Here is a 273,705-nt window from a genome sequence, read left to right as displayed (position 1 = left end):
TGTGACTCACATCCCACCGACAGCAGTGCAGCAGTGCCCAGCGTTAACACTGCTCCACGCAAAAGCTGTAATTGGCCCTGAATCCACAGGTCTCCTGACCACAGGAAGAGCTGCGAGGTGAGTCCTTTCATTCTTACTATTTCGGTTTTAATCTCGGCTTTTTTCTTCCCGGATTAAAAAAATAAAATAAAAAAATAAAAAAGGGAGAAAGAAAGAAATCCATCGCCTGAGCTCCTGCTTCAGCCTTCATAGCCCACAGCAGCTTTTGCCTCTAATGTGTGCACAGCCACCTCTAATGAGAGCCTGTCCCTACCCCCTGCAATACGCTGCAAATGGGATGCGCAGATCCCGAGGTCAGGGAGGGATGTTTCATTTTGAAAACACGAATATTTCCCTGCCATCCCCTAACAAGGGGCCCAATTAGTGCTTGTGACTTTGTCATCCACCCAGCAGGGACATGTGGACCACTGCTCTCGTTTCCACAAAGATCACGGATCAGGAAGACAAATCATCCCTAATGGGACCTCGGGGAGAAGCTCCCTGTTCGTTTCAAGCTGAAGGACACACACAGAGACCACTGCTCTGCAGAGCCACAGAATGCCACCTCAGCTGGTGACAGCCGAGCTCTCAGCAGCCAACATCCCTCCCTCCCCTCTGAGCAACTGCATGTGCACGAGCACATCTATCAGGTCGCTGCCCGCAGCTTTGACTTTCATTTTATTTTTAAAGCACGTTCTCATGCAAATTGACTTGGCCTGAGAAGATACACGGGTACAAGAGCCCTTTCTTTCCTCTGGAGAGGCATTAGGAGGAACGCGGTGAAATGGAGCAAAGTTTCCTCACCTCCAGGCTGCAACTCTGCAGCTAAGGATAAAGCCAGCTCATTGTTCTCTCTGCACACAGATGCTGGCTGTGCTGTTTGCAGCAGCCTTGTTCAAGCGAGCCATTTCGGGATATAAAAGCATACCACATATCCCAGGGAAAAAATAAAATACAGGCAAATGTCTTGTCAGCTGTTTAATCTATTGTAAGAGCAGAAGATAAATCAATCTGACTTTGTAACTGTGCCTGGCAGTTTGAAACGCAGTCCTGCCCCACTTCCCCAAAAAAAGCAGCACAGATCTGGAAATACACCAGAACGTGACGCTGGAGTGCAGGAAAATACACGACTCCTTCTGCCTCAGGCTTCCCAAAGCAAGCATCTCTGAGCTGACAGCATTCCTCAGCGCTCAGCCCCACATCTCGTGGGGCTCTCCTGCATGAGACGAAGCTCCAGCAGCGCCGGCAGTGGGGATGGGACGGTGCCTGCTCGCAGCAGGGCCACGGGAAAGCAGGCGGCTTAGGGTGCCAGTCTGTCCTCTGGCAGACCACGACGTGCTGCTAGCGGCCGAGATGCTGCGGCACAGCGGCTGAGCGGGCGCTCGGGGCCCGCACCTCAGCGTGGCAACCGCAGCGCCCGTTCCCTCGGGGCAAGCTCCCGGAAAGGACACGCGCTCAGCTCCAGGTTCCCATCCCTAAGCCCGGCTGCGGGACAGCCAGCCCACTTTTCTCACAGCGAAGCCTCGTCCCGCGGGAAGGAGCCCCGCGTCCCTCGGTCTCAACGCGCAGCACTGCGGACCGCCCCAGCCCGGGGCCCGGCCCCTCCCCGCCCCGCTCCTCCCGCAGCCGCTGACCGCGGCGCTCCGTCCGCCCCTCCGCGCCGGGCCCTGCGGCGCATGTCTCCCGCTCCCCGGGGCCGGGGAGGAAGCGCCGCCCGCTCCTCCCGAACGGAGCGGAGCTCCGAGACCGAGGTCCTCCGCCACCGCTCCTTCTGCTCGGCCGGAGGAGGAGGAGGAGGAGGAGGAGGAGGAGGAGGAGGAGGAGGAGGAGGAGGGGGCGGCCGCAGGTGAGCGCGGGGCGCTGGGAGGCGGCAGGCCGAGCCGGGCCCGGCTGAGGGCGGCGGAAGGCGGGAAGGGAACCATGGCGGCGCGGCCCGGCCTGGGCGGGCGGCCCCGCGGCCCTTCTGTGCGCGGACTGCCCCGGGGGAGCGCCCCTCGCGGAGCCCCTCCCCGAACCGGGGGGTTTGGGGTGGGGGCGGACGGCGTCCCCCCGTTGTGAGGCGCGGTGTCCGAGGCGCTGCGGTTCCCCATCCCCGCAGGTGTCGGGGTGGGACGGGGCCGCCCGTAGGGGTGGTAGCGCTGCGTTGTGTGGTCCCTCCCGAAGCCTTCAGTAACGGGAGCAGGTTGTCCCCGTGAGCCGCGGGTTGGGCTGCAGCATCCCTTCGCGCATCGCGGCGTGTTACAGGAGCTCGGATTGCTGTGCTTTTTCGTCCGAAGCATTGGCGGGGGTAAATAAATCCAGGTGGCCCTGTGATGCTGCACAGGTCGTGGCCTCAGTGAACAGCGTGGAAGTTAACCCCAGTCCTGCATCCCAGCTGCAGAGCAGCAGCCATCCGAGTGCGGGATGATGAAGACATCTGCCCCATTTCTGGGAACTGTGGAAATAGGTTAATAGGAAATGGGCTGGGTTCTTTGTGAAGCTGGGAACTTAAGCGTGTTAATTGCGTTTCTTTGGGATAATTGTGTTCCAGTTCCTGGTTGAACTTCGGCTGCTTCTCACGAGGAGGGACCGTTTTTAATTTATCACTGCCCCAGTGAATGCGTTGGAGAGTGTTTTAGGAACTGCATTCACGTTCTTATAATAGTTTGGGTCCTGACTCGCATCACAGCAGTCTGCATTTGTTCTCTTTTGCCACAAAGGTCACTGCAAAATATTAGAGTGGTGTTAGTGCAGAAGGGAGATCTCATGCACCTGTGCGCTGAAATATCAGCAAGATTTGTTCCGTGGGTTTTGGCAACGCAGGGTTGTTTAGGAACATACTCAAAAGAGTGTGTGGCCTTCGATGGAAGGCATAGAAGGAAAAAGCGAAGGTGATTACCTGAACTGAATGATGGTAGTTGCAGGAGCACTGGAAAGCACAAATGATGAGTGTTTTGTCTTATCCTTAGTGGCAGTGGTGACTGATTTACCATTTCAAGGGATGTCGAGCAAAAACTCTTGTGGTTATCTGGCACAGTGAGTCTGCGTGTTAATAATTTACAGTTCACGTCACCGAGTATTATTACATGGAAATTTTAGAAGCTAGACATGTTATAAAAAGTATTTTCTTCTTTTTTAATCGTAGGATGGAAAAGAGACCAGTCTGAAAACCTTCTCCTTCGTGGACTTTGCAGTTGTCTGCTATAATGTTCCTTATGAATGCTTCTCCTTTGGTAGCTCTTCAGACACAATGGGAATCCTTTGGATCCACGAGGAATTGTAGATACCCCGTTTGCTTCTCTGAGTCTGAAGGGGACGTCACCAGAACCTCCGTGCGTGCAAAAGTTCAGATGATCATAAGCAGCCTGCAAAGTCAAGAGCCTCCCCTGGGTATGAACAATGAGTGTGAATGTATTATGCAGAAGAAACAAAAGGGAGAAAAAGGCACGAGCAATAAGGTCGCATTGAGCCCCACACTGCTCCAGAAGCATCCTAAATACACCAAGAGGGGTTGTCCTGCTGATTCAGATGATGCTGAAGAGAATGTGGAGTTTGGGACTCTTTTGCTCGATTCTGACAGTGATGATTCTGTTGACCGAGGGATAGAGGAAGCTATTCAAGAGTACTTGAAAGCAAAAGGTAAAAGTGACCAGTCATTACAGAGGAATGCAGAGTGTTCTGAAAACCTGAGCGGAGACAAAAGGCTTAAGAGAGAATTCTCCCGGAACAAAATGTCTAGAAACATTCTCCCTGTGAAATTTAAAGCAGATATGCTCTCTGAAGAGTACTTTTCTGACCAGCTGGGAATTGGTAAAAGGCTGCAGCCTGCTTCCCCTCAAAGCATCAGCAGCGATGACTCTTTCGAGCAGAGCATACAAGCTGAAATTGTGCAGTTCTTGAATGAGAAGAAGCAGCAAGAAATTAGCAAGTGTGTAATTGAGCAGGGTAAAAAAGATCCCCATGTGAGATCTGTCCTTAAAAGCAACAAACAGCCGACTAGCAAAACCAACTGCAGTGCTGTGAAGCGGAGCTGTAACGCGCTCCTCTTGAGACACCATCCCAAGCTGCGGAAAACCAGCACGCAGTCCAAGTGTTTGAAGTCCAAAATCCAGGAAATGCCTGGTGGTTTCAACCAAGTGGACCGAGCATATCTGGAAATGGCCACGGCCAGCCAGCCCTGGTTACTGCAGCAAAAGAAAGAAAGTGGAGCTAACTGCTGGGGACCTAGGGGAGCAGTTATGGATGAGAGCATGCACGTGTCCGACTCGAGCAGCGATGATGGCATTGAAGAAGCCATTCAGCTTTATCAGCTGGAGAAGATCAGGAAAGAGGCAGGTCACACCACGGACTGTGTCCCTTTGCAAAGGGAACAATTTGATACAAAGGGTATAGCAGACATTTCTGCAAGCCTGACGATTAGCTCAACAAAAAGTGCCTCACCAGAAATCGGTAAAAGCCCTACAAGCAACAAAAGGAAAGAAATTAATTCAAAGTCGACAGATTTAGAAAGCTCCAGCAATGACTTTAACAGGCTGTTTAAACCACTGAAAAAAGCCAGGCATTTTGTACCTCCGGAAAACAAGATTGCTGCTTGTGAGCTCACGTTGCAGGCTTCTTGCAGAGCAGACACATCTGCAGAACTCATGTGTGCAGAAGCTATTCTTGATATTTCCAAAACAATCATGCCATCCCAAATGGGAAGTGACAACAAATCCCTCGCTGCAGATTCCTTCTTTTCTCCACAGCTTCTCTCATCCTCCCATTGTGAAAGTGACAGCAGCCTTGTGGACAGTGATGATAGCATAGAGCAAGAAATCCGGGCTTTCTTGGCTCTGAAAGCGCAGTCGGAAAGCCTTGTAACAAAGCCTCCTGGCCTGTCACACTCGATCCAGATGCCTTTGCCATCTGATCAAAACAGCCTCGCTGGTGCCCTCGAGCCTTCTCTTCCCAAAACACTGAAGCTATCACTGAATCGTAAAAAGAGACTTAAAAGGGAAGGCAGAATAGCGAAACAAAGTGCATCAAAAGCATCCGAACAGCTGGGGATGGGATTTTTTCAGCCAGATAACTACTCAAAAGCTCCTGTGCTCCAGGAGGGTACCTTGGCCAGCCCTGAAGGACTCTGTGGTGCTCAGAAGCTCAGTAGCAATGAAACTGAGCAGCAGCAGCTGACGTCTTCTGAGCTGTCTGAATCTGCTGGCAAATGTGTGGCCTTGGATTCTGTAAATTCTTTTTTGCAGGTTCACAGTGGCACAAGAAAGCTTGGGAAAGATACCGTCCATTCTCGAGGGAGGAGGGATGGTTCAGATGATGAAAGCAGTTCTCTGGATAGTGATGAGGACCTCGATAGTGCCATTAAGGACCTTTTGCGATCTAAAAGAAAATTAAAGAAGAAGTCTAAGGACCAGAAATCTCAGTGCAAGAAGAGAGTCAGGTATACTGAGTCAGACAGTCAGCTGCTGGATGAGGTTAGTAACCTTCAGCAAAATGAGTGGAAGTGTAAAAATCCCATGCTACTGAAAAGCTGCCTCTCAAAATCTAGAAAAGCTGTGAAGGAGGATGCAGTCAGAAATCATGCAGATAACATAAATGTCAGCCTTTCAAGTGATAGACCAGAAGCCCTTAAGAACGTAGAGTTGGATTTACAGCTTAAGAAAGGATGTAAACCTGAACCCATTTCAAACCCGAATAACCTGCAGATATCTAAAAATAGATGTGCTTTCACAGCTGCATTAGACCCTGATGATAGCAGTTCAGTGGATAGCGATGACAGCATTGAACAAGAAATTAGGAAATTTTTGGCAGAAAAGGCTAAAGACTCTGCAAGCAATTCAGAAGTGCAAAAAAATGAGGCAACTCTAGACCTGTTGAGGGTGACCAAACAAACTGCAAATAAAGGAAAAGCGAAGCAACAGTCAGTTGAAAATGAGGTTGACTTCTTGCTGGATCAGAGCAAAAAGGCCAAGGGATCTCAGCAAGCTGATGAGTTGAAGAACTCTCAGAGAACGGAAGGGAAAAGTGCAGTGTTACTTGACAGTGGGAAAACAGCTTCCTCTGCAGAGAGTGTGTCTTTTAAGACTACTGGTCAGTCAAAAGCTAAACAAGGAACAGTGGGGGTTAAAGCTATCAGTGCTGGTGAGTTACCTGCAAAAGCAGCAGGTAAAAAGGATGTCCCCACTACAGAGCCTGTACGGAAGATACTTCCACCTAAAACCAGTAGAAATGAAGGTTGTAAAGGACAAAAAGCCAGCAATGCAAGGGCTAGATCTAAAAGAAAGAACACCTTTCAGTTAAAGATTTCGAGTAAATTTATTGCAGGTCTGAAACGTGCTCGGGAGAGGAAGAAATCCATGCTTTTGAACAAAAAGCAGAAATCAGAGCATTTGCTCAGCCAAGGCAGCACATCAGGAACAGAGGTAGCTTCCCAGGATGTGCATGTAGTTACGCAGGAAAAAGGAGCCCCACTGCCAAAAGGTGAATGTAGTGAGGAGAATAAGACAGCAATAAAAGAATCCAACTCTTCACAGAAGCTCACTGTGGAAGTGTCAGGTCCCCATGTAGCAGAAACTTGTGAAAGACCAGATGCTGCTCCTTTGTGTGTGAAAGAAGCAGAGGGCTGCAAAAAGGCTGCTGCTGCTGCAGGAGACCAGACAGATTCCCATCTGAATCTCCCCTCACAGGAGCAGAGTGTGGCTGCAGGACAAGTAGATAAGGTTTGCAGAGGAACGTCCAAAGCTGAGAACATACAGACGGGGACTGAGGAAGGAGATAGCCACAAAGACAGCCAGGCAGATTCAAATGTAGATCCACCACTCCTTCAGCACAGTATGGCAGTGGTAGAAGTAGATAAAGTTAGCAAGAGTATACTCCTGTGTGAAGAGAATAACCAGCAGGACAACAGGCCAGATCCACACGTAGGTTGTGTGCTGCAGGAGCTAAATGTGGCAGCAGTAACAGCAGGTGAAGCTAGTGGAGAAGCATGTGCAAGTAGCAGTGAGCACTTGTGCACTGAGAAGGAGAGCATTACCTGCCAGGGCAGTGACAGACAGTCAGAAATTAAGGTATCCATCTCCAGTGGGGAAGGCAAAGTGCCTGCCCTGCAGCATAGGGAGACTGACTGTGAACCGGACCAAGGGCAGGAAGTTTTAGACAAGGACTGTGCAAAATGTACTGACACACCAGCAGGGGACAGGCCAGATTCCCCCTTGAAATTAAAGGTATCAGATATGTAAGTACACTTCTTATTTTTCCTCCCACGGTAACAGTCTTTAGAAAATAACTATCATTGTAATGAGCTTGATAGAACTTGAGACATGAGAGACTGTGGGAGAAGGTGATAAATGTATATCATATACACACTAAGGTGCAAAATGCTTCTATATAACAGGGATATCGTGGATAAACGTACTTAGTTTTTGTAGAATTTTGTAAATTATTTAAAGCATTCTAAGGAAATATTTTTTATAATGATTTTTAGAGCTTACATTACTACAGAATGCTGTAGTTACTGTAGATAAGGAGATACCGCCTAATCACGCTTTAAATTATGAGGCCTCTAATCGTGTTAAAAGGAAATATATTCAGCAATCTGTGAGGAGATGCCAGGCAAGCCTGGATTTAGTGACAGTGCAGTGCTTTGGAAGCAGGCTGCCTGCCATGTGTTTACACTCGAGCTGCCTTAGGACAATCCCATGTCACGGATCCGTGTGGGTCTCAGCTCTCCCCCCAGGGACTGCAGAGTGCACTCACCGAGCAGAACTCAGCAGAGTGGTGCAGAGATCTGACTGTGAAGATCCAAACGCAAATCCAGGCAAGCAGAGAGGGTCAGTCTGTCTTCCCATCCGCTGTGCAGCAGCCACGGAAAGCACCTTTTGAATGCTGGAAGCCTCCTGCTAGCAGATGATTCAAAGCACAGTTGCAGTTGGAATGAAGTGAAGGAGTCTGCTCAGACAGCGTGACTTCTGTGGATGTCACCAGACTTGGGTATTGCTGGGCCTGAGCGGATGAAACAATTTCCTCGTTACTCTCGAGTCTGATCCTGATGCCCTGCAGTTACCCAGCGGTGCGTTTGGATTTTTCCAAATGAACTTTCTTCAACTGAGTGCCCTTACTTTTATTTTTTTCCCAGAAGTCGTTGCGAAAACGTTAACGTTTCTGCAAACTTTTACTTTCACTTACAATTCTTGTGCAATAGAGCAAAGCTAGTTTTGCCGTAGGAAATCCCTAACGAAAACGCCAAGGATATTTTCAGCACTGTTCTTTCGTACTTAGAGAGTTTTCTCTCTGTTTCCAGCACCCAGAATAAAGCAATTTTTCACTACTGTCTTTTTTTATTGAAGCTGACTTTCAGTGGCATTCGAGTAATGCTTTTATATCGCAGTGAAAGTGTTCCCACACTGAAAAATCCAAAAGGTGTGAATCGAAGCTGTTGTGACTGGTTCTCTCATTTTCATTTGTGTGTAATGAAGTCCTTTGAGCAGTTTGTTCTTGCATCTCGTCCTGTGAATCGATTTGATGCTCTCTTTATTCAGTCTTCTGCTGTGCTTCTCAGCCAGACTGCCCTTTCAGCTCGCCTCGTTTCTTACTCACTTCAGCAGTCTTCATGAGGGCTGGCCTTAATGTTGGAAACGGAGCGAAAGGAGTCGAGGATGGATCCGGTGTCACTGAGATGTGATTGCATTTGCAGAATGTTGGCAAACTGCAGTGTAGCATAGAGTAGAAAATGTAACCGTGGCACGTAGAGAAATAGATGACATCCTTTGTGTGTTTGTACCGTTGTGCAGTTTTAAGCGTATTTCTGGTGGTCACTTGGCATTTCTTACCACCTGGCTGACTTTTGGTAGTCCCTGGGCTGGTTGGTGGAGGAGTCCACTGCTAGCTCCTTTCATTTCTGTGGTAGGATACATTGGAAAAGTGTTTTTTTTTTACTTAGCTCGTGCCTGCAGGGAGTTTGCTCAGGCACATCTCTGTGTCTGCCTCGATTGGGTTGCAGGATTTGGGCTCTTTGTTTGGACTAGGTGGATAGGGTGGTATTTTAAAATAGAGCTTCTCAGAGTCCCTTGCTTTCAGAGGATTAACTGGCAGTGATGGAAGCACTGTGTACCATTCCTGTGAAAGAAGCTGAATGTTTCTCCACGTTTTTCACTAATCCAGCCGTGAGATTCACGAGATGTCGTGTGCCCCCATCTGTGTTCTCAGTACTACTCGTGAACTGATTCACTTCCAGTGAAGATGCAATTCTGATTACCTTGTGCTTTAAATACAAGCTAATTTCGAGCAGCACTTTTATAAAAATTGGTAAAACTTGATTTGTACATAGGAAATGGTGTACATTGATACGTTTATAATGTTTAATAAATGGGGTTTCGACCGTGGAACGTGAAACCAGAGCACTCCTGTGGTTTGTGTCTCCATCACTAGTGAGCAGTGCTTGGTGTTACAGCTTTTCCCTCCTGTCTGTAGTCCAGAGATGCAGTTAACCCATGTCTGTAATGCCTGTGGGTGGAGGAGATCTCCCTCAGAGCCAATCCAGTTCGCATTAGCTGAACCTGGGAGCAGGACCACAGCTCATCTGCTGTTCTTAAGAAGAGAAGAAGAATCTGCCATCAGCCAGCCTGGTTTGGCTTCTCCAGCAATGGCCAAGAAGGCACTGGTTGTTGAGTGCCCTGAGCAAGCCTCCTCTTTCCTCATTTCAGCCCTCACAGGGAATTAATTTGACTGTGCAGGTAGAGCTGTGAACTCGGGTCTGCTCAAGGAATTAAAGACATTGCATTTTTTTTTCACGTGAGCAAAGCCTTTGCAAAAATAAAACAGTGATTGGGTACATTTGTTTCATTTTTATGACTCTACTTTTCTGTGCTTCAGGAAAGGTGATTTTCAGGGGTCCTCGGGGGCCCAGGAGGACTGCCTCTGTTTTTTGTAAGCAGTTCTTTGCTGGGGTTTTAGGAATTTGTTTCGACATGTGACTGCTTTTTATTAAAGAAACACTCCACCTCTGCCACTGTTTCCTTTATTAACATATGTGTTTGGTGGGTTTATTTTCTGTTTTTAAACCTTTGACTGAGGTTTGCCTTGGTTTGATAGTACAGCCATGCATGATTTTATCTGCAGGGGAAAATTAAGGCATGGAAGAAAGGACATGTGTGGTTTTAGATCAAGGATGGAAAATAGGTGACAAAACCCACTACGTTTCTATTTCTCAGTGGTAGCTCCATCCCTGAATTATTCCACTGTTAATTCTGCCCTTAATGTTACTTCTCATTTCAGGAGAAGAAAGAGAAGAGAAATGCAAAGCATTGCCTAGAGTCTAACGGAGGGATGGCAGTGAGTGAGAGAAAGTTGCTCATTTATTTCAATGCGTTGAATGTTTTAAGAAGTTAACTTTTCAAGCTCGTTTCTATGCCCAGTGTATTTACTTGCTCAGATGTGTTGGTGTGTTTTCAGAAGGGTGAACATAGCTGGCTGTTTTTGCCTTTGAGATAACTGTATGAATTGCAGAGCAGGGCTTGAACCTAGGCATGGTTGAACTCTCGTGTTTGGCGTGGGAGCATACAGTGGGGTTTAACATGTTTAAAAACAAAGAAGCACCACAGAACACAGGCCTGGTGGCATGCTGCTCAGTGATGGACTTCAGATGTTCATCGACTTGAACTGAACAGAGTAATCTGTTCTTCCCCCACAGCTAAACGTGGCCTTGACTAGATAGGAGTCCAATTAAAAAATACACACGAGTTTGAAGTCGGGAGGAGGAGGGGGTGTTCTTAGAAATGTACTGTTAACCTGCAGCTATTTTGTCACGTTGTATACCAAGGTGAAAGATGCTTCAGTGTTCAGGAGGAAAGGTTCTCATTAAATGCCAGCTTACGAGTTGGACTGCGTGTACTCGTGTGTTACCCTGCTGCTGCTCCTGGTGCCACTTGACCTCTTTCTGTCATTCTGTGCCATTTCGTTCCCCTCGGTGATAACTTCACAAGTCACTTAAGCACCGTGGATTCCTCCATGTATTTCTTTATTAAGACAACAGCTCTAAAACAGCACTGCAAGTTTAGGGCACCCTCAACACTACAGCTTGCCTACGAGCTGAATTCCCTGCTCGCAGCCTGGGATCTGCTGTGACAACCCACTGCTTCCAGGAAAGGTAACCTGCAGTCTGATGGCAGCAGGCACAGCTGTATCCCAAACCTGAAGCACCGCCAGCCTCACCTAGAAGCAGTGCAGCAGCGTGGTGCTTCCACGTGAGGCTTAGCAATGGGTTTGGGGTAAGGTCGGTGCCGTCGTTCCCTTGACTTTTTTTTGGGAGGGGAGGCAGCTGTTTTTCTAACTAAGCATCTAGCAATAAACTGAAACGGCTTCATCCCTCTAGCAGTGCGAGGGCCCGCTGGCTTTGAAGCTGGGGTGGAAGTTGTGGGTGTCGTGGGGGGTGATGAAGTTGGAGATGCCTGTGACGTGGCTCTTCTCCAGCGCGGTGTTGAGCCCGTCGTTCCTGTACATGCCACACCGTGCCAGAGTGTCTGAGAAGGCGTGCGAGGTGACGTGTAAGGAGAACTGCGTGGGGGGAGAGGAGAAAGGAATGAGAAAGAGATGCGTTCGGCACCAACGCCTGCAGGAGCTCGGGCAAAATCTATGGGTGCTTGATCACAATGCCCTTCAAGCTCAGAGCTGCTGGCTCTGAGATGAGGTCGCCAAAACCTCCCACCCTAGTAGCTGTTGGCAAGGAGAAAGGTTTGCTGTGCGCTGGGAGGAAGGCAGACCCCCCTCCCTCCCCCCCCCCGCCAGTCGGGGGAGGCCCAAACCCACCCCTCTGCAGATGCTGCCCATGCTCCGGGCTCACACGTACCGGCAATTCGTGCGCCGTGGGCGCTCTGCGGCCGTACTCCTGGTTGCTGGTACGGTACAGCGGGTGCGGCTCCGGCTGCCTGCGGGGACACAAGGCATCAAGCCGGGGCAGAGGGGTTATTGGGGGGGTGGGGGGGTGAGGAGGGGCTATAGGGGCTCACCCGTAGCCGCGGAAGCAAGAGAGCTGCAGGAAGCGGCCGGGCAGCGCCTTGCCCACCCGCCCCCAGGTGCTGCTGCGAGGCTCGGAGCCTCCCGAGGGCTGCGGCTGTGCCATGCGGGGCCGGAGGGGACGCGCGGCCGCGTTGCCAGGCAGCAGTCCCGGGAGCGGGGGAAGCGGAAGGTTCCGCTCCTCTTCCTCTTCCTCCTCGGGCACAGAGATGGCGGTGCCGCGGATCTTACGGGCGGGTGAGCGGGGAGGGCCGTGCGGAGCCGAGCCGAGCCGAGCCGTGCCCGCCCCGCCCGGTGACCGCTGTGCTTCTCTCCCCGCAGCAGCTCCGCGGCTGTACAGCGCTCTGCCCGCCCCGACGGCGCCGACGGCGGCGAAGCCCCGCGGTGAGTGCGGCACAGCCCCGGCTCTTCCCCTCTGGCCCGGGCACGCCGGCACGATGGGCTGCAGCGCTTTCTCTTCCCTTCCCCCCAGAGCCGGAGGACAAGCTGCTCCCCGAGCCGCTCCGCCATCCCGATTTCTTCAACGTGAAGGAGCTCTTCTCCCTGAAGGATCTTTTCGATGCCCGAGTGCACCTGGGGCACAAGAAGGGATGTCGGCATAGGTGAGCGAGCCCAGTTTGTGGTCCAGCACTTGTTCACAGCAGGAGTGTCTCTCTAGGGCAACCAAACCTGGGCTGGGGCTGCCTTAGCAGTGGTAGGACAGGGGGAGATGGTTTCAAACTAAAAGAGGAGAGGTTTAGATTGGGTGTAAGGAAAAAGGATTTTTTGCAGTAACAGCACAACCCTCTGATATCAGCAGGCAGTCGGGCTGTGGGAAGCTTTCTGTAGGGCTGGACATCTCGCTGCGCGTATCCCCGCGTGTCACCCGCCCTCCGTCCCTGCAGGTTCATGGAGCCCTACATCTTCGGCTGCCGCCTGGACCAGGACATCATCGACTTGGATCAGACGATGCAGCATCTCCAGCTGGCCCTCAACTTCACCGCCCACATCGCCTACCGCAAAGGCATCATCCTCTTTGTGAGCCGCAACCGGCAGTTCTGCCACCTGATCGAGAGCACAGCGCGGGAATGCGGGGAGTACGCGCACACACGCTACTGGCAGGGCGGCCTGCTCACCAACGCCCACATCCAGTTTGGCTCTGGCGTCCGCCTGCCCGACCTCCTGATCTTCCTCAGCAGCCTCGACAATGTCTTTGAGCCCCACGTGGCCATCCGGGATGCTGCCAAGATGAACATCCCCACGGTGGGGGTGGTGGACACAAACTGCAACCCGTGTCTCATCACCTACCCCATCCCTGGCAATGACGACAGCCCCACCGCCATGGAGCTTTACTGCAAGCTCTTCAAGATGACCATCATCCGTGCCAAGAGCAAGAGGAAGCACGTTGAGGTCTTCCAGGAGCTGCAGAGCCAAGAGAAGAGCAATAAGAGCCACCCCATGCTGGCTGAAAGCCAGGCATGACCGTGGGGCTCATCTCCATGCTGGAGGTGGATGTCCTGCTCCCCTTCTACGGTGCTGTACACAGGGCATCACGCAACCTGACTTTCAGCAGAGCTGGGCCGCTTGCCACGAAGCGACGTCTCCAGCTCAAAATTAATTTGCCCAGAGTAATTGATCTAAGGGGAGATGGAGCAGGGCCAGTTCTGGCTCTGCCCTGGTTTGTTGTTGTGAGGAACACCTCTGTCCTGCAGCCCTCCTGTTGTGAAGTGCTTCAAAGCCACTTGTATCGCACACCACAAATAAAGAGGTCTTTGAGCATCCTCTTTGTTTCCCTGTTACACGACACGGCGGGGAAATTTCTGGCAAAAACTTGTGCTTATGGGATGAGGGGACAAAGGTGTGGTGGCTGTGCCCAGCCAGGGGATCTTGGGGCGCTGTGGGCACCCAATCTACGGGTGGGGACCTCTGCCACGGCCACGATGGGGAGCTCAGAAACTGCAGGGAACTGCCAGGAAAAGGGCAGTGCAGCCTTTAACTCTCCCCGTGCCTCTGTGATAGCGCTTAGGGCGGCCCTGCAGCGCTGGGCTCGGTAGTGTCCCATGTCCCCGCAGGGGCGAGTCCGCCACGCGGTCCTCCAGCCCAGCAGGGGGCGCTCGAGGGACCAAACGCAGCGAGGACTGCGCGCGGCACTTCCGCCGCCCGCTCTATATAACCGGAAGTCGGGAGGCGGAGCGCCCTTTCGGCGCGGCGCTCGGTGCGGACGGAGGTCGGGCTCGTTGTGAGGGTCGGCCTCGCTGCCCGCATGGCCGCTGCTCTCCTGCCTTCGGGCCGAGGGAGGCTCTCCGCAGTGCTTCCCGGCGGGGCCGTGCCTTCCTGGCCGCCGTTCGCTGACCTACAGGCGCTATGCTGCAGCCAGGCCTCGGCTCCGGGCTAGGCCGGGACGGCGGAGGCGGCCGTTTGGTTCCCGATGCTGAGGGAGGGAAGGCGGGAGCGTGAGGGCACGGCACCTGGGACGGAGGAGGAGGAAGAAGAGGACGGGAGAAGCGTGAGTGGAAGCGCGGGGCGCTCCTGCGGGCGGGGAGGTGAGCGGCTTTGTGCCGGCCTGCCCCGGGAGATCGAGGGCCTCAGCCCTGCCTGCACCTTCCCGAAGTTTCTGGGCCTCGGAAGGGGGGGAGGAGGCGTGTCCCGCTCAGCCACGTGGCTGGACAGGGGCAGGCCAGCGCCGGGCCTGGTGTGTGTTACAGTAACTGACAGGAATCTGTTGAACGAGTGATAATTTCTTCTAATCTTTACATTTTCTGAATAAATGTTAAGTGTTACAGTTCAGAAGGGGGTTGTGAGCTCAGCATCCGTTGTTAAGTCCATTCTTTTTTTTATGTTCATGCAGGCAGAAGACAAAGGGCGGATGAAGAAGTTTCCCCATCTTGAAAAACAGATGGTAAGCAGTGCTTAACACAGAGCTTCTCCAGTCTTCGTGGGTTTGTTTCTGTTTTTTTATTAAATTGCTCCCTGCCACAGGCGTTGCAAAGGTGGCTGCTGTGGCATCTTTGTGTCATTAGGTGGCAGAGATGGACAGGCTATGTTCTACGCTCGTTTGTTCTGAAACTGGTGAGCACTCAGAGTGATTGATAGCCTGACATTGTCCAGATGTAAGCTCCTTGTGTTGGGTTTTTTTAATTACTCTTGAGTATGAAATTGGTGCATAGTAGAATAGAAAGCTACGGATGTGCAAGACCTGGGAGATGTATCCTGGCAGCCCCAGTTCTACTCCTGTCTGAGACTAAAAAACATGCCTGCACCATGCATCTATTTCTCTTCAATCACTCTATAGGGTCTCTCAACTTAGTATCATTAAAAAAGAAAGCATGTAATGGGCTTTGAAACATGTCTAAATAGATATCATCAGTGCAGTGTGTTTTCTGCTCTTTTCCAGAGAAAGGCATGTGGTGTGGCAGACCCCAGCAGCCTCAAAGGCCTGAGGTGAGCAGATGTGGATACGAGATCATGTGTTATGTAGATCCATGCCCCAGTCGTGTTGCAGGTGTGGCTGTAGTGCCACATTTGTGTCATTAGGTGGCAGAAAGGAAAAGGCTATGTCTTTGCTAATGCTCTGAAACCCGTGAGCACTCAGGAATGACTAGCAACCTGACAGATATTTCTGGCTTTTCCTTCTTTTCTTTAATGTGAACTTTAAATTGTGCACTGTGGGCAGCACTGCTGTGGCCTGCAAGCAGTTGGGTGCAATGTAACATATGGAGAAACTTGCTTTCTTTTGCTACTATTTGTTAAATGCTGGCAGCAACTTCTTGACTTCTAAGGGTGCTGAGTAAGCTGAGTAAGTTTGAGAAAAAGGTGCAATCTGCATCTTCTGAAACATCTTGAAAACTGTGCTTGCTTTTAGAGGAAAAATAAAATGAAGATACTTCTTACTGCAGTTACATTTGAGGACAAATCTGAGTTACTGTGCAATTTCCTTCAGATGAAGGTATGTATTATGTCATCTCTTAGAAATGTACTCAAACCTCAGTGTGTTACCAACATGGTCTGACACAGAATGGTTGTGGGGTGATAAGATTGTGTTGGAGACATACTGAAGAAATGAGACTGGCTAAACTGACTTTCAGTAAATGCAGAAGGAGTGAGTGCCTTGTCCTGCTTCTCAGGATGAGATGCAGCTTCCCTTTATGTGATGTCAAGCTCTAGCACAGTAGACAAAAAGCAAAAATGCAGCTGGATGCAGTTTTTTTACTTGGTTTTGCTGTGCTTGTGCTAGCATGCTGACAGAGAAGCATGACCTAGGGCAGCAAGCCAAGAGGCAGCTCAGGTACCCAAGTGTTGCAATGATTGGGTGTGTCACTGTCATTTCTTGGTCTTTGTGGTCCACGAGAGCATCTGCTGTGCTGGTGCTGTTTTTAAAGGAAGTGAGGAGCTCACAGTACATGTAGCATTGTGAAACTGCGAGGCTTTGCAGTGACTAACACCTTTACAAAATCTGGCAGTGCTAAATGTTGGAAAATATCATCATTAAATGGGCATTAGGAGGGCCAGAGGTGCCATTAGCTGAGCTGGTGGCTGCTGGCTGCAAAGTGAGCCATTTAATTGGGAGAAGGCTCTGCCTACCCATAGTGCTGGTGGAAAAGAATGCTAATAAGGTTGTTGGGAATATGGTTATGCATAGAGGCATGTGTTATGATGCAACTCCTCCATTTAAGTTTCCTGACTTTTAACCCTGGGATATGAATGCTGCATTTTTTTCATCAGCACTCGCATCAAAGGTCCTGGAGGGGGATGGTGAGTGCCTAATGAGGCTCTCTTTAAGGCTTTTATTGTGTAAGGCATAGCATATCTTAACATTTTCCTGGTGCCATTTGCTGCTAACTGTATTCTATGACTGAGCAGCAATCACAGGCTATGAATAATTCTTTCAGCTGTGGGAAAAACGAATGTTTTGTATGAAGGTGGCATTGAAAAGAATGTGCAAATTAACTTGGCCCATCAACATTTGGAACTGCTTTACTGTGGCTTTGAACACAGCTGTTGTCCCTTTGTGCTTTTATTAGCTTGATTGCTCACAGGGCCTGACAAACTCACCTCCTAAAGTGACCTTCATTTGTTGAGTGCTTCCTGTCACTGTTAGATCCTCATCTGCACAGGTTCTCATGCACTCTGATTCCACTCTCACTCAGTGAGTGCAGGGTTCATGTGGTTGTTCAGGGCTGAAGTATGCTTTCTTGGCTTGAATCCTGTAAGATAGGGAAGCAGCAGGGGTCTCCATGGTATGGGTTAATTCTCAGTGTTGACATTGCTCACTTTTACTGTCTTTATTAGAATTATTTAGACTTTATTAGGCTGTGTTTATTAGAAATCCTCATCTAACATCCTAGGTGTTTCTTATTTTCAGATCACGCTTGAGTTGTAGAATTTCTAGCAGGCCTGGCTACAGGAAAGGAAATGGTTTAGCATTTCTGCATTTCAAGATGCCAAGAACTTCCATCTTGTTCATACATGGATCCAAGCAAGCTGCAGCAGATGAGTGCATGTAATCTTTCCTTTCTGCAAGTAATCTCAGCTCATGTTCTACTTTCACACCCGTGCTCTGAAGTATTTGTTTGACCACATATTTACCACATGGCTAAAAAGGTTTAAGAGAACAACTCTGAATATGCTACCCACAAGTCTGTAATAATAATACTTAGTACACATTGTAGAATCTAGGATGTTTTTGTCTGTGGGTGTGTGCACTGTGATTCTTTTTTTTAATCTCAAGCAATGAAATATGAAAGCTTCCTACCTCCCCTTCTAGCACTTAAATCTGTTGCACTGCTAAAGCAGCAGCATCTGTTCACATTGGGCTGTCTGTCTCTCAGAATCCAGCTCTCACTCCTTTTCCAGCTAAAGTGGAAAGTTGGGAGGAGGCGTTAAGAGTGGTAAAATAGCTTTGCCTTGAGTCATTCCTCTTCCATGCTGCACTGCAGCTCCTAAACCAGAATCACTTGTTTGGAAACACTTGAGCATTGTATTAGTGACCAGCTAAAGTTGGTGCTCTGGGATGTGTGAGTCATTGGTAAGTCTGAATCTGCAGTGTGTGTCCGGTGCTGCCAGGGGGATGTGCAGAGTAATAACATGGTGACATTGTGGGCTTTGTCAAAAGTCTTTATTTGAATAAAGTGTCTTAGCTAGTTCTCTTCAGTACATGGGCTGTCTTTCTCATTGTAAATGCCTAAAGATGGTACTTGAGGTGATGTAGGTAAGCCAAAAAAATGTTTTTGTCCGTCTCTCCAGCTGCTTTATGTAATAGCCTTTGGGGAAGGGAGTCGTGGGGATTAAGTACAGTAGGAGTGCCATTTGTCAGGGTACAGTTCAAGGTCTCAGATGCGAAAATCAGATTTGGTGTGGTTCTTAGGTTTCTTTTTCTAACAGCAGAAGAAAATGAACTTGTCAGTGGAGCTAGTTGCCATGGGAATACAGGACAGCCGATGAGGAGCTGGTGGTAGGTAGCTGTGGAGCCTCACTGAAAGAGCTCCAGTCCTTGCACTCTCCCTCCACCCAACACCCCTTCCCTGCTGGCATGGGGATCTGCACCTGCACTTGGCAGCACTGTGCCTGCAGGTGGAGTCCTGACCATCTCACTGCTGCATTAAGGGTGGGTGGCTCCTCCAGCAGGCTGAGTAACCTTTGCAACCTTTCAAACACGGGGACCTTACAAATGTTCAGCCTTGCTGCAGATAAATGATGCTGTGGAGCTGACTCCTCTGCAGGGACCAAGCTGTGCTAGCTCCCTGTTAGATTTAGAGCACTGTTGACACTGAAACATACTCTTTCATAAATAATACTGAGAGGTAATGATGATCCTATGGAACTAATAGAAGGAAATGCTGATATTTATCTTCCAAAGGGGCAATAAATTTGCAGCTGTGGCATTGTGGATTGCCTTCACAGACTATATATACTGTTAAATGTATTTTTTTTTCCCCTCAGTGATTGTACTTCAGATATATGCTCCCCTTCACTAAGCAATTGTTGGCAAGAGCAGCAGCATATGCTCTGCCAGCAGGAACGTTACTGTGCTGGGAGCAGAGCATGCTTGAGGTCATTTGCATAAATTCTCCACCTAAAGTTTTGCGAGGTTTCTGCAACTGAACACGTCAAGGAAACGGGCTGTAGGTGGAGACCTGCAGTGTTCACACAGCCAAGTGAATGATACCTGCCTCGGGTTTCTCTGGAAATTCATTTTGATAATGGGGAGAAGCAGTGGATTATTCTGGTATTAATCTTGAACCTCTGCAGCAGGAACCCAGCTCAGAGCATCAAAGTGAAAGGTTGGCTCATCCCTGCACGGGTGGCTGAGTGCTGTGAGAAGTCAGAACCAATCAGGTCGTAGCCCTTAGGTTTCCAAACTTGGCACGTGAGGGGGAATGGCCTGAGTACTCCTGGCAGAGAATCCCACCCTACAGGCAGAAGCAGCTGTGGAGATCCTCACAAAAGCCATCGCATCGCCGTCATGGGTCAGGCACTTAAAAAAGCAGTGAAACAATTGCCAGGGTTCTCTGCTGTGGAAAAGACAGCTTATCCACTTCCTAAGTTGTGGCTGGAGCTCGTGGTGGATGATTGAGATACTTAGGAGAGACTTCTGAACAGGAAATGTACCTTTTTCTCCTTTTTAGATCCCATGAATGCTGGTACTTAAAAGGCTGCTGTTTTGCTATTGATGTACTGGTGTGATTCACATAAAAGCTCTTTATTTACATCAGGGATGTTCATCAAAATAAGATGTGACAAGTACAGCGTGAATGATTCATTCTCATCTTCTCTGCACTGCTTTCCTGTTCATCACGAAACAGACGCATCCAGCTGGGCTCTGCTTTCTTCTCCCTTTCCTCCTCCTTCCCCCAAACCTGTTCAGCCCAGCTCCACAGCTGTCAACGCAGACTGCTGATGATCCTGCTGGGTGGTGGAAGTGGAGATGTTTGGACTTTCATGAAAGGCTGCAGCTATGCTGAGCTCCCCGGGTAGGACGTGTTGTTCCTGCAGGGGAGAGGATGGAGAAGCAGGCCTTGGCTGAACCTCAGGATTTCACATGGTAAGCTCTGGTCCCCACTAGGAATATTTGGTGTTGGAAATCTTCTTCCAGAGCAAGGTCTTGAGGTTGTTCAGCACGAGGGAGTGGTGCACTTCCATCTGGCTGGCCAGGCCGCTGAGGGTCATGCAAGTTCGGAGCTGCTTCTGCAGCTCCTCTTTGAGGTCGGGCGGTGCCCCGTACAACAGATAGTCCTGCAGCAGCCCGCACACCTTGGCCAGGTTGGGCTGAACCACGTCGCTTTTGCACTGCTTCATGAGCTTGTCACAAGTGGCCATGCAGTCCTTCCCGAAGGTGCAGTCCACGTTCTGCTCGCAGTGTCGTCCCTTGAGGAACCCCCTGATGGTCATCTCGGTCGCCACCTTCCTCAGGTCGACCATTTTGAAGTCGTACTTGTCGTTGTAGCCCACGTTCCTAAAGCTCGTCTCGCAGATGTAGAAGTTCCCGTAGGTCCCGTGGAATATCTCCTCCACAAACTCCAGCATGCCAATGGTGATCTTGGCCCGGTGGGGCCAGGCTGGTGCCAACCACTGCTGCGTGAGCCGGTGCACGGCGGCGGGCAGCAGCGACTGCACGAGGGCAGGGATGTCTGCTCCGTACAGGGAGCTGTGAGGGATCTTCTCTGTGACGTAGAGGTCCCCGCAGTAGCCGAGCAGCTTGGAAGTGTGTTCCTTCTCGTGCAAGGAGAGCATGAGAAGGAACTCGTTGAGCTGAAGGAGCGCCCAGATGGATTTGGCCTCCGCTAAAGACACTTTCCCGTCGCGGTTCACGTCTGCCATGGCGATGATCTGGCTCACCAAGGCTGCCAGAGAGGTCTGATCTCCAAGGTTGGACTGCAACAGAGCAAGAAAAGTTGGCGTCAGACTCCTCCAGCTCCCTGTGGTCGGGCTCAATGTTCTGAAACTGATCTGGGGAAGGGAAGAGCTGTGAGTGCGTGGCCTGGGAGAGCAGCAGGCCCCGCACTCACCTTTAGGAAGTTCAGGAGCATCTCTTTGAACTCGTCCATCGATGTCCCCCGGGTCGGTTTGTCAAAGAGAACCACATCCCTCCTGGGCACGGCGTCCGGGTGGCTGTCTGCCTTCAGGGCCTCTTCAATGCCACATTTGATGATCACCTCCTTCTCCTTCCAGAGCCCACTGTAAACCTGCAGCAAAGGAAAAGGGAGCAGTGGGGCCACAGTGGGTGACGGTGTCAAGCAAGGAGCAGCAGCGTGGCCGGGTGCAGGAGGACAGTTCCCAGGTCCCGTTTTTCCATCCCCAGTGGGGCAGAGTCCTACCTGCTGGGTGGGAGAGGAGGAGAGGCAGTGCTGGAAGCGGAGGCTGTGCTCCTCACAGAGGTCTTTGCACGTAGAGCCAGAGATGATTCCTTTCTTGTACTGATCGCACTGGGGAGGGAAAGCAAAGAGGAGTTTCTCACGAGTGCTGAGTCTGTTAGCTCTGATTTCATGCAAGTCCCATACAAGAGAACCGCCCTTTAGAAGAGGCACATCTGACTGCAAAGCCATGTGGGCTGCTGGGAGGCAGGGCTGCTGCCAAATGAGGGGCAGGCATCCCCTGCAGGGCAGGAGCTGGGTGATGGTGGGGATGCACGGGAGGCTCTCGGCAGAGCAGCAGTCCGTGCTGTGAGATTGGCCCCCATCCAGGCAGTGGCTCTGGTCCACAGGCAGGGCGGTTTGCTCGCTGAGCTGGAAGCATCCACGGGTGGGAGAGGCTGCAGCTCTGCAGTCAGCAGCACGGCTTCGACAGCCCTCAGGCTGGAAACGGGTGCTGCAGAAATTCACAGCATCTATTGCATTTTTTTTTTTCCCCTCCAGTGTGGATGGGAATTAACCCTTGGACCTGCTTACACAGGCCACAGCTGGACACAGTGTCTTAAACACCAAGCTCAGAGCAGGAATTAGCACCCGAGACCCCACGGTCAGAGTCATGCAGAAAATCAAATTAAACGATTGCTGCTGTTGTTATGGCAATTCCTGCCTCCCTTCTCTGCAGAAAGATTGATGAACGAGGCGTTTCCAGCCAGGGCCTCTCCATCCTGCTCCCTGCCAGGCTGGGCAGACCTGCAGCAGTCCTAGGGGGCTCTGCTGGGCCGCCAGCCCCAGCTGGGCTCCTGCACAGGGTCTGCCCCTACAGCCGGGCTGCTCCCCTTTGTCCTTAGCCCCCCACCTGAAGCTGAGCAGGCACATCTTCATCTCACAGACACTAACGTGCTGATCCCTGCCCTGCTTCCCTCTGCCAGCTCCTTATGTGTGTCTGCCATCACCCCAGCAGGATAAGGTCACCTCCCCAGCCTGCAAGCTCAGCGTGGTGCTGGGGACAGAGCCAGCACGACACAGCCCAGCACTCAGAGCACCCCACGGCCTCTCCCATCCCTGTGGCACAGCTCGCCCTTCACTCACGATTATCATCCGGCACACGTGGCCCCGGCACAGCTCAGAGTAGGACGAGTAGTGCATGTAGGCCACCCAGCTGCCCACGAAGATGCCCAGCCACACCACCAGCAGGTACTTCACCTTGATGCCCGGGAGGCGGCTCTGCGAGGGGGGGGAAATGCAGTTGGGTGAACGTGGTGTTGCTCAGCCCAGGGCTTCTCCAAAACGAACCCACCGAGGGATCCTTCAGCCTTTCGTGTGTATACCCATTATGCAACTCGTGCTGCAAGTAGGTCACTTACCATTCCCTAAAAGCAGAGAGATTACAGCCGCTCCCCTGCAAAGCGCTCTGCAGAAGTTTGCTGCCAGCGTGGCCCCCCCTCCTTGCCCACCTGACCCTCCTTATGGACCATAACTGGGAATACTGGAGCACGAGTGGGCCCACGGTGCTCTCTGTGCCTGATGAGCAATCGCGCTGCTAATTAACACCTGTTCCAAGAGCACCCACCGTGAGGGCTGGGTATGAGTAAAAGGATGCTTGGATTTTCCCATGGGGCAGCGTCGCATCTACGAACCCAAAGGCAGCTCAGAGCACTGAAGTCAGATATGTGAGGTGACAAAGCCCTAAAATGTCCCTTTGGGGGCTTATTCATGCCGAGGATCCGTTGCTTTCCTGAGCAGATGTGAGGCCAAAGCCAAAGCCTGAGCACAGCACGTGGGGCATTTCACTGTCCTTAAAATGGTGGAGAGGAGCGTGGAGGTTTGGGATGCACCTCAGCGAGGACCCATTGGGTTTGGGTCACGTTTGGGGTGTGTGGCTGATGCTGGTTTCCCCCCCACCAAGGGCTCGAGGCACAGAGATGCCCGCCCCACTGCCAAACGTTAGCCACCCCGCGTTTGGTTTTAGGATGACTCCAGGAGACGTGGAAGTGATCTGGGGCCACGGCTGCCATCAAAGGCAAAATGGACAGTGTCACCATTCCCACGTGCCCTTCCCCCAGTGCCACCAGCTTGGGCCCCCCTGCAAGACCCCAGGCCCTTGGACTTGGAGGGTGACCGAGCAGAGTGGCAGCTCCCAGCCGGTGCTGTCCCCTCTGTGCCCCCCCCGGCTCCTCCCCCCCCCTGGGCCGTGCAGGCTTTCTAGGCCCCACGGGCTGAGAAAGAAAGAAAAAAAAAAAGGCGAAGAGTGGGAATGAGCCATGCTGCTGCACCGCTGCGTATGTGTGGGGGGCGGATGGGCGGAAGGATGCACACATCGGCACGCTGGCAGAGCTGCGTGTTATGCAACCGCCGCGGTGCTCGGTCCCCATCCCATCCCCGTCCCCAGCACAGCGCTGCCAAGCATCCCTTAATGCCGGGATGGGCAGCATCGGGCATCCCCCGGCCCGGATCCCCCCATCCTCTCCATCCCAAATCCCGCCCTCCCGGCCCGGATCCCATCCCCCCCCCCCCCGACCCCGACCCCCCCCCGGCGATACCTGCAGGCCTTTGGAGATGGGGCAGAACAGCACCAGGTGCACCAACCGCCGGACCCTCCGCATGCTGCGGGCACCCCGCGCAGGGCCTCAGGCTCCGGGGGGCATGGCCGCGGCCCCCGCCTCGCTCCGGAGAAGGGGGAGGGGAGGAGGGGGGCAAACCGTGCCGCCCCTCCGCAGCGATCCCGGTTCGGTTCGGCTCGGATCGGATCGGCTCCGCCCGGCGCGGGGCGGTGCGCGCAGCTCCGCCGCAGCTCGGGAAGGAGGAGGAGGAGGAGGAGGAGGAGGATGGGGATGGGGGGAGGGAACGATGCCCGGTGCGGCGCTGCGCGGTTCGGCTGTGCCCACCCATCGGCCGCTGCGATGCGGGGATGCCGCTCCCGGAGCTGTGCGTGTAACGCTGCTCCTCCTGCAGAGCTCGCTGCCCTCCGAAAGCCGAGAGCAGCAGCAGCAGCAGCAGCAGCGCTCCGAGAGTCGCGTTTGGGAAACCTCCAGCGAGACAGGGGCTGCTTTGTGGGCTCCGAACGGCGGAGAAAGAAATAGGACGGGGAGCGCTCCGGGAAGGTCCGCACGAGGCTGCTCCTAAAAGAAGTCCTCGCTCTCTGTCCGTAGCTCCTCGCGTTATCCTCTCGTCCCCTTTTCATGCTTCACATCACCTCCTTCAGCTCAGGATGAGCCCCGCGCTGCGGAGCGGGGACCGACGGCTCCGGGGGATGAACGAGCACCGCGTGATGGTGAATAACGGCGGTGCGGGGGGGAGGGGGAGGAACCCACGCGTGGGCCATCGCTGAACGCCACGAGCACCTCTGCTATGGGGCTGTGTGATGTCCGGGGGTGAATTGTCCGAAGAATCTAATTAGGAACGAGCAGACCTTCCCCAGCTGTGACATGCCAAGTAATTAAGCGATTAGTATTGATTGCTGGAATGCTTAATGAGCGGTTAGAACCAAATGATTAATTAATCCGATCAAATGAGTGATAGCAGTGCTGCAGGTGTGGCTGTATCTCACGAGTAGGGGCAGTGGGACATCCCCACGGTGCCCACCCCCGTCCGTGTCCCGGCCTCTGGTGCTCCTTCCTGTGCACCCCACGAAGCTTTGGGGCCACTCATCCCCACCATGCAGAGCTCCCACAGCCGTCCCCATGTGCCTGAGTGCAGCAGTTATAATGAGCCACACTGATCAGCTCTTGTGCTTCTCGATGGCCCTGCCACCCCAGCCCTGCCTCCCCTCTCATCCTCCCCACGCGCACCCCATCCGCTTCCCCTCCAAATTGCTGCTAATTGCAATTGGGGAATTTGGGGAGGTGGTTCCCCTCTGGGCTGGGGACGTCCCAGGGGCACTGTGGGGTGGGAGGGCACGGGGCAGCCATGGGGCAGAGCCATGGCTGTGGTTCTCTTTAGGGTTTCTGTCGTGTGCCTCTTCCCAGCCGAGGAGAAAGGAGAAGTGTGCAGAAGGAGGCTGAGCAAGCAGGGCCCTGCCTGGTGGGGGGGACATGGCCCAGGGGTCCTACACCCTGAGCACTGTGATGGGGCAGTTCTGACAGCAGCAGGGCTGTGACACGATGCCTGCAGCACAGCGAGCTGCCCAGCAAACCTCCCTCTGGGCACGGAGCCGACTGGGGCTAATTGGGGTGGGTTTCATGCACTGTGTGAGCGGGGTCCTCATCACCCAGGGGTTAATGAGAGCCTGAGCAGCCCCGGGAGCTCTTCCAGGGCACACAGCTGGCTGAAGAGGCCCCGGTGTTCTTTACGTATCAGATCAATTGGGATAGTTATAATCTAGTCCTTGATAAAGCCGGGAGCAGGTTTGCTGCCCCGTCGGCTCGAGGGGAAAAAAAGCAAGCAAGAGGGAGAGGTCACGATGAACTATTGATCGGTGCTGCTCCCAGGGACAGCTCCTGCAGGGAACTGCGGGGCTGCTCACCTCCTGTCTCTCTAATGCTTTTCCATTGATCTGCTGTGACAGGCGGCGACTACGAGAGGGTTTTTTGGTTTGTTTTTTTTTAATCCAGAGTCATTAAGAGATGTTAATCGATACGAGGGGAAACGCAGAGATGTTCCCCCTGTGGATTCGTTGTGGATTTGCTGGGCTGGTTTTACCCAGGGCTGCCAGGACGGGAGCTCAGTGGTGATGGGCTCCAGCACCCGGAGGCAATGGGAGCAGCTGCAGCACCGCAGCTCTGCTGGGCTGTGCAAGGATCTGGGGCACCCGACCCCGTGTACCCCATCATCCCGGGGCTGCAGTGGAGCTGTGGGTGCTGTGTGGGACGTGTGAGCTTTAGGGAGTGGCCCCAGGGCTCGGAGCTTGGTGAGTTCATCTGTGGGCTCAGCCCAAAGGCCCTCAGCCAGCAGCGACTGCACTGAGCCATGCTGCAGAGAAAGGGGAAAGCTCTTCTGGAGGTGAGGGTGGGGATCCCAACAGAGAGCAGCTTCCCTCTCCATCTGCATCTCGCTTTGCTCCCTCAGCCCCAGCAGCACGCTGCTCCAGCTCTCCTGGGCCAATGCACAGCAGTAATTACCACGGCTCTCTGGGGGAATAGGATCTTCCCCCGTGCTGTAATTACAGCTGCACGTCCCCAGCAAAGGGCTCAAGGGGAGCAGGGGGAGCGTGGAGCTGCCCTCTGGTTGCAGGCACGCTCAGCCCAGCAGTCGCCAGGTCCACCGCCCAGCTATTCCCACCAGCACGAAATCCATGTGGAACCCATCGCTGGATTTCCTTTATTTACCCACTAAGCTGCCACAAGGGCATGAAACGTGCAAAGTGCTCGTGTCCCCTGACAGATGGGACCATAAAACCACCTCTAGCTGCAGTCAGCATCCGAGCAGATAGAGAAGTTACTTTCCCAATAGTTACTGCTGGGTAAAGGTTGCAAAAGCAGAGCTTTCCTTCTCTGGTTATCTTATTTTGTCTTGCTCATTCCTAAAGACAAACTCCTCGTTACGTTTCCTTTTCCAAGACAGCACAGCGGGCCGTGCATCCCCAACCCCCACCTCATCCCCTGACCCCAACCCCAATCCCAACCCCGATCACCCCAGTGCAGCTGAGCAGTTCTCAGGGCTCCGGGGTTTTGTGTAACCCCGTTGCTACGCAGTCCTGCGGAGCCAAACCGAGTCAACCCCGCAGTTCCTCCTCAGCTGTGTACTCTGAGCACAGTGACGTGGTGCTGCAGAGGGGCACAGCAGTGTGGGGCACACGGCCACGGGCAGCCTGTGCAGCACCCAGCTGCCCTCATCCCCCTGCGAGCATGAGAGATGCTCTGTGTCAGTGTAGGGCGCACACGAACCCCGCTGACAGCTCGCCAGGGACTTTCCTTCCCTGTTTAAGAAAGTCACGAGGATAAGCAGAGAGGTGCTCAGCTGGATGGGGTGGGACAGTGCTGGGGCACGGCTCGCAGAGCTGCCTCCCCAGCGTGGGCCTGAGGGACCAACCCAGAGCTGTACGCTGACACAATGAGGGCTGTTTGTGGCCACGAGCAGGAATCATGAGACCAGCTCTGAGATGTCATTGCCTGGCAGCTGGGGGAGCGCCACAGAGAGAAAGGGATTGTCTGCAGGGCAGACATTACAGCTGCTGAGCCACCCCTGGGTGCTGGGTGGGGGAGGGGGGGGGGTCGGACACCCCGGGTTGTCGGTGGGTTTGCCATCTCTGATGTTGGATGAAGGGAGAGCAGAGGGAACAGTGGTTATTTGGGAAGGAGCTTTGCCTCCAGTTGCCCGGGAGCTGTAAGGTTGGGTGTGCTGACGGAGGCACTAACAGCCACGGGAGGGGGGGTTGACTAGAGAGTGTTGTGACACCTGCTGAAGGCTGTGAGATGGTTTGTGGCAGATCCAGCAGGCTGTCTTTCATCTCCCCCTGTGCCCACAAAGCTGTTAGCCCTCATCCTGAACTCACACCATAACGGCAGGGAAACTTCCCCCCCCTGCCCAGCCTCTGGAGAACCAGTGTCCCACACCGGCCTCCCCCCAGAGAGGCCCGTATTATCACATGGGGGCCCAAAGTCCCTACATGATGGCATAAGGAAGCACAAAGACCTCGCATTGTACCAGGAGGGACCCCAGGACCCTCCTGTGGTGCCATGAAGAAACCCAAAGACCCCACACCACACCAGGAGAGACCCGAAGACCCCACACTAGTGCCACGGGATGCATTGGAGACGTGGGAGGACCCCGTACCAACGTGGGATACAATAAACCTCACATCACACCGCGAGGGGACCCAAAAACACCCCGCACGGCACCACGGGGCCCAACACCACAGCACGAGGGATCCCAAAGACCCCACCTCACGCCAGGAAGGACACTAAGACCCCCACAGCACAACGGGCGTGACCTAAACACCCCCCCCCCCACCGTTCCACGAGGGATGCAAAATCCCGACGTCACCCCAAGAGGGGACCCAAAAGCGCCTCGCGCTACCGCACCCCAACCCCCCCCACCCCTTCTCCACACCCCGTCACAGTGCCCCGAGCCCTGAAGCCCCCCCTCCTCGTTCTCTCCCCGCCCCACGGAGGGCGGTACGGGAGGGACGGCCGTGTCGGACCGGGCGCGCCTCCCACATAAGGCGGGGGCAACGCACGCCGCTCCGCGCGGCCGTTGGGGGGTGGGGGGGGAAAAAGAAGTGGGGCGACGGATTTAGGGTCGGAGGAGGGTCCCGGGGAGGCGGCATGGAGCCGGGCTGGCTGCTGTGGGGCGCAGCGGTGCTGCTGCTGTTGCATCTCTTGATGGAGCTCAGCCCCGCTGTGAACTTCGCGTTGCGCATCGGCTTTTACTACGCGTTGTGCATCGTGTGCTCCGGGCTCACAGCCCCCGTCTGCCTCCTCGTCAACGGCGGCCGCACCGTCAAGAACATGAGGTAGGGGGGGTCGGGGGTGGGGTAGGGGGGGTCACGGAGCTGCGATTCTGCTGTGGTTGGAAGGGGTCTGGGAGATGTTATGGGAGACTGAGCGTTCTGTGCCTGAAGTGGGAGATGTTTCGGGCCGGGAGATGGGCTGGAGGGGGCTCCTCCCTCCCCTCCATCCATGGGAGGTTGATGGGATGCTGGGGGTGGCACCCGGCTGCGGTGCGTGGGCACAGATAACGCAGGCCGCGTAGCAGCAGTGCTTTCTCATCCGTGGCTGTGCCCAGAAAACTGCCAGGTGGCACTTGGTGTCCTTTCAGAGGGACGTGGGGTGGCCCCAGGTGTGCTGGTGGGCACCGGGTCCCACTGCCTGCATCCCCTCCCAGGGCAGCCCCACGTGCGTGGGGCACTCGGGGCAGGGTTAGCACTGCGTGGGGCACTCGGAGTGGTGTTGGCTTCCGGACCCTGCTGCTGTCAGCTTTACTTCTCTGCTCTGTCTCCCTACTCCGAGCTGTGTGGGGGGGGGGGGGGGGAGTGGAGCCCTCCGCCCTCATACATCCTCGTGGATGTGTCCTCGTGGTGGGGCGGATCCTGGCTGGAGGAGCGGGACTTTGGCAGCTGCAGAGCGCGGGGCCCGGGGAGGAGCGAGCGGTGCCGGTAGGAAGTGCCCCATGCTGCACAGTGAGTGCTGCTGGGAGCTGGAGGGTCTCCTCCCAGAGCTTGACACCCAGCCCCGTAACCTGGGGGTGCGTATGATGTCAGCTCGCTTATGTTATCCCTAAAACTTCTGAAATCTGTGAACTCGGAGAGGAGCTTTTCTCAGGGACCAGAGCTCCTTGCACTGAGCAAAATCCTCCTGTTGAAAGTCAGAGCTGAGCCGCAGCCAGAACCACCCTTTTCCTGTAACCGAAGCCCATCGTTTCCACTCGCTGGCTCCGGCTGCTGGTGCTGCTCCCAGATCCCAGATTTTGGGAGCTCCGTGGATCCTTGTTGCTGCAGGGGATGTTTGTCCCAGTGCTGATGCTGGCGGGCAGGCTGCTGGAGCAGGACACCCTGTCCTTGCTGTGCTGGGATTTGGAAGAGATGCCCTCCTCTGATAGATAGATGTGTTTATCTAGTGGCGAAACCTCTTGCAGTGGGTGATAAGCAGCCTCAGTGAATCCCTCACAATCAGAGGGTCCTCCGAAAGCCTCTGCAGAGTGGTTAGAGGGCACGTTGCCTCGCGTTTCTGCCCTCTCTCCCTGTGCCCGGTGGTCAGGACGTGAGATTTACAGCTGTGGCCACACCGTGCTGGGATCATCTTCCCCTCGGGGAGGGCAGGAGCTGCCGAGCCCCGCGGTGACGTGGCTGCTCAGGGCTGCCTGGTTCCTCCTCTTTGCTCCCAGCTCTGCCCCTTTGCCTCTTTCAGCAGCTCGGGCCACATCTTGTGCAAGGAAACGCTCGCTCTTCACTGGCAGGAGGAAGTTGGATGGTTTGCTCTTGAGTAATGAGTAACCAGCCTCTCCCAGCCGCTTCCGAACAGCGTGACTGCTGGAGCAGTGACCTTGTTTTTGGTTGGCAGGCAGAAGGGAGGAGAAGTGGGATCTAGGTCAGTCCGGTGGTGCCGTGCTGTGCCCCCCTCTGGTCGGTGTCACCCCGGCTCTCCTCACCTGCCCCGGCTGTGCTCCGTGGGGCTCTGGGTGTGGTCTGACCTTTGCAGCAGGTTTGCGTGCCAGGGATTGATAGCAGTTGTGTCATGCAGTGGTGTAACCCGCGGGCGCTGCCCTGCCCTGAACTCAGGTGTTAGAGCCAGAAAGCCCTGAGGGTCTGTGCATGGGGCACGCGTTGCTTTGAGGCTGGAGGGCTGGTGGTGGGCATGGGGATCGTTTGGGGGGGAACAGCAGCTTGCCCACCTGCTGCCTGGGGTGGCAGATGCTTCCCAGTGGTACCCCTCCAGCAGGACCCTGCGTGTGTTGGTGGGGGAAATGGATGGGACCTCAGGCCTCTCCCTGCAGGGAGGACAGCTCTCTGCTGTCAGAGAGCATCCTTTGCTGGAGGAGGGCAGGGCAGCTTACAGGTCTGCTTCAGGAGAGGCAGAGCTGAGCTGGTGGCTGCACCTGGGGGCTTTGCTCACGTGTGGGCTCCTCCGCCTCCTGTCCTGGCAAATGGCTGTTCCCCTGCCTGAAATAGCCCTCCATGTGCTGCCAGCTTCTGCTTGTGTCCTTTGACCCACTTGGAAGGTCCCTAGCTCCCACCTGTCCCAATTTGGCCACTACGTGGGGCTGGCTGTGCCCAGCGGGGGTATGGCAGGACTGAGCTGAGCTGCTGGGGCCTTTGGGACCGGGGGAAGAAAGCTGGGAGCTTTGGAGGATGGACCTGAAGGTCCCTGGGTGAGCTGAGCCCGCAGGAGGAAGCTCTCGGCCTGAAGACTTCAGATTTTTCTCAGGTAATGCCACGCCGTGTTGGTAACGCTTTAAAGCAGCGAGCAGGATTAGTGCAGCACTCCTGGGGCGAAGGGTGCGGGTTAATAACCAGCACTGGGGAGTGCCAGTTCCTGGAAAAGCTGTTTGAGCAGCTTGTGGGGCTGTGCTGACTGCAGCAGGAAAGCACCGGTACCATCTGGCCAGGATTACAGCTGTGACACAGAGGGGGAAAAAAGGAGCGGTGAATGGGTGGGACTGGGTCCCCGTTCCTTCCGGCTGTGGGACCAGGCTCTCTCCCTCCTGCTCTGGATGGAGGGCTTCCAGTTTGCCCTCTGTTTGCATCTGTGCTGGGCTTGGCTCTTCTGAAGTGCCTGTGATGAGCCTGGTTGCAAGGGGATCCTGTCGGCCTGAAGGAAGACCACCAGCTGTGGTCTCTCACTCTGCTTCTCCCAGGATCCCGTTGGCGTTGGCACATCACACTGGAGTGGACAGTGCTTCAGCTGCATGCTGAGCACTCTCAAGCACGTGGGCTGGAGGCTGTCACAGAGCTGTTGTTGTCTCCTCACCCCCACCCCTGCCCCGCCGCTGTCTGACTGCTCTTCCCCTCCTCTGTAGGATCATCAAAACCGTAGTCAAGACCTTCAAGTATTTCTTCGGCCTGAGGTTTGAGGTGAAAGGACTGGAGAACTTTGAGGTGGAGGGCCCCGCCATCATTGTGTCCAACCACCAGAGCATCCTCGACATGATGGGTGAGGAGCAGGCCGGCGGGGGGGAGAGCTTCTCTTGGTCACCCTCTGGGAGGTCCTGCTGGCAGCTCGTGGCCAGCAGCCCCTGCCCTGGCACTGCTCTGCACTCCCGAGGCCACCAGTCCGGTGCTGGAAGGGTCTCCCCTCACACTGAGCAACCCTCCCCTCCCTCTGTCCCATCCAAGTGCAGGGAAGGGGTTGGCTGCCGGGCCTCACCCTGTGCTGTCACATTAGGGCTGATGGAGGTCCTGCCCGACGGCTGCGTCCAGGTGGGCAAGAAGGAGCTGATGTACGCCGGCACGGTGGGGCTCATCACCTACCTGGGGGGTGTCATCTTCATCAACAGGAAGAGCACCACCAGTGCCAAGATGGTGATGGCGGAGGTGGCCAAGACTATGATAGCTGATAACGTGAGTGTCGCTGTGGCATGTGCCTGAGGAGGGGGGGTGACATGGCAGCCCTGGGGGGAGGGGATGCTGTGGGAGGGTTGTTGGAGCTGAGCTTCATCTCCCCACGTGCAGGTGAAGGTGTGGGTGTACCCGGAGGGCACGAGGAACTGCACGGGGGATTTGCTGCCATTCAAGAAAGGAGCGTTTCACCTCGCTGTGCAGGCACAGGTAACAGCACTTCGTTCCTGCCTGGGGACACAAAGCCTTTTGCTGTGTTGTCGCAGCCTGGCCGTGCCGTGGTGCTGGCTGGTTGTTCTCAGGTGGGCTCATAGCTCACATCTGCTCCTCAGCTCAGCCTAAGGTGTCCTAAGTGCTGCCTAATGAGAGCAGGGAGCCTGGTGGGCAGCACACCGAGAGCTTGCCTGGGGGATCCCACAGCTGCCAATTCATTTCTCAGCCCCACCCCATGTAGCAACAGCAGAATGCTGCTTCAGGTTTATCAATGCTAGTGCTTTAGAGCATCACCTGAGCTTGCTTTCAGTGGAAGTAGCTGTCTCTTCCTGGGCAGCCACAGCAGCTGCTCTGTGCTGTGTTAGATGCCTTCTCAACACGGCAAAGTCAACGGGGGAAGCAGCGAACAGCTCCTGGGCTCTGGAAAAAATGGAGCTGTCGGTGCTCCTGAAGGAGCAGTGTGACCAAGGGGGGAACTGGTGGCAGCTGGGACACCTGTGCCCTGCTGCTGAGGCAAGGTGCACGTGTGCCTCACCCTCGAGTGCACGCTCTGCCACCGTTCCTGGGACTGGGATCGTTGGAGGCCCGAGGGGAAAGTGTCCTCCTTGCACAGGGTGTTGCAGCAGGGATCCTGGAGGAAGGAGTGGGTGCCAACCTCGTGCAGAGCTCGGTGGGGCCGGGAGGGAAGGACAGTGGCAACGCTGCCCAGCTCTGCTCGCACTGCTGCCGCTCCCCGTGAGTCACCGACTGCAGATCCATGTGTGCTATCAGCACCAAAATAATGTGACTCTGGGCCTGCCCTCCTGCTGCTGTCTGTGCCTGCCCGAGCCTTTCTTGGAACGCTGGCTGTGGCTGGTGACACCCTCTGGAGGCTGCCCTGCCCTTGGCTGTGTGGCTGTGCAGCACAGCAGGGCATGTCCCAGCAGGCAGCTGCAGTGTGTGCACGGCTCAGCCCGGCCCAGGAGGAGCTGAGCTCTGCAAGCAGTGCTGACCTGAGGCTGAAGTGCCACCTGGCCCTGGTTCCTTGAACGTCCCAGCAGCTCCTGACCCCCCCGCTGCAATAACTCCTTTTCCTCCCCCAGGTCCCGGTGATCCCCGTGGTGTATTCGTCCTTCACCACCTTCTACAACCCCAAGAAGAATCTGTTTACATCAGGTATGGAAGAGCCTTCACTGCTTCTCAGGCACGGAGTGATGCAGTGTCTGCATGGAGAGGGGGGAGGGAAGCAGGGCTGGGCTCAGATGCGTGGAGGCAGTTCAAAGCACTTGGCACTGGAGCTGGGCTGGATTAACTTGGGGAAGAATGCAATTAAACGTGCTGAGGGATGTTTTCATTAAGAGCTAGGTGCCACCTCTCCCCCTTGTAGCTGGCACAGCCCATGTCATTTGGAGAGGGATTGTGTTTGGGGGAAGAAGCAAGCCCACTCCCAATTCTGGCGTTTCAAAGCAGGGACCCCTCTGCAAGTTGTGTTAAAACTCTTAATTCGGTCAGCGTAAGTGCTGGGCAGGAGGTTGGCTGTCAACCAGCATGGATCAGTAACGTTGGGAGCATGCCTTCTCTCTGCCTGCTTGCTTGGAGGTAGGAGGGCTGGGCAGGGGCTGATGGAGGGAGCAGCTGGTGCAGAGCTCAGCACGGGAGCATCCTCCCCTGTCCCCCACATGGGAAATGCTTCGCTCCTTGGAGCAGCTATTCAGGGCAGGGTGTAATTCACAGGGTGTAAAACCTGAGAGCAGCACAACCTCTGCTTGCAGGGGTGGGGGTACATGGGGCTGCGGTGGGTCTGTGTGGGGCAGGTGTTCTGGGAGGGCAGTGCTTCTGTGTGGGGGGATTTCTCACAGGCTCCTCTCCTGCTCCCAGGCAAAATCAAGGTGGAGGTTCTCCCTCGGATAGAAACCAAAGGGCTGACACCAGACGACGTCTCTGACCTCACTGACAGATGCTACAACATCATGAGGGAGACCCTCTTCAGGCTGTCGGGCCGCCCAGCCGAGGGGAAGGGCTCCTCCTAAGTGCTGCCCCAGTGGTGTCACCGCGTGGTGGTGGCTGAAGGGACCCACCTGCTGCCAAATCCCAAAGGAGCATCTCTTCCTCTACACTGACTTGGAGCTCTGGGGATGCCGTGGACTGGCACACGAGGCGTGTGGAGCCAGCAGTGAGGTTCCCCGTTGAGTGCATTTCTCTTAAGGGTTCATTATCTTGCAATGAAACGTCTCCTTCTTCTGTATTTCTCAGGCACCAAACCTACGCTACCAAAGGGCTCAGTGACCAGAGAGGTGAGTTCTCCAGGTCAGGGAGCTGCCGTGGGGCAGAGAGGAGGACCTGGCAGGAGGCTGAGCTCTGCCCCACATCGCTGTCCCTGTGTTCCTGCTGGCTGTTAGGTGCTGCCCCAGATGGAAAGCCACCAGGCAGCAGCGTGTCCCTGCACAGCCTTGATGCTGAGAATTGGGTGAAAATCTAAACTCTGGCTGCCCAGCATCCCCAGGTGGAGCAGAGCACTGAGGCTTTTACCTGAGAGATGCCCTCTCAAGCCAATCCTTCCCCTTTGAGGAAAGCTCCTAGGGTCGATAACTGGGCTGCAGAGGGGAATGCATGGGGCCAGTCAGCCTTGAGCCTCTCCTGAAGCCTGCTTTGTCCTCATTAGGATGAGTGCTTTTGCTCACTGAGGCAGTGCAGCCTGGGTGGGTTTGGCCGTGCTGTTTGTTGGACCTCCTTGCAGTGAGCATCCTGGTGCCTAGGGTGCTCGGTGCAGACGCAGAGGGCTCTGTCATGCTCGTGTTGTCATGTTGTCATGGTCAGCAGTGGCCGAAAGATGGTGCCTGTCCCATGTCTTTGTGCTGTGCTCAGTGGAGCTGCTGCTCTGCAAGAGCTGTAGGCTCGTGGGGAGCCTACGGGGTTTGTGAGCTGTCTGGAATGGGGAGCGGAGCGTGGAAGGCTTGCTTCAGCTCTCCCCCTAAGGAAAACGGGCTCCATCCCTGTTAGAGGAGTTTGGATGAAGGGATTTCCCAGCTCTGGGATGGCAGGTGGGCAGTGCTCCTGAATCCTTTGCTGTTGCTCTCTGCGAAGAGCAGGGCTGGCTCAGGTCTGTGATTCCTGGGCTTAGGGAGGCTTGAGCACTCTTGCTAATGCAGCAGAGAGCACCACGAGCTGAGCCTGAGTACAGCACAGCAAGCTGCTGGAGCCTGTCTGTCCCTGCTCCAAGTGGGGGCATTTTTGGGGGGTAAATCCTCACGTGAGTGAGGCACAGCCAGCAGTCCACAAGGCAGGAAGCCCTTGGGCTGAGTTGCTATGGGGCTTTATCCAAGGGGCCTTACAGTCTCAGGGGTCAGACCTGTCATGAAGTGGGTTGGGGTGGGAGGATGGAAACTGACCCAGCACTTTGTAAGAGCAGCAGGAAAATGGCTGTTATAGAGGTAAAACCCAGAAGGGATCACAGGAGTGCTCTGTGGAGCAACTCTTGCAGCACCTGGGAGAAAGAAGCAGTGCCTCTGTGTGCAGTTGTCTACTGTTGAGTTTTAATTGGGTTGAGAGTAATGTATTTTGCTTAAAGAGAAAAAAAAAAAAAAGTATGCCTTTGATTATTTAAATGAAGGAGACTCCTGGTTTTGTGTGGGAGCTGGGGGAGGAGGAATGCTGCGGGAGGAAGAGCAACGTGGGGCCGTGGAGGGAGCTCCATCCCTCCGGTAAGGAGCCTGCAGCCTCTGTGCACAGCAGGAGGCTTTTAGTATAACCCTGGAGCACAACTGTATCCACAGGGCTCCTCCCGTAGCTGTGGTTGTAGCAGAGTGTTATACCGGATTGCTCCCATCTGCTCTGCTACACCTGCAACCTTGGCTAGAGCAAACAGAGCAGGGGAGGTCGGCGTGGACTGCCAAGGCAGCAACGTTGGGTGAGGGAAAACAGCCACCTTGACAGCTGGTGCTGTGCCAGTATAAACAAGTGGGCTTTGTCTGGCCTCTGTCCGCAGTGCAGGTGTGCAGGGGACTCAGCCTCAGCCTCCTGGCAGAGCTGAGTGATGCAGGTTTGTCCCTGTCTGCTCTGTGCTGCTGATGGGAGTGGCACTGGGAAAGGTTTTCCATTAAAGCAGTGTAAACCAGACTCTGTGCCTTCGGGCCTGTGTAAAAGCATCATGATTTCTGCCCTGCAGGCCTAAGGAAAAGCCAAACAAAACCAAGCACCACATGAACTCGTGTAGAGCTGCTCTCTGGCACTGCCGGACAGGCACTGCTAATGGCATGAGGTAAGGCATTTATTGTCTGCCTCTCCAGCAGGAGTGGGGTGAGATGCTCAGGGTTAAAAGTCCAGTTTGGAAGGAACAGCATGACCTTTGATAAGGTGAGCTGGAAGAGTAAAATACCAGAGATGCTGATGGGAAATCAGCCTTCTCCTGCTACCCTGTGTCTTCCTGGAGATGACGTGTCTTTGGCCACAGTTTGGGGCTGGAGAGTGAGACAAGAGCTACAGATGCAGTCTGCCCGTTCTGATTCTTTGGGTGCTCAGCTCTAGAGTTCATTCTTGCAGGAACCTGGGAAGATTAAGGAAAAAAAAAACATCAGTGCTGTATTATTTATTTTTTGCTAGGCAGGGTTTGGTGTGGTGGTGGGGGCTGGCACCTCCAACCACCATAGGATGGGCAGGTGCCCTGGGCTGGCTGTAACCACCTCCCCTGTTCTCCAGTGTGTACTAAATCATCTCACTGCCTTTTCCTCCTAGAAAGATGAGGTTGATCTCACCACCTATACATGCCATCCACCTGTACTGCTTTCCCTTTGCCAAACAACCCCCTGCTGCCTTCATCCTGCCAGCTCTGGGCCTGGCAAGCCTGCACATAGCACCTCGAGGCAGCAGGGGCACTGACAAGAATGCCAGCTGGGACCAGGCTGTCCTGACTACAGCTGCAGCTGATGCTCTGCAGACCCCAGCACTCACTGCCCTACAACAGAACAGTCTTGTATCCTCCAGAGACTTCCAGGAACATGGGAGGGACAAAGGCAAGTTTTGCCTGCTGGAACAGGCTCTGCAGAAGCTAAATACAGGACTGTGGAGTCATCCCTTGGCACAAGTCCATGCTACCTTGTGACGTCGCTCCCATTCCTCAGTGCTGTCACTAATAATAAGCACAGGGCAACACTAGGGAACTTGTTCTATTGAGACACTTGTAGGTTTTCATAATTACCCTTTTCTGAGATATATATATATATTTAAAGAATCTGTTTGCAGCGTCAAGCAAGCTCTTTGAAGGTTTTATACCTAAGCCATCAGCACAAGCAGTGAACTGGGACTGGGTATGCCCTGAAACCTCACCATCCCTTCCTCTCACCAAGCAATGTAACCCCTGTGCCTTTAGCACCAGGCTGCTGCCCCTGGTGAGCTTGTTATTTAAGACACCTCTCTGGTGCACTGCACGGCAGACTACTGCTCCACAGACTTCAAAAAGAAACGTGCCTAAAACTTCCCAGGTTCATAAATCTGCCAACTTGTGCACGCTCCCTAAACTTTCCTGATTGACTTTTTGGACTATTAAGTTTTTAAGTGTTGGGGGGTTCTTTTCATTTCATCCTGGACTGGAGTTACGGTGCTGAAGGGAGGGGACAGCACTGCTGGGAGTTGTGCCCCACTGCTCACGGTGGTTTCCCTCTGCTTCTGCCCCAGAGCCCTGTTTCCATGTGCCTCTCTTGCTCTGGCTGCTATGAGGGCAATCAGATGGTGCAGCCAAGCAGGCAGCTTTGGAATGAAGCTAATAGGTTGTTTGCATTCATCTTTTATTAATTACAGGCTGCTGGGTTTGAGGGAAGATCAAGATTAATAGCAATATATGTGTTACTGATCTTGCTGGCTCGCATCTGCTCCCCACAGCCAAACTCCGTGGCACAAACAGCCCCGAGCAAAGCGTGGCACTGAGGTCTGAGGCTGTGACAGTGGTGTTTGAATGTATGGGGGGAAAAAAGGGGGACAGGCATAGTGCAAAGCTTCACCCCTCCTTTTTGCAGGCACTTACATGTCTCCAGGCGCTCCTCGAGGAAGGAGATCTGCTCACTCAAGGAGTCGATTCTGTCCAGTTGCTGCAGGGAGTGGGACAGTCGGCTGATGGGGTCTGTGCCGACGTCCTCTGGTGCAGATGGCATGAGGTTGTGGAAGGGAGCCAGCACCAACTGGAGTTTCTGCAGGGAGAAGGGGAGCTGTGAGCAGCGAGGAGAACCCTCAGTGCAGTGTTTGGTTGTGTTCAAAGGGCTGCTGGGCTGGAAGAGCTGCTGTGAAGCTCTGCCGGCAGCGTGGAGCACAGCTGGGATCCTTGCCTGCTCCCTGCCTGCCTGAGGTCAGCGTGGTGTTAAAAATAGAGCCAGGGTGGAGGGAAACCCTGGCTGTGTGCAGCCTGGGCTTGGAGCTGGCTGCCTGCGGCCACGGGCAGAGGAGGAGGGGGCAGAGGGATGCACCAAACACCCACCTGCTCCAGTGCTTCCACTCTGTTCTTCAGGTCTTTCATTTCTTCCTTCATTTCATTGGAAGGACCTGAAAAGAAAAAGGACCGAGATAGGTTGGTTAGTAAAAATCCATTGCCTGATGTGAAATGGGGTGTGCTGGGCTCAGGCTAAGTGCTGCTGCTTGGTGCTCCCCTCCTAGGGAACCCTGGGGTTCAGGAACTGGATGCAATGCCCACTGCAAGTACAGCAGTACCTAGAATAAAGTAAGGGAGTTTCTCAGGCTGTGGGGTGATGCTTAAGGTACGAAATATCCTTTTGTGCCTCTGTTGGCAGCAGATGAGTTAGCACTCGTGTCTTCCCTGTCCCGTGGTGAGCCCTGCTGAGGACACAGACCAAAGGCAGGTGGCTTTGGGGGCACTGTGTAGCTGGCTCTCCCAGGCGTTGCCCACGTGATGCCAGTGCTGACCACAGCGCATTATTACTCACGGTACGAGTTTGAAGTGTCACAGCGCGTACCAAAAGTAATAATGGGCCGTCACCAGCAGCTCCTGATGCTCCTTGTGGCTCCGGATGATGTGCCCCAGAGGAAGGATGATGATGATGATGGAGAGCGCAGCCTTGGCCACCACACACCACAGCAAGGCTTTGTCACCCCTGCAGGGCCTGGGCTTGTGCACAAGGCAGGTTTTGTTTCACCTCCTAGCCCTTGCCAGTCCTGCTCCAGCCACCCTACGCTGCTGTGTTAACCCCAGGTTTCACCAAAGCCCCCAGGCAGCTGTGGGCAGTTACCTGCTTGGCTGAAGGTTCCTGGCCCAGGGCCTAACACCACGGGCTGGCATGCCTTGTTATCAGCAGCGAGGCTAAAGCCATCCTGGCAGGCACAGAGGAAGCTTCCAGCTGTGTTGATGCAGAGCTGACTGCACCCATGGCTCCGGCTGGCACACTCATCCACGTCTGAAAGCACAGGGATGGCTCTGTGAGGACAGGGCTGGTAGTGAAATGCTCAAATTGCTCACAGGTGAAGTAGAAGTGCTGCTCCCCCTGCCAGAGCCACACTGATATCCCCAGGGTGGGGATGAGATGGGAACACAGCCAAGACCCAGGTCACCCTCCCCAATCCTGGCTGGCATCTGTGTGGGTGCCCCTCAGACAGGATAGGAGCACACTAGGAAGATGCTGCTGTAAATGCAGGATCCTTGTATTACTTATTTATCCGGAGGGAGAATCAGGCACATCCCTCTCACCCTCATAAGGGTAAAAAGCAAAAGGTAAGCCCAGAAATGCTCACACTTTGTACAGAGCAGGCACCATCCTTGAACAGAGGGGTGCAGGCAGCCCCGTTCTGCTGCTCTCAGTGCCTGGCTCTCATCCTGGATTTATGGCCAGGGTTTTGGTTCCAGCCAGCCGTGGTGAGGAGCTATCAGCCTTTCAAGTGTGTATAAAACCCAGTAACCTCTCCTCACACGGGGGAGTTATTAAAGCTGTTCCCACAAAGTAAAACGAGCAGAGTTGCTTCCCACGCCCGGGCAAATCTGTTCTAAGCAGTGGGAAAATCCTTTCCCCAGCGCTGGAGCCGGAGCTGTCAGCGATGTGCTCAGCCCTGCCCTGCCCATCGTGGGTCAGTGCCACACACTCCTCCCCTGCCTTACAGGAGAGGAAGACAGAAAGCCAGGAGAAGTGGTGGAAGTGGTTTGCAGCGTGATGTGCTCTGCCGGATATCCCTGTGCTCCAGTGAGGCATCGGGCTGTCCTCGTGGAGGAGAGGAGCCCTTCCCCTCCACCCCCAGATCTTTTTTCTTTACAGATTTAGGCTCTGCAGCAAATGAGTATTTTCGTTTACAAAGAGTTTACAAAGGCTGGGAGATGGGTCACTGTAAATACACAGTCTTGGGACAGCCCAAGGAGTGCGAGGGCTGCTCTGCTGAAGGCTCTTTGCTGACTGCAGTCACAGCAGAGCACAGCCCCAGCTCATACTGAACTAGCATGATCCCCCATGCCAGGAGGTGCCAGGAGGGAGCAGGGTGCAGTGGTACCTGTCTGGCAGGAAGGCCCCATCCATCCAGGCGGGCAGGAGCATCTTCCAGGGAAGGCACAGCGGCCGCCATTCTGGCATGGCACCTGGCACAGAGCTGTGAGAGCAAACGAGCACAGTGTCACTCAGTGGGGGTGGGCATCCCCCTCCCCTACCTCCATACGTATGCACTGTGCACACACCTGGGACAGCACAGCCCTGTGCCAGGCCTGGGCGTGCACAGATCCATCCTGGGCTGTGCTGGGAGCAGCAGGACTGGGATAAACAGGCCCTGGTTTGGAAAGAGGCCAAGGGGCCTGCAACCAGCTCAGGTCAGGGGAAGGAGGGCCACACTGCACCCTGACAGCTCAGGAAAGCGTCTGGTGCTGCTCTCTGAGCTCTTTTAGAGACAGATTAGCTGCTGATGTGCCAGTGTGTTCTGTGTTTGTTTTATGTTGCACATCACAATGTCCTCCTGAAAGCATTTATCTTCCATTACCGCTGATTTATATGGAAAGAACTTGCTCATTTTATTTATCCTCTGGTAACTCTAAAGTTAATAAGCGATCCCAAAGGAAAAAGGCCCGAGGCAGCCAAGGAAGCCTAGAAACTAATCAGAAATCGAGCCACATTTGACTGTGCTATTGAAAATGTAAATGGAAGAATCAGACTGGTGTTGGTCAACAAGAGAACTGGCTGCTGGAAGCTGAGCCACTCTGAATCAAGGGGCTGGAGGACAGAAAGGTGAGCAGGACCCTGGGGTTGCCCAGTGGGCTTGTTACCTGTGTTGCAGCTGAGCTCATAGCTGCTGGTTCTGCTCCAGCCAGGACAGCACGAGGCCACGGGCTGGGGTATCTGTTTGTACACCTGCCGGTAGGCAACCTTGTACATGGTCCTGCAAAGCAGAGATGGGGCTGAGTGTCAAGGGGAGCCCCAAGACCCCAGCCCCGCTCCCCCAGCACTGCAGTGCTGCTTCCCCCCCACCTGTAGGTGCTGCACAGGCGGTGGCCCTGGCAGGTGGTGAGGTAGGGCAGGTACACGGGCTGCACGTGGGACTCGGTGTGGGCAGCTGTACGGCTCCGTGGCTCCGCAGTGCAGGTCCTACGACTGAGCAAAGGACAGCAGGTCAGGCAGTGGCAAACTCTCTGCCCTCATCCTGAAAGGGCCGTGCTGATTTTCACCAACTGGGGACGTGGCCTGACAACTCCTAATTGCATAGGGCTATTTAAGAGGCAGTGGCTCGTTGCCCAAGTGACCTGGGAGGTGACTTCATGCTGTTAGGGGCAGAAACACAAAGCTGCCAGCACTGTGGGCTGCGTGGCCCCTTCCTCCCCAGCCCCTGCACAAAGGCACTGACCCCCCTCATTCACTGCAAACTTTCTCCATCCTGAACAGTTGGGGTCCAGAGTTAGGGGGAATTTACTCAGAGTAGTTTTCCTTCCATTCCCTTCTCCTAAAATCAATCAGTTTTTAGATGTATCTTCTCCTTTCTGAGCTTTCTGCCCTCCTGAACCTGATGCACCTTCGGACACCAACAAATTCATGCTTTCACAAAAAGAATCAGGCTGATGGCAAAAAGGTAGAAGACAGAGGAAACTCTGTTCTTTCTCAGATAACTGAGACCCAGACAAAAACTTTCCCAAGGCCAACAGCCAAAGTGGCATCAGTTAAAGGTTATTTCTCTTCAACATTCTCCAGCAGGTCAGTCCCACCAAGGAACATACATGCTTGTCTCAGCCTCCCAGCTCAATTATGAACTAGAATTAAAAGGCTGGGAATTAGCACGGACATCAGCTGGCTTCTATTAACTCCAGAAAACTCTTTTCAGCTTCACTGGTTAATGTTACAGAAGATGTAGTTTTTACATCGAAATTGTTTGCTTTACAAATTTTATAATAAAGCTATAGCTGCAGTACGTGCGTGCGAGAGAGGAATTCAGCCTGTGGGTTTAGTCACGACCAGAATGTGAAAGGTTTAATTCTAGAGGAGAGCATTTCAGTGTAAAAACAAACTTTGGAGAAAATGAGCTGGATCTGGGGGGTGGGGGCTGAGCTCGAGCTCCTTTTGGTAGGGGAAGAAACTGGGGCACTGAGCACCAAGGCACCGAGCACTGGGCCTCCTTTGGCCACGGAGACACTTGGGCTGTGCTGGGATGCAGGACAGTGTCAGACTTAGTTTCTAGGAAGAAAACAGACCCCAGTCAAGGTGCGACTCTGCTGAACCTCCTGCCAGCTCCTCACCCAGCCAAGTGCCCCGGGTGCCCCAGCAGCAGAAATGTGCTCCCCATCGTGGGTGAGGATGAGCCATGCCATGCCTTGCAGAGGGGATCAGCACATGCTTGTGAGGACAGGTCTGGGAGACACAGACAAAAACGAAGCTTACCCCACCCGGGCAAAACCGTCGGTGCTGGTGGTGCTGAGGATGAAGGCGAGTCCTGAGAGCAAGCAGCTGATTCCGTGCATGTCCTGGCCCCTCCCTGCAGCACTCTGCACTGTGTGGCACACACCAGAGTCACTCCTCAGTGGGCAGCGTGGGCTCCTACCACATGGCTTGCACTTCAGCGGCAGACTCTGGAACAGAGAGAATAACGGTGTGAGCACGTGGTGCCCATCCCCAGCTGACAGCACCCGATGGAGCTGTGGTGAGGTGAGACTGATGGCAAGGTTTGCACTAAGGGAATAGAAATGTCCCTGTGAGGCATCCCCAAGAGGCTGGGTGGGGTGGCTGTGCTGTGCACAGGAGCTGTGCCTTATTGCAAGCCCTGGCAGGATGTAAAACAAAAAAGAGTGAGGTTACCTTCTTCCCAGTGACACACGGGGGTACAGGACTCAGCAAGCCACAGCACAAGAAACAGGGGATGTGTGGGACAGAGCCGTTGCTCCTGCTGGCACACACCAGGGGGCTGCACCCCTTATGGGGCTGCACAAGAAGGAACCTGCACTATTCTGAAACATGCATCCAATTCCAGGCAGCAAAGCCAAAACAATGGCCTGTAATTTCTTAATCCATACAGCATTGTAAAGCTGCGTTTTCCCACCACATAACATACTGAAATCTGATCTTCTTCTCTTTAAAATACAAGTTCTTGCCAGAGAAAAGTGCTTTAAGGGCCATATGTACCGTCAGTAGAGTCAGTACTGAGCTGGAAATAAAGAGGCTTTGATTTTCTAGCAATAGGATAAATATGAAGCAGGGCTGAAGAAGGTCAATAACAATGCCTAATTTAAAAAACATCCAATTTAAACAGAACAGTTTGCCTCCGGATGGCAGCAGCTAAAGGAGGAAGAAATAGAGTCCCACCTTAAACATATGACAATTAAAGGAGTCAGTCTTTCTGATTAATCTTTGGAAAAGAACTTACTTTACTGGGACACAGCACGAAAGGAAACATCCCTCTGAAAGTGCAGATAAAGCAAGCTACCTAAAAGGTGCTAAGATCCTCGGGTGATGTGGGATGAGACTGGATTGGAAAGCTGCAAACTCCTCCAGGACAATTCCTAACTCCAAGTTGTTGGGAATATTCATCTGTAGACTTCTAAACCTCCAAGTCTCTCTCCAATCCAGGCAGCTGCATCACTTTGTTCAGGTGAAGGAGGGACAGGATGTCCCTCCTGCAAACAGCATCTCCAGCAAGGCAAAGGCACTCCAAGCCAGGCAGCCATCACGGCCAGGATGCAGGCACACGGCTTGGCCTGCCCCTGCCTTCCCAGAGCTGCCCACAGACACGTATTTTCCCTCCAGCCACACATCCCCTCGCCAGCGGTGCTACTCCTGAGGTCTGTAAGTCAAACTCCACCAACCATTGCAGTCCTCCCACAGAATTCATGCAGCCTCCATGGGAACTTCCCCCGTGGGGAAGGCAAGGAACACAGGGCACAAGCTTAAAATACAGACAGCTTGCTTTTTTCTCTTCAAAATAGAGCAGCATTGTCCTACCTCCAGTGGTCAGAATATCCCTCTGGGACGTAAAATTACGGTTGCTTCATACCAGATGAAGTTTCAAAAGTGGAAAATATGATAGTAAATACTTGTGTTTTTTATGAGTTTATGAACATCAGCCCCTTCAAAACTGCAGAAGATCCTCCAACCTGTCGCCACCACTACTAATATTCCTTTTTTATAGCACGTAAAGCTGCATTGAAGCATCGGAGCTTTTGCTGGTTGTGGGCTAAGCCATGTGCTCCTGGAGGGAGGTTGTGGGGCCACTCCTGCCAGCCAGAACCTCTCCCATTCTGCCTCTGTGCTTTCTAACTTGCATCAGCAACCAACGGGAAAATACAACGCATAAGGGAGCTGACATGGGCAGTGCTTTGTCCAGCTCTGCCCAAGAAAGTCAGGCTTTCACTCCAGGTGATACTAGCAGCATGAGGTGGGGTCTGCCTCCAAAGTGGTGCAAGAGAACCCATCCAACCTTCAGGAGGACACAATAACCCCCGTGCCAACACGGCAGCTGCACTTCTCTGGACAGCATGGCCTGGTTCTGCAGGTGGAACCGCTGCTCCCAACGGTGCCCTCAGCTGCCAGACCCTCCAGGACGGCACCAGCAACAAGGGGATGGATTTTCCCCTACAGATATTTCCAGCTGTTCTCTGCACAGGCTGGGACGCGGACACCGCGGAGCTGAGCACAGAGAAGTGGGCGCTGCGGAGCTGGGCACAACGGGAGCAGAGATGAGGGCACGACGGGAGCAGGGCACGGGGCACCGCAGAGAAACGTGCAGGGCAGTGGGATCCGTGGAGCTGAGCGCAGGGAGGTGCGCACCACGGGGGAGGCTCAGGGGCCGCGCACAGCAGAGGAGGCTGCAGGGTACGGACGCCGGGCACAGGGATGCCACCCCCAACCCACAACAGGCCCGAACCCCTCTCTCCGGGCTCCGCACCCCCCGGGGCATTACGATCCCTGCCCGCACCCCCCGGGACCCCTCCGCGGCCGGCTCTGCCCGCAGCCCCTCCGGTCCCGCTCCTCCGCCTCCTCCCGCCCCGCTCGCTGCCGTCCCCGCTCCCCCCTCCGCCCGCTTCGCCCCGCGGAGGATGCGGCGGTGGCAGACGCGGTCCCCCCCGTCCCCCCCTTTCCCTTCCTCACCGCGCCGACCCCTCTCCCCACCCCGTGCAGCGGTCGCAGCCGCCGGGACTCACCGGTGGCGGTGGCGGAGCCGCGGAATCGCCGCCGCGTCGCGGCCCCCCTCGCGTTTCCTCCCCCCCAGGCCGAGCCGGTCCCTCCGCCCCGGCCCAATGAGCTCCCGGCGGGGAAGAAAGCGGAGCTTCCCGGCCTGGGGGAAGAGCCGAGAACCGGGGAGCCTCCGCCTGCCCCCGCCCCGCCGTGCTGCTCCCGGGGACGCGGGGGCACGGGGCAGAGCCCCCTCCGCAGCATTGACCACGCGGTGCCCCCGTGCCGTCGCTGCCACGCTGGCCCCGAGCAGGGGACCGCTGCTTCGGTGCCGCTTTCCAGGCTCACCTGCAGCCCCGCACCGAGCTACGAGGTCCCCGACCCCCGCGTGGAGCAGATGTCCTGGGTGGGCAGGGGATCAACGGCCGGGCGGGGAGCACGCAGCCCTTGGTCACCGGGGCAGATTTCTCTCTCCGTGCTAATAAAGACCGTGCGTGGTTCTGCGTCTCCTTCCCCCGGGCACCGCATCGCGCTGTAGGGTCCCACCGTTTGGCCCTATGATCTCCCTGAGCTCATTCCAACTGCTGACTCCTGTAGGAGAGCGCAGTGAGCTGCCGGGATAGGGATCAGCCCTGCGAGCGCTACGGGATGCTCGAAGGCTGCCTCGGATGCCCCGGGGCAGATGAGGCAGGCCGGTCCCCCACGCTTCTCCTATGGAGCACTCATTTATTTATCAAAGAAAAAAATTCTGCAGTTCGCTTAGTGCCAAAGTGCCACTTGTTTTGTCTCCATTTTACCCTGGGAAATTAGAGCACAGAGGCTTATTGTTTTTCAAATGACTTAGGCGCCTGCCCATGCTCAGAGCCAGCCTTAAAGATAGCAGGGGTCTGCTGTGGAAATGAATGGCAGGATACACCCTCCTGGGAATATTTGTTCCCATTACGGTTTTGTTGTTGTTGTTGTTGTTGTTGGGTTGGTTTTTTGGGTTGTTTTTGAAAGCGTGTAGGCATCTAGAGGAAATATTTACCAGCTCAACAATAATAGCTGCAAAAGACCCAGCTGAGCTCACCGCTCCAACCCCTGCGTTTCCCCGTGGGTACGCTGCGGCTGCTGCTTGAACTGGAGCTGCCGTGGGTTGCCCTGTGCCCTGCAGCAAAGCTCTGCACGCGATGCGTGCTGGGGGGGCCCTCAGGTGGGCACGTGCGGCAGTTTTGCTCGTGTTCTCCCCAGGGAAGGGAGCAGCTGGGAGTCGGCTCTGGGATGTGCTGGGGGAGATGGAGCTCCGTGGGCAGGGCAGGGCTGGCTGCCGGTGGAAGCGACACGCCGTGTTGCACAAGCAGGAAACAGAACGGTTTGCTCACTCGAACGACCTCTGGGGAATGATTGCAGCTCACGTAATCTCATCACCGTAAAAGCACAGGCAAACTTTTCCCCAGGGCCTCGGGAGGACGGTAGTTATCTTACAGTGCAGAGAGAGTTACTGGGTTGGGTTTTTTTTCTGGTTCGTGGGGGAGATGGACGGTGCCTGATACTCAGCTTGCCTAATCGTTGCAAAATGTGCCCAGAAGCCAGTGGAAAGCTCTTCTGCCTGGCTGTATGGGAAGCACGGGGTCTAGTGGCACGGTCGGGATACTCACCTTATCCTCAGTGCTGTGTCACCCGGCCCGAGTGCGGATCCTTTCCTAAAGGAGCATCCTGGTTTCTCACTGTAGGAACAGAAAAGCCCGTGGTTACACTCCCTTTGTCATGCAGGCAGGTATCAGTGACCCAGCCCGTGAGAGACCTGGTGTGGGGGTCCCAGGTGCTCCCCAGAGCTCCATGAGAAGCGGGGTGCCCCATTCCTGCAATATTTTCACGTGAAGTTCCCTCACTCCAGGACCAAACTCAGCTCCTCCACGGGCTCTGTTAACACCTTTCAACCGTTCCCCAACAATTCCTGAAGTGCAGTTATTTGAGTTGCAGAATGTTTGCCTTTCAGCTCCATTTCCTTGGCCAAATCTTTGCACAAGCGAGAGCTCATGTTATCTGGTTAAGAACTGCAGTTTGCCCATTCAAAGAGCATTTAAATCCTTTGCTCGTAGGCAGGGCTCAGTGCCTCGTATGCCACCATGCATAATGCTGGGAGGAAATCGTGCAGGACATAGCCTGGCAAAGTTGCTTTGTGGTGTTTCACCAGCTGTGAGCAGGGGAAGGTCAGAAACCGGCCCAGCTAACACTGCTGTGATGAGCTGCTCACCATGGCAGTAAGGAATTTGGGCTCACAACTGCACGTCTGCCTGGATTTGAAGTCTTCCTTCGACAGGCACTTTCCCTGCTCCCCCCAAGGCCTTCTCCCTTGCACTTTAGAAGCTTACTCCCACGACATCTAATATTAATACTTGTCTCCAGGCCAAGACAGAAATGTTTCTGCCCAACCTCCCTCTTAGATTTAACAGCGTTAAATCTCCCCGTTTCCCACTGGCTCTATGCTCACGTACAGGAGAGCGTCCCCAGGCTGGGGCTGGAGGGGCTGAAGTGACAGCTGGAGATGGATGGGTGGGGAAGTAGACAGGAGAGTGACACACATACAGATGCAAAACCTCTCAGCCTTGTCTGCCCCCGTACCTGCTGTGCACAATGGTCTCTCGCTGGCCTCCATGGGGATCTGGCTCAGAGCTGGGACTATTTGCTGAAGCAATGGGAATTTTTGGTGATCCCCCCCCAAAAAAGAGGAATCATTTCTTTTTGTCTTTGGACAAATTCTTTCGCTCAGGCTTTTCATAGAGCTGTTTGTAAACGCAGCACTGAAGTTTAGGAGCAGCCCCTGTCCTGCAGAGTTCTGTAAAGAAAAAGACCTCCCACTATTCTATTATGTGCCATATTGTTCTCCATTGCGTCAGCTGCAAACCAGTTATCTCAGTGGAAATCTAGTGGTGACCATTGATGTCAGTGGGATCAAAGCAGGTCAAACCAAGAAAAGTGCTTGGCCCATAGCCCCGGGTCTCTCGTCACCAGTTGCCGAGTGCAGTGAGTATTAGGACCCAGATCAGATTCCCACAAAGTGATTTTTTTTTTTTTTTTTTGGCCTGAGTTAAGGACTTAACAAACATGAAGTGTCTCAGGAGCAGCACGTTATAACCCGAGTCCACCCGAGACAAACAGCAGCCAAAATGGAGCCATGCAAAAACAAATGTGCAAACAGGCCAACGTCCTGCAGCCACGTTTATTTTCCTTCAGTGCACGCAGATGAGTTCTCATGTGCATTTTGAGGCAGCAGTGATGGCTGCTGCACAAAAACTGGGAAATGATCCATCTCACTTAGGAATAAATGGAATCTTGCTGCTTTCTGTGAAATTTCCCTGGCAAAAACTGGCGTTTGTCAGTGGGGGAACAGCTCCCGCCCCAACTTTCCCCTCTGTGTTTTTCCAGTGAATCACTCCCTCAGGAGCGCACAGAAAGCGCAGTGGGAATGGCTGTGAGATGCATGCATGGCTCAATTGGTCCTTAAATCACAGCCATGCCACTGAGCATTGCGTTAAACAGCTTCAGTTTTTTGCTCTAATTATCTTTCTATATCATGAGAAAGATTCCAGCTCCAGAAATCTGTGCCAGGCAGAGCTCCTGCTTGCCATCACCCCGAGGGATGGGCAGACCTATGGCATTCATGCTGGGAGAGGTGACAGAACTAAATAGCATTTTATCACTTCTGTTTGCAAAGGCCCTTTCCTTTTTCTTTCTCTGCCTGCTCTGAAAGCTTAAGTTAAATCTTCTTTCCTGCATGCGCTTCTGCTGCTGGTGTGTGACTGTGAGTCAGGTTCGTTTACACTAATTTGTTGCAGTTTGTAAATCTGTCTCCCTGGAGCCAGACCCATCTGCAGCATCAGAGTCTGGGAAATGGCTCAAATAAGCCTGCATCCCAGACTCAATTTCTCTTTTTTACCTCTAGGGAAAGTAGCGCAGAACTGATCGTTCAGCAGCACAGAGAGAAACTGACTCAATGACAGAAGGACTTCTTGATCTCAGGGAATAACATTCAGAGTTTGCCAGGGCAGGGGTGTGTTACCCAGAGTCGAGGCAGATTTGCAAGGAAGGCTCAGGGCCTCTGGGCTTCAGCCTGGCACTGCTCCCCAGGCAATGCCAGAGCTTCACGTGAATTTTTACCCCTTGCAAAACCGTACTGTTTATTCTGTGAATGTTAGATCCTGTGAAAAATCACGCTCGCCTGTTTCTGTCAAGAGCCATTGGTGGTGGCATGGTGCTGCTTCACATGCACAGGTACCCGGCTGCTCCTCCCTGCAGCCACCCTTTATCCCCAGGCTCATCAAGCAAGGGACTGAGCCTCCCACCTGCACTGTGCAATGCCAGAGATGAGGATGGCAGGACCCACATGTTACTGAAATAGCATGCATAACGCCCATGGTCACAAACACCAGAGGCTTTGCCAAGCTGCTGGTGTGCTCCAGGCTCACAGTGTCAGCCTTGGCAGAGCCCTGTGTAACGTGCCCTGTAATGTGTTATAGCTCAGAGGCAGGCGGATGGAAACAGAGAAGAAGTCACGGAAAGAAAGGTGGAAATCACACGCTTCCTCCTCAAGCACAGCAGATAAAACAAGCCCTCTGTCCGGCTGCCAGCACTCTGCCATCCCTCAATGCAGCCTGAGCGGTGGTGGGTGATTTCAAAGAGCAAACCTGCGGCCCCACAACCCCTCTCACCCGCCCCATCCCACCTGTCCCTCTCGCATCATCCCATACCTGCAGTGCCCCGCTGTCCCCCGCCGCAGTGGGGCCGGCCCCGCTGCCACACTGCCTCGTGACCACCGGCCGCCATCTCCCCATGGCCGCCCTGGGCCCGGAGCCGTGCACCCGCCTGGCACCCCCAGCATGGCCGCCCGCCGGCCGCACACAGGCAGGAGGTGGCTGCTGAGGTGGAAGGGCGGCTTTTTATGCTTTTCTTCCTGTATAAATCAGGCCGGGGATGGACAATCCCAGACAGGACTTCCTGTGTGTGTTGTGCGCTGATAACAGGGCGTTGCGAGGAGAACAAACACGGCCGCCGTGGGCCCAGAGGGGAGAGGGGCTGTGGGGCGGCACCCCCTCCCCCCCCACCCCCCGCCCCGTGCCTGCCAGCCCCACAGATGGGGGGCACAGCATGGCGTCCCGGGGCTGCGGGGAGGGCTGGCAGGCTGACCACCCACACCACAACACAACGCCAGCCTAAGATGGCTGCCCCTGCTCTTCACCCCGCACCACGCAGCGCACAGCTCGGCTGTCACAACCACGCTCAGAGGGGACCACCGGGGACCCCCAGGGCACCCTCAGCTCGTGCCAATTGTGGCAGGGCTGGCGGCCATCTTCCCTTCTGGAGGCCATCTTGGCGCGTGGCCCTGCATTGAGGAGGGCCTGAAATTTGGGTGCTCCCTGGGCAGGCAGGAGAGATCCCTGCCTGATTGAAGGGCGAGGCTCAGGGCCACGCGGGTCACTCAGCTGGCTGAAAAGCACTCAGCAAAGATGGCCCCTTTGGTGGCAGGTGTGGGAAAACCTGTTTTCCCCTGTTCCCTCGTGTTGAAGGCCGTTCCAGGGCAAAGCGTACTGCTGTTTCTGCTTCAACACGTGTGTATGGCTGTACACGAGCGCAGGAGGAATTCAGAGCTGCCATACCTGCCCTGCCCACATCACAGCCCTGGCAGAGCAGCCATGCTCGTGCGCAGGCTCAGCAGCAGAGGATGACTCCCACCCTGATTCAGCAAAACACTACGCTGGGAGAGTCCCCTAGGGCTTGCAAAATATTCCTGTGTTTATTTATATAAATGCATGGCTAAAGAAAGACCCCATTTGTTTTCCTTGGCAGAAGGGTATACTTCAAGGCTGTTTTCTTGCTGCCCATCGTTCTTTCCAGCAATAGGTGATTTTGTACTGCAGGATGCTTCATGCGAGCCGAAGGGAGCTCCTCCCCACCTCCTCCGGACTGAAACACCCGAACCATGGGGACAACTTGAGACCCAGCCTCTATGAGCAGCAGCACTGCTTGGCCCTATGCCACTTTTTTGCATCCTCTGCCCTCAGCGCCGAGGTATCTGTTGCTCACAGGGCTGCACGCAGGAGTGCTCTGAGCTCATCGACAGAGAAGGACGGGATGGGACGTGTGGAAAATGCTTCCTGTTTACTCAGCCTTCCACTGCTGCAGGGGAAGCAGGCAGCAGGGGCCACGTAAATGGGTCATTTTTTTGGACCCATTTGGGATTTGCTCACAGCCTCTCTCTACCCACACACCTCCAGCATCTCCAGACCTGCTGCTGGCATCCCCCAGCACGCACTGCCCCAAGGGCTGCCCCTGCCCACGACACAGTGACGTTTAATGGTGGTGAGGTGGTGCTGGGACTCACTGCAGGCTGACAAAGCCAGGACACGTGCTCCTCCAACAGCCATGCAGCGTTCAGGCCCCATCAGGCGTGAATTGTGCAGAGGGACAGAAGGGCTTTAGACTCCTCATTAGCACCAGCCAATTAGCATGGCATGCTGCTCTCCCATCAGCTGACAGACTGCAGCTGAATACCTCCTGCCCACACTGATCCCCTCAGCGCTTTCAATAATAACATCAATTACTAAGCAGCAACCAAAATCAGTGGACAGAATCTCCGTGTTCACTTTGCACGGCTTTTTGCAGCGCAGGGAGCACGAGGCAAACCAGGCATCCTCGGGGCATTGCTGCTCTTCTGCAGAGGCAGCCCCAGCCTCACCTCCAGCCCTGAGCAGGTTCAGGAGCAGAGCATCAAGTGTTTCCAGGCTTGGGCTGCTCCAGTTCCTTGCTTGACAACTCAAGGTCCTCTTTCCCTCCTGTATTCTCCATGGAAAAAACTACTTTACTGCCTCTTGCACGTTTTATCATCAGTGGATGATAAAAGCAGCAGTCCCACTGCAGGGGTGTTCTGCTGCTTACTCATCTAACACCCATGAACTGCTTTGAAATTCCTGCATGAAACCTGCCTGCATAAATTTAACTGCTAATTTTAGGCATTGTGAGCTGCCATAGGATTTATTTCTTCGTTAGTGTTTCTTGCCATGTGGGAGAGCCTTGGGAGGCTGGCAGGCAACTGCAGCTTTGCCAGGAAGCAGATTTATCTGCTCCTACTGAAAATCTTACATGAAAAGGAACTTTATTCATGTTTTGTGTTTTAGAAAGTGCCGTCTCTGATAAATTTGGATTTGGGAAAAGGTCCCCGGGGATGAACAAAGTCCCTCCGTTCAAAGACTGAGCCTTAGGGCCCCCAAGTTGGAACGATTAACTAAAATGGTACCTCTCCCACTGAAATTTATCTCCTGGCTAAGAAAAGGAAAATAAAAAACTCCAAAACGTGGGCTTCGTCAGCAGGAGCCCCACGTGCTCAGCCTCCCTGTCCCTCCCTGCATCTCTCCTCCCAGCACGGTTCAGGGACAGTCTGATAAGAGAGGGAGAAAGTGGGAGAGGACAGGGAGCAGAGACTAAACATCGTGCAAGTTGCTGACTGCCACACAGGCATCGAACTGGGACCTGGGGATAAAACCTCATGTCTCACAGCACTGTGTTTTGTGATGCCAGCGGGACCCCAGAGCATCCCAGCCCATAGGGAACAGGGACGTGCCTTGCTGCTGCTGTTGTGACAGCATGGTGGACAGAGACAGGAAAAAGGCCAGAACTTCTCTTATGCTAAGCCAGCTTGGTGACGGGCTCTTTTATCCTCACTTTTGGTGAGATAAGATTTCAGTGCTGACTTCCAGAGCAGCTTTGTATCTCACTGTTGCCTCCCATTGCTGCAGTGGGTATCAGGCGCTCAGAAAACATTTGAGCATGACCGTATCTTTCTGAAACCCGTGTGCAATGGAAAGACACACAGGGTGGATCAGATTGACCCCACGGGGTTCTCAGAGTCTTGCTGTCCGTGTGATAAAACAGGTTTCCTCAGACAAGTGTCCCAGCTCCCTGCTGGAACGGAGCCCTGAGCACTTCCCCTGGTGGCAAGGAGATGTGATCCCACCACGAGTGTCCTGCTTCAGAACCTGGCTGATCCATGGCCATTCTGAGGGCTAATTCAGATTAAGGTCTGCTTTAGTGAATCACTGAAAACTGCGTCTTACTGCACCTTCTTCTGGGCTGATCCATCCTCCACCAAAGTCCTGAGTGCCGACAGCCCTCCGCCTCCCTTTCCCACCAACTTTTTCTGATCATTCCAGACAACGATGACAGAAAGGTTAAAGCTATCCAGTTACAGAACGAAATCTTACAACTGATTAAAAGGTTTCTGTGTTAAAAATAATGGGTGTGTTGAGAAACATGCACTAAAGGCCAGTTCTGATCTCAATGGTGTGAGACCAAACCCAGATGGGGTCTCCGTGGAGAAGTCCCAAAGAGTGGATGAGTGGTGATGTACAAACAGCATCCATCTATGTAGGACCTGAGGCCTTTTCTTATAGAATTAATGAAGTGTGTCGTAGATAGCTGTCTCCCTGTCCGTGGATCTAATTCCTTGGTTGAAAATCCTCCTCAGGAAACACTGAGGTCTTTTTGCTGACTTCACTGGATTTCAGCAACATAATAGAGAAGTGGAATTCAGCAGACAGTGAATGCAGAAGTCAGGGCTTAGGAAAAACATACAAAAAAAGAACTGTTGATGTGCCTCTTCTCTGACACATCACAGTCTATCAGCATGGCCAATGCCTTTATTTTGTTTAATCACTTATCTCCACGAAGGGAAGAGGAAATTCCCAAGAGTGCATGATCGTTAAAAATATTAACCAGGCCTGGTGATTATTTTTGGTAGCTAAAAGCTTCCTGGCAGAAGGGTTTGGGTTTTCGTTGCACTTCAGTAAATGTTTTAGGAGAACTTTCATAAATACCCATTATACTCAAATCACAGTGCAGCTTACTATTCATCAGGGAAGGGCGGGTGTATGTTTCTCATTCTTTGTTTTGTAATGCAGCGTGGTGAAGTGCATAGCACTCCACTGGATTAGGATTAGCTATTTTCTTGTATCCTTAAATAAAGGACTAGTTCACACAGTCCGAAATCTCTGTTTCCTTTCTGGCAGGAAACAGGAAGTGAATGCAAGGGGCAGATTTGGAGTTTGCTTGTAAAGAACAATCAAACTCCCATCCAGAGGGGAAGGGGATCTGCGTCAAGAGGAATTCACTTCTTTTTTCTGTTTCTTTTTTTTTTATTATTATTATTTTTCTGGAAGGGAAGAGAAAATGACCTTTAGTTTAAAAGCCTGAAAGAATAAAGGTCTGAGCACTTGGAGCTGCCTGCACAAATATAGCCATAAAGGCCTTTTCCTGACAGCAGCTCTGGCCTCTCGCCCCATCGCTATGCGAGCACTACACCGTGCTCTGCCCTGTGAGTTATCCTGGGTGAAGGGCGGCCCCCAATCCTGGCCACAGTTCCTGCTTAGGAGGACAAGCCCTGGTTTTAATCCTTCAAAATATTTACTATTTTCCTCTCTGTCCCTCCCCAGGATGGGATTTAGCAGGCTGCCTATGTTCTATGCCTATGCAAAGGTGGGACGCAGCTCAGCAGCTGGACGGCCAGGAGCTCACACCGACCCCACCGACGCTGTTCCCCTTCTGGGCAGCCATAAACCCTCCAACACACACCCCTGGGAAGAGGATGTGAGCTGAAGCCTTGGGGCTTGACCAAGTGTCCAACCATATGTGGTCTCATCTATGAGTCCTTTTAATCCTCCCCACTATTCACTCTGGATCTGTCTTTCTGTAATTATATCTCCCCAGTGGTTAAACAGATCGTTCCATGTACTCTTGTAGCCTCCATGCCAGTTTTGACACTGACTGTGGCACTTGTGGGCACGGCAGCATGGCTGAGAGCCCCGGCAGCCATCGCTGGCAGCCAGCACCTGCACTCCAATGAAGTCACCTCTTGGTACCGAAGCTCCAAATGCACCTTGGCAAGCTTCCACTTTTCTTCTCCAAAGTCATCCAAGCTCAGTGCATGCAGCTGGAGCGATGTCTGCCAGCGTGCAGAGGGACAGCATTGCCTCTGGGAGAGAGCCAGAATGTTACAATCACTGCTTAGGTTGTGTTCCTGTAGAATTTGGCATTAAGACGAAGGCTGCGGTGAGTCACTGTGCTGCAGGAAATGCTGGCCCGCACATCCACAGCAGCCCCCAGCTCCAACATCACTTTTGCCTTCTTCTACCACAAGTTTGGGACCAAGATCCACCACCTTAACCCAAAGCTTAGGTTCTGCTGTTAGATCTGTTGGCATCAAGGGAGCCAAGCTCACATCGAGCCCAGGACGTTATTGGAATCGTGAGATCAGTACATGGAGCAGGCAGGGATAGCAGTGAGCAGGAATTTGCCAGCCTGCATTCCTCTTTCTGTTCCCCTTGAGCTCCCAGCCACCACCTTGATGCATTAAAGTCATTAATTAACCTGCGAGAGCGATGAGACCTAAACTTTCCCCCAGTCACTGCTGGCAGCCAGCTGTGTGCTGAGGGCAGGCTCCTCCAGCGACGCGGGAACGTGCACATAGCCCTGCAGGAATGCACTCCAAGGAAAGCACGATTCACTCACCAGTACAGGTTGGCTTTCCCTGGCGGGGCTATACCCAGAGTCAGCCAGGGAACAGCGAGGCACCACCAGTGTGCAGCGTAAAAGCCAGCAGTGAGTTGTATGAAAAGCTCAGCACTGGTCCCTCCCCACTCCTTGCTTTGGCCCCAGCTAGAGCTGTGCACAGACGCGGGGATTCCCACCGCACCATGGGCACACAGATGTCACCCGAGGGCTTCAGCAGAGAGGTGACAGCACATCCAGCAGAGGTGCTGGGCCCAACCTGCTGCTGAGACGGTGCTTTGAGCTCAAACATCAGCCTTAAAGCTGAGCTTTACAGACACCAGTCCCAGACACAAAGCTACTGAAACTCAGTAGGTTCTGTATGACCACAAACACGAGCAGGATCAGGATTCAGGTGCCCCAGAGCGAACTAACTTGCATGTCTATTACTTCTTCTGAATTCCCTTCTTTCCTTATTTGTTTTGCTTTGATTTTGATTTCTTTTTCTGCAATCACAGAAAGCAGCTCTGAGATCGGCTGCGCCGTACCCTGTGTTAATTCAGAGGAAAGCTGTTTTCTGCAGCAAACATTTGCCATCTCTCCCCAGCTTTGATTTGCCTGTCCCACTTGCTCACCAGAGCTGATTCTGAGACGTCCACAGGAGAGTTTCTTTGCACAGAGCCAAGCAGCTATTGTGCCCCAGCAATTTTGTTCAAGAAATAGAAAGCACATTCACTTGTGTGCGAGGAGTTGACATGCACTTGATTGCTGTGCCTGAGAGCTCGGTGGGGAATACAGCAGCAAAAACACATTCCTGAGAGGAGCTATTTCAAAAGAAAAGAAACAAGCATCCAGGAGAGATAAGAAAACGAATGTCTGCAGAATCTGGGAAAGCCTCGTGAAGAGGGACGGAGACAAAGTACGAGAAGGCACTTTATTTGTGACAAGCTTTCCATCCTGGGCAGCCAAACAGGACATCCTGCTTCAGTTCTCCTTCCTCTCTTTAATTAGCATTGCGTTCTGGACACCGCCATTAATGTCGTCTCAGCATTTCCATGACAAAGCCCTGTTTTTGAGGGACTTTAGGAACTTGGCCCTAGAAAATCTGTTGTGAGTGCAGAAGTGCTTGGCCCAGAAGTGGAGGTGGCTCTGCGGGGGCTCAGGGTGCGGGGACCCCTGCAAGCAACTCCGCTTATATCCAAAACATTGCACTCTCTGGAGTGTGCCGTGTCTCCGCAAACACAACGCCCACATTTCCGAATCTATATGTTGCTGAGGAACCTTTTGCTTTCGAATGATTTAGATTGGGCAGCACGGAGAGGAAATCTCCAGCAATGCTTTCTCCCCTGCTTGGCTGCAGAGCCTGGCTGCAAAACTCTGACCAGACGCGTCCCCAAAAGTGGAGAGCCCCCGAAGTATCATCACAGCGGGAAGGGCACAAATGCGATTTGAACCCCAGAATAAGCCTGGGACAGAGCGCTCAGAACTGCCCTAGTTATACACTTGATCTCCAGGGCAGGAGCTGGAGCTTGTGCTGGCACGGAGCACACGGGCAGGAGGAGTCCTCGCTCCCATCCCTCATGCACCCAGCTGAAATCCATCCCTACGGGGCAGCACTGGAGCAGGAGCAGTGCCAGCTCATTCTGCTCACACCTCTTGAGCAGCTCTTGGCCTGAGAGGTGCTAATTATTATTAGCAAAAAGAAAATACTTTTTTTTTTTTTTTCACGGTGGAAAAAGCAGCCCTTCCAATTGAAAATATTATTGCGATTCTTCCACCCCCGAAGGGAGAGAAAACAGATTTCTTTGTTTCTGTTAAAGCCCCAGGTGCACTGCTGGCAGCTGGAGCAAAGCAGCGCCGGGAGAGGCTGCAAAGCAACATTTCATCACAGGATACTCCAGACAGGGTTAAGCTGAACATCCTTTTACTACCACTCTTTCACTTCCCAATTCAGGGGGTGCCACCATGACCTGCTGGGGACCCCGTCCTCGTGCAGCCGATCGCTGAGCCCCAAAAGGTGGCAGTTTGCAGCCACGGGTCCTGGTTGTGCTGTGTAATGGGTCACACGCTGTGTTCCTGCAGCAGGGATGGTTCTGCCCCATTAACCACGCTCAGCACCCCGTCTTCAGCCACCACCAAGGTTTATGAGCTCTATGAGCACAATGAGCCCACCCTCGTCTCTTGGATTTGATTTTGGGACCCAAGATGGGAGCAGGACAGCCCCACGGGGCAGCCCCCAAAACAGGCATGTCATGGAGGGGGGTACTGGGCTCCGTGCTGGTCCCCATTCACAGCGTGGGGCGAGGCAGGGCAGGAAGGGAGCCGGCGGAGATGAGTGTTTCCTGATTCTCGGGAGTGAAACAGAAAAGCGCTGTCACTCAGCAGCCCCTGCGAGTGCAGAGGCAAGATAACTCCAGACACAGCCACCATCACTTCCCCCCTTTGTCCCTGTTTTTTTTCAGGCCTTCCTGAGCAGAAACGTCTCATCTCCGAAGGAATGTCGTTGCTGTGTGGCCGTGTTGCAAAGGGCTGGAGGCTGCTCACAGGGTGTCCCATGGCTGCGGCTGTCCCCGCTGCTGCTCATGGGGGACAGCATCCCCTACACAAAACCCAGAGGCACCCTGTGATTGGAAAAGTAGCAGCATTTCCACTCTTTAAATGAAGTTTTATTTCCCCCTGGGTTCATTCTGAAAAGAGGACGCTGAGTTTGGCTCCCTTTGGGCGTAGCTCACCATAGGAACATCTCTCAGTTCAGCAACAAACCGAGCCCGTGCCCCTTCCTCGCTGGTGGAAGATGACAATGACCACTCAGCCCTACCCAGGTCCTGGGGACAGAGTTTGCTGTGAGCCAAGGACTGGAGTGGGGAGGGTTGATTCTGCTGGGAACAGGAGGCAATGGGCACTCCCATTCATGGCCCTCGGAGAGCACGACAGCAGCGTCCCCAAAGCCAAGGCTGGAATGCAGCGGGGCGGCTTTATTATCTCTCTCCCTGGCTTCTCAGGAACAAAATAATCTAACGGTCATAGAGACACATTTTTCACCGGGGGATTCTTCATTAGCACAGGTTTCCTCTCACAGCTCATTTCCTGGAAGAGCTTTGTGCTGACAGGGGTGGGCATCAGCACTGCTGTGACACGCTGCATTCCTGCCCACCACCAGCTCACGCACCCTGGGTGATGGATCACTGATGGAAAGATATCTTTATTTAATGTTGCTCCTAAAGCAGAGGCCTGAGCACCTTGCAGTGCACAGCGCAGAGCCCACCAGCACACACTGGCATAGTGCAGACAGCCCATGGCCACACTACAAAGCGACCCTCACCGCTGTTTGCATTTCAGCCATAAATATTTGCTCCTGGATGTGGTTCTCCCAGGCAAGGTTTCAGCCCAACAGCAATTGCTCGTGATTTTTCTTGGCTGTTTACTTTTAGGGTTCTCTGGAGTTAGAAGCAGCTTTTTTTTTTTTTTTCTAAATCAGCCACACTGGCAATATGATCACCAATTACTGTAATAAGCCAACTGTGGGTCTTGTGGCAACCAAATGCCAACCAACGATGCTGAAAACAGTGCTGCTGCTCAGATACTCAAGTCAAAAGAGCACAGGTCCTCTCCTCCCCTTTATGAACTGGGGCCACACACCTGCCCAAGTGCTCTGGGGAGCACTGAGTGCCATCTGAATCCCGGTGCACAGCCCGGGGGACAGCCTGGCAACCTCGAGGAGGGAGGGTTGGGGCAGTGAGGGGAAAAGGATACGGTGCTGCTGGGAGCTGCGGCCGTTTGAAGGCTGCGAGGGAAAGAGGCCAGAGGGGTTATCCAATCTCCCCGTGCAGACATTTCCGCCTGGCATGCCCCAGCGGCACGGTTGCTCCGCTTCATTAATAAATCACTAATCCCTCCGGCTGCGGCCACTGCCGAGAGGAAACGGGAAGCGCTGCGAGGAGGGCGGGCACCGCGTGAGTGTGCTGCTGTGCACGAGGAGGGGATCTCCCTGCAGCCCACCCTCAGCTCCCCGACCCCGTGTGAAGGATGCTGAGCACTTGGGCATGTCTGTCCACCGTCCTGATGAGCCAAGAAGGACCACGGGCATGCATGGTGCGGCACAGCCTGGAGATGGGCAGAAATCTCTCCTCTACCAATTGCCACAAGTTCTGTTTCCCCTTTGCAGCTGCCTCCTAGCGCACATTTCCAAGGGCTCTGAACTTCTCCAAGGCACTCTTTCAGCCCTAAACAATGCAAGCAGTTTTGTTTCCCCTGGAGCACAGATACAGTTTGTGCAAGGGAGCTTGGCAGTTTGGCAGTTATGAGTTGGCTGGAAGGCAAAGGCAGGGCTCTCGGCAGCAGTGGCTGAGGGTTCAGCCCCAGTGTATTACTTCATGCATGGAAACTACCGCCCAGATGCAGCTTGCTGAGAGCTGAAGTTAACACATCTACAGTTGACAGAGCCAGAAATCCAACCCTGGCACTTCCCTGTGCAGCAGCCTGGTGGCAGTGGGGATTTTGGGTGTCTGCCTGCAGGAAGGATCCTGGAGCAAACCCTGCAGCTGCTGCTGCACATCCCAGCATAGCAAACCCTGGTGTAACGGCATGCTGGGGCTGCTTGCAGATGTTTAAGCACAGATAACACAGAGCACCCTGCTGAACTGAACCGTGTGCTGCTCCACATCGTGGCATCCCAGTCACAGGACTGAACTCTGCCCTTTCTGCAGGGAGCTCACGCGTGCTCTGTGCTGAGTGGAGGACTGGGCCAGCAAAGCTGTTCTGCAGTCCTCAGCCCCATAGTAAGGTGGGGCATGCAGGGTAAATAGCTGCTGGCTATGGGACACTGTGCACCCACGCTGCTTACCAGCATCAGCAGGGCACAGCTGTCCCAGAGCTGGAGGAGCAGCGCGTGCAGTGCGATTGCTCCCTGTCTGATTTGTCTCCCTGCAGGTACCCAGCATTCTCCGAGCCTAGCAGAGCTGGATGCACGCTGGGGAAACAGCAGGGACCATGGCACCATGTCTCACACTGGGTCCCAAGTATTGACAGCTGGACTGCTCACATCCCAGCCTCCAGCAGCAGTGATGCCCTGTGCCTTGGCCCCGGTGTACCTCAGGACGTGAAGCACCAAATGAAATAAATTCCTGCCACCAGTGATGTTTCCTGCTTTCCTCTTACAAGGGATCATGCTTCTCCTCGGTCCTTGACCCCGAGGACCAGTGCTAGAAAGGATGCCGTGCACCAGGTCCGGGCCGGGTGCAGGGCAGGGCTGTGGTTTGTTTGTCCATCTGCACCAGCACAAAGCCACACGGTGCCTCCAGGCTGCAGCTTCCTCTGGGGACAGGATCGTGTGGCTGAGAGGGGAGAGGCACAGCCCCAGAACAAAGCAATCTACAGCATAGAAAACAAAGCTGAGCCTTTGATAAAAACCCTTTTCTTCCCTCCCCGAGCAAAGCACCAGTGTCACCTTCTCACTTGCACTTCCCCACAACTGCAGCCGGATCCGCTGTCCGGGGGTGTGCAGACCTTCATGGCATGTGGTGCTCACAGAAGCATCCCAGTGGGGCAGGTGGTGGCCTTTCACCTCTGTCCCGGTGGACCCACCTCCTCCCCTGCTAGGAAATGATGCTGTTTAAACTTTTCACCGTTTCAAAGCATAAAGTGAGTGCTGATCAACCCCTAATGATGGTGTTCTCACTATCAGGGGTTGACATGACATTTCAGGGCCGCTTTGGTTTCATTTTCCATCCGTTAAGGGAGTGTCAAAAGTCAGAAATCCCTTCCAGGCAACTCAAACCCAGCTCTCCCCAAGCAGCCTGAGAGCAGAAAGCTTCCACAACACATCACTGTAACGAAGACAGAGAGTAAGCAAAGCGAGCAGTGCCGTGGGGAAGGGCAACATGAAGGCAGCTGGGACGTGTATTCAACCAACACTGAGCAAATCCAGCACTTGAGAGCATTCTTGGCAAAGGAAACCCTGACAAGCATTACTCTGGGGGCTGAAGACCAGTTTTGCTGTCCTGCAGGGACAAGATGGGGAGCTCTGCTGCAGGGCTCAGCTCACTGAGGCAGGAATGCTGCTGCACGGATGCTCTGCTCTTCCCGAGCTCACTCCTGTGCCCACGTTGCAATCACAGCGAGATAAAATCTCTGCTCCCGTGCACCAGGCTCTCAGCTCTGGTTACAACACACTTAATCCTAGAGCCAGGTTGACATTGCAGCTTGGGGCTGATTATGTGACCCAGTTATGAGACAGCAAGGCCCCAGGGAGCTGGGAAATGTTAAATACATTGTAATTGGACGCCTGGTGCCTCCACTTTCCTGTGGAAGAGGAGGCCCTGGTAAGAGAGTTTCCCCAAGCTGGGGCCATCCCCAGCTCCTGAGCCACCTGATAGCAGTGAAACCAAAGGAAATCAAATCCGTCTGCTCCTGGCTTATCCCAGAAGGAAACGAGAGCAGGGCTTGACAGGGAGTAATCTCCTCAGGGAAGGAAGGGAAGAGCTTTGCACTTTCTGCTCCTACTTTTGCTTCTTTTCTTTTCTGGACCTTTCCCATCAAATCTCCTACAAAAATCTGCCACAGATTCCAGCACCTGGCACGAATGCCTTCAGCAAGGAGCATCCCACAGCTCCCGGACACGGGCCCAGGCTCTCCTCAGCTCCATGGCCTCAGGATGCTCCCTCAGGTGCTGTTTTGATATGAAGAGCTGCAGTTCCCTGAAACTTTTTAGCTTCTGCCTCCAGCAGAGGGATGGGATTGCAATGCAGCTCCTGTGCTGGGGTTGGAGAGGTGGGCTGCCTCGGTGTAGCAGGCTCAGGCACTTTAGGGAGGGATGCTCTTGTGGCTTGCTAAGGCAAGGAAATGAAATGAAAACCCTTATGTGTATGCAATGCACCTGAGTGACTGCAAGGGCTGGAGCCAGGATCCACCCCTGCCCAGACCTCATTTAAGGGCTGGCAGTGGAGGTGAGGGTATGTTGCTGGAGATCCATGAGTACCTGAGGACTTCTAGGGGTAAGCGGATTCTTTCCTTTGTTTCTGAGTCTGCTGCTGTCACGTTGGAGCACATCTTTACTTAGTACAGCCTGGGACCTTGCTACTATCCTGCTGTTGCTGCACTTTGTTGTGTTACAGGTTGTTATGCTGGGTGCTCCTCAAGGTGATGCTGTTGAATTTCCATGCACGGATGTGGATACTTGCTATGTCCATCTGGTGTTGGCCATGCTGGTGCCCTGAGTGCCCACTGCCTTCCTCCCTGCTGCTGACCCCAGCTGATAACCTTGGGAAGCTCTCTCTGCTCCCAAGGAGCTGGGATGAGGGAAGATGTTGACTTTTAACCCTCCTTCTGTGTTTCATTCCCCTCCCCCCAATACATTGAACTCTCCCCCTGCTGCATCCTTCTTACTTCAAGCCTATCTCCCTGCTGCTGGAAGCCCTCAGGACTTCAAGAAGCCTTTCTTACAATGAGAAAGGCAAGGTTTTGGTAGTGAGAAAAGCTCTACACCCACAGCCATCAGCTTCCCACAGGTGATTGCTGTTCCCTGCCTGCTGGGCTCACAGCACAGACCTACCCCGTGCCTCAGCAGCTTGTGGTGCACTTGGCTATGCACCTCTAGGATGTACTTCCATCACTAGGCTCGTTAGGTAATGGAAAGGATGTGGATGTGCTCATGATTTCCTCCCTGGGACTCCTGAACTGGGGCAGGAGTCCAAGTGGGAGTCCCTTCTCCCCATGGCACTAAGGTAGTGGCACACAGCTTTGGTTCTTGCTGAGGTTTGGTCACTGCAGGAGACCTGGGTGCAGAGCAATGACTGTAGGGCTCTGCTCAGTGCTTAAACCACCAACCTCAGCTGAGGCACAGAGAGACAGAACCTGACCTCTTCCCCTCCCATCCTGCCCAGAAGGAGACGCGAGGAGCTCTGCACACCCAGCTGGGCCCCTGGAGATAAACACAGGGCTTTGATGTGAAGGGAAAGTGAGCCACCCCGTGCAACCCTTATCTGCCTTTTCTCCTGCCCTTGATGTGAAGGAGTAATGCAGGAGAATGCGCATTCCTGAGCTGTGGGATGAGGGGGCAGCGGTCACAGCATGCGGGCACAATCGGTGGTGGCCACCCCAGGGCCACGCGGGAGCTCAGGCACAATGTGGGGACACCCAGACAGATCAGAGGGAGCTCGGGGGGGCCCTGGTCCCCCTACCCTCCTCCAGCGGCCGTGGGAGGTTTTCCTTGGCTCATTCCCATCAGCCGAAGGCTGCTGGCTCACGTGGAGGCAGGCCTTCAGCACAGCCCCCAGCGCGGCAGGGATGATCATCTTTGTGCTGCAGGAACTGCCCTCGTTCCTCATTATTAACACCAACGGGGTGTTCCCAGCACGAAGAATTACCATAAGTAATCCCAGCCCTGATCCCTCCAGGCGCTCTGCGGGAGCTGTGCGCAGTGTTCTGCTGTGTCTGGGGCTAAATATAGACGTGATGGGGAGGAGGAAGCAAGACCAAGGCTTGGGAAGGGGAGAGGCACACGTGCAGATCCCGGGGGCATCGCTGCCTGAGCACGCTGCCGTGTCTGCCTGCACCTGCACGCTTAGGAAGGAGAAGCACACCCCTCTGCGGCCGCTCGTGCACTCGTTATTAGGGCATCAGAAAACGGGTTAGAGCCTCAGGGACCGCAACAAACCCGCAGTGCTGGGGCTGTGGGAGGCAGCAGGGCAGCGCTGGCGGTTCGGAGGGCTCGTTAGGTGATGTTCTAAGCCTCAGCATCACACCTCCACCGGTCACGCTTCGGGAAAACTTCAGGGAGAAAAGAAGCAGAGCAAAGAGAAGCAGCATCGCTGTGTGACGGGGAGGTGGAGTGGGAGAGCTACCGAGCTGAGCACGTTGCTCAGCCACACAAATAAATTCAGCAGCTGGGAATGGCTGGGACATCTCTGTATGCAGGTCAGGTCGAGGCAGAGGCTTTCTCGTAGGAAAGGGAAGGAGGATGGATGCAGTATAAACACTGAAATACTTTGAATCAGGGCCTGCCAGCAGAAAGTTTCAGTGTGGGGCTGCCAGATGGTTCGTTTCATCGTTTTCAGATATGAAATGTGTTTTTGGGAAGCAGTGAGTCCTCTGACAGATTGGCCCCATCCTAACGAGAAAGGGGGGGAAGAGGTTTTAATGGATATTAAATAGCCTCCAATAAATAAGGGAAAGTTTTCATTTCACGTGGAGCACGTTAGCAAAATGAATCCAAGAAGGAAATACGTCAGAGAAATTTGGGGCCTGACCCTGTCTGTCTTTTCTGTGTTGTTTTTGGTGCCGTTATGGTGTACAAACACCCATTTCCTCCCCGTTTGTTGCCCGGGGCAGTACTGCTGATGGACAGCAGCGTGCACCGTGGGGACGGTTAGATTTGGTTGATTCGCTTTGGGTGCTGCTGTTTGAAAGCTCTCTGCAAACCCCAGCTCGTGGCCTCGAAGCTGCGGCAGAGGTTTATTTCTCTCCTAAGCTCTGCCGTGTGTTGCTGTTTATTTGCTGTGTGTGCCAGCAGAGCCCCCACGTACACAGCTGTTATGTTTGCACAGGAGCTGTGAATTTGAGTAAGAGCGGTGAAATATTGGCCCGAGAATCCTTCACCTTGGAGGTGCTCCAGCCCCATGGTGTGCGGGCACTGGGGGGACGTGGGCAGCGGGTGTGGGTTGGGGATGGATTTGGGATGGATTTGGGATGGGCAGCCCGGTGCGTGCCGCTAGATGGCGACACCGCCTCGGGAATGGCCGCTGGGATGGGGGTACCCGGGGTGGGGGGACAGCCTGGGGGCTGAGCCCCATAGGGCTGCTGGAGGGCTCCCCTTGTCCTCATAGAGCTTCTCGAGGGGTCTCTGCGTCTTCCGTGCTCACCCCGTGTTCCCACAGGCACCAGTGTGGGGCCACCACGGGGGCCAGGCTGCTTTCCCACTGTGAGGGAAGATATATGGGGCAAAAGGGGTGCAGGTGGGGCTGGGGCATGCACCCTGCAGCCTCTTGGAGGAGAACGAGGACGTGTGGGGCCCCCCCCAGCCATGGTTCCCAGCCCGTTTAGGTGCTGAGGAGTGCTTTGCACCAAGCTGTGATGGCAGCAAGACCCACACTGCCCTGGTGACATTGATGTGGAGAAGAGTGCTCACCCTCCCCGGGTGAAACCTGTGGGGCACAGCACCATCTGTCCAACACAGGGACCCTCCCCAAACACGCACAGGGACCCCATGCCACCGGGTGTTCCCCCAGGCACAGGTTGCCACAGTCTTCACCCAGGGCAGCAGATGGCACGCAGGGATGGAGCCTGTGCTGTGATCACCCGTAAGTAAACAAAGACACGAGAGACCTCGTGCGCTGCAGCAGGAGGCTGCCCTGCTCACTGCAGCTCACCTGGTGGGGCTGCCCCTCAACACCACAAGCTCTGCAGTCATGTTATGGCTCCAGCACTCCTTGCATGGGCACGTAGTTCTCTCTTCTGCAAGTTTTGCTTCTGCTCTTTTTTAAGTTGATTGCGGTCTGAAGAACTACTTTTCCTCCCAGATAAGGAAGCTGTCTCTGCTTTGGGTACCAGAGCAATAGGGGATTTGTCAGACCCCACATAGCAGGAGAGGCCTCTCTCACCTGCTGGGCTGCTGAGTTGCTCACAGAAGCAAAAACTGAAGTCAGGAGCAAAATGTTGTCTGGAGAGAAACAGGAAGATGGGCTTTGAGACAGAACAACCAGGAGGGCTTATTTATTTATTTATTTATTTATTTTTGACCTGCCAGAGTCAACTTAGCTGAGAGTAATTAGTGTGGTTATCAAGGGAAGAGGTGGATTAATGTGGGAAAGTCATTGATGAAGGCAGAGAAGGGCAGAAGCTTTCCTGGAGTCCCCAATCAATACAGACCTTGGAGGATGAATGAGGGCTTCAAAGAAAAGCATCAGTGAACAATTGAATGCTTTTAGCTCCCGGATGGCTGCTCTGCCTGAAGCAATGAGGGAAATATGGCACGAGTGCCCCACACGCTCTCGCAATTATCCCTTACTTGTGCCTCTGAAGGAGCCTCTGCTCATCAGACACCCGTGTGAGAGGAGGATGCTGGTGGGACAGGAGGGGGATGGGCACTGAGGATGAGGAGGAGGTCATAGGTTTGTGCCCGGCCCCTGTTCTGCTCTCTTTGCCCTGGGTGTTGGCCTACACGGGTCCCTGCACAACAACCAGAGTGCCAGCCCTGCAGGTTCCCCTCCTCCCACTCTGTTTTGCTTTGCTTTGTCTGTGCCATGTGGAAAGTGGGTCAGGAAGAGCTGGGAAGGTGGCATGCTTTGTGCAGGGGATGTGCTGCCTTGGCCAGCAGTGACACCGGGCTGGTGGCCACCACAGCCACATGCCAAGCCATCCTGCCTGCAGTGCACATGTGATGCACGCGGCCATATCCCCATGCCCAGAACTTCCCCTTGTAGGTCTGGAAGGCATAGAGAGGTGTTTTTCCACTGCTTTCGTGGAGACACAGGGGCACAGAGCATGTCAGGTCCATGCTGCACGCCGTGCCACCCCGCAGCACGCTGCGGCTTTACTCGAAAGCCAGGCGTGGTGTGACAGTGCTGTGGGGTGTGGGGAGAAAAACGAAACAAAACAAATCACAGCATGGTTTTTTTTCTTTCTTTTTTTTGCACTCCCAGCCCCTTCTCTGTCATCCTCGCTGGAATGCGCCTCCGGATTCCTCTCTGCGTGCTGCTGCTGGCTTGGCCTCTGATTGTTTGCAGCGATTGCGTTTTTCCCACACTCCGGATCACGGCGAGGGATCACCCGCGGCTCCGGGCCGGATCCCTATCGCCCCCAGCACAATGTGCAAGCGCGGGCGAAGCAGCACGTGGAGAGCTGAGGAGTGCAGCGGGCACTGCGTGACTCGGCCCTGAGTCAGCCCACGGGGGCAGCTCTGCTCCCACCCGAGCACCTGCACCAGGTGCAGGGCAGCAGCTCCCCTCACCTCGTGGTGCTGGACACAGCTTCACGTCCGTGGGACTGAACAGGACGGGAGGTGAAGCTCCTGCCTTTGTCATATTTCTGTCCCCATTTCTGGTGTCTTCGCTTGCGGGTGATGCTTTGGGTGACGCATCTGGGTTTTTACTCTCTGCACCCCGTGGAGAGGGAAGGAGTGGCAGCAGGGATGTTTTTTGCTCCTGCACAATGTTTGTTCTGGCTGACACTGTGTCCCCTGCCCGGTGTCACTTCCCTGCTCTGTGCTCACAGGACAGCTGTGCTTTCCATCAGCCTGGATGCACACTGGGGAGGTGCCCATGTCCCAGTGCTGGGATGCCACAGAAATGGCTGGGAGCAGCTGTGGTCACTGTGTCCATTCCCAATTCTGTGAAACACTAAGGCAGAATCCACCTATGCTCTCTGCATATCTGAGCACCTGGCAGCCATTTCCCCTCCCAAGAGCCCAAGGTGCCCTTCCAGAGCCCTGAGGACCTCCATGAGGTCAGGACACATCTGCAAGCCAGGCACCCCAAAGCAGCCTCCACTCTTCTCCCACTGACACTCTGCATTATCCAAAGTGACCCCGCAGACAGTTACATCCGATCCTTTGGTTACAAAAGGAGAAGATGCGCGTGTCAAAGTTCGTACAACTGACCCTTGAGGGGCTCAGGACCCCAAGCACATCCCCCAGCCCCAGCAGGGGATTTGCTGCCCTCAGCACCCTCCTCCCTCCACACCCAGCTCTAATCTCAGGGCTCTGAGCGTGAGTAAACTCACCTGTTATTTGCAAGCAATTCACCCACAAGTACTTGACAAACACAAGCCTGTAATTCAGCAAATAACACGAGCCTTCTCCCCCATTATGCAGCGCTGCCGACCGACTCCTGTTTTAAATTGTTTTATTGCGGAGAGTTTTAAATCACACTTTTTATTTGAGAAGAGGTGAAGGCTAAACAGAGAGGAATGAAAATTGGGGGAAAGAAGCCTGGATGGGCGGCTGCCAGGCTCAGCCCTATCTCTGCTTTTCTCATAGGAAACCCCCATAAAAGCGCTGAGAACAGGACGCCCGCAGCATCGCCTTCTGTTCTGCTGCTATCGCAAACCAAACATAGTGGAAGGTGAATGTAAACAGTTTCTTCAGCCCGATCAAATCTCCAGATGTCAAATTAGTGCACTCAGTTAAGCCTCGGCCCTAATTGCGCCGTTTGCTGTGCAGGCACAGCCCTCGGGGAGGGGACACCTCTTGGCCCCCGCTCCCATTCCTACCCCCACAGCTGGGAGTGTGGGGCAGGTTCCCACTTGAGAGAAGCCCCTGCGGGGACATCCCTATTTGGGGAAGGGTCAGAGCTGCTGCAGAGAGCCCAGCTCAGCATCTCCCCCCTGCTCCCCGCTCCTGCCTCCTCCAGCAGCTCTGCATCTCCTCCAGCCCTCTCCCCACTGCAGCAGTGCATCCCTGGCTGCTGCAGGACCCAGCACTCACCCACAGCCAAGCTCTCCACACAGACCCACGTCGGTGGCTGCCCAGGCGCTGCTGGCCATCCTTATCACGTTTTCTCAGTCGCAGCTCTCCCTCCTTCCCCACACAATGAAGGTCAGGACGCAGAGGGACGCTTGGTTCCTTGCCATCAGCGCAGCCTGATGTTGTTGGCTTCTCATCCTTCCTGCCCAGCAGATCCCTGCTCCCCTGCAGCCCGTGCTGTGGTGCAGCCCCAGCAGCGCCCGGCACGGATGTGATGCTGCTCACGCCGTCTCCCACCCGAGCGAGCCGGGAAATGACCATAACGGGAAATTATTGGGAGTAAACAAGCATCTGCAGCTTTGCCTATTTTATACCACTTAGAGGACTTATTGTTACAGGACTCAGCCACTTTGAAGGATGGGAAGGGCCGTCCCACTGCAAACCCACTGGGTGACCGTGGCCTGGGGGACCCTGAAACAAAAGTGGAAGAGTGAGCAGCGGGCTGAGCAAAGGCAAAGTGAGAAACGGCCTCAGAGGTGCCTCTGCCACTGACTGCTGTGCCCACAGGTGGCATAAGATGAGGTCAGAGAGGTGACAGTGGTGTCACTGCTGGTACCACCATCTCAGGGCAGCAGACTGCAAAGGGGAGCTCAGCCTCTCATTAGACAGCTGATCACCCACACAGGAGAAACCTTTTGGGTGTGTGGGAAGCTCACTGGTTTCCTGCCTTGGCTCTGCTCTCCTGTTCTGGATCTTCTAGGGGAAAAGGAAGGTCTGGTGGCAAGGTGGGCTGGGCAGGGAAGCAGCTCTGGGCTCTGAACAGTGCTGCAGCAGGAGGAGGCATGGAGCCGGCTGGATGGGTTTTCAAACCCATTGGTTCATGGAGGAGCAGGCAAGGGAGGGGCAAGGGAGCAGCCTGTCTCGTAATTGCTTTAATTAAGCAGGCTTGCTTCAAGCAGAATCCCACACTGAGCACACCACGTTAGGTCTTGCACACTGAGAGCAGGTGTCTCCCGGTCTCCTATCAATGCAGCCATCCCTGGAAGGGTGACAATCCCTTCCTGACCCCACTGCCCTGGTGGGAGCATCCCTTCAGCTCTGGCCATGCTCTGCTCCTAAGGTGGCTGCCAAGAGTCTTCCCCAACCCCATCAGGTGGCACAAATCACATCCAAGTCTGCAGCCCTTAAAAGCGATGACTTTTGGGACGCTGGACCATGCAGGCTGTTGGGAAGGGAAGGCAAGGGAGGGCCCCCACTGATGCTCGAGGGCATCATTAGGGTCCCTGTGTCCGGGTAGCATGGGGCTGCCAGGACCTGCTGTGCTGTGCAGGACCAGGCAAGGTGCTGTGTGTGGGATCTGGCCCCGGGGCATTCACTCAGCTCTTGTCCAAGTGACGCAATGGAAAGCAGCAAGCAGGAGCGTGCCTTGCCCCTACTTGCAGCCCTTCCAGCTGTAGGGCTCGATGCTGGAGATAACCGGCCTTGATGGGACGGCAGGACAAGTTCCAACACTGCTTCCCAGTGCCTGCTGCCAGCTTCGGAGCGTGAGAAAATACCAGGCAGGGAGAGAAGGATCAGCAGCACACGGATGTTTAGAGATGATTGATATTTTTATGGTGAAGTTGGGATTTTTGGGTTCCTCCATCTCTCCACGTGGCAAGTTGCTCAGCTCGGGCTTGCACACACGTGTTGGGCACGGAGCTGCCCACGGGCAACCAGGGGCTGGGTGCTGCCCACACTCCTTGCCCGTGGCCTGCAGCCGGGCACAGCCCTGCGAGCAACGGGTTGTGCTGGGCCCTCCAAAGTGTCCATTTGGGAAGGGAATAAATCAAACTCCAGCAGCAGAATCACCCCAGCGGTGTCTGTCCATCCTCATGGCCAGGGACAGCTCAGGGCTGGGATCAGCACGGGGTGCAGCTGAGGATGAGCTGCAGGAGATGGAAGATGCAGCAGAGGCAACTCACGTGTTGCTTTTCAACACGCAGTGGAATAACCCTTAATTCTGTTTGAGGTATCAATGCTATGGGGACAACCTGATCCTCCTAGAGATGCTCTGGCCACTGTGCTCCGCTCCTCTCCCCAACGCTCTGCTCGTGCTGCAGAAGAGCAACCAGCCCTCATCTCCCAGCAGGTTGTGGGACATGTCCGGGCATAATCCAGCTCCCTGCTGCAGCCGAGGAGCACCACATGCTGCCTCGTGTGGGGTTTGGTGTGGGTCGGAGCACTGGGACAGGTCCCCAGTGTGGCCCTGTGCCCCTCCACGCTCTTTAAGGGGAGGGAAAAACACGAAGGACAAAGCTCAGTGCTTTAGGGAAGAGCCCTTTCTGCTGCTCCAGGCCTACGTGCCTTTGCTAAGCGAGGCTGCAGTTGTCAAGAACAGACCCGTACCTAAATGAAAATGAGACTGAGCCACAGACAGAAGGAATTGAACTTAAAAAGGCACAGCCTGCTTGAAAATCAATTTCCTTGAAGAGCGGCTGCTCGGGGCAAGGAGAGCCCTCAGGCAGCCCAGAAACAGGGAGGTAGATCCACCTGGGGAATGGGGTGCGCTATCAATTAGTTGGGAGCCTGCCTGTGTTTCCTGTTGTTATTTTTGTCTGCGTGTGCAAAAGCAAAAGCCACACGCCTTAGAAGCTGAACACACACTCTTTGCCTCCAGCGCTCCCAGCAAACGCGTGTTTCCGCTCTGTGCCGGAGGTTTTGCTCTCACCTCCTCCATATCAGAGCTGGGACACGTGTGGTTGGGGTTGGGAATGGTGCCCCCAGGTGCTCCACCTGCCCGCTCCATGCAGGAGGAGCCTCACACCGTGGGATTTCTCATCCCATGGAGCAGCGGCACGGGGCAGCGGCTGTGCCTGGGCACGTGCCCTCAAACTGCACAGCCACGGATTGAGCGAGGTGAGAGCTGCAGCCCATCCATGTCCTCCTTGCATGCATCACGAGCAACTCCAGCAGTGCCCAACCCTGTGGCTGGCATGTCCCCTGGCTGCATGGCTGGCACATCCCTTTGTCTGCAAAGCTGGCACATCCCCATGTCCCCACCAGCACTGCGCTGCCCCGGGGCAAGGGCGTGCCAAGTGCTGGATCATCATGGAAAGCCCCAACCATCCGCATCAGTGCCAGCACGGGGGATGGTTGGAGCTGTCTTTGCCCCTTTGCATGTTGCTGAGCTGTTCTCTGCCCCTGTTCTGCCCCACTGAAGGGCTCAGTGCTGTCCTGGCTGGAAAGGGAGCACTGCAGGGCTGGGGCTGTTGTACCTGAGCTGGGCGATACCTTGGAACAAAAGGTTGGGAGTTTAATGTTACACCAGGAAAACAACTTGCTGGAAACCTGCCACCGTTCATAAATAAACAGGAGACGAGCCCCAGCAAGCCTGGCTCACAGTGACACAACACTATCCCTTCCCCCTGCCCTCCCTAAAGCACCATGCGTGCAGGAGAGCATCCTCCATCCCGTGCTCTCTGGAGGCAGCTATCACACAGCAGCCCAGCACGGCCCTGCAGAGCCCTGACACCTGTATCCTGATCCCACACCTCAGCCATTTGTGTCACAATCCCCACCACGGCCACTGCACCCATCCCTTAGCTCCCCATGAAGGGCACTCAGCACTTCGCTGCAATGGTGGGGAGACCCTTCCGGGGGTGAATACCCACAGAAAAACCCACAGGATCCCCACGTCACCTGAGAAGTGATGCACAGGGAGGAGTTTGGCCTCAGCCCCTCCGAGTGGTGACTGACATCTGTCCATCAGCAGTGACACGGAGGGGGCTGGGGATGGCGCTTTGAGCGCATCTGGCTCCGGTGGGGTCTGGGCCAAACATCTGCCTGCCGTTCCCCCTGATAAAAAATGGTGTTTTCATAAAAGTGAGATTTGGGGGGAGTGTGCTTGGAGGGGGGGGTGACATTTCCAACAAAACTCTTCTCTAGTGCCGGAACAGCAATCATTTTTATCACTTTTTGGCAGCCGACCAGATTTAAAACGGCCATTCAGCGCAGAAACAGAGCTTCTGTTTGTTTGTGGGACATCCACATTCCCAGGGTTTGACAGAAATGACTATTTTCTCCCCCTTTTTTCTTCCAAATGTTGACACAGGAGTGAAACACTGCTGCATTGGGCTAAGAGCCTAGAGCAAGGGCCACACTTTGTAGGGCCCTCTATCCCAACATGCCACCAGTGCTCAGACCAGTGCAGGGCTTGGGTCCCTCTGCAAAGGGATCACACAGGAGCAGGACCCCAGGGCTTTGTGCAGCCCAGTAGCAGCCGTGCAGCCGCATTCTGACCCAGAAATGAAGTATACCCACCTCCCCTCTCCGTGCCCACAGGTGACAGCCAGGCCAGGTGAGAGACAGCGCATCCCTTGCTGGCACCGGGCGGTGGGAAAGCAGAGGTGTGTGCACCTGCCCATGGCCCCGGGGAGAAACACAGAGGGGGGAGATGGGGGTGTGGGGGGGAGCAGCATCCTCTGTCTGAGAGGGAGGAGGATGGAGAGGGGCCAAGCCAGGGAATGAAGCCACATGGATTTGTCTCTGAGTCCTTGAGCCAGAGTGTAAGCGATGGGAGGAGGATGGGACAGTGGGGGCCCACCCGGTGCCAAAGGGCAAATCTGCAGGCCAGGCCATGTGGGGTTGCTGGATGGCCTCTCCAAGGGCTCTCAGCAGGTGCAGCAAGTCGAGGCCGGAGCACTGGGGGGGATTCCAGCTCTCTCTGCCCCCATGGCAAACCCAGCACTTGCAAAGCTGCATCCTTCCTCTGGGTAACACCGGTGCCAGCTTCCCAGGGATCCTGAAACAAAGCAAGCCCAGTCCAAGGCACAAATCTCGAAGGTCCATAGCTGGAAGGCACAGGGGAGAGTTCAGGGGGGAGAAAAAAGGAAAATCAAAACTTTTTTTTCCAGCCAAGTGCACGTTTTCCCAAATCCTTTGCAGCCATTGCATTAGAGGCTGTACTTACCCCGCCTCGCCCTCGCTGTCTGCACACAGCTGCTGTGCAGCCCCAGAGCAGAAGTTCCTCAGCTCTTCGAGGCTGAGCAGGGTGAGCTCTGTCTCCTGGCAGTGGGCAGTAGGAGCAAGCAGAGCACAGTCTGCAAGACTCAGAGGTGCATTTTGTGGGGTGCTGATCCCTTTGTCCTCCCTCCATGCTCCTGCTCTGCTGGGCCCAGCAAGGACAGCCACCAGTGTCCCATAGTTTGCAGCAGTGCAGGGTCTGGCCATGCTGCACACCCGAGAGTGACAGCAGATGGCAATGTTTCTGTGCTCTGCCTATCTTTGCAGATCTCACAGTCCACTGCAACACCCCCGGAGCATCTGCAGAACCCCCAGGCCACAGCCAGCCCACAAAACGCAGAGCATCTCAGTCTGATGGTCATAATATGGGCAAACACCTTCCACGTGGCTGCGAGCATGGCCCCCGGGTACTTCTCTTCCATCCGTGCCCAGGACATGAGCTGCCTCATCCCCTCCTTCATGGCATTAGCGCTTCTGGTCCCAGCCCAGGCCAGGAAGGGCAGAGGCAATGACAAAAATAGCCAACAAACACTCACTGAAGCCCTTTCAGATGCATGGGTGTGGTGCGACTTTTGGGCAGGGGTTGCTTTTTTCCATCCGACACTGCTCCTCTGTGCCAGCTCCGCTCAGCCTCACTGGGAGCTGGCAGCAGGGAGTCCCAGGGGCACCTCGGTGAAACACCAGCATCAGGGCACCCAGCAGTGCCAGCTCAGGGCACGGCACTTTCTGTCTCCTCCATGGAAGCAGTCCTGGTGCGTGGTGCTGACAGCGTCTGGTCGCGCTCAGCCAGCCTCACTTGCAGCAGCTTTCTGCTTCCCAGACTTCCTCTTTCTGGTGAGATTTTTGAAGATCTGATCATGACAATCAGGAACTAGGAGTGACCCAGCCAGCCTGCCCACGGGGCAGAAGGATCCCAGGCTGGTGACTCGGTGGCTTGTGGCATGCAGCATGCATACACTGCTGCTGTCACCTGCAGTGCGTGGTCCCCTCTTGCAGGCACGCGGCCAGCCCCATCCCATGCAGCCAGCCCCATCCCACCCAGCCAGCCCCATCCCATGCAGCCAGCCCCATCCCATGCAGCCAGCTCCATCCCATCCAGCCAGCTCCATCCCACGCAGCCAGCCCCATCCCATCCAGCCAGCTCCATCCCATGCAGCCAGCTCCATCCCATCCAGCCAGCCCCATCCCATGCAGCCAGCTCCATCCCATCCAGCCAGCCCCATCCCAGCACTGAGCTGAGCCACAGCACTTTGCAGGGCTGTCTTGCACTGATGTCCCATCCCAGGTGTCTGTTTGCCCCAGGCGTGCATCAATGCAGGACACTGCTGTGTTGTGGGCTGTGCTCCCAGCAGCTCTGAGCAGCAGCAGAGCCCGTCCCCGAGCACCCTCCCCCTGCTGGGGCCAGCACCTCCTGCCAGGAGCCAGGTGGGATGCTGGGAGCACTCAGCAATAGCATTTTGCCCCCTTGATATAAAAGCAAAGCAGCAGGCAGCAAAGTGCTTTGGCACATGGATTCCTGAGTGGCATGGCATCCACTGCAGCCCCCGGAGCCCCGTCCCTCCCTCCCACTCCATCTTATCCCATCAGGTAATGACCTTTGCTGCTGCTCAGCCCTGAGCAGTCGGCTCCCTGGGCTGAGTCAGAAGTGTCTGCTTAGGGTGAGTGCTCACCGCAGGGTAATGCATACTTCCTTTGTGCAAGCTAAAAATAGAAAGCAGAGCTCAAAGAAACAAAGTGCTGAGTGCACCTCTGCAGGCACAGGGCACGGGGGAAGAAGGAAGAGCTTGGTGCAGCTTCAGGGGAGGTGTTGCAACAAGTGTAATTCCATGCAACATGTGCTCCAGTCTGGGGACTCTGTTTCAATGGGAGATTTGCACTTGAAAAGCCACTGTCAGATTTGCATGCAACAACATGTACGTGTTCAGCCCAGAAACAGCAGCGATGCCCTCTGGTTCTCAGAGCAATGCCTGCTTCTTATGCACTCCTACTCACGAGCAGCACCAGGCCATCCTCAGCCTGTGCAGAAGGGCCTCGACCACAAGCTCCCACTCCAGAAGTGGATTTATACATTCCTGGTGTAGGGAAGGGAGTGATGCTCCTGGTGCTGCACGGAGCCATGCCAAGAAGTGATTCTCTGCAGCTCATTATCAGCACAGGAGTGAAAGCTGGAGCACAGCCGAGGTGGGAGAGGTGTGGGAACGCAGACAGGCAGGGTTGTTTCCCCTGCACCCTGCAGAAGGCAGGCAGGAAAGACGTACAAATAGACATAATTGAGGCTAAATGTCTTAGGTTTTTGAATCAACTTGCATCACCCAGAGCACAATCAAAGGCTCTTTAGTAATTTATTGACTTAGCCCGAAGTGAAATTATCTGCTTGCAGTTATCACACCCACACCCACACCCACCCCTTCCTATTAGGTAACCGAGACCGTGCAGACCACGGGAGGGGCGCAGGGCCAGACACTGTGCAGCACAGCCCAGCAGTGGGACACATCCAAATCCGAACCAAACTCTGTTCTGGAGATAGCCACACGGGTTAGGGTGACCCTGAGAGATGTGGCCATAAAGGGATGGGGAGCCATGCCCTGTTTTGTGTCTCCATGCAGCTCGTAGCACGGGTGACCCTTCCTGCAGGACCACAGCTGCAGAAAGGGGAAGGCAGCAGCCGGAGGAGCAGTGGCTGTGCCCTGAGGTCAGGCTTGTTTTCAAAAGGCATGTGCAGGTTTTCTGCACTTGCAAAACTTCCCCCTCCCCCCTCTTACGAAAGACCCCTCGGCTCTCAAATGTGTGGGGCTCCCAGAACGTGCAAAAAGCCAAAAGCTGTGAAGGAATTTCAAATAAACTTCCCTACTTAAGGTATCAGGTTTGCACCTGGCTCCAATTTCCACAGCGAGGGCCTCCCATGACTCAGTGTCCCGTGATGGGGGGCCCCCCCAGCTGCTCCATGCCCTGCTGCAGCTATTGCCCAGCCCTGCCCTGGAGGGCACAAAATCTCTCCCACCCACCCCTGTGCTGCAGACTCAAACCCCAAGGGTTTCTTGCCAACAAACGGGGCCGCGGGTTGGAGGAGACCAATCCTTGCTTAGCATCATTGGAAAGCACCACTTAGCAGGTGCTCAGCTCTCACCTGCACGGCACGTCCCAGCTGGAAGGCCCTGGTGCCAGTCAGACCGAGCATCTGGAAGTGATGGGAGGCCCTGGGAACGTTCCTGGGTGCACAGGAGCCCATTGCCCCCGCTCAGCTTGGCGGGTCCGTCCCTGCCTGCTGTTTGATCTCTGCTTCCCGAGCACCCCCAAAAACATGGGAAAAGTGTCACTGTGGTCCCCGCCAGTCCGCAGTCAGGGAGAGGCATGGCTGTGATTAGCCAGTGGCAAAAGTCTGGAGGGGAAATGCGTTGGTTTGTGCAATCCCGTGCACAGCAGACAGACGAAGCTCCCACGCAGCGCCGTGCCCGCGCTTCCTGCAGGATGCAGCGTGGTGGGGCTGTCCCATGTGGCATGCACTGAGCCCCACACTGTCACCTCCCCACGCATGAGGGACAGCCCAGGATGCCCAAACCCAGTGCCCAAACCCAGTCCTGGGCTCCGTTCCCACCATATTCCATTTGCCACTGTGGAGAAAATCTCCATAAAAGCACCCGGAGCTTTGGCTGCAGCGGTGAGGTCTCATCCATCCCATCTTCCGCAATAAACATCCTCCTGGCAGGAGTGAGGAGCAAACCCAGAGCAAAGCAAACCCACAAACAAACAGGAACATCTGCTGTAGGAATGGGTTCAGGCTCCCACACCAGGGGATGAATCACAGCTCCTCAATGGGAGACCCCAGGAGCAGGAGCAGGATGAGGGGATGCTCCAAGGGAACCCCGAGGCCGTGCAGCCCCCTCTGCCCCAGATGAGGGGGGCACACCCACCAAAACCCCCAGGTTTGGGAAATGGGATTTTTTTTTCCCTCTTGTCCACCCTAACCCTATCACACGGAGCCAGCTGCTCTGTGCAGGGGAAACTGTGAGTGCAAGAAAGATAGCAGCTGAGGGGAGATATCGCCCTGCTTCCTCCGGCAGCACATGCCCCCCCCCCCCCCCCCCCCCCCGCCCCAAAGCAGTGGGAGAAACCCTTCCTTGCTGATACTGGGGCATTTTACTGCAGCCCGCTCACGGCAACTGCTGGCAGTGCCCCGACCACGCAGGCAGGAGGAGAGCAGCGCTACAGATCGGGGCAGGAGCAGGGGACAGATTTTGGTGCTGGCCCCAGCGACAATCCCAGGCCCTGGGAACAATCAGGTTCAGCTGCCATGAATTATGGACACTCCTCACTGGGCAGAAGGCACTGCTTGGGTTCAGCCCCTGCATCTGCCTCACCAGCGCTCCCCAGGGGGTTCTGGCCATGGGAACCAGCAGCTCCCCCCACTGCCACCACGGCCCCAAAAAGAGCACCATACACTATAGCCCAGGATCCTACAGTGCCAGATCCATCCTTGCTGAGTCCCTATTTTGCATCCCTATGCATTCCCAGTCCCCGCTCCGCCCCATGTTTGATGTCTCTTCTGCACCACACTCACACCAAGCCCAGCCCCCAGCTCCCAGTGGGTCCAATCCCAGCGGGTCCAATCCCAGTGGGTCCAATCCCAGTGGGTCCAATCCCAGCGGGTCCAATCTCAGCGGGTCCAATCCCAGCGGGTCCAATCCCAGCGGGTCCAATCCCAGTGGGTCCAATCTAAGAGGGTCCAATCCCAGCGGGTCCAATCCCAGTGGGTCCAATCCCAGCGGGTCCAATCTCAGCGGGTCCAATCCCAGCGGGTCCAATCCCAGCGGGTCCAATCCCAGTGGGTCCAATCCCAGTGGGTCCAATCTAAGAGGGTCCAATCCCAGCGGGTCCAATCCCAGTGGGTCCAATCCCAGCGGGTCCAATCTCAGTGGGTCCAATCCCAGCGGGTCCAATCCCAGTGGGTCCAATCCCAGCGGGTCCAATCTCAGCGGGTCCAATCTCAGCAGGTCCAATCCCAGTGGGTCCAATCCCAGCAGGATGGATCCCAGTCGGCCCCAGAGCAGAGCAGAGCCCCGCTGGAGCCAGCTGGGGACAATCTTTGAGCAAGGAAGAAAGATGTGTGGGGGCAGGAAAACACAAGGCAGGGAAACGCAGCGGCAGTGGGAAAAGTCTGCTGTGTTTTTTGTTGTTGTTGTTGTTTGGGGTTTTTTTTTCCTTCTTTTATTATGGTTGGGGCTTTTTGTTCTTTTTTTTATTGTTGTTCTTTTTTTGTTGTTGCTGTTGTTCTTTTTTTTTATATATATATATATTGGAAGGTGCCTGGGAAAGGAAGTGATTGTTTGGAGCAGATCTTGATGGCTCCGGGCCCCTCACTGGGGAGATAACCAGGCGCAGCCCCTCCGCTGCAGTGAGCCCCAGCCCGGCCCTGGTGGGAAACGTCCCTCAGCTGCAGGCAGCACGGGGGGGCAGGACCCCAATCCCCACCCCACAGCTCCTGGGGACGGTGAGACACAGGGAGGGACTGCACGAGGACCAAAGCAGTGTCACCGCAGCCCTGCAGACTCTCCAGCAGTGTCCCCCCCCCCCCCCCAGTGCCGCTGCCCCAGTGCCACTTTCCCACTTAAGTCATGTCTGCTCGGAGTTATTTTGGGGTGAGCAGGAATTAGGCGTCCTTAGCTCTTTCTGGAGCCGTTGCCAAACCTCCTGGTGAAATGAGGGACTGCATTCCCTGGGGGTGTTATCCACCCCCCCCCACCCCCACCCCTGGGTTGGCTCTGATGATGAGCTCCCTTACACCCCCTCTCTCCTCCACCACCCCGCACACCCCGAGCTGCAGATGAAGGCACAATGAGGGTGTTTGGGGCCTCGCTGGCAGTCAGGAGACACGGCCGGGCTCGCTCTAAGGGGGGAATTATTCTGGGTATGAATTATGTCATTTTCCTCTCCGGAAACAGTGAATGCTCCCAGCTCGGCTGTGCTTCCAGCACAGAAATCACAGCTGGAGGGGCACAGGAGGAGGCTCCGTGTCCCCGTGGACGCAGCACACATCCCCAGTGTGTCCCAGCACCCCAACCAGTGGGAAAATAATGGGAATGGGAGAGTGCCCCCATTCCGACCCCCTCTTCCAGCTGCTCACCGGCCACACTTGTGCAGAGCAACTGGGGGAGAGGTGAGGCGGATCAGAGCCCCTCTCCATCCCCCCGGCAATGCCCGGTGGGGTCGGGGCTCAGTGACACGAGGAGCATCCCAAGAATTGGAGCAAATGGCGGTTGGGGGGGGGGGGGAGGGTTAAAGATAGAGCCCCGCGGGGATGGGGGGGGGGGGGGGCGGAGCCGGGAGATCGCAGCGAACGGGGCCGTGCTGGGCTGAAGCACCACGAGCTGTGCTGCTGGGTGGTGGGGGTGCGGGGGTCGGGGGGGGGGGTGAAGTGGGAGGGATAAGGCATCCAAACGCTTCGCTGCAGGGCAGCCCTTGGCAGCAGCAGACGGACGGACAGACGGCTGCTCATCCGGGCCAGAGCTGCAGCGAGGGCTGCGGGCAGGTGGACGGTTGGCTCGGCTGCTCTCAGCCCCACGGAGGCGGCCCTTCCTCCAGGGCAGAGCCGGAGTTGAATGAAGCTGCCTGATTTATCTGGCCCCGTTTCCTCAAATGGCTTTTGCTGAGAGCGCCGTGCAGCCTCTCCTGCTCCCGGCGTCGGGATCCCTCGTGCACCCAGATCCTGCTCCATCCCCACTCCACCCCTTCTGCATCCCCTCTCTATCCCCATTCCATTCCCAATTCGTCCCCACTCCACCCTTTCTCCATCTCCTCTCTTCCCCTGTTCCCATCCCCCCTCGATCCCTTCTCCATCCCCACTCAATCCCCGTTGGGACTGCAGCATCACCATGCCCTGCCCCATGCATGCTGCCGTGCCCCCCCGGACCTGGGGCTCTGTGGGATTGCCGAGGCCCAGACATGAAAAAGCCGCTTTGGTTTTCCCTCCTCGTGTTATTGCGGCGCAATATCAATTAAAAACGTTCTACTTAAAGATGCAAATGAAGGCCGGCGTGCCGGCACAGACAGAGGGAGGTGAGGGCCCAGCTCTGCTCATTTCACTATCTCTCTCCGTCGGAAATCTTAATTAAATTCCCGCTTTGATTTGGGCGTGCACCCCGCGTGGCTCCTGCTGGGGCGTGCAAACTTTGCTCCTCTCCTGCACGGGAGCACCCACGGGCGCGGGGACAGCCGTGGGAGAAACCCCACGGAGCTGCGTGGGCTGACACGAAGTGTTTGCCCCCCAAGGAGCCGTCCATCTGTCTTTATGGAAGACGTCGTCCCCGAGCACCCCGCAGCCTGGCTGGGGTTGTTGGGGCTCCCAGCAGCACGGTGCCAGCCGGGGAGTCACATGGGGCCGGCGCTGGAGCACCACAGATGGGGCAGGGCACAAAGTAGGACAGCTTGGGGAGGCAGCACGGCCCCATTGTCCCCTGTCCTTCCCCCTGCCCCAGCGCGGCGAGGACGCGCGGTGCTCAGCATCACGCCGCAGGGTTACCATGGCACCTCCCTGCAAACCCCTCCGTGCCCGTGCCGGGGCTGCTCCCTCCCCTGCAGCCCTTCTCTGCACCCGTGGACCAGCAGCCGTTGGGAAGGAAGAGGCAGGGAGGAATACATTGACCCCGTGGCAGCTGCTGGAGTGCTGCGGGGATGCAGAGCCCAACGCAGCATTGCAGGGGGACTTTCCTGCTTGCTCACTTGGAGCAGGATCACCTTGTTGGCTGTTAATTTGATATTTTCTTCCTGCTGCTATGGCAAATATTTGTGCGTGGTATGCACTGAGAAGTTCTGCTTTTGTTACGCAGCCTCTCCCTTCACCGGTCCCTGCAGCAAAAAGAAATCTGTGCGGGCGCAAAGTGGCTTGGCAAGAAAAAAAACCCAAATCTCCATCAGTGTTTGGGACAGCACAGGGCTCAACATCCCACCTCTCCTTGTCCACACAGGATGGGAAGAGGGAACGAACAGGAAGCTCAAAATCTGCTTTGTAGCAACGAAGAGCCAACTCTGCAAAAGGTTTCTGGCATGCATTTTTTGCAGACTCGACTGTGGCAGTGCCAGGAGGGCTGCTGGGCTCCGAGGCACTGAGCAAATGGGTCAGGGGCTCCGTGCTGCAAGCCCTGAGCTCACATCCTGGCACAGGGATTGCCCAAAGTCCCAGAGTCAGAGCTCACGAGGAACCTGGGGCTGCTGATGGCAGCTGAGGCCCCCGAGCCCCACACATCCCATGGGGCTGCACAGGAAGGTCACAGAGGGACAGCGAAGCCTGTGCTCCTCACTGTGCCCTGAAAGCAGAGAGAACACAGGGCCAAATCCAGCCCTGAAGACAGAAACCAAAATTCATTTGCTTTGTTAATGACTTAATTACACAGGAGATAAATAACAGGGCAAGGCTCCTGGGCCCTTTCAGTCTGCTGGGCACACAGATACCTGCAGATCTGCAGCCCAGGCACACCTCTGCCAATGGATTTTGGGGTGCAAGTATTCCCCCCTGCTCACCCACGCCCACTCTCACTCTCAAAGAGATTTGGTCTCCAGGGCTGCACTTATAATCATTGCCCCTCATCGTGCTGCAGCCAGCAGGTGCTGCTCCCCCCCATGAGCTCTGCAGACACCCACCTCAGGCATGGGTGCTCCTATGCCCTGCAGCACTGCAGCATGCCAAGCAGTGCAGGGTGGCTGCGAACGAGCTGCTCACGTGCTGCCGTGCTGCAGGGATGTGCCCGGGCCCGTGCAGGCACCCAAAGCTCACTCACATGGAGTTTGGATGCACAGAGGTGTCCTGGGAGGTGTCACCCACACATGGGGTCATTGCACTGCGTGTAGGAGCGCTGGGGACCCTCGGGTTGGGTCCTGATGGGCTGTTCAGAATGGGTTTGGGTCTGTGATGTCTCTGGCTCAGGGCATGGTGACAGTGATGGCAGCACTGGGATGGCCAAGCTGGCACCAGTTGGGCACTGGGGCGGCTCCAGCCATGAGCACAGACATGGTGCCCTGGCCACTGAGCTGCAGACAGCTTATGGGGCTGGGATTGGAGGGACCGGCCCTACAGACCGGCCCTCCTGCAGCAGGGCCACGAGCACAGCTCAGCTTCCCCCCCGCTTCCCTCCGCCATTCGGGATTTGGGGCATGGAAAGGCAAAAAGGGGCCCCCAAAGTCCCATTTCCAAAGTTCCATTTCCTCCACACACACACACAGCCCCCCCCAACCCCCCCACCCCCCCACTCACAGAGGAGCGAGTTGAATTTAATGATGTTAGTCAGCCAGTAACCGGCGGGCTGCGCCGCTCTGAAAGCTGATGGAGAAACCAATTGAGGGCAAAATTGCTGCAAACAATTGTCCTTTTGTCCCTTTCCCTGGGGTCTGTCTGCCAAGGTTAGCGGAGCTGAATAACACTCACTTGAGCTGCAGCTCACACAGCGGCATCCCGAGGGCTCCTCTCGGGGCTTTGCGAGGGGAGCGGGACGAAGGGGGCGAGGATGAGGAGGGGATGGGGACGAGGAAGGGACGAGGGGAGGGCACGGGCCCAGAGAGCATCGCTGGGCTCCGGCCCCTTGCCTGCACCCAATGCGGGACCACAGCACCGGGAGAAGGCACTGCTCACCCCCTTCGGACCCCAAAATCAGCACCTGCTCCGCGAGCTGTGGGGCAACGGGGCCGAATCTCAGCGCACAATGACAGCCACAGGCACAGCCCTACGAAACACACGGAAACCGATGCTGACTCCGAATAAATAATAGCACGCTTGTTTGATTTCCTGAGCGCAAGAATTAAAAACCCCGGGGGCAGGAGGCATTGTCTGCAGGCTCCTGGGACCCCGCTCCCTACGCTGACTCTCTGCATTCCCCGATTATTCTTTGCATCCTTTTCTTTTTTTTTTTTATCTTTCTCCATTGGTGAACGCAAAAATAAAAGCACTTCCCTCCCCTCCCCCCCCCCCCCCCCCCCATCAATCTGGCTTTGTTATCGTTAGCCGATGCCTGAGAAGAACTTCTGTGTGTTTTCATGAGCAACGAGCACTTCTGTTCTCGCTGCCCAAACATGTATGTGCTTTCCCATGGGGTTCCCCCTCGCTTCCTCTCTCCCTTTCCCCGAGGTCGGGAGATTTCTTTCCCTCTCTGCCACACAACTGGAGCTGCTTCTCCCTCTCCACTCGGTGCTGCTTCTCCTTGAGCCACGTGGCTGTGGTGGGATGGGACCTGCCAGCTTGACGCCTGGCTGATGAGCAAGGCAGCATCCCCAGGAGGGTGGGAGCTGAGCTTCAGAGCATCCCTTTGGTGCAGGAGGGGCTGTGATGTGGGATCCTTCTCTCTACCCCCGGATCTGAGCTCTCTGGGTGATGTGGCCCCTCCGGCTGCAGCCGCAGGAAAAATAAACCTCAGGGACAGCAAAAGCAGCGGCGGCCGCTGCGCTGTTAGCGTTCCCAGATTTGTTTGCAGAGCTGTGAAGCTGGGCACAATCCAACCTGTGGGATGGTCTGGGGGGTGGTTTTCTAGGAACGCAGACAGCTGCGGGACGGCCGAGGGAAATGCAGGCTGGCGGTGTCCCTGTGTGTTCCCGTGGGACTGGGGGACTATTTTCGCTTTCCTCCTCCTTTTGGCTGGGGCAGGGGTGGGAAGGGGCTGCTCCCAGGGCAGCGTTCCCACAGGCACCCCCCCCACCCCCCCGGGTTTTAATGCTGCACTCCCACTTTGCCCATAGCTGTGACATGTCCCACCTGGCTGCAAGGAGCTGCTGGGACGGCAGTGCCCTTCGTGTCCCACCCTGCACAGGGGAGGGGAAACCCCAAGGCAGGGACAGCTGCCTGCATCCTGCTGTGCCATTAGGACCAAGGTGTCACCGTGCTATCATCTCCAATGTGACAGTTTGGTGTGAAGCAAAACCTCTCTGAAACTTCCAGCTGAGCTCTGGGTAACCGCGTCCCACGTTTTGCTGCCGGATTCACGGAGCTGGAACCCACGGGGCTGTCCCAGCACAGCTCCCATCCCTATTTTGGCAAGTTTTGCTCCGAGTATCATTGCATTGTTGCCTTTTCCCAAGCCGGAGGCTGCCCAGTGATCTGAGCCATCAGTGGAGCCTCCAGCATCCCGAGCACAGCGCTGGGACGTTGCCATCCAGCACTGCTTACAAAAACACGGCTGAAAAGCAAAACAAAGGCAGCAGGGCAAGCAGGCTGGGGGTGGCACCGAGGGAGAAGAAAATGAAGAACCAAATGACAAACTGTGTTTACTGTGCAGGAGGCACTGCAGTGCCTTTGCTGCTGCACGTGGGGCCGTCTCTGCATGCAGCTCCTGCGTGTCCCATCTGTGTGCCGTGAGCTGAAGCGATGTGGCCGCGGTGCTCCCAAGAGCAGGATGGAGCAGGTTTGGCTTTCAGCTGCAAAGCCTCCTACCTGGACTCGGGTTTTCCTAAGCAGCCTCAGGCCGCTCCCTGCCCGTGCTCTGACCCCGCAGGTGGGGAAAGGCTTGAAATGCAAACTCCCCTTGTTTTCAGATGGCCTTAACACATCCATCAGCAGTGAGAGCGTGCTGCAGCTCTGGAGCACTTTGCACCAAGGTGTGCAGCCCATGCCGGAGCCCAGCGGGGCCCCGTTGCTGCAGGCTGCCCTTTGGTCCCAAAGCTTTCCAGCAGCCCCTCACCATCAGGGCCCAGGATCACAGCGTGCCCCCACGCGCGGCTCCTTTTCGAGCCTTTATTTCCTTTCCACTCATCCAGCACCATTGTTGTGACACCGCAGTCATCAAATATCACCCAACAGCAGGAAACGTTAAGGTTTTGCTGTTGCAAGGAGATGCTGTTGATAAGAAGGGGACAAAAGCATCCTGCCTGGGAGAGGGCTCAGTGCCTTGTCCCACCCCCCACGTCCCGCACGCACACCAGGGTGCCACTGCCATCCCAGTCCTGGGGGACAGCATGTTGGGTGCCCATGAGCCTACGGGTGAACCCCACGGACAGCCCCACTTGGCTCACACAGCCCGGGGAGCACTTCCAGCTCCCATTGTAGGGAACAATGTCCCATTTGGAGGGGTGAACAATGGGCGCGGGGCGGCAGGCAGCTCCCGGCCGGGCTGCGGGACCCGGGGCGCTGCGGCTCGGAGGAAATCCTTTTATTTTTCACTTGTGAACTGAAACAAACACGAGCTCCTGTTTATTTCCTGGTTGATTGTATTTTGGAGGATGGAGGTGGCTTCCCCACGCCGCGATGGGTTAACCCCTCCCGCGCCGGGCTCGCTCGCTCGGGACCCAGCTCGCCCCCGACCTCCCATCATTTCTGTTTCACTGGGAAACCTGAGGGTCATAAATAACACGTGCTGGCATGGGAAGGCTGGGAAGCAGGAAGCCAGCCCGTCCCCTCCCACTGAAGGAGCAGCACAGCATCCCCAAGATGCTCTGCAGGAGGGAAACGGGGCCCCCAACACAGAGCATCCCCGTTTCCCCCTCCATCCACCCATCCCCGGACTCAGGGGGCATCGCCCCACCCCGTGAGGCAGAGTGGGTCCCGTGGTGAGGCCGAAGGTTTGCCGACCCCGGGCTGTTCTCACACTTCCCCGTCACATCCTCCCCGCTCCCACGTCGGCTGTTCACAGGCGCTCTTGGCTCTCGGCCCCGGGGCCTGCGCCTGGGTGGAAACAGCATCCAGATGGAGCTATTTTTTCACATTTTCTTGGGGGAGGGGAAGGAGGGTTTGGAAAAAGCTGATGGGATCAGGAAAGTGTTGGGAAAGAGCGGGTCGGCGACGGGGGCTCAGCAGCATCCCGCTCCTGTGGGATGCTCACAGTGCTTGGTGGGAAAACCAAGCGTGGGGAGAGGGGCTGTGGGCTGCAGTGAGGGCTGGAGGGGGTCACCTCGGTGCCTTCAACCTGAAAGCACATACACAGAAAGCGTTGTGCCGGGGGATAAACACTGATTGAACGTTTCCTGTTCAGCACCAAAGCTCCTTCACTTCTCCACGCTCTTTTTCTCCACGTGCGTTTTTAAAGGGGAACGGTTGGAGCGAGGAGGAAAGGAAAAGGATCCCCAGCGCAGCCCCCACGTGTGTGCCATGCCTGGTGCTGTTAGCGATTAATTCCCGTCTCCTGAGGTCTGACATGAGCAATGCATTATGCAAAGGTTGTGGGAATATTTCAGACGTTGCATCCCGGGAGAACTACAATTTCAGTTTTACGGGGTCTGGGGCAGTTTTTTTTCCCCTTTTCTTTTGAATGAGTTATTTCACTGAGATGTAGCAGTAGTTACAGCTCCAGCAGCAGAGGGGAGGACGTGCAGGGGCTGTCGCTGCCCCTGGCACATGGTAGTGTGGGGCTGGGGATAGTGTGGGGGAACAGGGGGACAACCCATCCCACGTGGAGCATGGAGAGAGGTTCCAGCGTGGGATGGGGCGGAACAAGGCCTCGGTCCAGAGGCAATCTAATTCTAGACCATGGCACAATCGAAAGGGATTTATTTTTAGGCTCTGGGCTATCGCTGCTTTGGGGCCTGAATGGAAAATGTCTATTTAACCTCTTTGGTGATTTGCTTAGAAAAATAAACTGCTGTCAGCGCGGTGGGAGGCGGTTTGTGCCAGCACTGCCCATGAGCTCGCAGGCATCGTGCAGCCCCAGGATGGCACTGGGGGCTCGGCTGCTTCACTAGTGTGAGAGCTGTGAACTGAGCGCATGGGAGAGGGAAAATATTTCCTCCCCAAAGCACAGGTGAGAGCCAGAAGGGGAGAGCATTATGGGGTCATTCACACCATAAATACACCCGATCTGCAGGAACCTGGGGCCACAGTGCAGGGCTTCCTACGCTGCTATTTTTGCCTGCAGGAAGCCAGGGACGAGCAGAGCATCCCTCGCTCCCCAGCACGTTGCTGGGACGTGTCTGGGGCCAGGGCTGCAAGGAATGGCTGCCCGTGGTCCCTGCACCACACAGGGATGGGAAGGGATGTGGAAAGGAGCAGAGGGGACATGCCTTGGGCACAACACCTTCCCTAAAGCAAAGCATGGAGATGTGAAGTTCTCTCCAAAAACAATGCCTCCCCATCTGTGCTTGGAGGATATAGCAAAGCCAGGGACAAGCTTTGAACCCCCAGACCCTTCTGGCTGCTGAAGGACTAAAAGTGTCACCTTCCCCAGGGCCACTATCAGCTCTGTGTCCTGCAGAGGCCTTCGCTGGCTGCCTGCCTGCCCACGTGGGGAGCAGCATCAGCTTCACTGGTGCCAGATCACCGTGAGAGAAAGGAACCCGGCAGCGTTTCCTGGCCCCAAAAACCATAGGGTGTGCAGCATGCAGGTGTGCACGAGTTTGTAGACAAAGCACAGCATGCAACGGGCAAACGGCGATCGAAAAGACTGAGAGTGTCTCCTGAAGTGCTGGGATCCCAATGGCACAGCTCTCCTTTGCAGAGCTGTGAGCTCCCCTGCCCCACTCCTGATCCTGACCTGCTGGGACACGCTGCAGCTCCAGCACCACCGGCAGCAAGCAGCGGGCAGAGAAAGCCAGCTCCCCACATTACCTGTTGTTCTCAGATTGGGGTAATTAACAATTAGGCAGCCGTCTGAATCACATGCAGAGGAACAATTATTTCGTTATTAACGGATTCTATTTAACAGGTCTCCTTCTCCCTGGTGATTTTGTTGTTGTTGTTGTTGTGGTGGTGGTGGTTGTTGTTCCAACTTGTGCTCTCATGCACCATCCCAGCAATGGAACCTGCACCAGGATGAGGGAGGAGCACTCCTGCACAATGAACATTGCAGTGCTGCATCGCTCAGTGCACAAACCCACCCCAGGGCAGTGAGGGGCTGCGGGGACAGGAACCATAACCCAACCCCTCCTCATCACCTGCCCCGTCCGCCTCCCGCTCGCTTCACGCTACTTCTGAAGATAAAAGCCATTATTTACAGTCAGTTGCATATTTCCGTTGGCAAAACCTCCTCCCTTCAGTGCAGGTTTGAAAACAGCCCGCCCAGCAAAGCGAAGCTGCGTGAGCTCGAGCCAAGCTGCGGTGCTCAGGGTGTCCTCAGTGATGCTCCATCACACGGACGCGTCTTGGTGCGATGGGTGCTGATGCTGGGGGGCACACGGGGTCATCCCTGCCTGGAGAATGCTGAGTTTTCATTTTCCCAGCTCTCGTGTCTGGCTCCTGCTCCAAGGCAGAGGTTTTGACTCTCTCCCAACCCTTTCATTTCAGGGTTTGTTTCACTTCGTTTCATTTTGCACTCGCTTTCACCATTTGGTGAACACAATCTGGCTCCGCTCGGCACTTGGTTTGCAGCAGCACCCGGGCCAGGCACCTGCTCCACTCTCACTTGTTTTTCTTTTTCCAGGCATGGAGCTGGAGATTTCACTGCACAACAGGAACTTTGCAGGACAGCAGCTGCTGCGAGGCGGGGAATCACCTCATCCCACTGCTGCCCAGCACAGCAGTGCCAGCACTGTGCTCCATGCCCAACGTCCCATGGGCAGACAGCCCCAGCACTGCAGGGCACACAGGAGCTCGCTGCAGCTCTGACCACCCGTGCACTCTGCTACTGCTGCCCCATCCCCTCCGCCTGCACAGGGGTCAGTGGGTACAGCCCGACGTGGGCGGCTGTTGCCTTTTGTCCCAGGCTGACTTTTCCCCTCCCAGTGGGATTAGGATGGGATGACCAGGCGAGGAGCCCCTAATCCTATTAACCAGACCCTGGTGCACCCCTGCCCTGGGAATCAGCCTCCTGCAGGGCACTGGGACGGCGCTGGGTGAGGACATGGATCGTGTTGTGCTCTGCAGCAAATCCACGCAGTGCCTCCATCCTTCTCCATCGGTGCTTGCAAAGTGTCAGGGCAGCAGGAGCCACACCAGGAGCTCTGACCCCAATAGCCCCAGCAGATTTTGGCAAGGCATTCCCGAGCCCTTTTGGCTCATTTGGCTCATTTGGCTCATTGGGCTCATTTGCTTCATTCCTCCCTGGGGTTTCAGCCTGGAGGGCGAGTTGTTTTTCTCCTTGCCGGCTGCAAGTAGCCCTGTTTGTCTTTCTCTCTCTTCCTGTTTACTCGCTGCCATCGGAGAGGCTTTGATGTATATTTGCTGCTGGACGTCCATGGGAGAGGAGGCATTCTCTCCCAGCGGGAAAGCAGTAGCACTTTCCCCTGTGCACTCACAATACATAGGGGAGCAAAGTGGGGGGGGGAGGGGTGACATCACGCTGCTCACCCAGCTCACACCACACTGCGGCCAGATGTGTGCACGTGCACACAGCACCCTGCAGCCCTGCATGGTGCACAGGCAAGGCTGGCACGCTCTGAAGTCCATGTGCATTTCAGAGCACTGCTCAGATGTGCATGGAGTTGATGCTGTGCTGGTGGGGCACTGGAGTGCCAGCAGTGTCCGTCCCCCCCCATAACGTCCCCATGTTTCAGCCTCTCAGGACAGGCGTTTCCTGCAGGCCATGAGTCACTGCTCTGGGAAGAGCTGCTGCATGGGAATAGCTTTGATCTGGAGCTCGCTGACGCTGGGGAGGTTTCACACCTCCATGCTGACCCTCCCCAGCCACTGCCTGCCCAGCCCATGCTGGGGAGGTGCAGCACATGGCAGAGCCCATGCCACTGCACCAGGGCATGGGGACCATCATGGACAGGGAGAAACCCCATGAGTGGAGCACGGACTTCAACCAGGAGAGCACAGAGCAGTGGCAAAGGATAGCGAGGGGGATGGGAGGGGATGGCACAGAGTGAGCTCTGGGTGTGAAATCAGCATCATGGTGCTGCATCCTGACAGCACCCATCCCCACGTGCCGGGCTTCGGTGGGTGGCAGAGCCCTGTGATTGCGTGGCTGCCTGGGAAGGAAGGGAGTAGAAGGAACCAGCTATTGTGCTTGGCCCCTCTCCAGGAGGTGTTTGTGCTCAAGGTCAGAGCTGGGTGGGAAGCATTCCCCACTGGTGGCCCAGCACACGTGTGGCCGTGCTGCATGCAGCAGTGCCCCGTGCCCGGCACTGTGGCAGCGCAGGGGATGCCCGGTCATTTCCACCCATGTTTGAAGGGGAAAGGATCTGCTTTGCAGCCACACTGCAAAATGAAACCTGGACATCTTCCCGTTTCCTCCTGGAAGGACAGAGGGGGTGTTGGGAGCTATCAGGGTGATGCCAGCGTGGTTCGGGGCTGCTCGGCACCACGCGGCCGTCCAGGAGCACCGCACTGGGTTCATGCCCGGGCATGTGTGCACAGAGCTGCACTCGGGATTTCGCTGCTGCGAGGAATGCTTTTCAATTACTGCAGGTAAATATCACAGAAGGCCCAATCCCAGCTCCTTCACGGAGGTGAGCGCTTTCTTGGCTGAGATGTAGACATGGTTTGCCTTAGCAGAAGGGTCAGAGGCACCAGGGAGGGATGCAGGAGTGTTTTGGAGATGGCACTGCGGGGCTGGGCATCGGGCACGCTGTCACCGCAGCTCCACAAACCCTCTCCCAGTCTGCCTCTGTTTACACAACAGAGAATGTTTCAGTTGTTTTATGGAGGTGGATAAGAGCAGTGCCGGGGACAGGAGGCCAGCCAGGTCTGGGCTGAGGCTCGTGCACAACACCTGCTCTCCCTCCTGGGCCATAAAGGCATTTCATTCCAAACACAGCACAGATTTTACAGCTCAGCAGCACCTTTCACCCAGGTATACTCTGTGCAGGGAGGTCTGCCACCTCCCACCCTCACTGTGCCCACTGACCACATCCCTCAGTGCCACATCTCCAAGGTTCTGGCACACCCCCAGTGCAGCACAGCCCAACCAGGCTGTCCCCCCATCCCCACGTGCCACCACTGGGCCCCCGAGGAGCACCGTGCTGGTGCACTCACACCACTGCCCATTCCAGCTCCTTCACTCAACTCTTTGAGAGGAAAAACCCACCAAAACCACCAAATCAGGCTTTACCCCATCCTCACAAACCCTCCTTTCCCCAGATCCCCCTGGGAACTGCAGCATAATCCCATTTCTGGGCAGCCTGGCTTTCACATCGCTGTCCCTACACCTTCCTCCACCAGGGCTGTGATGCGGGATGATGCTCCCGCTCCGATTCGCGCCTCATTGCCAACACTGCCCTCCTCTTCCCCGAGGACAGCACCAACCCGCAGCCGCCCCATGGGCTCTGCATCCATCGCAGGAGCGAAAAGCATCCGCGGTGGTGCTGAAGAGATGCCAGCGGCACGGAGGAGCTCTCGCAGCGCTGCCGGGCTTGCGTGTAACAGCCATTTGCCATTAAAAAAAGAAAATAAAACAAAACAAAACAAAAAAAAAAACCACGCCTGTTTTGATTTAAATAGCCCCGGGCACATTTCTCGCTAAACCAACTTTCCCACGCCAGCCCAGCTCTCTAACTCTGCTTTTTGGCAATTTCTTTTTTTTTTTTTTTTCCCTGAGCTGTCAAGGCAAAAAATATATAAGAACGCTGCTCTCACTCGGGTTTTTGTTTTATTTTCCAGCCCCTGGAGACATGAAAATAACGTACAGATGTGCGTTACCTGTTGGTGTCTGTACGAAGCTTTGCTCGGCGGACGTTAATTTTCTTAGCTTGCAGTAACAAAAAAAAAAAAAGAAAAAGAAAACCTATTCCCAGAGTTTCGCTCGTTTAATTTGGACTTATTAAAACTTTTAAACATGTGTGGAGGTTTCGGGTTTTTTACATCACTAATCACATGGCCGCACGCCAACGCTTCTATTAAAGCCTTTTATGAACACTGTTTTTAAATGGGCCCTGAAACCCCATTGCATTTAACCCCTGAAACTGCTCCAAGTGAAAAAACTTTCCTTGGGTTGATGTCACATCCAGCTCGTGTTGCGGGAAGATGTGGGAAGCTGTGTGCGGGGTTCTGCCTCCCTCCTTCCTCCTTCCTTCCCCTTTGTTGCAGGAGTCCCCCCCTCCCCAGGAGCAGTGGGGTGGCACAGTGCACAGTCAGGGCTGGCACAGAGGGCACCGGGGCCACAAACCCGTGGGCATCCAGGTTGGGTCCTGCCCTGTGCCATCACCCCAAGGCACCTGATGCCGCCCCAGTGTCCGTGCACAGTGACCAATGCCACCTCACTGCTGCCCCCCGTTTGGCACAGGACGCAGTGGGGACCCCGGTGGCCACCTGCCCCTGGGTGTATGCGTAGATGGAAGCGCAGCTCGGTGTGTTCTGCATGGGGAGAACAAGCCCGGGCAAAGCGGGGCCGCCGCAGCAGGAGGGAGAAAGGGACGAGATGTGGGGGAGCAGAGCACTGATCCCCACCCCCGAAGGGCGGTGGAACCTCCAGGTGTCACTGTACATCGCTGGGGGAGGTGGCACGGTCTGGTGGCACACAGACATCACTCAGCCAAGGCATGCTCTGAAGTCCTGCACAGATCCCAGCGTCCCCCAACCCCGAGCGGGCACCCCAGAGCCCGACCCGTTCCCATGCGGGAAGAAGGGGAAGGAGCAGAGTGAGGGAGCGCTGCAGGGCTCGCGGCTTTGATCTAATGAGCAGACTCTGCCCTTCGGTTTGTTTAATCGTTTCACACTTGCTCTGGAAATAATTTACAGCAGGAAGCAGCGGGATAACACCACGGCATGGGCCGGGATGAATGCACTCCTGAGACGGGGGGGCACAGGTGGGGCAGCACCCCCCCATCAGCCCGGCCCCCATCCCCCTCGCCTCTTCCTCTCCCAGCTCTTGGAGTCCCACACATCCCCACACGCAGACAGGAGTTTGAAGCCTCGATTTTGGTTGCTCAATTCGCAGCCTGGTTCCAATTTGCTGTCACCGCTGGGACGCGATGGGAACTGTGCACACTGCATGGGGTGACCCCACAGGGGGCTGCCCCCAGGCCTGGGACAGAATTGGGTTTCGGGTGGGACATGCTCCCATCCCTCAGGGCGGTGCCGGGGGTTGGAGGTGGGGGCATTGGGATGCGGGGAGCCGCACCACGTGCAGGAGCTGCACACGCCCAGAGCTCGCAGGGCTGCGTGGCAGGGTTGGCTGCACACCTCCCCTCGTGCATTTGTTTGTTTGTTTGTTGCTGCAGCACACGGGCCCTGAGTTCGGGAACTTGCAGCCCAACACGGCAGCATCCCTCCTGGCCTAGGGGTGGGGAGCATCTCAGCGGACCCGCACACACCTGCACTGGGTCAGAGGTGCGCTGCAGTGGGGAGGGGACAATCCCACCTCTGTCGGGGTCCCGAGCAGCTTCTGTGAGCCGTGGGGGGGCTGTAGGAGGTTGTGTAAGGCCCTGGGATGGGGCTGTGCGGTGCTGGGGCTGTGAGGGGCTGCACTGAGGGTGTGCAGGGGTGAGTTACACGCCGGAGGCACATAGGAGCACCGGAGCTGCTTGGAGGGTCCAAAGCTGTTTGGGGGCTATGCAGGAGTCACACGGGGGAGGGAGAGGGTGGGGGTGTATAGGGGTGTCCAGGGGAGGGGTACACAGAGGGTGTCCATAAGGCCGTCAGGAGCTGCACCGGGGCTACCCAAAGGCCTCAGAAGGGCTCTCTGTGAGCCGCAAAGAGCTGCGGGGGTCTGCGTAGGGGTATCCGGAGCCGCGGGGAGGATCTCGCTGGGGCGTCCGGAGCTGCCTTGTGCTCACGGTTTGAGGAGGGGGGGGGGGGGGCGCTCCCAGCGCTGCCCCCCACCGCGCCGTGCAGGGAGGGGCGTCCCGCTCCGTCCCATCCCGCTCCGCCCCGCGCCGTCCCGCCCCGCGCCGTCCCGCCCCCCCTCCGCCCTCCGCCCGGCCCGGCCCGGCCCGCTGGGGCTGAGCGGCCGCGGGAGGCGCCGGCGCTCGGAGTCGCTGCGCTCGGCGTTGGGGCGCGGTGTGTTCGGGGCTCCCGGAGCTGCGCCGCGCGGCTCCGGTTCCGTTCGGTTCCGTTCGGTTCGAGCCGGCTCGGCCGGCGGCCTCCGGATCTATGCGGCTGTGAGCGGCGGGAGTAGAGAGGGATGAAGCGGCTCTTGGCCACCGGGCTCCTGCTGGCCCTGCTGCCCGCCCCGACGCGAGGTGAGGGCCCCGGCCCGGCTCCGGCAGGAAGTTTGCCGGCAGCGCGGAGCGGAGCGGCGGGGCGAGGCGGTGCCCCGCTCGGAGGCGGTCGGAACCGGAGCGCGGGATTTGGGGTCCGTCGGGGGAGGGGGGAGCAGCGTGAACCGGGGGCAGAACCGCGCGAACCCCGCGGTGCCGAGCGTGGGGGGGGGGACGGAGGGAACGGGGGGGGACCGGGGACGGCGCTCGGGGCTGCGGGCGGGCCGAGCTCGGGGTCGCGGTACCGGGGCTCGGTGCCGTCGGGGATCCCCGTGCTCGGTTCTGAGGGCTGTGGGGGGGTCCCGGAGCTCAGTGCTGAGGATTATGGGGTGTCCCGGAGCTCGGTACTGTGGGGGTCCCGGAGCTCGGGACGGTGCTGTGCTCCGCGTTGGTGCGCACGGCGGCCGCACTCGTGCTGTTGTTCCGCGAGAGTTTTTGACCGTTTTGCAAATTTTTCTCGGCTTCCTGTTTCTTGAAAGTCAGCCGGGTGCCCCTCGGCTCCCCCCCCCCCCCCTTTTGCCCCCCCGCCTCCTCATCCCCCCCCCCCCTCCCCCCGGGGCGGATCCGTGTGTAGAGCCGCAAAGTGCAGAGCCGCCGTCGGGGGCCGGGGGGGGTGGGGGGGGTCAGCGGGGCCGGCCCGGGCTGGAGCTTCTCGGGTCGCTGTTCGTAGGGGGCAGTGCGCGGTCCTTTCCCCGCTCCGTTCGCTGTGGCTCTCGGGGACGCTCCGCTGCCGTCGGGGGGAGGTCGGGTTCGGGTTCGGGTTCGGGCAGCGGCGCTGCCTTTGCTCGGTGTGAAACCGTGAGGGGACGGAGAAGGGGAAGAGTGAGCCGGGATGGAAATCGGAAGCGATTCTGGTACTTTTCAGCGAGTTGCTGTGGTAACTGAGCAGAATCCGGCTCCGAGGGCCGGACAATGAAACGTTTACTCATAGCGAGTTGTGCCGAGCCACTCATTTCTGTACCGAGCTCGTGGCAACCCGTGGGCCCGCAGGCGGATGGTTTTTCCCAAATGGCATTTGTCTCTGGCGGGACCGACCTGCTGCTTCTCCCCATCCGCCCTCCTGTTACGGAAGGCAGAGCCCACCCCCAGGACCACCCCAGGTTGTCTTTAGGTCGCCCCTTTCCACGCGGGGCAGTGTAGTCCTGCCCATTTCCACGGTCCCCGTGAGCCCATCCCCACAGTGGGGTGCGGACCCCCGGGTGCTGTGCTGTGCCTGACGCTCTCCTTCTGTTCCCAGGTGTGCGGTGCACGCAGCTCGCTGAATCCTGCCTCAACGGGGGCAAGTGTGAAACTTTCCTCAATGGGACGGAGGTGTGCCAGTAAGTATGGAGGAGCAGAAGGATTTCCATCTCCCCCCGACCGAAGCATTGACGTGCCTGTTGACTTTGCTTTGAAGGCTCTGGATTTAATAGGGCAAAATGCGTTTTCTTTCCTTGAGTGGCAAGAATAACCTGCTCGTGTAGGAGTCGCCGCGGGTTTGGCAGGATTGGGCTTTGTTCCTGGCTGGGTAGAAAAACATGGGCAGAGGGCCACGTTTGGCTGGTGTTAACCCATCAGAGTGCCCTGCTGATGGAGCAGGAGGGAGGGACACTGGGTTGGGGAAGGAGATGGGAGGGTTGTCTGTCTGTCTTCCAGCCCCCTGGCCCCATACCGTTGCTCTTCAGTCCCTGGCAGCTGGTGCTGCAGTTTCCAGGGCATCTCCAATAAGCATCCAAGGGCAGTTGTGTTGCATGGGTGTCCGTCCATGGGGCAGTGCCCGCAGTGCCACGCTTCTGTCCGTGCCCGCTCCTGGCACGGGGTGTTCTCAGGGCTGGTGGTGGGGAAGCGGATGTGTGAAGCCTTTTGGGTCCCTTTGAAGGACCACCCGACCCACCGCCGCGATGGCCGATTCACTCCGGGCTCCCAGGGAACAATAACCCAGAGAAATGAATAAGAGTGCAGTTCCCTTTTTAAAACTATTCCATAAAAGAAATCTGAATGGGTAAGGCTCTGCTTTCCGGCCAGATTTCCCCTCTGCCTGTTAAACACGGGCTGAGCTGAGAGCGGGCCGGGAGACGTTCCCACCCACCCCAAGTTTCCCAGTAGGAAGTTCTCGGTGGAGGAACCCGAAGGCATTTCCAACCCCGACCTGTTGAATGGCGTTTCTCCTTGACAATGCCTGCTGCTTTTCTGCAGGTCTGGGTGCCCTTACTCTGCCTGCAGCTCCCGGGCAGCCCCTGCCCCCTCCTCCAAGCGGAGCCCCCCAAAGCCTTTGGTGAAAATAAATCAGCAAATCAATCAGGCACATGAGCAATTTAATGGACAAAGGCTGGGTCCCTTTGTGAGCCACTAATGAATGCACGCCACTTTTTTTTGCACAGAAGCCCTTACCAACGCTTGACGCTCTAAATCTTGTTTTCTTTCATTCAAAGAGCGACAGCTGGGATTCGGTCGAAATTCGGCAGCTATTGTTAAGGGAGGCAGATTAATGCTGTGTGACTAATCATGTATGGCTTCCCAGAATGCCCAACCCTCCGCCCCCTCCCCAACCTTACACCCCTCCTTTTCCTTGTGGTCATTCTTTCCTTTTTTTTTTTTTTTCCTTAAGTCTCTGCAACTCCTGATTTACATTTCGTGTGCAGATGGTGATGGAATCTAATTAGGTCTGATGTGTGCAAGCTCAGTTTGCGGGAGAAGCCTCCAGAGTCGCTTGGGTTGCTGGGTTTTCAGGAGATAAAGTTAACTTTGGGGAATTCTGTCCCTGGGAGCTGTGAGCAGCCTGGCTGCGGGCACCAGGGCGGCTTCGCAGCTCCGTGTGAGCTTGTTTTGCAGGAAGCTGTGGGGTTGGACGAGGGAATATTAGGGGTGCTGGCAACCTGGGCGAGGTGCAGCTTTCCCAGGTGCCCGACAGCAGCCTGCAGAGTGCTCTTTTTTCACTTGTTGGAGTATCTCTTCGCGAGCAGCTCCACTTGCAAGCCCCTCAAACAAAGCGGTGCAGATAGCACTGCAGGAAGGCTGGCACTGCCCCTTGGCGCCGGCGTGCAGTGCCCCGCTCTGGCTGCTGGCCACCTCTGGGCTCGGCCTGGCACTTCACTGACTCCGACCATAAAGCCTCATTGTGCCGTCCCCACAAATCCAATTAGAAAGCGGAGTGAAATGAATCGCGTCCGAGGGGGACGCTGCTCGCGGGGCAGAGCCGGCTCTGATAACTGCACGCCCCATTATCAGCCCCGTTACGGAAAGGAAACCACCGGAGCGCAGTGAGGAGCACTCTCAGCCTTTATTATTTCGCAGCAGTGCAGCTCCCGGTGCCTTATCTCCCCTGTCCCTTTGGCAGGCAGCCTGGGCGTGGGGCTCCTGCTGAACTGAGCATCCGAGGGCTCTGCCTGAGCTGCCTCAGAGCTGCTTTCCACCCTCCCCAACCTTGGCAGGAGCAGCAGTGTGCTTCTGGGGTGCCTCAGACCCGCATCCCCCGGAGGTCTGGCACTGGGGATGGGCCTGGCAGCCGTGGTGCTCCCGGTGTGGTTTTGTGGTGTTGGTCGGCATAGCGACGCTCCCCTCTGACCGAAGTGTTTTCCCAGACGGAATGAGAAGGTTTTCCAAAACGAAGTGGTCCGGATTTGTAGCAGTAGCTCCTGATTGCACCGCTGGATCGCTGTCTCTGCCCGGCATCCCCACCGTGAGTGGGGCTGATTTTAGGCTGCTGTGCCACGTGACTGTCGTTCCCAGGGCCTCCCTGGCTGCAACAGGTAGAAGCAGATGGCACAGGAGGGGGCTGCATTTCCCAGCAGCATCCCTGCGGGTCCTTTCCCACTCACCATATCTCTGTTCAAGTCAACGGAGAGTCTGGGTCAGCACTGCTGCCCAGAGGAGCGAAACAGAAAAGAATAAGCTCAGTTAATCACTGGGCTTGTACTGAAAAAGTGGTAAAGTGGGTTCCCAGAGTGCTTCCTCTGCTGATAGGGAGCTTGGTGGCCACAGTGGGCTGGGTGCACCGGGAGAAGCACTCAGTGAGGGCTGAAGCAGCAAGAATTGACTTCTTCAGCCCCAAACCCTTTCTGCAGATGTGTAGGAAGGCCGAGGAGTGATGTGAGCCCGGCAGCTCGCTGTGCCCTCCGAGTCACTGACTGCTCAGTCATTGTTATCTCACTGCAAAGGGCGGAAGTTTCCTTCTGCTTTGGTTTTTTTGTTGGCTTTTTTCTCTCTGTCTCTCTCTCTCTCGTGTGCTTTAACCCAACATTATTTCCATGAAATAATAACAAAGAAGAAAAAACAAAAACGCCGTCTCCGCGCTGGAGAGGAAGAGGGTGGAGTGCTGAACAATCGGGCAGAGGAAGCCCTGAGAGCGGTGGAGGAGCGGTGATTCAGCCATGGGGAGAGCTCTCGGTGGCGGCTGCGGGCTGAGCTGGTTCTGGGAAAGAGCAAAGTGGGAACGGGTAAGAGGGGAGGCTGGAGCACAGAGCATCACCTGCTGCAGCTCCAACCGAGGAGCTCCACCGGGACAGCGGTGTCTTAGCTCTTTTCTAGAAGGATCTGCCTGCATCCCTCCTTTTGGTGATCATCGCTGATTCAGGTGGTGTTGCTGACCCCGTAACTCATTTTGTGTTCTGAGTAGTTCGCTGGCTTCTGCTTGGGGCTTGGATATGCGTGATGGACTTCGTGTCAGTCCGGAGGGGATGGGGTATCCATGCTGGCCACGATCCCCTGCATCCAGTGCAGCTGTTCCCTGCGGGACCCATTAGTTCCAACCCAGGTCCCACTTCTGGGGCAGTGATGGTTTATTGCATGCAGCATGTAGCTGACATGTATGTACGACCGCACGGCCAAGCTGTTCCCCAATTAAGAGCTCGGATAACATCATCAGCAGGCAGTTAGCAAGGTTTAAAATAACACTGTTTGGAAATCAGCTCGCTCTTTCCAGGCCTGGAGGTGTGGTGACCCTCGTTTTGCTCGTGTTTGTAGGTGTCCTGAGTGCTGTACATGAGTGGAATGTGAAATTTATAGAGCATCAGTGTATTTAACGAGGGAATAGCCTCGAGGTGCAGTTACCACAAGCTGGTAAGCGCCGGATGGAGAGTTCTCTGTGGCCAGTGTTGCTCCAGACACTGAGGTTTCATACAGTATACTGGGGCTGTGGAGTGGAAGAGACATGGGATGTGCCTTGGAAGTCGGTGCAGAGGGTTTCTGCTTGAGTCCTGGGTTTAGGGGGTCCCACCCGCCCCATCCATCCATCTGTGCCCACAGAGGGCTGGCTGCTGTTTGACTGTCCTTTCTTTTAACTCCCGTGCCACTGCCAGGCTGCACAGCCACAAAGGTTCACGAGTCAGCTCCTCATGATGTTCCACGGGGTTGTCCTCCGTGGGTGCTGGCATCAGCAGGTCCGTGCCACCCGCAGCACGAGGACCCTGAGCCATGATTGCTGCGTCAGGACCAGGGCAGAACTCACACTTTGGTCTGGGACAAAACTGCTGCACTTCGTGTTGGCCAGAGGCACTGCTGAGCAACGTGTGGGCCGAGCAGCAGGAATGCTGCCCTGCATCCAGGCGTCCAGGAGCAGACACTGTGTGCATGTGCAGTGTGTGATGTTGGGAAGTCTTCGTGGCAGCTCCCACTCACTGCTCAAGCCCCAGAACAGTGTGAGCTGGCACCTGGTGACATCTGCTCCACGCTTTCACCCATCACCTCTTCCCCTTCCCCCACAGCAGGTTGGAGTTAATATTGGAAAAGCCTGTTAAAGTTTAGGCTGTGGTTATTGGGCTCTCTCACGTTTCCAGCAAAGGGAGCAGAGTTGCATTTTAATGGGAAACTTTCACGCTCAGTCAAGTTGCAAAAATTTATTTGCGCGTAAGTCATTTTCTTTTAACAAGTTTTCACCCTAATTCCCTTCCCCGCGATCTGAATTTAATGGTATTTATATGGGAAATGGATTGATTAAGTTGTAATGATGCCATAACGTCGCCCTTATGTCACAGATGGGGCAGGCTGCGGGCGAGCGGCCGAGTGATGATGGGCTGTGAGCCCTTGGCTCAGTGGGAGCCTGGGGGGCCACCAGGCCATGTGCGGGCCACCAGGGTTGGGCTGGGGTTCTCCTCATTGGCTCCACACACCATGGGGTGCTCCATGTGCCATGGGGTGCCCCATGTGCTGTCCCCAAGGGAGCAATGGTTTGGCACTGGAGCTCTTCCGACTGCTCTGTCCCAGGTCCCTCTGCCAATGAGATGTCCCAGTGGGGACCCCAGGGGCTGTGTGGTATCACTGCTCAGGGGTTGCATCTTTCTGAAGGTGCAGTGATTTTCTCAAGGTTTTTGTAGCAGGTGAAGCACTGGGTCGCTGCCCTCGGGTGGGCGGAGGAATGCAGCTCCAGCTCACACCCATCGCTCGGCAGAGCCCCGCGTGCCGGCTGCCGGAGAGGGGGGGAGAGGGGGTCTTCCCCAGCCCCTATTAAAATGTTAGACACAGGCCCCAGTGTCAAAAGGCAGGGCGACAGACGGCCCTTTCACAGGGCCTGCTGCTCCCCGTGAATGGGGGTTTCTAGGGGACGCGGGGCAGGAATGCGGGCGCCGGGCGGAGGGCAGCGCCGGCCCCATTGTCCGCAGCGCTCTGTGGGGCTGTGTGTTGACACAGGGATTTCTGCTGGGCAAGGTGTCCCCGGGGCAGCGGTGTCCCATCCTTGCTGACCGCCTCCCTGGCTGAGCAGGGGACCTGTCCTCCTGCTTGGGGTGCTTTGAGCCAGCGGGGCATCGCTTCCAAGGGGGTTTGGTGCTGGTGGCTGATGTACAGAGCTCTGCTTTGCTTTAGGGAGGGGTTGGACCTGTTGCTGTCTGTCCATCCCCACCCTCTCCTGCTGTCCGTCTGCTGAAGCGTGGTGGCTTTGGCTTTCAGTGGGTTTTGTGCTCCATGAAACCCCCCTCTCCTCCTATTTATAAATATCAGAGCTATATATAGGTTGTTTAAACTCTTGGTAGCTGCTCAGATCCTAATCTCAGGTTTTATTTTCAGGATTAGGAGAGTGAGATAGAGGGCCAGCGTGTGTTCCTGGGGGACTTCTCCATATATGGGGATCAGGGAGCGCAGTGTTTAACCAAAACGTGGTTTGGGGTGAAAAAAGAGTCAGAGTTTGTTCGTCATTGCTCCAAGAGTGGTCAGCACTGGCACAGGCTGCACGTGGTGTGGTGGGGTCACTGTCCCCCAGAGATGGAGGGATGTGGCACAGAGGGACGTGGTCCGTGGGCACGGTGGGGTGGAGCTCTGAGAGAACTCTTCCAGCCTTAGTGATTGTGTGATAAATGAGCACCTCGATGAGGAGGAGCTGGATGTGTCCACCAAAAGCAGCTGTGATGAGCAGAGCAGAGACCTGCGCCCTGCTAGGGCAGCCCAGCCCCACAAACAATAGGGCTGTGCGGATTTATACCAGCGGAGGATATAAAAAGCATCAGCTGGGGGAAAAAAAAACTTGAGTGCCCATTGTTGAGGGTGGGAATGGCGTGAGTTTTGTCTTGGTCTCTTCCTTAGCCATCTTTCATGTTCATTGTGAATGAAGCTCCATTGAAAAGCAGCTCCTTCCCAGGTAGCTGCTTTACCACCGTGGTGAATAGCCCAGCCACTCTGCTTACTAATGGGATTATATTGTTTTTCATTACAATGGGAACTTTGATTCCCAAACCGTCCTGACTTAACGTCTGCTGAAGGAACAGAGCCATACTTGTTGCCCTCTGCTCAGTGCTGGAGGACCAGTGGCTGTAGCACATCTCTCCCTGCTCCGTCCGGGAGCACATTCAGCTTTGGGAATTCTGTGATTTTCTTTCCAGATGAAAGTCTGGGTCTTAAAATCTCAATTAGATGGCTTGGGCTAGGTCAGGAACGAAATGGCACCGAAAAAAAACACATCAAAGCATCGGGATTGCAGTGTGCTTTTTTTTTTTTTCTGTTTAATTAAACGAGACAGTAGATCTGCTCTCGCTTTATTAACCTGATGTCACTCGAAGTAACCTGTTGCTTTGCCAACCACCCTCCCTGTGTGAAACTGCTTTTTTTTTTTCCCAGGCTGGTGTCCTGGCGTGCTTAATAACGTGAGGCCGGGATGGGACTTTGCACAGAAACCACCGGTTCCGCCCGGCGCTGCTTTGGGGAGGAGCAGGCAGGGCTGGCAGCGATGCAGAGCTCCCGGTGTGTGCTGGTGCCAGGAGTTGTGCCATGCAGTTGAGGGGGGATGGAGGGCTCAGGTGGGCAGTGCCAGCCCCTCCCCAGGGCCGGGACCGCCCCGGCACTGTGTCCCTCCTGGCTGTGGCACAGGGTTCCCGGTGTGGGGTGTGACGCTGGGAGCCGTGGTGCTGCTTGCAGGCTGTGCCAAGAGAGAAGCCACTGGCACAACTGGAAAAGTGACTCCTGCTTGGTTGTTTCTCCTTCTCTTGGCTGGGATGAGATCTGTTTGTCCCATGGGCTGCTTGATTCCGTGCTGCCTGGATGGGGCAGGCGTCCGAAAGTGGGACCCTCTGTGGGGACCCAGCACACCCCGTGGGGCGATGGCTGCACTTTGTGACCCCGTCCTGCACAGGGCCACCTCTGCTCACTGCAGCCCCAGTGGGGAATCACCTGCCCCCATTAACACAATCACCCCAGGACCTGCAGCAGGTCTGAGCCATCCTTCCTTGGCTTTCCCACGGTGCTCTTGCCATGGGGGGGACAAGCCGGCCACTGGTGCTCCCAGCAGATGAGGAAGGGGTTACACAGGGGCATCCTGGGCTCCCATCTCCTGTGGTGTGATGCTGCCCATGGGATGGGAACAGGGCTGGGGACAGTCCTGTGAGCCCAGCACCTTTTAAGCCCCCCCCCCCCCCCCCAGCCCCATGGGGCTGGGTTCCTGCAGGGCTGTCGTGTCCCGAATCAGAACAAAGCAGTGCATGAGCCGTGCTGGGCTGCCTGGCTGTCAGCTGTGCTGCTGGTGGCAGATGGCAGCTTAGCGCCTAAAGGAAAGCAGCAAAGCTCCTGAATCAGGCAGGGGTGAAAGGTCACAGGAACATCTGCCTGGGGACGGGATGCTTTCAGTGCCTGCATTGCTGTGCAGGGACACAACCTGTTGCTGGCAGGCTGGGGAGATGCATGCTGTGAGCAGAGGGGGGTGATGGGGCTGGGTGCTGCCCTGCAGCTCTGCTCGTGGGGTGCTGGGATGTGCTCGCCCCTATTGCCACAATTCATTCATGCTTTCAGTTCGGTGCTCTGCAGAGCTTCCTCGGATCCCCGCTGCAGCGCAGTGCTGCTGTTGGGGACACGCTGAGGATGTGCAGCAGACACAACAGAGGCACGTGCCCACACCCAGCAGAGCTGTGCTTGGCCCGGGCTCGGTGCTGGGAGTTTGGGAATTCGGAGCCGCCGTTCCCATTCCCAGGCTGTCCCCTGGGATCTGCTGTCTGACCTCGGCCGGGGCCTTCTGCATCGCCCTTCATTTGCAGATTGCACCAGGGACGTCTGGGTCCACGCAGTATGGTTGTGCTGAAATGCAGTGGCGAGCTCAGGGTTGGTGCAGCAGCTCGTGGTGGTGGTGGGGCTCCTTTTTGCAGCAGGGGAAGGAGAGAAATGTCTCTGAGGTGCTGGTATTTGTAGCCTGGGCACTTGGGAGCTGCTTTCTAATGGCCCTTCAGAGGCGTTTTGATGCTGAAGCACCCGCCCCATCCTTTGCTGACACTCACCTCTGTAATTAAAGTGTAGCTTTAATGTCTCTTATGCTAATTCCCAGAGACAGACAGGGTTCAGTCTGGGCAGTTAGTGCTTGGGAATCGACAAAGGAAAATCCACAGGGTGACATTCCCTGGGCCTCAGGGAACAGTGCAGACCCTCCTTTGGGCACAGCGAGGGCAGTGCTGGTTTTGGTGCACTGCTGCTCAACCAGTGCTTCCAGCAGCTGGCACTGCTTCCTTCGTATGGAAGAGAAATCCGATGGCTGAGCACGCTGCAGTGCTGCCTGCCCCGAGCTTGTGCCCATCATCATCCAACACAGACCCGATGCACGGGGCAGCCCTGTGCCCAGCCCTTCCTGCCACTTCACACCCTCCCCAGTCGTGCTATAGCTCAGCTTATAGACAGGCAGGGAGCCATAAAAAAGCAGGGCGGTGATCTTTGAGGTCCCTTCCAACGGGTGTGCTGGTGGGGCTCTTTCTGATGCATGTGGTGTGGTGAGAGCTGTGCTGGTCTTAGGAGTGTGTGCCTTGATGCAGCCCCAAACCCTGGCTCTGCAGAAAGCCCCAAAGTGCTCTTTGGGTCCCCTGCCGTCCCAGGTGAGCTCCTTCAATTGAATCACAGAATCATTAAGGTTGGAAAAGACACTAAGACCTCCATGTCCCCCACTGCGTGCGCTGCCCACGTCCCTCAGACTTGCTAACGAAGCTCCCTGCTCGTCACGGCTCGGGGGGACGAGCCTTGCTCCAGGCTGTGAGCTCCCAACACCAAAATTGGAAACGATCCGAGCACTAATTGGGAGGGAGGGCACTCCCTGAGCCCCATCTCAGTGCAGGCGCAGCATCGCCGCTTCCCGCGCTGTCCCAGTGGCTCTTTGTCCCAACACCATTTTTTATTCCCCCTTTTCCTCCTCCCATCTCAGGACCCCCTGACGCCGCCCCATCCGCCGCCAGCGGAGCCCCGGAGGATTGTTTTAAGAAAAAAAGCGTGTGTGGTGCGGGGAGGAGGGGGGTTTAACAGATGACTGCACACACTCAGCACTCCGCCAGCGGCGTGCCTTCGCCCGGCCCCGCACAATGGCCCCACTCAGGCAGCCACGGCCCCGATCCTCGCCGTCCCCATGCAGCCACCCAGAAGCGCCGGCGCCCCGTGCTCGGAGCCACGGGCATCGGGTCCAGGCAGCTGCTGTGCCTCATTAGGATGCACACCTGCTCCCTGCCGCCCTTTGTGTGCCGAGCAGATGCCCTGATTTATTATTATACACATTTTCTTTTTCATTTGGCCTGGATAATGCCGTCTCATTAACTCAAAATGTCTCAGAATCCTGACAAATTCTCACACAATCCGCAACAATGAAATCAGAATTGGGTTAAAAGGGAAGAAAAAAAAAAAGAGAGAGAGAGAGAGAAAAGTAGGGAAGAGGAGAGGGGGAGCAGGGCAGGGATGTGCTCCTCGGGCAGCACGGCGGCTGCGGGTTGTGGCCATGGGAGCCCCGTATCTAGGGTGTGGGATTGCAATCATGGGGGTCCCATGTCCCAGTTTTGAGGTTGTGGTGCCCGTAGGAGGTCTGTGTTGAAGCTTTGAGGTTGTGGTGCCAGTGCGAGCCCCATACCCTCTTACGGGGGTTCTGATGGCTGTGGGAGCCCTGTGCCCTTTGCGGTTGTGGTGGGAGCCCCATGTCCCAGCTTTGGGGTTCTGCTGCCAATGGGAGCCCTGTGTCATGCCTTTGAGGTCCTTGGGCTGTGGTTTGCAGACAAGTACTGTTCCCAGGCTGTGGCTTTCCCCACGCTCCCTGTTCAGGGCATAGAGTGCTGGCACTGCAGGACAGGGCTGCAGCATCGCCCTCTCTGCTGCAGTGCCCAATGCAGAATGGGATGTCCGTGTGGTTTACCCCCGTGCAGCACATCCCCATCCCCATCCCCATGGCTGTGGGTGGCAGATGGTTGAGCCCATGGGCATCACATGGGGACTTTTGACAGGGTCCCCATGCAGAGATACCAGGCTTGGTGAGGATTTATCTTCGGGGAGGACCTCAGGTGCTCTGATCTGAATGTGCCCCACCTGTTAGCAGCCAATGCTCAGCCTGTGTTTCTTCCTGTGTGGCTGAGGTCTGTGGATGCAGAGGGTGAAGAGCAGGGCCGTGGCTGCGGGCAGACAGGAGGGGCTCAGCCTGGGGCTGCTGCAGGGCTCCCCTGCACTGGGACTGGGGGTGTGTGGGGCCGGCACTCCCAGCTCTGCGGGGTGAGCCACGCGTCCCCCCCTGGGCCTGGGTTTCCTCTTCAGTGCAAGGGGAGTGCAAGAAGTGCTTTGGGATGAAAAGCAGGATGCCAGCCCTGGAGATTGTGGTTTTACAAGTCTGTGCAGGCCCCTTGATGGGGGAAGCCTTTGTTGCAGGCGCCTCTTTCATCTTCCTCTCCTCTCAAGGTGCAGCTGAGCCCGGAACCATTGCCAACACAGCATGTGCTCGTGGTGCTGGTACTGAGCGGGCACCCCGATCCCTGCAACGGGTCACACTGATGGCATTTCTCACCCCCAGGTGCAGCAGTGCCCACATGGGTGAGCGGTGCCAGCTGCCCAACCCCTGCTTCAGCTCCCCCTGCAAGAACGCCGGCACCTGCATCCCCACAGTGCGTGGCAGCACCGCCAACTACACCTGCATCTGCCGCCTGGGCTTCACCGATGAGCTCTGCCTGACACCCGTGGACAACGCCTGTCTCAACAACCCCTGCCGCAACGGGGGCACCTGCGACCTGGTGACACTCAGCGAGTACAAGTGCCGCTGCCCCCCGGGCTGGTCAGGTGAGGGGTGGCCCTGCCACAGCGGAACGGGGTGGGATGGGACGGGAGTTGTGCCAGGAAGAGGTTCAGGTGGGATATGAGGACGTGGTGGACTCACTGTCCCTGGAGGTGTTGTGGAGATGTGGCGCTGGGGAATGTGGTTGGTGAGCGTGATATGATGGGTTGGGCTTGGGGACCTGAGGGGGCTTTTCCAAACTGAGTGAATCTGTGATTCAGTGGGATGGGATGGCATGAGCAGTCCTTGCTGAGGGCTACTCCTGGAAAGCCCTGCTGCTGGAGAAGGGCACTGAGTTTTGCTTTGTTAGCGCTGAAGAATGGAGAGCATTGGCAAAGCTGAGCCTGGGAGATGCTCAGCTGAGGGGAATTATTCGCAGCCCCCTGTGGCTCTCGAGGTGGCTTTGTGCCCCAGCACTAAGAGCTGCTCTTTGCATCCTCCTCTTCCCTCCCTCCCCAGGTAAAACCTGCCAGCAGGCCGACCCCTGTGCCTCCAATCCCTGTGCCAACGGGGGCCAGTGCGTCCCCTTTGAAGCCCACTACGTCTGCCGCTGCATGCCTGGCTTCCACGGGGCCAACTGCAAGCAGGACATCAACGAGTGCAACATCTCACCACCCGTCTGCAAGAATGGTGGCAGCTGCACCAACGAGGTGGGCACCTACCAGTGCTCCTGCAAGCCAGCCTACACCGGGCAGAACTGCGAGCACCTCTACGTGCCCTGCAACCCCTCACCCTGCCAGAATGGGGGCACGTGCCGCCAGACCGGGGACACCACCTACGATTGCACCTGTCTGCCAGGTAGGGGCTGCAGGGTGCTCCCTGCAGGGAGGTCTTGGGGTCGATTTGCAGCTCTTTGCCCTTTGTTTTCCCCTCTCTGAGTGCACAGTGCTTCGTGCACGTCACTGCCTGGGGATTGACAAAGCCAAGCGCTGCAGCGCTGTGCTGGATGGCTCTGGGAAGATGTTGGGCAGCTGTGCCTTAAACGGAGAGGTCAGCTGGGGGCTTTTTGTGTGTGATGATTCACCAAAATAGCTCTTCCAAAACAACTGTTTCAGCAGAGGCCCCTGTGCGGATGCTCATATTCCAGAATAAGAGTGCCTTTTTCCGCTTTAGCTTAATCCACTTCCAGAATGGAATTATTGTCCTGGAATAGCTATTTTAGAAAGTTTCCGAGTGCAGATGGGCTTGGGGAAGGGAGACCCTGCCCCTGCTCACTGCTGCTCCCTCCGGTGAGCGCAGGAGGAGCCCAGCCATGCGGGGCAGAGAAATGAAAGGCAGCCTCCAAAATGAAGGGCTTCTGCGGGAGCTCAGTGTTCCCATGGGATCCCCCATCCTCCCTCCTGCCTCACCTCCATGGAGCATCCCTGTGCTGCCATCCCTCTGAGATGGGGATGGGTTCTCCCAGCTGACCAGAGATGTGTCTGCATCCTGGTGCTCGTGTCCAGGTGCCTGCATCAGGTAACTATATCGAGGTGCTCGCATCCAGGCGCCCTGATCCTGGTGCCCAGATCCAGGTATCCACGTCTTGTACCCAAATCCAGGTACACTTATCTTGGTACCCAAATCTGGGTGCCCAAATCTAGGTATCCATACCTCAGGATCCAAATCCAGGTATCCATATCTCCGAACCCAGTCTATATGCCTATATCCAGATACTGACATCTTGGTCCCCGTGGCCCTGTGGGAGCTCCAGCTTCCTCCCACACCTGCTCACCCAAGCTGGAGCGGATTCCTACGCCATCAGCAGCACTGGGGCTGACGTGGGGAAGGCAAGCTGGCACAGCGAGCCCAGAGCCAGCAGCTCCCACGGGCACTGCTCAACGGGAGCAGCATTGCTGCAGGGTCGGGCAGGAGGAGGGTGGCAAGGAGCGGTGCTGGCCTGCCCGCTGCACTGCTGACACTGCACTTCTCCCAGGGTCGGGCACGGCGGGGTGAGGGATCGCCCCGGGGAGCATCACTGCCGCAGGGGGGACCCCGCTGCAGCTGGCAGCTGCTGCCAGGGAATTTGCATGCTGCACCAGCTGGTTTGCCTCCTGTGGATGGCACAGCCCTACGATGGGGCAGGGTGGGTCCTGGGGGTGGAGGGGACATGGGGGTTCTTCAGCAGATCTGCCACAGGGCATGGCTTGTGAGAGGGCTGCATCGGCTGCTGGCAGAGGCACAGGAACCGGGCTGGTGCTGATGATCAGAGTGATTGGTATGCAGCAAAAACAAAGTCTCCTTGTCGTTTCCTGACTGCACCGGGTTTCTGAAAGTTAAACTAATCTTGTCTGCTTTATCGTGCCATCGCCGAGGAGCGTAACCCTGAGTTTGAAGTAATTGCAGTGCTAATTACTCATTCAGGTGGTTCAAAATGAGTTAGTGCTGGTAAGGCAGGCCATTGCTGGTTATTGCTGCTCAGTTTCAGCCCTACTGCTTAAATATGAGACACAAATTATCCACTTGTCTGCTTTGGACTGGTGCAGAGGTTGGTGTGAGTCCTTCCCTGCATGGTGCTGATGTGGCTGATGGTTTCAGGGGCACATCCTGCCCATCCCCACCGCTGAGCAGCATCCCTGTGTTGGTGCCAAGCCCGGAGCAAGGACTAGTGACCAGGGGTTGGGGTGGCAGATGTCCCAGTAAGGGCCGTTTTGCTTCTGCTGCACATGCCGTGGGTGAGGTCAGGTGCTGCACAGTTTCCATGTGTGCTGTGCTATCAGATGGAGGTGATAACATGATCCTGAGCAGCCGGGCTGCGCCAGGAGGAGAGCTGAGATTTGCACCATGCCATGATTCATGCTGTGAGAGGCCTGGAAACAAAGAATTCCCCTCTGGGGGAGACACTAGCAATGAGGCTCTTTAAACGTGAAATTAAAGGGTGATTCAGCTCCGGGTGCCTCGAGCAGCAGTGGGAGCAGCCCCAGTTCATCCCATCCCCAGCACAGTCTCCACTGCTCGGGGTGAGCGTGGCGGGGCCGGGGGCATTGGCACCCTGCACCAAGGATGGGGCTGCTTGCCAGGCTTGGGAGATTGCTCCCTCCTGGGGTAATGTGTGCGTCAGGAATCGGCCCTGCAGGAGGCAGGACGGGGCTGGGGTTGAAACCAGGCTCTGGCTTCAAAGACGTGGGGTGGGGAGCGCCGGCGGGCTGTCTGCCTGCTAACAGCACCTGGCTGCGGGGACAGTGGAGGGGAGGGCACCCCCCCAGTGCTGGGAGCCCTGCTGGGCTATGGGGACAGTGGCACTGGGTGGAGGAATGGCCGCAGAGGGGTTGACACGGTGGCTGTTTTGTGCAGGGTTCGCCGGGCAGAACTGCGAGGAGAACATCGACGACTGTCCAGGGAACAACTGCAGGAATGGGGGCACCTGCGTGGATGGCGTCAACACCTACAACTGCCAGTGCCCACCCGAGTGGACAGGTAGTGCTGGGGGACACGTCCTGCATAGCTAGGTGGTGGACAGAGAGCGGAGGCGCCCATTTGGGCACAAGGAATTGACGGTGCCCCCCGTTCCCTCACAGGTCAGTACTGCACCGAGGACGTGGATGAGTGCCAGCTGATGCCCAACGCCTGCCAGAACGGGGGCACCTGCCACAACAACCACGGCGGCTACAACTGTGTCTGCGTCAATGGCTGGACGGGGGAGGACTGCAGCGAGAACATCGATGACTGTGCCATGGCTGCCTGCTTCCAGGGGGCCACCTGCCACGACCGGGTCGCCTCCTTCTACTGCGAGTGTTCCCATGGTCGCACAGGTGAGGCCGTGTCCCCGCACCGCCCCGTGCTGGTGGTGGCTCTTTGCGTGTCCCCCCTCCCCCCCTCCAGCATCGTGCTGTTTCCCCCACAGGTTTGCTGTGCCACCTGGATGATGCCTGCATCAGCAACCCCTGCAATGAGGGCTCCAACTGCGATACCAACCCCGTCAATGGCAAAGCCATCTGCACGTGTCCTTCGGGTTACATGGGGCCGGCGTGCAACCAGGACGTGGATGAGTGCTCACTCGGTGAGTGTCGTGCCCTGGCACCAAGCAGTTTGCACAGCACAGCAGGGAGAAGCATCCTATAAGCAGCATTTGTGTCTTGCAGGAGCCAACCCCTGCGAGCATGCGGGGAAATGCATCAACACCCAGGGATCCTTCGAGTGCCAGTGTCTGCAGGGCTACTCAGGCCCCCGCTGTGAGATCGATGTCAATGAGTGCCTCTCCAACCCCTGCCAGAATGATGCCACCTGTCTGGACCAGATTGGGGAGTTCCAGTGCATCTGCATGCCCGGTGGGTGGGCACACTGTGCCCTTGGTGTGGGCAGGGGAGGGCTTCATGTGCCCATGAGCCTTGATTTGGGCTGGTAGCCACGAGAGGCTGCTGTGCCTGAGGCTAGCACTGAAAGCCTGTGCAGTGATGGGCAGCTGGGCACCACCAGCCCTCCACACTCTTCCTCTTGCTGGTTTGGGATGGGAAATCCGTGGTGGATGGTCATACAGGAGCTTGTGCATAAGGTCCCATCAGCTGGAGCCTGGGCTGTCCTAGGAAAGGCCAAACACCTTCCTGGTGCCACCTGCCCACCCTGCCATGTTGCACATCAGTCCCATGGCACTGAGCTGATGAGGAACTGGGTCTGTCCACAGGGTATGAGGGCGTCTACTGCGAAATCAACACGGATGAGTGTGCCAGCAGCCCCTGCCTGCACAACGGCAACTGCCTGGATAAGATCAACGAGTTCCACTGCGAGTGCCCCACCGGTACGTGGCACCCCTGGTGCTGGGTACCAGCCCGGGCAGGGCAGAGCCCAACAGTTGGCCACATCCATTGTAGAGCTGCAGCCCTGCAGCAGTGTGGGATGCTCACAGCAAAACCTCACCATGAGTGGCATCCCCATGCGTGCAACGTGGTTGGGCTCAGAGCTGCCACTTGTAGGATTTTCTTGCCATTCCGGCAATGGGTTGAGCCCCATTGCTGCACCAGCCCATGGGAGAGGGAGAGGTGGATTAAAGCCCTCGGCTTTGCACTTGAAAAGGCCCCTCTTTGGGAAGGAGGGCTGGGGCCGGTGGGGGCCTCGCCAGCCACTTTGAATGCTGTGTCAAAGTCAGGGGGTGGAGCGGAGAATGGGGAATGGGGAGACGGTTAATCTGTGAAAGGAGGTTTTGAAGTTCAGAGACTTTGCTCCTCTAGAGATGTAAATAAGATGCTCTCAATGGCGGGTCGCAGCCCTGCATTCAGGGCCCTGCGCAGCCGTCCCCATGGAAACCCGGCGCCCCGGCTGGGATGGCTGGGATGTGGGGGGCCCGGCAGGACCTGTGGGCGGTGGGGAGGGGGTGCTCTGGCTGTTGGTCAGGATGCAACGTCTGTTTCTGTTTCAGGGTTCAATGGGCACCTGTGCCAGTTTGATATTGACGAGTGTGCCAGCACCCCCTGCAAGAATGGGGCCAAGTGCGTGGATGGCCCCAACACGTACAGCTGCGAGTGCACTGAAGGTGAGGCCCCCATGTCCTGGCCACATCTGAGCAGGATGGAGTCACCTTCTGCCCTGTGAAGTGCCATAAAACCACATCATTCAGTTATGAGCAAGGAAAACGCTAATCCACCCAAAACTCACCCCAGATGCTCACTTCCAGCCAGCCCCATAACGAGCCTGGTGCTAACGAGGTGTGGCCCACCACACTCCCCGGTGGTGATGGGGAAGGAAGGAAGGAAGGAATAAAGCTGCCTCTATGGGGATGCAAGGTGCAGGGCTGCGGGGGCTCGCACACCGAAACCCAAGGAGCGATTGCACAGAATGATGACTTGAGCCCTGGTGGCAAACAGTGGCTCTTTTGTGGAGCAGCTCCCGCCAGAAATCTTCCAGCTGAATGGCCTCTAATTAGTGTCTTGCTAATGCCAAGCCCCGATGAAAAGCTGCTATGTGGGCTTGGCGGGGTCTAGTCAAAGCTGTACTTTGTCTTCGGCTCTCCACCCCCAGCCTCATCGAGGAGGGAGCTGGCCAGGAGAATAGGATCTGCTGGGGGGTGGTTATTGAGGGGTGCATGCGCCCGGCCCCCCCCGCACGCTCCGGGATGAGATGCAGGCGAGCGCGGGGCCCCGCTCCTGAGCCGAGGCAACTTAATGCAGGTCATTGTGTGCCCAGGGACAAAGCCTGGGCGCTGAAAGACCCCGTGGCCGGGGGGGGGGCTTCACTGCCCTGTGCCCTGCACCTGGGGGGGTCCCACTGCACTGCTGGAGTGGGTGCGTGCTGCCATGTGCCCGCTTCAGTTGGGCAGGAACACCTCATGTCGTGACCCTGCATCCTGTATCCTCAACCCAGCGTCCTCCATCCTCACTCCAACCTCCACCATCTGCCCCCCAATGTGCTCCGTCCTCACTCTGTGTCTCCCATGGCTCCAGGTTTTTCAGGCGTACACTGTGAGATCGACATTGATGAGTGCAACCCCGACCCGTGCCACTATGGGACGTGCAAGGACAGCATCGCTGCCTTCACCTGCCTCTGCCAGCCCGGCTACACGGGCCACCGCTGCGACATCAACATCAATGAGTGCCAGAGCCAGCCCTGCAGAAACGGGGGGACCTGCCAGGACAGGGACAACGCCTACAACTGCCTGTGCCTCAAGGGGACCACGGGTAAGCAAGGGGAGCGCCTGGTGGCAAGGCACCCATCTCATCTCCGAGCGGGTTCACCACGATGCTCTGGGAGGGCACTGCCCTGATTTTGGGGATGGCCTGGGGCGGGGGTGTCCTCGGCCAGGACGAGTTTGCCCGGTTTAGCGCCCGCACCCCAGCTGGAAGCTGTCTGTGGAGGAGGCTTTGTTGTGGTGCGGGAGCAGCGCCCGTGGGGTTTGTTGTGCCTCGTCAGCAGGGCCGGGGGCACGCTGCTGACACCCCCGCTTTCCTCCTCAAGGGCCCAACTGCGAGATCAACCTGGATGACTGCGCCAGCAACCCCTGCGACTACGGCAAGTGCATCGACAAGATCAACGGCTACGAGTGCACCTGCGAGCCGGGGTACACAGGTGAGAGCTGGGCACGGCCAGGCGAGGACTGGGGCACTGTGAGCAGCCAGGGGGGGCTGAGGTCCCGGGGAGGCTCTGCCCCTGCCTTGGGCACCTGGCGGTGCTGCCACCCCAGCCCCACACCTCCCACTTGTCTGAGCGGGCGATTCCAGCTGGAGCCAAAATCAAAGGCGTTCCAGTGCCGGGAATCTGACTCCCATTGCATCCACTCCCATGGGTATCAGGTTGCTGCCTTGTCTAACTGGTTTGTTTGATCAACGCTGCAAAAAGCGAAGGGCTTTGATAGCAGCAGACCCCGCCGGCTCCCCGCTCGCGGCAGCAAGGGCTGCGGGGCCACGCGGCTCTTTGTGCTCCTGCTTGCCAGGAGCCTTCCATAAAGCCGTCCTTTGTCAGCCACAGCAGGTAGGGTTACAGGCTGAAATGGGCTCCCTCTGATAGTCCCTCCTGAACCACAGGAGCCCACAGCACGGCCCCCTCCCGGCTGCATTGATTTCCCCTCCTGATTGCACCGAGTTAAGCCAGGAGGGCGGTGCAGCGGTGTGAACTCCTCGTACCCCTGAGTCAGGCCTGGCACACGTGTGTGCCCAGAGATCCGAGCCCCTCCGAAGGGGACTGCATGTCCCATGTCCCCAAGAGGCCCTGCACCCTCAGTGCTTTGTCCCTGCTAGAAGTGACACTTTGCTGCTCACCTCCTTCCCAGGGCGCATGTGCAACATCAACATTGACGAGTGTGCCAGCAACCCGTGCCACAATGGGGGTACGTGCAAGGATGGCATCAACGGCTTCACCTGCCTCTGCCCCGAGGGCTTCCACGACCCCAAGTGCCTGTCCGAAGTGAATGAGTGCAACAGCAACCCCTGCATCCACGGGAGGTGCCACGACGGGCTGAACGGGTAGGCTGGGGCATGCACTGCTCTCACCAAAGCACGGTCAGGTGGCACCAAAATCTCTGCTTTACACCCTTTGTTCTTCCCTGAAGTTACCGCTGTGATTGCGACCCAGGCTGGAGCGGGACAAACTGCGACATCAACAATAACGAGTGTGAATCCAATCCCTGCATGAACGGTGGCACCTGCAAGGACATGACCAGCGGTTACATCTGCACCTGCAGGGAGGGGTTCAGCGGTAAGGACGTGGCTGAGGACACTGCCCCGTGCCAGGGGCTGGGTGGGAGCTCCAGGAGGATGTCTCCATGGGCTGGAGGTGTCACTGGAGTCTGGATGGGGATTCCTACTCCAGGAGGGAGTTGGGGACCTTTGGCAGTCTGGCTTGAACTGACAGCAGGAGGTTTTCCGTGCTCCTGACTCCATCCCATCCTGTTTTAAAGCTCTCTTTCCTTTTTTTTTTAACCCAGGACCCAACTGCCAGACCAATATCAATGAATGTGCTTCCAACCCCTGCCTGAACCAAGGCACATGCATCGACGATGTGGCTGGCTACACCTGCAACTGCCTCCTGCCCTACACAGGTGAGGGGGCAGGAGGCCCCCAGCTCTCCCTTAGGGCTGCAAACAGATCCTTCTTCTCCAGGTCTCCCACCGTGCTCCATCTCCCTGTGCTGCAGCACAGCTGGAGGAAACTCAGAGGAGCACTGAGGAGCAGCCAGGCAGAGCTTCCTCGTCTTCTTCCTCTGGCAGAGAGGGCAGAGGCACTGGGAACCCACTCCACTGTGGTGGGGGCCTTGTTGGTTCTCCCACCCTGGTGTCCTGGGCTGGAAAAAGCAGTCCGAGGCCGCAGGGCCAGGCAATTCTGCTGAGCTGATTCCTGTTTGCCGTCCTCTCGCTTCCGCTCGCACAGAGCAGCAGCCAGAGCACAATAGCAGGAAGCCATGAGCTGTTTCCTGCCTTCAGCAGTGGCCATAGAAACCCCTGGGGGGGGGGAGGGACGGGGGTAGGGCAAGAGGGGGGGGGAAGGCTCTGGAAAATAGCAAAGGGCAGTTCAGGAGATACTGGCTGACAGAGAAGATAAGGGTTTCGGAGGGAATGTGTCCCTTGGCTGGATGTAAACAGGAAAAGCGATGGAGAGGGAGGGGGGGAAAGACACCCTGAGCAGCACTTCCTTTCCAGAGGAAACGTGCAGCCCTCTAACGAGGCCCAGATTGCAGGGGTTTAAAGATATGTGGGGGGTCATGGGTCATAGAGATCGAGGAGAGGGCCCTGGGTGGACAGCCCAGGCCCTGCTATAGGGCAGGAAGCAGGCGGAGGGCAGATGGAGCCTGCTTGGTCACCGCTGTCCCTTGGGAGGTGGTCAGCAGGCACCTGTCCCTGTGCAGGAGCCACCTGTGAGGACGTGCTGGCCCCCTGTGCTGGCGGCCCCTGCAAGAACGGCGGCGAGTGCCGGGAGTCAGAGGACTACAAGAGGTTCTCGTGCAGCTGCCCGCCGGGCTGGCAAGGTGGGGTGAGGCTGCTGCTGAGCCTGGGGCACGGCATCGAGCCCCGCTGCTTCTGCCAGTGCCCCCCAGCTCATGTGGTCCCCGTCCTGCTGTCCTTCAGGCCAGACGTGCGAGATTGACATCAATGAATGTGTGAAGAGCCCCTGCCGCAACGGGGCCACGTGCCAGAACACCAACGGGAGCTACCGCTGCCTGTGCCGGGCGGGCTTCGCCGGCCGCAACTGCGACACCGACATCGACGACTGCCAGCCCAGTAAGAGCCGAGGGCAAGCAGTGCTGTGTGTGCCCCGGGGCTGGGTCAGCCTCCCCGTGCTCAGAAAGCTGTGTTTCCATGGGGGTCCAGGCCTGTCGGGCTTTGGGAACGTCTCAGCCCTGTCCCCCATGGGGTTGCGTCAGTGTAGGCAGGTGGTGGCTGGCAGGAAGGAGGCTGGGGGGGACGGTGACGCGCAGGCAGTGAGCAAGTGTGTCCCATGTGCCTTGTGCCTTCCCAGCTGGGGCTGGGCTGGCTTCTGTCCCATCCTTCTGTGTGTGGGGATAACACCAGGGTCGGACCTGTTGCATCTAATGCACACGTGCCCCGTTCCCAGATCCGTGCCACAACGGTGGCTCCTGCTCAGACGGCATTGGCACGTTCTTCTGCGAGTGCCTGGCTGGCTTCCGTGGGCTGAAGTGTGAGGAGGACATCAACGAGTGTGCCAGCAACCCCTGCAAGAATGGGGCCAACTGCACTGACTGTGTCAACAGTTACACCTGCACCTGTCCCTCCGGCTTCAGCGGCATCCACTGCGAGAACAACACGCCAGACTGCACTGAGAGGTACTGCCAGCGTAGGGCTGGGGTCCCTGGGTGGGTTTGGAGGGGTTTTGGGACTGGTGTCCAGTATTGAGAGCACCAGCCATGGGGGTGACTCATGAGGATGTGATGTTTGTGCTCCCAGCTCCTGCTTCAATGGGGGAACCTGCGTGGATGGCATCAATACCTTCACCTGCCTCTGTCCGTCCGGCTTCACGGGCAGCTACTGCGAGCACAACATCAATGAGTGCGACTCCAAGCCCTGCCTGAACGGGGGCACATGTCAGGACAGCTATGGGACGTACAAGTGCACCTGTCCCCAGGGATACACTGGGCTCAACTGCCAGGTAGTGAGAAGATTCCAGGGTTGCAGTCTTGGGGCTGCATCCTACTGATGCCTCTCCGGGTCTTGACATCCTCTCTTGCTTTTTCTGCACAGAACTTGGTGCGCTGGTGTGACTCCTCGCCCTGCAAAAATGGGGGCAAGTGCTGGCAGACCAACAACCTGTACCGCTGCGAGTGCAACAGTGGCTGGACAGGGCTGTACTGTGACGTCCCCAGCGTGTCCTGCGAGGTGGCTGCAAAGCAGCAAGGTACATCCCTGCCACCCTTCCCTGCAGCTGTGCACAGCCTGGGGTTCCCCGGGTTTCCCAAGGGTTGTTGTCACCGTGGTGGGACGTGCTGTTTCCCTTGGGTGTCACTGAGGTCCCCGCATCCCATTGCTCTCCCTGGCAGGTATCGACGTTGCTCATCTCTGCAGGAACTCGGGGCTGTGCGTGGACAGTGGCAACACGCACTTCTGCCGCTGCCAGGCCGGCTACACCGGCAGCTACTGTGAGGAGCAGGTGGATGAGTGCTCCCCGAACCCCTGCCAGAACGGGGCCACCTGCACGGACTACCTGGGGGGCTATTCCTGTGAGGTGGGAGCTGCTCTCTCGTGTTGGCCTCTTTCTGGGGGTTGTGGTCACTCAGGGGGATTGGGAATAGTTTGGGTGTTTGGGTGTCCTGTGCACTGTGCAGAGGTTGGGTGAAGGTCTCTGACAGCTCTCCTCTCCCCTCCTCGCAGTGCGTGGCTGGTTATCACGGAGTTAACTGCTCAGAGGAGATCAATGAGTGCTTGTCCCACCCATGCCAGAATGGAGGAACCTGCATCGATCTCATCAATACCTACAAATGCTCCTGCCCCAGAGGAACTCAAGGTAAATTAATTCCCCAGGCTGGGGCATTAGCGGGTGGAATGCAGATATCCTTGGTATCTGCTCATTAGCTGCAGAAGCAAATGCAGCAATAGAGGATTGCGTGTGCTGGCGGGCTCAGCCATCAAGGCCACGCAGCCTTGGGCACGAGCTGCATGGGCCGCATGCTTCCCGCTGAGCGGTGGCTCAGACTGCCATTGAGTTGGTCAGGCTCAGCCCCTTCACCGGGCACGAGGGACCTCCAAGCCCCCCGATACTGTTTGATGAGCTGTGTGGGTTGTTCCCCCATTTCTCTAGGGGTGCACTGTGAGATCAATGTGGATGACTGCAGCCCTTTCTTTGATCCCGTCACCCTGGGGCCCAAGTGCTTTAACAATGGCAAGTGCACGGATCGGGTAGGTGGCTACAGCTGCATCTGCCCCCCTGGCTTTGTAGGGGAGCGCTGCGAGGGAGACGTCAACGAGTGCCTCTCCAACCCCTGCGACGCGCGCGGCACCCAGAACTGCGTGCAGAGGGTCAATGACTACAAATGCGAGTGCCGGCCCGGCTACGCAGGTGAGCCAGGCAGCGGGAGGGCACACAGAGCACCCCGAGCACCTCACGTGCCCTGCTCTGCTCCTCACACCCTCCTGTCCCTCCCCAGGGCGTCGCTGCGACACCGTGGTGGATGGCTGCAAGGGCAAACCCTGCAGGAATGGGGGAACGTGTGCTGTGGCCAGCAACACCGGCCGTGGCTTCATCTGCAAGTGCCCCCCGGTAGGTTCCCACTGTGCTCCTGCTCTGAGCACGGGGATGTCAGCCCCTTCCATTGGGAGGAGAATCCACGCATCCCAGCCTTCCTCGCCTGCTGAGTCGGGGAGGAGCAGGAGGGTCAGTGCTGTGGGGGTGACAGCTGGCTCTGTGGGGCATGGATGATGTGGATGGTGGTTCGTGGGACGGGCAGAGATGGAGAAGAGCTCCCTTTGCTTTCAGGGGGTTGCTCCCATGGGGTTGGTGTTGTAGGTGATCTATGGCGAGTTTCAGAGGCGGCACCACAGCTGTGCCCTGAGACTCAAAGCGTTTGGGCTGAGTTTCCCAGCGCACACGCGTGGATCGGGACGTAGGTCTCAGTGACTGACCCCTCTGTGCTGTCCCCTCCCCAGGGCTTCGTGGGTGCCACCTGCGAGAACGACTCCCACACCTGCGGGACCCTGCACTGCCTGAACGGTGGCACCTGCATCTCCATGCACAAGAGCTCCAAGTGCGTGTGCGCAGCGGCCTTCACGGGCCCCGAGTGCCAGTACCCGGCCAGCAGCCCCTGCATCTCCAACCCCTGCTACAACGGGGGCACCTGCGAGTTCCTCAGCGACGCCTCCCCTTACTACCACTGCAACTGCCCCGCCAACTTCAACGGCCTCAACTGCCACATCCTCGACTTCGATTTCCAAGGCGGCTTCGGGCAGGACATCATCCCCCCCAAAATTGAGGAGAAGTGTGAGATCGCCGTCTGCGCGGGCTACGCCGGCAACAAGATCTGCGACGGGAAGTGCAACAACCACGCGTGCGGCTGGGACGGCGGGGACTGCTCGCTCAACTTCAACGACCCCTGGAAGAACTGCTCGCAGTCCCTGCAGTGCTGGAAGTACTTCAACGACGGCAAATGCGACTCGCAGTGCAACAACGCGGGCTGCCTGTACGATGGGTTTGACTGCCAGAAGTACGAGGGGCAGTGCAAGTGAGTGACTCGTTGGTCCTCTAGCTTTAAAGCTGTGAGTGCTGCAGTCGTTCTGGCTGTATCTTTGTCCCCTTCTCCTGCTCGTAGGGCTGCATCTCAAGTCCCCGTGGTTCCCCGTGGTCCTACAGAGTTCTGTGCTCTCTCTGATTGGCTTTGCTGCCCTGACCTGTATCGTGCCACAGGTGTGGATGTGGCGACCAGCAGTAGTGGCACGGTGTGGTTCAGTGTAGGGAAGGCCAGCCAGGAAGCGTGGTGACGTGAGCATCCAGGCACATAGCGAGCATTGCCTGTGTAACAGCAGGGACTTGCTCCCAGGTTCCTGCACCAATTCTAATCTGAGTAACTGTTCTGTGTCCTCGTGTCTTCTCTGAGTCACAGCAGTTTGTCACTTCCATCTAAAATGAGGCTTGTAATGTAACTCGCAGCACTTTGTCCCTGCTCTCTGGCATCTAAACTGTGACTTATGACACAACAGCTGCTATCTTTCACCTCTTAGATGAGCACTTCACCATGCTGCGTGGCACGATTGCCTTCCATGTCAACTGGTCCCATATCCATTAAGATAAATAATATTTACACAGAAGAGAGCTCTTTGGGAAGCACAAACTGCTTTCTTAGCAATAATCATAGACTCATAAAATCATTAAGGCTTGACTGCTAAGTCCAACTGCTGACCCATAACACGCACAGCTCCTAGCCTAACTTATTCCTCTGCCTTTCTTCCCTTCTGCCCAGCCCTCTGTACGACCAGTACTGTAAGGACCACTTCTCAGATGGTCACTGCGACCAGGGCTGTAATAACTTTGAGTGTGAGTGGGACGGGCTGGACTGTGCAAACAACATGCCCGAGAAGCTGGCGGATGGCACGCTGGTGGTGGTGGTCCTCATCACCCCCGAGAACCTGAAGAACAACTCCTTCAACTTCCTGCGGGAGCTGAGCCGCGTGCTGCACACCAACGTCGTCTTCAAGAAGAACGCCAAGGGAGAGTACATGATCTTCCCTTACTATGGCAACGAGGAGGAGCTGAAGAAGCACTACATCAAGAGGTCCACGGAGGACTGGGCAGATATGTCCAGCGCTGTCATCAACAAAGTGAAGAGCAGCCTGTACTCACGGGCTGGCCGGAGGCAGAAGAGAGAGCTGGATCAGATGGACATCAGAGGGTAAGGGGACCAGAGGGCGCCTCTGTCACAGAGCAGGGTTGCTTTTGTGTGTAGATAATCCTAACACAGATTCACAGAACTGTTAAAATTGGGAAAGCCCTCTCAGATCCCCCAACCCCAGCCCATCCCATCCCACCATACTCCCCTGACCATGTCCCTCAGTGCCACGTCTGCGTGGTTCTGGTACACCTCCAGGGATGGTGTCTGCCTCACTTCCCTGTGCCAGTGCTCCACCACTTTTTTGGAGAAGAAATTTTTCCTAATTCCCAACCTGAACCTCCCAGCACAGTGCTGCAGGGCTCCCACGCTGGGTGTTGTTGAGCAGGGGGGGCTGGCCTGGCCGATGTCTGCTCGCAGGAAGGCACTGGGCTAAGCCTCAGGTTCTCCCTGGGAAATGCTTCCAAGAGCTTTGTTGTAAAACTCAATCGCTGCAGACTGTGTTTGGAGCTCTTTTGTATAAACATATAGATCTGACCTTCCCTCTCCATGGACTCAATCAAAAGTCAACAAAACCAGAGGAGTTTGAGCAGCGAAACTGATGCGAAAGATCTTAAGGCTCTGAAACAGCATTATTTACAGTATTGTAGAGTCTGGGTAGTTTCAGAGCATCGTGCAGCAGGCTGCCTCACATTCCCGTAGATAAGGAGTCAGGCTTTGCAGTGCTCATGGAGGCAGATCCAATAGACCACCAGAGGGGGCACAGAAGAGGGAGGAGATGGGCTCGCAGCTCTTGCTGCCCTTCGGGGTGATGGTGGTCCTTGTTTCCCATTGACTCTTCTCTCGCAGATCCATCGTCTACTTGGAAATTGACAACAGGCAGTGCATCCAGTCATCCTCCCAGTGCTTCCAGAGTGCGACCGACGTGGCAGCCTTCCTGGGGGCCTTGGCCTCCCTTGGCAACCTGAACATTCCCTACAAAATAGAGGCCGTCAAGAGTAAGTGCAGCTGATGAGAGCCTGAAACTTCCCCACCTCGTCTGCGCTCGGTGATCGGTCTGCTGGCTCAGGTGCCACATTTGAGTGCAGTCTGGTTTAATAACCCCAGGTCTTTTTATTCCTTTAAGTCTGTTTTTTGAAAACAGTAACAAAGGTGTTGATGATTTTTGTTTATTCCAGGTTTATTTCAAAATCATTATCACTATAAAAGTTAAAAAAAAAAAAACACAAAAAAAACACAACCCCGTGCAGCCCAACCAGCTCCAATCAATGAGTGACATGCAAGGAGTTGAAGTTTGTATCTTGAAAATCCCCCCTAAATCCTTTTGTCTTAACAGCTCAATGCAAGCGCAATGATTTGAAGTTTGCTAATCCTTTTCCTTAAAGGAGAAAAAAGTAAAGCTGTCTCCTGATGCAGGCTGGCTTGCGCAGCGGAGAATGTGCCGATAGTTTGCAATTCTGATTAATAGCGTATAAAAATGACCTTATTTTGGGAGGGGGCTGATTTAGATCAGCCTTAGGTACCTTTATTAACTAAATTTGCTTCATTTCCACTCTGTCACTCGTTTGCTATGCAGCTTCATGTCTCAGCATCTCTCTGTGCCCCACTGCTCTCCAGGTGAGACGGCGGAGCCCGCGAGGAACTCCCAGCTGTATCCTATGTACGTGGTGGTGGCTGCACTGGTCTTGCTTGCTTTCATTGGAGTGGGAGTGCTGGTGTCCCGCAAGCGGCGCAGGGAGCATGGACAGCTCTGGTTCCCAGAGGGCTTCAAAGTGACAGAGTCGAGCAAGAAGAAGCGCAGAGAACCGCTTGGGGAAGATTCCGTTGGACTGAAGTGAGTAATGGGTTTGGTATCTGTTGGGCACAGCAGAGTGGGGCTGTTCGGGGGCTCTTCTGAACGGTCTCATCAGGTGTGTTCTCCAGGGTATCGTGGTGGAGTGGTGGGGAGGAGAAAAGTGGGGTTTAGTGGTGTTCCGCATTGGGAAAACCGTACTTCAGTTTGGAGGTTTCTTAATGCTTCTTGGTCCATTGGCTCTTGGGAAAGTATGAAAGGCACTTCAAGGGGAAGTCCTGACAATCAGCCTCGTTGATTCTTCTGTGCACGTATAAAGCACAGCCATCGTGTATCAGTCCCTGCAGAGGAACTGATTTTTGCTATGGTTTTATTTTCAAAGACCCCTCAAAAATGCTTCCGACGGCACACTGATGGACGACAACCAAAATGAGTGGGGTGACGAGGAGACCCTGGACACCAAGAAGTTCAGGGTAAGCTGCTTGCAGGGTTTCCTTTCTGTGCTACAACAGCCGCTCTCTGGACTGTGGCATGGAAAGAACAGGGCTCCATGGAAAGCAGCACACAAGATGTCCCTTGGGGCTTTCCGAGGCTGCTTTCTAAACCTGCTTGCATTGCAAACACACCCGTGCAGCTTGCAGAACTTGCTGCCTTGCAGCTCAGCTCCCTCATCCCACGCTCAGCCCTTGTTGTTGTCCCTCAGTTCGAGGAGCAAGCGATGCTGCCCGACACGGACGACCAGACGGACCACAGGCAGTGGACTCAGCAGCACCTGGACGCTGCCGACCTCCGCATCTCCTCCATGGCCCCTACCCCTCCTCAGGGTGAGATCGATGCAGACTGCATGGATGTCAACGTACGAGGTCCTGGTAAGGCTCTTTGCCTTCTCTTTGTGGCTCATCTTAAATCCTCGCTGCCTGCGGATGGGCAGTCCCAGAGCTCCCATCTCTTGTTTTTAACGTGCTGTCCATGCCCTCTTAGCCTCATGTCACAGTCACTGCTCACGCCTCTGCATGGCACAGTTGCTGTTCTGCATGAGACACTCTGCCAAATATTGCTTGCCACAAGATCTCTATTTAATCACAGAGGGGGAAATCAGAGGATACAGAACTATTAAATCACCCCGCTTCTCCCCTGCCCTTGGGTTGGAAGGGGCCTTTTAATGATTGTCCACTTCCAAACTGCTCACTTCATGATCTTCTTCCCAAGCTTTTGGCTGTATTAATAGCAAAAAAACACAAACCCTGTCTTCTGAAATAATGAAAATAGCTAAGGCTGTGCTGCACCACACTGAAATCTGCAGCCCTCCGTATTGATCGCACCCGGCATGTCAGTGTGCCAGCAGGAAAACCAGTGAGTGGTGAGAGAGCCACAGAGGAATTTCACATCCATATCAGAGGAAGGGTATTCGTGTTTGATGTGCAGAAGCAGTCAGGAACTCGGTCTGTGTGCACTCAGGGGAATAAGCATCGACTGCAGACAGAGCTGAGCGTTACGGGAGCGGAGCGAGCCTCTTCTCACCCATCTCCCCCCCGTGCTTTTCAGATGGCTTCACGCCCCTCATGATCGCCTCGTGCAGCGGAGGAGGGCTGGAGACGGGCAACAGCGAGGAGGAGGACGATGCTCCCGCAGTCATCTCGGATTTCATCTACCAAGGAGCCAGCTTGCACAACCAGACCGACCGCACCGGGGAGACCGCGCTGCACCTGGCCGCCCGCTACTCGCGCTCCGACGCCGCCAAGCGCCTGCTGGAGGCCAGTGCTGATGCAAACATTCAGGATAACATGGGCAGGACCCCTCTGCACGCTGCTGTCTCTGCTGATGCCCAAGGAGTCTTCCAGGTAATGGGTCCTTCCACTGCTGTGTTCGTCCTGAGTGTTGGGTCAGAGGTGGATGGGCCCCGGGCAGCTTCATCCAGTGGGTGGCAACCGTCCCACAGCAGGGCTTGGGACTGGGTGGGCTTAAGCTCCTTTCTGTGGCAGCCCCCAGGAGGGGCTCGTGAGCTCTGGGTGGCTCTGGGGTCTGTCCAACCTAATATCTGTGCTTCCTCTGGCTGGGGCAGATCCTGATAAGGAACAGGGCGACTGATCTCGATGCTCGAATGCACGACGGGACGACCCCACTGATCTTGGCTGCTCGTTTGGCTGTGGAGGGGATGCTGGAGGACCTCATCAACTGCCACGCGGATGTCAACGCTGTGGATGATCTGGGTACAGTGGGCGGCTAAAGAAGAGGAGGGCTGCTTTATTAGTCCCCTTCCCACTCACTAATTCTTGCTGTGTTTCCTGGCCTTCCTGTAGGCAAGTCAGCACTGCACTGGGCAGCTGCTGTGAACAATGTCGAAGCCGCTGTCGTCCTCCTGAAGAACGGTGCCAATAAGGACATGCAAAACAATAAGGTAAGGCCTTCGGGGCTGACCAGTGGGGCACAGAAATAAGTCTTTGGGCACTGTGTTAAAAGACAGTTTGAGCCTGCAATACAACACTGCCTGGCACTGTTGCTCTGCCGTGACTCTGGGTGTGGGGTTTGGTGTTCAGGGTTACGCTGTATGCAGTGCTGTGTAAGGGAAGCAGTGGAAAATATGCGAGCGTGGACCTAACGACCTCTGGATTTCTAGGAGGAGACCCCGCTGTTCCTCGCTGCCAGAGAAGGGAGCTACGAAACAGCCAAGGTCCTCCTGGACCACTTTGCCAACCGTGACATCACGGACCACATGGACCGGCTGCCGCGGGACATCGCTCAGGAGCGCATGCACCACGACATCGTGCGGCTGCTGGATGAGTACAACCTGGTGCGGAGCCCCCCGCTGCACAGCGGCCCTCTCGGGGCCCCCACGCTGTCCCCACCACTCTGCTCCCCCAGCAGTTACATCGGCAACCTGAAGCCGGCCGTGCAGGGCAAGAAGGCCAGGAAGCCGAGCACCAAGGGCCTGAGCTGCAACGGCAAGGATTCCAAAGACCTGAAAGCCCGGAGGAAGAAATCACAAGATGGAAAAGGCTGTCTGCTCGACAACTCCAGCGTGCTGTCCCCGGTGGACTCCCTGGAGTCGCCCCACGGGTACCTGTCCGACGTCGCCTCCCCTCCACTGATGACTTCTCCGTTCCAGCAGTCCCCTTCCATGCCTCTGAACCACCTGCCGGGCATGCCCGATGCCCACATGAGCATCAACCACCTCAACATGGCAGGGAAGCAGGAGATGGCCCTGGGCGGCTCTGGCAGGATGGCCTTCGAGGCGGTGCCTCCACGCCTCTCACACCTCCCTGTCTCCAGCCCCAGCACGGCGATGAGCAACGCCCCGATGAGTTTCTCTGTCGGAGGAGCTGCCGGGCTGAGCGGGCAGTGCGAGTGGCTGAGCCGGCTGCAGAGTGGCATGGTGCAGAACCAGTACAACGCCATGCGGGGCGGCATGCAGCCGGGCACGCACCAGCAGGCACAGAACCTGCAGCATGGCATGATGAGCTCCCTGCACAACGGGCTGCCCAGCACCAGCCTGTCGCAGATGATGAGCTACCAGGCCATGCCCAGCACCCGGCTGGGCTCTCAACCCCACCTGCTGCAGAACCAGCAGATGCAGCAGATGCAGCAGCCCGGCATGCAGCAGCCCAGCATGCAGCCGCAGCCCGGCATGCAGCAGCCCCAACAGCAGCCTCAGCAGCAGCCGCAGCAGCACCACAACCCCGGCTCCAACACCGGCAGCCACATGGGCCAGAATTTCCTCGGTACTGAGCTGAGCCAGCCCGACATGCAGCCGGTGAGCAGCGGCGCCATGGCGGTGCACACCATCCTGCCCCAAGATTCACAGCTGCTGCCCACCTCTCTGCCGTCCTCCCTCGCGCAGCCCATGACCACCACGCAGTTCCTGACCCCCCCTTCCCAGCACAGCTACTCCTCCCCGTTGGACAACACCCCGAGCCACCAGCTCCAGGTGCCCGACCACCCTTTCCTCACACCCTCTCCGGAGTCTCCAGACCAGTGGTCGAGCTCCTCGCCCCACTCCAACGTGTCTGACTGGTCCGAGGGCATCTCCAGCCCCCCCACCAGCATGCAGTCGCAGATGGGACACATCCCCGAGGCCTTCAAGTGAGACCCAGTGGGGCTCAGGGACCACAGCCACACAGACAGCTTTTTGTTGTTGTTTTCGAACAGGACGCTGGATGCTTTTATTAAAGGATCCTTTTTTAAAAAAAAAAAAAATACGTTTTTATACAAAAGTTAAAGAAAAAAAAAAAGACGAATTAATTTTCTTTTTCCCTTTTTTTTTTAGTATTTATTTATGTACTTTTTATTTTACACGAGAACACTGCCTTTTTTTATTTATACGTTCTGTTGTTAAGGACTCAGTGTGAGACATCAGTCATGGAATCGATAAAATTAGGTCTTTATGGGACGTTCAGTTTTGTGGGGGGGGTTCGTTGTGCTGGTTTGAGAGGAGATGTTTATGTAGAGCTGTAAGCGACCGTTCAGGATTCTGCAATGCCATTAATTTATTTTTTTTGTTTCTTTTTTTTTTTTATTATTTCTCTTTCGACTCAGAAAGAGATGTGAGAAAGAAAAGAGGAAGAAAAAAAAAATTGACTAAAAATGCCACTCCATAGGGGAAATAAATTCAGTATGGGTGGGTTTTTGGGATGTACTTTAAAATGTTCCCTTTGCTGTTCTACCTGGGAGGACATTTTATGGTACCGGTCCTTGTTTAAATTTCAGTATTATAGAGTTGTATATTTGCCTTGGTAATAGGAATTTTTGTTCTCTCTCGTTTTTATATATATATAAATATATATTTAAATGATTTTTATGATGAAAAAAAGAAAATAATAATCGTGTTTATAGACCTGTAAGGACAGGTCCTGAGATACAACAAACCAACAGCCGCCCTACGCAACGAGAACGCTGTTCCCCACCAAGAAGAGCATCTGCCAAACTTTCTGAGAGGGCAAACCCATAACTCCGGGGTATGCACCAAACCCACACCCGTGGGGCTCACACACGGAGGAGACGTAGTCGTACTTGGGATATCCTTCCCGTTTTTTGAGTTGCTGTTTTTTTGTGTTTGCATTTGAGTAACGGTTTGGAGAAAGAAACGCCAGTGTAACGTTGTAAACCACATCCTTATTTTAAGGATGGCTGCCTATGGTAGAGGGAGTGTCTGAAGGCAGACAGCCCGAGGAGGTGAGGACGCCCCGCAGCCCCACGGCTGTGCTTGGAGTCGGTGACTTTTTGTTCCCGGGAGTCTGGAGTGCTGCATCTTTTTTTATATTGATGTACACTCGTTCTGTGTATCATGTAAAATATAGTACAAGCCTGTGGCAGATCTAATGTTTGTAAATACATTTTGTTTTTTAAAGAGAAGGTGGATTTTGTTTCAAAAATCTAAATGAGCGAGTCTTAAATATATCATAAATATATCACCTTGTAGAGGTGTTGGGATCTCGGGTGCCGAGGCGAGCAGACACCCTTTGAACAGAGGGACAGGACAGGCAGGTAGAGCACATCTAACCCACTAAACCTACGAAAAGGGTTCTTCTTCCTCATTCCTTTCTGTGAGAACACCAAATAAAATGGATATTTCTCAAGGCACGGAGCTTTGATGAGCACTCTGAGCATTTCAGGCCATTGTTATTGTGACGTCCCTAAAATGAGTGATAAAAACATCACATGGTGTTGAATCTTCCTATGTTTTATAAACTAGAGTGTAGTTTAAGAAAAGATATCTTCTGTAATAAAGTTATCTACATGCAAAGTTGTAGTTTGCAAAAATGATGTGGGTTTTTTTTTTTATTTTTTATTTTTTGGTTAACTGATTTGCAATAAATGATGCTTCTGGGCATCTAGATTTTACTAAAACTGGAACTTAGTGTTTTTGTGTGGTTGTGGGTGGGCTGCAGCCTGGGCTTGACACCCACTTGGCTTTCCATGCTGCAGGGCTGTCCTCTGCTCAATGACACCTTCTCCCCTCCTCACACAAACCCCCCCACATGTGAGGAGTGCCCTCCTGTGCTCTGGGTGCCCCAACCTCTGTTGCTCTCAGGATGGGTCCCAAGAAGGGGAGTGCTACAAATGTGCTTTGCAATCTGGTGTGTGCATTCCAAGCCTATCACTAGCAGCAGATTTTTAGGAGAGCTGATGATGATGATGAGACGGCCGAGGATAAAGCACGGCCACGTGCTCCATGCCCAGCACCCACCACGCTGACCTTGCTGCGCTCGGATCTTTAAGGTAATTTATTCCAGTTCCTTCTCTCCCCCACGCTGTCCCTGTGTTCTGAACGCAACTGCGAAGTCCCCAGATATGCCGACATAAATAGCCGTGCCGTGGACCTCCTCCCTGCAGCAGATCAGCCCAGCACCTCCTGGAATGCTGCCATTTTCCATTCGGGCATGGAGCAGGCATGTGTGTGCACGTCTCGGGCGCCCGGCCCTCAGACAGTGCTGTACAACAGGTCAGCAGCTGCAGCAGTGCACTTCTTGCACTCTGCCATTCTCCAGAAGCCACACAGCTGCTGTAGCAAGTGCCCTGTCCAGCATCCATCCTTATTGCTCAGTGCAAGCTTAATCCCAGTCCCAGGCACCCCACAGCACCTCGTGCATGAGCCAGCCCCTCTGAATCCTGGGTTGAAGGGAGGCAGTTTGTCAGTCTCCACCATCGTTTACGCATGTGCTGTCCATGAATCACATCTGGGAGCACCCAGCCCTGTTCCCCTACAGCCCATCCCTCCTGGCTTCTCACACATCCCAGAGGTCATGCCTGTGGCCACAAGCGTGGCACACTTTGGGGTCTGGAGCACACCTGTGCCAATGGGAGTCATTAGCAAGACTTTTTCCTGCTCCTATCTGGCCTAGCATATAACGCTCCGGTCACTCATGGTCAAGGTGGGAATTTGGCCTGAACAGGTAGAAAAAGAGCTACAAGATTTGTAGGTGATAACCAAGCATGCAGCTCAGTTACAGGAGCTGGGGTGCACATAAACCTGTAATTTCCCCCAAACCCATGAGGCTGAACGCTGAGGAGAGGGGCACAGAGAATCATTAAGGTTGCAACAGTCCACTGAGATCATCAGGTCCAACCATCAACCCATTACCACATGCCCACTAGACCATAGCAGCTCATCCCACAGTGCCCCAGAAATAGACAGGTGAGCGCTGGCATATGAGTACATACTAATAAACTGGCCACAAATTCCTACAGACTAGGAGTCAGAGAGGGCTTTCAACAGAGAAAGTCTCCCTCCATCCTTTCCCACAAACTCACTACGCAGAATTTGCCTTCCTCCAGTCCCCTCCAACCAACTCCTGTGATCGTACCCCGCGTTACAGGAGGAGTTCAGCAGCGCTTCCACCAACGAGATGCCCTCTGAGCACTTCTGGTGGTACACATCTTGGTGCTATGAGAAATCGGTGACTCTGAACTACTTACACGCTGGAGGGCAGGGTTTTTTAATTATCCTTTGTTGTCATTATTCCTCCTCAATTAGATGGGACATTTAGAAATCACTACTCGGCGTTGTGTGGTGTTTGCTGGGAAGGTTGCTAGCAGCTGCTTGAACCCTGACTGCCAAACAGCAGCTCCAATCGGCACAGAAGGAGCCAAACTCATCGCAGGTGCAGGCTCTCTCGAATTCCACATCAGCTAGAGTGGACGGAGTAAAGCAAACCAGTTAGAAAGCTTCGAAAGGGACTGAGCACCTTAAGGTGACGAGTCTTTACGGTCGTGTGCTTAGAGGGAGGAAAGCAAAGGTGAGATCCCACCGCTGGTGTTCAAACTGCGTGTGCATGAGCTGAAGAGGGTTAGATACGTAATGTAAATATACAGCTACAGATATGAGCTGTTGATGCTGTTTGCAGAATGCACACGTGTATTTTAGAAGCCAGCCGGGCTAATTAGAGTCCTGTTTCCTCAGGTTACACCTGTTGGAGAAAACATCAAGGGGACAGCAGGGCTTTAACCGCACTCTGTGCCTATGCAGGGAGGCGGTGCTGGACGAGCTGGTTTTAGGAACGTCCCTACAAAGGAGAGAGATGAAAGGCACTGCAACACAGCACTCCGCTTCCCACCCCGGCATCAAAGCGCTCAGCTCGGCCGGGCTTTGAGGATATCACCCTGCCTTAACGATCAGGCGTGCAGGAACAGCTCCCGCACTGATAACGACCCCTGATTGAGGTGTTGGTGTAGGTCCCTTGTGTTCTCCCCTCCTGATGCTCTCCGCAGGCTGTGACAACGGTCCCATAGCAGAGCACGGAGGCACCTCCTGACCCGCACAGCGCTCCGCTGCTCCGCTCCCGTCTTCTGCAAAGTAAAAAGCGACTTGAAAAGTGTCTTCAAGCGAACACATCGCACAGGGACTGACGTGCGGAAGGGCTGAGCCCGCGACTTCGGGCTGTGCCTCCTCAATCCCATCAGCACCGCAGCTCTTTGGGATCCGGCCGTCTCCTCCTGCCCGCCCCGCGCGGGGCTCGTCCTGCGGGGCGAAGGAGGACGGAGCCGAGGCCGCTGGGAGATGGGGATGGAGCGCGGTGCTCTGTCCCGCCCTGGCGGCCGTTTTCGCTACTGCACACCCTGAGGGGAAGGAAGGGAATGCCGCGGGGAGGCTTTCCCAGGAAGTCGGGAAACATCACAGCGCGATGAAAGCTGACGAGCACGCGTGTTAGCAACCACCCCGCGCGGGACTCGAACGCGCGGCAGCACTGAAACCACGAGCAGGATTCGAACCCGCGGCCCCAGGTCTTCAACGAGGGACTCCTGAGGGCGCAGCCGCACTGCGCCTGCGCCAACCGCGGCGCTGCGGGGCGGGCGCTGTCAGAGCCGCTTCCGCCTTTCTTCTGATTGGTTGGTTTTGTTTTTCCTCCGCCCCTTTTCGCCTTTAAAGGAACGCGGAAGAAGGAGGGGGGAGGGAAAGGAATAGCGCCGTGACGTCATCACGCGCGCGCCGTGACACGTCGGCGGCAGCGGAAGTGGGGCCGGATGTACCAAGATGGCGGCGGAGACGGCGGCGGGGGGGGTGGGTGCTGCGGCCGCGAGGGGGAGCGGAGCCCGGTGCTGAGGGGCTCGGCCGCCAGGTACGGCGGGAATGGCGGGGCGGGAGGGCTGCGTGACGAGCGCTAGGCCTGACGTGCCGGGCCCGGCCCTGGCGGTGGTGAGGCCGCGGTGCGTGGTGCGCGAAACTCGAATGGCCCACGGGTGTCCCGTGGGATCGGGAGGCGAACGGGACGGGTCCCGGGGCTGTCTCGACGCGCGTTGTTGTGGCCACGTTGCAGGAGCCGTGGGGCGGAGAGGAAGGGGCCCGAGCTCCATGCGTGGGCTGAGTGCCGCCCGCCGCCTCGACTAATTCACGCGTGGCGGGGATCTGTGCTTCTTGTTTGTCTGTCACCTACGTGAGTTGTCAGGTGCTGGATGCCTCTGCTTTACTGGGATCGCAGCTGGCGCTGGCTCGGTGATGCGGCTGCCTGAGGCCGCCGGGAGCTGCGTGGCAAACAGCTGCATGCTTTTATTCCCTATTTCCCCCAGTGAATCCTATTAAACTTTGTGCCTCTGTTTCCCATGGAGTCCTTCTCTCAGCGTAGCGTTTTCAGCTCCCGTTTATGAGCCAGCCACTAGGAACCAGTATTAAGGCAGAATGTGTCCAGCCAGCATCACCTGCTTGCGTGCAGCTGTCTGCGTTTCAGTGCAGGAATTGAAAAACCCATGCCCCAGATCTGATCGTTTAAGTACAGGTCGTGTCTTGGAGCTGGTTGCAGCATTCTGCTTCATTTACTTTGGCCTTTTTGTTAAGGATATCTTTGTGTGAACATCTTTGTTGCTTGATGTGAGCACACGCAGATGTGTGCACCAGTGTGAGTGTGCGTGTGTTTGTAGGCACACCTGGCAGCTGGTGGGAATGCTCAGAAACCTGCTTTGTGGGCGTACTTCCTCGTGTTTGAGAGCAGTTTATTTAGCATGTGCACTAGGAAATGGGATTAAATTAATTTCTCCTCAATTATTTCTTAGTATAGATAAAACTCCCCACGGGAGCCAGCACAAGTCATGGCTGTAGAGATATTAATTTCTGTCCAGAGAGTAGTTTTGGTCATCTTTCTTTTTGGTAATATTTTCTTGCTACATCTGGAAGCATCTTCCTGCAGTTGTTGTTGCTGATGACTAATGTTTGTCAGTCTGGACTGCGTTATCCATCAATAAACAGCCTGAAAATCGAGATTTTCCAAATTAGATAGAACAATCCAAGACTTTGCCTTTCTATTTTGTACTTACTTCATCTAGAAATTTCTCAATTAGCATTTCTCTTAATTCTGGATTGGAGGTGGGGAGTGTCTGTATCTCAGAGCTGATATCTTCTGTTTGAGCTAAGCTGTCACGGGCATGTTAATTTTATTTGGACTTAATTCTTCAGATCTTGTGTGCAGTCTGTTAATATTAACTTTTCTTCTGCAAGGGATCTGATGCCCTCATACTGAACTTCTGTAGTGCAGTGATAGAGATCTCGTTATGGGGATTCTAAAGCAGTGTTGAAAAAGAGAGCTCCACACTGACTTCAATTAGCTAATTACCAGTGCAGGTTGTTACAAGAGTGGGGGAAGTTTGAGGGTTTTGTGTGTGTGTGTGTGTGTACATCCAGTAAGGCAGGAAGAAATGAAGCCCACATCAGAATTCTGGAGTTGGATATCTGAGGAGTAAAGCAGTTTGCTTTTGTGCTCAATTACTTGACAAATAGTTTTTCTGTTAATAACAGAACTGTTTCCTGGTAACATCCTAGCTGACAGTAATTGTGCTCAGCTGGGAATCCTTCACCACCTTATCAGTGCAGTGGAGATGATTGCAAAGCACTTAAATATTTTTGTAAGTATTCATTTGTACGAATTCAAGGCAAATGCAAGTAATGCTTGAAATTGAGGAAGCTTTTTGATCAGTGCTTTTCTGCTGGAATTGGTATCTGGTCCTGTTTTAATGGGGAAAAAGAAAAGCTCAAACAAATTTATGAAATCTAAGCTGGAGGATTGAAGCAGTCAAGCAGGTCTGTGAAAAATATGGGTCATGAGAAGAAATTAAGAGCCCCTGTCTGTGCTGATTGGTCTTCTGGGCCCTTTGAAAGAGAGGCCTGGATTAAATATTGGGATGTTGGGTTCTTTGGTGATGAGTGGGAGAGATGTGCCCCAGGGTAAGCTGCACTGATTCTGATGTATGCTGTATAAATCATGCTGTCTGCACAGTATGCTTTTATTCATAATACATTTTAATTATAAATCTTTATGGAACATGTGTGGATAAGCAGTATTCATTCCGCGTGTTGTTTTGTTAAACCAGGAGGAGATTTTTTTTGCATTTAAACTTTTCTTCTGCTATTAAATTTATACAAACATGACTTTTTGATACAAGTTCCTAACCAGCCATCCCTAGAGGTGCTGAGGCCTGGCTGGACGTGGGCCTGGGCTGCCTGATGTGCTGGGGAGCAGCCAGCTCAGGGCAGGGGCTGGAGCTGGGTGGGCTTTAAGGTCCTTCCTCACTCAAACCATCCTGTGATTCTGTGAAGTTCTTGCTGGCAGAGTTGAATGCTTCTGTACCTGGCCTTTCTATCCTGCAGTGTAACTGTAGCTCTGTGACGCTGTGTCAAAGTCCTGCTAAGGTTAAAGTATCGATTAATTAATAGGTGTGGGTGGGAGTTGATTGCCTTTAATGTTTTTAAGTGCAGTTCTGCTATTATGTAGCAGCGTTCATCTACGTGAGAGAATATTTGTGATGGAAGCAGTTTTCCTTCTCAGCATAAATAATTCTACCGTCCTAAACAATATCTTCTTTATTTAAATGGAAATGGAGTGTGTTCTGTTCAGGGCAGTAACGTCTGATGAGCTCCTTGAGTGCTCCTCATATGACCTGTAAAAAGATCCATTCACATTGAGCAATAATGCAGCACAGATGAAGAAACGTTGTTTCTAGCAGTAATGTTTTCTGTGTTTTTATTACGTTGAGCTTACTGTGGTGCTTGCAGGAGCTGTTATGTTCTGGCTGTTGCTTTGTTTTGCCTTTACAATGTTTGTTGTTTCACTCAGCATTAAACTTTGTTAATGTGGTACTTGGATTTAGTACAGTGCTGTGTGTGTGTTTCTTGTATGCTCTAGAGTGCAGAGACATCTTTTGTTCTGTTCCTAGGTGGTGCAAGAAAGGAGACTGACTTGTCACGTTTTTGTCCTAACAGTGGAAGGAGGAATTTGTCTCCAGCATCCTCCACTAGCTCTTCATCTGGCATCTGACCCACCTGAAGGCCACCATGCAGCAGCCTCCACAGCCTGTCCCAGCAGGAGCAGCAGCTCCACCTCCTGCAGGCATTGCTCGGAACATGTACTGGAGAAACACGTCGCTCAGTAAGCGAGCAAATGCAACAGCTGCCCCAGTGCAGCCTGTGACAGACCCCTTTGCCTTTGGCAGACAAACTTCACAGGGTTCCCCTATAGATAATCCATCCAAGGGCAATGCATTGGGTGTGCAAAGTTCTTCCCCAGCGGTGTTTCTGCAGCCAGCTGTTATGCATGCTTCGCTGTCACACGCAGGGGACAATCCTCACGGACTGCATCCGTCTTTGTCAGCTCCTGTATCTCAACCAGGGCTCAATAGCAATGTGTTTCCTAATGTTCCAATTCCTGCACCGTCCCCAGGATGTGTTACAAGTAGTGCTACAGAAATGCATCCAAATGCAGATCTTGGACTCCATGGGTCTGCAGTACCATCCCACTATAATGCGGGAACGGCGCTTGAAAGTTCTTTCAGTGTGCATCCTGGAGTGGTGTCTGTGTCCGACAGTCCTGGAGGTCAGCAGGATGCTAACAGAGATCCCAGTGATGCTCCTTCTGGCCCTACTGCAACTGCACTCTTCCCTCCACCTCCTCAGCAGCCCGTGTCACAATGGAGACCTGTTCAAGGTAACCTGCAGGCTCCAGTTCGAAATTTTGTGCCCTATCCTGAACCACCTTTGCAGACTGACATTCATAATGTTTCCCAGTCTTCTGTTAGCACTTCTCATCCTCCTCCACAGACCAACGTACAGCATGGTCCTGTACACCAAGGGATTCCACAGAATGCCCTGCAAGCGCCTTTATCTGTCGGTGGTGGAAAGGATGGGAAAAATGGCTCTGCAAATAGTGGTCATCAAGTGAACAGCATCCAGCCTGGAAATGTCTTCAGACAGAACACAGAAATGACTAATGCTTGGTTAAATCAACCTTACCAGGAGCAGTTTTACCCGCAGCCGCCGCTACAGGACTCCAGTTCTGTCATTCCCACAGCTCAGGAAAGCAGGCTCAAGCAGCAGTCTCCAGGTATGTCTGAAACATCAAACAGACCTGTTCGCACAGACCAAGACTCAGGAACCCTTTCCATGTTTTTCAAAGGGGATGAGGCAGAAAATGAAGAAATACTTTCATCTGAAAAAAATTACATGGTTGAGAAAACTGAGTTTGCTTGTCAGCCACATTTGTCACCCTTGTATCACCAGCCAATGCATCCTCAGCGTGTTCCAGCTAACGTTCTCTCTCATGCTCAGGTTGGTACAGGTTTGGCCAACGAGATGGTACAGAAAGGAATGGATGTCCAGTATTTTCCTAGAATTCTAACTCAGCAGGAGGCACAGACTGCGAAGCAATCTATGTTCATCAGTGATGACAAAGCAGGTACGGGTGATGTACCTGGGAATGGTGGGTCACAGTATGAAAACGTTGAGAACCTGGAGTGCATACAGAACCAAGAAGTGCTGCCGAGTGAGCCACGTAACATGAATGCTTCATCCCCTTCTGCTCATCCTGATCTGTACAGATATGGGTCCTTACCAGGTCAGGTGCTTCCGAAGAATGCTGTTGTGAGCCATGCCGAAGGAGGACCAAATTTGGAGGCTCCTGATTCATTAGCTCATCCTGTCCGACCGGATAGCGTGTCTTCAAACTATAGCAACATCAGCCATAGGAGTGCTTCTAGCTCAGCAAGACCTCAAGAGCAAATTGGTACGTTTATTCAGCAAGAAAGTGGGAAGCCCGATGAAGAATCTTCTGCTCGCTTCTTTAAACAGATAGACTCTTCTCCTTTGGGAGATGATTCAAGTGAGATAAATCCAAACAAGAGCTACCACGGTAACCTGTCCCAGCCTCCAACTCCAAGTCCTCCTAAGCCTACAGGAGTATTCCAGACAAGTGCAAATAGTTCCTTTGAACCTGTGAGGTCCCATGGAGTTGGTATAAAACCTGCCGAAATTGACCAAGCAAAAATGGTGGTTGAATTAAGAGAGAACCACCCAAACCAGAAGAACACCAAGAGGAGTACAGCTGTGCCTGCTGCATCACCAGGCAATCTTGAACAGCCACCAGATAATCTGGAAACTATATTCATGCCTCAGGTTTACCCCCTGCCTCTTGCAGTCACTGGTGAAGCTGGAAATATGTTGCACTCTGGACCTGTTACAGACAACATGCAGTCGTTGTCTGAGAGGAGGTCCTCCACAAGAACTCAGGGAGCAATTAAGAAGTGTGATAGCCCAGCAACAACTTTGTGGGCTCATAACGAGTTACCTAATTTTGGAGGAAATGTTCTTCTAGCTCCTGCCGCTCCTGCAGTTTATGTACCTGCCAAACAAACTGTAGAAGTCATCCAGCCACCAGAAGAAGGCCTGTCTAATCAGCAGCCAAATAAACCAGGGAGTATTGCTGTGCAGCCTTCCCAAGATGGAAATATATCATCTGAAAATCTTGAGAATCCTCCCAAAATGGGAGAGGAAGAGGCATTTCAGTCTCAGGCAAGTTCTGGTTATGCAAGTTTGTTGTCTTCTCCACCTACGGAGTCTTTGCAAAATCAGCCTATCCTAATTGCTCAGCCCAATCAAAGTTATAACTTGGCTCAGCCAATTAATTTTTCTATTTCTCTATCCAATCAGCTAAGCAGCAGTGAAAACAGTCAGCTGATGAAGGATTCCGGGGTTGGGGACAAGCCTTCAATTGGTCCCCAAACATTACATGCTGGTGGAATCATCTCTGGGGAAAATGCACTGTTGCCTGTGATGCAAGTTGGATCTCTATTGGCTAATGCTCCTCCAAATAGTAATCTGTTAAAACATAATTTATTACAGAGCCCTGTTAATTCCTCTGATGTTGCCTCTAATCAGCCTGCAAACTTGCTCATGAAAACACCATCTAATTTAACTCTTGAAGGGCAAAAGAATGTTAATTTTGAAGGTTTTGTTCCTGAATTTGCTAGCAAGTCAGGGGCTAATTCATCCGTCTCTCCTGGGATGAATCTTCCCAGTGGAAGTACAGGTGCACTGCTTCCACCTGTTAATTCTGTAGTACAGACCAAAAATTCTGTAAATCGTTCCAATAGCAAAGAAGAAGCTGCTGGAGTGCTTGATTTTACAGTGTCACGGACGTTGGAGAAAAGCAGTGCAAGTAATTCTGTGCAAGTGCATAATCAGGTGCTTTCTGATGGTCCAGTGTATCCTCAACAGCCAGTTGGCAGTGCTGGTCAAGTGGGTCCTGAGGTGTGTGACAAACAACATTTCTATCAACAGGTGACAAAAGATGTACAGCATCAGGCTGTGCCAGACAGAGCTGTACAGGGAGCATTGCCATCCCAACCACATATGCAGGCAGCTCAGATGCCAGCAGCTTCTGGGCAGTCCTCAGCTTCTTCAAACTACCACACTGCTGCAGGGACTCAAGGCACGCAGCCGACCCAGCAGAGTGAGAACCAGGAGCTGAGGAACCAAGAGGCAAGTTCAGCACAGCTGCCAAGCCCTGATAAGCAGACGGGTCCTGGACAGCCATCGGGTGCTCAGGCTCCCACAGCTCCTGCAAGCAGCAGTCAGCCAGTGCAGCCAAGTACACAGCAAGACCTGCAGCGTCCACCCCTGCCTCAGACTCCTCAGGATGCCTTTGGTCCACCTCAGAACCCTTACTACTACTACAGGCATCCTTATGATGCTTACCAGCATCCGTATCCGCCACCTTATCCTCCTCCAGATCCCAGAACAGCAGCTCATCTGTATTACCTGGTAAATTTTCATTTTCTTCTTTCTTCCCCCCTCAGCATCAGTCATTTTTGTCTTTGAATTATGAGTTTTAATTGTTGTACAGCAGTAAGCATTCAGTACAGCATTCCTGCCAAGACTGAACTACAGGCAAAATTTAATTGCAGTAATGAAACACTATAACAATTTTTAAAAGGTAAAGCAGTTGCTCATATTAATTGCAGTTGGCAGAGATGTCAGCTGGTAGCAGTTTGTTTCTGTGGAAAAAGTAGTCTGTTGTTTCAGCTGCAGAGGTGTTCAGACTTGGTTTTTATCTGCTGCCTCAGTTGTGTAGTTTTGCTGCACGACCTTCGTAGTGGGTGAAGTAGTCTGGAAATTATTCATACCCAAGTTTAAGAAAGAAAAATTGACTTGGATATACCTTGCCATGAGGGGTACCAAATTCTATTGTGTAGACTTCTGTTCTGCAGCTCTGGCTGTCATGGTTGTGGTGTTTGTGGCAATTTGTTTATGAAGGTTTATTCTTGGAGTTGGGAAGCCTCTTAACATTCATGTCAATCTCTCTTCTAGGAGGATAGCTATGGACAGTATGACCCACGGTACAGGTACTATGACAGCAGCAGCACTGCTTATATGGAGCCTGGGAGCTATCGGTATTCTGAGCCCGAACGTCCTAGTTCCAGAGCTAGTCACTGCTCTGATAGGCCCTCTTCCAGGTATGCAATTCCTAAACTGAATAACTGGTACATTCTAAAGCAATTAGTGTAATTATGCCTCGGAGTTTTACAGCATAAGCTTCAGTGAGGAAATTCAGAAACTCATTGTGTGTTGCCACAGGAAAGCGTGGTCTCAAAAGCCACGCCTGAAAAGGTCCTGATGGGATTCCAGCAGTCTTTTCTGTTTCTGAAGCTCATTGCTCCTTTCATTCAGCTCTCTAGCTGGTTGTTAGCTTTCCTGCCAGGCAGAAAGTCACTGCAGTGGACGTGGTGCTGAGATCAACTCCTTGCATGTGTGCTGTGAAAGAGCAGTGCGTGCAGGTCCTGGGTTGGTTAATCAATGCTAGAGTTTTTTTCTTGCTAGCATTTAGACTCGTTCTCTAGTTCTGTTAATAAATGGCACTTTGGCAAGCTGGAGTGGGCTTTGCTTGGTAGGCATAGTAAGCCACACATGCTGCTGAGACAGGGATGAATCCTGTGAAAACATACCTGATGTTGTGTCAAGTTAATTTGTCTGGTGATTGTTTCAGCTTTGTGGATAAGTTTTAAGTGAAGGTAGCACATGGAAAATCGAGAGCTGTAATCCATCTGCTTAGTTGTATGAAATAAGATGTTTCAGAGAGAAGCAGTGTTTAGTTGCTGCTTGCAGTTACTCTGTAAAAAGCAGAAACCAAGTCTCGTATTTCTCAGAAAGCAGCAGATTACCTCCTGGGGGTTACTGAGTCTTGTTGATTATCACACAGATTATTTGTGTGAATGTCAAATTCATGGCAAACCATTACTGCAGTAGTATCTAGTGAGTGAGTTTGCAGGTTACCAAGAGAAGAACATTAGAGAACCCTTTCTGGAAATGGTGAAACCCTCAGAAGTGTTTCAGTTGTTTTTGGTGGGTTACTCATAGAGCACGTTTTGAATTGAAAACAAAATTCTACTTATCATAAGATGATAGGAAGCTTTGGCACTGAGAAGTACGAAATAAGTGTAGCCATATGTGATGACTGCTGTCGTGGATGTAAGTGCATTGTGATCCCTTGCAATGAGATGACATCCTGCAGCACTAAGGTGCTCTTTTTGGGTACTGTTTTCAAGAGGTTAAAATTCCTATGGGGGCTTTGGACAGATCAAGGCCTGTTACCAGTCAGTGTTGATGTGTGATGTGATATGGATGTAGGCTGCAGTATGGAACTTTCACTGAAGCTTCAGTGAACTTTCACTATTTCCATAGTGATTTGGTGAAGCAGGTTCTTACCCTCTGGAGAGGGGAAGGGAGTAATGTCCTTCTGAGGAGGGCTGAAAAGGTTGGGTGGATAAACTTGAGCTGATAAGATCAAAACTCCTCTGCAAAGATCGATGCTGTGCTAGCAAGCTTCCCACAGGTTTTTCTGGTGAGGAGTACCACCAGACTTGTTTGGCCACTTGGGAGTTTGCAGATGGTATGAACAGAGTGTTGTAGAAGAGAGTGAAAGTTCCTATAGTTGCATGCTGTTTTTAGATCCCTTTCCTTCCTGTGCATAGATATGTAGGAGTGTTTGTGAATGTATACACACAGGAATGTTTATATCCACACGTGCATGTTTTCATATATGTGCATCTGTACATGAGTGTATGTATGCATGTGTACAACATGCCTGTACACACTACTGTTCTGTGCTTTTATCTGGTGTTGTTCTCCTGGCTTTGTTTCAAGAACTGTGGGGTAGTGTCTCAAAAGTGGCATACAGTAACAGCTTTTAATGGCCATGCATTTTTTTCCATCAGGAGTGGTATGACTCTTAGCAAAAGATAACTACAGTGTTTGTAGTTGCATATTCAGTGACTTCTTTTGTGCTCTTTTCAGTTAGGTTCTTGAGTTTTTTGTCTTCATTTGGCCAACCAGCAGTTTAGTTCTTCATATGTTCTGCAGTCTTCATAAGAATTTGAAGGAGGAATAACAGCATTTCATGCCTGTGCACTTTCTTTCAGACAAGGATATCCTGAAGATTATTATGCAAAAACTGGATGGACTGATTATTATCCAGGCTATTACTCAAACACATATGATTATGGAGGTAAAGTGTCAATGTGAGATCTATTTTTAATAGAAAATGAAAAATGGAGAAAATGAACATTAAAATCAGAGAATTAAGGTATCTTTTTTGTCATAATTTCTGCCCATAATTACCTGAATGCTCACGGAGCTGTAGTGGTGTTGGTACTGTGAGGATTATAAGCAGCCTCTGTCTGTATCCTGAGGCATGTAGCATGGCTCACTGCAGGCTGGTAGCAAGGATTCTGTTACTATTTTCTTAGTTATTATCATGCTGTCGTTAACTTTGGAAGTTTGGAAAGATCTGTCTGATTGTAAGCACTGCTATCAAGAACACTTAGCTCACTACAATAACCAAATTTTTCTGGCTCTGTATTTCCAGGCTGCTGATCAAATCGACACGTAATTAAAGAGAAGGGGGAGAGAGGTTGTAGGTAATGACTTCCAGTAGCTAAACCATTTTTTTTGTATTCCAAAGATCCAAGTCGTTGGGAACGTTACCCATCAGCGTATGACCCCAGGTACAGAGATCCTAGAAGTTTTGATCAGAGGTATTTGTATGATGGTGAACACAGCCCTTACCAGAAGAGGGAAGCATATCCTTATGGCAACAGGTCTGTGTTCAGTATGTTCTCTGTGCTCTTTCCAGAACTAGGACAGAGAAGGGCCTAGGTGCTAATTATTTGGGGAGCTAGTGTGTATATGTGAATGAAGGCAGGCAGTGTAACATTATGCATCTCGTGGTTATTCTTGTTTATTCTTTTGCTTTAATGTCAGTGAATTAGGAATGCAGATGAGTTGTATCAGCCTCAAGGATTTAAAGCAAATCTGGATTTATTTTTTTAACAGATAAGCATTCTTCGTGTTATCTTAGAGCAGCCTTGCTGCTTGACATTGGTCTTGATTTTGAGTATTCTAGATGAAGTTCTTTAAGAAGTGTCACTAATGTCAACTAAGAAGTTGTTCGCTAATGAAAACCTAAATCTAGGAGGTAATCTAAAAGCCCTTCTGAGGTTAGGCACTGTTTCCTTCTTGATAAGGATACAGTGGAGTCACTTTCCTCTGGGCTGCACTTGGTAATGCCTGTCTTTTTTTGTTCTTCAGGCACGACCGATATGAAGATCGCTGGAGGTACGATCCTCGCTTTACTGGAAGCTTTGATGATGAAACTGAACCTCACAGAGATCCTTACGGTGATGAGTTTGATCGGCGCAGTGTTCACAGTGAGCATTCTGGTCACAGCCTGCGCAGCTCCCACAGTGTGCACAGTCACCAGAGCAGTTTCAGCTCTCGCTCTCAACAAGTGAGTTTCAGATGGTCACATCACGTTCAGCTCTTTCAGCTAAGTTGGGCCTTTCTCTTAGGGGTGGGTAAGAAGTTAGAGATACATAAATATTTCTTTTATTGGGAGGATGTATTTTAAAAACCTGCATTCTTTAAGTGAAGGCTGTCCTGTGATGTAGTGTTGAGCTTAGTATTTAACACAGCTGTCAGGAGAACTTTAACCAAAGCCAGTACTCAGCTGTGTGAGTTGCTGTGCATGCGTTTGCTCTCTGTGAGCACTTTGCCCTTACTGTGCTTGGCTGTAGTTGATAATGTCTGGTGTTATGTCACTTATCACAAGCATGGGATCTGTTAAAAGCCTAACTGAACACTTGAATCGTGCTGTCTTGACTGTAAAACCAAATCTAGCTGATTGCTCATCTGCACATGCTACAAATACCTGAGAAACAGAAGGAATATTCAGGTCATTGTTGTGGTAGGATCTTTACTAGCAAATCGTGTGTTGTTGCATCACTTTTCTCAGAAGTTTAGGTTGTTCTCCAGAATTCCATTTGTTTTAGTAGTGTTGGAAGTGCTGTTGGTGATTCTTTAGGCACCTAATGCCATTTAGATACCCATCACATTTAATCAGTTGAGATTTCTGCTGTAAGCCTTTGACAGAAAACAAATTGATTCTGATGCATGGTTATTGATAAAGCACCACCTGAACCTGGAAGTAATGCCGTAATGATACTACTGACACGAGTGTAGATGTTCTGTAGTGAGAGATCTGAATGTACATGAATGTGAGCAGATGAAGTAGTAGTAGAAACACTGAGGAAGGGAGAGCACTGAGAGGTGCTATCTTCTGTATCTTCTGTAGCCTCTTGCACCAGGTGATTTGCAGAGTAGTATTACTGAATGCAGTGATGTAGGAAACCTGGTTTAAGAGCCATCTGAAGAACTGAAGGTGGTGGGTGGGAGGGAATGCTTGCTGTCTGGACCCATGCTTCCAGTATTGCTTGCTTTGTGTAAATTTGCTGCTAACAATTACTAATATCATCTGTTTAGAGCCAGCTGTATAGAAGTAACCACGATTTAACAGCTAATGCATATGAGACTGCTGCACAGGCAGTGTCGCTGCACACAGATTACCCATATGGTGGATATGCTCCTAACTTTGATGGACAACAGCCTTTTACAGATTATGGCTACCCGACTGAAGCTGGATGGTCAGCTGTAGAGCAAGGTATTGGCACTACTGGGGAAGGAGGAGGGAGGGGACTGGGCTTGTGAGGCTGTCTACTGGTGGTAGTTTGTGTTTTTGTTCACGTTTGTAGTGTATGATACCATTTTCCTGTATTCATTGAGTCAGTTCACAGGAAAATACTACTATCTACACTGTAGGTATGCATGAACAAAGTTGTTCTGTTTTTAGCATAGAGAAGAACTTGTTTTCATGTAAGGGCAGTATTTAGATGGTGCTTGTGATTCAGTCCTACCTTACTTGCATTGTCTGGATACCTTTAACTACATCACTTGTGCTTCCAAGAGATGATTAAAGTTTAATTTAAACTTGAGATTTAACCTTCAGTGAGGACTATTTTTTAGTATTTTTTAGTTTTCACCATCACTCTGGAAGAGGTTTTCCAGAGTAACCTGAAGTCCATCATTAGCTCCTTGAAGATGTGTATGTTTGTACAGAGATCTCTCAGACATGACTAAGACAGACAAGCAAAGCCCCTGTGTTGAAACAATGAGTGGCTCTTAAAGAGTTCTTCAGTTTTGTTCTATGAATTTTTCAGAAGTTCTTTAGAAATTTGATGGAACCAATTAATTTCTTAAGTTCAGCCAGATTGAATTAGTTTTTTCTTTAATTTAGTTGCAGGTCGGTGAATTTTTCTTACTTTTTCTCTCTCCTTCAGCACCCTTAAGGCCCTCCACGCCTGAGAAATTTTCAGTGCCTCATCTATGTGCTAGGTTTGGTCCTGGGGGCTTCTTAATTAAAGTGCTGCCAAACCTGCCTTCAGAAGGACAGCCAGCCCTGGTTGAAATACACAGTATGGAGGTAACGTTTAAAAGAAAAAGGATGATGGAATATGGGCCTTTCTTTTGCAAGGGAAGTAGGGAACTTTGATTTATAACTTAATGTATTCTTTTTTTGAAGTACCAGTGCATGTTATCTTTCTGTATTTGTCTGTTGTAAGTGGATCTTGATCTGTAGCTGTCAGTGGGAACTTCTAACAATTCTGGTTTGTATTTGTTTTTTAGACTATGTTGCAGCATTCTCCAGAGCAAGAAGAGATGAGAGCTTTTCCTGGTCCTCTTGCTAAGTATGTCCTAACAGATTTCAAAAACTTTCTCACTTTTCAGATTCAATTTCCTCATCTAACATGTTATTGTCCTGTAATTGTAAGTTACAGGATTTATATTAACTCAGTATTTGTTGGTTTTCAGTTGTAAAATAATAATAAATTGTTCCTTGCAGTAGTCACAACAGTGGTCTGAATGTTTTACTGCTGTCTCCTTAAACTTTTTTTTCAGAGATGACACCCATAAAGTGGATGTTATTAATTTTGCACAAAATAAAGCTATGCAGTGCTTTAAAAATGAAAACTTAATAGACAAAGAATCTGCAAGTCTCCTTTGGGACTTCATTGTGCTGCTATGCAGGCAGAATGGGGTAAGTCTTTACTGCTTGAGTTTTTATCTAGCCTAAAATATTTGATGAACAAAAGTGGTGTTTATGTAAAAGACTGTAATGTGTACACAGTCACCTATTCTGGAGTAGTTCATAGATTGATGGGAACAGGTAAACTGCTCATCTGTGCTCAGTGGCTCTGACAGGCACTTGTGGAATTGACAAGCCAAAGAAAGGCAGTGCTGAAGTAATTGTTTGTTTGTTTCCCCCCTGACATGCACAATAGACTGTTGTGGGAACAGACCTGGCCGAACTTCTGCTCCGAGATCATAAAACAGTGTGGCTTCCTGGGAAGTCCCCTAATGAAGCAAATTTAATCGATTTCAATAATGAGGCTTTGGAACAAGTAGAAGAGGAGTCTGGTGAAGCCCAGCTCTCATTTCTCACTGATAGTCTTATAACCACAATTGACAGCCTTGAGAAGGAGACAGAGAGATTCAGAGAGCTGCTGCTTTATGGCCGTAAGAAGGTGAGTGTTCATACTGTTATTTCAAATACTACATATCTTACTATTTTTCAAAACATCTGAAGGCTCTGAGTGTCAGGGGAAACTATTTTTGCAGCTTGCAGCATGAATAATTCATGATGCTGCACTATACTGATGGAAGAAATAATATTTATGAAATAAAGTTAGAATTCTTGTGTTAGCATGTGACCTGAAGAAATGCTTATTCTGTCAAAATACTACTGTAAAATGATCCCTGTTTATCTGAGTTGAGCTATCCCGAGGAACTAATTTCTCTGTTAACTTAGGATGCTTTAGAATCAGCCATGAAGCATGGATTATGGGGTCATGCCCTGCTACTTGCCAGCAAGATGGATAATAGAACGCATGCAAGAGTTATGACCAGGTACAGCTTTGTTTGTAGTTCGTTATATGGTATGGTTACCAGTTCTGACAGTGGGAGATCTTGTGCTTCAGAAATCTTCATGGCAAAATCATGAGCTATCTGTATTAGCTCATGCAAGATTTGTTTTAACTTTACTGTGTATTCAGTTGGTGCATGTAATCTGTTGCTTTTTCTTTTCTGAGGTCTTGAGGCTATAAAATTGAACTTGAGAAGTTAATCTCCTTAAGGGATATTTGGACCCTGTTACTTGTGGGCATGGGATTGGCATATGTCAGAGTGGCAGATCTGAGTAATTACTAATGCTTTTCTCTTGGTTGTTATCCAATGCTTATTCAGTGTAGTATTTTCATACAGCACTTCCTGTCTTTAAACTCTGCAAGATTAACAGCAGCTGAATATTCAGTACACTTTAACTCCTTACCCAGTGTTAATTTCTTGTTTCTCTGTATGTCTTTCTAGATTTGCCAACAGTCTCCCAATTAATGACCCTCTGCAGACTGTTTACCAGCTCATGTCTGGAAGGATGCCAGCTGCATCCACGGTAAGGTTCCAGTGTGAGCTCAGTTGAGTATGAAAGAGGTACTGTAATGAGTAGTATAGTTAATAGCAGTGAACTTTCCATGCACTTTTTCTAGGTCAGGTACATTTTCTTAGTCCATTTTTAGGTTTTAATGCTTAAATATGCAGAGCTTCTGCCACTGATTTGACTAATTAATTCTTCTAATTTTAGTGCTGTGGAGATGAGAAATGGGGAGACTGGAGGCCACATCTAGCAATGGTGTTATCCAACTTGACTAATAACGTGGACTTGGAATCCAGGACCATTGCTACCATGGGAGACACTCTTGGTAACTCTTAAGGAATTAAATGAGGATGAAAAAGGAAAAGCCTTTGGGAAAACTTAATTATTCAGCTTTTTTTTCTTTTATCGAACAGTTGCTTTATAAAATGCAAATTATGACAGTTCTGTATGGACTGGCCTGTATTGTGAAGCAATTTGAATACAAAAGCTAGGCAATATGTGCCATCAAGGCATAATATCTTGAGTTCTGTTGTTTATTTTTCTGCAGCTTCTAAAGGCCTGCTGGATGCTGCTCACTTCTGTTACCTTATGGCCCAAGTTGGTTTTGGAGTTTACACGAGGAAGACGACAAAGCTTGTCCTGATTGGATCAAATCATAGGTATGGCTTTCCCTTCTTAAAGCATCACTTCTTTGATGCAAAACAGAAAGGTTAATTGCTAGACAGAGTTGCACTGGTCCCCCCATCATCACAAGCTATAGCTGGCTGATGTTCTTGTTTGAGAAATTGAAGTTACTCATACTGTGTGTCTAATAGAACTGTATTTCTGACTTTACAGATCTGTATTTAAGAATATAAACATTATCAATAAAGTCAGTATTTTTCTTCTCCCATTCCTCCGTAGCTTGCCCTTTTTTAAGTTTGCCACCAATGAAGCTATTCAAAGAACAGAAGCCTATGAATATGCACAGTCACTAGGATCTCAGCCTGGCTGCTTGCCCAATTTCCAGGTGAAGAGCTGTTTAATCAATTTCATTTTTACAGTACTTTTTGTCATATGTTAATTTCTTGTGCTTTATCCAACATAGAAAATATTGTCTCTTGCAACATGAAATGTTCATGGACGAGGGTGCAAGATAGCTTTCTCCCTGTTCTGTCAATCAGTGTGTTTTTATTCCATTTGATGTTTCTAAGAATGTTCTGACCACTTGGTTTATTTTTGCTTGCATTCTGTAGGTTTTCAAGTTCATCTATGCTTGCCGACTAGCTGAAATGGGACTTGCTGCTCAGGCTTTCCATTACTGTGAAGTGATTTCCAGAACTGTCCTTAAAGATCCACATTACTACTCACCTGTACTGATTGGCCAGCTAATCCAGGTAGCATAGGGAAGAACTGAGTGTTAGTAGCTTTATGTTGTAGGTGGAAAGCTGTGGGTAAAGTTACCTTTTGTCAACTGGTTAACTTTACAGAGCTTCCTTTTTCTAGATGTCGTCGCAGCTGCGCCTGTTTGATCCACAGATAAAAGAGAAACCAGACCAGGAGTCCTTTGTTGAACCTTCATGGTTAGTAAGGCTTCGACACGTGGATGGACAGATCAAGGTACAGAATGAACTTTCTAATGTGAAGTATCCCTTTCTATGGATGAATGTAAAAGCAATCTTAAGTTACTTTGTTCATATTGATAACTACAGAAACTTAACATGTTTGTGCGATGACCTCATGGTGTGTTGTAAAACACAAGTAGTATAATTTAAACCAAGTGGATTTAACATGCTTTAGTGCCTTAAGGTTCAGTGCAGAGTACCTTAAAGGGCATTGTGTCTTACACAAAATAGACTTTAAGTGCTATAATGCAAGGATAATTGCAAAGTACATTAGGTTCCAGTAACTCTGTAAACTAATATCTGCTTATTGGCAAATAGCTAAATTTAGGTGAAGTAGAAAGGAAGACATTTATTTGAAGAGGTCTACCAGCAGTATGAAAATTGACCTAATTAACTATGCTTCTGTTAAAAACAAAATCCTGAGTGTTTTGGTTGAAGCTGATGTGCGAGTGGATGGCAACTATTTTATTTTTATTTTTATTAAATATTTAAAATTGACAACTATGCTGTTTGCACTCCTAACACTTCCTTTGCTATATGTTCCTTTATGAACTCAACATCAGGTAGAATTAATCTGGTTTTTTTTGTGTGTGCAGGATGGTGCAATAGCTTTTAATACAGACAGATCCACGCCACAACAGTACCCGTGTAGCACACCAAGCTCTGAATTAGACCACAACAGCCAATATGATGGAGCAGGAGTTGGCCATGACATGGGCCCAGGTGCTGAAAATGCATTGCTAGCATCTTTGTTGCCCAGTATGGCTCAGCAGATGCAAAGTGTGCAGCTGATGCCTTCAGGTTAGTTCTTACATCCTTCTTCACAACAAAGAAAGAAATAGCTATTTTGGGTTCTGGTATGAGGAACTCCTTATAAAGATGGTAGAAATGATGAGATTTCACTTCTGCATTGTATGATCTTCACAGGTTGAGAGGTTTTGCGTAGTTGTAACTTATAACTTTTTTCTGCCATAGCTCCTCAGGCTATACTTGATGGGTCAGCTGCTGGGATTCCACCTAGTGACCAGGAAGCTGTTCAGAGTGTCCCTTTCTATCCCGTGGCTTCTCAGTCTATTGGCCCAGCACCTGGCTTTGCACCTCCAGGATTTTCAAGTCAGTACGGAGCTGAGCCGTCACCACTGTATTTAGGATCAACCCTTCCACCAGGAGGACCACCACAAGAAGCTGAACCACGGGAAGAAGAGCAGACAAACCTGGAAACAGGTCTGGAATCTTAGTAAATACCCTCCTTTCTTCCTGAGGGGAATAAAGTATTTTATGGGGTTAATACAGAGCATCTCAACATTTATGAAATAGTAAGAGAGGTCTTGGGTAATTAAGTTAAAAAAAAAAAAAAGTGAAACTACAGGAACGTCTGAGGGCAGCTTTAGTATTCATCCTTAACTTGTTAGGTTTTACAGCCCTTCCCCTCTTGACAGTCTAATTTTGCTTTTAAGGAATGCAGAGAATGGCCTCAGAGTCTCCTTCCAGGAACTCTTTCTCTGAACAGAGAGAAGATTTCTACAGCAGAATGGCTAGAATGGTATTTTTATTTTATACATCTCTATCAAGTGTCAGCTGCATTACGCATCTTTGCTAACACAGAATGTATTGGTGGTTTGTCTTGATCTTCTGCTAGATTTGAAGCTAAATTTTTCTCCTTTACTCTCCATCCCCTTCAATGAAATAATGAAGAACTAGACAGAACTCTCAGCCATTTGTAATGCCTGCAAAAATTCTGTATTGGAATGAGAGTGCCAGGCTGTTATCTGAAGAGTTTAATTTCTTTTCCTGTGGCCTATCTTCCTCTCCTCCCTCCAAAGTGATACTTCAAGAAGAACCTGAGGCATACAAATGAGACAGCCAGTCACAGTTCTGTGACCAAGTTTAAAAGCACTGTGTTGACTAGCATTTCATCAGTCCCTGTCTGGTGCAGTAGTTTTATATCTTACCTCTTGTGGACTGATTGTTCTGCACAGCAGTGACCTGATTCCACTTTTCAGTGGACTAGTTATATGGCAGTGTATTTCCTTGGCCAGATTTCAGCTTTTTTTTTTCCTGTGTGTCCTGCATGTCAGAAGGCATAGAAATATCCAAATCATCAGCTTGAATGTCTTGAATGCTGTAAGAATTTGTAATAAAAAGTGAATGTTATGTCAGATACTTAGCTGCTTGCTTATTAAGCATGTCCTGGCTTTATATCTAACCAGGCACCAGAACGAAGATCCAGATCTGCATCTCAGTCTTCAGCATATATGGTATGCCATGAATAGGGTGTTTGTTCTGCTGATTCCATATTCGTATGCGTATTTGCTTTTTACTGATGTATTTCTAATTCTTCCTATTACTAACTTTTCAAAGAAAGAATTAGTGTAGCAAGATGGACTGTTCTGTTCACTCCAGCAGAAACAACTTCATGCTTTCCTGTACGTTTATAACACAGGGCTATGGACAAAGGTCCCGGACAACTTCAGAATCCTCTGCTCATTCAGTGGGACGAGAGAGGTCTAACTCTGCAGCAAAACAGCCATCTCCTTCTCCACCTGTTCCTGTAGGGAAAGAGACTAAGAAAGATGTGAAGAAAGAGCCAGCATCTAGGAAGGTAAACTTGATAAGGAAAGTAGTAAGAGGAGGTTCTTGGGACACGTGGTGTGTCTCAGTCCAGGGCACTGATTCCAGAGCTCCTGAGTGAACTGCCAGGCAGTGCTTTATGTCTTTGCTGTTGCAACCTGTAGGTGTTTTCATATGCCCTTGTTGTAGTTTGTGCTACTGCTGTCTGCCTTTATAAGTACTTCAGCATTGCACTTCTAGCTGCTTGTTTTCACTGGGAATGAATTCAAAGCAACTTTATTTATAAACAATTGAAACCCTTTTCTTTCATTCAACCCATACCACCACAGTGGATTCATTTCTGCCTTCTCAGTATTTGTTTTTCTCCATCTTATACCAATCTGAGTTGTCCCTTTTTTCCTGTTTTCTCCTCATTGCTATTTATAAGCATTTGTTTTCATTTGTGGCACATCACCTCTGAATTCCTTCTTCCCTATGACTAGTTTAGTTGAGGAAATTTTATTTATTAAATTAGGGTTGAAGTCCCAAAAGGAATATGAATTACTTTATAAAATTTTCTAGTAAGTTCCCTGTAAAGACCATGTTGAGAGAACTAACCAAACAAGTGTATTTGTATTTTAGTCTGGTGCAAACTGGTTTCGCTGGCTGATGGGAAAAGGAAAGAATGAAGCTCACCTTCCAGATGACAAGAACAAATCAGTAAGGCCTCTTAAATCACAAAGCTTTTGTAAATTGTAGTTTGTTCCAAATGGCTTCCTGGGGATCAGTGGCACTTGTTTTATGCACACTTCTTTACTTTAGAAAACCTTTAAAATTGTTTATTCCAGCTTTGTTTGAACGCCTGATCTTTAATTGTGATTTCCTTGTAGATTGTTTGGGATGAACAGAAGCAACGTTGGGTTGATTTGGATGAACCAGAAGAAGAGGTAAAACCTCAACTGTTTACTTCTCCAAACTGACAACAGAATTACAGATTTCTTTAACCTGTAACTGGGTTTTATGTGCTGCATTTTTTTTCTGAATACGGGTTAAAAGGTGCAATGCTTTGCAGCTAATAAACAGGTGACATGTTTGTATAGTTGGCATACTTAGAAAACCATTTGTATCCTCAGATCCAGTAATTTTATAACTGAGTTTACAAGGGATTTTATCATAAACTTAGTCAGTGATGTGGTTGAGCTTTTCTTCTTGTTCTACCTGCAGAGTAAACCTCCACCACCACCTCCAACAGGATTTCCCAAAGTTCCTCAGACTGCTCCATCTGGGCCTGGAGGCCCACCTAGTGCCCCTGTCAACATGTTCTCCAGAAGAGCAGGTAACAGGCAGTTGAAGTGTGGAAGACTTGAAACCTTCTACTGCATAAAATGCAAAGACAAAACTCTTGTTCCCAAACACTTCCAGAAAAGACAGCTGGCAGCTCGGTGATGTCATGGAGCTCTGGCTCTTGCTGGCTTCTCGTGTCTAGCTTCTGCCTTGCAATTGCTGTCACAGTAACACTGTGGCTTGAATATTGTTTGCATCCCTGCAGTATTATTTGCTGATTTGGAAAGTTTAACCAGCAGTTTAAAATGACCAATGAATAACACAAGGCTTATTTCTGTTATTTCTGAATTTCTCTATTTTAGCAGGAAGCAGAGCCCGTTATGTTGATGTTCTGAATCCAGGTGGAACCAAGTCCAGTGGTGCTGTTCCTGCACCATCAGACCTATTTGCTCCACTGGCACCAATGCCAATTCCTGCAAATGTATTTGTTCCAAACGCAGGTATGTCATGAGTGGAAAAACTTGCAAGGAGGTTTTCTTAAAGTCACTTTTGTCAGTGTGTGCGTTATGTAGCCACTGAACACTTAAAATAAATTGGAATGAGTGTGGTTGAATATTCTTAAAGAAAAATTGGTCTGGGATTGCAATAAAACAAATTATTAGGGCCTATCTCTGTACTCTGAACAGAGGTGGTTTTCTACTTGCTTTGTTTGACTTTGTTTTGGTGGTGGATTTTGTTCCTTTAACATTTATAGAGCCATCATAATAGCAAAATTTGAATTGTATAACATTCCTATTTTGCTAAACATAGTGCTCATACTTATTTTTTTCTCCTTTCACTACATACTATGTTGCACCAAGGTTGTCTCTCTGAGCTGTATGCATCTCCTGCTTGCAGACTTGTAACAAAACTGAGCCATCTGAGAGTACTGATAATGCACTCTTTAAATTACCTCTCTTTTTCTGATAGAAGATTGGTATTGTTGAAATTCAGTTCTGCTTATGACCCTGCTTCTCATTCTGTGAAGTCAAACACCCTGAGTTGGTGTGTTTGGCTAAATCTCGTTCGCTTTATAGTTCCAGGGGACCCTCAGCCAGCAGAAGGAAGTGGTGCAGCAGAACACACACCAGCTGCAAACCAAACCAGTGCAGATCCTTCTGCAGCTGTTGATCAAGAGGTGAGTTAGATTGAATTGCATATACAAGATATTCAAACTGTGTAAATTATGATTCCCAATAGAAACTTCATTGCTGCAGAATAAACAAAGCATGTGATTGTTACACACAAACATGCACTACGTTTTAGTTAAGGAATTGGTGAAGGGAAATGCAAGTGGAAATGGAGGTAGGAAGTACATGAAGACTTGTGTCTCCTAAGTTGGCAGAGCTGCAAGTTCCACGTGTGCAATATGTGTCAGGAAATGGACCAGGAATGCAGGATGTAGCCATACACTGCATATTTCATCTGACTCAGTGCATTGCAACACTGCTTTGCTTCATTGGGAGTAATAGAGTGAAAGTGTGAAATGGGATTGTAATCAGTTAGAGTAATAAAGATTTTTAAAAAGTGCATTGTTTTTCTTTAGTATCTAAACCCTGCAATCCTTCCACCTGGATCTGGGCTTCCTGTTTCCAACCCTGATGGCTTCCAACCAGGCGAGGTAAGACTTGATTTAGAGTAATTAGCTACTGACTTGTGCAGTGTATTTCAACAGTTATTTTGTAGTGGCCTTAACAGGGGCTGCCTAAAGCAGCAATTGGATAGATAGGATACTAGATAATCTCATCTGGGTCCCCTTTTCCCACAAAAGGTTGGACCTGATCATCTTGGTCTCTTCCAACCTGTGCTGTTCTATGATTACGTGAATGATTCTGTGGTGACCAGCCAAGGTGGAATCACAGAACTGCTTCCAGAAGTGTACAGAGGACTCTCAAGTTCATAGGAGAAGTTCAGCCTCAGTGTTTTTCTGATCCATTTGTTCTGTATAAGTAAAATTGAGTGCCTTTTCAGAGTGAAATGTCAGTAGCAATTTGAGGGTCTCTTCTTGCCTTCGTGCATGCATATAATTAATTTCACTAATGTTAAATGCGAGACACAGAGATGAGAATAGACTGCTGTGTGCCAGGCAGAGTAACCTTACCTTTATTCCCACTAAATGTTTTCTGTACCTATATAATTTTGTGCTTTAAGAAGTCCATTTGATTTAAACTAACTTCTGGCTTTACATTTATTTTTTTTAACATGAAGTTGGTTTAACCTTTGGCAGAGTGAGACTTTTATAATGAAATAAAACAGCTGAAAGCTCGAGGCAGTGACCTGCATGACAACTTTATTTGTGTTTTTTTGTATTTGTGTGTTCTTGCTGTTTTGTAGCTTTCGCGCTCTAGTTCAATGAGTTCATTATCACGTGAAGTAAGCCAGCATTTTAATCAGGTACATGTGGCTGGCCATCCTCATTTATGTTAACATATTTACTTTTCCCCTCTTTATTTTGCATTTGCTCATGTACTAATGCTACTTCCAGCCATTTTTGCCTCTCCTCATCTCACTGAAATAGCATTACAAGTGACTAATGATGCAGTGTTCCTTTTAACACTCTTCCGTGTTAATGAGGATGCATGTAATCTGGGCATGCTTCTTGTGTACATTCCTAAGAGAATCACTCAGTAATGTTTATCAACTCTTTCCTGTGATATCAAAGTAGTCAACCAGTTAATAACAAAACATCACCTCCCTGAGTGACCCATGCAAGCAAATCCTTGTCATTCTGTTACTGCTTCTCAAGTTGGTAGTAATACCATTGCCTTTTTCATCTACAAAAGCCCCTGTAGGACTTAAAGGAATGCTTCACCCCGGTGTAAGTTTCAGTACTTCGGGGTCACCATATAAGCAATGACCCAAACTCTTTCTGATAGTTCCTAGTAAAGCAAAACCAGACATAGGATGTTTATTTTGGGGCAAGTCGAAGGTTACTAACAAAAGCAGGAGGTACTAACTCAGTGAAGCTGCACTGGTGTCTCGTTTTGGTTTTGCATGCCTTGGATTCTCAGAGCTATTTACAGTTTATGCATGTGACATTGTTTTGCCTATACCTACATTAAGCAAACAATATAAAGATGTGCAAGCTGTGCCAGCACTTGTTGCAGTTGTTACAATATGCTGCTCTGTTCATATTGTTGGCATTGTTACTGTGAATATTTTCTTGGTGTGTCTGAGTGAACCAAGTACGAGAGGCAGGGAAGCTCTGCAGTTCTCTCACTTTGGTGTGATCTCCTTTCTAGCCTGCCCCTGTCCCTGTCCCACCCTCGGGGGAACCGTCTGCAGGAGCAGTACAGTTCTACAATCCTTCTCAATTTGCACAAGTGAGTAAAGGCCTTGTTTGTTACTTCAGACTGAGCAAAAGACCATGGACTAGTTAGTCTGTAGAGTTCAAATAATTAGATGCTACTTGAGCAAATCAGTCATGATGAACCTTCACGTTTTAAGTGACCTCAGTCCACATCTGCCTCTAATAAACAGCTCAGTATGGCCTTAAATATCAGTACAAATTTTACCTTCTCGTGGATGGCTTTTTGTTACTTTTAGTCTGGACTGCTGCATGTAGGATGTGTACACAGACCACTCTAGTTCTCTTAAACTACCAATTCCAGCACGAAAACCTTACTGACAGCTTCTGTATTTTGTCTCCACTACGGCATATTTTACAGAACATTGCTTTTGTTCACATCATCCTTTTTTCAGTCTCCTGCAGTCACTGGAAGTTCAAGGCCAGGAAGAATTGGGCAGAGGAAGTATCCGACATTGAAGTAGTGTGAGATGGCTCTGTGTCTGGAGTTCTCCTTCACATTCTGAATATATGAAGAACTGCTCAATGTAATGGCACGTGGTATCAGAGCTGGCTGCAGGTGACGTGTCAGTAATTGAATGATGGATGATTTTTTTTTAATGGTCTCCCTGCTCACACCTCATCTTCATAAATCATTTCCAAACGTGGGATATATGTAACTCTTCCTTTTAAAGAACTGGCTAGAAATAGCTTTGCTGTGATAAAAGAATAGACACGAGAGAGGAAATAGTTGTTGTCTGTTACAGAAACTATTCATGAATTGCGTAGGCAATGTACTCCTTTAAAATTATTTTTAAAGCTCCTAGTGGGACTTTCAGAGACATAGTTTCAGGGATTCTTTACTTTCTGAAGGATGCTCCCTTCCCTGTGGGGGGATGGGGGGGGAAGGACATGTCCACGTTGTAACATGACACTCTGTGGCCTTAAGAGGACCATGCACAATTGTAATGCATACAAAACAGGACTTGGTTTGTCAGTGTATGAAATTCAAGTTGTTCATCTGGGAAATGCCTCATGCTAGTTTGTTTTCTGATGGGGGGGAGGGGGAGGGAGGGGGCCACAGCTCATCCAAATAAATTGACCTATATTGAATGAAAACTGTGACTGTAATCTAATACTAATTTGATTTGGATCTTATCTAGTATGTATGTAGTTTGTGGTTTAGATACTTGTAAAGCAAATTGTATAGTCTGGAAGAAGTTCTCTGTATAATAGCCAATGCTGTACTATTTGATGAGTGAGTGTTACTTTTAAGTGCAATACGGTTACTTGCTTTCTCTCAAACTTCTGGCACTGTGTAATTGAGGTGATAACAGCTGGAAAGTTCAGTTTCTCTTCCTCTTTAATGCCAGAATCAGCATAGTACTGTTCTTGAATTTCCATTACTAAAATAACCAAGGTCTTAAATAGCTTACAGCTGAACTTCAAATGTACTAAATGTAGGTAGGCCAGACCTCTACCACTGGACTTCAAAATCTCTTTAGGTTTAATATAGGGAACCTTGAAACCTATGATATGCAACTTTCATATCGACTGAGGAATCTGAATCATCTGCAAAGAGAGAAATAAACTTTAAATATTTATTAAATCCTTAGGCCATATTTTATTTAGAACTTGCCACCAAACTCTTTGATTTTACTTGAATTTCTGCCCAGGAGTAGAAGCGATGTGAATGTGGAATTGCCTGTGTTGGTCCCTGGTTGCTTTCCTGTTCGTGAGATCTCGATAGCCTTACATCTGTCCTTGAGGGGTTATGCAAAATACTGGTGGGGGGCTTACAAAGCTTTTTGTCCTGGTCTGTACCTGATCCGGGCACAGCATGGTGACTTTTCTATGGCTGGAACCTCTGGGCTCCCTCTAGCTTTTTCCTTTCACTAGAGACTGCCAGACATCTTAATTCCGGACAGCTTCCTCTGAGCTGGGAGCGGCTATCTTTCCTAAGTGTAAGATTTGACACTGTAAATTCTTAAATAAAATATTTTGCGCTCTGGAGCACTTTCACATTTCACTCCTCCCTGTGGTTCTTGTTTCAGTCCTCCGGCCGCCGGGGGGCGCTGTCGCGCCGCGCTACGAGCGGGGCGGGCCCGGCGCCGCCGCCGTTGCTAAGGCCGAAGCGCGGGGCCTGCGCTGCTCCGCCGGGCCTCGGGCGGCGGCTCCGGGAGGGAGCGGGGCGGCTCCAGGCCCGTCTGGCGCTGCCGAGGCCCGGGCCGCGCTGGGCGGTGAGGTGGAGTCCGGCGGTGAGGTGGAGTCCTCGTGAGGCGAACCCCGCGAGGGAGCGCGGCCGCGTTCCTCTCAATGGTGAGCGGGGCCGGCCCTGGGTGTGTGTGTGGGGAGGGGAGGGCGGGTTGAGCCTGAGCGCGGCGGCCGCCTCCTGCCGCGCTGTGGCGGGGCTGCTCGTTTCGAGGCGCTGACGCCGGTTGCCAAGCGTGTCGCTGCGGATGCATCCCTTCCTGAAAGGGCTCGCCTGGGAGCCCCCTCTGCGTCCCTGAAACGAGGAGGATGCTTTCTCAGTTTCAGCTGCAGTGCCCCGGGGGGTTCGGTGCGGTGAGCAACTCGCTGGGAGCTCCGCGCTGAGTTCTGCCTGCTGTGAGGCCGCTGGGAATTGCGGTGCTGGCTGCGGGTTGTGACGCACCGCGCAGCAGGGCTGGGCCGCAGCGTCACAAGAGCTGGCGGAGATGGACGGGCAGCTTTAGCTCGCCGTCGTGCTGATGGCATATGTAGCTCTTTGCTTGAGGAAATAGCTTTGAAGCGGTGCCTGCAGCTCAGCTCACCGTACTGCTCTTGTAAAAATGAGAATAACGTTGGTGCAAGGTCACGTTAAGGTTTGACTTGTTCTAGAATGTGGAGCTGCAAGGAGCTGGCTCCCTGAGTGCAGTCCAGAGTTTGCAGCTCAGGAAGTTCTGTTTCCTTTGGGAAAATCCAGGTGTTCTACCTCTTGAAATTTTCCAGACAATGCAGCTGTCCGCACATGCACCTTCCCTTTGTTCTCGACCAAAGACTGAACTGTTTTCATACTCTGCATCTTCATTAAAGCTCTGTGAGCCCCTGGAGTAAGGAAGGGAAAGAAAGCTATGCAGTGAGGAGCTTTACATGTCCATAGCTGCTACCCACAAGGAGAATGAGTTCTCTCAATGGATTTTCACAGCACTCAGGGACATGTGTTACGCAGAGGGCAGAAGGTGGAGCAGTACAGGACCTGCAAGCTAAAAAAGCAGGCAGAGCAGCCAGGAAGGAGGCCAGCAGCAACAGCATTCTGACCTTCGAAGGTCCTCCACGTGTAGACACCTTTATCAATGAAACCTTAAAGCTTCTACCGGATGAATTCAAAGCTAATGTGAAAATTAAGTCAATTACCCCAAGGCCTCCGAGGAAACCCCGGCTGGAGCGCGCTGCGTCTTTGGATGAGAAAAACTGGAGGAGGTGGAGGCGGCTTCGAAGCAGTCAGGAGAGTCTGACTGATCCCAACGAGACGAGTTCCTCCAATGGTTCTCTGCAGGACACGTCCCTCACCTCTCCCATCAGGGGGAGAGCACCCCCCTGCAGTCAGTGTTGCGAGCCAAACTCCTTGCACAGTTCACCAGATGCCTCAGAAGAAAGTCCCGTGGGGAAAAGCAAAGGGAGCGCTTCTGAGCTGGGGAAGCGAGCCTGTGAGATCTCCAGTGCCTTTGGTGGACTTCTGCGTGGGAAAGCGTTTGCAGGCGGCAAACCCCGGCTGTCCCAAATAATGCCAGCTCGACCTCTGCCACCCATGGAGCTCAATGTGGCCTCTCATACGCTGAGGACAGCTAATAAGATTGACCCAGATTTTATGGATTATCAACGTTATTCTCAGCACAAGTTCGGGAGGGTAAGCAACAGCTTGAGTGACAGCAGGCTGCATGGCGACGGGATAGCATACGATAATTGCTCCACGGACTCCATGAAATCCACGTTCAGCCTGCTCACTCCCATTCGTTCCAAGGATGTCCGGAGCAGGTACGTCCCCCCAGCTTCTCGTGGTGAAGCCCAGGTGTCTGCTGCCTTGCAGAATCCTGATGGTCAGAGGCAGAGAAGTTGTGGCTGGTGGGCACTTTGCTGAAACGCTGTTATTTAACTCTCTGGGGAGACTGGGAGTAGTTTGTGGGTGAAAACATTGGGACAGATACTCTGTATTCTCCTTTTTTGTGTGTTGTGAAAGATTTCTGTCAGCTTTCTTGTAATATTTAAGTAAGCTGGTTTGGAAGTTAAGGAACAGCAACTGTGTGTGCTAACAGTTGGGATCTTTTTTATTTTCCTACAAAAAAAAAATATGCTGTGCTTGAACTACAGCATTTATGGGCAGGAAAAAAAATCCTTCACTCAACTGTTCTAGTTAGAAACAATTATGCTGCAGTTGTCTGTGTGTGCCTGCCACAACCACAACCCTATAAGGTACAGATATTGTGATTGTTTGGCACGTGTCAGAATCAAGCAATACACCATGAACTGCTCCTCAGGAGCTCCTCTGCCTCAGATTTTCCAGGATTCTCTTGAGGAAGAATCTCGGGTCTCAGCACTTTCTCTTCTTGGGGCCCTGACCTCTTGCTCAAGTTGATTGTCTTCGTGATTAGTTAAGCTTGGATTATTGGTTGAGGGGGGAAGTGGTGATTTTGCTCGTTAAGGTGTGGAATCCTCGCTGTGTGAAGACCTCCCAGCACTGTGGTGTGGTGCTGGAAGGCAAAGGGCACCGAGTGCTCAGCTCAGAGTGGTGTGCAGTAGGTACACAGTGCTCTGCAGGACCTTGAGACAAATCTGGTCATTGATCCAAAGAGTGGGTGGCACCAATAAAGGGGGAAGTAATTCTGCTTTGAGTTGTTTCGTGTTTCTCTGCATGTCTATTACTTCTTACCTCTGAGTTTTTGGAAGCTGAAATGTTCTGTTGAACCCCCATTAGCAGAACAGCATTTAAAGATGTTGTTTTCTTGAGCAGAAGGTTTATTCTTGACTAACTCAAGGTTTGAGTGTTACGAATCTGCATTCCAGTCGTCGTGGCTGTTAGATACTCTTCTATGGGTCCTCTGTTCACAGAAGCTATTTGGAAGGCAGCCTTCTGGCAAGTGGTGCCTTACTGGGAGCAGAAGAGCTTAGCAGATATTTCCCTGACCGGAATGTTGGAATTTTTGTGGCCACCTGGAACATGCAAGGCCAGAAGGTACGTGCATGTAATCCTCCAGAGTGCACAAGTTGTTTGTAGAACTTGTCGTTTTGTCTGCACTTCTCCTTTTGTTGTTTTTTACATAATTTATTTTTCTAATAACAGGAACTTCCAGAGAATCTGGATGACTTCTTGTTGCCAACAGATCCTGACTTTGCCCAGGACATGTATGTCATTGGGGTTCAGGAAGGCTGTCCAGACAGGTAGCAAAAACAATGTAATGAACCATCCTCTTTTCTTGTTAATTAGTATTTTTTGTTTTAGTCAGTCTGTAAATAATTGTATTCTTCATAAAGCACTTTGCAGTCTCTGTGAATTCTGTGGCATGAACACCGTGGGGTGTTAGAGGAAAATGTCACAAAAGTCTATAAATACAGAACTTGGCCTGTTCCCAGGGCAGCTAACAGAATTGCTCCTGCTCAGTAGGCGTGTTATGTAAGCCTGTTGCAGCCTAGCTCAGTGACCATCAGTGTTAGCAATCTTGTACTACCTTCATTACTCCAAAATTTACTATGTGAGATGGACTAGCCCTAGAAAAGCAGGTCAAAGCCTCATATCAGTCCCTGTTTTTATCTGCATTATCCCTCCAGTGGTAACTGTATCTCCTTGGATTTGAAAGCTCTAAGTCACCAACGTGCAGACCATCCTCCATCCCTTTGGCCATGATTTAGACTGAGCAGCCCTCATTGCAGCATTGCTTTGGCAGCTTATACTCAGTTGCCTTTCTTCATTAGAGGGATCACTCTGTTTTCACAGTGCTGATTTCCTTTCCTGGTTGTTGTCTCTTTGTACTGTCTTTGTGATCCAGCTGTTGTTCTCTCCTGCAGAAGAGAGTGGGAAATCCGTCTGCAGGAGACTCTGGGCCCCCACTATGTCATGCTGTACTCTGCTGCACACGGAGTGCTCTACATGTCAGTCTTCATTCGAAGGGACCTGATCTGGTTCTGCTCAGGTGTGTGGTCCAGTATGAGCTGGAGAGTGGGGAGGTGAAAGGGCTGCTGCTCCCAGGTGTCTTGTCCTTTTCTCCAGGGCTGTCCCTCTCCTCCCTTCCGTACTCGTGGTCTCTGGGGCTTTTCTCTAACAGCAGCTTCTCTTTCTCCTTCCAGAAGTGGAATATGCCACAGTGACAACTCGAATCGTATCTCAGATCAAAACCAAGGGAGCTCTGGGAATCTGCTTCACGTTTTTTGGGACCTCCTTTCTCTTCATTACCTCCCATTTCACATGTGAGACACATAGAGTTTTGTTAGAAGTGTCCTGACCGAGGAAGGAGGGGGTTGATTGACAAAAGTAAAAAGGCTGCAGGGGAACACAAGAGCAGCACAGACTGAAGTCAAAGCTCAGTGCTGCTGAGGGATGTGTGTGGGGAGGGCATATGTGAGGTAGAAAACTTGAAAAGAAATTGTTTAGAAAACAAAAAGGAGCTCTGTGCATTTGTTTCTCTCTTTCCACGCTTTCTGCCATTGTTTGTAAGTCTGCATGCTCCCTGGGTCAGTGTTCCTTTCTACACGTGGAATGTCTGATCCCCATTGAAAGCTCTTATTATCATCAGAAATGGAGCTGAATGGAAATGATGCATCCTTGCCAGTAGTGGGGTTTCTGTTTTTCAGCTGGGGACAGTAAGGTGAATGAGAGGAAGCTGGACTACAATAAAACCATTCAAGCACTTACCCTTCCTAAGGTCGTTCCAGACACAAACCCATATCGATCCAGCTCTGGTAAGTGTGAAACATTCTTGTGTAGGAGCCCAAAGGAGCAGGGTTTGTGCAGAACCAAAGGGGAGTGCTCAAAGGAGGAGAGAATGAGAATGAAATGGTTTTTTTAATTAGTTGGTATCAAGAGGGACTGCATATCTTTCTCTGTGAGGATGGGTGTTACTCACACCACCTGTTTTTTTTTCAGTCAAAGCATAATTTGGGAGATACTTGAGAGAAAAGGTTGAAATGGAGGAGGAAGGAGAGCATTCAAAAGTAGTTTTTGTGTAATCTTACAAATATTATGTTTCATTTTTCTAGGGTTTTCCAGAACTAGAAAAATGACTTTTTCAGAACTTAGAGCATTCCTTCAGTTTGCAGATGTATTGCTTGCCATATTCATTATTGTTTCTTAATACTGTGATGTTAATGTGATGTCTGGGTGTAGAGCTCAGTCCTAGAAAGAACTTCTGTCTGTAAGGAAGCTCTGGTTTCTCTGTTGATACTGTTCTTAGGTCTCACACGTAGTTTGGTCTGTTTTCTTTGTTCCTATGTTAACTTTTTAAATTCTCCTGAAATTTTCTGCTGTTGTTTTTTAAATCATCATGTTCTCTGATAAGAAAGGCAGAAAACATGCTCAAGTGTTACATGTCTTGTTAATAAAAACTTTATGCCAATTCCTTGAGCATAGCTGGCAGCACTCTCAGCATCTAAAGGATGGAGAGTTTCATTTCAGTGATCATGTGGCTACATCCGTTTTTCCTCAAAGGGAAAGAGAAGTTTGGGATTTCTGCCTGGTTTTGGAACTTTGTGGAGTGTTTCCTTTCCTACCAACGCTTCTGCCTTGAATTTGCAGGTGATGTCACGACTCGGTTCGATGAAGTGTTCTGGTTTGGTGACTTCAACTTCCGACTCAATAAGGACCGTGAAACTGTGGACTCCATCTTGAACCAGGATCCAGAAACAGGCATCTCCAAGCTCCTGGCATATGACCAGCTTACTAGTGAAATGGGGAGGGGTAAGTAACAGCTGTCCTTCTCCCCAGCCTGCAGGAACAGATTTCTACACACGCACATGGTTGCAGCCAACTCCCTGTTTCCTAAACACGTTCACTGCTTTCTCTTGTTGAGATCACTGGAAGGGGAACTCAGCTGTTGAATCTAGCAGGGGTCTATTGAAGAGAATCCTGCATTTTGCTGTGTATCCCCTGTAATCTGCCAACATATTTGTTGCTCTGTTTCATCTGACTCCTGTAAAATGGATGTCATTCTCTCACAGCACCAAGGGCATTTAGATTGGACAGGCAGCATATGCAAAGCCTTGTCAGCTTTCAGTGGAAGGGAAAGTACACACAGCAAGCATTGTTTAAGTAGACACAGACACAGCTATTCATCTTCACCATATAAGAACCTGAACTTCCCATGTTTCCAGACCTAGATTTGTACAGTCGTGTATGTACATGCTTGCCGTTACTACCCAGCATTAGTTCAGCAGAGTTGAATAAGTGCAGAACGTGTGTCAGGGTGTTGGGAAGGAGTTTATGTCATTCTTCCTCTCCCATACAGGGTCTATTTTCAAAGGATTCCAAGAGGCTGACATTCATTTCCGTCCGTCCTACAAGTTTGACATAGGAAAGGACAGCTATGACACCACTTCCAAACAGAGGACTCCTTCCTACACGGTGAGAGGATTTCATAGGTTCATAGGTTCATTAGGTTGGAAAGGACCTACAAGATCATCTAGTCCAAGCAACCATTTCAGAGCAGCACTCTTGGAAGGGCTGCTTAGGCTCTCCAAAGGGGATTCTCCCCTGTACTAAAAAGCTGCCTTGTATGTGCTCCCTCCTATAGGAGGTCCTCATGAGATACAGCCATGCTGAAATTTGACAAGGGCAACAGGGCATGTGGAACTCAGAAGAAAGGATTGTTGAGTGCACAACATGAGAGTTGTCAGACTGCCTGTCTTACTTTTTTGTGCCTCTCATGTTACAGCGTGTTACCCTCTGTGCTCAGAACTGGACACAGAAGTGCTGTTGGGATCAGACATTCTCCATGACTGCATCCCTGTCCAAGGATCTCCCTAATTAGAGTGTAATAAACAAACTGGTGCTTCTCTCCAGCACAGCAATGCCAAGGGAGTTACCATGAGTCTCCTCTCTGTCTCCCAGGATCGAGTAGTGTTCCGCAGTCGGTACAGAGATGACATCCAAGCTGTTAAATACTCATCTTGTCCCGTGATCAAAACTTCAGACCACCGTCCCGTGTTTGCGTTGTTCCGCGTGAAAGTGAGGCCTGGCAGAGACAAGTGAGTACCTGCTGTGCTGTGTAACTGCACGTGTCTGCAGAGATCCTGAGGATGTGCTCCTTTTCAGCATTTGTTGCATTGGAGTCTCTGAAAGAAGAGTTAATCTCCTGCAGTTCCCTGTGGCGTTTGGGTTTTTACCCAATATATATTGCCAATGATCAGAGCAGTAATAGTGCTTAAGCCCTGCAGCTAACATCAGAAATCCTGGCTGCCAGGTCTCTTAATCCTCCTGAGGGAGATTAATTGAGTCCATTTCAATTGACCAAGTCTGTGTTCCACCTGAGATGCAGCTCTCTGTTTTCCCTATCAGCACAGGCAGATTTCATCTTCTGTTTCTGTTTCCCTTCTTGGGGTCAGTGCTGTTTGCACTCCCAGGGGTGGCTGCATTCCAACACAGCCATATGCCAGTGGACAGTCTCAGATTCTCCAAGTTTCTTAGCATTGTCAGCTGCTGTGCTCGTGTAACTCCTCAGAAAACGAAGTTAAGTCACTGAAATTGTTTTTCATTTAGTTTGCCACTGCCCTTTAAGCAGCCTGCTGGGGGAGTTCAAAACCCAGGTATCTAGAAAAGGACCATTTCTTGGAGCACTTCATCAGCAATGCAATTAGAATTGGGATTTGGGGGGAGTATGAATATCAAATATCCATTAAATAGAAGTGTTGCAGAAGCTGGGAGTTCCTTTGGTCCAGGGTAAGAGCTGCTGTGCATGAACCATATCAGCAAATACAGCAGGTTAACAGTAAACTAGTTTAGCTTTTTAACTGTGTTATTAACTAGTTGGCAAACGTTGGGCAAACAGGAATGTATTTGTGCCCCAATCTAATGGCTTGCTTTTATATTGCAGTATTCCACTCGCTGCAGGGCAGTTTGACAGAGAACTCTACTTAATTGGAATAAAGAGACGGATTACGAGGGAACTTCAGAATCGAAGACAGCAAAAGGACCAAAAATCCAGCAGCATATGTAGCATTTCCTGAGCTAAGAACTCTGCAGTGCTTTTGTTAGAGGTGCCTGGAAAGAGGATTTCAAGCCACGGCAAAATCTTCAGGGAATCGTCTGCTTAAGCACCTCTGGCAGTTGCTGGGGCTCATCAAGAATGTCTTGAACCTCATCCTGGATTCATTTGCATGAGGTAATCCATACAGCTCAAATGCTTTTGCTGAAGAAAAGAGAGTTGGTTATTTAGGGCATCCATTCCAACAGATGCAATACTTTTGGCCATATGGCCACGACCAGGTGCAGTCTGTCTCTTCTAGGATGACTCCATGCAGGGTCCACATCTCCTGGAATTGGCATGGCTGGGGGCAAGGGACCTAAGAAAAACCTGCAGGAAGGGGACAGTGTGGGTTTGTCTGCTCAGTTTCATCAGGTTAACCCATATATGTTGTGGGTTTTTTTTTCCTTATCTGTAGCCACATGTGCAGTATTCTGTGAGATGCATAACGGGGACCAGTTAGGGGAGGTAGGTGGTTTTGCTAAGGATGGTTACTCCTGAGTTGGGCTTTTTTGGTCCTCTCCAGCAGGATGTGTATGAATGTACTGCTGTACATTTGAGGTGTCTAAACATTGCCTTTCAACCATTATTCTGTAGGCCTTGTGTTAGTGGTGGGGGGGGGGGGGGGTGTAAATACCAATCTTCCACACCATACATTTGTCTGAGGTTGCTGGGAGCAATCCCTACTTTAAAACACTCCCCCCCTTCTCCTAGAGCAGGATACTCAAGTTGAAAACAGTGGTCAAAATGCAGCTACTGTGTAATGCTCCACCAAAGCATTCAGAGGTTAAATAGTACTGAGGAGGGAAGCAGGGAAACTGCAGCAACTCACATCAGGGCAGTTCTGTTACCTCTGATGACACTTACATCCCTTTGTTTTTATTTTCCCAGTTCCATGAACTGGGAATAACTTGCTGGTTTTGACACAGCGTTGTCCCAAGGCTAAACACACACGTGAACTGGTATGGCACTGCACCAAGTACAGCTAATACTGTATAGGCACAGATTGCTGGGTTATTAACCACCTCGGTACGTAGCAGTTTGGAAGTGCTGCTAACTATGCAACCCATCCAAGGCAGGGCTTCTGTTCTGCAGTACAAACATCACGGCACTGACCTGTCTGCAGCCGCCAGGTATTCGGATTTCCTTTCTTTTTGAAGGAATGCAAATAAATTCATACGGTACCTTAACTGAGAGGCAGTCTTATTGCAGGGCTGTCAGAGCTGTGGCCTGGACCGTGATGCCTGCTAACCCCCTGGGTGACCTCAGCTATTCTTCTTCAGCTGGAAAAGCGAGACAGGCTTTGGTATTGTTTGCACTGAACTAATAAAGGGCATTTCATCTGCCACTTCAGGAGACACAGCACTTCACCACTCGCTTTCAGAACTGCCACTTGCTTCAGTCATTCAGAGGTTTCTTTATTGTCTCTAAAAAACATGCACAGCAATCGAACAGGACTTGCACGCTGTGAGTTCTGTAAGAAGCAGTGTACCAGGTTTTGTTCCAGTCATGTGAGGTATGGTGATAAAGCAGCTCGGAGCTGCCTCGTTGTATCCTGCTCCCAATGTGATTGTTCCTTACAACACACCACAAGGCACCGACACGCTGTGATGGCACTGGCTCCATTTTTAAGCCCATAGAGGAAAGGGGTATTCAAATCAGGGTGCTCTCTGGGTCCCTATTTTTTCAGTATGTTAAATGTTTGCCATTGTTTTCCCTTTCTGGAACACGATGGCAGTCCCACGTCTGTCACTCAGTATCATGAGCTTTCTAAACGTTGTCCTTGTGTTAACTGCTAGCTGAGCTCTGTGCCAGTGGAGGGCTGAGAGCTCTGCCTTCTTCTCATTAGGCCTTAAGCTAATCTGACACTTGGAAGAAAGGTGGGGTACAAGTTTAAGGTGCAGCAGCAACTCCTTTGAATACTGGTTTAGGAATAAGAAAAACTTTTATTCTTTAGCATAATTCACTTTCAAGTGGAAATCTCTGTTCCCTTGGGTTCTAGCATAATTATTAACTTATTCCCAGACATAATTCTAAGAGTATTACAGTGGTGAAGTAATCCACAGTGCTCAGAACAGAACCTTGCCTATTTTTGCATGGATAGTAACCACTATTTTCCCAAGTCATTTTGACCAAATTCTCGTTCACCTTGGTAATAGCTGTAATATTCTCTGAGGGGATATTATTAAAACATTCTCTTCAGCAGCCTTCCTATACCCACAGGTCTGACAGCTCACAGGATGTCTCATCCAAGTACAAGTTGTCAAACTGAAATGTAATCTAAAGCAAATCCTTTACAAACAAGCGTGGTGAGTGCCCTTGTGAAGGAAGGCTATTAATTGGAGGAACACACCTCTAATTATTAGCCTGAAGCCTTCTGCTATTTAATCCCTTCTGGCCTGCTGCCACGTGCCTGCCCTGCAAGGCAGGCCACTGCCTTCCCCTGCTGCAAGGGCTGCTCCTACACCATGGCTCAGTGGTAACACACAGCACTGACTTCTCAGGTACACGCTTTAGGTTTAGGTTTATAAATATTTGGGGTTGATGTACTGGCATATCTCTTGGTTCTATGCCAGTACCAAGAGAAGGCTGTATACATCTCTTGAGGCTCAGAGTACTCATCCCGAGCCAGGGTGGGCCTGCAAACCCAGCACAGTGAGCTCTTCATAGCTCAGTGTTCTGAAGCAGTTTTGCTCAGCTGTAATGTCGCTCCACATCTGCACAGTAGGCCTGGAAAGATCTGGGAGGGAGTGGAGTTGTAGCAGTATTATAAATGCACAAGAAGAACAAAGCAGCAGCAGCAAAGTCTGTCACACAGGTGGAGGAAGCACTGCTTTATCGGAAGAGCCGGTACACCCGAGGGAGCCGCCCGTCCTTACTGGAAAGTGCTTCCTGGATGTGCTCATAAGTGGGCAGATCTGTCAAGTCACCCAGTGCAGCCACAGCTGGCTTTTTATGGAGCATCTTCGTGACCACTCTCTTGATGTCAGTGGATTTTACCTTACCTGCAGTGAAAAAGGGAAAAAAAAACAAAGCCAGAGCTGTAACAGCCACATTCTAAATAGCACAGTACCAACTCAGACCCCATGCTGCTCAGAAAACCAAACCATCACTAACCACAGACCTCCTCCACCAGGCTTCAGCTTGTGCCTTTCTTCTGACAAACAAACCAACCCACTGCAAACCCATGCTAGCTTGCAAGAACATCAGTTTGAAAAGATGGATGTCCTCCTCCGAGAGGAAGTCATCTATGCTATGTCTGTTTTAAAGTAGCCACCCCCAGGTTGTAGCCACACATCAATCCAGGAGAGGAAAAAGGGTTTACTCACTGATGAGTGCACAGAGCTCGTGAGGTAGTTTCCTTGTGTTCGTTGCCAACACTTGCCTTCCCACATCTTCAAAGATAACTGGTCGAGACTCAAGGTTCATCATCAGCATTGACTTGAGCTGTGTTTTTGCTCGCTCGAGTTCTACCTGCAGATGAGCAGCAAATAATAAATTCAGAAAAGACTGGCTACTGCTTTCCAATACAAGCTACCACCATTTCCTGGAAAACACAAGAGGGGCAGGATTAGTGCCATATTCCAGCCCTCGTGGCCTTCCTTTTGCGCTAAAAAGCTCTGTAGCTCTTCACAGAGCACTTCAGAGTTGTGCAGAGACCTTCCTCTTTGGGAACGTGCTGCTAACATTACTGCTTTCTTTCATGGAAACACATGAAACACTTCAAAGTTCACCCAGAAAGGCCAGTACAGTGCAATACTTCAGCTCAAAGACCACTGTCATACTCTGCAAGTCAGGCTGCTGACCTCTCCTATTGCTCCTGCCATCAGAATGAATTCCCTTGTGATGATTTCCACCATCTCCCGGACCTAAGGAAAATAGGTATTTGAAACAAAATTAGTGATTAATATTCTGTTAGATTAACATAATGTGCTCAACATCCAGTTTAACCCTTTTTTTTTTTTCTGGGTGGGGGGGGGGGAGTCCAATAGTTCTGCAACATTCCGGGTTTATAGATACCTGCTACCACTATGTTATCCCAAAGTACAAAAGATCTAATTCATATCATCTGGTAATGAGTGATGCATTACTGCTTAAGGACACCTGTCCTTGAATACAGGATTATGTACCTGTTTGGGATCTGCACTGGCATGTATACACAGGAGACCTGTGTCCTCATAACTGTGGTGGTAAGAAGTTGCATTGTACATCCAGTGGTGCCTGTGAGTACACAAACAGAATGTTAAAGTTTACAGAACAGAAGTATCAAATTAAAGAAATGTGGACAGTGAGTCCCCTCCTAGCTCATTTTCAGGCTTCTCAGTAGTACTAGAAGGAGCTGTCAGTCCCTGCCTCTCAGTTTTTCCTTCTTGCCCTCTGAATCCTCGAGACTGAAAACAAACCAATGGAATAGTATTACTGGTACTGAGAGCCAATTCTTCTAATATTCCCTGCCTGAGGGAATGGATTGGGCTAATGGAAGACAGGCTGCTGGCTCACTTCTCACCTTTCCCCTTTCAGAATGCCCACTAACAAACAATTCAGTCTCATGTATTTGCAATAGAATAAGCTGATTTAAAACGTAGGAGTGCTGTGTTCCACAAGACAAGGCCTTCCATGTCAGCCTGCTGCAGAAGACTGTTCCTGCTATCCATGAAGCAAACGCAGACAAACCTGTTGAGCACATTGAGGTACAGTCGGGTGAACATGCCCTTGCCAGGCCCTCCAGCTGAAAAAGAGCCACCACCTCCCATCATCATGTTCAATACTGCAAAGGGAATGAAGTCCTCCTCCTGAAATTCAAGAAGAAATCTGGTCACCTAACAGCAGAGACCCAGCAAGGCTCACAAGGATCAGGGATGAGTAAAGAGAAAAAGGATCCAAAACATGGCACAGGAGGAATGGAAAGATCAGTGCCTTTATCAAATGCTCAGTGAAACAGCTCAGGTTCAGTGAGCAGCAAGAGTGCCAACGTTTACCTCCGAGACACTGTAGCTTGAGGTTCTGCACCTACAGGGCAGCCAATATCTTAGGTGGATACTTACTAAAAAGGAGCAGCTTTCTAACCCAATCATGATGTGGGTAAGCTCTGGGATTGGAGTAGGGCCCGGGCTCACATCTGACATGTCTTTTTCAACCTGCATGAAAAGCAGACAAACGATTAGGACTGATTCTCACATCTGTTTTATCCAGCTTGTTAAATTCCTATTAATTAACTCATCGCCCCAATAATGGCTGCCACCACAGCCAGTTGGGGACCACATTCCCAACTAGTTCTATCCGAACAGCGTGTCATTTTAAAACCAGCAACTCCTACAAACAAAAAATCCATTCAAATCCAAATCAGCATCTCCAGCAGAAAGGGGACGGCCCTCTCCACCTTCCCCTTACCTTCACAATGCCTCCCGTGTACTGAGCCACAGACCTGTCCACGTCCCTGCTCTGTGCACTGCCCCACACCGGCTCTGCTCCAAGCAGATAGCTCCTGGCACACGCCACCAAGTGCTCGTGCTCAATTCCCACCCCTGCCAGCACCATCCTGTCTGGCGTGTAGTAATTACGCAGATACGAGTGCAGGACTTTCCGGTCAATTTTGTCAGTGTTTTCCACTGGGCAGAACCTCTTCAGTCCGACCGTATTCTCTCTGTAGGCTGCCTAAAAGGAAACAGATGCACTGAAGTAGCAACCCACACCTTCTGCCTGTTTGAGACTTGTGAGGAAGGACAGACTGAGCACTGTTTCCCAAACGTTAGCAGAAATTAATGGCTGTTGAGCATATCTGCTCTCAGAAGTCTAAAATGAACCCCGCAGTTAAGGGAAAACTGAGGAAGGGGGTGCAGCACGTCTCGGGGGGGCACACAGGACACACTTCTCAGTGTTTTACCGCGTGGATCATTTCTGTGAGGAGAGGCTCTGGATCAGGTCTCATGTTCAAGTCCTCGAGCTCAAACCGGATTGCCATTCGAGTCATCTCAATTTCTTCATCTAGAAGAAGAGAGAAAGCAAGAGATAACAACTGCCAGGAGAACTGCTTGCTACACAAGAACTCCTGAGCTCTTTGGTGAGCGTGATGTAATCAAGAAATCTGAAGTCTACTTAGAGCTGTGCTTCGGGATTCCTGTTCTGGGGAGATATTATGCTCCCTGACCTGATAACCTGGGTCTCAGCGCGACATCAGCCAGCAAGTTGACCACTGTGTCCAAGCCTTTGGCATCAGCAGAAACAGCATACATGATGGTGTCCCTGCAAGGCAAGCAGATGGGGGCTGTGCTGAGAATCACCTCCGCTCGGTAACGGTGCTTTAGGGCACTGTAGCTAAAGATGCTTGCCCGTGACTCAATAAATGCTTTGAAAAGGCAACGGTGCTGGCTTGCATTACCCCACCAGCCCACTTCTGGGACTTGTCAGCAGTTCCCACACGCAGGTTTGTGTTTTTCATAAGGATAAAGCAACCTGTACTGTCGCAGCAATGGTGACTGTCAGTCACCTCAAAGAGAACAGAGGGAAACTGCTGTACCTCGAAGCCTGGCAGTCACAGATGCCTCCGTGCTTTTCTAAGGTGAGGAGAATTTCATCTTTGCTGCTGAACTGCGCCGTGGACTGAGAACAAAGACAATCCGCATCACAAAGCAGCAGAGGGACAGCAGTTTATAAAACCCCTCCAGAACGAGCATCTCCCGCTCCAGCACCGCGGCCTCCCGCATTAAGCCACGCTCAGAGACGGGAGCAGCGGACTTCACACAGCATCAGCACCCGCTGCACGGGGCCGTGCTGCACACAGACCCGGGCACCCCGCGCTACTCACGGAGAACGCCAACTTCTCCAGGAAGTGCGCGATGCCGCTCCGGTACTTCGCTTCGTGCCTCGACCCGGAGCTGATGAGCACTGGGGGCAGAACGCGGGAGGTCAGCGCGCTCCCACCGCCGCGAGGGGCCCACGGCCCCACCCCCACTCACGGCCCCGCGCCCACTCACGGCCCACGGTGCAGAACTGCCCGAACTTGTTCTGGGAGGCGACGCGCAGCCCGTTCTCCAGCACCGTCACCCGCGTCTCGAAGCGCTCCCGACCCTCGGCCGCCGCGAACACGGCCTTGGGCACTCCGGGCAGCGGGCACGCCAGCGACACGCTGGGGTAGGAACCGCCGCCGCTGTAGCTCCGGGCGGCCGCCAGTCCGCACCTACGGGACGGCCACAGCCGCGGTGAGGGGAGGGGCGGCGGGCACCGAGAGAAACGCGCTCCCCCTCCCCCTCCCCCTCCCCCTCCCCCTCCCCGCCGCTCACCGCCGGGCCGGGCCCCACACGCCGCGCCTCAGCCACGCCGCGGCGCCCGCCATCTTGCCGCGCTCGAGAGCCTCGCTTCCGGCCGGCGCCGGGGTCACGTGAGCACCGGGCGGTGCCTGGGCGGGCCGTGCGCCGCGAGCGCCATGGCGACGGGAGAGCCGCCCGCGAGCGGCGCGGCCGAGCCCAACCCCTTCTCCTTCCGCGAGTTCGTGCGGAGCAAGGCCCGCGCTGATCACGGAGCCCCGGCCCTCCGAGCGGAGGAGCGCGGCCCCCTCGGCCCCCGCCCCGCTTCCCCTCCTCAGGCGACGCGGCCCGGTCCCCGTCTCGGCGCGCTGCTGCCGCTGCCCGGCCTAGCGCCCCCCGGCGGCGCGGAGGACGACGAGGAGGAGTGGAGCGGCAGTTACCGCCCCGCGGCCGCGGAGCGCGCGCACCGCGCTGCATCCGGCGGGGGAACGGGCACTGCTCCGCGCGGCCGCGGCTACGAGGAGGTGAGCGGGGCCACGGCAGCCCCGGGGCGGCGGATCTGGGAGGGGAAAGCCGCTGGGAGCCGCGACGTTCAAGAAAGCTCCTCAGCGCGGGAAGTAATTCCGCTTTCTCACCTCCCTGACAGCTCTCCCGGGAGTTGATTTATGTGCGTTTTCCTCTTTTAGCTGAAGGCAGAGAACGCCGCGTTGAGGAGTAGGATCGGTGAGCTCCGGGAGCTGTCTGAAGCTCAAGCAGAGATGTGCGTAAGCCACAGCACGGGGAAAAGAAACGTGTAACAGAGCTGTCCTAGGGCTGCTCCCTGCGAGGAGCCTGGAGCTCGGAAGAAGTGGAGTGAACTCTGTTCTGTGTCTTGAAAAGCTTTAACAGATCCGTCTTTCTTATTGAAAAGAGGCCTGAGAAATAAGCAGCGAGCTAATGTGAGTGCATCTAGGCTCAGTGTTAAGGCTTCACACAGCTTAAGCTATGGAAGTGAGGGTAAGGCTCCACAGGAGGCAATCTGTCCTTTAAAGCAAGGAGAGCGTTTCAGTTTGGATGGGTGATTAACTTCATTTTGGGGACATTACATTCCTGAGGCTGAGGGGTTCAGTGGCAGTGATTTCTCTTTGCTGTGCTGCTCCTCGTCGTGAGGCAGCTGGTATTTCCATGGTGATGTGCTGACTGTTTCAGAATGCTCTGGTCTGACTGAACAGAAACGTTTTCTGTGCTGTTATGCTGCGTTCAGCTGTGTTTCCGTTAGTGCTAGTTTTCTGTGTACACAGGTTGACAGTGATAGGACAGAGGGGAACGGTTTTCAACTAAGACAGTGGTGGCTGAGGTTGGATGTTAGGAGGAAGCTTTTCACTCAGGGTGGTGATGCACTGGAACAGGTTGCCCAGGGAGGCTGTGGATGCCCCATCCCTGGAGGCCTTCAAGGCCAGGCTGGACGTGGCTCTGGGCAGCCTGCTCTGGTGGTTGGTGACCCTGCCCACAGCATGGGGTTGGAACACAGTGATCTTTGAGGTCCTTTTCAACCCAGGTGGGTTTTGGATGCAGAAATCCTCTGAGCTGTAGCCTACAAAGGTAGTTCTGTGAGATGACTTAATTTCTATTACGTTATTTTATTTCCTAGTCCCTCCCCATGGATTTTCTTGTGGTTATTTTACCAAGAAAAGTACTGGTTTTCTATTTGATTTTAAGGATGAGGAAGCTTGAAAGAAAGCTCGAGGAAAACAAACTTAAAGAAGAGAAGGAAGCACAGGACCTGGAAGCAATGGTGCAGCACGTGGAGCAGAACCTGCAGCTGATGACTGTGAGTGCTGCCTGGGTGTGCCATCCCCACCCCAGCGCTCAGAGCAGAGGTGCTACAACACAAACCGTGTCACTTCCAGCAGTGCCACTGAGCCTCTCTGCAGCTCACACTTACCTTTGTTCTCTTTCAGAAACGAGCTCTTAAAGCAGAAAGCAACGTCACGAAACTGAAGCAGGAAAACGCGTTGCTTCAGGTACGGAGCGGTATCATCCTTCAGGCCTCCCACGAGCTGCTGCCTGCTCAGCACTGCGTCCTCTGGGTTGTTTTCATATCAGGGCTTTATGTTCCTCCCAAGGTTCAGCTGAAGAACTGTGAGATGGAGAACGAAGCCCTGAGGTCGGGTCAGTGTGCCAGCCTGGCTGCAGTGAAGCAGAACGCGGCCACGGCCGTACAGAACCTCCTGACTGTCATTGCCAGCTCTCGATCTTCAGTAAAGTAAGTTGTTTTCTGAGTGCTCTGCTAGCACTGCCTCAGTGCTGAGTGCTGATAGCAGAAGCGTGACATCCCCAGGGGGTTTTCTTGGGGAATTTGGGTTCTGTTACACGCTGCAGGTCCGGGCGTCCCTCGTTTCACTTGGCTGCAGCGTGCTTTCTTCCAGGAAACAGCGCCCGCGTGCTTTACCCCCTCCGCTCTAACGCTGCCTTTCTCCCACCCCCAGGCAGTTGATCTCCGGAGCAGAATCTCTGCAGCTCGTCGCCGATCTCCTTCAGTCCATAGACAGAATTTCGGAGGTGTCGGGAGACGGGCAGTGAAACCTCCGCGGACTCGGGGGCAGAACTCGTTCCTCAGCGCTGCTGCGGAGCGGCACCCGCTGAATCAGCAGCGAGCGGGACCGCCGCCCCCCGCCCGCAGAGCGGATCCCCCCGGCCGCCCCCGCTCGGGCCGCGGGAACGGGCCGCGCGCCGCCGGAGCTCCGGAGCGATTAAAGGCGGAGGAGCCGCGCTGGTCGCGGTTCTGGAGAAGCGCTGCTCCCATTGGCTGTTATTGCTGTCACGTGTTTTCCGGGTTCAGCTGACCGAGCCCCCCCGCTGCGATTGGTCGGCGGGCCGGAAAGGGGGGCGGGGCTGCGGCGGCGCGCGTCGCGTCGGGCCCGGGAGCTGCGGCGCCGCCATGGCGCTGAGGGGCGGTGCGGGCCGGGCCGACCTGGACGCGGAGCGGGAGAAGATCCGCCGCGAGATCGAGGAGCTGGAGCGCAGCCTGCAGCTCGGCGCGGCCAGCGGCGATGCGGGGTCGGACTGCGGCCTCAGCTCGGGTACGCCGCGTCCCGCCGGGCTCCTCGCGTGGGCTCCTCGCGTGGGCTCCTCGCGTGGGCTCCGCTCGGGGCGCGCTGTCCGGACGGGAAAGGGCCGTGTCTGAATTCGCTGCCATTGACGTTGTTGTGTTTTTGTGGTCCAGCAGACGACGCTGAAGGTGATAACTCCGATGCCCGTGCGGAAATGGTAACTGTTTTCTCTGAGCGCATCTCGACAGAAACTGTCACCTTGTCACCAGGAGGTTTTCTTTTTGCTTCTTTGCAGTGAGGGAGGAATTGTACCTAAGACTAATTACAAATCCACTTGCTGATTGCTTAAATAAGATTTTGTGGCTCCTGAGAGCAGAATACCCGGGTGCAAAACACTTAGAAGTAATTCAAGCTCTGCTGTGTGTCTGAAGGGTGGGGTAATAAATGGAGAATTGCTTCAGGAGGAGAACAAATGAGGTGGAAATCCGAAGGGATTGTCCTGGAGTGGATCCTTAGCAGTGTGGGGACTCCAGTGTAACTGTTGCTTACAGTTCTGCGGCCGGTGGCACCGGGCTGGGTTTTGCCAGGGGTGTCAGATGTTGGTCAGACCGGGCTGAGCTGGAGGGCAGGAGGAAGGAGAGCTGGGCAGGGCTGGGAGCTGCCCTTGGGAGCCCTCAGAGCATCTGCCAGGGACAGAGTTGTGTGCTTCCAGCTCTTCTGGAAATCACTTTTCTGGCACAGTGGAAGTACTTGCTTTTAAAAGCAGGAGTTCCCTCTCCCCTACCCTTTGCCTCTAAAATGCCATGTTTTCCTCAAGGAGGTGGAAGGAGAAGAGGACACCAGTGATGATGATGATGATGATGATGATGATGATGATATCGAAAGTAGTCTGCAGGAAGATCCAGAAACGTGTCTGCAGATGAACTATGTGTATCAGGAAGTTATCCAGGAAAAGATTGACGAAGTAGAGCTCCTGATTGCCCAAAACAAAGAGCAGCAGGTGGGCAGGACAGATCCTGTGCTTTTCTCAGTTACTTTTGGCTTTCATCCTTTGCCCACCAACCACACTGAAACGTCCTGGGGCATTGTTAACGTGAGAGGCTGCAGCACTCATGGCCCTGATTTATTGCTGGTGTAGCAGTCATCTTGCTTGTGTGGGAGCCGGGATACGTGGGTTCAAACCAGTGTCACCTGAATGCTGACCTGAAGGGCTTATTTTCTTGGGGCTTCCATGATTTCCTATCACCAAAAATGCTCTCACTGGAGTATAATATCTTCTGTTTTAGCCTCGCATAGTGAGTTGTTGCCTTTGTGTGTATTTACATTTCTCATTACCACCTGCATTGTACTGCACTGTGAGGCTCCAGGTCTCACCTTTCCCACGTGCTGTGCTGCCTGGTGCTGCAGATTGTTGGAATGACTCCTCCACTGTTCCCTCGAATCAGGAAATTCAAAGGAGGTACTGATGTTGTTTCATTCTTTTATTGCAGAAGGAAATCTTGTGTGAGCTTGATGGCAGAAAAGCAGCAAAGGCAGGAGATGGTAGGAACTTACCATCAAACATATTTTTGGGCCATTTTATGAAGCCATACTTTAAGGATAAGACAACAGGAATTGTAAGTAAATATAACTGCCTGATAGCTTTCTTCTTTTCAGTGATATATTTAACTATAACTGTATTATGACTGTTCCATTCTGACTGTGAATGTCACTCTAGACTTTACAGTCTTTTTTTCCCCTCACACATTTCCTGCTGTCTCTGTTGGATCCATTTGTCCAACCTCTGTGTGGCTGTGACATCTGAGAGCTCTGAGAAGGGGCATTGCAGCCGTGGGGTGATTGAAGGTTCTTTGTGTTTTCAGCTTCATTTTGGTTGTGCTTCTTCATCTCCACAATCCAGTTCTGCTTTCTTTGAAGTTCTTGTTGGCTTTGCTTGTTTTCTGATGTCAAGGTGACTGAGCAGCTCTAGTGTGACAGTCTGCACGTGTTTGAGTTGTCAGTCTTTTTGGTAGCAGCTCATGCTGGAGTTCCAAGGAGAATAAGCAGGTTTTCTATGTGTATAACCATTCCAATCTTTATTAGGGCCCTCCTTCCAATGAAGATGCCAAGGAAAAAGCAGCTCAGGGCATAAAATCCTTTGAACAACTGCTGTCAACAAAATGTAAGTAACTGTACATGCAGTTCAGTGTTCTGCAGCAGCTATAACGTGTGTAATCACCTAATCCATTCCCCAGCTCTGTGTTTAGCCACCTGCACTTACAATACGTCACACCTGAATTCACAGAGCACTTCTTACTGAAGTGGGGAATGCTTTGGCAGTGGTTTTGCACTAATGACTGAACACTTGCTTTTGTTTTGCCCAGGGAAAAGCAGAGAGAAGGTGTTGTTGCAGAAGTCAGTCGTTAGTGACAGCTTGCAGCGCCTGCTCCAGCCCAAGTTACTCAAGTGCGTACTGTGCGATCTCGTGGGAACAGCACAGCTGAAGGAAGGAGCTCCCATCTTCCTTCAGCAAGTTCTCACGTTCACTCATTGCAGAGTAAGGTTACAAAGCACAGCAGGGATACTTTGTCACTGTTGGACCTGGGAGGGGAAGAGGTTTTGTATAAGATAGTGTGGCATTTTATAGTCTGTTTCCCCTTTGACACAATGGTGTAACCTAAAACAGCTCAGGGCTTGAAGCTGAAATTGTGCTGTGTTGCAAGTGAGTGATAACAGCGAGTCCTTGGAGAGATTTACGTGCCTGTTGCTGGTGCAGCTATTGCTGAATCTCTCTGTAAATACCAAAGTGATTAATCTGAGAGCTGTTCCGGGTCAGCTGTTTGCACTGAAGCAGCAAAATAGGATGAGTTTACCATGTGGGAGAACCTAGAACAGTCTTGCTTACTGTAGGAAATAAGCTGAAGGAAAGAATGATCCTCGTGGGGAATCCACTTTTGCCACTCATCCTCTGATGCCATTGAGTCTTCAGTGACGTTGAAAATGTCTTTGAACAGGTTGAGTTACTCGAATCAGAAACTGGAAAAAGTCAAGACTGAAATGGAGAAACAGATCTTGGAAAAGCAAATCAAAGAAGTGGAACGGGAAATAGAGGCAATTAAGTGAGAAATCTTCTTTATAAGATCTTGATGAGAATGCAAATCTGTTCTGGGAGGCTGACTTTGATAGTGCCCTCCTTCCTTGAGCATTTTGGGGTATGACGTTTGGAGAGAATTTACAAGTCAACACAAATAAAGCTGTGAAGTGCTGTTCAGACTTGACAGAGCTCTCATACCTGTGGCTGTTCACCAGGAATCATGCTTTGTGCATTCATAGATGCACCTAATGACCAGGATAGCTGGAATAGTTCTTGCTTTAGCACTGAGGAGGTGGAGCACTCTGCAAACGTTACTAATTCTGAGCTTTTGTGTGTTGGCAAATCTGGGGTAATGCATTCTGATGCTGCATGGAGCTGTTTCTCCTGCTGAGCCAATGTCATCTGTTTTCCAATGGTGCATTCATTGCATTCAAGTAAAATTACTTTGATAAGTCCAGTAAGGAGGAAACCTTGTTTGTGAGTGAAGCTATTGATGTTAAAGAGCCTGGTGCTTCGAAGTAGTAGGTGTTGGTGGAAGTTAATAGCAAGTGAGGGAGCATGGTGAGAAAAGATCAGGCTGAGAAAGTGACTGTTTAATTATATAATATGTGGTGGTTTCTTCCTCTTTATATCTTCTGCTGTAGCCAACTTCCAGAAAGTGACCTGTTAGGAGACAGATTTGATGAGCATGACTGGGAGAAGATTTCAAACGTTCATGTAAGTTAAGAGATGAGCTGCTGTGTTGCTTCCAACATCTGTCCCTTTTCTCTTGAGGATTACCTGACCTGCTGTCATTTCCATCCTCTGATCCCCTCATGCCCTTCTGTAAATTGACTATTGTGTGGTCTCCACGTGGTAAGCATAGAAGCACTTAACATTTGATGTCACTGGTTAAATCTGATGATTCAACTCTGAAATAATAACACTAAGCCCTGCGTAGAACACAGGCTGTGTTACACGTATCAGCATTCATTTCAGCCCAGATGTTTGTCCCAGCTACAAAACAGGAGAGATTTTTTTTCTCTCTCTCTCTTTTAGTTCGATGGGCAGCGTAGTTCAGAAGAGCTGAAGAAGTTTTGGCAGAACTGGGAGCATCCAAGCATCAACAAATCTGAGTGGACAGAGGAGGAAACGGAGCGGCTGAAGGATATCGCTGCTGAGCACGGCCACGTGGACTGGCAGGCTGTGGCTCAGGAGTTGGGGGTGAGGTGTTGGGGGTGGGAGGTCAGGTAATTCTGACAATACCTCATCAAAATCGTTGGAAAACCAAGTTAATATTAATTCACTGTTAATTAATGCTTTTGTGAGGAGTATTTGTGAGCAGTACCTGAAAAATCGGGACTTTGCCCTCCTAAATATGCAGCTCTGTGAGCAGCTGTGTTTTCTTTCCATGAAGACAAACAGGACAGCTTTTCAGTGCCTGCAGAAATACCAAGCCTGTAACAAAGACCTGAAAAGGAAAGAATGGACCAGAGATGAAGATAAGATGCTTTTGGAGCTTGTTCAGGAGATGAGAGTGGGAAGCCATATCCCTTACAAGAAAAGTAAGTGACCTACTAAGGAAAATATTTGTTTGAAAAGATTACAGTTGCAGATGTTAATAAGTGAAGAAATATTGCTTGCAACAGAGTTTGAAGTACACCTTTGCATTTGTAGTTGCTTATTACATGGAAGGAAGAGATTCTGCTCAGCTGATTTATCGATGGACAAAGAGTGTAGATCCCAGTTTGAAGAAAGGGCCCTGGACACCGGAGGAAGATGCTGTGAGTTCTGCTCTCTGATTCCCCAGAACTGTGAGGTGTGGAGGTGGGAAGGTTGGATTTGCAGTGCTGCATGGTTATGTACACGTAAGCTTTAATACTGCACAAAGGACTGAGATGGGCAGTTTATGGGTCTGGAGGTCCTAGCTCCCAAACACCTCTGAACTGAGACTTGTAGTTCTGTGGGAACATACAGCTGCTTCTGATTCAGGCTGTCTAGAACCATTACTGACAAGAGCTTCAACTCTTCCTGTCTGTGATTAACACAGATGCTGTTGGCTGCAGTTGAGAAGTATGGAGAGCGTGACTGGTATAAAATTCGGACGGAAGTACCGGGGAGGAGCGATGCTCAGTGCAGTGACAGGTCAGTGTGCAGCATGCAGCAGCTGTTCCCTCGCAGCCCATTGCCCAGAGCCAGGCTGCCTCTTACTTCACAAACGTTTGCTTTGCTTGCAGCAGTGTCGTCTAAGATGGTTTAGCACAAGCTGGAGGGGCTGTTGTCCTAAGCAATGCAGAGGGATCTAAGGTGCCCCAGTCAGATTGGTGCTGAGCCATCTTCAGCACTGAACCCAGCTTCAGGAGACCGAATGCAGAATGTTCTCATTTCAGTGATCTGTTTTGCAACTGCTCATTGTGGCTTTTAACCATGCAGGCTGCTGTTTCTGAGAACAAAGAGTATAACTGTGCTGTATTATAGGAGTAGCAATGGATGCTTTGAAAAGGGAAAGGCCTGATGAGAATGCAGGGTGTGTTCAGCCTCAGATTATGCAGTGCTGAGCAGTACCATAGGAAGTGAAGCGTTCCTCACTTTAATGTTTTTTATTTGAAGGTACTTAAAAGCATTGCATCGTGATGTAAAGAAGGGCAAATGGAGTTTAGAGGAAGAAGAACAACTCATTGATCTGGTTCAAAAGCATGGCCTGGGTGAGTGTTCCTGTGGCTTAATTTATAGCTTAGAAAAGTGTTGTTTTCACCTTTATTATTTGAGTTTCTTCCTCTTCTGTTTTTAGAGGCAGTTTCAGGCTCTGCTTCATGCTGATGGTGTCAAGCTTCCTTACATGCAGTGGCCTTCTCCCAGAAGTTCAGTCATTAAGGAGTTGTGTAGCTGTGTCTGTCATGGCTGCAATGCCTGGTTGAGCAGAGCTCACACAGTCTGTGAGAGTTCTCTGATTTTCTCCAGGGCTACTTTCTTTAACAGACAGGAGCTTTTCAGCATTAGGCCTTAACCTAATTTAATTTAGTAGTTGGGTAGAGATAGTGATAGGAGGATGGTTGGACTAGATGATCTTATAGGTCCTTTCCAACCTTATGAACTTATGAACTTATGAACTTATGAACTTACTTATGAACCTTTTAGCCTCCATCTGAGCGTGCTCGGCTGTGTCGTGCTGCTGGTTTTTGTCTCTGGTGCATTTATTTCAGTTTCTGACCTTGGCTGAGTGTATAGAGGAGCAAAGTCCAAAGAGATCTGTGAAAAGACAGAGATGAGGGTTAAGATTTTATCACCCATTCATATCGTGACTGACTCTTATACAGGGAGTGCAGAAGTGTGTGTGGTGTTCTGCCCTGAAAAGGAAATCTCCTTTCCCACCCCCTACTCTTTTACACTCTGAATTTCACAGCACTCCTCTCTTTGCATATGATGAGCTTGTCAGGGTAGGTGAACAGTTCTCCTGCTGGATCTTCTTAGGTGCAATCTAAAGCAAGACAGGCACTTTCACAATCTCCCTAAGAACATAACTCTAAAATAGCAGAAGCATTTTTGGGGTACGAATAGCTCCAAACCTTTTCAGAGATGACATTATGTAAGTGTCATGCTTGCACTGCCTCCATCAGACTGCATTACCTTTGCTTACAGGTTGTGGTGCTACTGAAGCACAGCAATCTTGTCCAAGTGCTTTAATGCACGGATGTGTCTGTAAGTTCTACTGTGTTTCAGTACAGTGTAAATGTGAGGTGACTTAGATTCCCTGAAAACACAGCACTGCAACGTGATGCTGGCCTGAGGAAGTTGGTCACAGTTATTTAAGGAGGTGCAGCATTTCTCTGAGTAACCTCAGAGAGCCTTTATGTGATTTCAGCATCTTTACAAAAGTAACAAACACATCAGCCCCCCACTCCAGCAAATCAATAAACCCATCCAACCAACCTTTGTTTTAATGTGGGTGCTAACGTCCAGCTGCCTTTGTGAAAGAGAAATACTGTTCCTTTGCTTTGTTGCATCAGTAGGTGTGCTCTTCCCTTCATCCTATTTAGGTCACTGGAGTAAAATAGCATCTGAGTTGCCACACCGGACCCGCTCCCAGTGCCTGAGCAAATGGAAAATCATGATTGGGTCGAAGGTATTGCACAGATCCCTCCTGTCTCACAGTCCCATCTCTTTAATTAAGATTCTCCAACCTAAAAGTGAAATCAGTACCACGGTTGACTTTGACTTTGCACAGTGAAGGTTTTGTCATGGATGTTTGAGGTCTAATGGGCAATGTATGAAAGCAGGGTTTTTGTTTTTCCTGAAGGAATGAAGTTAAAGGTGTTGTATGTTTGTACATTATCCATAACTCAAAAGGCCTGTGAGGATGTTATGTCAGCATATTTGCATATTCTTGTATGTACCTCTCGAGTTGCCAGTTCTGGTACAAGGTACTCCATAAATTCTGGCTGCTTAAGACCACATTTCAAACACTGCTGTGGTTTCCTTGTTGAAGCACAAGCAGGTGCTGCTGCACTATCTGTTTTGAAACCACTTTTCTCTGGTAGAATACCACCCCATGAAACTCTTGGCCTTACTGATCTGAGAGGTTTGCAAGTCAAGGGTGACCTCTGGCTGAAGCTTCTCTGTGCTCTTTTTGGCTAAACAGAAACAGTCTAGGTCAGTGAAACGCCAGCACACAGAGGAGAGTTCCAGCTGTACAGAGAGCAGCAGTGACGATGCAGAACTGGACTTATCAGACACTTCTGAGGAGGAGAAGCCGAGTAAGGAGGAGAGCACCTTTCCCAGCATTGATTTGTGGATACCAACACAGGCAGACGTGCAGGAGTCGTGCCAAGGAAGGCACCACACTTCGTCTCCTTTCTCTTTTGTGAGTGCTCACAGCAGCAGCAGAGTTCCAAATGCGAGGAGCGATGGAGCTGAGGAAGGAGCTGCTGCTAAATGCACAGAGCTGAGCACCATCGTGAAGGGCATGGCACGGCCCCATTCAACAGACATCACTGTGAGGAACCCAGCAGAAGAAATTAACAAGGTGAGTCCTGGCTTCCTCGAGCTGCTCTTGGTGGGATTTGAGCTTAGATCTGAAGCTGCCAGGAAGAACGTTAGCTGCAGTAAAGAGAGCAATTGTGATGAGATAGGCAGATGATGATGATGTTTTACACCTGTTACCTGCTTTCACTGCCCCGCTGGGGGGTGCTGTTGCAAACTGAGCTGTGTAAATAAACAGGAATTCCTAGCACTGCCCCAACCCACCACCTGTAACGTTCTTTCCCACCCACAGCATCACCAAAACAAATCTTTTTCCATACCTTCACAAAGCAGGATGGGCTGGTGAAATAAGTCCCTTTGCTCTGCTGGCCGGGCTGTGTAGACAGTTCAGTAACAGAACTGTTGAGAACTTCTGCACCTTTTGTGAGCAGCATCAGCACAAGTAACTTCACGTGGTGTGCTTTCCCTTACACCTCTCCTGATGTGCTCTTTTGAAGGCTTCCAGGAGTGGAAAGCAAATGCTGCGGGTTGCTCTGGCGGATGTGAGAAGAGTGCTGAGAGAAAACACGTGCTTTCAGAGGAAACTTGTGAGTGCCGCTTTCGTCTCATCTGCTTTTGTGGTATGGGCACTGCCAAAGCACATGTAGTGGGAAGTTAACATGGAGTCATAAATCTTATTTTACTGCAGCCCCAAGAGGAAAAGATCACAGGGCAGTTGTGGGGGGAAAAAAAATAGGGACTAACTTTGTTAGACCCTTCCTCATTGGAGCTCCAATTGTGTTTGTTCACGTGCAGCAGTTAAAGCTGGTAATGTCTTCTGCCACCTCTCCAACAAAGACATCTGGAGTTGGTACCTCTGCTGCTGAGAAGCACAGGGGGCTGCAGAGCACCGTGGGGAAAACTCGTCGCCAAAGGAGAGCGCATTGGAGGACAGTGAGCCTGGACAGAAAGCTCCTCATGGCAGTGACGCCTTGGGTGGGCAACGTGCTGTTGCCTTGCACCTTGCAGACTGGGAAGATGGCATTTTATCAAACAAAAGGTAGCAGGAACCCAGCAGAGATGGTGCTCCTTTACTTTATGTCCCCGTCACAATGAGTGTTCAGCTGATTTTTGCTGTTGGGCTTTATTTCCAGCTTACTCTATTCAACAGAAGCTCAAGTCGGTCAGCCTCTCCAGCACTCCCCTGTTCACGCTATTCATTCAGGTAGGTTTAATGTCTCAACAGCATTATCTGCTTTAAACTTGATGCTTAAAACCAATTATAAATCTTTCATTTAAATTAATCTAATTACTAGGTTAATCTGCTCTCTTGGCTTGCCTATCATATTTAGTACATCCTGCATCCATTCTGATGCTGTCACAGTTTTCTGCAAGTGTGAAGACGTGCCCAGAATGTTTCAGTGGAGCCTCTCCCATCCATCTTGTAATGCTGCTGGCTCTACCCTAACGTTCTTCTGAACCACCCTTTAATGAAGTGCTTCTCTTGCAGCTCTTTCAGATTGACACCAATGGCTGCATGAAGATCATTCGGGAGAGGAGGGTGGATGCAGCGAGGCCTCAGCAGGTACTGTACCCCATCAGTTTCTAAGCTTTTCCCACTTGAGTCTTCACCAAAATAGGCAATGAGTGTCAGAAGTTGGTACTGTTTATGTGTTACCAGCTGATTTGGGTTCCTAGGCACAATAAAGTGCTGCCTGTGTGGCCATTCGGATGTTGACAGATGGGGGTTTAATTGATATCTGTGCTGTTTTAGTGATCTTTATGTGTCTCAAGCATAATTTAATGTAATTTTTTCTTGCAGGCTTCCCAAAACTCGGAGACTTCTTCAGGTACCTCCCAAAGCATTTATTTCTATGATGCATGGGAACTTTCTCTTAATTTGTCACCACTATATTAATAACCAGTTTAACTGAAGGAGAACTTTTGAAACAAAATACCTTGTCTTGCTCATTTCTGGTAGCTCTTGGATCTTTCAGTTATTGGCTTAGTGCATTAATCTTGGTAAGGACTGGCAAAAATGCTGAAGGGCTGGGAGCTCTGTGTTGCTGTGCCTGTGTGATGCTCTGTAGGCTGTCACTGTTAGACCTCTCTCAGGCAGTGTACTTGCTGTTGGCTGAGCCACCAACCAAAGCCTTCTTTATAGTTGTTCTGGCTGGCTGGTGTGCAGTGCCTGTGTGGCACTGACAGTGCAGTTCCTCCTGTGCAGTGTTACAGTGCACTCCTAACTCACCTGTGATTCTGGGGAAACAGTTACATCAGTACTGAGCAAGTTAGGATTGCTGCATTGGTGTTACTGTGATATCTGAAGGACCTCAGGAAGAGGACTGATTGAATAAGCACTGCAGTATTGTAAGAACTCTCTCAGGCAGGAGTTTTCCTACTCCCTGTGCAAGATATTTGATATCTAATAGCTACAAAATGGCATCTAAGATCTTTCTTCCTTTTTGAAGACTTGTTTTTCTTCTCCCTTATTCACCTCCCAGGCAATGCATCACAGCAGACTGCTCCCCGTGTACAGACAGCTGTCCCACCTCTTCCACCTCCTTCAGCCCTTCCAGCCCAAGCTCAAAGGCAGAAGCCTAAAACTGTCTCAGAATTACTGAGAGAGAAGCGACAGAGGGAGAAAGCTCTACAGACAACAGTATTTGTTGCCCCACAGATGATGCTTTCGGGGCCTTTGGTAATCCAGCCCTCACCACAGCAAGTGATTCCTTCTGCACAAGTGGGGAGCAAACCTGGAGCAGTTGGCTGTGCAGACAGCCAAGTACGGTGTGTGCCAGCTCCCCCATCGGCGTTTGCTTCTGTTTCAGGTTCTGCTTCTTCCCCTGTTGTGCTTGAAAACCGTTCTCCATCAGTGCCACAAGTTGGGGAGAGCCCTGATTCCTCGCAACAGATAAAAGTACAGTCTAATAAGGAACCAAATGAGCATGCTCCACAAGGTACCCCTGGAAGAGGAGTTCTGCCAGGCCCGCATCCAGCTGCAGCAGGGAAGGCCCCAGATCAAGGGGGCTGCAATGGCCAGGTCCTCACTGGCAGCTTGGCTCCAGTAGTGTTGGAAAATCAAGCTTTTGTGCCACGTCGAGTTACAGTGGTGCCTTTTGGCACAGAATCTGGCAACAGCAAACTGCCTCTTCCTGCACCAGTTATCTTTGAACTGAGGCATCGTGGGCCGGTCAGCGTAGTGCCTGCTCTTCTGACGCAGCAGCCTGGCTCCTGTTTGACTCCTGACAGCATGCTGCCTCTCACGTGGATTCTAACACAGCAGGCTTTGCTGCCCAGCGCTGTGCAGGCCATGCTGGGTGCTCCCCAAGGTCTGCCAGCTGCTGCTGTGAGGAGTCAAAGTCAGGCAGGTGCGACATCCAGTGGCAGCACATCTGGTTCAGGAGTGCCTCCTGTATCCACTGGGGTAAATATGCCTCAGCCAGGCCACGCAGAGACAGAAGCAAGTCCCCAGTTAGCTGCAGGGGTCCCAGCAGGGAAGGCAGCTAGCGTGACCCATTCCACAAGTGTCCTGCCTGCGAGCTCAGCCGATCCTGTGTGCAGCACGTCTGCTGTGTCTGCACCTTCGGATAGTTCCTCCAGGACTGCTGATTCTTCTGCAGCTCAGCATGCTCTTCCAGGTGGTGCACCGACCCCGCGTGCTCAGCTGCTGCCCCAGGTGCAGCTACCTGCAGGTACTCAGGGCTCTGCTTCCCACTGCGTGACAGGTGTTGTTAGCTTGGGAAGGAGCCAGGACTCATCTACGACAAATGGATCATCTTCCAACTCGAATGCCCTTAAAAAAGGGGTTGTGCTCCAGCCAAGTGCTTCAATTCCTCATAACCGTGTTGCAGAGAATTCTGAAGGCTCATCTGCCCAAGCGTTGAAGTACAGACCCATTGCCTCCAAACTGCCCACTGCACAGACTGCAACTGCTCCACCCCAGCCAACCACCTCTAGTGCAGAGAAGACTCTGCTTGACTATAGCTTGATTTCCCTTGAAGATGAGGAGCTAGTGAAGGAATGGCTGAGTGGGAAGCAAGGTGTCCACGTACCACCACTGCAAACCAGGTTGCCCTATTTCCCACCTTTTTTGTGCAACTTAAAAGCCCTCTCCAAGTTACTTCTGCAGAAGGCAGCTCTGGAAAAGCAAGCAGCACGTCTTCTGTCCCCTGATGGCAGTCAGGGCGAGGGTGAGGTTGACTTGAATGCTATCACAGAACTGGTGCACGAGAAACTGGGTAACGACCCTGCTTTTCTCCTGCTGAAAGCCCGCTTTCTAGCAGCCTTTACACTCCCTGCTCTACTAGCAACTCTGCCTCCTCCAAAAGTGGCAACAACTCTGTCAGCCAGCAGGAGGGAATATGGAGAGAGTGATGAAGAGGAGTGGCAGAGTGAGGAGGAGGCGTCTGAGGATGAGAGCTGTGGGGATGAATTAGATGCACAGTCAGATGGGACAGTTGGTGATGAGCCTGGAGACCGAGGTGCTGATTTTCCAGATAAGGTAAAGCTGGATATAAATAAAAGTCTCACTGTGGTGGGTGTAACCTCTGTAGCAAAGAGCTATGTCCAGGCAAAGAGAAACCACACCAGGTGTGTTCTGGCTGGAGAGCAGTATCAGAAGTGTACTCTGTAGGAAGAAGTGCCAGTGTTGGCTGAGAACTGTGTGTGTGCTGGGATGTTTTGTGTTTGCTGGGATCGTGGTGATAGTGTTGTCCCATGCTTAATTTTGAGTGTGAATGGAATGTTGTTTTAAATCTTGCTGCGCTAACTAAAATAAAAAGATGACAGGAAGTGTTTTCTTGTAATTCTCGTTTTTGTGCTGCTGTGCAAACAGTCTGTCCCCATTGTGTTGCAGGGCATGGGAACTGAAGAGATTGCTGCACAGTCCATCGTGGACACCTGCACTGATGGGACTGCCAGCATTCCTCAAATCAGGAGAAGTGCACGTGTCAGGAAAAGGATCCGAAAGAGGAGGAGGGTGTGAGAAGGTAACGGCAGGAGCCGTCCTGTGAGCCTTGTGTCTCTTGCTCTTAAAGAAAGAACCTGAAATACTTGTGCCTGAGGCCCAGCTCCAACAATGAGTCATGACCACAGGAGGAGATTGAGATGGTTTTGACCTCTGTTCCCTTAGGACACAGAGTCCACACTCACTTTGTTAATCACACATTAAGGGTAATACAGTGACATGCAGGAGGAGGGGAAGTTGGTGTTTGCGCTATAAAAGATCTATAAAGCTCTGAAGTTTACGTATCTGGCAGCCTTTTAGACCCTGCTGCTGCCTGATAGCATTACAGCTAGTTGGTATAATGAAGTCCTGGGTGGTTTCCTCTCTGTGTGTAACTGGGCACATTCTCAAGGGTACAAGTGCAACCTCTTAATGTGTTGTGGCCTGTAGTGAAACGAGCATGAATGGCTTTTGATTTGCTTCTTGAATGAGATGCTGCTCTTACTTTTTCTTCCCCCTTTTAAAACTGCTCTTAGAAATGTTAGCTTCCCTGTTAAGAAGTCCTGCAACTGAGAGCTGTTTGTGCTGTGTTCCAGGAGCCACCTGAAGGAGGTCTGCCCTGCGGCGTGGCAGTAGGAGATGCTCTTTGCACTATTCACTTCTCACACTTGCAACAAGCTGACCAGGCAGAGCTGGGGAGGGAAACATCCAGGCTGGTTTCTCTGCCACCTAAACAAGTCTGCTCATTTAGACAAGCTGCAAGTAATGAAATGGAATTGCTGGAGGGATGTCTTTTGGGCACAGACCAATTCTGTTCTCTTTCAGCCTAGCATTTGCCATGAGTGCTGGGGGGTAAGAGCTGGTGGGGACCTGGGGAAACCAGCAATGACAGTTATTTTCTTTTTGTGCTCGCCCCTATTTATGTAAATGTTTCTGTGTTCAGAACACGTGGTTCACTGAATGGCTTCCTGATGCTGTGATGGTGTTTCGTTTGGCAGCTGACTGAATGCTGCTCGATAAGCAGGTTAATTTTTTATGGAAATGAGTCTTGAGTATTGGTTGAAATACAGATGTTTATTTTTCTCACTTAAACTATTGGTGTCTTCTGTGTGGTTTTTTTTTTATAGTAAATAGTGCTTTTAGTAACGATGTGATGGATGAGTGTGATTGCTAATGAGAGAAATGAGGCTTGCAAGCAACATGAAAGCAAGCCAGGGAGAATGTGGAAAATGAATATGCATGCAGCTAGCAGGACTGAACCAGGCTTGGATTCTTCCCTGATTCTTCCACAGCTTGCCCATACAGCCATCAGCAAGTCATTTAACAAAAGCTCATTTCCTCTTTCACAAAATGCAGTCTCTCTGACAGAGAGGTGTAAGGCTAGCTGAGTCAAAGCTGGAAAAAATCCAGCTGGAAAGCACTGCAGAAAACCTCAGCCAGTGCATTGCCCACACACCCCAGGGTCACAGCAGTACGATTGGTGTGCCCTGAGTTACAGCGTTTGTGAGGGCCCTTTAGGCAGAGCTGGCAGCAGACATTAAAGACACTCTTAATTGGGTACCAAGCAATTGGTGGAGCAGGAGGAAGTACCTTGAAATGGCTTTCCTCTTGCAGTGTGCTCTGTCTTCCACAAACCACTGCAGCTGACTTTTCTCCAAGGAGTTCCCGTAGCCGAAGCTCTGCCCTGCTGCTCTGTGTGCTGCTCCCATCAGGCCGTGGTGGCACATCATCTGTGCTTGCTTTGTCCTCTGAAGTAAGCTGGCCAGACTTGTGCCTGTGGACTCCTTGTAGACTTTCTGCACAAAGAAACTTCCCTGACTGTAGCCAGTACTTCAATGGTACAGGCTGGAAAACCAAGGCAGAGCTGAGTGTAAAGTACGTTCTACTGGTGACTTGCAGCGTCATCAGCTTTCATCCTCCTTCCCCATCATCCCTTCTGACTTCCTTTTTTCTTCTTCTCTCCCTCTCTCAGCTCAGGGTGTAGCTGAGTAGTTTCCTCTTTTCTCACAGATTTGCTCCTGGAATGATCTGCTCCCCCACGCTATCAAGGAAGGCTGCAGCCCAGGCAGGTTTTCATACAAAGAGGACCCAAATGAATGTTCTCAGACCAGGAGGAGAGGAGTGAAGGCTTTTCACCACACAGGCCCAGGTCGGTTCATGTCATGCAGAATGATTTGTATTGACAGATCTTTCGTTTTTCCAGTTCTGAAGGGAGAGAGACTGCTTCTCATGGACAGGGGAATGCTTTTCTGCTTATAATCCGCTGGGGCTGCTTTGGTGTCAGGCAGAGCAAGGTGGGTTTTGTTGGCTTTTTCCATGAAAATTAGTGACTAATCCTGTGTCAGTCCAGCTCCCTTTTGGAGTCCTGTCCCATTCAGGAGCAGAGAAATGAGTGCTTGGAGAGATGCAGTAAGATCTTTGTGAAATCTCAGCCACTGTGTAGTCAGAACTCTTCCCCTTCTGCCCCAGCCAAACGAACAACTGGAAACATGAATGCTGAGGCTGCTGGCAGATACTGGATGTGACACAGCTGCTTGCAGCCAGTTCATGTGTGTGACGTGAGCATAGTGATGAATGAGCAGGATTATTATGGAACAGCCTTACCACAGAGGGGCAGAGAGCTAGAAATAGAGCCAGTTTCTTATTTGAATTGATAAAAGTGACTTTAGTCAGAAGTCTGGACATGGAAACGTTGGGTTTTCTGCTTTTGTTTACCTGCCTGTTTCCTGCCTGTGGAGGAGCAGTAGCTGAAGCTGTGCCGAGGCTGCACAGGTGAGATCTGTGAGTGGACATGAGAGGCAGCAGAACTCACGGAATTAAGTTCAAGGCTGCGTATTTGATTTCGACACCAGCACCCACGCTTTCCCCTGAGGCTTAGAGTCTGCTTTTTTGTTTCCTGTTTTTTGTTTTTTAAGGAAGGGCAAAGCAGCTCACTAACACTCTTCGCTCAGCACCATGCTGGAAGAAGACGACGACGAGACGTGTTGGAATAGCCTGGAAAGCTTCCGTGTGAAGCTGATCTCTGTGATAGATCCTTCCCGTATAACGCCCTATCTTCGCCAGTGCCAGGTGATAAACCACGATGATGAGGAACAAGTTCTCAACGACCCCAACCTGGTCATGCGCAAACGCAAAGCAGGTGGGTGACGTGCAGCCCTGGCTCTTCCAGCTCAGACCATTCTGTGGCAACATACTCTTCTGCCTTTGGTATTTGGGAGCCTCGAACTGCAGAAAAAAAAAATCACGATGCCCCACTTCAACTTAGGTTACATACAGTGCCCTTCATCTTCTGCAGCTGTAGTAGAAGCTAGAAACAAGGCTTAGTTTTAAGTTCCCCCACAGCTGAAATACTCTAGCATTGTTTCTGAGCGTTTGATTTAGAGCTGTCTGTGAGATTTGATCACAGAGACACTGTAGGGAGACTGGAGCAATTCTTTGTTCTGCCTGGAAATAGACAGAGAAATGAATTAATAGAACTATTGCTGTTGTTTCAGGTGTTCTTCTGGACATTCTTCAGCGAACAGGGCGCAAGGGCTTTGAGGCATTCATGGAGAGTCTTGAGCTTTATTATCCACAGCTTTATAAGAAAATAACTGGCAAAGAACCAAGCAGGGTTTTCTCTCTGATTATAGGTAATGTTTGAGTTCTGAAATAAATTAGTGATAAATGGGTGGAAATCTGGTGTGTGTGTGTGTGTGGGGAGCAGGCAGGGCAGCAGTTACTGATGCCTGCCACCCAACAGACACGGCCGGGGAATCCGGCCTGAGCCAGCTCCTGATGAATGAGATTACAAAGCTGCAGAGGACGGTGCAAGAGGAGCGGCAGAAGGTGCAGGAGCTCACAGTGTGGCTGCACAACAAAGAGAACATGATCAGAGAGATGTGGGTGAGGGACAGCCTGCTCCGCAAGCACCAGGAGAGGGTGCAGAAGATGAAGGAGGAGAGGGACAGTCTGAGCAAGGAGCTGCGCAAGTGCAAGGATGAGAACTACAACCTGGCAATGAGCTACGCCAAACAGAGCGAGGAGAAGAGCAGTGCCCTCATGAAGAACCGGGACCTGCTCCTCGAGGTGAGCTGCCCTGTTCTTAAGCTTCCCTCTTCTTACTTGATCCCTGCAGGGTTGTGCTGTGCATCAGATGTGTCTTCGGGATGAGTGGTCTAGTCTATTATGAAGTGTTGTCCCTATTCCTTAGCAGATCTTAGTGGTCCCTAGCTCAGCACTGTAGGCCCATGTATTGCAAGGTGTGCTCTGAAGAATTAAGTCCTCCCCTCATTTGAGGCTGGGCTCTCTCACAAGGGCAGTACAGAACCAGCATGTACTCATTTAGCACAAAGGCAAGTCTCAGCTCCCCAGAACATCAGACTTCCCGAGGAAGACAGCGTTGCACCACGTTTGCCTGAGGAACATTTGGAGATCTCTGCTATGAGAGAGCTGCTTTTGCAACCAGGCTTTTGTGTCTGTTACTGATGAACTTTGAACCTCTTTGTAGATTGATAGCTTGAAGCACAGCCTCATGAAGGCTGAGGATGACTGCAAACTGGAGCGTAAGCACTCGATGAAACTGAAGCATGCCATAGAGCAGCGTCCAAGCCATGAAGTGATGTGGGAGATCCAGCAGGAGAAGGAGTTGCTTTTGGCCAAGAATCAGGAGCTGGAGAACAGTCTCCAGGTTAGTGTGGGTGATTGGGTGAAGAACCTTAAGAAATGATCCTTTTTTTGCAGTGATGGGGCTGTACTGAACATTCTGTGGGTCAGCTATGGCATCGTTCTCCCACATCGTACAGAAAGAGCATGTAGGACTTTGGAGTTGATGGCTGCTGTGTATCACATTCCTCTTCATCCAGCAGGTCGCCAGGGAACAAAACCTGGAGAAGAGTTTCTCCTGTGAGACTGTGCAGAATGAGTGCAGCCAGGTGCAGGAACGCCGGGACCTGCTGAACACTGTGTACCACCTTCGCAAGGAGCTGCGCCAAGCCGAGGTGCTCCAAGACAAAGTGCGTGGTGCAGTACAGCTCCGTGCTGGGGGTCGGGGGGGGAAGGTGGGCAGACGAAGCACTTAAAGCATCTTGCCAGTGAAGCAGCAGAGCTGCTCAGCTACAATCCCTGCTGCTTCTACTCTAGGGTCTGTGTAGCAGTTTGAGGAAAAAGACGTGTTAATATTTTAGTGATCTGTGTCTGTGATGTTAACCGTGTTACCTGTTGATGTCTGTGTCTGGTAATGCACGGTCTCAGCCTGCAGGGCTGAGATCATTTTATTGTGATCGACAGCTCAGGTACATGCAACTCCGCCGTGTTAGCAGGCTTTCTAGTCATACTGCCTGGTCTGCTGGTTGGCTTTGCTCCAACAGGGCAGTCTGGTTTTGGTGCTGCAGGGAAGTCTGGCTGTAGCAATCTGGTATAGAGCAGAAGTGGTGAGACTCTAGCTTGGGCTCACCCCACAAGCCTTGTCTCAACAGTATGCAGAAGAAAAAGAGATGCTTGAGCTACAGTGCACGTCTCTGAGGAAGGACTCCCAGATGTATAAAAAACGGATAGATGCTGTCTTACAGCAGATGGAAGAAGTGGCTTCGGAAAGAGATCAGGTGATAAAACGTTCCTCCTGAAGCTGCTGCTAACCCCTGGCTTGCTGCCTGAAGCAGGCAGATACTATAACCCTGAATGTGGTGGTGTGTGATGTGCTACAACTTGTTGCCTCTTACCCCAGGCACTGCTGAGCAGAGAACAGTTCTACACGCAGTACTCCAAGAACCTGATTGAGAGGGACGCCTATCGGAAGCAGATTCGGGAGCTGGGGGAGCGATGCGATGAGCTGCAGCTGCAGCTCTTCCAAAAGGAGAGCCAGCTACTAGCTACTGAAGCCAAGCTGAAAAGGTTGCAACTGGAGCTACCTGCACTGGTATGCCTGTGGGGCTGTCATGTCTGTGATGAGTTGGAAAGTTGAGTCTAGGCCCCAAAATAAGACTGCTTTGGGGCCTAAACAGCCTGATTTCAGCAAGCAGTGACCAGCTGCTTGGGTAACCATCTCTGTGCAAATGCTGTTTAGAAAAAAGGAAGACATAATGGTTCTGAATGAGCTCAGCCTTGTCTGATGAAGCTTTACACATTTGGAGTGCTTGCAAAGATCATGAAGGCATCGTCACCTGCTAAAGAGCAAACTCTAGAGTCTGTGCAAGCTGTTTGGATGAAATAGGAGCAGGGTGTGAGAGTTTATGAAATCAGACGTCTGAGGACTTCTAGTTAGTGTGGCATCTTCTGTACTTTCATCAAATGGTCAGCTTGAGTGTAGGAGGAAGGAGCTCTGCACTTCCATTTTCTGGAGATTTTGGTCTCCTGTGTATTCCATTACTGCCATTTACTTGCTTGTGAGGAATAATGAACTTATTGGTTTTGTTTCAGACTTCTGACCCGGATGACACCTCCTCCAGAGATTCCCAGGATGTGAGTAGGGTGCCTTGCTTACATTTTGTTTTCTCCTGGGGTGGTTTCAAATCCCTCAGTTTGTGCTTAATTCCCAAAGTAATAGCAGTGTGAGCTCTGTGGGTCAGGCTCATGGCAGTGACACCAAGTCCAGAGGTAGCAAAACAGGCTAACAGACTAAGGGTAGCTTCTCCATGTGTCCTTAGACTTCTAAGCATGGGGACACAGCTATAAGATTTGCTGAGTACAAGCAGACCAGAAGATACAGATTCACCTCTGATTGTCTCTCTTGTGGGCAAAAATAAGTATTACCCTGAGAACATCTGTAATAAAGGTTATTATTTTTTTTACTTCATAATTTCAGCGCAGAAGAGATTGTCACGTTGTCTGGAAACAAAGTGTGTGAATGAGGCCGTAGTCATGGAGGATGTTCCTAGCTACTGTCTGAGAAAGAACAAGTAGTTCTCATTATCTTGTTTCTGTCCCATAGCTTACTCTTCACGGTCATCTAGATGAAGATACGCACCTGACTAAAAGTAAGGCTTTTATTGGGGAAAACATACAGTACAGTTCTTGACAGGGTTCAGAGGGACAGGAATAGACATGCTTTTATTTTAGTGGAGAAGAGGTACTTTGATTGGGGACTCAGATTGTGAGCAATGCTTCTCAGTGGGGCATGCTTGGCACTGCCTTGAGACGACTCAGAATAGGTGCACGTAAATCAAAGCTTCTCAAACCCAAAGCATTCTGCTGTCCCACTATCCTCACCTTCAAAAAGGAGAATGTGTGATCCCAGATGCTGTTGTGTTATTTACCGTGTGGACTCTGAAATGGTCTTCTTAATGACTTGGCAGAAGCAGTGCTGTTGGACCACCCTAAGTCCTCAAGTCTTTTCTGTCATTTGCCTTCTGATTTTGTGCAGAAAAAAAATCACCTGGTACGTGATGCCTTGGAGAAACAGCACCTGGGCACCTCTTCTTTACTCAATCCTCTTGTATTTGTGGCTGAGCTGGGAATGGAACAAGCATCCTTCTGCTCCAGCTGAACCACGTGGCTTCTGCAGAGACATTTCTTTCCTTTCCTCTCTTTTATGTCACAGGCTATTTTCACAAAAGCAGAACAGAGTAACTTAATACTGGTTCTGTTTTTATGGCAGCCCCAGTGGAAATGATTCAGCAGTGTGGGGAAGAATAAATGGGGTCTTTTAAAACTTGAGGTTCTCCTTTGAAACATGTTGAAAAGGAAGGAAACAAGCAAAGATCCTCTTCTGGATCTTTTTCACACAACTACATCACTGAAATAAAGCCTTTTATTACTCTACTTCACTCGATTCAAAATTACATGCCACAGTATCTGATCACTGCATTTGGAGTACCTTACTATGCACAACATAGTTGCTGGGGAACAGGGACAAGTTGTGATTAATGTTGGAGATAACCATAAGAAGTCACACCAAACATTATTCTTTTAGTGATATTGGAGGTGCTGCTCTGCAGTGGCTCTTTTTGCTCTTCTACAAGCAGGAATCAGACACGTGCTGTCAGCCTGTGGGGAAATCCATCACCCTAAGCAACACTTAGGGTGTTGGAAAGTAAAGGGTAAGTAAAATGAGCAGGGTTTTGTGCAATGATCGCGGGACTGAACACGGAACGTTGTGAGGCTTGGGTTCAGCTTGCTGTAGATGCCATGTACTGTTGGGCAGCTCTTACATTGCAGGTATTGCTGTTTGGTGAACTGCTGGAAGGAGAAGTTACTTCAACGTGGCAGCTATGACTGAAAGCATCATTTGTTTGTCTGTTTTCTCTCAGAAGATTGTTGTAAAGGACAAAACCAGCAGTTCAGCCTTCACCAAAGCAATCTGCCTGCAGAGTCCCCCACCGTAAGCGAATCTCTGTGCTCTTCAGTCTAACTGGGGTTTGTGATTTCTCATCCTCAGGCCGAGCACATCAGCCTTAAGCGGGGTCATCGCCACAGAGCAGGCAAACATCCATCCAAGCTTCAGCGCCGTCCGCCTCATCTCTTCACCTTCTTTTTGCAGTTGGAGGAGTGCGGCTCAGCCCACGACGAGCTGTCCGAGAAGGAGCGCAGGAGGATGAAGGGCTGCTTTGAGCGGTACCGCAGGTCGGGCCTTCAGTGAGCAAGACCCCCCGTGCCTCTGTCCCTCCCTTGTGTGTGTTGGGGGGGGGGGAGGGGTGGCCGCTTCCCGCCCTCGCGTTCCTCACAGCCCCGTTTCCAGGAAGCGCGCGCTGCGCAGAGTGCCCGCAGGCCGCCGCCCCGAGGTCGACTGGGAACCCAGCACGGGCAGCGACAACACGGACACCGAGTGCTGCTAGCGTCCCTCCGAACGCCGGCCCCGGTTCCCCTGTGCCCCGCGTGCGGCAGCGCTTCAATAAACAGCACTGAGCGCGCTCCGAGCGGTGCCGTTCCCGTAACGCGTCGCACAAGCGCCCGACCGCCGGCCCTCCTGCGCATGCGCGGCCGCCATGTTGCGGCGCTTGGTGCGGACGGCGGCGCGCGCCGCGCTGGGCGCCTCAGCGCTCCGTCCGCATCGCCCAGAGCTGCGCTCCGTGTGCACCGCGCCGCCGGACAGCGCGGGGCGGCTGCGGGCCTCGCACTACCGCCTGGTGTACACCTGCAAGGTGTGTGTGTGTGTGTGGGGAGGGCGGGGTGCGTCGCGTCGTTCCCGCGCGCTGCCCTCACCGCAGCCGCGGCGCCGCTCTCCATGCAGGTGTGCCAGCGCCGCTCGGCGCAGAACATCTCCCGCCAGGCGTACGCGCGCGGCGTCGTTATTGTCACGTGCCCCGGCTGCCACAGCCACCACGTGATCGCCGACAACCTGGGCTGGTTCTCGGACCTGCGCGGGATGAGGTGCGTGCGGGCGGTTCCGGGACTGCCCCGGGTCCTTAAAGCGGCCGCGTCACTCTGTTGGCTCTCACGTTGCGTTAAGGAACATCGAGGAGATCCTGGCAGCCAAAGGGGAGAAGGTGCGGCGCGTGGTTGGTGACGAAGCCCTGCAGCTGCTTCCAGATGATGGGTCTGCGGAGGGAGAAAGCGGGGACCCCCCCAAAGAGGCGGGCAGCTGATGAATGCAGTCGGTGTCCTTTTGCTGGCAAGAGAGACTTTGTTTATGCCTTTATTTCAGTGGACTGCGCTTAGAATAAATTTGGGTGTCTTCTGTCTGTTGTGTTCTTGGTCTGTGTGGTTTTAGGCTTAGGCCAAGCTTAGCAGCCTGGTCTAGTATGAGATGGGGAGGCTGGTGGCCCTGCCTGTGGCAGGAGTTGGAGGTTGGTGGTCCTTGAGGTCCCTTCCAACCCGGGCCATTCTGTGATTAACAATCTTAGAGTTGGACTGCGGATATTTTTCCTGGTACTTTTGCTGTTGTTAAAGCAATTTTAGGTGTTTTGTTCCCAGGTGAGGATGGAGCAGGTAACTTCTGACCCCACATGTTTTGGCTTAGGCAGGTGTGGCATTAACTTGAGGTTCTAGCAGTGTTCTCTGGACTTGTCCGGGTGTTGTACATCAGCAGCCGATGGCAGTGCTCCTGGAGGTGCATGGCATGCCAGCTGAGCAGCTGGTACCCCCTGAGGAGATGGCCCTGACCACGGGTGAGTGCAAAGCCAAATGAGCGTGCAGGAGCATCAGCTAACCAGCACAGACTGCAGCTGTTTCAGTGCTGCTTTTTCCTTTCCTGTGCTGTTATCCAGCATTAAGGTTCTGTGCCCCACATGTCACAGGGTTGAAGGTCTTTATTTGGGGTTATAGCTCTCCTGTGGCTGCCCCTGCTCGGAAATTCCTCGTGGGGTGGTGATGCAGTGAGCAGCCCTGTGCTTGGTTGGGGTTATGCAACTTCCCTTCTGGTGAGGGGGAGGATGGGCGTGAAGGAACAATTAGTATTTGTAAGGCACGTTGGAGATAAGTGGAACACCTAGAAATTTGTCTTATTTGACAGATATTGAGGTGCTTATTAATGCCACTGCTGCAAGTTAAGATCAGCTAGGAGAAAAAAAATAATAACTTCATAAATGAAAAATGTAGGTGTTTACCAGCACATAACACTCAGGTAGTGATGAATCAGGCAGTAAGGTGATCATTGTACTTCCTTAGGGCTTATTCCTTTTGCTTTCATAAATATATATATATATTTTTTTTTGTGGATTTGAAGTCTGCTAACCTGTTAGTACAACAAAGCATCTGCTTTCTTGTGTTTTTAAACTTGGTATCAGAGAGCAATTGAGGTTGGAGGAGACCTCTCTCAAGTCCAGCCACCTTGTTCAAAGGAGGTTCAGCTAGATAAGGACAGTGAGGGCTTGAGTATCTCTGAGGATAGAAGCCCCACAGCCTCTTCAGGTCTGGTATTTGACCCATCCTATAGCATAAAAATAAAAGAAATCCTAATACCTAACAGACATTTCCCATGTTCCACTCTGTTTCATAGGTAAGTTCAGAGCAATGGACCAACTTCGAAGGCAGGGCATCCGTCAGCTAGATCTCTTTGTGTTGACATTGTAGTGAAACACAGTTCTCTCTCCGTGATAATTAGATGTCTTAATTAAGAAACAGGAGTGGAACACTGCTGTGTGCTCACCCTGTTGTGAGCTGCTGGCTCCTGTTAACACTCTGCTGGAGAAGTGGTTATTGTGTTGTAGCTGAAGACAGCACTGTGCTGCCACTGCTCAAATGCCTTTGATGTGGTGGAATGGAGCTCCTCTTACAGGAGCTCTGTTGTCTTGGAAACTGTTCATTTATAACCTGACTCTTGTAATACTGTTTTTCTTACCTTTCTGTGCCCCTGGCTGCAGACAGGTTGTTCTAGCTTTTGCTCTTACAGTAAGAACTGTAGCTAAGTGGCACTGCAGCATCCCTGCAGTCTCTGGTGCTGCCTGGAGGCAGGACAGGGGGCTGAGCCAGTGCTGCTCACCTGTGGGAGCCTGTCTTCAGTTCTGAGGATGGAGAGAGGCCTGGTTTGCTGCTGTTCCTGCTGCTGGAGGCACACCTCTGCCAGCAGCTTGGGAAGAGCATGAAGCAGTACGTTGCATGGATGGGCAAACCTTCAGATTAAGGTCCTGGAGAGGGGCAGAGGGAGCTCAGTGTGCTGTGAAAGCAGGCAGGGTGCAGCAAGGTGAGAAACCTCTGCTCAACCCCTGCAGGTGTGTGGCTGATAGCCAGGCGTGTGTCCCTGGGCTGTGATCTTCAGTGCTACTGAATACTGAGCTGCTCACTGCAGAACTGTGCAGGAGTTAACCCATGGCTGTGTCCTGGCCTAGCAGCAGTCTGGCAGATCGCTCTGAAAGCTGTCTGGGTCCAGGCTGGAATTTACAGCACCGAGGTGCTCAGTGCCAGCAGCCCTCTTCCCGTGGGCTGTGTGCCCTTCCAGCCTGCTGGAGATCGATGGTTGGAGCAGGAGCAGCACGAGGCACAGGAGAGGTTGAGAGGTAAGTGCTGAGGCTCAGACCTGACAGGACTTGGCAGATGAGCAATACAAAAGCTCCCACCAGGCACGCCATCAGCACGAGCTCTCAAGTGTCTCTCAGGACATTTACACAGCGAGGTAGGAAGGAGCAGTATCTTGTGTTTCTGATGTTTTTATTATAGACATCCTCCCCATTACAGCCCTGCATTGTGGCCAGCATCCTGCTCTGTACTTCACAGCTGCTTGCAGCAGCTCTTTGGGATCCAAGGCCAAGTCTGTCCTGGCGATCCCCCCTCTGTCCGGTGGGTGCCAGCAGCGAGCTGTTCCCTGCACAGAACCGAGCTCTGCTGGCCTCGCTGGCTGGGCAGAGTTGGGCAGGAAGGGGTTGTTACTTTGTACACTGTGGCTGTCATTGGATAATGCTGTGTTGTTCCCTTTTAATTCAGGGTACAGCAGAGCAGCGACTGTTGCAGGCTGTGAGCCATTTCTCCTGCTTACAGTGGGTGTCTTTCAGTTTGTAATGTGCTCTGCAAACAGTGGTGGTGAACGTGTGCTCCCTTCCACAGCTGCTAAGGACAGTGAGACAGCAGGTAAGATGCACCACCCCCTCCCCGTCACTTAGTTATAGGATTTCTGGAGTCTAAACCTCAAACCTCTGCATAGCTGGGGGTGTGGGTCTGTCCTCAAGTCACACATAAAACCTTTGGCAGTACACAGTTTCTTGTATCTGGGCACTGAGAAGCTTAAGAATGCCTGATGAGAATGAGCTGGTGGTTCTTTGTTAATCTTTGATTGGGACTGGCAGTAGCCTGCACGAGGTAGCCAGGCATAGGAAGACCAGCTGAGACTTGGCTTTATTCTCACAAGCCTCAGGATCCAAAATCTGCTGCTCTCTGGCTCCCTCTCTAGTGAAGTCTAATGGCCTGCTCACTCCTGCTGTGCTGGAATGAGCTTGCACTGCTGCCTGCTGCTTTGTGAGTATCTTCACTCAGGACTTATGCCAGGGCTTTGTGCAGAAATTGCTGCCTTTTTCTTCCAGCAGCTGCCACCAGGGAAATGAGACCTGGCTTTTGGGGCAGGTGCACCAAAGTGCCTAGCCTGAAAGGAAGGATTTATCTCCATGCCTGTAGGAGGACTTAAGCTCACTGGGAGGAGCAAGTCCTTGCTGTGGCCAGGACAGGCTGTAACTCTTGGGCTTCAGTGCTTAGAGGCAGGGAATGCTCAGGGTTTTGTAATCTCCACAGCAGCTGCAGTGAGGTAAGGCAGGCAGAGCTGGGATGGTGGCTGCTCCTGAAGAGACCTCTGTGCTGGTAAGGTAAAGGGACACACAGGTGGATGTGTACACCCATGAGGTGCTAGCAGCCACAAGAATCCACAGTGCACCCCCACTCCTCCCCCAGAGAGCCACCATTAGCTCTGCTGTCAGCAAAGCAGGCAGACTGGCCAAAAAATAAGGGAAATGAATTTTTGCCACTGAAGCTTAGACACAAATATTTATTAAGCACAACCCTCCCTTTCCCTTGAGCTGTATTCATTTCTAATATATTAATTCATTTGGCAGATTATTTTTTAGAAAAAAAGTACCTGTGGGTTGGAAATTCCCCATCAAAATGACATTAGCAAATGCACATGTAAAAAATAAATAAGCTCATACATTCAAGTATATGGCAAATAATTAACAACTCTGAAAGCTTAATGGTCAGATTCCAGTTCACCACCAGGCTGAGAGCTGCACGGTGCCAAGTCTGGAGCTGGTCAAGTCATCCTCATCTCCAATGTCCTCCTGGTTACAGGTACAAGCTAGAGGGGTACATATGTGGCTGTGCACATCTTCCTGCCTGATCTCCAGCTCTTCCCCCTGTCCCAGGAAGGAGGCCTAGCTCAGGCCTGTGCTGTGTGCAGCAGGTGAGTGCTCCCTGGTGGCAGCCAGAATGCAGTGACACCTCCAATGGTCAGTACAGGCAGGTTAAATGCCTGGTGAGCAGCATCACTGGTCTGAAAAAATCTTACTGCTGGTTGGAAATGTTTCTGTCAAATGCATTTTGATTAGAAAGTGCTGATTTGTTCCCTATAGGAACATATCTGCTTTGGCAGAACTCTTTACTGGAGTTTTCCAGGTCCAGGATAGCCTCTCTGGTCAAGCAGTCCACCTCCTGAAGTTAGATTTCTGCTGCCCTCCTCTCTGAGCTTGCATTTCCAACTTTACCAAAAGGGATGTGTGCAGGGTGAAACTGACATCCCTGGAACTGTCACCAGGGCTCCATTTCTTGCTGGCGTGGGACCAGACAATGTGCAGAATTAGGACTGCCTCACTGAGAGCAGCTCTGCTGGAACAGGGAGCAGCACAGCACTGGTTTCTTTCAGGAGAAACAAGGGGAGGGAGTTGCTGTTGTCCTCTACTGCTGGATGCAGAGGAGCAGGGGATAGTTGCGCTCACTCTCACGACAAGCCATGGCCAGAAAGCTTTGCTGCCTCACAACACAGGTCAGTGCCAGATGCAGCTTTCTGCCTTAGGCACATTGGACAGTCCCGTGTGAGGCTTCTGGCTCAGCTGCACCCGAAGTGGTGAGCAGAGCAGTGAGTTCACCTACGTGTGATTGCTGTGCTGAATGGATGGGCAGAAGACTTCCTTCTTTCTTTCCAGGTACCAGCTCTTGTCTTCTGTCTGCAGTGGATGCTCTGTAGCTGGCACTTACCTTTCAGGCTTTGTCCTGTGCTTGTTTGCTGGAGGTCTCCAGATCCCACTAAAGGTAAAAATGGGAGAGCCCTGGCTCCTGCTTTGGAGCTTCTGGCACAACTCTGTTACAGGAGTGGCTGGGGAAGCAGAGCATACAGCTCTTACTGCAGAGTTCACAGCAACCCCAGACAAAACTTCAGAGGGTGGGGGACTGTAGCTGCAGCCAGGGGTGAGCTTTAAAAGGTCCTATGCAGCTTCTGGTTTGGGCTCATTTCCTTCTTCAGAAGGAAGGAAACTGATGAAGATGTTCCAGGAAAGGATCCAGAACACTGTGTCACCTTGTGATGCAGCTGTGATGGAAGGACTGCAAAATGAAAAAGATGCTCTTCCCTTATTAAATTACAGTTGTTTTGGAAATAAAGGAGATGGAGGCTGCATTTAACTACCTGCTCTAGGCTCCTCCTTCAGCTGACAGTGTGAGTTCCTGGAGTTCTAGGTGACAAGCAGAGGGGCTGCCAAGGTCTTCTCCCCTTGGGCCGTGCCTCCTAAAAAACCCTTGCTTATAAACCGTCCCCTCCTCTGAACACCAAATGCAGTGCAGTTGAGGAGCAGCTCCTGGGAGAAGTCTGTGGTGGTGCAGGAGCACTCGGATTTGAAACCACCTGCACTTAAGTTCTTTTTTAAAAAAGAAATGAAACCAAAACAATCCCCCCCCCACCTCAACCCCAGTTCTTAGCTGGACCCAGGCCTTTGCTGCTCCTCTTCTGCCTCCTCTTGTGCTGAGGCCAGGTCTACCCTCTGCTCATCCATCCGTTTGGCCTGGACGCGCTGGATGAGGCTGAAGAAATCCTCATCAGGCATGGTGGGACCACGGGGGATGGAGTCTGGGGGGGCACAGCGCTGGTCATCTATCCTGGAGGACTACAGGGGAAGAACAGGGGTCAGGGCTGCATGCTCACAGGTGGGCTGGCCACAGCCCCCCCAGCCAGCCTGGTGAGCACAGGGAGACAGTGCTTGCTGATGGTAAAGTAGGCCACCCCTCCAGCCCGCTCAGCCCTGCTGTACCTGACACTTCATCAGCATGTTGAAGAACTCATCCCCAGGCTCCTGGGCATCCCCTTCCATGCACAGGTGCCCCAGGTTGTTGTGTGTTATCCTGAGGCCTGGCAGGTTGCCCACGTTGGCACGCTGGTCATCCAGCCGTCTGCTCTGCGAGCTGGCGATGAGATCGAAGAACTCCTCCGTCTGAGGGGATGCCATCAGGGAGGAGTGTGCTGGGAGGGAGTGAGGAGCACACCAGGGTCACATTTCTGCTCAGCACAAAGCCCCACTTCACACCAAAATGCTGTTCAACCAACAGCCTTCCACCCCTGTTCGAGGGGCCTCCCAGGGCTGGGTTGGGTAGGACAGCAGCTCCTGTGAGCAGCACCATGTGTGGCAAGGAGCAAAGCCCACATGCAACCACTCACACTCTTCTCTGGCTGCTAATGCTGTAAGAAATCCAGCCCGGTGTGTTACCTCCAGGAGCACAAAGCACTTGAGGGTGCCCCAGGCTCCCAACCCCTCTACTCCAACAGCCCTGGCTCCTGCAGTTGCAGGAGCACACAGTGACAGCAGCACTGCCCCCAAGCTGTGATGTGCCTCTTTCCCCTTCAGCTCACAGCATGGCCAAAAAGCTCAGAGCCCAAGTGGTGAACAGGAAGGCTGCCCACACGTTATGCTCTCGCTAAAGCTTCATACTCAAACTCACTCTTAATTAATCACACAGCTGTTACAGCCAAACACACTTCTGATCAGGAACACATCTTGAAAAAGATGCTCATTTCCACCTTATTTTAGCACAGAAGAAACCATTCACCTGGGAGCGACCTCTGTCACTGTGAGCACACAGTGGGACCTGCGGGCCCAGTTTGGTTTAATCAAAGGACCTCAACACAGTGTCATTAGAAGAAAAAAAGGACACAAACCCAAAGCACAGAGCCCAGACCTGCCCTCCCATCCCATCTATTTGTCAGACGGTTTCCTCCACTCATCAGCAAAGCTCGCTCTCTCTGCTCAGAGCTTCCCACTGTTTATCCATCCCACTGCCTTCTCTGTCCTTACACAACACCTATCACCACAGCATCCAACAGCCGTACAAAACCCAGAAGTTTTTCCACCATGGTCACACTCACAACACCCTGAGTGCCTTCTCCTCCCTCCAGAGCCCACCCGGACCATCACACAGCAGCACTGCCCGCAGTCACAGTGACTTATCCACACTTACGTATCCGCTCTTCCAGGGCTGGGACCGCTGTGGCCGCCGCCTCCGCTGCCTCCGCCGGGCACTCCTCCAGCGGGCAGCGCTGGTCGTCCATCCGGTTGCTCTGGAACTTGCTCAGCAGGTCAAAGAAGCATTCCTCATCCGAAGGGGTCCGGTTGATCTTCTGCAAAGATAATAAAACACAGAGGAGTCAGCACGCTCGGCCTCGGCACTGCTCTCACCCTGCCCACCCTTCTCCACTCACTGCACCTGCCCTGGGGTCGGTGCCTGTGAGTCCCTCTGTGCTGCTGGCTCAGAAACGGCCTCTGCTTTTCCTCCTCCCTCACCACCCTTTGGTTTGGATGACCCTGCCATGAGCAGGGTGATGCGTTAGGAGTGGGGGAACCCAGCGGGTGCCCTGTGCCAGGCTCAGGCACACCACCATCCCTCCTTCCCGAGCTGCAGACCACGGCCCCCCGCTTCCTTCCGACGTGCCGTAGCACCCTGCTTGCTCCAGCCATCACCAAGCTGCAAAGGCCACAAAATTAAAGCTCTTCAGGGAAACGGTTCTTGCATGAGAGCCCCAAATAAGCACCTTGCACCAGACAGCGATATATTTAAGTTGTGCTTCCAAAGGGTTAGCACTGAGCAGCCTCTAATTGCTGTGCCGTGCCGGAGCTGGGCTGGGTGCTGTGTCAGATCCTGAGCCCATTGCTGCACAGCAGAGCTCTCTGGAGGCCCTCTGGTGAGGGTATGTGGTGCTGATCCCAGCACAGGGCTGCTCCCCAGGCATCAGCATGCAGAGAGCTTCCAGGGAGCCCTGCGTGCTGACAGGGTTAAAGCTGCAAGTCAGAGTCAGTAAATTAAGGCAAACAATTTCCCCCGTATGCTAAGCGAAGCAGATGAGATGCACTCAGCTTCTATTTAGGGCAGTGTCAAAATTAGCAGCGGGCCAGAGAGGAACATTGGCAATGTGGGAGCAGAGAGGGGAGGGGGAAACCCCTCTCACCTCCTCCCAGGTGCTGACCCACCAATGGAACAGCAGCTCAGCCCGACCCTCTGGGACCATCAGAAACCACAACCTGAATGAACTTCAGCCAAGGACCAACAGCGTCTACCACAGATCTGCCGTGCTGGCTCACACCACCCAAATTTGAAGTTGGAGGAGGAAGCCTGCTCATTCACACCACGGCACCCCGTGGCAGCACAGAGCCATTGGGGCAGTGGCACAACCCAAGTTCCACCTCGTTGGGGGGCACAACAGAACTCACAGGGAGACCTCATTCCCCATAGAGCACCCCCACCAGGGATCTGTCCGTTTGTCATGCCAGGATCTCCGCTCCCAACTCACCCAGGAGAGGGAAGGATGCTCTGCCCAGCACCCCCCAGAGCCCCACACCTCTCTAATTAAAATGCCCCAATGTGACATGGCATGGCATGCTGCCCCGCTGCCAGCCCCGAGGACGGAGCTGTGCGGGCAGATGGACACAGCCGTGCCCTGGAGTGCTCCGTCTGCTGCCGAGCTGTGCTTACCCAGTGCTTGGCAGGGCAGGAGGCTTCCTGAGAGCCAGGGCATCCCCTAACAGGGCTGAGCAACAGTCCTACAACAGCACGACCACCGTTGCAGGGTTGCCACGAGCCCCAGCCCCATAGCTCACCCACACCCTGCACAAAGCCTCTGCTCCCTGCCCACAGACCTGCACCTGCAGCTGTGCTCCGGTTCTCTGAGGGGTATTTCCAGCTGGACACTGCTTCTCCCAGAAGAGAGCATGGCACAAAGCCCTGTGATGAGAGCAGCCACCCCAAGCAGCCCACACCCACCCCACACACCGGGGCCTGGCGTTGGCAGTGCCCTCAGCTCAGTGTTTCACCACCAAAACAAAGTGCTGACACCCTGTGAGGCACCCAAAGGGCCAAACCCCACTGCTCTGCCAGACCAGCTTCTCCCCTTGGTGACCCCATACAGCAGGGGGTAACGCAACAGGTTTCAGCACTGCTCCCACAGCTGCCCCTCAGAGAAGGCTCCCTCAGCTCCTCATCCAGCAACAGTTCCTCCTCCTCATCCCAGTTTTGGTGAGCAGATGATACAGAGAAGGAGGGATTCACCACATAGTGAAGCACGGACAGGACCTGGTGCCCCATCCCTAGGGCTGACCCTTTGGTTGCAGACACTCCCCAAACAAACCGTGCTCTGGGCCCAGCAAATATCCACCTCAACACATCCACACCCATGAGCCATCAACTACCTGTCTCTCTCCTACCAACCAGATGCATCCCAAGCACTTACCCCCTCTCTCTTCAGGGGAGGAGCAGCACAGGGAGTGCTTCATTGCATGTACACATGTACAGCGTTGCCAGACACCCCATCTCCCCAGCACCCCCTGGCGGAGCCAACAGCAGCACAGCTGCACACCCCAAAGCCCAGCACCGTGCAGGGCATCATGCCCAGCCTCACCACCCCCGCTGTGCAGGGCTGGCACCTGAAGGGGTGCTGGGATGAGCCTGCAGAAGGCAAAAAGAGGGGCAGGAGGAGGGAGAGGGACAGGAGGAGACCACCCCAGGATGGATGCCTCAGTTTGATGTGGAGGTGAAGCACCCACTGCCTCCGCTCCCAGCAGCTGGCTGCCACCTCGGCTCCTCGGAGGTACTCAGGGCTCAGAGCTGTTGAACTCACAGGGTCTGTGCCGAGGGCAGCACTTCCCCTCGGTGGAGCTCCCCCAGCACCTCTGTGTCCCTGCACAGCACCTGCACGGCACTCAGTGGATCACAGCTTCCCACGGAGTTGTACGGACTTCAGTAATGCAAAGTTCCAAACGAATCCATCAGCCAAAAGCAGCTCATTTTTTCCAGCACCCGCAGGCTCCATCCAAGCCGTGACCCCAGGAATCCCCCCCCTTCTGTCTCTCCGTGCGTGCACCCCCAGTTCCAGAAGCAAAAAAAAAAACAAACCAAAAAAAAAAGAGCCCAAAACACACCGCGCTTTGCTCACCGACACGGGCACCGCTCTCCCAGCTCCGCTCACTGACAGCTCCGTTTGCTGTGCGCTCCCCAGCGGCTCCGCTCAGCGCCGGAGAGCGGATTTACACAGAGCAGAGGACCTCCAGCCCCGGCACGAAGCCACATCCCCACTCCCCCCCGCTCCCTTCGCCCTCACCTCGCAGCCACGATCCCGGCTCCGCTCACCGATGCTCTCCGACGCAGCGCGGAGCTATGTGAATATTTAGCTTTCCCTCCACCTCCTCGCCTCCCACCCACCGCGCACACTTTGCCTTAAAAATAGATCGGGATCGATTTTGCCGAACGACATCTGCAAACGCGCTCAGTCCCACGGGCAGCGAACGCACCGCGCGCCCTCGGGCACGATCTGATGGCTCACATTTAAAGCACCGAGATACCCAGGGAGCTCTCCTGCCCCACGTGTTGTCAGGGATGCGATTTTTTTGGCCCGACTGCAAAAGATTGAATCCGAATTTAAACGTAGCCCTGTTTAACAGAGGGAACGCTGTGATCGTAATGAGATTCTAAGCACAGAAGGGATGGGAACGCTGCGCAGCGGCCCCAGCATGGGTTTTACATTTGTGAAATGCAAACAAACGTGGGTTTGTGACTGTGGGATGGTCAGTGGGAAGAGGGGCAGCCTGCCAGCAGTGCCCTGCGGGCTCCCCATCCACACCACCCTCTGACCCTCCTGCCCACCTTCTGCTGCAGAAGCGAGGGCCACTGTTACCCTGAACAAAACCAGGTTCTCCATCACCCTGCACAGTCTGGGCTTCAGGACAGAGCATGCAAAAACCAATTACTGCGTGTGGCTCTGGTGCCAAGGGCTGTGGAAGAAGAGAGACAATTGGGAATCAGCCTCTAAACCGAAGCTGCTGCCTGGGGAGCTCACCACTCAGCTGCCATTCTGTTTGTGATTTAATTGTAAAAATCACTGCAGCAAATGAAGGAAAGAAGGGGGCAGGGATGGGAAACAGGCACTGCCACACTCAGCGCAGGATGATGCTGTGCACCAGCACAGGCACTGCCACTGCTCGTGTGAGCTGCACATCTGCACCATGGCTGCTGCCTCTGCACTACGGGGGCTGAGCTAAGGGAACACTTTAGGACAGAGGGGAGTGGAGCCATGAGCCACAGCTGAACCCCTGCCCTGTATCTGAGGAGCCAAGGCTGGGGACAGCTCCATAGGGGCAGCTGGAGCGGGCACAGTGTGACATGCAGAAGATGGGGACGACCCAGCAGCAGAGCCCTTGGAACAGCAAAGAACACTTTCTGCATCTGGGTGTAGGATGCAGTGAAGGAGTGCAAGCAGAGCATCCCTGCAGAGGCACCACCTGAACCTCCCCCTGCAGCCCCGAAGAGCAATCTGCATGCCCTGGGGTCTGTGGTCCCAGCCATACAAACACACTCAGCAAACACAGCCGCGCCCAACGCTCTTCCTTTGCAGGATGAAATTATCACCCTTCCTTGGACTGTTTTCAAAGATTTTTTTTTTCCCCTTTAAACAACTCGCCCACTCATCCCTATAAACGCTGGTGCTAAAAGCTGGTTCTGTTGTTAGGATTGCAAATAGCTTGGGCTTTATTGTTTCAAACAAAATCAAAATAGCTCACCCACACTCCCTCCTTCCCTAACTTCTGACCTGGTGGGAGCTTGCCCTGCGGCCACACGTGGTGCAAACCTGCACCTTGAGAGCAGCAGCTCAGCACAGCCCCAGCTCCACCTCTCCTTGGAGCACGGTGCCCACAGTGATGTCTGGCCCAAGTGTCCCTGACACCTCACTGTGTCAGATGTGGCCACTTTGTGCAATGGCCTCATTAATCCTGGGGTTATGTTTCCCCTCTGCTGGAGCCAACCCTGAAATCAGAGCCCAGCAGCTTGCTGTTCAGAGCACGGTGCAGACACCTCCTGGGTTGTGCCTGGGACACAGAGTGCACACAACAGTCCTCCAGCAACACCCCACGGTTATGGAGGTGAGTTTTCCCAGTAGGTTTTGCTGGCTCTTACTGTGCCAGGTTGAGATCCCCATCGAAGCCCAAATTCGGCCCTCACGTTTCTAACTGCAACCCAAGGACCCAAATCAGAAGCACTGTAACTCCAGATCAGCCCCTCCAGGCTGGAGAGGGGAATAATTACACACCAAAAACAAAGCTGAGCTCCTTGCCCCATGCCATGGGGCCATGGGTTGATGCCAGTGAGCAACAAGTTCCCAATATGCGATCAGCAGAGCCCTCCCATGCAGCCAAGCAGCAAAACCAAGCAGAGCTCATCGCAGCAACGCACTCTGCAGTTGCAGGAGGTGCACTGAGGGCCATGCTCCATTGCTGGGTCCTGGCAGGTTGCTAAACCAAAAGAACCCCATTGCTTTCAACCATATAAGCCATGCTCCTGATTCATTAGCACAGAAGTAAAGTTAACAAATAGTGCTCACACCCACAGCACGCACCTCACCTCCTGCAAACGCCCGACTCCTAATTATTATTTATACATATCCAGCAACGCCTGAAGGCCTCCCCCAACATCAAGGGCTCTTGCCATGCATGGAGCCCACAGAACATGAAATCCCAGCCCTGTTGCGGGCAGGGTGAGTCCTGGGGTGGCTCTATGGGTTTGCAGAGCACCCCAATAAGCAAATCCATAGGGAGTGCTGCACGGACCTGCTCTCCTACCTCACAGCACAGCAGGATGCACAGTACCACGATCTGGGCTGGAGAGTTTGGGGGGGGGGGGAGGGGGTGAGGTCATCATGGGGGCCTTTGGGGTCCCCATTAACCACACGTGGAGCTCTGCTCTAGGCTCACTCCCTGCCAGGTGCAGGCTGCAGCCTCCTGGGGCTGCACGTGGAGAGGGAAGAAGCCAGCAGCACTGGAAAAAAAAAATAAAATAAAAATACAACGTTGTTTGGTCTTTTTTAGATTAATTGGTGTTAATTGCCTCGGGGAGGTTTGAAAATAGCACTGCTAATGGGAAACGTGGATGAAGGTGAGCGGAGCCTCGTGACTGCCACATTAACCCCAGACTGAAGCTGTGCCCAGCACGGCTGGCAGCCTGCATTGGGGTTCTGCCCACGTGTGCCCCAGGGCAGCCACGCTCAGCCTGGTGTGGGGGCACAGACCACCCTGCTCCCCCACTCAGGGCTGCAGCAATGTCCATGCTGCTTCTTGCGCTCCCATCTGCCTCAACCAACGATATTTATGCAAGAAAAGCAAACAAAATCCCCTCTGACTGGAGGCCCCCATGTCATCTGGTGTCACTGTCCAGCGATTTCGGCAGAGTTATGTTGATTTACACCCAAACAGAACCTGGACTCTGACGTTTTAAGCTCTTCTGGCACATGCAGTTTATTGCATGCAAGAAGGCGGACCTGCAGACACACGAAGTGCCCCGGGCACAGCACAGCCCCCAGGAACCAGAGAAGAGTTCCAGATTCAGAGAGAAGTCAAACATTTGGAGTTTTATGGCTCTGTGTCTGCCTGCGATTCATTCCTCTTTGTCAGCGCTGTTCTCTTTAAAGTGACAGCTTCTAGGAAGTGGGGAGTGCATCGTCCCTCTTACAGCCCCGTACCACTCGAGGGCTGACAGTTTGCTGGGAGAAAGCAGATCTCAATTACAGCTTCAAAGTGCCAATAACTGAAAACCCGGTTACAGTGAGTCAAGGGAAAAAGAAACATTTCAGGAGCTGGGTCAGCCAGCTCCAGCCTGGCCAGGCTGCAGAGCTGTCCTCACCTCCTGCAAACAGCTGCAGTGGGACCTGGGATAACCACATCAGGTCACATCCCCCAGGTTGGAGCCTCTTTTGCACAGCTTCCAGCCCCAAGGCCACCCTCCAGCTACAGCTGGGGTGCAAGGGCTCACGTGTACCTTCATACAGCTCCCAGTCCTCAGTTGAGACACTGAGAAGCACCCAGGCCTGAGGTCCATGGTGCAACTCCTGCACAGCGAGGGCTTGTGCATCCCTCCTGCACATGAGCGTGCTCTTTGTTCACAAGCACAGGCTTGTTTCAAATCCACACAAACCTACCTCCCAAACCTGCCCTTCTGCATGAGGCAGAGCAAGGCAACGATGGACGTTACAGCCATGCACCCACAGCACTGCCTGCCCCGAGGAGCAGCCCAGCCCTGCTGCACACCCCCCCAGGCACAGCACGGGGCTGCAGAGCTGCCAGTCCTGCCCAGCTCACGCGGTCTCATTGGATAATTGCAGAGAAAAGCAAGGCAATTCCCAATTTTAGTGCCATTATAAAATAGAGAGGGAGAATTCGTTACCTGGCAGCTGTTAATATTTAAGGAAGAAACTGATAATTTACCGCAGTGGCAATGAGCACAGCAGAGGCAGCACATGCCAGAAAACACTGCTGCCTCCCCCTTCTACCCCATGCCGTTCCTCTGCAGTCATTTTCTATCTCCTTGCTCATTTCCCTGCACTGAAGTCCCAGCAAGGAGCAGCACCTCAGGGCTCTGCACTAGAAAACCCACACAGCTTCAGCTCTGCTGACCCTGCCACAGCCCCAGATGCGGGACAGCACTTTGGGAGTCCTCCTCAGCTCATGTGTGCAACCATCCACAAAAGGAGGTGCACAGGAGAAGGGCCCCAGTGCTTAACAAAGAGGCACACGCACACGTGTGGTCAGAAGGGTCAGACGCATGCTTTAAGACGAAGCAACCAGACTGCTGCTGCTTCTCAGAGCAGCCTGCATCCCCAGAGGTCTCCCAGTGCCCACCAGGTGTCACAGGAACAGCCTTACATTCCACAGCAGCCACCCACCCCCCCAGCTCCAGCATTCCCAGAGCATGTTCACACCAGAAAGTCTGACCATCCATAATGGCATAATTACACCACGCAGCTAAACAAAAGGCTGGGAGATAAAGGAGGGCGTGAGTTGGCATGGAGGCAGTTTACACATCAGATTACATCATCTTAAAAGAGAGGGAAGACGCACAGAGAGCCACCGAGCACTGCACGGGGCACCCACATCAAGCTCTGGATGGACAGCAACGTGACCAAGATCTCGCTGGCCACGCAGAGATCAACCAGCAGCACCTGCTCTGTGCATTGCTCCCACGATCCAGCAACCCACCAGGACACCAAGAGACACGAGAGCAAGGCAGAACTCCGGCACTGCCTGCGGGGGTGTCATCTGCAGCATTCTCCTTTCCTTTATGGTCTCTTCCCGTTGTAAGCATAAAGCAGCTCTTACAAAAACCTTTGTCCCGGGGAATGTTTGGAGATACAGCACACTGTGCGTGTGTTCTGCGTCTAAATACATCAGCCCATCTCTGCAAGTCCTCACTGCACAGCTGCTCTGTCACTGACTATAAATGGTCCTCTCGGGGGCCGGGGCGGTTTAGGAGTGGGGAAGTACTCCTCGGGCTGATGCACCCCACAGGGGAGATGGAGGTTCAGATGAGCAGAGCCATTTCTGGAGCACTGATCCCCGAGGAGGGCAGTGGGGGGGGGAGTGCTCCTTTTCTCCCTCTGTGCTTTTTTCCAGTGGCTGGGCCCCGACCCAGTAAGCACTGCAGCCCCTGAAGCCAGGCTCACACAGCCCCATGGATCCCAGTGCTGCCCAGGGGAGCCATGCCCAGCAGCAGGACACGTCCCCAGGCAGATTATGTCAAGAAAATAGAGCCACTTTGTCCCATGGTCCCCTTCCTCCCTTTTCAGAGAGGACACAGGACCACACCGACCTATGCTCAACTGATGCTTCTGAAGTGTTAAAGAAGTCTCCTCCTTAGGGGTAACCCTCTGCCAAATCCATTCCTCTGGGAGCCAACACATTAGGACCTTCTCCCCCGAGGAGGAGAGGGTTACATTATGACCAAGCCTTTGATGTCTGCAAGCTTCACTTGGTGCAAACCTTCTCCTTTGATGTTGCTTTAAACACAGTGAAACCCTACAGAAAATCTCTGGCCTGGCCACCCAGCTGCAGGTACAGGGTCCGAGCCCTGACACACACACTGCTGCTGCAACAGAGGGAAAACACAATCACACACAGCTCACCCCACCACCGCAACCTGAAGAGACCCACAGCCCCAGCTGTCCCACCAGATCCCACACCAACCCCAGTGCAGAAGGGCATCCAGGACCCTTGCACCATTTCCTGATGGTAACAAAGCCCCTCTGCGTTCAGGACCCTCCCACCCCCAATGGGAAGGTGTGAGTACACAGAGGGACCCCCATCCTCATCCTACCTTACGCAGCACCTGGGCCATGGCTTCTCCCACCCATCCCAGCATCGCCACAGCTTTGCCAAAGGACTGAGTCCTGCTCCCAGAGCCCAACAGCACTGCCAGCAGGGCCAGGCTCCTCTCCATCCCCAGTGCCTCACCTCCCCTTCCACTTTTCCCTGCCTCCTCCCATGGGGAGTTTCCCAGCAGCTCGGTAATTAGCATCATCATCACTAATGCTAATAACAACACCACAGCTCCTGCCATCCAAAGCTCAAACAACTTCACAGCCATCATCACGCCTCTGTAAGCTCCCGGGGTTGCCAGGGGAGCGGCAGTGCCCCATCCCACAGGTGGGAAGGAAGGGGGTGAGCAGGGCTGGTAGGGTGCTCAGGGCATGGCAGATTTGTTCTGAGCTCGTGCCTTCTGAATGCAGGTACAGTGACTTCTCATACACACACACCTAAATCAGGGCCCACTGCTAATGAAGGACTTGCTGTTAATTGGTGGATTGAAGATTTTTTGCTTTGGGCACTCACCAAATGAGGAATGCTGCTTGAACATCCTGACCAAAGCCAGCTCTGTGGGAGGGAGAGCAAGAGAAAGGGTCTGAGCTCAGCTCCAGCCCTTCCTTGCTCTTGGGTGGGGTTTGCTACATTTCATTTAAAAAGGCACACATGGAAATAGGGCTTTACAACAAAGCCCACCCACACTCCCATCCAACAGAGTGATGGGACAAAAGCCAAATGCAAGACGTTGACTTGAAAGGTTCTGGGGTCTGGGCCACACTACAAAGCCAGGCTGGCTTCACCATCAGCTGAAAGCAAGGAAATCAAACAGGATTTACCTGAAGCGACCCAGAGCATGCTGCACAGCACTGCCCTGGCAGCAGAGCCCTTTCTGGAGGGCACTGTGTGTGGTGGGGGCAGGGTCTGAGCCACAAGCTGTGCCCCAGTGGGGCTGTGCCCATCAAAGCCTTTGTAGGGCTGGGAGGGGCACACGGCATGGACATGCTATGGAAGAGTCCAGAACCCAAACACCCAAAGTGGGATGAAACCCACCAGCAGCAGGCTCACCCCTGCAGCCCCTGGGGCTGTGCATGTGTATGGACACAGTGTTCTTCCCTTCTCATCTCCCTGCAGAGCTTCTGGATGTCTGGAGGTACTTCAGAAGCCTTTAGGAAAAGGGTTATGCATACGTCTGCCTTCCCTTTGGTACAGCTACAGTCTGAGAACAACCCAATCTAACAGGTTATTTTTATGGCTGTGGTCCATTGGTTACCAAGGTGAACATTCTGCACAACGTAGGACAGACAGTCCCCCTTCTCCTCCAGCCAAGAGCATGGCTGAGTGTGTGATCTACACTCTCCTGGGACAAAATGGGAACATTTGGTGTCTGTGAGGAGGGAGATGCTGCTTTTCCCCACTGCTCTGCTCTGCCTGTCTCAAGTTCACTCTCTGCTGTTTGCCACCAGGGATGTTTGGGGACTGAACTAAAACCAGACTCTCGAGACTCAGCCCATGTACCCAGAGAGAGCAAAGGCACTGACTGCTGTGAGCCTGTCCCATACCCTGCACGTATGGTGACAGCTTGCTGGTGGCTGGCAGCATCCCTGGGGTCCTTCCTACTGCCCAAACCCTGTGTGCTCACACTGCACACCTCAGAGCACTCCTTGCCTTGCTCTTGCTGGAGCACAGCTTTTGTTTGTTTTCTGGCTCAATGTCCGAGTTAAAAATACAAAGCTATTTCTAGCAGAAGCTGGCTGGTTATTTTCTGTCTTTGTATTCCCTCGGATGCCCCCATGCTGCTGTCTCCTTTCTGGCTCAGATGAGCTTTGTTTTCCTTCCCAACGATCATGTTTGCACCGGTGAGCAGCAGGAAATGCTTTTCCTGTTAGACCATTTCCATCGACACTGTTGGGAGTGAAGCAGCAGCTCAGAGAAGTCTAAAAGAAACAACTGGTGTAAAAATCCTGTCTCCAGCGGTCAGACAGCGGAACAGAAAACCAGGACTGTCTGCAGACAGAAAGGGATGTGCGTGGATGCACAGATTGGGATGTGTTCTACCTGCAGCCCACAGAATGGGAACAAGGAACCACGTTCCAACCTCCCCTCTCTACAGATAGGCTTCATCCCAAGCTCTGAAGCTCAGACCCTTTCCTATCCAGCACAAAAATAGTGTACTGTGTTCCTTAAACACCAAGAACAAAGAAGCCTGTCTCTCCTGGCTTGGACTGATTCCGTCTGGATTCAAGGGAGTGATCACAGAATTGTAGTGGTGCATTACAGCCTGAGCACAAAGCAGGAGACCAAACACTTTGGAGCACCCACACGATCAGAAGAGTTTGCTGTTACAATCCATCCCCAGCAGCAGTGAGCTGAGGACTCGGTGCTTCTCACTGAGTTCAAACATCTCTGAGCCCCCTCCCAGGACACAGAAACGTGTCATTCTTTGTGAGTGCGATTCCCATTTCCAAAACCAAGACCAAAACCAACAGAGCTGCAGGAAACCTTCCCAGTGCATTTGCCAGTGTCACAGCATGAACATCAGCACCACCAGAACACAGCAGCCCAACAAACAGCTTGGTTGTTCAGGCTGAAGAGGTCAGAAAGGCACAAGAAGAGCTTTCCATGACACAGATGCCCATCATCTTTGAGGAGCCAAGCACAGCCCAAGCCTGAGCTGCTCACCACCAACCATGGGACTTGCTGCATGCCCATAACCCATAAATCACAGACATCAGACAGCTCCTGCCTTTTTGTAAGCGTGCTTCCCCTAACATCCTTCCAGAGAGAAGCTCCTTGGCAAGGATTTGCCATCATCTCTGCCCAAATCGTTGACTAATTGAGGAGCACACCTGCTTCCCACCCAACAGCCACACTACCACCCCTAACCCTGCTTAAAAACAAGGAAGGAATGACAATACCCCTAAAGAAGCTCCTGGATGAGAATTAGAGGAGGAAAAACACTTCTTCCTACCGACTGCGGCACCTGCACTCGGACGTGGCTGCTATCCAGAGGTGACGTGCACGGCCCTTGGGATCTTCTCTCCAAACCTGATTGGTGCTCCCCGTATTTCTTTGAGCTTGCAGGTAAAGACAAGAACTCTTTTCCCGATATCTTCAGGTCCCCCACGTGATGGCTGTCCCCGTTCTGGTCCTTGGGAGAGCAAGAAATAGTCGTTGTACCCAAGTCGAGCAATTTGTACATGCGGAAACCTGTTGGCCTAAGATTCAGAGTGCAGGAGATGCACGGAAACAAGGAGTTAATGTAGCATTTGGACTGTAGGAGCTGATGTATTTTGTGTATAGCTGCAGAGGATGATTTTAACAAGTGGAGGGGAAGCATCACCTAAACAATACGCAATAGTCAACTCCTCCAGAGGGAGAGGTGAGGGAGAAGCAGCATCCCCTTAAAACAAAACAAGGATGGGGATAGGGGCATGGCTGGCTTATTTACAGACACGGGAAGTGATGGCTGCCTCCACCATCAGGGCCAGCCCTTCGGAGCCCCATTCGCTCTTTCACCCAGTCCTGTGCCACAGCAGCACACGGGGACTGCAGGGTGACATGACAACTGCAACAGATGGCTACAAGCAGTCCCCTGCTTCCTCGCTGCCATCCTCCTTTGCTTTCTTCGGTGCTGTGCACAGTGCTCCCATGGCTATACAGAACACAGGATCATCGCCTCTGTGTAACACACAGGGGAGCGGAGGTGACACATCACATCTCACGTTCTGGTTCTCGTCCCCTCTCACTGCTGCTCCTCACTTGGCTTCCTCATCCTCACTGCCTTCCTCCGAGGCACACAGCTCCATCCCTTCTGAGTCAAAGCCTCATGTTAATGGGCTGCCTGAGCTATCATAACAACCTCATCACAGCTGTCATGCAGATGCAGCCCTGATACAGAAGCACCAGCGGGAATGAGTGCGCAGCATTCAGCTCCAAAGGCACCTAAACCTGCTTGGTGCTTTGGCATGCTGCAAACCACAGAGCACCAAGGAGACTCCCAGGCTGCCCTCGCTCCTCACCACATGCTGACGTGTCAGGACATGGACCCTGGAAAGGCAGAGCTCCCCAGAGGATCTGAAGCCACAGTGCACCAAGGGGCTGGCAAAGGGTGCTGAAGCCAAAATGAGTTTTCCACTCCTTACAACGCAAACAGGAACAGTAAGGAGAGTTTCGATTCTTTAGATGTTATCCATAGGACCGACTGCAGCCTGGCTGGTGTCTGCACCTTGAAAAGCAGGCACTAAAGTGGCAGCACAGAAGCTGCCTTGCCTAGGAGCTTCAAACTGTTTCCTTCACACCAAAAGGAAAGATGACTCAATTACAGCGTGTAAGCACCTTCGGGGTGAAAGCCAGCATGTGATAAAGAGATTTTTAGTCTGGTGGAGAGAGGAATAAACAAGGACCTATGGCTGGGAGCCAAGAGCAAAGATCAAGACAAGGAGCAGGGCTGGAGAGAGCAGGATACACAGCAGCACTGCCACTGCCCATTGGGCACCAGGTCCTGTACCCCGACCCACAGCTCCCATTTGCTCCCCCCAGGACCCCTGAAACACACCCACCCTGCACCTTGAAGGAGGCTCAGCTGTTACAGCAGACCACATATCAGCAAAACTGACCACTGGGTTGGGACACACAACTGAGCATCCCTCTGGCACTGCTGTCCTGTGACCCCCAGACCATCAGCTCTGCAGCCCAAAAGCTGAACATGGTGCCCACCTGGCCCCCCTCCCCCAGGGCAAGCGTGATGGAGCCCCATGGCAAACCAACAGCTGCCCCAGGCAAACCCAGCCACCCCGGGCAGGATTTTCTCAGGGATGTAAATGAACCCTGGAGGTGGGAAGGCTCAGTGCCTGCAGCTGTGTGCACAAGCAGCTTTTGCCCTGGGGAGAGAGTGAGAGTGCTGCTCTGCTCGGATCTGACATTTGCAGCAGAGCACCTGAGCAGATGCAGTCCTTAAAGCCCCTTGAAAAAAAATCCTCTGCCTCCTGCAAGGCACAGCTCTTGCTTCTGACCTCTCCTTCCTCCCTGCACTGAGCAAAGCACTCTGCTGGGTTAATAACACATCGAGATGTGCCACCAGCCTCTACAGGGGCTAAAACCGCTCCCTCTTATCCTCTTTGATAGAGGACTGTTTTCCAAAAAAAGCCCAGAAGTGCCTTTTTCAGCTTTCAGTTAAGTGCCTCTCCTCCAAGCTCACTAGAAACCCTCTTTGGTTAATCCCATTGACTCCAATGACACCTGCTAATTGCATCCTTCCTGCTGCCAGTCAGCGAGCCACCACGGATTCCTACCCACACTCAGCCCTCCAGGCCACGCAGACCTCTTTGCTTACCTTTTCAGAAGGGAACTTCAGGAGGTCTAAGCTGTCCATGCTGTTTCTTTGGAGTCTCTTTGGCCTGGCTCCTGCAAAACAATGCACTCTCGCATCAGAAGGAGTCACAGATGCACTCCAAGTGGGGCAGCCCCTCAGCTCCCACTGCTGTGAAGTGTGACGGACGGGATGCTGCAGCTGCACTGTCCTTGAGGTTCAAATGTATTTTCTCTCTGTTGTTTTGAATTGTTTGCAAAGTGCTATCACAGTGACAGCCAGAGCTGCACAAACCACTGGCGGGGCTGCACTGTGACCCTGGATCTCAGCAGAGGTCTCAGGAATCCCAAAGTTACAGCTCCCACCCCAAGCACAGGGGACTGACATTGAGAAAAATCATAACAAAAACATAACGTGGGGCACTGCTGCTTTATCTTCATGTTTTTAGGTTAAAGAATGTGTCTGGGACACAGCTCGGGGCTGTTCTCTACAGTCACAAGGGCTAGAAAACTAAGTGAGAGTGCAAAGGCCTTCATGGGCTCAGCATTAAGATGAAACCTTGCCTTGATAAATCATAAAATTTGAAAGCATCTTTGATACATGAGATTTCATACAATTAATTTAAATGTAATACCCAAATGATAACAGCTTCAAACCTGTGCTCTCCAAACTCCCTCCAGCTGCTGTCCCCTCTCTGCCAGCACAAACCAAGCAGCCCTGGGATGCCTTTAATGCAGCTGGGAATGCTCCTGCCCTTTCTGCTTTCTGCTCCCCATCCCTGGTCTTTGCTGAAAGTCTGATTTAGCTGAGAGCCACACCAAGCACAGCAGAAGAAACATTGGACTCGAGGTCCCATGACAGCTACTCCCAAGCTTGGGGGGATGCCCTGGAAGAGGGTGAGGAGCATATGTGAATCGAAAGCCAGCCTCCCAGCCCTGAGAACGGAAACCACTGAGCTGAGAGTGGTTCCTGCAACAGCAAATTCACCGAACCCAAAGGTCCCTCGGTTTCCCACCAACGTTTAACGGCACTGCTGCTTTTCCCACAGCTCTGATGCAGGCTCTGAACGTGTGGTGAGGACACAGAGCAAGGAGAATCACAGTGACAGGCAGCCACCAGCCTACCAGGCTCTGTCTCCCCCCACACTGCTCAGTCCTTTGACAGCAGCTCAGCACCATCAGGGTTTGATCCTGGAAGCTGAGCGGGTGCTGCTGACACTGCTCTGACACCGATGTCCCTTTGGAGCGGGCAGGACTCACTCATGCAAAACTCACTATCTTTCCAGTTTTATGTCAGCCCTTGGCTTATGTTTACTAAGCTACCCTAAGGTACCACATCTTCACTAAAGCTGATGTCTTCGGTGGGATGCACAAGACAACATCCCCCCCACGACCCATGGACACCAGCAGGATGGAGGGGTCTCTTCCCACAATGCCAAGAGAACAAAGCAAGCTAAATCAGATGGCACACGTGGGTTTGGCAGCGATGCCTGAGAGGTGAGGCCAGCACTTGGAAGCCAGCGTGCGTCACTGCAGCTCCTAACGGCCACTTCCAGGAAAGCCCTGGAGGAGCAGTGTGTGTCTGATTAGATAAACTCACATCGCTTCTAACAGCCTGAAGAGTCGTTAATTACACACCTCCATCCTCAGGTACATTCGCAATAGCATTAAGCCACTGGCCAGCAACCATTCATCTCTGAGAAAACATGCCTTCCTCTTTTGTTAATTAAATACACGTCGTCAGACTGCCCCGGCAATAAGGGCACGCAGAGTGATTTGTCTTCTCCAGTTGTTTTGGTGCTGGTGTTCTGCTGCCAAACTCAGCTGAGCTAAGAGAGGAACTATAAACCCAACTCCAAGCAGCCCAACTATTTCCTTCCAGAACAAAAGACAACCAGCTGTGAGGCCAAGGGGTACCCCAAAAGCACCTGGTTTCCACTTTCACCATCACTCCAGAGCCCATGCACCCATCTTCCAGGAGAGCAGAGAGAGTCCCATACTCACACGCACACCGCAATGGGAGCGGTCCCATCAGCTCGCTGTCCCCAGGCAGAACGTTCCCCCTGATGGCTCCAGATTGGGTGCACTGCCCCAACCTCCTCCAAAGTCTCTTCTGCCAGCAGTACCCGCAGCTCTAACACAGTGCAGACATCCCTGTCCACCACCTCTTCCCCAGCACCGACCAACAGTGGTAGAGGCAGCAGACTGAGCAGCTGAAAATACGTGTCTGTTCCTCTGTAAGGTTTTCTCTTCTCTCTCCAGCATTTATTGGCGTGTTTACCAAGCCAACTGCAGAGTAACTGAAAACCTCAGGGGCATTTCTAAATGCTCTCTCTGTCTTTAAGGTTTGCTGAGGTCTTTAATAAGAGCGTGCTGAAAACTTCTTGTGAACATCAGCTGAGTGCAGACGCTGACTGCCTGCATTCATGGCTTGTTTTCCTGCAGCTCCTCGGATGTTGTCCTTCGCAGCATTCAGTGGTGTTGTTGCTTTTTAAACTTCTTTTTCCCCCACCCAAAATTCCCCCCTCCACCTCCTGTGATCTCAACAGTCCAGCAAGTTCAGTTTCTGTCTTTAACACTTGTTTTTTCGCTCTGGCAGTTTGGTTCCTGGGCTGTTTAACGGTTTCCACATTCCTCTGTTTTAAAACTGGAAGCAGTCCCTCCCCACCCGGGAGGGAGCAATGAACTCCAGGGGAAACTGACTGGAAGAGAGCAAGGGATGTGACTGAGACATCTTTGCTTCTCCTAGCTCCCTCATCTCACAACTGCTCCCTTCTTTTCCATCTTTGGGACAGCAACCCAAATTTATCCACCTCCAGATACTTCTTTCTCGCATCTACACTCTGCAGAGATGCTGAGACTTTGTGCTACCCGTGATGACACAGACACAGGATGCTTTATTTCCATTCATTTTTCATAGCCAGAAGTTGGGTAGCTCCAGTCCCCACTGGGCAACGAGACCCTGGGACGATGAGCTGGGTTCCTCCCAAGGAGATGCTCACACAGCAAGAATTCTCTTGCAGTACCTTGCTGCCATGCAAAACGTAGCCACAGAGAACTCAGGGAAGTGTTTTATCACAGAACAGCCATGGATCACCCCACATAAATTCACAGTAGGCTAAAACTGAGCAGACAGAGGGGGCAGTTCTGCTCCTGCATGAGCAGTCCCTGTATCCTGCTGGCACTCCTGAGATCTCAACGTTGACAAGATTGAGCACAACATGTGTAGCAGCAGCTCAGGGAGCCCTGCGAGGAGCTCTCATCAAGCTGACATGTGCTTTGAGGACTCCTAAGCTCTCCCCCCTCCCCAGCCTGGAGAGCTGCCTCCTCCCTAGACAGAACAATCTCCCCAGCACACAGCAGCTGGCAGTTCTGGATCACACTGTCTACCTCTCCGTGGCTGTACCAGAATTGAAGCTGACAGAACTCCACAGAAGACCACTGGGGAAAGGTTACATGGCCAGCACTGCTCCCCCCCCCCCCTCCAGCACTCACAGCTGAGCAGTGCACACAGCAGGTCAGGCACGTGGCCCCATGGCAGCTCAGGGACAGCAGTTACCCCACAGAGCACAAATCTCAGCATAAGCACTTGAAAAGGCCATTTCAAAGACCCAAATCAACCGAGATACCAACTTGTCCTTCAGGCATGTTCTTCCAGCCCAGACCATTGCCTTCCCATATTTGCACAGACCCCAACATTTCAGAACCCTGGTTCTGGCAGACAGCTCCAAATATCGTTAAATCTCATTCAATTAGACCAGCCAACAGCCAGCTGGGGAGAAAGGCTGCTCTGTAAACCCTACCACAACTGCAGAGATGCAATCCAGCAATCTCTCAGTGTGTCCAGAACATCTCAAATCTTAGGCTGCTGACATCTAATCAGGACATCTCTGTTGAGCTAGTGCTCCATTATCGCAGCCAGTGCTCTTCAGAGGGGAAAGAAGAGGAAAAAAAAAAACACAGCAGCAAGGAAAAAAAAATAAAAATGCACCCAGTAGAACAAGCATCTCATTTAGGGCTTTAATTAGTCTTCAAACACATAATGGGTTCTGGTACTATAAATCCACTTGACCTCTATTAGTGCCAGCACTTGCATGACAAATGCTGGCATTTGTTTTCCCAGTTGATGTTACTGGGATAGAACAATGCTTTCCCCTAAATAGAGAGAGCAAATAGTATCAGTTATTTACGATGACTGAGCCACAAAATGCTGGCACCAAGCTTTTGTGCAGCCATCTATGGGAAGGAGCATCTGCTTGCCTACCCACCTTATGGACTGGAAAGGACCAGGGAAATCCCAACATCTCTGGCTTCTTCCATTGCTGAAGACATGGTGAGATGGCTAAAACAATTCTTCTCTCCCTACCAGCTATGTGAGGACTCTGTGGTTCAGACAAAAGCCACAAACATGTATGGCTCGCAAGAGAAAGGACGCACAAAGGACAAAGGCAACCCACAGCTAAGGGCCAGGGAGAGCAGCAGGAAGGTTCCTTCCAGCACACTGTCACATCAGACATTCTCAGAAATGCTTTGGACCCACGCAAGGTCCTGCATTCTCAGCCCTGTGCTTCCTCCTGAAAGCCAGAGGAGGGGAACAAAACCTCTTCTGCTGAGAAGATTGGGCTCCAGTGTTTGCTCTGCAGCACTGTAATCATTGGCACACAGACCAGCACACAGCTGAGCAAATATCAATCCTCCAGACAAGATCCTGAGCACTACAAAAACCTTCTCCAGAATAACAGTTTCACAGTGGCTCCCCCCCCCCCCACCCCCAAGGCAAAACTGTCCCATCATAAAAACACATACATACAATAGGCACTAACAAGAAGTTCCTTCTGAATCAGGATGCTCATCCGCCTGACTTGGCAGAGGCACTTAATGTATGTGGCACCCAAGTCTTGCATCTTCCAGGATCCCATCTGACAGCTCAACAACTGAGTGGCAGCAGCACTGCCCATCTACGTGGCACCCAGGAGCTCCATGGTGCTCAGTGGAGCACACTTAGGATGGGCACAGCCAGTGCAGCTCAGGAAAGCTGCAGGCTCCTAGAATGAGGTGATCCTACATCTCACAGCCTTACAAACTCGTACTAATTGCTGCCATGTTGATCATGTCTTTGATTCCAGTTTCCCCTGCACAGCCATCTGCAATGGGCATTTCTCTTCTGAGTTAGGCTGGAATGTGGTGCTTTGCAAAGAAAGCGTTGGCAATTCAGGACAAATAATGAAGCATCTCTGTTTCTATACCCACAATACAGGATGTAGAGTGCACCTAATGAAGCACCACCTAATGAAGCTGAATACAACAAGCCTTGGAGCTTGTGGGAAGCTTGGAGCCATGCCAGAGGCAGCCTTGTGTAACCACGGCCTCCCCCAGGCGAGGCTTCATAGATTAAGTGTTGTGGGGACAAGAGGATTTTCTGGGAGATAAACTGAACCGGGTGGAGCAGAATGGGGGGAGGCATGTAACCTTGGGGCCAGTTCAAGACCAGCCAGGATAGGCTTGGCAAGAGCACCTGGTTTTCTTCTAGGAATAAAACTTTCTCTGCCAGTACATAGCAGAGCCTCATGACCTCTGATGTTCTGTTATTAGCTCACGTTGAACAAGCTGAGATCAAAAAGGAACTGAGTTTGAGCACAAAAGTGACACACAGTAATTAGCACAGGCAACACCTCCAGCAGCCAAACGAGCCCAGTTAGAGCAGCTGTATCCTACGGGCTGACTCAGTGAGGGCAAGAGAAAGAACGATGCAGAGACATGCAGTGATCAAACAGCACAATATCCTGCAGAAAAAGGGGCAACATTTTTCATCCCTCCCTCCTGGATGCTGTCATGCATCAGCCACCAGCCTGAAGCACTTTCCATTGACTGGGGCACGGTCAGCCACACCAGAATTCACATTTGTGAACTCTGGCTGTCTCTACAAACTCCCAGCTCTGCTGCCTGAGGCTCTGGCCCTGCCCTGCCTGGTGATGTGCTAAAGCACACCACAGTCACACGCACAAAGACCTTTAATGATGAGAAGGATGAGTGAAGGAGAGCTTTCTTGCCATGCTGCAAGTAGAGCCAAGCAGGGGCATCTAGTTCCTAAAGGTGATGCTGCACTATTAGACAAAGTTTTCATGACCATAGCTATTTCTTATGTGCTGGCTACCAAAGATAACTGCCTGTGGAACTGCACTGCTGGAAGCAGGCACACCAGGGCTGGGACAGCTGCTGGAGCCTGGAGCAGCTGCCAGAGGGGACATGAGGCTCCCAGCTGGGCAGCTGTAAGGAGCTGACCGCCTCCATGAAGTCACTCTCCCACAACAAGAGGTCCCTTGATTTAAGGGATGGCTTTGCCAAAGGCCACGTTGTACCTCTCCTGCCAAAGGATTCAAGAACAGGCTCCTTCCCTGCTCCTCCTTCCCTGCCTCCCCTGGCACCTAGATGAAACAAACACCTGAGTTTCATTAGCACAACATCCTCTCCTCCAGGCCTGAAGCATTTCCTCTGCTCTGAGCTGCAAAGTCTGAACACTGAACTTAACACCAAAGCTGCACTTAGCACTGATGCTGGGAAGGAGGCTCACACACAAAGCGAAACAAGAGAACTAAATACAGCTCAAACTTCAGGAAGAACATTATCTTTTTAACTCTGTAAAGCTAATGCTGGGACAGTCTGAGTTGAGCGCTAAATAACTTGATTTAATTCCAATTGACTCAGAGGTTCATCACCCCCCATCAGCACTGCTGGAGTGATTTAGAAGCTGTAACAGCAGAGGTTGCTCAGAGAAATTAGGAGACTCATCACAGAGATAATGAAGGGGCATCCTTCAGATGTCCTAGGACTCCATCTCAAGAGCCCCCCTTCCCTGTTCAGGCAGCACTCCTGTTGTCCCTGCTCCCTTAAGCATGACCCCAAGGACCACCAAAGCACTCGGAGCCCTGTGGACTTCTTCCTGCAGCTGCCTTGGTGGGAGTGAGCATCCACACCGCACAGCAGACCAAGCACAAACCTGAGCTCACCAGCTAAGGCTCCACTGAGCAGCTGGCTGTCTGAGCACAGAAATTCACCTTCCAGGCTGCCCTGCATTCTGCCTCAGAGGGCCACAGCTGGCTGTCCCCCAACACAGTGCCTCACAGCAGGGCTGAGCAAGCCATGGAGAGGAAAGGTTGTGGCACAGCATCCCAGCCCGAGGCACAGGAGAGCAGTGCTGCCTCCTTCCTGCTCTGCATCAGTACAAGGCTGGGCTGACCAACCCATTTCAGCAGCCCTAAATGCTTCTTAAACACTTCAAAGATATTGAAAGCAAGCAAGCAAACAAACAAATAGGCTGGGGAACATAAAAGCGTTTTTTTTTTTTTCCTATCCACAATTTATTCCAGGGTTCAAAGATCCCTGTGAAGAAGCTCAAAATTGCACTGAGGATGAAAAGATCCACATTCAAAGCCACACAGATCTGGTCATTGTCCAGAAAGGAGATGGTTTGCTCCTGCCCAGGCTGCCCACCTCTACACCACCTGAAGCTCATCAAGCAGGGATGAGCAGAGCCCAGCACAGAGGCTCCTGAAACTCAAGTGCAGCCCAGCAGAGCAGCCTTGTGCCCACTCTTTCTTTCAGCAGAGGATGTGCAGAGCAGGGGAAGCCTGTCTCACAGCTGGGCCCTTCCCTGCTTTCAGAGCTCACTGAGAACATCTGGGCAGCAGCAGCAGCTGCATACTGCAAACAGCACAGAAACCATGCCAGGAACTCTGAACGCAGCCACATGCCAACGTCTCCTGGAACACCCCCATCCTCCCACCCACACCAGCTGCCAGCAGAGGTGTTGCTCAGTGTCTCCTAACACTGCTGCTGCCATCAGATGTCAGCTGATGCTGACACACTGCTGAGCACGGGGAGGAAAAGTGGTCCAGAGTTGGTTTTCCCTTTGGAGCAGCAATGAGAACCCTGCTGCACTCACTACCTGGCCAGGGCTGCTCTCACCCTGCTCTGCAGGGCTGACCTTGACCCTACAACACAAATCCCTGACAGACACAGCAAGTTCTCTTCTTTCCAGCAGCAAAATCCTATCAGTACTCGATTCTTTACTTGCAGTGTGTGAAGGAAGGGCAAGAGCACTTCTCAGGGCCACTATTCTGTGTTTAGAGAAGCAGATGCAACCCCTGTTTGTGTGCCTCATGTTTTAGCTGCTCCCCAGCTCCTCGGGGTTTGTTGCTTTAAGCTCTGTGTGTTTGCATTTCCTGACAAGGTCGTTGCTTTCACAAGACTTCTGCAGCTCTGTCCCACTTCCCCGGCCTCCAGCTTTGTCTTCTGACGTCCAATTGCTCTCAGAACATTAATTAAATCACAAAGAGCTCAGCAAGAGGAGCCAGAACAGCAGAGGAAAATACCAGACACTCCTTCCCCCCCAAGCCCCCAGTGAAGGGCAGACCCAAGACTTGGAAGCAAGCGACCTGTGACAGACGTGGCAGCCCAACAGTCCAGCTCAGAGCTTCTGACTGCACAGAACTGAGATTTGCTATGAAACTTTTCATAGCTTGGTGGAATTCATGCACTTCACAGCACGCCTGCCCTACCCAACGGTCTTAGCTTCCTTATGAATATGCAGACGTTTTATAGCCTTAAGCTGTGAAAATAATCTCGAGGGGAAAAATAAAAAGCAGGCTCTCCTCACCGTGACATCAAATGGCAGAGACTGCTCAGAAGGCAGCCTGAAGCTCAGCTCCATCTCACCCAGTCTGGAGCATGCAGCTTTCCCCACCTCTGACTCCAGCCCTGCTCTGCTGGAGGTTGGCAGGGCACACTGGCTCCCTCCCCACCAGCTCCATTTCTCAGGAAAAGCTTTAGCACTGACACAGCAGCTACACATTCAAGATCAGTACACAGAGCAAACACTTGAAAGGCAGCATCCCTCCCTCCCTCGGCACCATGCCTCCAACAGTGCATCACCTTCCCTGAGCCAGCTCTCCCAACAGGAAAAAGAACACACCATCTCCGAAAGCATCTGCACTAACAAGGTCATATTTAATCAGCCTGCACCTCCCAGGATGCGACTTCATCTGTCCAAATTAATAAACCTGTCCACAGCTACAGAGCAACCAGTTTCCATGCCAGGCACCTCCAGACACCCATGGTAGCAGCTGCAGGCCAGGCAGATGGTCCCCAAGCTGGGGACATGTCAGTCTGGCAGAGAGAACTCGTCCACACTGGGCAGCACAGAACCATTTCGTGTGCCATCACCAAGTCTTGTGACATCCTTGCTTCCAGCTTCAGCATCCCTGCAGGTGGGAGCAGTACCCAGCACACTGATGCTCACAACCTGCCTCCAGCTCCTGTTTTAGTCTGATTCCTTGGGTGCTAATCAGGATGACAGCAGCCAAAAATCCCTGCCAGTCACCTTTTGAAAGCTCGCTCTATCAGTCACATCAGCTGAAAGGGTGCTGCAGAGCTCTACAAGAGACAAAAGCTGCTTTGCTGCCTGGCATGTGAAACTTCATTCCCAATGCAGATTAATTCCATTAACTCACTCCGTGCCCTCTTTGGGGTGGATCCTTCCCTGTCCTCACAGCTCATGGCAAGCACAGAGCAGGAGAGGGGAACAAGATGCTGCCCATGGGCTTTGGTCAGAGCAACCAAATGATTCTGCTGTGAAACAACTTGCCCTTTGCTCTCATCTTTCTGCAAACACACTGCAGTCTCCTTTCTGGTATTCACATTTCCTCTTATATCACAATCTTGCATGCATCCCCAGCTCCCCATGCAACATCCCACATCTCACGTGGCCCCGTGGAGGTGCCCAGACACTCACCTTGTGCCTCGTAGCCAGAGTAAGGATGAGCCATGCCTACGTCCTCATCCCCAGGGCCCAAACCAAGGACTGCTCTGAGCTGGGCCACGTTTACCTGTGCTGTCAGCTCACCGGTTCGGTCCCCGATCTGCAGGTGAAAACAATGAGGTGTTGGTTAAAAGGCAGTGTGCTGTAAGCCAGCAGCCCCAAGCAGAGTGCTGGCCAGTCCCATAGCACAGCAAACACAGCCATCCAGAAGAGCAGAGGCATCCTGGGACACCATCACGGCCATGCTGCTCATGCCCAACCACGTTTCACCTGCTGGGATGGAGGGAGGGAAAACCAGGATTTCCATTCTACTCCTGACCTAATACTAAAATGGAGACAATCCAAATTCCCATTTAATTTTTTTCCATCTCTCACCAGCCTGAAGGAACTGATGTTGGATATTCAGGAACAGATCTTTCCAGTGGCTTGTGCTTCTGAAAACAGAGACACACAGGACATGAAGCTGGCCGTGCCTCGAAGGTTAACCAGGCACGAAAGTGACCGTGCAGCGTATCAGCAGCGAACACAGAGAGGTCACTCAGAAGCAGCTGCTAATCTTGGAGAAACAGCCGCCTCTATTACAGAGAGACCTTGGCTGCTCCCTTGGAGAAGCCTGAGTCCCCATTAAATGCCTTGCAACTGCTCTTTTGTGGTCCTCTGAGATAGACCGCAGCGTGAATCGTCCTAGAACAGAATCATAAATCCCCACATTATTTATGACAAAGCCCTGAGCACTAGTAAAGGGAGGCAGATCAAACAGCTTATCATCAGGCATAAATCCCCTGCCAATTACAAGAGATTTGCTGTTGACATCATCTCCAGAGAAATTACCATGTCCTGGTCAGGTTGCACAGTCCTTGATGCTCTATTAAGTACTACCCCGATTTCCACTCACTCCAGATTCTCTCCAGGGCCCCATCACTGTCAGGCTAAGGCATAAGGTCAGGGCACCTGTCCCACATGCCATAGCAGGGGCTCTCTGCCCCCAGCTCAGCTGTCCCAGCTCCTCCAGCATCCCCCACCACACACAGGAGTGAGGAAAGCACTGCCATGCAACACCTGAGAGCTGGGGCAGCCTCCAGGACCTCCAGGCAGTATGTTCCCCTCCAGCTGCTTCAGAAGGAATTCTGCAGCAAGCTGGGATCACCTTGCAGCAGCTTCCCATGTGGTTACTTGCAACAAATTTCCTTTGGATTCAAGTATCATTATCAGAGGTATGTTGGGTCAGGAGGGGGAAAGGGTGACAGGAAATAAAGCTTTAAATATTAGCGGGCAAAGGTTTAACTTAAGTTTTTCTATGGGCAAAGTGCTGATGCTTACCACAACAGCGTGAGAGTCTTAACTTCATTCCCAAGGCAAAATTGATCAGCTTTACAAGGGAATCACTTGCTGCTGGAAGCTAACACACCAATGGACACGGCCTCTGTGCTACTCCATAATTAAAGATGTGGGGGGGTTGTTATTGCCACCTGCCATGAGTAACCTACTCCTGACGCACTGCAGCTGCAGCCATCACATCAGGATGAGAGAACCACCATCAGCCTTCCTGCCTCCCCCCCCAGACCCCACTGTCACCCCCCAACACCCCCCGTGGGGTACAGAGCCCTCACTGCCTGTCCTGGCATGACAGAGCTGGAAAGGGTCATTTGTCCCACTTCGGGACCAAAAAACAGTATTTCTCCTGCTGGTCTGATAAGTATAATTATGTACTTCATTAGGTTGGTATGTCAACCCCACCCCACCACTCAGCCAGTCTCATAGACAGGAGAACACACAGAGCACTTACATACAGCAATTTCAATTAGTGCTCTAAAAGGTCAATTTCTCAATCTGGGGAACACTGAAGAGGCCACAACTGACTTCCACGTAACACACTGGAAAGCAAACAACACCTTCTTGTACATCTGAGCCTGTGCAGAAAGGCTCCTGCAAACACTTTCTGTGTTTGTACCAGGAGAGCTGCAGCCAGGCAGGCACTTTTGTGGAAACCAGCTGCGTGCACAGAGCCCCACTGTATGGAGCTGGTACAGCTTGCTGCTCAGAGGGATCCCACCAGCAGATTGAGTGCACTGCACCCTGGCCAGCAGGCTGATGAACTGCTCCCCAGGTCCTTTCTCACACAGGAGGATCAGGTGAGAGCAAGGCACAGCAGATGTACCATCCCTAGCAAGGCAGAAGCCTGGGAGCCTCCCATGACAAGGACATTTTCCAACCAAGCTCTGCAGGACTGCACTGAAGCAATGGATAGGAGGGCAATTTACAGAGTGGCTGTAGCTATATCAAAATAAGTTCAGATATAAAAACGTGTCTTCCTCTCACCAGGGAGGACTGGTTCCCTCTGACCTGAGCTAGCTTCTCTTACCTCTTGAGAGATTTCGAGATGCTTCCTTGCAAAGTGCAAAGCTTGCTCATGGCTCCCCAGGGAGACGTAGGCATTTCCGAGACTCCAGCAGGCCCTTCCCTCTCCCACCCTGAAAGACAGGAAGCTGTTGACCACAGAAATCCTGGGCAGAGCCCAGCACAGCACAGCAGCCCTTTCACGGCCTCCTCAGGGGCACCTCAAGCTCTCCCAGCTCTGCTTTCACCCACAAAATATCATCCTAAGGAAAGCGAAACGTGCCGGGCAGCTTAATCTCTTAAAGTCAGTAAGGTCAGGGGATAAGCAATAATTTCAGAAATTGAGCTGTACCCAGAGCAGCCAAAAGCTAGGTGGTGTAGCAAGGACCCAGAACAGTTTGACGTCATAGGTGAGCATCAATCAGAGCAGAAGTGAGAGCTCCCATCTGCTCTGCACCGCAAGGATTCCTCTCCAGGGATACACAAGGCATCAAGAGGACAGCTATCATCCGGCAAAGGGAAAAAACACTGCAGGGATGTAACATCCCCCTGCTGGATAGCAGCACGTCACTGGGCAGCCCTCACCCAGCACACAGGTGCCTCCACTTCCAGCACCTGCTTGCAGCACAGCCCGACTGCTCGGCACAGCCTGCTCAGCTCTGCAAACGTGCAGATGTGGGGGGTGAAGGGATAAAAAAAGCACATGGGGGCGCGGGGGGAGGTTCAGCGTGACTGCAACTCCCTCCTCAGAGGTTGGGGCGGGTTGATCAGTGCTTAAACATTTTTCTTGTCACTCAGTTCAATGCCTTCTGCTCACGGGGCGTGTTCCCAGAAATGCAGGAGCCCACAGGCTGCACCCCCACAGCATGATTCACCCCTGGGTGGGATTAGATCTTCCCCGAGCAGATATTGCCCTGACGGTGCCACAGCACTCACATCTTTGTGTCTCTGCTCCATCTAGTGGAGGACGCTCTGCTTCCCAGTGATGCTGAACAAGTGGGCACAGCCATAAGGACATGATCTCTGGGTTTCAGCAGGATGATAGAGGTCTCATTTGCAGCACTTGTACCTCCCTGACCAACGATAGGACCAAGGATCGCATCCTGGGAGAGTGCTGAAGACCTTCAGTACCACACATTGCTATTCCTCAGCTCCAGCAGCGCACAGCAACAGATAAGTGAGATGAGACAGTGCTCAGAGCCCACCAGAGCAGAGAAGCCAGCCCCGGAGGCACTCCCTTACCTGTCTCCCAGCTCCTGTGCTATCACCAGGTGTTTTAGATGGTACTCAATTGCTTTTTCATAGTCCTGAAGCAGCGTGTATGTGTTTCCGAGACTGTAGCAAGCCTGGGCTTCTACTGCTTGGTCTTTGAGTTGTCTGGAGAGCTGGAGTGTTTTCCTGCCCGGGACGGGTGGAGATAAGAGAGCTGGTCATTGCAGGGCAGTCCTCAGGGCAACAGGACAGCCACAGCTTTGGTGTTCAAGGAGTTAGAGCTGGCAGGTGGTGGCTTTGCTTACCACTGCCCAGCACCACACAGGCAGTTGGCCACCATGTCCCTTGTCAGCCCCCCATGGGACTATGAATCCACCGGGGATTTGCAGGGAAAAATCCTCCCCAAGTCTGCATTGACTCCTGGCACTTACTTGTAGTATTCAGCAGAGATGTCGAATCTCCCAAGGAAGATGTGTGCATTGCCCAGGTTGCTGTATGCTCTCCTCTCAGCTGCTTTGTCCCCAAACTCCTTAGCAATAGCCAGGCGCTGCAGCAGACACAGATCAGTGAGCACAGGCTGGCCACTGTCAGCTTTCTCTTAAACAGCAACTTTGCAGGGAGATTAACTTCTTGTTTTGCAAGAGTTCACATCCAGCAACACAGGAGTGCACGTGTATATCAGAGCTGGATGCAGCAGGAAATCTCTCCATCTTTTGCAACTCAGCATCAGGAAGGACCTGGAGCAGAGGCTCATCCTCCTGCAGCTCCCACCCCAGCCTGCTCTGTTTGGCTGCAGGAGCTGCACAGAGTTGTCCTGCCCCTTTCAAGCACCATCTCCCATAGCACTGCTGCCCCCACTGCCTTCTCAAACAAAACCAGAGCAGCTCTGGCTGGGTCTGACCGCTCAATGTGCTCAGCACACCCCACTTCGAAAGAAACAGTGTCAGCTCTCAGTGAGAATGAATGTGTTTGAATTGGGGCAGGGACTGTGCCATCTCACCCCTCCGTGAAGCTTCACAGTAAGTAGCTGTGCTCTGCAAACAACAATTATTCCTGATCAGCAGCTCTTTCAGCAGCTTAATTAAATTCACGGCTTGCATTTATTAAAATTTAGACTGACATAAATTAAGCACAGAAAAGCCTTCCCTGGGCCCAGCTGCAAACTGCCCTTAGAAATCTCCCTTGGTTTCCAAGCCAACAGCACCCTTCTCTCGTGCTGCTCATCAGGTGCTGATGAGGAATGCAGAAAGGCACTGCTCTGAGAGGCAGCACAGCTCATCAAGGCTGACATACACATGGGGTCTGTGCCCCAGAGAGTTGAGAAGAAAGGCTGCTCCCTGTCAGCACTCCCAGCCCCTGGCAAGATCCCCACATGCTTTCTCACCTCCTTGTGGAAGGCGATGGCTTCGCTGAAGTTGCCAAGCAGGTACTGGGTGTTGCCAAGGTTGCCATAAGCACGGCCCTGTGCAGCTCTGTCCCCCAGCTCCTTCACCAGGGACAGGTTCCTCCTGCAAAGAAGCAGAGTGATACTGGTCCTCCCACAGCCACCTCACAGCATGATGGTTGCTATGAGCACTGGAAGAGGGAGATTACCCCCAGTGGGGCAGGAACAAACCTGGGGATAAGGGAATACCCAGATTCCCTTGTTCTGGTTCTTCCCAGCACACACAGAGAAGCACAGAGCTCTTGACTGGCACAAGTCTAATCACTGGCTGCAACTTGCTGGGGAAAGGCTAGCGAGCCATAAACCAGCACTAACACATCCTCAGGTACAAGGAGACAGATACAAGATCTTGGCACACTCTTCATATAAAAAGGCTATTCAAAAAAACACCTGTGTTACTGAAACAAAGCTGAGGTAGGAGGAGAAAACCATTAGCCTAAAAGCAAGTCAGGCAGTAACCTTCCTGTGCTGGACATCAGAGCGAACTTCCCACCTGTTTGAGAAAGGGAAGGATGTTACAACAGGATGAACTACAGATCCCTTCCAAGGGAAAAAAGAGCTTCAAGGGGAAAGCCTCATCCCTCGGGAGGAGCAGGACTGTGGCAGCAGCAAGGGATGTGCAGAGATCCATTCTCACCAAGGCCAGTAGAGAGCAGCAGGGGCTGCAGCTCTCCTCCCAGACAGAGCTCTCAGAAGGAGCAGACTATTGAACTTCAGTGCATGCAAACTTCAGCTGCAAAGTCCTTTATAGAGGCAGTACTAGGAAAAGTCTGAGTTTAAGTTTTATAAAAGTATGTAGTCCTTCCCTTGCCTTCCTTGAGAAGGATTCGTTGCCTCGGCCCCTCATGGTTGGAGGAATATTTCTGCTTGTTAGAAGCATTTTATCAGCGACTGATGCCAGTTCCCTGCAGCACAAGGGGGTGCCCATGCTTGAATACTTACTCATAGTACTCAGAAGCTTTCTGTAGCGTCTCCTTGACTTCTTGAGGCAGGCAGCCCGGGTCTTGGGCCATGTTCCAAGATAGATGCTTTCCCTTTGCATGGTAAACATTTCCTATGTTATAGAGTGCTCTGGCTTCACCTACCTAAATGGAGGAAGAACAAGGTGCAGCGAGGCATTACTTTCCCCACCCCAACATGGCCCCATTCCACTGCTGGGCAGAGATGCTCAGCCAAAGCCAGGGAGCTCATGTTCTCCTTTCCCACCCTCACTGCCATGCCAGCTTTTTCTGTCAGCAGCATCAGACGCAGTCAGAAGGGAGAATCTGACATCCCACCTCCTTCCAGAGCTCACCTCCACCGCATCACCATTTGCTGGGGCTTGAAGGAGGATAAATTTTCTAAGATAGGAAATGTTTCCTGCTAGATGCCACGAAGCAATTACCTTGTCTCCTTGCTCCTGAGAAATGTCCAAGTGTCTCTGGCAACAAACAACAGCTTCATCAAACTGCCCAAGTATTTTCAAGGTATTCCCGAGGTTGCCGCTCGCCTTGGCTTCTCCAATGCGGTCCCCGATGGTCCTACAAGATGACCCAATCAAGGGAAAGGTATTAACGATCTGACAGACATTTATTCACCAACTGTTGGGGGCAAAACTCATGTTATAGCAAACACTGCACAGTGTGGACACCATGTCCAGGTGTCAGAGCTTCCAGTGTCACTCTTGGTCACTGTTCTGCTTTCTCAGCTGAGGAACATCAATGACTTCAGGTGTCCTTCCCATGAGTGCTCAGGGAGGGAAGAATCAGACACTGCCCTGCTCTTGCTCCAAATATCCTCCTCCATGTCCCTTCCTCCACCTCCTGAGTTATTTATATGACAGTGAATTCCATGCCTCAGAACTAGCTTGGATCCTTATTTCTAGGACAGGTTCCCTCAGTCTGTTGGGCTCAGACACCACAGAATCTTCCTCTGCTCAAATTCTGATTAGGATGAGGAATGGCCAACACACTTACCTGGCCAGTGTGAGGTCATGCTTATGGTATTCCAGGGCCTTGGAGTACTCCTTTAGGTAGAAATAAGCATTGCCCAGCTGACTGTAGATGGCACTGAGAGTCTTCAGGTCCTCTGTCCCCACCTGCACTGCTGCTTCAAAGAAGGCTGCCCCAGCTTTGAAGTCCCCTGCCTTACACAGACGCTCTCCTTCCAGGGCCAGCTCCAGGCAGGATGCCTCCATTCTGCCAAAAGCAAGATGCTCACCTTTAGAGATTTTAGACCTCAGCGTGCCCATGCCACCATGCAGGGGTTAAAAGGGCAACTCAGCATACATCTAATTACTCATTGCATCAGAAAACCTCCTGCATGTGAGACAGAGGCATGCAGAGCTACAGACTGCACCTGTGGGAGGTCGCAAGCAGCCCTTGTGTTCATGGTAGGAAATGGAACAAGGAACTCGTGCCTCCCAGCCCCCACATTATGTGCTGGACCCCCGAGCACAGCATGGCATCTGCCCCTCTCCCCGGGGGTGCACAGCACAGAAGCCACACGCTCAGGCTGCTCGTGTCTGTGCTGCTTCCCCAGGGGAGCAGAGAGGGAAGCCAAAGCCCCAGACCTTCTCATTGGACACCCTGGGCTGCACAGAGCTCCTTGGCTGCTTTCCATTTGCTCTGCCTGTCACTTTTTCCACCAGCACTCTGCACATCAGCTTCCCAGCAAGCTGCCCTCCCTTGTGTTTCTCAACACCTCTGGCAGCAGCACATGCTGAGCTGTGAGCATGGAGAGGAGCGAGGCCACTGCTTTGAGGGAAGGGAACACCTCTGAGTGCCCCAAGTGCTACATCACAGCCATCTCTGGGAGCTCAGAGCAGCCACACAGCCACCAGGACAGAGCACACGTGTGAGAGCTTGCATTTGAGAAGTCAGTCCCACCACAAGGGGACGGATGCAGCGTGTTCCTGCTTTTCATCTCAGAGCCTTCTCTTTGCTCTTTTTGGCTTTTTTCCTTTCTGCTTCATGTGTTTTAAAAACTCAAAGCTGTACAGGTCAAAAGCAGACGTCTGCTCTGAGAAATTACAGCTTGCTCGTCCCGAGTCAGAAAAACAAGGGTCAGACAGAAGATGATAAACACCCAAAGGAGATTTTTATTCTATTCTCAGAGAAACAGTGCTGCAGGAAGCTCAGCTGTGCTATGCAGACTGAGAACAACATGCTCACCCACAGTGGGATGGCCACAGCCCCACTGCTGCCTCCTGTACACACGGAGCCCTGGGAGCTGCATCCCACCCATGCAACACATCCAAGCCCGTCCCTGCAACCTCCCCTATCTCATTGCAATTTGGTCCTCAAAGCCACCAACTAACAGCAGGGAGAAAAGAGCTGTTTCACAGCCCCTGAGAGCTCCCACCTCAACCCACATAGCTCCTCCACAGCCCACACCCAAGGGGCTGCTCTGTGCAAGAAGGCAGCTTGCAGTGCCAGCACAGCATCGCTCTGTGCCTGAACCCCTGTCTGACACAGGAAAAAGGAAAATGCTTGACTGCTGGTACTAAAAATGTTTAACTCCTCTCCACAGATCCTTGCGCCAAGCCACAAGAAAATTAGTAAGAACGAGCTTCTGCTGCAGTGTGTTGAGTTCGAGGGGCCCAGTGCGGGATCATGCCAACATGCATGGTTTGCAGATCACTACAGCAGGCATCTGGTGCCCCTTTCAGGCACTGACAATAGTGCCCAAGAAGAGTTAGGACTGGAGAAAGAAAAATAACAAAAGCAAAGATAGAGCAAAAATAAATTCAGGCAAATTAGCAGAGAAGAAACTCGAAAGGACTCAGAACGGGGGAATGGAGTCACTGTCACAGGAACTGAGGCTGGGATCCAGCTGGGAGGCTGCAGACAGGAGCATGCTTTGCATAATTCTGTTTCACATTTCAATAACCAGGTTCTCCTTAGCAGCCTGAGTTCACTCAACGTAGTCTAAAAGCCGAGCTGGAGGACAGCTTGCCTGAATCACGGCATTGCAGCCGTGTACCGACCACGACTGCTGTGTGATTGGAAATGTGATGGCTCCCCACCCCACAACACAGCACACCTTGCAGCAGCACAGCCCAGATGCGTGCTCCAAGAGCAGCATCTTGCTCAGCCTCCACCTGCACTGCCAGAAGCACACAGTGTGCCCCAGCCCTGCCCTGCACACACACCTGTGCACACTCACACTGCCCAGGAGCAATCCTGGTGCTCAGTCACACTGCAGTGACACAGCCCTCACAGCCTAATGGAAATCTGTTTGTCCTTGAGCAGGCTGCTCAGCAGCATGTCTGCCTTATCTAATTAGCATCACTGCTTGGTTCGGGACCTCAGCGCACCAGGGAGGGAAGGGAGGCTGCTCTGTGCTCAGCCAAGCCTCTGCTGCCACATGAAGGGCCAGGAGCTGGGGACAGCAATTCTGAACAGAAACACGACCCACTCCTGCAGCTCACCTGCCCTTCCCACAGCCAGGGCCAATTCCAGGAAGCAACGTGCTGCGTAATACGGTCACCACGAGCTTTAAAAGCGCTCAGAAACACAACACAAAGGGCACAGGAAACAACTAAAGGTTCAGCAACAAACAGCCTCACACATCCAACCACCGCACACCCAGCAGCTTCCGTAGGACATTGCTGAACTGCAAGAAACGATGAGGGGGATTTCGGCAGGAGAGGGGCACCTGCCATTCAATTAGCCAATCTGATCAAGCCTTGAATAAACTAAGACGGACCAGTGGGAGCCCTGTTTCCTCCCACAGAGCCCCCTCCTACCTCTTCTTCTGCAGCTTGCGCATTTTCTGGACGTAAACCCAGAGCTCCAAACCCACGGGCAGGAGGAGGCAGTGGGGCTGAGGGCCACCAGGCACCGTCCTGCAGACAGCTCTCACTGCAGAGCTCACCAGCGGGAGCTGGGGTTTGGAAGAGGCTGATGGCATCCTCACATTCATCCAACACGCACTGCTCTCCAGTTTTCACTCCATCTGCTTGGGCAGTGTTACCAGCAAGCTGCTGGAGGCTGGAGCTTCACTCACATAGGACACTTCTTCCTTCCCCTGTATGCTGTCCTTGGAAGGGGAGGGGAAAAAGAGTGCTGCTTTTGTTTTGGAAGATCTGGAGAAAGTAATGTCCTCTTTCCTCTGAGACGTACAATATACTTTATCATCTGTTGGTTTCAGATACAAGAGAGGCGAGTCTACAGCTAAAATCCAAAGAAGAGCTCCCAAAGAAGAAGGGCTCCAGATTAGCCTGAGAGATGATCAGGTCCAAGGCAAGCATCTGTCTCCTTTCTTAATCGGTCTCCCAAAGCACCTTGCCTCTGTGCAATCAGCTGCTTCTGCCCATGTCTGCTGCAGCCAGAGCTCCTGGTGCCACACATCTGCTCATCAGGAGAGGAGCTCAGGGTTGCTCCAGAACAGGGACATCTCCGGGCAGAATTGCACAGCAGCTCAACAGACTCTGAAGAGGTCTCATCTGTCAGCTCCACGAGGGATCTGAGCAGCTCCCAGGGGCTGGGGCTGAGCAGAAGGCAGATCCACACACCAGCCCAGTTAGTTGGGCTCCTAAACATCGCCGTGTGAGCAGGCACAGCCCTCTATCCCCTCACCATGTGCTGACACTCAGGCAGCGTGCCTGGGCCTGTACCACCTCAGCAAACACCTACTGCTCGTCCTTAATTCCAGAAAAGAAGATTCACTCCCTCCTGAGCCAGCAAATTGCTGCTGAGAAGCTGAAGGAGCCGGGCAGGGCCATATGGTGTGGTTCAGAGGTGACGCTGCAGAACACGAGCTGCTTTTCTTCCTTCCACAGCTAAGACGTCAAAGCTTGTAAATGCAATTCCCCCCAGTGCATGCAACCTCTTTGCTAATAGCACAGCATGGGGGAGAAAAACAGGTGGACAACGAAGAACAAAGGAGCAGCTTTGCCCCAGCCTTGAGTGCAAACCACCCGCAGAGATCAGGAGGGGTTCCCAAGTGACAGAACACATCCCAGACCACAGGCATTCAGGAGAGTCTGGTGGCCTTCCCAGCTCACAGCAAAGGCAGAATGGATTTCCCTAAACACACACAGAGATGGCTGGACATGTCAAATCCAGCCAGGTAAGGACACAGTTTTAAAGGCTCTGATTGTAATGTAGGAATTGGAACAGTGCTGGGTGCACCAGGGAAGGTCCCAGCAACAGTTCCCAGGGGGAGCAGCAAGCAGATCCTGCAGCACTGCACACAGCTACAGCAGCTCCTGGGGCACTCAGCTCCGTTTGCAAAAGGTACCAAACAGGGGGCAATGCAGGCATCAAAGAAACAGCACCAAAAAGACCACATTTATGAAAAGCCATCAGAGGCCAAGTATAAAGCCAGCATTTGGCCACAGGAGAGTTCTGCAGTCTGCACTGTGTTCTGCTGGGGGACAAGGGAATGGCACAGCACTGCACACTGCTCAGCCCCATCACTGCACACTGCACCGATGGGAGTGGGCATCACTGCTGGCACACACACCAGGCAGAAGGTCCCCTCCCTCCTCCTTAACTCCTTCTCAGGAGGATAGCTGTGATCTGAAGGCAGGAAGAGCTGAAAGAACAGGAAGGGCTGATATCGCTGTTAACAACAAGATCTTGCAGGGTCATCCATCACTGTCAGACAGCAGCTAATGACAGCACACAGTGCAGGCTGCCTTTTGGCTGCCTGGCAAGATACTGAAAGAACTGAGAGCAAAAAAATGATCCTTCACAAGGGGTGCACAGCCAAGGCAATATCTTCAGTACAGAGAAGGCAGTGAGGGGCCCAGGAGAGCTGAGAACACTGCCAAGCAAGAAGAAAAGCAGAACAGCACCAGGAGCTACCAGGGCCATTAATAGAAATCACCTCTGCACTGTCTTTAGGACTTCTGTGATGATCCAGGTCCTCAGATGGGGGAAACACTCCTTTTGGAGCCTGCAGGAGCCGCAGTGCAGTACCCCAACCACCCACTCTTCCCAAATCTCTGCATCGCTCTCACCAAACACTGCATGGACAACTTCTATTTGTCCTCTCCATGCTCACCCACAGGCCCACGCTACCCATGGCAGAAGCAGGCTGCCTGAGGCACACAAGAAGCTATTTTCACTGCAGTCTTGATAAAGGGAATCCAAAGGGGAAAACAACAGGGTGCTCTGGAAGCTGCTTGGGCCGTGTGCTGGCTCTGTACCTCCTCTTCCACTCACTGATGGTAGCATCCGTGCTCAACAGTACTCATTTCAGTTAATTGCCACCTACCATTAGCTGCAAAGTACTCACAAGGATTTCAATTCCACTGCATATTTGCTAATAAATACCATATGACAGCGAGGAAGACAGCTGTATTTAGCTGTATTCACCCTCTGATTAGTGGAGCTGAATAAAACCCCATTTCAATTCACCGTGGCTCCAACAAGCTGCATCACTGAGAGCAATTCAAAGCCACCCCCCTCACTGCCTGCTCCAGAGCACAAGGCACCCAGCACTGACTGCTCCCAGCTCCACGCACCTCCCCACCCCAGCAGCACCCATCCAAAAGCAAACCTGTGAGGATGGGCAGGAGCAGGGGAGAAGGGGATGCCAGGTACAGAGCCCCAGGGCTCACAATAAGGGATCTGCAGGAGGCACTGCATGGAAGAGCCCAGCACAGCACATCCTGCAGCAGGAGCAGAACAAAGTGCAATTGCTCCTTGGTATCTGAGAATTGAAATCTCTAACAAGCAATAGACAAAAGTTTAAGCTTGGGTACTCCAAAATTACTCAAACATTTGATAGGAACATGATGGGATGTAATTTACTGTCGGCACTGGAGATAGCTCAGATGGGATTAAGGTGCAAATGTGAATTGCAGTTATGGTTTCACTCACTACCCAGACTCAATGCACTTAAAATGCAACAACTCCACAGGGACTAAGAAAATCATAGTGAAGGAGGCACCATTTGGACATCAATCCACTACAAATCGTTCTGACACCCTGATTGAACAGACCCATGGAGAGGTATGGACAAAGCAATCTGCCTCAGAACAGGGACAGTGTGGCAGAGGTTCCCTCTCAGGAAGAGCTCTGCTGCAGCAGGATGTGCAGCACGGCCACTGCATGCATCAGACGAACTCACTGCTCTCAGCACAACAAGGAAAGCTTCCTGAGCTCTCCATGAGCATGCAGCTCTCTTGCTCAGTGCTGGTGCCATCAATGAAACTAATCCATCACGCAGCAACAAAACAACACTCTGGGGATGATTTCTCCAGAAGCAAAGCACTATTTCCTTCAGTCACTTCCAGAAACCAGAGGGCAACAGAGGACACGCAGCCTGAATGGCTTTTCATTATAACATTGCTTTGGCAGTTGGGTCAATGCTTCCTCTCACTAAAATATACGCTGTGATTTAAATGAGCACGCTGCTCCTGCTACAAAACACGGAGTTCCAATTACAGCATATATCAAAACCAACTATGTTTACAAGCAGTTGACTCACCAGCAGTGATACAATGAGGACAGCCAACCTGCTTACTCCCCGTTCTTCCTGTGCTGCTCAACTTCTTTCACCCACTGACACACAGGGATGTGTTCACGCCAAGTTTGGTACTGAAAATGGCTTCTCCCTCCTCTCAGTCTGACAGATGCTCCTGCCTTGGAGCACAGACCCAGAGCAGGAAAACCACAGCACAGCGATGAGATGCTGCCAAGTCCCAGCAAGGATGGGGACCACCACGAGGCTAACCACTGCCTGCCAGCCCCCACCTGCAGGCAGCTTCAGCCTGAGCCTGCACACAGCTCCAACAGCTGCCTGCAGACCCACATAAGCTGCCAACCTGCAAACAGAGCATCGTGGAGCAGGGTAAAAGGCAACAATAGCGAAGTTCACAATGTGTTTTTTCCACTGAATCCTCAGCAACCTACAGCCAACTAGTTCTGCTCCCTTCCTGTCTCTGCTGCTCTGCTCAGCCCCAGGCCAAGCACTTTGTGCCAGGAGAGGCCCTCGGGATCCTTCTGAAAGCAGCTCTCGAGCTGCCAGGCTTCGAGCCAGGGAGATGCTGAGCAATCAGAGCTCACCCAGAGACCTCGGGAGCACCAGCACTCCAATTGGATGGGGTTTGATACAACCTTAATGGCAGGAACAGCACAGACACAGCCCTCCTCTCCTTCCTGCAGGACTTGCCAATAGTGATCAGCAGGAGCACAGCAACTGAGTGCAGTGCATCCAAAGAGACAGCAATTCCTTTGTTATACTTCCACGGGTAAATCCAACGCAGGGAATGCCACCAAGCCAAGCACAGCAGCCATCCCTGGTGGTTTCTCACTCAGCAATCTCAGTCTGCTGTGCCCAAAGTAGAGAGCCATAGCAGAGAGCAACTTTAACTGCCCCAAGTCCTGCAGGCAGGCACAGCTCGTGCCAGACATCAGGACAGAGCTCCCTTGGGAACGCTGGAGCAGAGCAGAGCACATCGATTCTGTGCCATTTTCCTGCAGCTACCCCATGCTCCGAGGACTGCTGAAAGCATTGTCAAGCTCTCCCTGAAAATTTCAGGGCAGCTGATATCAGAAATAGATCCAGACACGCATACATTCCAAAAGCTGCCCTGCAAACTCAATGTGACAGCTCAGGCACAGGACACTGCTGCTCTCCATGGCTGTTTCACAGCCACAGGGCACCCCCTGGATTTCCTAAACACAACATCCACATGTCTAGAAAGGAAGCAATTCCCATGAGAGCTCTGACATCCTCCAGGGAGTCCCAGCAGCCCCTGCCAGCATCAACAATCAGCTTCTGCAGCCCCTCTGTGCAAACCCAGACTCAACAGAACCACATTTGGGTTCCTCATGATGCTGTGGAAAACCCACGTGCACCATCAGCTTAATCTTCACTCCCATGAAGCAAAGCATGGCAGCACTCCCAGCCAGCCAGGCCTCACAGCAGCACAGCTCACATGCAAGGTGAAAATTACATGCTGCTTTGCCAACCTGAGCAGAACAGACCCACGGTCTAGCACTGTGCATCAGTGTCTGCTGGCTCTGTGGGAAACCCTGGAGCTCTGGCACTCTGCAAGCTGGTGTTCCTCCTTCCAGAGCATCGCCCTGAATTTTTAGCACTTCTGCAAAGCTATGCTAGGACAGATAGCACCTGCCCTGGAAACATTTGGCAGCACAGCAACGAACAGCTGTATGGAACAGGAGGGTGGAGGAAAGTCCCTGCTCACAGCCAGACAGTGCACGATGCTCTGCTCCAGCAAGGCAGTACCAGCACCAACACAGTCCCCCACATTAGCAGCATGCAGGCACATAATGCTGGGAGCTTGCCTCACAGATCGAAGCAAGGCTTGTCTTTGCAGCTGTGTTATGGACCCTGGTACTGCTCTTGTATAGCAGGGATTTGTATAAACTACTTGTTTCTTGGATATGGCAAGCCTGTTAGCAATTTCCCTACTAACTTCCTCCTCACTATCACAAAACAATGAGCTAGGCATCCTGCACCCTGCCCAAGGCAGTGAGATGGGATGCTGCTTTGGGCACAGCACAGCCAGCACCCCAGGCAGGAGCTGCCAGCAGAAAGAGTCCAAATTAGAGGAGGTGCTTTTCTGAAGAACATCACTAGCAATTGACCCTTCAGAACAGCTCCGAGCAGGAGCAGCTGGTTCACTTACTGCACTGCTCTGCTGTGCACCTCTCCTACAGCCACGGCTGCTGGGTGGGAGGCAGAACCCCGTTTCTGTAGGAAACAGTGTCCCCTTTCCAAATCAACCTTCCTGAGGCTGTGCTCCTCGTGCCTTTAACATCCAATTCTCTTTTCTTACTTTTCCTATTTCTCCCCTATTGCTGCACAGCGAGCATTTGTTACATCCACATAGAAAGGAGGAAGCCATAGGTTTAATGTTGTATGATTTATTACCTGCCTGACAGAAGCACACAGCCGAGGAGCCAGAAGGAGGAATGGGCAGTGGACATCCCCCCACAGACCCAGTGAGCCTTTGCTCACATCCTGCCAGGTATTGCAATGGCTCTGTGCAGCACACACACTGCTCCACAGCACAGAGGAACTCACTGCTCCTCTCTCCCCTTATGCTGCCAGAAGGGGGAGGAAATAGCACCAGGGTTACACGAACCCAAAACAAGGGAGCTCATTTTATAGCAGCTCCTCAATAATGCGTGCTCTCAGCAGAATCTGCTCCTGCTGGGATGCCTTCATCTAGCAGAGAGATAGAGACAAGGCACAGCAGCAGGCAGAACCAGGAAACACAGTCCAGGCAGCAGCAATGGGAGGACAGAGGTGGGGGACAAGAGCTCCTCACCACATCAGGTGCACACGCAGGAACACCACCACATCCACGCAGGTCCCATGCCCTGGAGAACACGAGCAGCCTCCAGGAGCAGCCACAGCCTCCAGCACACAGGACTTGACTAATATTTTTAATTTTAAATTCCAATCTTGTTACTTGCCGTTACTTTTCCCTCTCACACACGCGTGTGTGTACTTACGTCTCCTGTCGCTGTGCCATGTTCGCCTCAGGCAATCAGCTCCGGGAGAGCCAGCAGCTCTGGAGGATGACTCAGTTGTCTGGAGCTGAGGCTGCACACACTCACTGCCCTTCCCAAAGCTGCAGAAACACAGTGCCCTGCTCCCAGGCACATGAGCTCTGCCCCTGAGTGCAGGCAGGACACCAGGGCTCAGTGTCACAGCCAAGGACCACTTTTCACCCAAGAAAAGTGTTATGGAAGGAAGCACGCATCCTGCAGCAGTGCACACAAAAGGGATGAGTGCAGATGACAAGAGCCACCTTTCCTCCAGCAAAGCACCAAACCACAGTCTCAGTCACCCACCTCCTCACACTGGCGTGCCCTGGCTCACAGCCCTGCTGGAAGCAGTCGGTATGAATACCGGCCAAGGGCTGCAGCCTTAGAATTCTGGGCACGTTATCGTGAGCTCATATGGTTTATTATTTAGATCAGAGCATGAGCTCAGGCACTCAGAGGGATGAGCAGGATGGGAAATGCCTCGAGGTGCACGTGGCCTCTCACAGTTCCAGGACATCCATCTGCATTTAATGTGCGAGTCTCGATTCACTTGCCATGGGAAGCCAGCCCATGGGCTGCCCTGAACACACTGCTCCTCCCTGAAACCAGGAGCACAGATTTGTGAGAGAAGAGAGAAACAATTTTCTTATGGTGCTAGAGATCCTCATTTGTTTGGTCAGTGAGGGTTATATTTCTGCCTTCATGCTGCAGAAAGCCTGGCAGTAAACAGAGTCTAATGGTCTCTGCATTATGCATCAAGATACAGCCCCCAGTGCCATTCACACAGTACAAATCCCACAGAAGATAGCTGCTTCAAAAGGGGTTGATTTCTGTTACAGCATCAGCTGTGATAACCTCACAAGAGCTCAGCTGCAATGGAGCCCTTCCCAAGGTGTCAAGGACTCATGTTTTCCCTCCACCTCCCACTACAGCTAGAGATGAGCTCCATGCAGCCAGGGCCACCAGACCTCACCCCACTGCTTCTTCCCACTGACACAGCCCGCAGGCTGCAGCACTCCCAACACACTTGCAGGGCACACCTTGAAGATGGGCAGAGCCTGGTATTGAGTGCCCCAGGCACATAACTTCCTCCTACACAACCTCCTGTCCTCCCTCCACGTTCAGAAGAACAGTGGCCCCATCTTCACACCGTGCAGTACAAGGCCGTGGCTGTACAGCTTGCTCCAACACCAGCCCAGCATCTCCAACCCACAGTTAACCTCACTGAGGTGGGTGATAAAGTGCTGGAGGGGAGGAGTGGGAGTCAGGACACTCAGCTCCCAGCTTTGCCCCACTCATTCTCCCTCACCCTGAAGGATGCGCAGATCCTCACCCTCACAAATGGGCTGAACTTCCCAGGAGGGCTGCAATGAAATAGTAATGTTCAGTAAGAACTCTGGAAGCCTGGGATGAATGCAGCCCCCCCCGAGCCTACTCCCTCTGGTACAGCAGCTCAGGACATTGACTGCAGAACAGACTACAAATGACAGTCATGAACAAATAGCCTCAGAGAGATGAACGTTAATTGGCATTTTCCAGCTCTCCTCAGGCATGAATGGATACTCACAGAGGAGGCTGCTCTTTGTGCACTCCAACACTGCAGCACAGATCATAGGAGAGCTCCTGGGCACCAAGTAGGTGCAGCACTGCAGCCAGCAAACCACAGAAAGACACAGGAACACGGAGTTCAATGGCATGACAAAGCCAACCCTCAGTTTTACCTCTAAGCATGCACAACTAAACCATCATTCCACCCAAAACACACACAGTAGGTTTTGTTTTCAGATCTGCAGCACACGCACAGCACTCACCTGCCCCAGCTGTGAGCTGGAGCTTCCCTTTGGGAGCACAGCACCATGGCTGCTTGCATTGGCACAATGCTCACAAGCCCCACAGCCAAATCTGCCTCACTGCACTGGGTCTGCTGCAATCCTGCTGCAAAAGCAATGCCTTTGCAAGGCACAAAGAACCGCCCCAGCTCCCACCACAGCTCAGCAGCAGGACCTGGTCTGCATGGCTCAGGGCAATGTTTGCTTCTGCAGGAGCCCCCCAGCTCTGTCCTCAGGGCAGGAGGAGCCCCATGTGCAGCACTGCACATCCCCAGAGCTGCATCCCATGGGCACAGCACAGCTGGCGTTTGCTGCAGCTCAGGGAGCAAACCGTGTGTATCGACTGATGGCACAGTGTTTCAGACATACATTTTTAAAAGCAGTTTCCAAGTGAGAACATCTGCTCTTGCGTGGAGCCAGGGCTCAACACAAAATGGCTCCTATATGGAGTTATGTTATTAGTACAAAAATATCTATCTTCTTAATCTCACTTCTGCAGCATCCAGAGCTGAAGCATCAGCCCCGAACCCCCCAGAGGAATGCTAGGGGTAGAGAGGAGCAGGAAGGGAGACAAGACCATCAGCTGTCAGACATTCCAGCAGCTTTCACAGCTGCACAGACCTCCCAGCTCACAGCAGAGGAAACTTCTTGAGCTGCATCCTTCCTACCCTCAGTAAGAAAGGAGAAGCCATGTGGCTGCACTGTCTGTCATCCTTGGGCAAAGTGCACTCACTGGAGGAAAACCAGGAGTAGCAGACTTGAAGCCGTGGATTTCCACCCTGAAGGCAGCAGATAGAAGCACTGCCTTCCAAGCAGTTCATCCAGGGTTCGTGCTGCTGTTCTGACACCTGTGGCCTTGCAGAGGGGTCTTCTTATTGCCACTGAAATATGAAAAAGCAATTGCACACTAATGAGATATTTCAGCACACATGGGATGGGAGCATGACACCACCTTGGGGGCTCCCAGCACAGTGCCTCAAAGCAGCAGCTCTAAGAACTCACCCCACTCCTGGGGCTAAGCTAGGATCACAGCTGCCTCCAGGCCTTTCCTGCCCTGTCACTCTGCCCCAGGACAAGCCAGCAAAGTACAAGGCTGGGCTGCTATTTGCTCATTCAATAGTGCCCTTGAAACTGCATCGCAATGATAATTTTTCACTTCCTTCCCTAGGTGGTTGCACAACACTGCTGAGCATTGTTAGAGCAGCTGCAGTGCCTTTCCTTATTCCCTCACCCTCAGCAGCACCAGGGGTTACCTCTCAGGATGCATGTTTGTTACACATGGGTTCATCACAGTGCACAGCAGGTAGAGGTGGCTCTGGATGCCAGCAGCCTTCCAGCAAGTGGAAGGGAAAAAGATCCCACTTATGCCACTTCATTGCTAAGCCTGTCAGGAAAATCAGCTCCTTCAAGTAACATTTAACTTAAAGTATCCTAAAAGAGCAAGAAGCTCAGCAAGTGAAAAGCTTTCCCCCTGACAGTGTACATATATCAACAGCCCAGGACCCAGCAGCCCCACTCTGTGGCCAGGCCCTGCAGCCTGCACGCAGGATGTATTTTTGTTTCACAGCTCTGGTCAGTGTGTTTTTGTCACGAAGAAGTGGCTTTGAGGTCTGGGAGCACACGGGAGGGGGAACAAGGTATAGCCAAGGAGCAGTTTGGAGATGGAACTGTTCTTGGAGCAGAACAGCATCAAGAGTTAAATAAGACATCCCTCCACCCAGAGGAGCTTGCTGCCAATGGCTTCTGGCCATGTAAGACCCAAGTTCAAACTTGTTATTCAGGAAAGCAGAATTTGCATTTGGACATTACCTAGAGTGCAAAAAACCACAGAACAGCAAAAAACACTCAGCCACACCAGAAGAAAAAAATATATATATATACTTTCTATTCTCTGGTGGCAGAAAACTGGACCTGCTGGAGAAGGGCAGGACAGCAGGGCTGGAAGTACAGAGTACAGGGAAACAAGGCCTGAGATGTGCTCCAGGGAGAGCATGAACAGCACGTAGCTGCAGCACAATAACAACGCTGTTTTATGCAACAGCAGGAACAAACCCAACGCCTGGGACTTTGTCGCTGCTGGCCTTGAGAAAGGGAACACCAGCTGAGCTGTGGAGTCAGCTCTTAGCTCCTTCACCCAGGTACTTCCCACCTCCAAGCCCCCCAGGACGATGCCTATCCATATTGCAGCAGCACCTAGATGCCAAAGTAAGAGGAAGAACACACTGCTTGGCACCACACAGACAGAAGGAGCATCCCTCTCCTAAAACTCACACATGCAGCACCAGAAGGAGCTCCTCTCCCAAGTCCCACAAGGTGAGGGGCGGCAGAATCAAAAGGGATGCCCAAGGTCCTGCAGCAAGGTGCAGGAAACACAGGCCCCAGCTCCCAGCTCGAGACTGAGGCAGCAAGGACCCCCCATCCCAAAGCAAAGAGCAAGTGTTCTGCTCAGCTCTGACTGACCGCACCATTCATGAACAGTGAAGCTACAAGCAAGCTGTCCACAGCATCCCCAAGCAGACCAACACCACATGCTAAGCCACCACATGGCTTTTGCTCAGGCAGCTCTCTTATTAAGCAACACAGCTGTTCTCAAAGCTTTGTCCCGGTGTTTTAAGGGTCTTTTCGTGAGATAACTGCATAGACCAACAAAAGAAAAACAGCATTTCCACACTGCTATTTCCAACACCGGTGACTCGCAGGGCCTGCAGTCAGCTGTGCAGCAGTGCCTTCAATTGTACCTTAAAAGAAAGCGATACAAAACTCGTGGGCTTTTTCTTCTTGTGAACGAACAGAACACAGCCTTGCTTTCAACACTACAGAAGATGGATTTCACAAAGTTCCACCAGCAAACAGTGGCAATATTCCATGTGATTCTTCAAACACCTGTGCAAAATGAACAGGAGCCATTCCAGAGCAAAGTCCATTCCAGAAGTGGAGCTGCTCCCCCCTCATTTGCCTTGCAAGCTCAGACTTTTCCCAGCGTGACTCCCCCACCCTCTCTCACTGCCTTCCACATCAGGAAGGCAACAATCCTTCCACCTCTAATTGCCCAATGCACATTCAGGTCAGGTTCTGCTGTAGTGGCATTAATGAGTGAGATGGAGACTGTTTACAACACAATCAAGAGAAATTAGTAAACACTGCAGAAGCCGACAGTTGTGCTGAAAATTATTGCAGAGCAGGGAAAAGGAGCTGATGACACGCTGGCACGCTGCACGCAGCCCAAGTAATCTTCCCTCCCCCCTGTAGCCCCGATCTTGCATTGTCCCCACTTCTGACTACTAGAGGAGAAACAAAGCACGGCGAGGACAAGCAGAGTAAGCGATGCTGCAGGCAACGCTGTGAGGCCTCCAACTGACTCCCATTCAGACTTTTTGATTTTTCACCTGGGTGAAGAGAACAGGCGAGACACGGCCCTCGCACAAACACCGGACAGCCCGAAGCTGCTCCCCCAGCCCCGTGTGAATGGAGGGGAGGGAGCCGAGTTCCTGTAGTGCAACCAAGAGCCTGCAGAGCAAACACCCACCGTGGGCACGGCCCGAGCATCACCGCCCCTAGCACAGGGCACAGCGGGCTGGTGCCATAGAGCCCCGCAGCCCCAACCCCCACCACGCCCCACACCCACTGACCCCCGCATTCCTCCCTCCAGCCTTTCACTCCGCTCCTTCTGCAGGCGTGCAACAGCTTCCCAAGGCCGGGTCCCCCTCCGCACCCCCACCCCGGTACACCCGCAGCCTTCTTCCCCCCCCCCCCCCCCCCTTTCCGCTCCGGTCCCCGCGGGCGGGGGCTGAGGCTGCCGGGGCCACGCTCCCTTCCCCGAGCCCCGCACCCAGCCCCGCTCACCTCGAGTAGAGCCGGCGGGCGGCGGAGCCCGGGCTGTCCCCTCCGGGCGCACCCGCCATGGGCGCCGGCCCCGGCACCGGGCACCGGAGTATGGCAGCAGCGGGAAGTGATGCGCCGAGCCAAGAAACTCGCGGGCAGGCCCCTCCTCTCCGGCTGATGTCAGCCCGAGGCTCGGCCGCCTCCTCCCCTTCCTCCGGCCCGTGGGCTCCGCGCTGCCGCTGCCCCCGGAGCGGAGCGGTGGGGCCGGGCCGAGCAGCGCTGCCCTCCGCTGGTGGGTGCGGTGCCCAGCCGGCCCGATGGGCGAAGCATCGCCGAGAGCTGACCTACAAAGCACGCATCCGCTCCGCTCGGGGAGGAGATACCGGCGGGCTTGCTCAGGTTAAGCGCTTTCGCCCTGGCAGCGCCCGCACCTGGAGGTGATGGGGCTGAGAGGCAGCACATGGAGGTGGATGGGATGAGCTGCACGCTGAGACCACCGGGCAAAACAGGCGCTGCCCACTCCCAGTCGCTGCCCCGTGGCTCCGGGTGTAACGGCTGTAGAGTAAGGAGCTGGACTCGTCTGGAGCAGCTCTGTGCTGCTCAGCACGGAGCGGGGTCTTTGCTGGCTGCAGTTGCTCAGGTGCTGGATGCAGGTCACCTTCAAGCCCTGTGTCCAGCTCCCTCTATTTTTCAAGGCCTGCAGTGCTCCCATAGAAGTTATTGAGTGGATCACCCAGAAGAAGCCGGTCTGTAAATTAGTGCTGCTTATCCAGCAGCACCAAATTAAGCATTGTTATCATTGTGGACTCCCTAAAGAAGTGCAGGCATACACTGTGGCTTTGGCTGGTTCTGGTGGCTTATTATCTGTTCCCAGCAGTCCCACCAACCCTGTGGTTAGAGGCAAAGCAGAGCCATGTTCCACCCCAGGGACCCACTCAAAAGCCCCTCTGAGAGCACACAGAGATCCTGCTCGGGGGAAAATGCCATCAATAACACCCTGCCAGCAAACCACAAGAGCTAATTGATCGGGTGTTTAAATCCAAAATAATCCTCATAAATAAACCTGCATCTGTCTGAACTTTGGGACGGTCTCCACTCTGCAGACAGAACCAGAGCAGTGAGGGCTGTGTGCATTCTGCTGAGAGCTCTCCTCGCTCAGGGAGGCACACAGCTGTCCTGTTGTACACCATTCCCCTCAGCAAAAAGGGAGCAAGCAGCTAAAACACAGCTTGCTGGAGGCTCCACGTGCAAACCTGCAAGCCACGCTGGGGTTCTGTGCTGCACTCCAGCGCGTCCTTACCCAGAATTGTGTTTTCACTGAGGGCAATGCTCATCCTGGCACAAGTAGCTGCTCACGAGCCCATGGAAATGAACAGCCCTGTGGGACTTTGGTAGTTCCAGAGGGGTGTTTGTGCCTCCCCAAATGCCCCTCTTCCAGCAAGCAGTACCAGTGCAAAAGAAGAAAACCAAAGGCAGCTGCCGTTGCCTCCAGCTGCAGCACAGGAGACAGAGGGTGCTTTGTTGCACAGCCCTCAGTGACTGTGGGCAGAGAAACAATGCTGGAGAAGGGAGCTGGGGAAAGGAGGGTGGAGGCCAGCTCCCAGTTTGGGCTGGAGCCAGATGGACTGTACTCCACAGAGCTCAGAGCAAACGAGTGTCCACATGTTAATGGCACAGGGGCAGATTCTGCAGCCTGGGTCATGCAGGAGGTCAGACTGAGACGAGCATAATGTTCCCCTTTGGCCTTAACATGCATGAATTTGCAATGGATAATTCATCATCTGACAAACTCCACTTCTTTCTCTTCTGGTAGAAGTGGCCAAGGGGTCACCATAGGTTTGAATTCATTTGATGAAACAATTCCACTACTTTTCTGTGGGTTGGGTTAACTCTATGTGGCTGTGCTGAGAAGCTCACTGTGAGTTCTTGGGCCTGAGCCACAGCCCAGAGCTGTGACTGAACAGGCAGCTTACCTGTGTGCAGATAGGAGTGCACCCCACTGCCTTAAAAATGCCAAGAATTCATCTGGTGAATGGTGCCCACATGGCATCACGTGCTGGGAAAGGCATGTTCAGGTGTGACCTATGAGGGAAAGGTAAAAGAAATGGGTTTGTTCGGCTCAGATAAGAGGGAGAGGAGGCAGAGTCATGATATTTATGTATAAAAAGAGCTTCTGCAAAAAGGAGGAGTGGATCACGGGGAAGATCATCAATATCCAAAGCTGTATCAATACAGAGGAGCTCTAACTTCTATCCCTTTCCCTGCTGCCTGGCAGGGACAGCCACGCCACAGAAAGCAGAGGGAAAGGCAGTGGGATGGTACCGAGCAGCAGCAGGCTGTGCACAGCATACGTGGATCACTAGGAACATCCCCCTGCTGCCTTGATGTCTTCATCTCGCAGACACACCGAGGAGCCAGCCTTCCCTCCAAGGCTCTCGGATCGCCGTTAATTAGCTGGCAGCTTTCCTGCGGCTGGGGAAGCAGCTTGCTGGTGGCCTCTGCTGGGGTTTATGTGCAAAGAAGAGCACTGCGATTCATACTCCCAACACAGGCAGATCCGAGCTGAAGTCACTGCTGAACCGGTGCAATCTAATCGCCAACTCTTGCTAGCAGCAGCTGTAATTAAATGCCATCCCCTCGAAACGTCTCTTTCTAATTCAGACGGGTGCGTTCTGGGAGCACTTTGCAATTACTCAGCTCTTTCCAGAAAAAAAAATGGTATTTTCTCAGTTCCTTTAAAGGTCACCCCTGAGGAAGTGCAGGCTGTGGTCTCAGCTTCTCACACCCCTCTCTGGAACAGTTTTTTGCGGAGGAAGCAGAGGTGATCACGGTGTATGGGCATTTTCTGCCTCTTTTCCCACTGCCAGTCCACTACTCTTAACTCCATTCCAAGGTCTGACAGAAAGGCAATCGTTTTGAAGATGTAGCATCTCAATGAGAACAACACTGGGGCAAAGAGACCCATTCATCACAAAAAAAGAGGAGGGGCATCAATGACTCAAGCACTAAACAGCAGCTGGAGGAAATAGTGGGCAGAACAAGGCTGGTTTTAGAGCTCACACTGCAGCAAAAGCCCAGTCAGACACAAAATCCCCTGGAAAGCACACCTCAAGCAGCAGCAGCACTCATAAAAAGGTTGTGAACCCACAGCAAGGATAGAGAGGCCACATGCAGCCTGGCTGAGTCCTGAACGTTTGCTTCAGGGTTTTCATTAAACATAATGAAGTGATTTGCAGCAGCAGTCTCCCCAGGACGGCCCCAGGCTGTGCAGAAACCTTGAGGGCACAGGGCAGGTTTTGGTGGGAGTGCTTAATCACTCCTGCTATTTAAAACAATATATTAAGAAGATGAGGTTCAGTATCTTCGTTTGGGACTGCAGATCAGCTGTGCTGCACGGCAGTGGTTGTGCAACAGGGACACAGAAAGCACTGGAGAGGGGAAACTGCAACAGGGAAGCAGGAGCTCTTCTTGGCAGCATCTGCTGTGTGGGCAGCACTGTCACAAAGACACAGGCAGAGACAAATGTGGGACAGGAGGACCCAGATCCCAGCTTTGGATTTGGTTGGACCATTGGGGTTTGCAGCATTAAACTTCTCCTGAAGGAGAAGGCTGACATCCTGCTGCTCTCGGTGACTCTTTGATGCTTCACTGAAAGGCTGAAACAGAACGAAGTAACTTCAGAACAAGGAGCTGTGGAGTGCAGTGAGGCACAATTACAGAGCGTGCAGTCTTTGGTATGTTATGTTTAATGCCACAAAGATATCTGAGTGCATACTGAACTGCATACTTAAATCCAATCACCCCAAACCCAATGAGTCAGGAGATTCGGAGCATCACTACTAGAGATGGTAATAAGGCAAATTCCTTACATCTGTGCAGGACCGTGGCAGCTGGTGAGCCCAGCAGCCCCAGGTGGTTCCAGGTAAGTTGTGTTTAACCACTGCCCTCAGGTGGGAGCAGGATCAGACAGGTGTGCAGGGTCCAATTTCGAGACACAGGTCTGCTTCATCCTTGCACCTATTGCTCTTCTTCAGCGCACTCCTCGCATGCCAGGACAAGCCCCTACCCACAGCCACGAGAATCTTTGCACCAGCTCCTGTGGGTTTTTCTAGCTTGGTAATCCTGCAGTTCTCCCCTACCACCTCCCCTTCTTTTTCCCTTTTACAGTGCATGGAGACAATGATGTGCAGAGAAAAGTGCCAGTTTACCTGCGGATGGCTGATTCAAATTGCCTGCTTGCAGCCTGGTGCTATAAGCCCTCCCCTGTAGCTGAAGAGCTCCATTTACTATAGCTGGTTTCCACGGCAATCGTGTGCTCTCCCACATTCCACTACACAGTGCAGGCAGCCTCCCCATCCTCTGCTTCTGATCCCATTCACACTGTGTCCTACGGATAGGAAGAAAAAACAGCCCCTGAATATCTCTCTCTACCTTAGCACACTTTTCCAACAGCTATATGATATATATGTATTTATATATAATCACATCAAGAGAAGACTCGTCCCTTCCTGGACATCACTTGACATGCAACATAAAATCCAGATTTTCTGAAGATACAGTTCTTTGCTGAGATGAATTATTATTTCAGAGCATCAATAGGAAAACACAAGCTTGACATTTCCTGGTGTTTCTGTCTGCAATCACTGCAAAGAAAGGCAGAGTCTCTATTGCAGTGCATTGCTCTCTGGGTTCGGGCACAACGCAGACCATGGGAAACGGATCTGCTTATTCCTAACAAGATGGGAAACAACATTTGCTGCAAGGATTGGAAGAGATGGTTCAGTGGTACCAACATAAATTCTGCAGCCAGGTTTGGGCTCATCCCTGTATACCTCTGAGCACTGTGCTGCTATTTCACAGCATCATCCACTGAAGAAGAAATGTGTGTCTTTCCTCAGGAGCCAACGTGGCACCATCAGTGGGGCAACACATTTATCTCAGTCTTATTTTCCTACAGGTTTGAGAAATAAGTACCTTCACAGATGACTGCAATATGCAGTAGTGATGTCCAGGTTCTTTGCAGCTTCAAATCGGACCCCTACTTATTATTCTTTGTGTGTCCCTTTTAAATGCAGCTACTGTTTTGTCATGGATCCCAACGGGTGCAGCCCGAAGCTGTCAGGTTCAGAACGGTTTGCATTCTTTATCAGCTGCCTCTTCCCACCATATGCTTCCTACAACACTCATGTCACATCAGCTTGCAATCAGAGCCCACATTCGTGCCGTGATTGTTTGCTAACTGAGAATTTCTGTGAGAAGCAGTTTATGATATGAGTTGTTTTGTCAGGCACCAGGAAAATAAAGGTTCCGTTTTCTTTCCTCTTCACGGGATGAAGTTATCAGACCTCAGGGGTATATTCAATGGACAAAACTGTACCCACACAATATGCAGCAGCTTCAAACCATGGAAACTTGGGAGGAATTTCTGGTTTTGGTTCACAGAAATGTTCACTTCCCAAATTCTGCTAGGCCTTGTGGGTTGTTGGCTTGAATATTTCCTGAACAGCAGCAGTGCACGTGAGCATACCTGTTGAGAGCTGGCATGAGCTGCTGATGGTAAAACACAGAGGATCCCATTTGTGGCATAACCCCGTGCAGGGGGAATTCAGCATCTTTCTTGTGGGGTTCTCAGGGACGTGAAATGTTCCCATATCCCATCCTGAAAAGCCCTCTTGTGACTTTTGTGCTTCCACCGGGTTCACAATAGCCTGCAGTCTGCTGCAACTGGTGGGTGACAGCCTGAGAACACCTGTGGAGGAAGCTCATAGTCTGAAGGCTGGTGCATCATAAATGCCACCTGAGTGAAAACACAAGGCTTAATTCTGCCTTTGTTACATGGGACAGGATCTGTGGAGTCCTCAGGACAGAGCTGTGCAGGATTAGCTCATTTTGCTCATACAGACCCAGAATACAAACCCAATAGGATCTGCTCCTCTCTGCCTGGGCTCCCACTTGGCTCCTGTCCCTGAGCTTCACGCTCTGCAGAAGTGGGATTTGGCCCAAGGGGAGGTAGGTTTCACTTCCTCAGCTCTCAGCAGATTTGTGGTCTAACACTCCAAGATGTGCAGCACAACATGCTGGCAATCTGTCGCTCTCCTGGCTCTTGTCAGCTCCAACAGTTTGCTGAGAAGAAGCAGTGCCAGCAGCGATGCCAGCCTGACCCTGTGACTTCAGATGCGGCACTGTGCACGGCTGGAGGCACTGCCCAGCGCAGCACCTGTGCTCCTGCCCCACATAGGGCCCCTACCCCGAGCAGACCCAGGGCTTTCCCAGTTACTGCCAGCTTCCCTGCTTCCCAAACCCCTGCAGAAAGTTGCCGTCCTCCTGCCGAGGTGTCACATTACTGTTCTGTCCTCCCTTCCCTGCACACATGTGCTCAGCACTATGGCTGCCCAGGAACCCTGCAATTATGGCTCTTATCTCTTGCACACCCCAAGTAGCCGTGGCTCTCCCTTGGACAAGCTCTGCATTCCTAGCACTGCAACCTCTAATCAGGCCAAAACATTGGCTTGGAACAGCTCGAAGTGGGAGCTTTGTGACTCCAGTCTGCAGCTCAGGAATTCCTTGTTTGGTTAGACTTGAAAAGCTGAGATGCCAGTAATATCTGAGCACAGGCTGCAGTGACATTCATGAGATTAGCAGCTGAAGTCTGCTCCTTCAAGAGAACTTCTCTAGAGACCACAGGGATCCATGCAGATGAAAGGATGTGGTGGCAGTATCTTGCCTCACCATCTGAGCTCCTTCCAGTAATAACGATCACTTACAGTTTGACATTGCTGCTTGAAGCAAATCTGTACAATTATAAAGCATGGACAAATAGCTGAGGATATTACCCAGAAACAAGAGTCAGATTCAGTGCAAGCCAACATGTTGATGAAACAGAACATTAATCTGCTTTGCTCTGCAGTGAAGTGGAACCTACATGTACAACTTCTTTCCTCAGGGTACTGATGGAAATTTAACCCCTGGCAGCAGCAGTTGACCATTACTGCTGTAGAGAAACAAGAAATGATTTTTCCCTTCTTTACTTATCTTCATCATCACATCCATGTGCCCACCATTACTGTTCTCACCAGCAGCATGCAGAGCCAGGGCTGGCTTTGCCGAGGAGACAGTGCTGCTGTCCTGGATTGTCCTGCCACAATCCCCCCCCAGCATCCCAGCATCCCGGCATCCCGGCATCCCGGCATCCCGGCATCCCGGCATCCCGGCATGGGCGCGCTCCGTCTCCATCCTGCAGTCGGAGTTTGCCCTCTGCTGTTTGCTGCACGAACTGAAACGCGAGGCGAGAGCAGCGCGGAGCGGAACGCTCCTCGGATCCCAAACGCTGAAACTGAGCAACAGTGACATGAAAAGAAACCAGTCAGACCCGCAGAGGTGGCAGACCTTATCCGGCACGGCAGGACGCCCTGGGGAGCACATAGGGTTCTGTCGGGAGCGCTGCTGGCTTTTCTCCACGAATTTGCCAGCTGAGCTCAGCCCTGGGCTCCTCTCGTTGCTGTTTGTTTTCCACGCCGTTTCCAGCAGCCTCTCCCGTTGCTGTGGCCGCGCACCCAGGGCCCAAACAGAGGTGCGGCGGTGCTGGAGGGGCTCCCGAGGGCTCCTGGGCACGGCAGGGGCCGTCCTGGCCCCGCTGTCAGAGGAGGGTCTGGTGCCAGGGAACTGGTGCCTGCATGTGGCTCGGCTCCGGGAAGGAGCAGAGGATGGGATGGATGTTCGGTGCTGAGCTCTTTCTCTCACCGCATTTTGGAAGTGGCTCCGGGGATTTTCTGCTGAGGAGCAGCTCCGGCTCTTCCACACATCCCCTGGGAAGTGCTCCTCTAGGTGCTCCACCACAGCTCCTAAGGGGACACTTCCTTTTGAGGCTACAAAAGGTAAAGTGTTCAGCAGGCATGAGTAAAAATGTATGTGGGTGTAATGAAAACCTCATAGGAGAGCAATGAGCAGTCCTATTGCATGATTACTGCAGGATCTCGGGAAGCAGCTGAGGGATGGACAGCAGCTCTGCATCTGGAGGATCCATTCCTCGGGCAGGTATGTGGATATTGTGCTTCTGTTTTCCTCTCTGCAGTCACTGATACAGCCTTGGATAACTTTATTTCATACTAAGGATTTCTGCTTTTAATCTGCATGTCTGCACACACAAGGGAGCAATACTTTGCAATTTGCAAGCGTTGGATGGTTGCAAATCTGTGCTTGTAGCTCTTGGAACAATGCACTGCTCCCCATTTCCTGCTGCTTTCTGTGAGAGCTGATCTGTGAGTGCTCCTCAGCCTGAAGGCAAGAACTACCAGCAAATATCAGCGGGAGCTTTGCTGAGTAAGGTGTAACACAGCTCCAAGAGCGTCAGCTCCGACAGCACTCCGTGCACACTGAAAGCATGCTGTACACACACAGCACACAGTGCTCCAGGAGCAGTTCTGCATTTCAGCCACCAGCTCTGACCCACTCAGAGCTGAGCACGAGGGGAAGTTGCATACAGTGGAGCCAGATGGAAAGAGATGCTATAACATGTATTTCATCTTGTTTCCACAGATGTGGCCCTGGCTTGGAAGAGTCTTCAGGAAGCCAAAGCAGTGGTACGTGTGGTCCAGGCAATGTTAGCTGTGACATACAGTGCTCTCTGCCCTGTGCACCCCCTCTGCCCGATCTCTGAGAGTGTAATTGAAAGCAAAGCAAATACACTGTTTGGTTAGCTCTTACATTCCCAGTCAGTTATGCCCCTTCCAGCTGCAGGAAGTGCCACCTGGGACGTGCTTGGGCATGCCAGCACTCCCCCAGTAACTAGGAGCTGCAAAATTAATCAGAGGATTGTATGCCAGCAAAAGGCTTCCGCGAGCAAAAACATACGTCTCCTTTCAAAAGACAAATCTGCCTTTTCACAGCTACAGAGGATTGAAAACAAATTTTGTCATCGAACGAGGAGCTGTGCCAACCCTCAGGCAGCCAGGGGAGAGCTTTGGTGCAGAGAAAGCTTTGGTGAGTTGTGGGTTACTGGGAGCAGCTCGGTGCTGGAGGAAGGGAAGGTGGAGGGGGGAAGGATGCCTGCTCCTCTGCTGGCTGCTAGGGATGTGCAGGGCACGAGGAGCCTGCTGTGCTGGGCAGGTGATGGGAGAAGGGTGCAGCTCTGCTTCTGAGCAAAAGCCACTCCACTGTTTCCTAATACTGACAAAACTTTGTTACGCTGTAGATGGAAAGAGAAACAGGGATGAGACAGCTCTGAACCAGGAGAGCAGTGAGGTCCCCGTGTCGTGCAGGTGAGTAATGACCTCAGTGCACAGCACCCAGGGATGGGGGCAGTGAAACTGTCTGTCCCATCATCTCCCTGCATCTTACTGAGTCTGTGCTCATAGGAACTTGTCAGACCACGGTTCCCTTTGCACTTTCCCAGCTCTATCTTCATTTTCAAACTCGTGGTTGCAGACAAAATACTGCTCCCGTGAAGAAACCAACATCACCAGCAGAATGTGTTCTAGGAACTCAACTGCCTCCATATGCATCATGTAATAATACCCCGTGTTTAGATGTTGTACTGAGGGACACGTTTTAGTGGGGAGATACTGGTGGGAGGTGAATGGTTGGACGGGGTGATCTTGGAGTCCTTCCCAGCCTTGGTGATTGCGTGTGGTTCTGTGCCTATTCAGTATTGTTTTTCTTTTCTTTAAGGAAGAGGAACTGTGCTGCTCTGTCCCCTGCCAATGGGACAGGGCCCCCTGCACGGAGCCCAAGGGAGGATTTTGGAGAGTGGGCAGAATCTGGAGGCCACGCAGTACAAAAGGGAAAACATCCCTGCTCCCCGCAACACACACCTTGCCCCTTGGCAGGGAGCAGTGGGTTCTCAGCCCCCGTAGCTGTCCTGCTCCCTTTGCACTACCCTTCATCAGCCAGCAGCCCCAGTGACCAGAAGCTGGAGAAGCTGCAGATAAAATCACCCCAGAAGAAGTTAGAGCAGCTCAAGAAGAAAATCCAGGAGCAGAAGCAAAACCAGCAAGCAGATTCTCAGGAGCAGAAGTGCCTGATTGCATCCTGTGCTCGAGAGCCACTGCAGGACAGACCCCTGAAGAGAAAGGTGTGCAGAGTGCCTGCTCCTCCTGCTCCATGTCCTGGAGGTCAGTGGCACAAGGCTCAGGGTGACACAGTCCTTGCAGCAAAGCTCTGCAGGAGAAGCTGAGTGGGCCTGATGGGGATGGGTTGGTGGGACTTAGAGGGCTCAGAGGTCTTTTCCAACCTTGAGTGATCCTGAGCCCATGGAAGGTTGTGCTCTCAGTGCCTTTTACTGACTTTTCTTAACCAGTTGCATGAAACTTCCCATCTCCCACACCTTTTGCCAGGCAGGAAACACAACGTGAGTGGTATAAGCACATGGGAAATAATAGCACAGCGGTGCGGAGAGGCATCACAGGTACTTAAAGCAGGAATTGTGTAGCTCAGAGGCATTACAGAGGATTTAACAGTTCATTCAGTGGAACTAGCGTGGATCTAAAAGCAGATATTATTAGAATTCCTTATCCTGCTTTGCTGCCAAGTTTGAGCCTGAAGTACCACTCACTAAAGCTGTCTCATTGGGGTGGTGCAAGTGAAGCTCTCGGGGTGCTGTGTGCAGTGATGGGCTGCAGCATGGCCCTGTGCTGGACTCCATCCCGTTGCACACCCGCTCGGCAAGCTGCAGGCAATGGGATTACTGAGGCTCTGCCGGACTAGGGAAGAGGAGCTGAAAAGCTGTACGTAATAAATCTTATTGCTGTAATAGCATTAGTGTTAATTCATTGGGCACTGCGATCCCTGTCACACGCCGCCAGCTTCCAGGGGTGTTTCCTTCAGATCTTTTCCATCCCACTTTTTCCAGTGATGGATGGGAGCATTTAAGCAGAGCTCACCTCTGGGAGCCCTCGTGCTGTGCTGTCCCCCTCTCAGCCGACACGGGCTGTGCTTGGAGCCCTGCTCAGCCTCCGGAGGGAGCTCAGCAGGAAGGCAGATTTATTTTGTTTTCAACCAGATCACTGAACATAACTGTCAGGGAACTATCAGGGGAGCATTAAACGTGCTGAACTGCAGCAGCCTGATTCACAGCCCCACACTCGATTCAGGTGCAGCTCGTTCAGCTGCTCCATCTGTGCTGCGCCGCTGGAAATAACGTCACAGCTGCTTTGCCACACTCAACCTTCTGATTTAAGCCCTGCACGAATTCTTCTCTCCAGTTTTCCTCCCGGTTGAAGACCAAAGAAAGAGCCAGAGGCAGCCCTCGCCCGAGTCCTCTTCTCCTGAGAGAACAGCAGTGGGTGAAGGTAAGAATGAAATTCGTGGGATGAGACACAGATTGATGGAGCAGAGATCAGCAGCACGTGCACCTGCCAAAGTCTGGATCTGGTTATTAAAATGATGCCAAATCCTGGGACCTGCAGCCAAGGAGCAGAGCCTGTTTATACAAAGCAAGAAACAAAACCACAGAGGGAACAGACGGAAGTGAGCGTTTGTCCAAGGAGACAGAAGGTGACCAGAGGCAGCACAGGGCTTTGTTTCTGGGTTGGCTGCACGTGAAGTGTGCCGAGGCCCCAGGGGGGTCAGGCAGTGCCTCCTGCTGCCCCATTCTGTCATTGGCTTTTGAGTAACATTTGGCAGTTGCTGCCATGTGCCCTCCTCAGGCTCTCCGTTGGTTGCACGACCCATGCCAATGCCCACAGGTGTCATCTAAGAACAGCCATAGTGACCTTCAACCATTTGTCACACCGTTGCCTGTGGCAGCTGAATTCCAGGCCTGCCAGGATTAAAAATAACCAGAAGTAGAAAATAAGCCACGTGTCCTCGGTGGGAAGAACAGTTTGCAACCCACCGAGTTCCCAGCTGAACTGAGAGTGCCACCAAAGGGCACCAAAGGCTGTCTCCAGGGCAGGTTTGAACTATTGGAGCCATGTTTCCTCTTTCATGCCATCATTTTGCAGTGGGAATGGTTGCATTGCAACTTGGTGGGCAAACAGTGGGAGCTCAAAGCGGACGAATTTACACTGGTGAAGGTTTCAAACGTGTAACTTCTGGCAAACAGGAGGCAAAAAATCCCAGTTATCTCATGCCACATGAATGAAATGACGAGTACAGCTGCGTCATGCACTGTGCTGCCAAAGTCCTATTTAAAATGCATGAAATATGTAATAATTTCCTTCTCCCTCCTTTTTTTTTTTTTGTTTTAATGGATTGTTTGAAAAATGGCTTGGTCTTCCTCTGAGAGTGGGTCATAATAAGGCCGTGCCACATGAAACATTCATCATTGTAACTGCCGGTGTCACGGTGTCTTTATTGGCTATTAGTTTCTGTCAGTGGAAGAGCTGAGGCAGGGTGACGGGAGATGAATGAGGGGTCGGGGGTCAGAGCCAGAGTGCTCTGGAATTTGATGAATTATAAATTTGCTGTAGTTAACAAAAAATTAAGTCACAACAGCCATAAAATATTCATCCGTAGGCTGAAGAAAAAAAAAAACAACAACACGGGAGAATGTTTAAATCAAAAGGTTTCCTTCTAGAGAGTGATTTCATCAGAAACTTGGGCTGCTCTCAGACTTTGGTGTGAGTTTTGTTGGTAATAAACACGGCAGAGATACAAAAAAGGTCTCACAGAAACAGAAGGTGTGTGCAGCGGGCACTGTGAGGGCAGCGTACACTGTCAGAGCTACGTATGCATTTGTCTGCTGCATTTAGAGGAACTGGGCAACCTGATGGAGCTGTGCACGTTCCTGTTCATTGCAGGGGAGTGGGACTGGGTGACCTTTAGGGGTCCCTTCCAACTCTGAGGATTCCATGATTGTATGAGCTACAAAAGCATAATAAATAAATGCCTCTCCTGCACTTAATCCTGCTGAACTAGGAAGTAAAGTAATACAGAGAGGTGTTTCTTTAAAAATAGGGATGGATCTCAGCCCTCCAAACCCAACAGATTCCAGCAGTTCCCTCCACACTTTGAGCTGTCAGATTCACAGATCTGGTGGGTAATCCCCCTAGAAGGCTGCACACGTCCATGTGTCCATAGGGAGTGCCTTCAGCCCCACAGGGGGCTGGCAAACATCGTCCCTGTGCCTTGGGGTACTCTCCCAGGCTGCAGGATGGGCTGAGCTCGGTGTGTTCCTGCTAGAAGTTTGAAAGAAGCTTGAGTATTTTAGCAGGGTGAAATGTAAGGGGGTAGGGAGCTTCCATGCAAATATCAAATAACTTCCCATTTAGTCACCTTCTGCTTGAGAAATGTTTGCAATAAATGCATAATTATGCCAGGGTGAGTACTGGCACGCTGAGAATGCAATCTGAAATTATGAAGTAAAACGGTGATAAATGTTGCCTATTATGTGACACCACCTATTAAACAAGAATGATTTGTTTGTGCTGCATGCAGCATCGTTTACTTTTGCATTATACATGGTCCCTTGTCCCGTACCATTCATTGATTCTCCCTGCAGCTTCCTGCTGATTCTCACCAGTTTAAAAACAAATTCGTTTACCCCAGTGATTTTGATATAATTACAGAGGATCACATTTTTGTGATCCCCCTCCCTCCAACTCTCAGGGCCGCAGAACCCAGCAAGGAGCAGCTACCTGCATCCACCAGCAGAGAACGATGCTCCCAGATGCTCATGTCTGTTTCAGGTACAAAGCTCCCTGGTGCTTCTGCTTGGAGGGAAGGTCAGAAGTTAGCTAGGAAGTTGCTTGGTCCACCACCTGCATTTCCAAAGCTGAGGAGCAGAGCTGAAGAGCAGAGCACTGGAAATGCTTATGGTAAAGTTTCTCTCTCTACTACAGTGGTCGTTTTGGCACACAGTGATGCAGTCAGCCATTTGTTAAACCTTGTTGGAATAAATGGCTTCGAGGTCATTCTAAGCAAGTGTAAGAGGTTTGAGAGAGAGTTTCTATACACACTCAAAGGGCCACAAACTGCATATTATCTCTGTAATCAGGCACTGCTGAAATCAGCAGAGATTTGTCTTCTCTCTGCAGCGCTGAGGATTTCACAGCAGTCCTCAGCCCTGCAGTAGGAGGTGGGCTGTGAGGGTCATACAGATACAGCAGCTGGCTCACCGCCGAAGGAATAACATCACTGCTCTTCCAATATCTTCCACAGAACCCAACACTGCAATGCCAGCAATGGAGAACAGCTCCAGAGGAATGAGGAACGAACCTGTGAGGAAAAGCCCAGAACTCCAAGGCTGCTCAGCTCCCCACCACGGCCCTGCTGGAAGGAGCAGCAGTGCACCAACCAGTGGTGCAAAACAAATACTCAGAAGCCTCCGTTTGCAAAGCCAGTGCCACGATGGCTGCAGGCAGAGCAGGCTCCCGGGAGGTACTGCAAAGGGAGAGGTTCTGCAGCTGTACCATCCACCTTCACCTGGACACCAGGACACAACTCCATCCCCCTTTAGTGTGGGAAAGACAAGGGCTGCATTAGTAACAGTTGGAGCCAAGCCCAGCAGATCTGGAAACTGCTTCAGGGGGAAAAGCACATCTCCTCCTGGGTGGACCCCTGTGCAGAAAGAGTTTGAGAAAGAAAACCTGAAAGAGCCTCCGAAGAGGAGGGTTAACATTAAAAAACCTCACCCCTACAGCCGTGAGGTTGTTCAGGAGTTTATGCGTCAGAAGAACGAAGAGAGAAGGAAAAAAAAGCTGGAAGAGAAAAAGTCTTCGATGCAGGCTGTGGAGATGAGAAGTAAGAGACTGCAAGAAGTATACAGGAAACAGAGAGAAGCTCTTGGAAAGAAAACGTGCTCTGAGCAGACGTGCAAGCTCATCAGGGGAGCAGCTGCTGCCAAAGGAAGTCCTCAGCACACACTTGAGCAAGTAAGTCATGGAGGAGAGGTGGATTGAAAGCCCTTCAACCCTGATCACTGTGGCACCGTGTAGGAGGTGAAGCACTTCATGCACGTGCTTTGAAGTGTCAGGGAAGTAAGGTTTTATCTGGAAAAACAGAGCAATTAACTTCTAATTCTGGCAAGAGCTGCTGTGCTCATTAATAAGGCTGGATGCTGTGACTTCAGGGTCAAAAGCCTGGAAATCTCCATTGCTGCAGCAAAAAGAGCAGGTTTGTTGTTTGGCTTGTGTGCTTTTCTGGTTAAAAGAGTCTATTATTAAGTGGAACAAAAGCCAACCACTACTCTTGCGTTGCCTAGTTATGTAGTGCTTTCAGTAACAGTCACTCTTGTTTCAGGAGCAAACCAGTGGTGGAACCCTGGAGCGCAGTTTTATGGCCTGGGTGGAAAAAACATCACATACTGCATTAAATCCAGATCCCAGAGTCAGGTACTCAGCACTGACAGCACTCCAGGAAGCCTTCTCAGCAAGCTCAGTGCACTTTCCATAGTGTTCTGCTGCAAACAATGCAGAGCAGTGGATGAGTCCCCTGCCATATCTCACCTTCTCTCTCTCATTGCACTGAGCCCAGCACAGTTACAGAGCTCTGAGTGCTCAGGTTTATCAGCAATGTTCGAGCATGCACAGCCCACTTCTGCTGTCTGGGAGTGCTGGGGCTCTCCAGGCTCAGGCAAACATTTCTTTCTGCTTCTATCATCTGTGTTCTTAAAGAGCTTTTCCTTGCCAGCTCCAGGCAGGACTCTGACTCGTCCCTATTTGTCAGCACTTTGCACTCCGTTCTGAATCTGTCATTTGACAAACGTGTCTATAGATGGAGAAATCTGTTTCTTTTTCTTTTTTGAAGTGTATTAGCTGAGGATACTGCTTAGTGCAGAAAGATGATGTTTCTGGCTTTTTGTTTTGTTTTGTTTTGATTTTTTCTGATATTTCCCATTTCTATTTAAACAGGAATCATCTTCTAGAAACCTTTCGATCACCTAAAAATAGAGAGCCACCTTCTGCAGCACCGCTGGCGTCTGAATCCTGGCTTCCCAGTCCTCTCAGATGTCAGGACTTGAGGGCCTGCTCCCCCCCAGCTCTGGATATTCCTCCTCTGAGCTTTTCCCTTCTTCAGAAAGATGCAAAACCAGACTTCAAGGATTCAACTTCTGGCTTTTCTCCACATAGAAATAAATGGGACCGAGTGAAAGCCATACACAACCTATCCAAGGAGCTTGAAGAGAAGATTGAGATGGCAACTAAGAGACTGAGTGCAGCAAGCAGTGCTAAAGGTTCTGCTGACAAAATATCAGCAGAGATAACCTGGGACCTTTACAATAAATCTTCTGTCCCAGAGCCTGAGGCATCCAAAGATGAGCAGGATGGGACACTGACTATACAGATGCTACTGGGAGACCCAGGCCATAATGAGTTACACGTGCCATCAGACAGGGAATGTCATGGACCAGGCAGGATCAGCCTTGTGGGTGGCACTGAGGGAACAGCAGACCTGGACAAAGAGAAGAAAATAGCCTGTTCTTTGTCTGGTGGGAGTGATGTGAGCAAAGAATTGCCACGGATCACCTACAGTATAAGGCAGAGAAATCCCAATGCTGGGGAGAGCTTGAACAGCACATTGGAAGGTAAATAATGTCAGTGAGATGAGACAGGGAGACTCCTGGTAACAGCCCAGGGCATTCAAACCTGTGAATGTTCATCACTGCTTCACCCGTATGACCATCTTGTAATTTTATCTGGTTTTGTCACTGATTTTGGACACATTACTTCACCTCCTGAGGCACTAAGAAAGTGCTAGAAGCCTAACCCATGTACTTAGAAACCTGTGGATAGGAAGAGCTGGATGGGAATTAAGTGCTCACACATAAACAGGCAGAGAATTGATGCCAAAGCGTGGGCATTTCATTTCTACAAAGAGCATGTTTATTAAATGCTTTCATTTGTCTTTTTAAAAGGTTTTCCAGTGAGTAAAAGCTCTGAAGTGGACATGAGCCTATTGCATGAAAAGCCAATAACCAGCCCAGCCTCTCTGTCTCATGGATTCCTTGCTAGAAGGTAAACAAATTTGGATGTATTATTCTCTGCTAAATGCATCGCACACACATGCTGCTAAAATAAATAGCACCAATTCAGCCTGGAGCCAGACTGTGCTTTCCTCCTCGCCCAGAGAATTGCCAAGTAGGCAGATTCTGACACAAGATATACTGAAAGAGGGACCCACCTATTTTTCGAGGGCTGGAAGATGGATAGGAAAGTTTGGGCTCTATTTTTTTTTTTTTTCCTCCAAGAGATGGATCTCCCCTACAAAAGTTTTCCCCTAGATGTGAGCTCCCAGCTGTGCAGCAGAGTGCTGGGCACTCACTCCCACCAGATCTCACTTTGTGTGCTCACCTGGCTCCCCATGACCCTGGAGGTGATGCTGTAAGACGTGCAGCAGTGCAGGGCTCAGGGCTCCCAGCTCCTGGCAGCACAGACCAGGCTCTGCAGGAGCTCTGTGCAGCATTGTGCTCCTGCAGTATTACACCCAGTAAAGCAGGTTGAGCTCAGCAGAACCACCTCAACAAACTGGTACATCAGGAGATGGGAAACACCTTCTCAGAAAGGTTCTTGTGATGCTATAAAATGCCTCTGAAGAGGTGATACAGAGCCTGGAATAGATTAAATACAGTACTGTCTGTATTCTACTGTTGCAAAACATCAGAGCCATAGGGAGTACATAGAGTACATAGCACAGTTCTGCTCTGTGAATGTTTCTGAGTTATAACAAAGGATTTGTAACAGAAAGGTTACAGAGATCTCACCTTCCTCCACAGCCTGGTAAGCTACAAACCTCCCTATTTTACCATATGGCATTGACAGAATAATAAATTGATTATCTTTATGAGTACCTAGTTAAATCTCCACTGATCTCCTTCTTGCAGGGGATTAAAGAGTGATTTAATCAACTGAATACTATAAAGTCATTTACAGTGATTGTTTTCACTCACTTTGCTCCAAAAGTGGGCGAAACAATCTGGGTGCCACAGCTCCACAGATTGTGTGTATGTGCAGCAACACCTCCTCACAGACGCCGGGTTTCCTCAAACAGAGCCCGAGGCAGAGCACAGCAATGAGGGAAAATATGATTCAAAGCAGGAAGTTTGAAGGGAGGACTACATTAGCATGCGTTATTTTTAGTCAGTCAGTGTTAATTAAATGTTTAATGTAAATGGCAGTAGGCAGAAAACTCTTTGCTAAGATGCACTGGGTATTCTTAGATAGCAAAGTCCTACGTGCACGGCTGCCCCAGGTGGGATGGCTCTGGTTGGATGGGACCCGTTAGCTCAGAGCTAACTGCAGCTCAGACCGTGCTCTGCCCTGCTGCTAGATAGTGGCAGAGACCCAGCAGGGCCACGCAGCCCCTGCAGAGAGGTCTCCCTTGGAGAATAAATCCCCCAAACCCTCAGAGATTAAATATGACCTGGACAGGCATTACCAAAAAGGACATCTGTGCAGCAGACTGGCCACTGCATCCCCACCTTCCCGTGGGCAGGGGAGAAGACGGCGTGCTGTGGGGATGGCCCAGCTCTCCCTAGCACACAGCTCCTTGCAGGGGGGACAGAGCTGGCAGCGACAGCCCGTGGCCAGGTCTGAGCCCCCGTATGCGATGATGTGAGAGAGAAAAGCAATGGGACATCAGTAGGAGACTCACAGTGCTCCTTGCTCAGCTGGTGTTATCTTAACCACTGATAAATCTGTGCCTCTATAGCTCATCACCAGTGCAGCTAAGGGTTCAGTTAGGAACATGACAGTAACAGCAGTTGAATGGGATCTGTGCTCTGATTCTGCTGTCGCTAGCTGCCATGTTATGTGCCCGCTGTTGGCTGGCACACGTTCCCTTCAAGAGTTCATTTAAACAAAGCCACCTGTTAAAAACAGTTTGCCAGCCCCACTCACAAACACAAAACATCCAGCATTACAAAATCACTGCTCCTGAACATGACCCTGCCACAGCCTGCTGCGACAGCACGGTTTTGTGTTTACGTGTTTCATTAGAGCTGTGAAAACAGTGATTCCTATTCATGCGAGCAGTCCCACAGGTGCATCTTTCCATAAGAAACGCTCCCATTTCATGCACGGCTGCTCTGCAGTCTGCAGAGGCGGCTGACGGAGATTTGTTGCTGATGCAAATGATTCACTGATGGGAATTCTCCAAACCGCCGCGAAATGCTGATGCGATTTCATCCTCATTTCGATTCAGTTACCTATAGGAGTGGCTTTCTGTTTCTTTCTGCATCTCTGGGGAGCCAAAGAGATCGTAGTGCTTTTGCTGTAAGTTCATTTATTGAAGTGCTGTGGGCGGCCTCACAGCCCCAGGAGAGCAAGCAGGGCAGGTGGAGGTGCCATGTCCCAGAGGGGGGGCTGCCAGGTGCTGGCTCCTCCTGCAGCACTGCTGACTCTGTGGCTTCAGGTGGTGCCGACCCAAAGAGGCTCAGCTGGGAACTGGGGTGGTCTATGCCCTCTGCAGAGCTGGCTGTGTTTAGAGGAGTGGGACTGTTGGTTGTGCGGTGCCTTCTGTAGAAACTGTTGATTCCCAGTGATGTTAGCGGGGGTCTGCAGCAGGGCTGGGTTCACACCGCGGTAACAGCCTTCCCAAATAGTAGTAGGCATTTCTCAGCAGCCAAAGAAACAGTGGCACGGACTGAAAAACTAACACAACATAGAGGCAGAAACACTACTCAGCGTATTTGCCTGACTAATGCTGGAACTGCTATGTAAGAAATCCCTTTTGCCTCTTCTCCTTCTCCCTCACCCCCCTTTGCTCCCACTTCCCGAGGGCTACATCCAAGGCATGCTGGTGGAGGCTGTGCTAATCGTTTCAGCAGTTTCTGGGTCATGACAAACAAAGAAAAGCTTATTAACAAGAAAAATGAAATGAGATTTCCCTAAGCTGATTGCTGATTAAAAATATTTCCACCAATCATTTTTTTTCTGCATCAAAAAGAAAACATCTGTCACTGTCTCTATGTGTCCCCCACCTGCGCCTCAATGGGGCTTGAGCAGTAAGTGCCCATTTTCACACCTTCGTTCCTTCCTAATCTTTTCAGTTGAGCTCAAATGGTTGCAGATAAAAACAAAGTAAGACCACTTAGCTGAGAGCA

The 273,705-nt window shown here is 52.5% G+C and overlaps 16 protein-coding genes, 2 long non-coding RNA genes and 2 other non-coding genes across 31 annotated transcripts; 15 read left to right on the top strand and 5 right to left on the bottom strand.

Moving 5' to 3' along the window:
• The first annotated feature begins 1,862 nt into the window (after positions 1–1,862).
• PPP1R26 (protein phosphatase 1 regulatory subunit 26) lies at positions 1,863–7,324 on the top strand. Its single transcript, XM_065737232.1, has 2 exons — positions 1,863–1,885; positions 3,164–7,324. The coding sequence occupies exon 2, from the start codon at positions 3,225–3,227 to the stop codon at positions 7,248–7,250; it is 4,026 nt and encodes a 1,341-aa protein (XP_065593304.1). The 5' UTR covers positions 1,863–1,885; positions 3,164–3,224; the 3' UTR covers positions 7,251–7,324.
• Positions 7,325–11,216: 3,892 nt separating this feature from the next.
• Positions 11,217–12,234, bottom strand: PIERCE1 (piercer of microtubule wall 1). The gene is made up of 3 exons (XM_065737231.1): positions 12,015–12,234; positions 11,855–11,933; positions 11,217–11,562 (listed from the first exon to the last, which is right to left on the bottom strand). Exons 1-3 carry the CDS (start codon positions 12,125–12,127, stop codon positions 11,377–11,379), a joined length of 378 nt encoding a protein of 125 aa, XP_065593303.1. The 5' UTR covers positions 12,128–12,234; the 3' UTR covers positions 11,217–11,376.
• Positions 12,231–13,703, top strand: MRPS2 (mitochondrial ribosomal protein S2). 2 transcript variants are annotated; one of them, XM_065737230.1, is made up of 4 exons: positions 12,231–12,258; positions 12,343–12,405; positions 12,494–12,623; positions 12,906–13,703. In XM_065737230.1, the coding sequence occupies exons 1-4, from the start codon at positions 12,231–12,233 to the stop codon at positions 13,480–13,482; spliced, it is 798 nt and encodes a 265-aa protein (XP_065593302.1). In that variant the 3' UTR covers positions 13,483–13,703. The 2 variants fall into 2 exon arrangements, with proteins under 2 accessions (XP_065593302.1, XP_065593301.1); XM_065737229.1 differs by having other exon boundaries at positions 12,231–12,405.
• A 1,154-nt stretch (positions 13,704–14,857) lies between these two features.
• LOC136049176 (uncharacterized) lies at positions 14,858–18,162 on the top strand. The gene is made up of 3 exons (XR_010622273.1): positions 14,858–14,899; positions 15,395–15,441; positions 17,363–18,162. It is a non-coding gene; the product is annotated as an uncharacterized LOC136049176 (long non-coding RNA).
• On the top strand, positions 14,970–15,102 carry LOC136049447 (small nucleolar RNA SNORA17). Its single transcript, XR_010622298.1, has one exon. It is a non-coding gene; the product is annotated as a small nucleolar RNA SNORA17 (small nucleolar RNA).
• LOC136049448 (small nucleolar RNA SNORA17) lies at positions 15,482–15,614 on the top strand. Its single transcript, XR_010622299.1, has one exon. It is a non-coding gene; the product is annotated as a small nucleolar RNA SNORA17 (small nucleolar RNA).
• Positions 18,163–19,971: 1,809 nt separating the features above from the next.
• Positions 19,972–23,950, bottom strand: DIPK1B (divergent protein kinase domain 1B). The gene is made up of 5 exons (XM_065737228.1): positions 23,888–23,950; positions 22,437–22,571; positions 21,315–21,422; positions 21,006–21,182; positions 19,972–20,871 (listed from the first exon to the last, which is right to left on the bottom strand). Exons 1-5 carry the CDS (start codon positions 23,948–23,950, stop codon positions 20,059–20,061), a joined length of 1,296 nt encoding a protein of 431 aa, XP_065593300.1. The 3' UTR covers positions 19,972–20,058.
• Positions 23,951–28,511: 4,561 nt separating this feature from the next.
• Positions 28,512–35,006, top strand: AGPAT2 (1-acylglycerol-3-phosphate O-acyltransferase 2). The gene is made up of 6 exons (XM_065737226.1): positions 28,512–28,737; positions 31,740–31,873; positions 32,105–32,280; positions 32,392–32,487; positions 33,573–33,645; positions 34,348–35,006. Exons 1-6 carry the CDS (start codon positions 28,550–28,552, stop codon positions 34,497–34,499), a joined length of 819 nt encoding a protein of 272 aa, XP_065593298.1. The 5' UTR covers positions 28,512–28,549; the 3' UTR covers positions 34,500–35,006.
• Positions 35,007–36,594: 1,588 nt separating this feature from the next.
• On the bottom strand, positions 36,595–50,912 carry EGFL7 (EGF like domain multiple 7). 3 transcript variants are annotated; one of them, XM_065737223.1, is made up of 10 exons: positions 50,756–50,912; positions 47,663–47,731; positions 43,302–43,489; positions 41,904–42,026; positions 41,702–41,814; positions 40,942–41,037; positions 39,699–39,863; positions 38,933–38,997; positions 38,486–38,648; positions 36,595–37,012 (listed from the first exon to the last, which is right to left on the bottom strand). In XM_065737223.1, exons 3-10 carry the CDS (start codon positions 43,379–43,381, stop codon positions 36,990–36,992), a joined length of 828 nt encoding a protein of 275 aa, XP_065593295.1. In that variant the 5' UTR covers positions 43,382–43,489; positions 47,663–47,731; positions 50,756–50,912; the 3' UTR covers positions 36,595–36,989. The 3 variants fall into 3 exon arrangements, with proteins under 3 accessions (XP_065593295.1, XP_065593296.1, XP_065593297.1); XM_065737224.1 differs by lacking the exon at positions 50,756–50,912 and adding an exon at positions 48,630–48,698; XM_065737225.1 differs by lacking the exons at positions 47,663–47,731; positions 50,756–50,912 and adding an exon at positions 46,055–46,135.
• A 44,774-nt stretch (positions 50,913–95,686) lies between these two features.
• NOTCH1 (notch receptor 1) lies at positions 95,687–128,519 on the top strand. Of its 2 annotated transcripts, none has more exons than XM_065737242.1 (34): positions 95,687–95,901; positions 97,157–97,238; positions 108,107–108,369; positions 108,824–109,162; positions 111,638–111,760; positions 111,862–112,095; positions 112,188–112,343; positions 112,426–112,611; positions 112,965–113,078; positions 113,697–113,810; positions 114,718–114,951; positions 115,229–115,339; positions 116,040–116,232; positions 116,319–116,464; positions 116,694–116,807; positions 117,611–117,730; positions 117,831–117,983; positions 118,318–118,546; positions 118,668–118,869; positions 118,962–119,115; positions 119,258–119,442; positions 119,589–119,721; positions 120,016–120,273; positions 120,362–120,474; positions 120,861–121,432; positions 122,168–122,596; positions 123,383–123,531; positions 124,151–124,367; positions 124,708–124,798; positions 125,029–125,194; positions 125,871–126,166; positions 126,388–126,535; positions 126,626–126,723; positions 126,943–128,519. In XM_065737242.1, the coding sequence occupies exons 1-34, from the start codon at positions 95,844–95,846 to the stop codon at positions 128,407–128,409; spliced, it is 7,647 nt and encodes a 2,548-aa protein (XP_065593314.1). In that variant the 5' UTR covers positions 95,687–95,843; the 3' UTR covers positions 128,410–128,519. The 2 variants fall into 2 exon arrangements, with proteins under 2 accessions (XP_065593314.1, XP_065593315.1); XM_065737243.1 differs by having other exon boundaries at positions 95,688–95,901; positions 120,154–120,273.
• Positions 128,520–136,510: 7,991 nt separating this feature from the next.
• SEC16A (SEC16 homolog A, endoplasmic reticulum export factor) lies at positions 136,511–159,178 on the top strand. Of its 5 annotated transcripts, none has more exons than XM_065737249.1 (31): positions 136,511–140,337; positions 140,884–141,029; positions 142,992–143,077; positions 143,534–143,669; positions 144,160–144,358; positions 145,513–145,567; positions 146,244–146,386; positions 146,590–146,651; positions 146,863–147,001; positions 147,246–147,488; positions 147,773–147,870; positions 148,330–148,411; positions 148,601–148,718; positions 148,941–149,052; positions 149,297–149,402; positions 149,629–149,769; positions 149,879–149,992; positions 150,594–150,798; positions 150,973–151,221; positions 151,455–151,540; positions 152,208–152,255; positions 152,441–152,599; positions 153,190–153,267; positions 153,438–153,494; positions 153,772–153,883; positions 154,194–154,331; positions 154,908–155,008; positions 155,417–155,491; positions 156,205–156,264; positions 157,113–157,193; positions 157,573–159,178. In XM_065737249.1, exons 1-31 carry the CDS (start codon positions 136,579–136,581, stop codon positions 157,639–157,641), a joined length of 7,257 nt encoding a protein of 2,418 aa, XP_065593321.1. In that variant the 5' UTR covers positions 136,511–136,578; the 3' UTR covers positions 157,642–159,178. The 5 variants fall into 5 exon arrangements, with proteins under 5 accessions (XP_065593321.1, XP_065593317.1, XP_065593316.1 ...); XM_065737245.1 differs by having other exon boundaries at positions 145,390–145,567; positions 154,197–154,331; XM_065737244.1 differs by having other exon boundaries at positions 145,390–145,567.
• Positions 159,179–159,393: 215 nt separating this feature from the next.
• INPP5E (inositol polyphosphate-5-phosphatase E) lies at positions 159,394–167,952 on the top strand. Of its 2 annotated transcripts, XM_065737295.1 has the most exons (11): positions 159,394–159,475; positions 160,127–161,152; positions 162,224–162,347; positions 162,456–162,553; positions 163,178–163,302; positions 163,457–163,576; positions 163,961–164,068; positions 164,901–165,062; positions 165,610–165,725; positions 166,212–166,348; positions 167,194–167,952. In XM_065737295.1, exons 2-11 carry the CDS (start codon positions 160,296–160,298, stop codon positions 167,324–167,326), a joined length of 1,980 nt encoding a protein of 659 aa, XP_065593367.1. In that variant the 5' UTR covers positions 159,394–159,475; positions 160,127–160,295; the 3' UTR covers positions 167,327–167,952. The 2 variants fall into 2 exon arrangements, with proteins under 2 accessions (XP_065593367.1, XP_065593368.1); XM_065737296.1 differs by lacking the exon at positions 159,394–159,475 and having other exon boundaries at positions 160,104–161,152.
• Positions 167,953–170,040: 2,088 nt separating this feature from the next.
• On the bottom strand, positions 170,041–174,699 carry PMPCA (peptidase, mitochondrial processing subunit alpha). Its single transcript, XM_065737329.1, has 13 exons — positions 174,624–174,699; positions 174,318–174,520; positions 174,149–174,228; positions 173,861–173,943; positions 173,492–173,586; positions 173,228–173,328; positions 172,735–172,998; positions 172,389–172,481; positions 172,018–172,136; positions 171,474–171,564; positions 171,150–171,212; positions 170,673–170,817; positions 170,041–170,348 (listed from the first exon to the last, which is right to left on the bottom strand). The coding sequence occupies exons 1-13, from the start codon at positions 174,674–174,676 to the stop codon at positions 170,179–170,181; spliced, it is 1,560 nt and encodes a 519-aa protein (XP_065593401.1). The 5' UTR covers positions 174,677–174,699; the 3' UTR covers positions 170,041–170,178.
• Positions 174,700–174,763: 64 nt separating this feature from the next.
• On the top strand, positions 174,764–177,150 carry ENTR1 (endosome associated trafficking regulator 1). The gene is made up of 6 exons (XM_065737191.1): positions 174,764–175,111; positions 175,274–175,351; positions 176,218–176,397; positions 176,528–176,590; positions 176,693–176,832; positions 177,056–177,150. The coding sequence occupies exons 1-6, from the start codon at positions 174,767–174,769 to the stop codon at positions 177,147–177,149; spliced, it is 900 nt and encodes a 299-aa protein (XP_065593263.1). The 5' UTR covers positions 174,764–174,766; the 3' UTR covers position 177,150.
• Positions 177,151–177,782: 632 nt separating this feature from the next.
• Positions 177,783–191,664, top strand: SNAPC4 (small nuclear RNA activating complex polypeptide 4). The gene is made up of 22 exons (XM_065737257.1): positions 177,783–177,836; positions 178,437–178,619; positions 179,110–179,235; positions 179,702–179,780; positions 179,983–180,064; positions 180,613–180,717; positions 181,337–181,409; positions 181,731–181,895; positions 182,089–182,236; positions 182,349–182,455; positions 182,722–182,816; positions 183,282–183,376; positions 184,709–184,794; positions 185,311–185,694; positions 186,149–186,238; positions 186,447–186,690; positions 186,785–186,855; positions 187,141–187,215; positions 187,453–187,480; positions 188,135–190,134; positions 190,489–190,621; positions 191,175–191,664. The coding sequence occupies exons 1-21, from the start codon at positions 177,834–177,836 to the stop codon at positions 190,615–190,617; spliced, it is 4,368 nt and encodes a 1,455-aa protein (XP_065593329.1). The 5' UTR covers positions 177,783–177,833; the 3' UTR covers positions 190,618–190,621; positions 191,175–191,664.
• Positions 191,665–192,574: 910 nt separating this feature from the next.
• Positions 192,575–199,363, top strand: CARD9 (caspase recruitment domain family member 9). Of its 2 annotated transcripts, XM_065737319.1 has the most exons (13): positions 192,575–192,872; positions 193,494–193,717; positions 194,073–194,210; positions 194,321–194,646; positions 195,068–195,247; positions 195,426–195,572; positions 196,035–196,160; positions 196,283–196,474; positions 196,975–197,016; positions 197,486–197,531; positions 198,804–198,874; positions 199,034–199,116; positions 199,232–199,363. In XM_065737319.1, exons 2-13 carry the CDS (start codon positions 193,534–193,536, stop codon positions 199,326–199,328), a joined length of 1,632 nt encoding a protein of 543 aa, XP_065593391.1. In that variant the 5' UTR covers positions 192,575–192,872; positions 193,494–193,533; the 3' UTR covers positions 199,329–199,363. The 2 variants fall into 2 exon arrangements, with proteins under 2 accessions (XP_065593391.1, XP_065593390.1); XM_065737318.1 differs by lacking the exon at positions 192,575–192,872 and having other exon boundaries at positions 193,505–193,717; positions 195,423–195,572.
• Positions 199,364–199,445: 82 nt separating this feature from the next.
• On the top strand, positions 199,446–200,091 carry DNLZ (DNL-type zinc finger). Its single transcript, XM_065737374.1, has 3 exons — positions 199,446–199,634; positions 199,724–199,863; positions 199,943–200,091. The coding sequence occupies exons 1-3, from the start codon at positions 199,479–199,481 to the stop codon at positions 200,076–200,078; spliced, it is 432 nt and encodes a 143-aa protein (XP_065593446.1). The 5' UTR covers positions 199,446–199,478; the 3' UTR covers positions 200,079–200,091.
• Positions 200,092–202,335: 2,244 nt separating this feature from the next.
• Positions 202,336–205,122, top strand: LOC136049257 (uncharacterized). Its single transcript, XR_010622277.1, has 3 exons — positions 202,336–202,995; positions 204,199–204,310; positions 205,050–205,122. It is a non-coding gene; the product is annotated as an uncharacterized LOC136049257 (long non-coding RNA).
• A 457-nt stretch (positions 205,123–205,579) lies between these two features.
• Positions 205,580–253,837, bottom strand: GPSM1 (G protein signaling modulator 1). Of its 2 annotated transcripts, XM_065737292.1 has the most exons (14): positions 253,749–253,837; positions 238,573–238,794; positions 238,002–238,137; positions 237,560–237,702; positions 236,558–236,681; positions 235,605–235,720; positions 235,204–235,359; positions 233,987–234,095; positions 231,598–231,724; positions 221,833–221,903; positions 219,469–219,648; positions 207,349–207,508; positions 206,148–206,356; positions 205,580–206,003 (listed from the first exon to the last, which is right to left on the bottom strand). In XM_065737292.1, the coding sequence occupies exons 1-14, from the start codon at positions 253,805–253,807 to the stop codon at positions 205,815–205,817; spliced, it is 2,001 nt and encodes a 666-aa protein (XP_065593364.1). In that variant the 5' UTR covers positions 253,808–253,837; the 3' UTR covers positions 205,580–205,814. The 2 variants fall into 2 exon arrangements, with proteins under 2 accessions (XP_065593364.1, XP_065593366.1); XM_065737294.1 differs by lacking the exons at positions 219,469–219,648; positions 221,833–221,903; positions 231,598–231,724; ... (6 more) ...; positions 238,573–238,794; positions 253,749–253,837 and adding an exon at positions 216,514–216,597.
• A 9,666-nt stretch (positions 253,838–263,503) lies between these two features.
• On the top strand, positions 263,504–270,197 carry LOC136049149 (centrosome-associated protein 350-like). The gene is made up of 5 exons (XM_065737189.1): positions 263,504–263,836; positions 264,926–265,012; positions 267,825–268,537; positions 268,905–268,996; positions 269,516–270,197. Exons 3-5 carry the CDS (start codon positions 267,839–267,841, stop codon positions 270,195–270,197), a joined length of 1,473 nt encoding a protein of 490 aa, XP_065593261.1. The 5' UTR covers positions 263,504–263,836; positions 264,926–265,012; positions 267,825–267,838.
• Positions 270,198–273,705: the final 3,508 nt, after the last annotated feature.

This window comes from Cyrtonyx montezumae, unplaced genomic scaffold (assembly GCF_038088225.1).
Source record: "Cyrtonyx montezumae isolate F1298 unplaced genomic scaffold, pur_monq_1.0 scaffold_20, whole genome shotgun sequence".
Lineage (NCBI taxonomy): Eukaryota > Metazoa > Chordata > Aves > Galliformes > Odontophoridae > Cyrtonyx > Cyrtonyx montezumae.
The sequence above is the reverse complement of the archived record's forward strand: the minus strand, read 5'-3'. Positions and strand labels throughout refer to the sequence as shown.

Bases quoted from the DNA above. Each gene is read 5' to 3' on its own strand.
- EGFL7 (XM_065737223.1), bottom strand. From the start codon at position 43,381: ATGCACGGAATCAGCTGCTTGCTCTCAGGACTCGCCTTCATCCTCAGC. The intron at 38,649-38,932 runs GTGGGTGTTTGG...TTCTCCCTGCAG, and splicing joins GAGTGGAAGCACTGGAGCAG to AAACTCCAGTTGGTGCTGGC. The intron at 37,013-38,485 runs GTAAGTGCCTGC...TAATCTTCCCAG, and splicing joins CGAGGAGCGCCTGGAGACAT to GTTCCTGCAAGAATGAACTC.
- AGPAT2 (XM_065737226.1), top strand. From the start codon at position 28,550: ATGGAGCCGGGCTGGCTGCTGTGGGGCGCAGCGGTGCTGCTGCTGTTG. The intron at 32,281-32,391 runs GTGAGTGTCGCT...CCCCACGTGCAG, and splicing joins AGACTATGATAGCTGATAAC to GTGAAGGTGTGGGTGTACCC. The intron at 32,488-33,572 runs GTAACAGCACTT...TTCCTCCCCCAG, and splicing joins ACCTCGCTGTGCAGGCACAG to GTCCCGGTGATCCCCGTGGT.
- PPP1R26 (XM_065737232.1), top strand. From the start codon at position 3,225: ATGTTCCTTATGAATGCTTCTCCTTTGGTAGCTCTTCAGACACAATGG.
- NOTCH1 (XM_065737242.1), top strand. From the start codon at position 95,844: ATGAAGCGGCTCTTGGCCACCGGGCTCCTGCTGGCCCTGCTGCCCGCC. The intron at 113,811-114,717 runs GTGAGGCCCCCA...CCATGGCTCCAG, and splicing joins CAGCTGCGAGTGCACTGAAG to GTTTTTCAGGCGTACACTGT. The intron at 126,167-126,387 runs GTAATGGGTCCT...TGGCTGGGGCAG, and splicing joins ATGCCCAAGGAGTCTTCCAG to ATCCTGATAAGGAACAGGGC.
- MRPS2 (XM_065737229.1), top strand. From the start codon at position 12,231: ATGGCGGTGCCGCGGATCTTACGGGCGGGTGAGCGGGGAGGGCCGTGC. The intron at 12,406-12,493 runs GTGAGTGCGGCA...CCTTCCCCCCAG, and splicing joins GACGGCGGCGAAGCCCCGCG to AGCCGGAGGACAAGCTGCTC. The intron at 12,624-12,905 runs GTGAGCGAGCCC...CCGTCCCTGCAG, and splicing joins AAGAAGGGATGTCGGCATAG to GTTCATGGAGCCCTACATCT.
- PIERCE1 (XM_065737231.1), bottom strand. From the start codon at position 12,127: ATGGCACAGCCGCAGCCCTCGGGAGGCTCCGAGCCTCGCAGCAGCACC. The intron at 11,934-12,014 runs GTGAGCCCCTAT...GTGTCCCCGCAG, and splicing joins TCTTGCTTCCGCGGCTACGG to GCAGCCGGAGCCGCACCCGC. The intron at 11,563-11,854 runs GTACGTGTGAGC...CCCCCCACGCAG, and splicing joins CCACGGCGCACGAATTGCCG to TTCTCCTTACACGTCACCTC.
- DIPK1B (XM_065737228.1), bottom strand. From the start codon at position 23,950: ATGCGGAGGGTCCGGCGGTTGGTGCACCTGGTGCTGTTCTGCCCCATC. The intron at 21,423-22,436 runs GTGAGTGAAGGG...TTCCCTCCCCAG, and splicing joins ACGTGTGCCGGATGATAATC to TGCGATCAGTACAAGAAAGG. The intron at 21,183-21,314 runs GTAGGACTCTGC...CCTTTGCTGCAG, and splicing joins CCTCCTCTCCCACCCAGCAG to GTTTACAGTGGGCTCTGGAA.
- SNAPC4 (XM_065737257.1), top strand. The intron at 179,781-179,982 runs GTAAGTAACTGT...TGTTTTGCCCAG, and splicing joins ACAACTGCTGTCAACAAAAT to GGAAAAGCAGAGAGAAGGTG. The intron at 187,216-187,452 runs GTACTGTACCCC...TTTTTCTTGCAG, and splicing joins ATGCAGCGAGGCCTCAGCAG to GCTTCCCAAAACTCGGAGAC.
- INPP5E (XM_065737295.1), top strand. From the start codon at position 160,296: ATGAGTTCTCTCAATGGATTTTCACAGCACTCAGGGACATGTGTTACG. The intron at 161,153-162,223 runs GTACGTCCCCCC...CTCTGTTCACAG, and splicing joins TCCAAGGATGTCCGGAGCAG to AAGCTATTTGGAAGGCAGCC. The intron at 165,063-165,609 runs GTAAGTAACAGC...TCTCCCATACAG, and splicing joins TACTAGTGAAATGGGGAGGG to GGTCTATTTTCAAAGGATTC.
- GPSM1 (XM_065737292.1), bottom strand. From the start codon at position 253,807: ATGGCGGGTGCGCCCGGAGGGGACAGCCCGGGCTCCGCCGCCCGCCGG. The intron at 221,904-231,597 runs GTGAGTGTCTGG...ATTGTTTTGCAG, and splicing joins CTCTGGCTACGAGGCACAAG to GAGCCAGGCCAAAGAGACTC. The intron at 206,004-206,147 runs GTACAGCAGGGC...CTTCCCCTGTAG, and splicing joins ACATGCTGATGAAGTGTCAG to TCCTCCAGGATAGATGACCA.
- LOC136049149 (XM_065737189.1), top strand. From the start codon at position 267,839: ATGCCAGCAATGGAGAACAGCTCCAGAGGAATGAGGAACGAACCTGTG. The intron at 268,538-268,904 runs GTAAGTCATGGA...CTCTTGTTTCAG, and splicing joins CTCAGCACACACTTGAGCAA to GAGCAAACCAGTGGTGGAAC. The intron at 268,997-269,515 runs GTACTCAGCACT...CTATTTAAACAG, and splicing joins AATCCAGATCCCAGAGTCAG to GAATCATCTTCTAGAAACCT.
- PMPCA (XM_065737329.1), bottom strand. From the start codon at position 174,676: ATGGCGGGCGCCGCGGCGTGGCTGAGGCGCGGCGTGTGGGGCCCGGCC. The intron at 174,229-174,317 runs GTGAGTGGGCGC...TTCTGCCCCCAG, and splicing joins GCAGTTCTGCACCGTGGGCC to TGCTCATCAGCTCCGGGTCG. The intron at 173,329-173,491 runs GTCAGGGAGCAT...CTCTTCTTCTAG, and splicing joins GCTGAGACCCAGGTTATCAG to ATGAAGAAATTGAGATGACT.
- SEC16A (XM_065737244.1), top strand. From the start codon at position 136,579: ATGCAGCAGCCTCCACAGCCTGTCCCAGCAGGAGCAGCAGCTCCACCT. The intron at 149,403-149,628 runs GTGAAGAGCTGT...TGCATTCTGTAG, and splicing joins GCTGCTTGCCCAATTTCCAG to GTTTTCAAGTTCATCTATGC. The intron at 155,009-155,416 runs GTGAGTTAGATT...GTTTTTCTTTAG, and splicing joins CTGCAGCTGTTGATCAAGAG to TATCTAAACCCTGCAATCCT.
- CARD9 (XM_065737318.1), top strand. From the start codon at position 193,534: ATGCTGGAAGAAGACGACGACGAGACGTGTTGGAATAGCCTGGAAAGC. The intron at 195,248-195,422 runs GTTAGTGTGGGT...CTCTTCATCCAG, and splicing joins AGCTGGAGAACAGTCTCCAG to CAGGTCGCCAGGGAACAAAA. The intron at 196,475-196,974 runs GTATGCCTGTGG...GTTTTGTTTCAG, and splicing joins AACTGGAGCTACCTGCACTG to ACTTCTGACCCGGATGACAC.
- DNLZ (XM_065737374.1), top strand. From the start codon at position 199,479: ATGTTGCGGCGCTTGGTGCGGACGGCGGCGCGCGCCGCGCTGGGCGCC. The intron at 199,635-199,723 runs GTGTGTGTGTGT...CTCTCCATGCAG, and splicing joins GCCTGGTGTACACCTGCAAG to GTGTGCCAGCGCCGCTCGGC. The intron at 199,864-199,942 runs GTGCGTGCGGGC...CGTTGCGTTAAG, and splicing joins TCGGACCTGCGCGGGATGAG to GAACATCGAGGAGATCCTGG.
- ENTR1 (XM_065737191.1), top strand. From the start codon at position 174,767: ATGGCGACGGGAGAGCCGCCCGCGAGCGGCGCGGCCGAGCCCAACCCC. The intron at 175,352-176,217 runs GTAAGCCACAGC...TTTATTTCCTAG, and splicing joins AAGCTCAAGCAGAGATGTGC to TCCCTCCCCATGGATTTTCT. The intron at 176,591-176,692 runs GTACGGAGCGGT...GTTCCTCCCAAG, and splicing joins AGGAAAACGCGTTGCTTCAG to GTTCAGCTGAAGAACTGTGA.